Source organism: Diadema setosum, chromosome 4 (genome assembly GCF_964275005.1).
Source record: "Diadema setosum chromosome 4, eeDiaSeto1, whole genome shotgun sequence".
Taxonomy (NCBI): Eukaryota; Metazoa; Echinodermata; class Echinoidea; order Diadematoida; family Diadematidae; genus Diadema; species Diadema setosum.
The window spans coordinates 28,773,519-29,061,876 of NC_092688.1; the positions used below are offsets into that span (position 1 = coordinate 28,773,519).

Sequence of the window (288,358 nt, forward strand, 5' to 3'; positions counted from 1 at the left end):
GCGTTATTCCGAAGGTTCGTTATTCCGAAGATTGGTTAATCCGAAAATGAAATTCGGAGCAATGAACCTTCGGAATAACGAATCTTAGGAATAAAGAGCCTTCGGAATAACGAACCTTCGGAATGACGAGCTGTAACCCATGTAAACATGCTATGACGCGAGCAACTCGGGACCATCTGCAAATTATGTACGAACTAAAAACAAACAAACAAACAATAGCAAAAACTATACCGCCATAATTGAACCCCCTCCATTTCCTGAATCATTCCTGAAACGGTGATGACTCAGTCAGGATACATCTATGGGCATACCCAGGGATGATCAGGGACGTCGAATCTATCTCGGGGGGGGGGGGGGGTGGCCAAAGGGGCATTTGCCCCGCCCCTACGGAAGTGTTGGGGCAGACAAATCATTAAATTTTGTCCCCCAAGCAATACCCCAGATGAGGACAAATCTCGAACTGTCTTTATGGAAAATTGTCCAAATACCGCCAGAACTATGCACCAAATCGTTGAATTGCAATCATAAACATGCAAAAGCTCCGATACTGAATCCCTTTCGATAGACTTCGTACACTTTTGAGATTGACGTTTTTCCTAATATTTTATCAAAGAGTGTGCACTTACAAAAACTCCCTCTTATGCAGAGGCGTTGATTGGGGGGGGGGTGGTTCCCCCATAAAAGTATTGGGTGGGGACAAACATATCATTTTGCTCCTCCTCGTAACTCCCGAGATATGGAAAAGTTCTTACTTTTTGATAGAAAACTGTCTAAATATTTCACCCAAAGATGGCTGAATTTCAATTCTGAAAATACAAAATCTCCCGGCCTCGCGTAAGAGGGGGATAGGCCTGCCCCCTCCCATACCCTCCCCGTTCAGTCCTTTCCAATTAATACACTTTAGATTGACAGATTTTAAAATGTTTCATCTAAAGTGTGTAGTCTGTTACTTCAGTTTAAAAAAATCAAAAGTTCCGTGGGTGGGAGGAGATATCTAAACACTTTCATTTAACCGAGGGTTCCCCCCCCCCCCATAAAAAAAAAAAATAGTATACACTTCTGGGATTGAAATTTTCCCAGATTACCTCATAAATGTGTTTACGAGATATTTTCATCTGAATTCTAACAATTCAAAGGCACCCTCTGTGCAGGGGCGTTGATCCTGGAGGACGGGGGGCGCGGACGAGAGAGGGGGAGGGGCAAACATATTTTGATCCCAATGATTCCCGAAATGAAAAAAAAAAAAATTCTTGCTTTTTTTGATAGAAAACTGTCCAATTATCTTATCTAAAGTGTGCACCACATTGCAGAATTTCAATTCTGAAAATGCAAAAAAGAAAAAAGAAATCTCGCGTGGGAGGGGGATACCCCCTTCCCTTTCGGTCCTTTTCCTTTTTTTTTTTTTTTTTTTATATTGACAGATTCCCAAATGTTTTATTTGAAGTGTGCACCAGGTCTGTCACTTCAGTTACAAAAAACACACACACACACACACACACACACACACACACAAAAGATCCACAGCGGTTGGGAGGGGATATCTTCTTTCAATTAACCCTTTTAGTCCAGGCTAGAAGGCACCTAACCTTGTTTTTTGATATATACAATGTTTTTTGATGGTTTCTTGTCAATTCGAGGGTGCTGATTCCAAATCTGATTGATGCCACTCGCGTAACCTTGAGCATTTTCGGCAAAATGTAAAAATCCAAAATAACCGCCAGATATGCTAATTTGGCCGATATAATCACAATAATGTGCATTCTATAACCAATTATTCCACCAAACTTTGTACATTTATATTCCTAGAGTTACTCCATCTGCATTTGCAAGAGAATTTTCATTTCATATAGGTTCATTTAGTATTAAAGTTCATTTTCAATTCAAAATGGCCGCCATTTCTATGCTCATGTACATAAAAAATATAAAACAAATTTACTGTATTTCCAGTCCCTTGCCTTATACGCTGTTATAAAGTGTTGCATGTACAATACAAATATGTTTGGTGCCACTTACAATATACAGGCCTACATGTATTTTTATTCTTCTAGATGCAAAAATTCAAAATGGTTGCCATTGACTTTTATTCTCCTATACAATATGAACGGCAAAAATATATGTGGAAATAGAAAACCAATTTGCTGTTTTTTCTGACATGCAGCTACATAGTTCATTAAAATTTAGTGCTGATCATATATCTGAAGGATGTTCTTAACAAAAATATATTTTTTGTGATGCAAAAGTCCCAATTTACCACATAAATTAGGATTTTCACTAGGAATTATGATGGAGTTTTGAGCATTTAATATTCATAAACCTTGCGATGTTTAACACAATTTCATATCTTTTATTTTGTTTCAACAAAGAATAATAAGTGCACTAAACATCACGCAAAAATCAATATACCGTAATATTCTACATGCAGGTTGAATATAAAAATGTAATACTAACAAAATATCTAAGAAGCCTAGATGCATGGTATTGTATATATGTTGTATATTATGCATTTATCAAATAATATTGAAAGTGGAGGGGAAGCTAGAAAGCAAAGCTTCTATATGCATTCCCCTAAAACCATTATCGATAAGGTATAGAGAAAACAAAATTCTATACAGGACTGCAGAGATACATGGTTGCGGACAAAAACGCATCGGACATTAATGATAAAACTATTAAAAAAAACCTTCACAATGTAGCTTATTTCAGCAAGGAGTTGGGGGGGGGGGAGGGAGTGCTAAGGCGAGTTTGAAATGGATCATAATCTCCATCACTTTGATATGATATAATTCAGGATTACCGCCTTGACATCATTGAGCAAACTTGATTTTCTTTTTGAATTAAAACAACAACAAAAACTGGTGAAGGCATAAACGAAACTGTCCAAACGCAATATACCGTACAAACTATTCATTAAACATCAACCAAGGAGCAATGTGAGGTACCTCTTTCAGTTCTCTCACAGTTCCCAGGTGTTGATAAACTTTGACATCATGATGTCATTTAGTCTTGTCTTAAAACTAAAACTGTCATTTTTATTGTCTTCAAAGATCTCTTTAATTGGATATTTGGCAGCAGGCGACATCAGCCCCAGATTTGCAGGATTCTCTGGCTAAAGATGCATATCGGTCCTGCAATTACCTTAATTGCAACCACATCTGATTATGTTTAGCACTTCCCCAGGGGTCAGAGGGTGATTATTTTCGACAGAAACAGGATGAAGACGTGAAGACTTGTTTCACCACCCGATGAAGCCCTTTGGCTTTGTTGCCAGGCCAGAGACAGTGTTGTAGATATCTTAGGTGGTATCAAAGATGACATCAGACCAGCATCTGCACCACCATGTTTTGGGATCAAAGCTTTCAAGTGATGGGAGGGATATCTAGGTTGGCTTATGGGATTTCAGACGCATTGATGGCAGGTTGTTCAGGGCATCAGATTGTTGTTGTTGTTGTTGTTGTTGTTGTTTTTTGTTGGACAAACTGTTATAAGCTACTAAAAACCTTGCATCTGATTGGTTGAGAGCAAAGTTGTCAGACAAACGCTTCATGAACTGCCCCACTCCCCCCCCCCCCCCCCCCAATCAGGTTATCGTGATTGGAAGATCAGGGTATAAATATGCGTTGACGGCACTGGTGACACTTGCCATCCTTTCCTTCCAGCGTAAGGAGGGAGAGTGATCGAATGCCAGTGAAGGATTGTGGACTTCCTTAGCGTATGCTTGGAAGGCTTGCCACAGAAGGCTACCTTGAACATAGCGTTGGCAGGATGGTTACTAAGATGGAAGGCATGGGCCTGATGGTAATCTTGTAAAGGTTGGGGCAAAGTCTCCAGAAGGTGAAGTACTCCTCTATTGTCTTGAGATGGGTCATTACTCGGCTGATGTCATGCAAGGACCTTCTTTGAGATGTAAGGGCAAGATCATCTGCACGAGCAAACTTCCTACGTGAAGTTATTGTCGTGTCACCATGTATATGTTAAAAAGGCAGCCACCCTGAAGGAGGCCATCATTCAGAGTCCTAACACAGCTGCTCTGGTTACCTCGAGCAATCCTGAATCTGCAAGTGCTGAAGATTAAGGACAAGCAGTGTGAAGTTGTTAATGCCGAGCGCATTGAAACCCTGAAGTGTGTGTGAAATGCGCTATATAAAAACCAGCTATTATTATTATTATTATTATTATTTATAGCACTGCTTTCAGAATGAGGCAGCACTTTACAGATCTCAGAGGCTCCCTTGACATCTTTGTGGATGGTTGCTGGTAAGGTTGTGCTTTGGATCTTCTGTAAAGGAATGCTCAAGCAAGTCCCCATGTACTCACCCTGTCTCTATGGCAAGATCACACAGTGACTGCTAAGTACCTTGTAAGGTAATTGCAGGATTGCAGGGGTCGCGGAACCGAGGGATGGGCAGCAGCAGAGGTGGGGGCAAACAGGTGTAAAACAAGCCCCTTGACTAAAATGGACCCATCCCATTACAAGTATATCCATCATGAATCACTTGCATTGTACTAACATTGGTAAATATTCCATAATTCCACAATTCATCATTGAAGGAAAAGTATGAGCAAAGTACTCCCTTTACTCATCTCCAGACAGAAAATGTTTCAATTTTACAGTGGCAAGCACAAAATTAAGATTACCTGATGTTACCTGATGAGCATGTTGAGTGGCAATAGGTGCCTACTTATGAGGTCAAATCTGTTTCAGTAGGAGTAACTAGGCGCTTCCCACAGTCGTGTGGGGTAAATTAGACTTTTCTCCTGATGGACGTAGCAATGCTACTGACAACGGCTCACTCTTATGCGTCTTTCAGCATCATATGCTTCAACTCCATTACACAGTGATCGCATTCCTAGACAAAATATGAAATCATTGCTGGATGTTACAAAATAAGACTGCTGTGGTGTGATGACTTTCTGTTTCCTTACTTTCTGTTTACCATAAAAAAGAATAAAACATATGGTGGATACTACTATCAATACTTTACCAAAATCTTTGTAATCCTCCAAACACAAGTCCATGCTGTTACAATTTAACCAGCCTTGAGCAAATAGGTGAAATCACGCAATCACATAACCAGCGGTAAATCTGATCTACGATAATTTTTATACAGATAAGGTCATTTGTTATTCGTTTTTTTTTTAAGTAAATCAAGTTCTGGTTTAACATGAAAAATGTTTAGGCATTTTGTTGATTTCAGAAATTTGACGAGAGGAAGTGAGGTGGTCCCTTTTTTCCTCTTTCCCCTGCCTCATGTAATTTCACGGATGAGGGGATTGAAAAAGTTTGTATAATATCGCTTTTAGATAATGTAGAACAGGACAGTTATTTGGAAATTTCATTTGTGTCATCATCTAAGATTCAGCCTTTTAATTCACCAATATTATGATGTTGAACATCTCAAGGCAAATAAGTATCAAATGTTCATATCTAATAATTTCTGATGAATGATCTTGATGTTGGCGTCAATTCAAGTTTTGGCAGTTTTTTTATTCCCAATTCCTAGGGAAAAATCAGATTGAGATAGCAAATTTGGATGTTTGCATCACAGATAAAACAGCTTTTTGTTAGTAACAACCTTCGGATTTATAATCAGCACCCAAAGTAATAAACAGTGTAGCTGCGTGACAGAAAAAAAAAGAAGAAAATTTGCTTATTTCCATGTACATTTTGCCGTTCATATTGTACAGGGGTATATGAGTGGCATTCATTTTGAAGTTTTGTATTACCAGTATAAAGAAGAACATATAGGACTTCAAACAATATATTTTCTCTTTGTTTGTTTGCTTGCTTATTTTGCTAGTAGCATTCATCAGATTTGTATTTCACATGCAAAACTTTATAACAGCGTAGGTATGTGACTGGAAATACAGCAAATTCGTCTTCTATTTCTATGCATAATTTTTGCCATTCATATAGTACATGAATATAGGAGTGACGGCCATTTTGAATTGAAAATAAGCTTAAGATACTAAATGTACCTACTTCAAATGAAAATTTTCTTGCATATGCAAATAGAATTACTCAAGGAACAAAAAAAATAAAAAAAAAATTGATGGAATAATCGGTCATAAAATTGCCATAACTGGGACTATCATGGCCAAAATAAGCGTATATGGCGGCCATTTTGGATTTCTGCATTTTGCCGAAAATGCTCAAGGTTACGCGAGTGGCATCAATCAGATTTGGAATCAGCACCCTCGAATTGACAAGAAACCATCCAAAAACATTGTATATATATAAAGAAAAAAAAAAACAAAAAAAAACAAAACAAGGTTAGGTGCACTTTCTATGGAGCCTAGCCTGGACTATTTCTCAGCTTCGTTTCCCATAAAAAACAAAAGTACACTCTGGGAATTAACAGCTTTCCGAATTTTCCATTAAAATTTTTCATTTTATTTGTATTCTAAGAATGCAAAAGCCCACTCGAATGCAGGGACGTCGATCCTAGACGACGGGGGGGGGGGGGGGGAAGAAACATGTCAATTTGTCCCCCAATAATTCCGGGATCATCCCACGAGACCGACACCCACGAGTCATACGGTCCACGAGACCGACATCAATAATAGGTTCATGAGTCACACAGCCCACGAGTTATACGGCTCAGGAGTCATACAGCCCATGAGTTCGACACTACGCACAAAAGGCTCATGAGACCGACACTATTGCAAACACAACCCACGAGACCGACGCTAAGCAATAAAGGCTCACGAGACCGACACTGAGCAAAGAAAGCCCACGAGACCGACAGTAGGCAAAGAAAGCCCACGAGACCGACAGTAGGCAAAGAAGGCCCACGAGACCGACAGGATAAACAGCGCCATCTACATGTCAATTACCTGTACAGGGTGTTCCATGAACGGAAAGATAACATACTGGCGGGTGCGATTTCGTCACGCTATCAAGTGAAAGATGGTAAACCATCTACATAATATGAACGACATCAATACATTATACTTCTAGGAGGCAGGTCTGTCAGGGAGCGACATTGTTATCAATTAGAAAAATAGAATTGTATTCTTCATGCCCCCCCCCCAAAAAAAAAGGAGACAAAAAACACAGATGAATTAATAAAACAGGACAAGAACGACGTATGGATTCATTGTAGAGCTTTGATAATGCCATCGTGCTATTTTTAATAGGCTTTCCCAGTTTTTAGCTAGAAGATGGACAGGATGTATTTTTTACCTCTTCTCTTTCTCATTCCTACTAGTTACTTAGGCTATATTACATATCATACCCTCCTGCTAAGACGTTTTATAGTAAGATCTATTTGTAATTTTCTCTGTAACTATAATGTATGTAATTCAACTGATTAAAACGTTTTATATCGCAGGGATTCACCTCGATTTGTGGCTTGTGTTATTCTCCAAACAGTACATTTTTCGTGAAATACAATAGCTGTTTTCATGGATGCATCTTATTTTTCCGAATCCCTAACGCTACCTTGATAGACGATTACGTTGTTTTTTTTTGTTTTTGTTTTTTTTTTTGGTTTTTTTTTTTATACTAAATCAACACGCTCGCAGGTGACTACCCCCTATCCAGATCATGTAAAGCAGGAGTGCACTGCAACATTGACCATTTTGTGAAATATAATTCCGTGTAAACTTTATTTCTCTGCTGGAAATTTTTTTGTAGTTGATTGATCTGAATGTCGAAATCATTTCATTTTTCCCCTAGTAAGTGTATTTATTTTTGGCGGAAAGGGACATGAACGGCAGTGTTTGTTTGTCTGTTTTTTTTTTAAGTACATAATATTTGTGTTTTGCGGAAAGGGACAGGGATGGCATCGAGGGATGAATTCCTCTACCTCCTCAAAAAAATAAAAAAGGGACGGTGAAGGTACTATTTCTGTTTCATAAAGAACTGTCATAAACATGCAAGCACATAAAAATACATGTATTTGTACTAAGGCGAACCTTTGATATAGATCAGAGAACATCGAAAGATTGATAGGCGTCATTATTAAAAGAGGTCAAAGAGTTAACATGCAAACGAGGTTGTCTTGGCATGTTTAAGTTAATGTGGAAAGATCTGTTGCACACTTTTACTGGTTTTTTTTTCCACTTTTTTCACAAACACACACCCACGCAAACACAATTAAAGATCCTGATCATTTCAGGGGGTGGGGCAATTGATGGGGTAACACCCTGGCAACTCTTCTTTTCCATCTCTCGTTTATCTTCCTTATGCCATTATCTGCACACCCTATGCAATTTATTGGTCTATAGGTGGTGTACATCCTGTCGGTCTCGTGGGCCTTCTTTGCCTAGTGTTGGTCTCGTGAACCTCTTTTGCGTAATGTCGGTCTCGTGAGCCTTGTTTGCTTAAGGGCTTTTCACACATGTGAACTTTTGCTTAGTCTCGTACGGATTGGCGAGTGTAAAAAGCTGAAAAAATTGGTACGGGACTAACGATAGTCCTGGGTCAGAGAAAGTCCGGGGTTAAGAAACACAAGTGTAAAAAGGGCTTTAGTGTCGGTCTCATGGGCTTTAATTGTTTGCTTAGTGTCGGTCTCATGAGCCTTTTGTGCGTAGTGTCGGTCTCGTGAGCCGTATAACTCCTGGGCTTATTTTACTTGATGTCGAACTCGTGGGCTTTATTTACCGTACTCAGTGTTGAACTCGTGGGCTGTATAACTGGTGGGCTGTATGACTTGTGAGCTGTATGACTTGTGAGCTGTATGACTTGTGAGCTGTATGACTCGTGGGCTGTGAATTGTGAGCTGTATGACTTGTGGGCTGTACGACTCGTGGGTGTCGGTCTCGTGACGTGCACCCGAATTTACGCCGTTCGTGCGTAGTGTCGGTCTCGTGAGCCGTATACTAGTAACTCCTGGCCTTATTTTACTTGATGTCAAACTCGTGGGCTTTATTTACTCAGTATCGAACTCGTGGGCTGTATAACTGGTGAGCTGTCCGACTGGGGTGCTGTTCGTTATTCCGAAGGTTCGTTATTCCGAAGGTTCGTTGATCCGAAAATAAAATAGGGTTCGCTATTCCGAAGGCTCGTTAATCCGAAAATGTCCTACGGTTCGTTATTCCGAAGGTTCGTTAATTCGAAAATGAAATATGGTTCGTTATTCCGAAGGTTCGTTAATCCGAAAATGAAATAAGGCTCGCTTTTTCGAAGGTTCGTTATTCCGAAGGTTCGCTGATCCGAAAATAAAATAGGGTCCGTTATTCCGAAGGTTCGTTAATCCGAAAATATGATAAGGTTCGTTATTCCGAAGGTTCGTTGATCCGAAAATGAAATAGGGTCCGTTATTCCGAGGGTTCGTTCATCCGAAAACGAAATAAGGCTCGTTAATCCGAAAATGAAATGAGGTTCGTAATTCCGAAAATGAGATAAACTCACTGTAATGACAAAATGCGTCGTAATAAAAAAAAAAAAAAAGGTTGAATATTACGCAATGAAAATTCCATATTGTCTCTGGGAAGGATGATACACGTGTATATTTTCAGGTAAAGCTCATCGTGTTTCGTGAAGGAGTGGCGTAGATCAAGAATCTTGATTTTGATTTAGTCCGAACAATTATTTACCCGAGCGATTGGATTTAGAGCGTAGGGGATTGTGTGATTTTTCTATAGCCTATTTTCAGACACCCTCACATTTTTAATGATAATAACAGTAACGACGTCATATTGCAAGTTTGAAATTAAGTGCTTCATTATGCCCCACCTTCCCCATACTGTAGTCGGGATCTTCAACATGCAGCCGCTCCAAGTAAATATTTATGATCTCACAACCTCCACCTTCATAATGGTTATTTTTCAGCACTCGGTATCATATTTATCATGTCTACGTATCTATACGTATATGTTTGTTTGGTTTTTTTTTTTTTTTTTTAATTATACCAATATCCAATGACGGGGCGTGTTTTGTTTTTGTAAGGTGCTTGCAGTTAGTCTCCTTTTTTTATTTTGTGTCTGTGTGTATGTGTTTGGGGGTGTCTATCGATCGTCTGGGGTATTAGTGTCTTATAAAGAGATTTATTTCATACAGGCGAGGTATTCTTAACAACGGCGTAAATCCATGCTGAGGAGTGGGGGGGATGATCGGCGATAGTCACCATCACCACGATTACAAGCCCATAACCGAACCGGCGCAGCCTTGAGGGGGACGGGGGGTGAGAGAAGCTTGGTAACCCCCCCCCCCCCCACACACACACACACACTTTATAGGGATCGGATGTCTCACTCTTTTGCATGAAATATAAAGTGGGAGGAGAGTGATATACTTCTGACAAACTGTTACAAGCGAGCTTGAAAATTGTGACATTTTACAGTCCCAAATCTGCAGTTTGTGACTGTATTTTGTCCGCTTTGGAAATTAAGGGGGGGCACCAGGTGAAACTGCTGGCAATTACTACTGACAGCAACATCAAGAGAATGGCATAACAATTAAATGCGAGCGAGCGAAGCGAGCGAGCTTGAAAATTTTGACATTTTACAGTAAAAAAAAACTGCCGTTTTGGGCTGTATGTTTTCGCTTTGGAAATTAAGGGGGGCGCAAAGGGCGCAACTGCTGGCAGTTCTTACTGGCAGCAACATCAGGAGAATGGCATAACGATTAAATGCGAGCGAGCGAAGCGAGTGAGCTTGAAAATTTTGACATTTTACAGTCCCAAAACTGCCGTTTGTAGCTTTATTTTTAGCTTTGGAAATTAAGGGGGAGCACCGGGCGAAATCTGGTGGCAATTACTGGCAGCAACATCATGAGAATGGCATTAATGCGAGTGTGCGAAGCGAGCGAGCTTGAAAATTTTGACATCTTACAGTCCCCAAAACTGCCATTTGTAGTTATATTTTTCGCTTTGGAAATTAAAGGGGACGCACCGGGCACAACTGCTGTCAATCACTGGCAGCAACATCAGGAGAATGCCATAGCGATTAAATGCGAGCAAGCGGAGCAAGCGAGCCTTAAAATTTTGACATTTTGCAATCCCAGACAATGTCGTTTGTAGCTGCATTTTTTCGCTTTGGAAATTAAGGGGAGGCACACCGGGCGAAAACTGCTGGCAATTACTGGCAGCAACATCAGGAGAATGGCATAATGATTGAGCGAGTGAGCGGAGCGAGCGAGCTTCAAAATTTTTGACTTATTACAGTCCCAAAACTGCCGTTTGTAGCTTTATTTTTAGCTTTGGAAATTAAGGGGGGGCACCGGGTGAAACTGCTGGCAATTACTGACAGCAACATCAAGAGAATGGCATAACAATAAAATGCGAGCGAGCGAAGCGAGCGAGCTTGAAAATTTTGGCATTTTACAGTAAAAAACTGCCGTTTTGGGCTGTATTTTTTCGCTTTGGAAATTAAGGGGGCGCACAGGGCGCAACTGCTGGCAGTTCGTACTGGCAGCAACATCAGGAGAATGGCATAACGATTAAATGCGAGCGAGCGAAGCGAGTGAGCTTGAAAATTTTGACATTTTACAGTCCCCCAAACTGTCGTTTGTGGCTGTATTTTGTCGCTTTGGAAATTTTGAGGGGGAGCACCAGGCGAAAACTGCTGGCAATTAATGGCAGCAACATCAGGAGAATGGCATAATGATTAAATGCGAGCGAGCGAAGCGAGCGAGCTTCAAAATTTTGACTTATTACAGTCCCAAAACTGCCGTTTGTAGCTATATTTTTCGCTTTGGAAATTAAGGGGGGAGCACCGGGCGAAAACTGCTGGCAATAACTGGCAGCAACATCAGGAGAATGGCATAATGATTAAATGCGAGTGAGTGAAGCGAGCTTCAAAATTTTGACATCTTACTGTCCCAAAACTGCCGTTTGTAGCTATGTTTTTCGCTGTGGAGATTAAGGGGGGGGGAGCACCGGGCGAAAACTGCTGGCAATTACTGGCAGCAACATCAGGAGAATGGCATAATGATTGAGCGAGTGAGCGGAGCGAGCGAGCTTCAAAATTTTTGACTTATTACAGTCCCCAAACTGCCGTTTGTAGCTTTATTTTTAGCTTTGGAAATTAAGGGGGGGGGCACCGGGTGAAACTGCTGGCAATTACTACTGACAGCAACATCAAGAGAATGGCATAACAATAAAATGCGAGCGAGCGAAGCGAGCGAGCTTGAAAATTTTGGCATTTTACAGTAAAAAAAAACTGCCGTTTTGGGCTGTATTTTTTCGCTTTGGAAATTAAGGGGGCGCACAGGGCGCAACTGCTGGCAGTTCATACTGGCAGCAACATCAGGAGAATGGCATAATGATTAAATGCGAGCGAGTGAAGCGAGCGAGCTTGAAAATTTTGACTTATTACAGTCCCAAAACTGCCGTTTGTAGCTATATTTTTCGCTTTGGAAATTAAGGGGGGGAGCACCGGGCGAAAACTGCTGGCAATAACTGGCAGCAACATCAGGAGAATGGCATAATGATTAAATGCGAGTGAGTGAAGCGAGCTTCAAAATTTTGACATCTTACAGTCCCAAAACTGCCGTTTGTAGCTATGTTTTTCGCTGTGGAGATTAAGGGGGGAGCACCGGGCGAAAACTGCTGGCAATTACTGGCAGCAACATCATGAGAATGGCATAATGATTAAATGCGAGTGTGCGAAGCGAGCGAGCTTGAAAAATTTTGACGTCTTACAGTCCCCCAAACTGCCATTTGTAGCTATATTTTTTGCTTTGGAGATTGGGGGGGGGGCGCACCGGGCGCAACTGCTGTCAATCACTGGTAGCAACATCAGGGGAATGGCTTAGCGCTTAAATGCGAGCGAGCGGAGCGAGCGAGCTTTAAAATTTTGACATTTTACACCCCAAAAACTGCCGTTTTTAGCTATATTTTTGCGATTTGGTTTGTCCCACTTTTATGGGGGAACCATCCCCCCCCCCCCCCATCGACGCCTCTGCATATGAGGGACCTTTCGTTAAGTGAAAGATATGCTGCACACTCTTTGACAAATTAGGGAAATATACGTCAATCTCAACAGTGTACTTATCGAAAGGGATCCAGTATAGCGGAGCCTTTGCATGTTTATGATTGCAATTCAACGATTTGGTGCATAGTTCTGGCGGTATTTAGACAATAATTCCATTAAGAAAGTTCGAAATTTGTCCTCATCTCGGAAATTGCTTGGGGGATAAATGATTTGCCTGCCTAAACACTTTCGTAGGGGCGGGGCAAATGCCCTTTGCCCCCCCCCCCCCCCCCGAGATATTTTCGACGCCCCTGATCTTCCCTGGGTATACCCATAGATGTATCTTGACTGAATTATCAGTCACTGTCGTTCCTCATGAATGATTCAGGAAATGGAGGGGGTTCAATTATGGCAATATAGTTTTGTTATTGTTTGTTTGTTTGTTTTCGTACATATTTTGCAGATGGTCCCAAGTTACTCTCGTCTTAGCATGTTTACATGTAGGCCTACACTATTTGACGTTGTCAACGTCTGAGCCATACCTTACAGTGTATGTCCATGTCCGCGAGCGAGCGAAGCGAGCGAGCGCTTGAGAAAATTATGCATTCGATTTCCTGCAAGATAGAATACTGTTCAGCTCTGTTACCTGTCTGAAGGCCGGCGTACAAACGTCATGCAATATGCCAAAATTGATACAATCACATTTCTGCTTCCTCCATTTTTTTTTCTTCAAAATTCAGGGGGGGGGGGATGATTGTACAGGCCATCCCCCCTCCTCCATTTCAGGGGGGATATATCCCCCCCATCCCCCCCCCCCCCCGGGATTTACGCCCATGATTTTTAAGGGATAGTATAGTTTTGTTTGAGATGAGAGATTCAAATTTTAACTTTTTGCAAGATAATTAGAAATCACCTGTGAAATTTAAAATGATACAATTCTAAAATAAATTCAAAGTGTACTGAATTAAAAACGGTTTAAATGGCCGAGATATCCAAAAACATAGTAAAACATCGGGCCAAACAAAAGGTGGGTCCAAAAAATACAAAGTGTACTGTATTAAAAACGGTTTAAATGGCCGAGATATCCAAAAACATAGTAAAACATCGGGCCAAACAAAAGGTGGGTCCAACGATTTATTAGGATCCCTTTGTTTTGAATATCTCAGCCACTTCAAAACCATTTTTCATCGAATAAACTTTGAATTCCTCGTAGAATTACGTGCTCTTTCATATTTCATAAGAAGTTTCTCATTATCTCACAAAAAAGTTGGAAACCTGACGCCCCATCTCAGCCAATACTATACCATCCCTTAAATTTTGAATGCCTTCCCTTTATTTTAAGATGGTGACCGCGGTCCCCCCCCCCCCCAAAGAAAAAAAAGAAGAAAGAAATTATATGTTTAAAGAAAGTGAAATGCATGCAAACTGACAACTCGGGTTTTTTTTTTCACTTCCAACAATGGGTACACCGTAAATTGAACATCCAAACAGTACACCTAAATATGTGTCCAAAATCGGGTTTTACACAAAAAAGTTGCAGTTTCTTTTGGTAATACGTAATACAACTAGTGCCATGGCAAAGGCTATCATAATGGAGTATAAAACCCAATTTTCTTAACTTCACGAGAGTTAGAAATGATACAAAGCACTGGCTTACATTTTGTCAGTTACCATATACGACACGAATTCCATGTGTTACCATGTCACACAAAAAAGTGGAGAACTGCATTCAACTTCTCATTGAATTCATGCAAAAATAATTTCTAACCTAGCGACTGATCGGTAGGACAAGTTCGATTACATTCCACTCTTCACAGTGAAGCTTATCAAAAGAGATGTTACATTTTGAAATCTGCTTGTTGAATATATTTGATTGTTTAAAAGCTTTTATTCTTAAGTCCAAGCATGTGTGATTTTTTTTTTCCTGCTTGAGACATGTTAGAGTCGCAGAATTTGGTAATTATTTCTAATCATGAATGTATTACCCTGACACTGACAAAGAAATGAAGGAGTGGGAGGGGACGAACTCATCCTCCAGAGGAGAAAATACCTCTACTTTCATCGTTAGTATACATAATAATGAAATTATAAATTACGACGGCATTCTATATACGTCGCCGATAAAAGTTTATATGGAATTGCGTGTGTTTGTGTGTGCTTGTTTACATGTGTGTGTTCGTATGTGTTTATGTGTCCAAAGAGAGTATGAGTATGCTGGCATGCCCTTTTCAAAGTGAACATGCCTCTCCTGAATTGTTATGATGATGATGAATTTTAGACTACCGATAAACGTGAGGCTATAAGGCGACGATAATGGGGGTGAGAGCGGATAAGATGGGCAGTTAAACAGTAATTTCAAATTTTCTATATACTAAACCTCAATACACACACTCACACATATGCGCACACGTATCAACGAACGCAAAAGACATTAATTACAATACCATATTTTGTCATAACAAGAATTTTACTCTATTTTCGGAATATTAAGAGCCTTATTTCATTTTCGGATTTACGAACCTTCATTTTCGGACTAACGAACCTTATTTCATTTTCGGATTAACGAACCTTCGGAATAACGAACCTTATTTTATTCTCGGATCAACGAACCTTCGGAATAACGAGGGGTATTTCATTGTCGGATTAACGCACCTTCGGAATAACGAACCTTATTTCATTTTCGGATCAACGAACCTTCGGAATTACAAACCCTATTACATTCTCGGATTAACGAACCTTCGGAATAACGAACCTTATTTCATTTTCGGATCAACGAACCTTCGGAATAACGAACCTTCTATCATTTTCGGATTAAAGAACCTTTGGAATAACGAATCTTATTTCATTTTCGGATTAACGAACCTTCGGATTAAAAAACCTTCGGAATAACGCACCTTCGGAATAACGAGCTGTAACCGTATGACTGGTGGGCTGTATGACTCGTGGGCTGTATGACTTGTGAGCTGTATAACTTGTGGGCTGTATGACTCGTGGGTGTCGGTCTCGTGACGTGCACCCTAATTTATACGACCACATAATACTTGAGTTATTTAAATCAAAATTCCACTCTTGTCTTCTTTGATCAGACAGTCTTTAATCTGTGACACTGTTTGTTTTTTGTTTTTTTTTAACTATGAAAAATCTATATCAGCACATTGGTTGTTTAAGCCAAACATGTCCAAGGACTAATTTGTTAAAGCCCCCGTTCCACTATGCCGTTCTCGCTACGATTTGACAATTTTCTCAGGTCGGGAAGGATCGGGTAAAACCTGAGCCGATCTGGACACAGTACGATGTTAGAACGCTCTAAGTACGCTGCATTTACGGCTACCAAGTGCTTACTACGCTCTTACTACGACGATCGGGAATTAGACATTGCGATCTCTGCCGCTGCCGGTACGCTTTAGAACGATGTAGCTACGCTGTTAGTGCGATGTTGCCTATGTTATCCGATCAATGCACGCTGTATCTACGCTCTGAACGATCTATACGATCTTATCACGCTGTTACCCCGTTCAGAGAGCTGAAAAGTGCCCGATGTGCCCCGATGTACCCCGATTCGACTGTGGGTCAGCAGTCAGTCAACTTATTAGCATGCAGAACCGAAGAAATATACTGTGGACCTCGAAGATTCATTCTTCTTTTTTTACTTTTGATTTTCAAAGTTGTTGTTACTTCGTTATTCTCACTACTCTTTCTTCATCAGCGAGCCCGTGCTTGTGCCTCCAGTGCCCTGGTTATGACCCAGCATTTCCCTCTCCCCCCCCCCCCCTTGTCCACCTCGGACTTATTACCTTCTTCACTACTATATCTTTCTATCCTCTCATCAATTTTTTTCCTTACAAGAGAGCCGCCATGTGTTTGTTAATGTGCGTCCGTATGTGTGCATGTATGTGTGTATTACTCTGTCTGTCTTTTTTTTTTTTGCTACCGCTTAGGGAAATTTGTTGTTGTTGTTTTTTGCAATTATATATTTTTCTCTATGAGGGGATTGCATTCTAATACTACAAGCTCTGCTTTTTAGCAGTCCCCTCCATTTCCAGCAATATTTTGTATGCATTTACCACAGTGACGTAACTGTTATTTGTATCTCTGTTTTGCCTGTATCTCTTTTACAATGTTATTCTGTTCATCGCATTGTGGTACTGATTTCATGACGTCTGTGTCTATAAGCGTTTCTTTGTATTTTTTATTATTTGTTTGTTGGAAGTGAAGTAAATCAACTTGAACTTGAACTTGAAGAGCCTCCTCAACTCACGGTTCTTTTGCAGCAATGTATTGTATAAACAAAGACGTGCTGATTTTTCAAAGGATTTTTCTTGATGTCCTTGCTTTTATAGTCCGAAGTCTTCCTCGAGTTGTAGATGATTTCATATTCTTCAAAATTCTGCTATGTCCTCTTCCTCCTCTTTCAGCATCACGTGCAGTCTCTCTTTTTTCGCCTTTTGGGTAGCTGCTTCCCTGCTTTCTTCTCTTCTTTTTCTTCATCTATTCTTCTTCTTCGAAAATTACAGCTAACATTACTTCCCGTTCTTGTGCCGATGTTACTACGCTCAGAAAGACCTTGTTACGCTCATCCCGCTGCGTTTACGCCGTCATTACGCTCTCCCCGCTGCGTTTACGCTGTCACTACGCTCTCCCCGCTTGCCGTACGATTAAAAATATGTCAATTTTGATCGGGGAGATCGGGAAGAAATTTTGAACCGGTTCAAAATTTCTTCCCGATCTGAAAAACTGCCCGCTCCAACCCCGACCTCCACACGCTGCTGCTACGATGCTTCCGATCCCCGTACGCTTTTGCCGCTCTCTCCCGATCTGCTAGATCGGGACAGATCGGGGTCCAAATCGTGATAGTGGAACGGGGGCTTAAGAGTTGACTTAATAAACTGAAGCCAACTACACTCCTATTATTTTATTTCTGTGCAAAATAAACATATTAGTTTATACACTATTGTAGAAAATTTGAAACTTGAAATGCAATTTCTCAACAAGATTCAGATTACAGTATCCCCAAATTTAACAGCCATAAAGGATAATAATTATGGGAACTACAATAAAAGCATCAAAAAGTTTCAACTGTGTAGGCCTATCAATATCTAAAACCATAGACCTGCCTTTCTTCAATATTTAAAACATTGCTCTACAACCAATATCATATAGGGCCTAACCTTTTAGGCCTAGTTGCAAGATTAATGACCCATTGTAATTCAAAATTTAAGTAATTTTTTTTTCAATGTGTATTTAAAAACAACTTCTAAAGGGCTTTTTACACTTGTAAATTTTTGCTTAGCCCCGGACTATCGGTGGGGCTAAGGGGGGGCCTTAGCCCCACCGATAGTACGGGACTATCCTTAGCCCACTTTCTGTTTACACTCGTTTTTGCCAAAGTGGGCTAGCCCCACCGATAGTACGGTACTATCTGGCCCTGCAAAATAGCAGGGGTTAGCACCGCAATTGCGGTGCTAGCACCGCAATTGCGGTGCCAAGCAAGTGAGTGTAAACAGAACGAAAAAATAATCCTGGGCTAAGCGACGGAGACGAAGTGCGACCCTCACTGACCAATCAGAAACGAGGTAATCAAGTGCTGCCGGTGCGTGCGTGTACGTGTACAGTACACAGCGTAATTATGAATATTCATGTGGTTTGGAAAGTCCGGGGCTAAGAAAGACGAGTGTAAAAAGGTCAGTTTTCTCCTTAGCCCCGGACAAGAGATAGTACGGGACTAATTGGCGAGTGTAAAAAGCTGAAAAAATTGGTACGGGACTAACGATAGTCCTGGGTCAGAGAAAGTCCGGGGTTAAGAAACACAAGTGTAAAAAGCCCTTAAGATATGATCACCATATAATAACAGGCTTGTTTCTTATTTTTCCTCTTGAAGAGACTAGATTTTGGTTTTTGTACCATTTAGGACCTATTGGGAGAACCATGTATCACAATATTTTTTTTTTGTCATACCAGTCATATATAGCTAATTGTGATTGATCTTTGCTTTCTGCTAAAATCATGGTGTCATCAGCGTCATATTGCAGTAGATACAAGACAGAATCATCACTTCCGAAACAGACAGAGCCATAGGCCTAAATGCTGTGTCGGAGATAGGTACTTTACTGTAGGCCCTAACCCGCCATATTTCTTGAATAAGAACATTTCAGGGTCACTTCAAAATATTGCAATATAGGAGAAAGAAATGTCTTCTAAAGTTTTATTTGATGTCCAGCAAACTATTTCTTCCTATAAATTCTGGTTTGCACCAACGGCGTAAATCCGTACTGAGGAGTGGGGGGATGGTCACCATCACCGCGATTACAAGCCCATAACCGGATCGGGGGGGGGGGGGAGAAGCTTGGTGCCCCCCCCCCCCCCCCCCACACACACACACACACTTTACAGGGACCGGATGTCCCACTCTTTTGCATGAAATATAAAGTGGGAGGAAAGTGGAAGCAAAAATATGAAGACTTTTTGCTCTTGTTGCTTTTTTTTTTTTTTGCTTGTCAGATGACTTTCGGCGGAAAATCAGACCTTAAAAGTATGAAGACATTTTTTTTTTTTAAAATATCTGTGAGAGGGAGCGGAGCGACCGAACGGGGGGAGGGTGTGTAGAGGGGGGGTGGGTATCCCTCTCCCACACGAGGAAGATTTTGCATTTTCAGACCTGAAATTCAGCGATCTGGTGCACACTTTTGGTGAAAATTTTATTTTCTTTTCTTAAAAGAAAAATAAGAAAATGAAATATTCACAATATATTATTGAAAGACTAGATCGTGGTATTTCAGCTCTTGCTCCGCCTGTGCGACTGTGCGACTGTGTGCGATACTGTGAAGGCCTACTACATAATGGGGCCTATCACCGGCGTAGACAGGATTTGACCTATAGGAGGAGCGGTTATGTGAGGGAGCGAAGCAAACGGGGGGGGGGGGTATAAATCTTTTTGCATTGAAAATTTTGACATTTTACAGTCCAAAAACTTCCGTTAGTAGCTATATTTTCGCTTTGGAAATTAAGGGGGGTACACCGGGTGCAACTGCTGTCAATCACTGGCAGCATCATCAGGAGAATGGCCGCTATTGTATAGCGATTAAATGCGAGCGAGCTTGAAAATGTTGACATTCTACAGTCTAAAAGTTACTTCTAAAAACTGCCGTTTGTCGCTATACTTTTTCGCTTTGGAAATTAAGGGGGGCCGCGCCGGGCGCAACTGCTGTCAATCACTGGCAGCAACATCAGGAGAATGGCATAGCGGTCAAATGCGAGCGAGCGGAACGAGCGAGCTTGAAAGTTTTTACATTTTACAGTCCAAAGACTGCCGTTTGTGGCTGGAACCTGTATTTTTTCGCTTTGAAATTAAGGGGGACACACCGGGCAAAACTGCCGGCAATTACTGGCAGCAACATCAGGAGAATGGCATAACGAATAAATGCGAGCGAGCGAAGCGAGTGAGCGGTTTGATATTTTACAGTCCCCCAAACTGTCCTTTGTGGCTGTGTTTTTTCGCTTGGGAAATAAAGGGGGCGCACCGGGCGAAAACTGCTGGCAATTACTGGCAGCAACATCAGGAGAATGGCATAATGATTAAATGCGAGCGAGCGAAGCGAGCGAGCTTCAAAAGTTTCACATTTTACAGTCCAAAAACTACCGTTCGTAGTTATATTTTTCGCTTTGGAAATTAAGGGGGACCGCACCGGGCGCAACTGCTGTCAATCACTGGCAGCAACATCAGGAGAATGGCATAGCGATTAAATGCGAGCGAGCGGAGCGAGCGAGCTTGAAAATTCTGACATTTTAGAGTCTAAAAACTGCCGTTTGTAGCTATACTTTTTCGCTTTGAAAATTAAGGGGAGCCGCACCGGGCGCAACTGCTGGCAATCACTGGCAGCAACATCAGGAGAATGGCATAGCGGTTAAATGCGAGCGAGCGGAACGAGCGAGCTTGAAAATTTTGACATTTTACAGTCCAAAGACTGCCGTTTAAATTGTGGCTGTATTATTTCACTTTGGAAATAAAGGGGAGCGCACCGGGCGAAAACTGCTGGCAATTACTGGCAGCAACATCAGGAGAATGGCATAATGATTAAATGCGAGCGAGCGAAGCGAGCGAGCTTCAAAATTTTCACATTTTACAGTCCCAAAACTACCGTTCGTAGCTATAATTTTCGCTTTGGAAATTAAGGGGGGCGCACCGGGCGCAACTGCTGTCAATCACTGGCAGCAACATCAGGAGAATTGCATAATGATTGAATGCGAACGAGCTTCAAAATTTTCACATTTTACAGTCCCAAAACTACCGTTCGTAGCTATAATTTTCGCTTTGGAAATTAAGGGGGGCGCACCGGGCGCAACTGCTGTCAATCACTGGCAGCAACATTAGGAGAATTGCATAATGATTGAATGCGAACGAGCTTCAAAATTTTCACATTTTACAGTCCCAAAACTGCCGTTCGTAGCTTTATTTTTCGCTTTGGAAATTGAGGGGGTGCACCGGCCGAAAACTGCTGTCAGTCACTGGCAGCAACATCAGGAGAATGGAATTATGGTTGAATGCGAGCGAACGGAGCGAGCGAGCTTTAAAATTTTCATATTTTACACTCCAAAAACCGCCGTTTGTAGCTATAGTTTTTCGCTTTTGTTTGTCCCACTTTTATGGGAGAACCATCCCCCCTCCCGATCGACGCCTCTGCATATGAGGGTGCTTTTGTTAAGTGAAAGATCTGCTGCACACTCTTTGATGAATTAGGGATATATACGTCAATGTCAAAAGTGTACAAAGTTTATCGAAAGGGATCCTGTATAGCGGAGCTTTTGCATGCTTATGATTGCAATACAACGATCTGGTGCATAGTTCTGGGGATATTTGGACAATTTTCCATTAAGAAAGTTCGAGATTTGTCCTCATCTCGGGAATTGCTTGGGGGATCACAATGATTTGTCTGCCTAAACACTTCCAAAGGGGCGGGGCAAATGCCCCTTTGCCCCCCCCCCCCCCCCCCCCCCGAGATAGATTTGACGCCCCTCATCTTCCCTGGGAATGCCCATAGATGTATCCTGACTGAGTAATCAGTCACTGTCGTTTCTCAGGAATGATTCAGGAAATGGAGGGGGTTCAATTATGACGATATAGTTTTTGATATTGTTTGTTTGTTTGTTTGTTTTCGTACATATTTTGCAGATGGTCCCCAGTTACTCGCGTCATAGCATGTTTACATGTAGGCCTATACTATTAAACGTTGTCAACGTCTGAGCCATACCTTACAGTGACTGTGTCGATGTTACTTTCTTCGCGAGCGAGCGAAGCGAGCGAGCGCTTGAGAAAATTATGTATACATTTTCCTACAAAAGATAGAATACTGTTCAGCCATGTTACCTGTCTGAAGGCCGGCGTACAAACGTCATGCAATAATTATGTCAAAATTGTTACAATCACATTTCTGCTTCCTCCATTTTTTTCCTCAAAATTCAGGGGGGATGATTGTACAGGCCATCCCCCCTCCTCCATTTCAGGGGGGATATATCCCCCATCCCCCTCCCCCCCCCCCCCGGGATTTACGCCCATGGTTTGCACATAAACATACGCACACGCATCACGCATCACTAGTAAGAACACAAACACGTCAAAGACTGTGTTTGTGTACGTGTATGGACCATACACAGGCGCGGTGGAGCACCCCAATTATCTCGCAGAAATCCATCGGCAGCCGAGCCTCATTTGCATAAAGTAAACAACATGTACTCGCGTAGTTGAGAAAAAGTAAACAACTTCTCAAGCTAATAACAATTTCAGGAAACCTATTTTCGGATTAAAATTGAGTTAGTTTGAATTTGAAAACATGTCCGAATATGCACATATAACATATTAAAGGATTTGACAATGATAAAATGTGAAATTTTAGCGAAAACCTGGCGAGCAAAATTACCAAAAATATGCCTCGAAAATCATCCTAAAATTCACGAAGTGTGATTGCGGAACAAAAGCGCCATTCAAACAAAGTACACCGAAATTTATTTATCTGCTTGCATTTTAAATTTCATACCATAATATTCCCGGCCATGGTTGTGTCGGAAAAAAACAGAAGGTGATGTCAAAAATGACACGAACGCAAAGCGTACAGGTCGGTCCCATGTATAATTAATCGCGTCACTGTGGCGTTGCATGTCACAGCACACACAACGCATTGCTGCATGCAGCGTGAGCGGCAGCAGCTCAGCAATCACCGCCGTGCGACACTCAGCAAAATTGACTGCGTCACATGCAAACCAACAATGAGCACGAAATCCTGAATCTCACGTACCACGCATGCCCAATGTTCTTTGTTTTTTTAGTACAGATTTAATCACAAATAGCCAAGATACATCAAAGGGACAAGAATAGAGTTTAATTTATTTTAAGATCAAGTTCATCATGTTCTACTAAAGGTCTGTGTACATCTATGTCCCTCTGTTTTACATTTCATACAGATATGCGGGAAAAGAAATGACGTCATTTTCAATTGTTTCGCCGACTACAATTTTCTATTCCAAACCCTGTAGAAACAAGTTGATTTCTCAAAAAGGGCAGGTGGTACAAAGCGAAAACTTTCACCATATATGGATTGAGGCCTGATGAACTTATGTTGCCAGTTTCGGACACATTGGAGCCCGGCCATAGTCCAGTCGGAAAAAAACAGAGAGCATGTTTTGCGAGAGGTGATTTTCAAAACGCTTTAATATCTCAAGTTCTAGTGCAGCAAATTTCATAATTTTTTCATCAAAAGGAAGGTTTTTAAAAACTTAGATAGTGTGGGAAGTTTGAGTTTACTAGCGGCACGCATAGCGGCACAAGGAGAAGGTAAAGATTTGACTTTTTCATGCACACAGTTTCGGGCAGCCGTGGATGCCCGTTGGAAATTCAAATAGAACGGGGCGATAATGAGATGCAAATTGGGGTGCTCCACCGCGCCTGTACAGCTCTGTGGTATGGACCGATAGTAGCGCTATGGCGTCTGTTACAGAAGATAGCACGTTTGATGAATGGTGGGTTTCTGTACTTGTCTTCATCCGTGAGCAAGAGAAGTGTCTTCTTGTGCGGGCAGAACCCAAGGATGAGTGGTGGCTGCCACACGGGAAAGTCGGAAGGGAATCTGTTTGTTTTTTTAAAACAGCAAAGAGGGTTGTACAGGTAGGCAATACTGTGTAGTCCCGATCGTTGGCTTTTGTGTTACTGTTGGACATTGATTTTTTCGTAGAAGTTACTGTAGGACCTACCGGTAACGGTTTATTATATATAGATCTAGACTATAACCGCTAGGCTCTAGTCTATACTAGGCTATAGGGCCTGTAAACCGACATGGCACCTGTTTGTCAAATAATCTCCAAACATGCCCAAACTCGCCCTTGTTATTTATTCAGTACGACAGTCCAGTAAATTTAACCTAAAATAGGGTCTCTAACGACGTAACGTTAGAACTTAGTAGAACTAAGTTTAGTAGGTCTAGAAGTAGAACCTAGACCAGGTCTAAACATTACTTGCATCTGAGTCTCTAACCTTGGGGTGCTCCTTGTAGTACCGGTAAGTTTACACAGTTATACTTTGGGAGCGCCCCGAGTTGAAAGAGTGCTGTCAGTGAACGTTGGAAGACAAACCCAAATTTAAGCAGCTCTATACTGCTATAAGTTACGTATTTCACCAGCAAAAGGCTTACGTTTATACTCTAGTCTCTACATGATTTACCTCTTATCTTATCACACTTGCCGTTTACTTGCACACTTTGAAAGCAAAACTGATCCTACGGTCTTGACAAGATGTTTTTCTACAAGTCCATCTCCATTTTCCCCGTTCCTCCCTTCTTTTTTTCAAAACAACCTTTGCGAAGGCACATAGCACATTGGCGATATGAATATCCATGAAAGGTGCAATGTTTTTTGCCTTTGGACAAGGCCCTTTCGCTCGCACACTGTCGCGCTCAGCTGGGATATCGCTTCTAATTCATTTGCCCAGAAAGCAACGCACTACAGCAAGAAGGCCTTGTGAAAAGGCTACATTGCACTCTGCTTAGCGCATGCGCACAGGTTTCAAATCCGTTGAACAGATTCCTCTTGACTAGAGCATTTAATATATAATATATTATATATAAATATTTTCAGAAAGGAACTACTAGTGAAGCAAAATGTTCCATGGCAAGTGTTATCAACGATTGGACCAGATATCAAATTGAAGAAATTTTGAGTAATTACTTGTACGTTGGAATTTAACCGCGATACTCCTTATACCGTGACTCAATATCTTTCCCTACACAGCCCGAATGCTTCACGTTTGGTGTCCAGGCTGTGTTTCACGGTTTAAGTACTGAATCTCCAAAGTAGAATAGACATAAGTTTTAACACTTCTAAGTTCTTATGTACGAGTGTCAGAAAATTGTTGGAAAATCTTGATTACTTGAAATGCTGCTCTGTACACAAACACAGTACGAATATGTTCAGCGCATGCTTAGGGTGATAATTTGGTCTGAATTTAGTGACACAGCGGCCTTTTCTATGGTGTCGTTTTAAAAGCTAAAATTTGTTTTTCTCTTTTCCTCGGCTTGCGTTATTACTTTTAGCTTCAAAGCGGTTGAGCACGTGCTCAAGTGTGTGCTGCCACTTACTGCGTTTTGTCTTTTTTTTTATATCACTGTCCTCTTTCATTTTCAGGTAGAAACTATACCTAAATTTTCCTTTCCTTCCCATCAATCATTTTTTTTTTTGTAGTTTTCCCTTTATCTAACTCTCTAAACTTCCTACATACATCTGTAACTGTACTTTCTACCTTCATGAGTTGTTTTTCCCTCCAACTACTTCATGGGTCTTTCCTTTCTATCCACCAGAATATCTTTCTTCTTATGTGTTGTTTTAATGACTGCTTTTCGTCCTTTCCTTTTCAACCTGTATAATTCTTTCTTTCCTTTCCTATTATCTTTGCTTTCATCCAGTTTTGATTCATCTAGTTTTGATTCATCTTTCATATTGTATTATTGTACCCAGTGCTTTTCTGTCTTTAATCTGTATCTTTCTCTTTGCTTTCCTCTTTTCTTTTCAAACATATCCATCTCTCCCTTGCTTTCCTTTATGATACATGTTTCTCTTCTTTCCTTCCATTATCTTTTGGTGGACTCTCTATTTTGTAAACCTTTTGTTTCATTTTTTCCAGGTTTTTTTTTTTTAATATATTTTATTTCATTTTCTTGTCCCCCTTTTCCAAGCCTTTTTTTTTTAAAGGCTTTATATTCTGTAGCCCTTGTCTTATAACCACATTTTTCACAACCTCCTTTCATACAAACAAACACACACACACACTCACCCACCCTCACACATATGCACATGCGCGCACACACACACACACACACACAACATGAACAGTCCCAATCCTCAATCGTTACCACGACTCGGTACAAGCTGAGAGAAAGGCGGAAAAAAGTATTATCTTTTCAAAGATACCATAGAAGAACTTTCGCTGATTGCTGTGAGATAGCTACATTCAGATCAATCTTGGCGCTCGCTGCCATGTACACTGTGTTGCGCTATCTGCTCCTGTGTACTGCAGTTATCGCAGAGTGAAACTAGCTGTGATCGACATATTCCGACAAGTGTAAAAACAGTCGAAAATTCCTTTTCTACTGGCCTTTAATCTTGTTCAGATGCAAATATTCAAGGCTGTTTGATATTCAGAGTGAGATTGTGCATGTTGATGGAGATCATTTGACAAACAGGTGTGAAAGTACACTAGTGCCCAAATAAACTTGGACCATCGACTAGGGGACAACTCAGCCTCGCTGTCCATATATATGAGGCTGAGTTGTCCCTCTGGCTTTGCATTGAATCGATCATGAAATACTCATAGATGTGTCTTTGTTTGTGCCCACTGTGACTTAATAATCCTGTATCTAACCATAATTTTTCACAGAATCATATAGATTTGAAGACTATCCATAAATATTACGTGGGTTAGTCAAATATCGGTTAGTGATTGGCTAAACACATTCACGTGATGGAGGTACATTCGTTATGTTCGCCCATGGGCAAACATTCTTGTTATGTTCTCCCATGGGAAAACATTTTCACGTAACGAATGACAGAAGGCCAAGGAACGCGCGTGCACAGTGAATTTGGCTCTGCGCGGTCGCGAGCGAGCGATCGAGTGCATTGTGCTGGTATGATGGTGGTTCGGCCATCGGTTGTTGACATTGACGTATGACGTATTTGACTAAACCCATATAATATAACAGATAATGACTTTTGTTGTCGGGAACATGTACCAAACGTTCCACCCTCAGGGTTTGAAATGCTATTTCGGGAGGCTATAAGTCCCTCGACTTCGTCTCGGGACTTATAACCTCCCTCAATAGCATTTCAAACCCTTCGGGTGGAACATTCGGTATGTTCCCTCCCCTGCCAGTCATCATCTACATTGTATATACTGTATACTGGAGAAAGTTATATAAACTTAGTATATATTTATGGATGTTCTGCTTTACAGTCATTCTCTTGGGACCTGTAGGGTCAAAGGTCAAAGGCCAGGTTGAAATGCTAAAATGTTACTGTTTTATACTGAAATTACACTTTTTTCCATACCTTGTGACATATGTTGATTGGTGTGGGGACATTAATAACAGACTTATCAGAGGCGGATAATTGGAACAAGAACGTCATGCTTCTTGCATGATATTTATTAAGATAGAACAGCAGTTTACAACCAATGCGCAAGGTGTACTTGCGCTCATGTGAGATTGTGCATATGCTAATTATACATCATGCTACAACCCCTCTCTTCACAAAAAGTATCACATTTTCCTGTAATGTGCACATTTACAATTACTAACTTCAGTTAATATCTATTTCGGTTTCAATATTAACATAGGAGGTTGCAAAATGTTATGTTTATGCATTTCTGTCTTACGATAAAACTTCTCTATCACATTTAGGCTGGATTCATGTATAACCAATTTCAAACAATCCAAATAATGAACCAACTTATTATGTTCATGTTAGTATCCATGTGGTGATATTTATACTCATGGTTTGCCTGAGATCTAACATGTCTGATAATAAATGAAATGATTCCTCAATTTCCATTGTGCCAAGTTATTTTGTTTTCTGTGCGTACTACCTCTGGTTGCTGACCTAAGAACATAATAATAATAATAACATAACAATAATATATGTAAGCCATGAACAAACATTTAGTAACAAACATAATCATCTAAACATAGATATTACATGAATTAACACCATACAGTCATTTGAACTAATACGTTACAGTCTGTAATCACCATATCTTTGTGGTGTGCGAACTTTTCTGCCAAATCTGGTGGTGTATGGCTGTGTGTGTGTTGGTTGTGTGTTTGACTGTTTAGGGGTTTGTTCTTCTGACTGAGCTGTGGAAGTGGTGTGATTGTTTTTGTCATGGTATGTGTGACCATACTCATTGGGTCTGAAATCTCTCTCCAGTCCCTCGGATGTGTCTACGATTTCGACGTAGGGTTTGACCTGATTCTGTCTCTAGTTCATATGATCTTGGTTCAGGTCTCTTTTTGGTGATTCTTCCTTGTAGTGGGGCAGATATGTGAAAAAGATGCTCAAATCCAGCGGAAAGTATGAAATTTTGCATATAGGGGTATTTTGAGGCGCTGATTTCAAAAATTGCCGGATCCAAGAGATCTGGCCATGGGGTCGGCCGCCATTTTGAATTCCAATATGGCCGCCGTCAAAGATCCCTATCTTCAGTTTTGAATGACATAAGCCATTGGAATTTGATACATAAAAGCATGGTGATATGATGACTTCAATAAAAGACTTATTTGATATGTCTGACAAGCTGCACGGCAGCCAATTTGAATTTTTGTACAAAGTTGCCATGTTGGAGTGTTGAAAATCTCTATCTCGGGTTTGTAAATTAGGCTACCTGATTGAGCGCGCGTTTGTAACTGATTGAGTGCGCGGTGCTATATTTACATTGTGACGTCAGTGAAAGGTGCATTATGCTTCCTTTTTGCTGCACTTTTTGACATGCTCGTGAATGTTAGTTGTGGTGTTTGTCTTCGTAGCCACATTTGAATTCAAAATAGCAGGCATTGCGTTTGTCAGACACATCTTATGAGTTAATATTTTAACTCAGTATGTTAAAATACTCGTTTACACCTAATTTCAGCGTCACTCACCACTTAGAAATCGAGATAGGGATTTTGAATATTTCGTCGAGGCGGCCATATTGGAATTCAAAATGGCGGCCATTCGATGTTTGTCAGACACTTTAAATCAATCTGTCATCAAATTCAATATGTCAAAACGCTTTTATGTTCAAAATTTTGGTGCCACAGGTCATTCAGAACTGAAGATAGGGATCTTTAAATTTGTTTTGTGACGGCGGCCATATTGGAATTCAAAATGACGGCCGACCCCGTGGTCAGATCTCTTGGATCCGGCAATATTTGAAATCAGCGCCCCAAAATACCCCTATATGCAAAATTTCATACTTTCCGCCGGATGTGAGCATTTCGACCAATTTTTGTTACATATCTGCCCTACTATTGCTCCCATTTGCCAGTCTCTTGGTTCTGGACTCTGATTTGCTGTCCTTCTTGTAGAGGAGGTAGGGTGTTAGGGTGCAATTTGTCAAAATATCCCTTCTGCTCGTCTTGTCTAGTCTGGAGACGGTAGATTTCATCCTTCTGAGGCAGTTGGTTTTTGATTTTTTGATTTTTCGACCTGCTTGGCAGGTTGGTTCTGATTTTTTCGACCAAGGAGCAGTTCTGATGGTGATGGTAAGTGCACGTCTATGGGTGTAGCTCTTAGGCATTGAAGAACTTTGCTTGAATCTGCATTTGCATCCCTCGCCTTCTCCATAGTGGCTTTGACAGTTTTGACCTGTCGTTCGATGAAGCCATTAGATTGGGGGTACCTTGGGCTTGATGTGTGGTTGAAATTCCATTCCTTCCTGAACTGCTCATACACTGCACTGCTGAATTTTGGACCATTATCACTGATCAGCTTTTCTGGAGTCCCATGTTCTGAGAAAATCTCTTTGAGTGAGGTGATGACTGCTGCACTTGTTGGGTGCCTGGCATTTTCCTTTACTATTGGGAACTTGGAGTAGGTGTCACCCACTCGTAGGTATTCTGCTCCTCCGAATGTGAACAGATCAGCTGCGATAGTCTGCCAGGGACTGGTAGATAGTTCATGAGGTCTGAGTATTTCTGAGGTTTGAGCGTCTCCGTGTTTCTTTCAGATGGAGCACTTGCTGACCAGTCCTTCAATGTCTTTATTTATGCCATGCCAGAAGATGCATGACTTGGCTCGTCGTTGGCATTTGGTTACACCTTGGTGTGCTTCGTGCACCTTGTGTAGGTATTCCTCTCTCAGTCTCTGTGGTATGATGATCCGTGGCCCCTTCAGTAAGATGCCGTTTTCAGTGGACAACTCGTCTCTGAACGGCCAGTATTTCCGCAGGGATTGGTGTACATCTCTCCTTTCCTTTGGCCAACCTTCCAGTATCATATCCCGCAGTGCACATATCTCCACGTCTTGGGAGATCAGTGTTCATATTTCTTGGAGTTTTTGGTCTGAGAACATCACGAAGTTGATCTGTATGTGCGGTTCACTTGACTCATCAGGTAGTGGGTTGAGCCCTGACATTGCATCCAAAAGGAGCATCTGTTTCCCTGGTTGGTATTTGACTTGCATGTTGTACCCTTGTATTCGCAGTAGGAATCTCTGCAATCTGGGAGGGGCTGAACCCAGATTTTTCAGAGTGATCATTTCAAGGGGCTTGTGGTCTGATAGAACAGTGAATTCTCTTCCATATACATATGGATGGAACTTCTCGCAGGCATATACCACTGCCAACATCTCACGCTCTGTGTTGGCGTATCGTCTTTCGGCATCTTTGAGCGATTTGGAAGCGAATGCTATTGGCTGGCCCTCTTGCATCAGAGCAGCTCCTATCCCTTGTGTTGAGGCATCTACCTCCAGCACGACCTCCTTCCTGGGGTCAAAGTACGCAAGGGTAACATCTTTGCAGATGGTGTCCTTCGTCTTTTGGAATGCCTTTTGATGTGAAGGCAACCATTTGAACTCTGTGTCTTTCTTTAACAGGTTCGGTAGGGGTTCTGTTAGGGCTGACAGATTGGGGATGAAGGGCGACATGTGTGTGGCGATGCCCAAGAACTCTTGTAGTTCTTTCTTGCTTCTAGGTGGTTCGATAGCTCTCATAGCAGCTACCCTCTCAGGATCTGGATGGGCCCCATCTTTGTCAAAGACAAGTCCGTAGAAGCATATGCGGTCACGTTTGATCTGGCACTTCTCCCAGTTGAACACGAGTCCATGCTGTGTAGCAACTTCCATCAGGTTGTGCAGATTTGCATCGTGTTCTTCCTCAATTCTGCCTATGACCGCGATGTCGTCTGCTATCGCAATTACACCAGGGCATCCTTCGAGGATCTGTGTCATCTTGGCCTGGAAGATATCCTGGGATGTGCATAGACCAAATGGCAATCGCTTAGAGCAATACCTTCCGAAGGGGCTGTCAAAGGTAGTTAGCTTGCTTGATTCATCATCAAGTTTTACAGACCAGTAGCCATGCTTTGCGTCTAATGTGGAGAAGGTTGTGGCCCCGATGAACTTATGCCTAACCTCATCCAATGTTTGAATAGGCACGTGACTGCGTTTGATAGCTTTGTTGAGGTCTCTTGGATCTACTATCTGTAAGCAGATTCTCCATCTCCCATTGGGTTTTTGTGTGTAAACCAAGCTGGATACCCATTCTGTAGGTTCTTCTACCGGTGTAATGACACCCATTTCTACCATCTGGTCTATTTCATACTTAATGTCGTCCATGATACTGATAGGACATCTCCTGGGAGGATGGACCACGAGTGGTCCCTCCTTGTCAATTACGATATGGTACTCTCCTTCGAAATTCCCAATGCCCTCAAAACGACCAGGGTACAAGTCCTTGAGATGTCTTTCATCTTTGATGGTACAAGGTGTGTCCTTTTTCTCAACTGCACAGTTCAGAGTGATGAGTCCAAGGTCAACCAGTGTTGGTAGACCGAGAATTGCAGGGCCGTTAATGTCAACTACATAGAACTCGGCGTCAACCTCAGCTCGTTCATGCTCACAATGGAGAGTGTGTGTTCCAAGGTTTGGGATGACGGTTTGGTTGTAGGCTGTGACGACAGTCGTGTTTGGCCGTAGAACCCCTTTCTTTGGGAGTCCCGAGACGTCAATCTGGTCTGGGTACATCTGCCGGTAGAGCCTCAGTGGCAGGATGTTTCCTTCAGCTCCTGTATCAACCTTGGCCTTCAAAGTTGCTGGCTTATTTGGTTTTAGCCAAATGTTTAATTTTGCAAACGCTTCAGTAGCTGACACTTCATGGATTTAGATGCACTCAAATTTAAGTTTTTCAAAGTCTTCATGAAGGTCATCTGGATTTGAAGCCTCTTGAGTCATCTCGTGTAGCCTCTTGTTTCTAGGGCTTCATCCGTGCTGGTCACCGAACTTTGGTTTGCCTCTGCGTTGATCACTGAACTTTGTTTTTTCTCTGTGCTGATCACTTAAACATTGGTTTTCTTCTTGGGTGTTGAGGATTTCGGCCTCTCCAGGGTTGTCGGGGTTTCTTACAGTGGCAGGCTGCTGCCCAATAATTTGGGCAACCACATTCCTTGCACGTGGTGCCATACGCCGGGTACTTCTTAGGAGGGTGACTTAAGTTACAGTTTCCACAACGGTTCTGTTGTCTTCCTTGTGTGACAGCATCAGTGTTCGCCGCTTGGTTACGGAGAGACCGCATATCTGCCTCTGTGGCCTCTTACGTTCTTGCTATGTCAAGTGCTGTGTCTAGAGTAAGTTTCTCATCCTTGCTGAGGAGTATTTCTTGTACCTACTTGTAGCGGGTACCAAGAATCAGTTGCTCGATCAAACGATCATTGACTTCAGACTGTTCAGAGAATTTGCATTTCTGCACTTGTGTGCGGCATCTGCTCATAAAGTCATCTACTGTCTCTCCAAGCTCCTGCTGGAATTTCTGAAGTCAGAATCTCTCCAGGCAAAAATTTGTTTTTGGCTGGAAGTGCTTTGCGAATGCTTCAAACAGTTCTTTCACTGTCTTAAATTCTATATTCCAGGCTTTGTAGATGTGTATTCCTTCCTGTCCCAGCCAAAGCAGGGCATACATGATTTTTTTCTTGATCGGTTTTCTTTGCTAAGGGTCCCTCAAAGATCAACTCGCTGTAGTGCTGGAAACTACGAAAAGCAGATGGTGGATCACTGGATGACCAATTTATGCATGGAGGTGTGATTCCTGTCATGTCCCCCATCATGAAACTTCTTTTGTGTGCAACAATGAAATGAAAGTGAGTGAATGAATGAAATGAGTTAGAATAAGTTACACAAAGGAGTTAGACAAAGTCTTATCCTGTTACATCAAGGAGTAAGGATACCTGTGTACCTTGTCTTGGGTATGTCATGCAGGACATTCAGTACAGAGTATTAATTCAGGGTTTGTAACAAAATATAACTGTTGACATAATGTAGAGCATACAATATGCAAATGAATTTGCTTATATTATTCTGTACCAAAACATTTAAAATCACATACACTTTTAAGTTATGTGAATATAGATCAATAATCATTTCAGGAAAGCGTCCATAAACTAAGTCTGTAATATGTCATTCAATCCAGCTTTTGTTTAATGTCAGTTTCTATTAACTCAGTCCTAAAGTTTTGCATGTAGCTGGATGTTTATCATGTGTATTTTAATGAACAACAATATCTGTTTAATTACCACAAAACGTTCTGAAAATTCAATCACAGTCAAAGTTTTCACTTTAATTTTAGGTTTCCACCTATTCAGTATGACAGTTGAGGTCTCTGTCCACGGATTTCCAGCGTTGATGCGCTCAGTTCTGGTCTCGTTCATCCACGGCAAGCTGTCGTCGGCGGCGACTTCCACCGGTGGTGTGCGTCTATGCGCTATGTTCGTCCACCCGTCACTGGCCGGTTGCTGCCCGTGTTCGCTCCAATCGGTGCTGCAGTGGTCTCAAAGTCTCATCGCTGTATTGTAGCATACAGCAGTGGGCTGCCAAACTCGAAAGTATGGCACAATGAAATGACAAGCGCTTCCAAATTCCTGTTTCTAGCCGATCCAGTTTGTGAAACAGTTTAATTTGTCCGTAGAACAAGAGTCAAATATATCGCTGATACTATCCGCTTTGTCCCGAATTTGGATCACAAAACACGTTTCGAAATTTAGCAGCAATTTCGGTATCAAAAATTTCACGAAGTGTCATTGAGTTCAGCTGCTGCTGGTACTTCTTGTTTGGCACGTTCACCGTTGTTACGTCAGTCCTTTAGCATTACGACGTAGTGCTTACGCTCGCGTAGATCATTGTCGGTTTGCACCAATCACACGTTTACTATTGTTCCGTCAGTCTATGTGCATTATGATTTAGCGCTTATGTCTGCGTAAACAGTGTTTGGTTGCCAATATCACTCCGCCTCGGTACAGTGTAGGTCTACGTCTACAGCTAGCTAGCATGCAGTATACAGTCCGTCTGCGATTCCATGTGCATGCTTGCACTGTCTCACAACGTGGTATGTATGTAGCCATCTATAGCACAGGCGATCCGCTGGTAACCCAGAATCAGACTCAGTCCTAGGCCTGCATGGCGCACAGTAATTTTGAATTGTAGTCCTGTTAATGCACAATAGTCCTCAAAATTTGTCCAGATGAGTCCATGGTTCACCTCTGCCACCATGACGTATGTTGATTGGTGCGGGGACATTAATAACAGACTTATCAGAGGGGGATAATTGGAACAAGAACGTCGTGCTTCTTGGATGATATTTATTAAGATAGAACAGCAGTTTACAACCAACGCGCAAGGTGTACTTGCGCTCATGTGAGATAGTGCATATAATTATACATCATGCTACACCTTGAAAATTACTCAATGCATAAACGTATTAAAGGGTCAAGGTCAAGTAAAAATCCTCAAATCCCCAAATACATTGTACCTGCTCTCTTTAATAGGCAATATAGCCATTTATCCAATTATGCGTAGTTCAATAAAAGTAAACATTCAACACATAATTTGTGACAAATATGTCATTTTACTGTTTTGCCAGTTATGTGAAACTGTCATCACACATTGTCAAGAAGTACGGTAGACCTATGAGGAGAACCATGCATTATGGTGGAGGCATACCAGTTGCCATAGCGACATTTCTAGTTTTTGTTTTCAATATAGATAGCCACTACTGGCAATAGATCTACTTGGTTATTTCACCTCTTTTTATTTAATGGGTCAGTTTTGCTGGATCATTGTTGCCAATTCTAAAATTGAATGTTGTAGGGTACTTTTGTCACCCTATATTAAAGGTGCATGGTCCCGGTGTTTTAGTAAAATGCATACGCGGGCGCACGGCGCAAGTTTCCTATAGAGACCTACGCTATCGACTCCTCTTTGGCGCTTACGCTTTGGCCCACTTTCCCGAGTCCGGAGAAATCCGATTCACTGTAGTCAGTGGTCGAATCACAGTTCGGCTCATGATTCGGCTGAGGGGAATGACAGCTTTAGCAAACTTCTTTTGTGATGTCATAATAACACGCACCCTGGCATTACTACAGACTGCGCGATGCACAGAGAAGACAACGAAGGCAACGTTACTTAGCAACACCTACGCACTTTACTCTTGATGACAGCTCCACTGCGGTAATCTTCGTATCAATGCTAACGGTGATCAGCAGTATCATCAACAGCGCCCTCTACACTACCGGGACTATGCCCCTTTAAGTAGAGAGGTGCAATTGCTATAAAGTGTGCCATTTAGGGCCTACATGTAAATTGTTAGGATTTTTTACTTGTTTTCTGAATTAAAAAATAGATTGTTTTGGAAACGATGCCCTTTTTGCCTAGAGGATTCCCCCTTCTATGATTTTATAAGAAAGTTACTCTGTCACATCCATGATTAAAAGCCCGCACATTTTTTTAAATGTTTTTATACCCCCACTCACACATAGTTTTGGGGGGGATATATAGGAATCACTCAGATGTCAGGTTGCTGAATGGTCAGTCGGTCGTTCAGTCATGTGGCCGGGCAGTCGGTCCGTTGCAAAACATATTGTGGATCAAATTACTCTCTCATTTTTTGAGCAATTGACCCCAAATTTGGCATGTGTGACCCTTATCAAAGGTAGATGTGCAAGACACCATTTTTGTCAGTATCAAATAATGCGTTGCCATGGCAACGGCAAATTTTCATAAAAATTGTGGATTGAACTACTCATTTTTTTAGCAATTAACTTCAAATTTGGCATGTGTGACTGCTATCAAATGAAAATGTGCAAGATACCTTTTTAGCTCACCTGAGCTATTGCGATCGCCCTTCGTCCGGCGTCCGGCGTGCGTCGTCCGTCGTCCGTCATGCGTAAACTTTTTACATTTTCATCTTCTTCTTGAAAACCCCAAGACCGATTTTCATCAAACTTAGCAGGTAGCATCCCTAGGGGGTTAGGAATTCAATTTGTTAAAATGGGTACCATGCCCCACCCAGGGGGCCCCCAGGGGGCCCAAACCCCCCCAAATTAAGGAATCTGTAAAAATCTTCTTCTCTAGAACCAAAAGTGATAGAGCTAAGTTAATACTAGGAGTTAGTACATTGATGACTGTAGTTTCAAGTTTGTTCATGGCAGAATCAGGGGTGCCCCCCTTGGGACCCAGGGGAGGGGGTGGGGAGGGGTCCTAATGGGGCCTAAATTGTACATTTTCATCTTCTTCTTGAGAACCCCATGACCAATTTTCACCAAACTTGGCAGGTAGCATCTCTAGGGGGTTAGGATCTCAATTTGTTAAATTGGGCACCACACCCCACCCAGGGGCCCCAGGGGGCCCAAACCCCCCAAAATGAAGGAATCTTTAAAAATCTTCTCTAGAATCAGAAGTTATAGAGCTAAGATAATACTATGAGTGAGTACATTAATGACTGTACAATAGTTTGGTCATAGTAGATGCAGGGGTGCCCCACTTGGGGGCAGGGGGGGGGGGGGGTTGGGAAGGTCCAAATGGGGGCCTGAATTGTACATTTTCATCTTCTTCCTGAAAACCTCATGATGGATTTTCGTCAAACTTGGCAGGTAGCATCCCTAGGGGGTCAGGATCTCAATTTATCAAAATGGGCACCATTCCCCACCCAGAGGGCCCCAGGGGGCCCCAATCCCCCCAGATTAAGGAATCTTAAAAAATTTGGGCCCTTATTGTACATTTTCATCTTCTACTTGAGAATGCCTGGTCAAATTTTAGTAGAGCTGTGAATAATTTAGATTAGTGACTGTGTGAAAGGTGAACTTGCGATACTCAGGTGAGCGCTAGACCCGCGGGTCTCTTGTTTTTTGTTAGTATTGCATAATGCATTGCCATGGCAACGGCAAATTTTTAAAAATCTTACCTAATGTTGTAAATCGAACTACAATGTACTCTCTCATTCTTTTGAGCAATTGACCCCAAATTTGGCATGTGTAACCGCTATCAAAGGTAGATGTGCAAGACACCTTTTTTTGTCAGTACAGTATTCATCGCATAATCGGGCATCTGATAATCGGGAACCTCGCTTAAATGACATACCATATGCTTCCCAGAAACATTTCCAATGCACGTTATTTTCACTGGATAATCGGGCGGGGACCTCTGATAAACGGGACAATTTTTCTTCAAGCGATCTTTGATTTGTTGATATTTTACACAAAAAGTCTACCAAAATACCACAACAATATTTCAAAGATTCCCTATCAGTTGTCGTTTACATCAAACTTACAAAGCAAGCTTTGGACTGGTGTGTTTTGACCTCTGTCCATCCAACACGTACATTTCAGCTCGCTGCCCGCCTTCGCTTTTCTGTACATGTGTATATATGGGGCAAGCTAGATCGCTACAACACATGTACAGTGCAGTGATCGCGGCAAGTAAACAATCAAGCCGTGATGATTGAATGATTGGAGGACTTTTCATTGACGTTCCCACATCACTTCTGGGTAATCATTTCCCATGGTTGTGGATATGTATTTATACAGAACGCCCTACGTGTCCAAGAATTCTATGAATGTTTAAGAAAGTGCTAGCTTTTAATCCACATATTTTGTGTTCGAAGAGAGGTGACAGAAGAAGAACCCGGTTGCGATTACTCTACATCATTGCGAGAATGCAGGGAGAGCTAGAGGGTTGCGCCGAGGGGTAGCATGGTTGTGTATTCATGTACATGTACAGTACGTCGGTATGCATGTGTGTGTGTGTGTGTGTGTGTGCACTGCATGTACATGTCGTATGCCGTTAGTGTATGGCGAGTGCTCATCGCGAAATCGGGCACCCCGCTTAAAGGGGCCGTGTTTGCTACTCCCAACCTGTCCCAATTATGCGATGAATACTGTATTGCATAATGCCTTGCTATGGCAATAGCAAATTTTCATTAAAACTTGTGGATCGAACTACTGTCGCATTTTTGTGAGCAATTAACCCCATATTTGGCATATGTGACCGCTAACAAAGGAAAATGTACAAGATACCTTTTTATGCCTCCGCCACGAAGTGGTGCCGGAGGCATTATGTTTTCGGGTTGTCCGTCCGTCCGTCCGTCCTTCCGTCCGTCCGTCCTTCCGTCCGTCCGTAATGAATTTTGTGGACAAGGTAACTATCAAAACCTGTTGAGGTATCCTAATGAAACTTGGCATGTATGTGTATTAGGGGGTGAAGTTGTGCCTATCAACTTTTGGGTGCACATGCTCAAGGCCAAAGGTCAAAATGTCAAGGTCAAATACATAAAATTTCACTATTTCCACCATATCTATTGAATGCCTGAAGATGATTTTCTTGAAACTTAGTGTATACATGTATTACCCAATTAAGACTCTCTGGTGAAAGTTTGGGTCATGAGGTCAAAGGTCGAAGGTCAAAAGGTCAGGGTCAAATACATAAAATTTCACTATTTCCACCATATCTATTGAATGCCTGAAGATATTTTCTTGAAACTTAGTGTATACATGTATTACCCAATTAAGATTCTCTGGTGAAAGTTTGGGTCATGAGGTCAAAGGTCAAAGGTCAAAAGGTCGAGTAAAAATATTAAAACTTCTTTTTTTTTCTCCATACCTTGGAAAATTGTCAAGGTATCTTCATGGAACATAGTATATACATATACTGACTGGAAGTGATTATCTAGAGAATGTAGGGTTCATGGGGTCAAAGGTCAGGGGTCAAAGGTCAAGTGCAACACTTCAAAATTTTACTATTTCCCTCCTATCATGCAATGCCAGCAGGGTTATTCTTTTTTTACACTTGGTGTATGCATACATATGTAACCTAATAGAAATTCTCTGGAAAGTTTTTTTTCTTCTTTTTTTGCCTCAAAGGTCAAAAGGTCAAAGATCAATTGAAAGTGCTGAACTAACTTTTTCCTCCATATCTCGGAAGTGGCTCAAGTTATCTTGAAACTTTGTACATATTATGCATGTTCTACCTGAAAGTGATTATCTTATGAATTTTAGGGTCAAGGGCCAGATGAAAATGGTAACAATTTACTATTCAATTCAGAAATTGCACTTTTTCTCCACACCTGTACCTTGAAAATTACTCAATGCCTAAATGTATGAATGGGTCAAAGTCGAGTTAAAGTCCTTAAATCCCTAGATACATGCTCTCCTATTCATCCAATTAAACCTAGGTCAAGGAAGGTGAACATTCAACACATTTGTGACAAACTTGTCATTTCAATATTTTGCCAATTTTGTGAAAATGTAATCACACATTGTCCACATGTACTATCTAGACCTATTGGGAAAATCATGCATTATGGCGGAGGCATACCAGTCGCCAAAGCGACATTTCTAGTTTTGTAATGTCAGTTAAAAATATACTCTAAAAGAAAGAAAAAATTCACCTCGGAGTGTTCCAAAAATGACAAAAATCAGATAAGAAATATGGAAGATATTACATTTTGAAATTTCACATTTCTTCAGAAAACATTTCTTGACCTGTCCTCATGAATATTCAAAGAGCAAGATGATGATGTCATGCCCTCACAATTTTACATGTACAATTATATACAGTAATGGTCTAAGGCGACGCGGGGGGTCCACCATAGGTTTTGCACGCGTTTTTTTGTGCGGCTATCTCCTCCGAAGCCGTCAGCTCCGGGCCCCTGAGACCGGTGCCGTCGGCGGCGGGAGGGTCTCTTCTATTCCCCATTCGGATTTCGTTCGGGTTTTCGTTCAGGTTTCGTATGCACTCCGCCTCCCTGTCGATGTCGAGAGCGGCGCAAACCAAAAATGGAGCGAGTTCGCGGGATTCCCGCTTCAGTGTTGTAATGGGGTGCAGAGAAAGCTCTCAATCATCTTTCGTGGACACACGCGCGCACACGATGTATTATATACGATTTATACAGCTCGCTCCAGCTCGCAGGCTCATGTCGCACGCACAGAACTCTATACAATCTGTGGTATAGCACAGTGGGCATTCTCGCTCGCCCAGCTGATCACTGGCGGAGCTGACAATGGATATGATACACGCACAATGGGTACCATCGCGGAGAGTGGCGTGTATGCATTGAGCCTGTCGCTGTGTTGCATTGCATATCATGATACGTTCTCGGACTTCATATGATAATAAACGGCGCGGTCATACAAGGGCATTTACATACAGTGTCAGGGACGTTCGCCATTAATTGGCGTGTATCAAAGCAACGAATGCTGTTATTTTATTGTATTTTGCACAACTGCAGGATACTATGCAGCTCAGGTACATCATTTAGTGTACTCTCAAGTCGGGTATCATTGTACTCAGACTGTTTAGGACGGCTAAATATCCACTTAAATTTTGTCCTTGCCGATCGTGCCGCTGTCCATTCGTTTACTGCTTAGCTGTTGTAAAACATACATATTCATAAGACGAGCGGACGTGGGGGAAAACCTCGCTTTGCCGACCACATATTTTTGAACTGAAGTTATGAGTGGAAATAAAATGGGTGGTTCTATATGGTCCATTGAACCAAGTTGTCATGATATGACATATTTTGTATTTGTCAGGTAATAATTTGTCTCATTGTGCTACTGTTTATTATGTAGCTCACGTAAGAAATTGATGTTATCGCAATGGTTACAAAAGAAGTGCAGCTTTAAAGACAAAAGCGTGCATCAAAATAACCATATAAGGAGATTTTGCGATGCACAATCAAAGTAAAAGACAGAGATTTGGAGTTAAGTGTTTTTAGGATGAGTGAACCCTATGTGACGTCAGAATAGAAGAGAGGGTTTCCTGATAGTATGTCTCATACTGTTTGGAATGTGGACGTCATTCACAACATCAAACACAAGTTTCTAGCTAGGTCAAAACAGGACACTTCAAAGAATTTTGGTTTCCGCGGACAGGAAGTGATGACGTCAAGCAGAGGCTTGACCAATGCAGAATGAGATACTCGGGGAAAGTTTTGACAGGCAGGAAACTCCAGCCAATAAGAAAAGGGGGCAGGACTTCTGTTAAAACTTTCTAGGAAGTCACTTCATTTAATTTATTTTACGTGGAGACCTATGGTCCAACAAATGTATAAATACGCAATGTTTGGGCACAAAATTCAGATGCCACATAATTTGCGGAACACTCAGAACCAGGCTACGGTACTTCGAGATTGCGAAGTTAGAGAGTAGCAGAGTGTTAATTGGAATCAGTGTGATTCAGGGATTGTTGCATTTCGGCTTGGACAGCCTGACCGTCCAGAAGAGAATCTAGGAGGATTCGAGTTTAAACACCAACAACTGTTGTAAGTACACGATCATTTAATTGAAGCTGTTTGTGCCTTGTAATTTCCTATGTAATTCCCGATATAGCATTGTATGTGTGATGTTTGTATGTCAAACCGAATTTTAATTGCATGTGAAAGAAATAGAGACCTAGAACAATGCTTAGATTTTAATGGGCTGATTAATCATCCCTTACTCAACATTGAGAGATAATGATGCATTGTGAAACATTATTATGAAAATTATGTGTGGCTAATCAGTGGTAATATGAAGGAATATAAATGTGTTTTGTTTAAGTTATATGAATAGAATCAGGAATAACCAAAGACCACAAATTATAAGGGAAGCATCGTATCATGTTATTAAATTAACAGGGTGTTTAGGGTTCCAGCGAGGACCAAGTTTAGGGTTCCAGAGAGGACCAGAAGTTGGGAAGCCAACGACCCGAAAGGGGAGACGACCCGCTACATCAGGCAGGGCATCGTCGACAACCTAGAGCAACCAAGCACGGGAGCTTCTAGACTTAATCAACGAGCAGAGCAACCAAGCTCAAGATCAAGTGGAATTGGATATCTGTACTCAAGTTTGTACTATGTTATTGTTGTAAACGACCACAATTTGAGACCAGTATAATAAATCTCATTGATTGTTATATTGTAAGAATACTGTGTGATTGGCTACTTGTTTCGAGGCACATTAGTTGCACACGTCGAAAGAGTTGATTGAATGAATGGTCTGCTAACAATCTGCTGCATTTGAGAGAGTCAGCCTTTGACTATATAGAAAAGATCCCAGTCGCAGGGAGGACTTTCGTTCCCCACATTTAGAGGAAAGTCCCCTGTGACACAAGTTTTGGTTATAAAAATAAAAAGGAGGAAGCAAATGAAGACAAAAATATTCTTTTCTTTCTCCCATAACGTGGGAAAAGAAATATTAAAGAAAAAATACGAGGCCCTAAAAACCCATGGATTCCCATGGATGCCTACTACTTACTAAACCTAATGACTAACTCCATCTCTCCAAATAATTATAATATAATAATAAAATATTAATGATAATTCAATGATGATAATAATAATAATATAATAATAATTGTAATAATAATCATGATGATAATAATAAAAGTGTACAGTCTGAAGCAGATAAACGGGTGGTTCTTTGATCTATCAAACCAAGCTTCTTTTCTTTTCTTTTTTAAATCAAAAGGAGGGAGCAAATGAAGACAAAAATATGTTATTTTCTCTCAGTACAATAGCAACAAAAACACTAGGGGGTCTATGAAGTAGCACAATATTACGTATGTTAGTGCAGTGAAGTAGTTTTTTTTTTACAGTTTGCGCAGGAATTTCTTCAGAAAAGCTTTTTATCAAGAGCAGAAAAATGGAGGAAACTGATTTTTACAATTCTTAACAAATTAACATTTCCGCCTCCCTTGGTTCATTCCTATATTATGACTATACTCTCGATCTCTTCTCCCCTAAATAATTACTGTTATAGTAATAATGATATTAAAAACAATAATAACAATTGAACAGTATAAATGAGATAAACGTGTGGTTCTATGATCCATCAAACCCAGTTTTGATGATAAAAACAGAAATGAGGGAGCAAATGAAGATGAAAATATTCTTCGTGTATTTCTTCTCTCATAACGTGGGTGAAGAAATATTAAAGAAAAAAGAAATCCCACGGGTGCCTAATACTTAAAAAACCTAATGACTATGATCCCCCTCTCCAAATTTCAATAATAATATTAATAATAATAATTATAAGAATGATAATAATATGATAATAATAATGGTGATGCACAGTCTGAAGCAGATAAACGGATGGTTCTATGATCTATCAAACCAAGTTTTTGGTGATAAAAACATATAGGAGGGAGCGAATGAAGACGAACATATTCCATTCTTCTATCATAACGTGGGAAAACAATATGAGAATAACAAAAAAAATGGGAGGCCTTAAAACCAGCCGTTGATTCCTGCATGGAGGCCAGAGCAGGGGGTAATAAATATCAAAGTCATAGTGTCAAGGGTATCTCCCCGTTCCGACGGGAAGAATCTGTGGGCAGAACTTTCGGAGAATCTCATAAGCGTTTTGGGTAATTTTTCCGTGAATGTTTGTTTGTTTTTTGTTTTGGTTTGTTTGGTTTTTTTTTTGCAGGATCTAAATGTGTGCGTGTATGGGGGGGTGGTGGTCATGGGTAGAAGAGAGCATGTGCACAAGTAACGAAAGAACAAGAAAACTTTTCTTTTTATTTCATCAATAAAAATGTGGAAAACAAAAAAAAAAAAGAAAAATAAAAACCCTCGGACCTATGGATTCCCACGGGTGCTGCTAGTCCTATAATCGCGTAAGGATCGCCCCCATGCCTTCCCGTGCTTTTTTTGTGCGGCTATCTCCTCCGAAGCCGTCGGCTCCAGGCCCTCGAGACTGGTGCCGTCGGCAGCGGGAGGGTCTCTTCTATTCCCAGTGTGGGTTTCGTCCACACTCCGCCTCCGTGTCGATGTCGAGAGCGGCGCAAAAAACAAAGAAAAACAAAAACATGAAGCGATTGGGCTGAACCCCTGCTTCAGAGGGATAACGGGGTGCAGCGAAAACTCTTGGATCATCTTTCGTGATCGCCCAGCTGACTGCTCGCAGAGAGCGTACGCACGGTAATACATTGTACATGGATACAGATCACGGGAGCTTGCCTACTTAGGCCATCACGCATTATGCGTGGAGTTCTGTAGTAGCACAGCGGGCTTTCGGCGGCTTTTCTCTCTCGCTGATCGGTGGCGGAGACAATGGATTATATACGCACTATGCATGGGTACACCGAGTACGGGCAAAGAGATTATCGTGTAGAGTGACCTGTAATTATGTTGCATATCATACGTTCTCGGTACACGAGAAGCTACGAATGCCGTATTTTATTTCGTACAACTGATCCTCTGCACCTCAGGTGAGTCATCGAGTTTACTCTCACATCAGATGTTATTGTACACAGACTGCTGTATGCATTGGTATGGCTTTAATGTGTTTGCCTTTTATGAAAGGGATTGCAATAATGATCACGCCGCTGCATAATCCGAACAGAAAAGTCCATTAGTGTGTACAATACTTTGTACTGTATGTGGAACGAGCAGCCTGGCCTGGGTCAGCCGGTGAGAAAGTTGCTGGACATGAATTGCGAATCTAAGCGTTGGTGTTTTATCAAATTTTAAACAAATCCACAGAATTATTCACTAAATATATACAGATATTGTAGTGACGAGCATTAGAATTGTGGTGGTGGTCAGTACAGCTGTCTGTGTATGCATGATCTGAGACTTGCGAGATTTTACTCGGTGATTCGCCTGCGTGCTCCGGATGGATAGTGTATACAGTGTAACATTGTATGAATACGAACGTACACACAGGAGGTTTGAGACGACTCCATGTGTCGCACGTCAGACATGTGACATGGACGAATTAACTTTTATTTTTTCTTCCCTTCCCTAAAATAATTATTCCTCCCTTTAAAATACTTTTGTTCTCTTTTTTTGTTGTTGTTGTTGTTTTTTAGGCACATCCAAATGCCGCTCGGCCCTATTCCTCCACATAAAGGGGGGTAAAACAGGAAAAAAAATGACAATACAAAACAAAACAAAACACGAAAATTAGTAAAATAAGGAAATAAAATAAAAAATGAATAAAAATTATTTGAAGTCAAACCCCCCCCCCCAAAAAAAAAAAAAAAAAAAAACCAGCGACTATCCGAGTCAGATTGTCAGGTCATTTTCTGAAAGGCCTTATTTCGTTGATGCAGACACATTTTCTCGAAAGGGCCAGGAAAAAACAATGCTATCAGAAAAAAAGACAGAGAAAGAGGACAGAAAACATTCTCTGGAAATTTGTCAAGCTCTCTCTTCCTCTCCCTCTCTCACCCTCTCTCACACTCTATTTATATCTTGTACAACTGAGCAGTGGAATAGTTAGCGTACTTCCAGTGACAATTCTATAAACACACACACAAACACCACAATTTTTGATGAACACAAACAAATATGAAATATATAAAAAATGAAGTTAAAAAATACAACAAAAGTCCGAGTCACATGAACAGGTGGAAAAGTCTGATTTTGTCTATTTAGACACATGTTTTCGAGAGGGAATTAAAGAACATCAGAAAGAAAGAGAGAGAGAGAGGACAAACGATGAATGATCCATCAAATGCATTTCAGGAACAAGTCTTAAAGGGACGGTAAACCCAAAGAGCAATATGGATTGAGTGAAAGCAGCAACATTAGTAGAACACATCAGTGAAAGTTTTAGGAAAATCGGACAATCGATGCAAAAGTTATGATTTTTTAAAGTTTTGGTGTTAGAACCGCTGGATGAGGAGACTACTAGAGATTATGACGTATGAGAGGACAACAATACAAAGAAAATATAAAGGAAATTCAACAAAAATTCATTTTTTTACCATTATGAAAGAGCACTTGACGAACCGCTTTCAGAAAGCACGGGGAAAAATTGCTACCCTTAACATATGTCAGGATCAAGTTGATGGAATTGGTAATTTTCAAGAAAAATGGATTTTTGTAGAATTTGCTTTATATTATCTTTGTATTGTTGTCCACTCATACGTCATAACGTCTAGTAGTCTCCTCATCCAGCGGTTCCAACACCAAAACTTTAAAAATCAATAACTTTTGCATCGATTGTCCGGTTTTCCTCAAACTTTCACTGATGCGTTCTACTAATGTTGCAGACAGCTGCTTTCACTCAATCCACATTGTTCTTAGGGTTTATCTTCCCTTTAACCCTCAGATGAGATTGTCATCAGGTGGAAGGGATGGGTTTTTCAAATAAAAAAGTGGGAAAAGAAATATAAATGATGATATAACCAATTTGCATCTTTTTAATAAACTGAAAAGGTGTATGTGTGTGTGTGTGTGTGTGTTTATATGTGTGTGTAATGATCGATCAAACAAGTGTATCAACATTAGGAAGGGACGACACCTCACTTAATTAGATGGGATTGCATTGGGTAGGAAAATCATTTTTTAATGAAAATGTGGTAAAAGAAGTATGAATCATGATGTACAATATAAGCTACTTTCAAGCTTTCGAATGAAGAGAAAAATGTGTGTCTGTGGGGGCCAGACAGCTCAGAACTCGTGTATAATTTAAAAAAAAAAAAAAAAAAAAAAAAAAAAAAAAAAAAAATTTAAGCAAAAAACGGGAGGTTCTTTCTTTTTAACTAATAAAACGGGGCGAAAGAAATATGAATAGATTAAAAAAAATATGAGGCTCTCAGACCCGTGGATTTCCAGTGTATTTTCTAGTGTATGTTATATTTGAAATCAGGAAAAATTGTTATTTTCAGCTAATACAGGTAAAAGCACATTCCCATACCAAAATACATCAAGAGTTAACATATTTTGTTCTTTTTTATTTTGGGTGGTTTTAATCCATTGAGGACCTACTGATTTTACTAAAGAAGGCATTTCCCACAGACACTTGCCCGAGTATGCTCGGGACTCGTCCTCAACAGGTTAAGGCAAGTTTTTGTTGAGCCCCCCGGAGGTGAGGGGAGACTAAGGGATCGTATGCAGCGTCTGTCCGTCCGTCGTCCGTCCGTCCATCCGTCATCCGTCCATAATGCTACAAAAACTTGAATAACTCTCTACTGAGGACTTCAATTTCAATCAAACTTGGAAGGAAGAGTGGTTATACAAAATTACACATTTTATCAAACATGAAGGTCACCTCAAGGTCAAAGGTCACAGGCAGGGGTCAATGAACTTTAGGGTCCAATGTTAAGTTTTGACAGCGCGTTTCGATTATGGTTCATAACTTTTGATGTATAGGTCCTTTTGTGACCAAACTTGGGTGGCAGATGTCCCTTGGGGAGTTGAAATTCACCACAAGGTCAAAGGTCACAGAACTTTTAGGGTCCAATGTTAAGTTTTTATGGCGTGTTTCAATTATGGCTCATAACTTTTGATGTATATGTCCATTTGTGACCAAACTTGGATGGTAGATTTCCCTTCGGGAGCTGACGTTCACCACAACATTCAGGGCCCAATGTTAAGTTTTTACGCCACGTTTTAATTATGTCTCATGACTTTTGATCCATATCTTTGTTTGTGACCGAACTTGGCTGATAAATGTCCCTTGGGGAATTGAAGGTCACCACAAGGTCAAAGGTCAGAGGCGGGATCAATGAACTTCCGGGAGTTGGAAAACTTTAATTTCTTCTAGATGCGAATGGGCGAGACACATTTTGGCACTCGCCTTGTTTATTTATACAGCTGAAATATGAGATTTTTTTCATTTGTGTATATGAAATTAATAAGAAATTGTTAGAGCATGACATCATCAACTTGCTGATTTTGAATATTCGTAACAATTGGTCAAGAAGTGTTTTCAACAAAAAAAAATTGAAGTGTCAAAATATCATAACTTCCGTATTTTTTATTTGATTTTTATCATTTTTGCACTGTTCTGCTGGAGGGGATTTTGTTCTCTTTCTTATGAAATTAATAAAATTTTGGAGTGGATTTCTTCTTTAAGTCCTGATGTCAGGTAAAAAGGTTTCCAGATTTCAATGACATGTAATAATCTATGATGAATCACCTTGGGTGACAATAGGAAGATATGCCACAATTTTGTGTTATGACTGTTTTTTTCCTTTTTTTCCCTTTTTTTTTCTTTTTTTGACAGAATCTGGGTGTGCCTGCAGTGATTACTGCGCTGCTCAATGTGTCTTCCACTCTGGCCAATGAGGTGGGACACCCTCTATCTCCGAAGAAACGAAGGATTTTTGTCATTAGTCTCCTTGCTGTTACAGAATCAGCAGCAGTTGCAACAGGTAATGATACTGAAACAAACAATTCTTCCGTTTCAGTGACCTGCCATGAGGCAGCAGTTAAACTAGATGTAGAAACTTGTAAAGACAATGTCCATCGCGGTGAATTCTACAACACTAGGGTAAAAGATAATCGTTTGTCTCAATAAGAAATCGTAAGTAAGATGTATGACATTTCGCTCACTACTGCTCAGGCACAATGAAACACGGTGGTGCATGCACATTAATAACCCATGTGCAGACCTAGTTTGCAGCACGCCATCTCCGGGGATGTGCCCTGGCAGTGTGCCATCCTGCATCCGCTGATTGACAGTCCGCTTAAGCAGCTCCTTTGCGGATATCAAAGGTGGGATCTTGTCAGTGATGTCTGCCACACCATTGGTGGTGGTGGATGGGCATCCCTTGTGTCGGTGAAGGCGAATACAGTGCATCCATGACTCGGGGAACTCAACGCCAACATCTCTGTTGATGTCATCTTGGTTGAGTTGTATATAATATGGATGGCTTCCTGCACTCTCCTGGTGTACCAGTATCTTGCCGTGTCTATGCATTTTACACCCGCTCAGTCCGGGTGGTGTGCATTCTCTGCTACTGCAGATACCTCTGTTCTGTGGTTTGTGATGTCCTATCTGGTTTCCAGTATCTTTTCCCCGACATGCCTGCCAGTCTCTCCAATGTAACTCTTGTCACAATCTCTGCATGGGATACAGTAGCCTAGTCCTTCCTGTAGGATGGCACCGGGTATTTTGCTCTAACAAATGATACTGAATTTTAACCCTAATATGCATAGTCATGATATCATCTGATCAAGGAGGTATGATCTTATGAAATAATTCAACTGACATTGTCTAAGTGCAAGATATGAGAGCAATAGGCCGTGGAGTTTATGAAATAGCATCAGAGAAGAATGTTTGACCTTTGATCCTAACAATTGCCTTTCCCTATGTGGAATCAATCACCCCCATACTCAGACACCATTTGGATCATTTTGTCTTCAGTATTTCCGCCCCCCCCCCCCCACTCGTTACCAGTACATGAAATTGCCGCCACTGCTTGTAAAGCCTATGCAATCCCTCCACACACACACGCACACACTCTCACACTGAAAAGCTGCTTTTGGTGGCGCAACCTAAAGAGTGTCTCAAGGGATCAGCACCCCGTGACAAAAATTTGCTCCCAGGGGCCTGCAGCTCTTAAAAGAAAACTGTACTGACATTTTCTAATTGTCTGATAATTCTAATCTACATTTTTTTTATGCCTACTACTGGAAAGAGAGGATTGTAAAACCCAGGATAAGCCTGTAATGATTTTTTGAAAAAAAAATGAAAACGAGCAAGCCATGGAACGATCCACGCAATTTGGCCTACGTCACAGGTGCTCTTTGTGCACAACTCCGACATTAGCAAGACGAACTGCATAATGCCAATTTACTGATGAAATCTCGCACGAAGCACTCCAAAAGCTGTTATTTAGTATAATTGCAATATGGAGCTATAATAAATATGTTAAACAATATCTATTAATCTTTAAAAGCAAGCTCTTCAACAGCTTTTTATTTAGATAAAACTTGTGGGGAAATTCCAGATATGCAAAATGAAATTGGCATCGTTATCCGAACGTGCTGCCCATAGAAGACCGTGTGTAAGTAACGTTACGCATTGATGATCATGATCGAGCGATGGTTCGCCAGTTCAAACTATCTAACGTAACGTAGATGACTAGGGCTGAGTGAATCTCGAAAATCCAAATGTAGATAGACTCTCTTCAACGGCACGCACGATTTACGCTTAGTGAGATGAAAACGGTACCCAGTACACATAGACTCTGAAATACTAGAACTAGGACTAGGACTACTGAGCAGTCAAGGAGTAGGTTCTACGTGGCAGTCCAAGTTTTGATGAGTAGGCCCTACACTCACTCACCGTCGACATTGCAGCTGTAGGCCCTATGTGCACAGCGCTAAGGCACAGCGTAACATTACATACCCTGCTGCCAGAACTTGAAGAAAGTCCAGACGAAAGTCCAGACCCCAGATCTAGATCTGGACCCTTGTCCTGCAGGCACTGTTGTTCCTGTGCTGAATTTTTCAGGTAAGGTATCTGCTTTATGGATTTCCGATGTTTTGTAGTCGAATAAATCTCATAGTGGTGTTCTTTGCACCAAGGACTAATGTTAGATCTAACAGTTTGTTTCAGTAGGCCTACTAGGACCCATATCTCGGAAGAGTGGCCTGACCACGTAGATTCTAACACAGTGTCGCCGCTTCGCGATCCCAGCGCTGGTGTGTAGGTATAGTGCTAGCATACTTCCGTATCCATGTAGATATCTCAAAATTCACCTTGCCAAATGGCCCCAAACTCACAGGAAGTACTTTATGATTCATATCCAACAGCTCACATTAATTGGAAACAAATCACATGTCGGGAAGCGTAAGTGTAGATGTCGACTTTCCTGTCGGCGTCGCTAAAAATAATCTGCTCTACGACTAACATGAGTGATTGCGTCCAGGCCCTACCTAGAGTGTCTATCTGCTGCGCACGCACAGACTGAAGTTAGCCATTTAATATCATGAGACAAATCTTTCAAGTAATTGGGGGCAATAAATAAATTTACAAATTATTTGTGGTAAGTTGAATGAAAAATGTAGTTTTTATATCACACAAGTCGCAAAAATCATTACACTTTTGAGTTTAGTTCTCGCGTAAATTCCCCGTTCGCACAGTACTAGTCGGCTAACTTCAGTTCTAGATTGTGCATCTTGCGTTCGCCAAGATCTCTCGCGAAGAGTGATTTTTTTTTTTGAGTGACGACTTGTAAGTTAAAGTCGGCGTCAATATTGATACTTCTCGATTACTGATTTCGTTCAAACATAAGAGAATACTTTGAAATATGCTATAGAGTATATCCTGTAATTTTGGTGCGATTTGGTTCAGTGAAATTTGAGATATCTACATGGATAGAACAGTACACATGCGCCGCCTGCTAGCTAAATTAGGCCTAAGCGTCGTCTGCTACTCGATACGAATTAACGCACGCGTATGCAAGCACTTGTAATCAGTAATAGTGAGAGCACCTGTGACATCATAACATCCGGGCTCGTCAGCTCATTAGCATAATACTCACCTAAAAAGTTCCATTTTTAACATTAAATTACGGACTTAATCGTTATGAAATTTTGATTCTGTTTGCTCCGCTGGGTCTTTTAGAATTAAAAGAACAACATATAAAAAAATAAAAAACCGGTAAAATGCCCTTTTAACAAAGCAACAAACCATTGAATGAAAAACTATTGGCAACTTATCAAACTGTCAACTAGTGCTGATTATACATAATGATAATAACTAGTTTTTATATAGCGCTTTTCACACTTGTTACACTTGTACCAAGAAACCACTTATGAAATAGTAGAAAAAGAGGTATTCAAAATTTGTTTGATGATAATCGGTTTTGGAATGGCTGAGATATAAATCCAAAACTAAAGTAAAACAGAGGGCTCATAATAAAAGGTGGGTCCCACCTTTTATTATACCAGTGGCGTATCTAGGGGGGGGCAAGGGGGGCACGTACCCCGGGCGCCACTCCTTGGGGGCGCAAAAAAACGAAAAAAAAAAACGAAGAAGAAGAAAAAAAGTGGAAAAAACGAAGAAGAAGAAGAAGAAAAAAAAAAAAAAGAAGAAAAGGAGAAGAAGAAGAAGGAAAAAAAAAAAAAAAAAAACTCGCCCGGAAGGGGGGAGGGAGAATGTGGGGGGGGGGGGGGGCAGAAAACCAAATCAAGCAAGATAAAAACAAAACATGATGACGTGGACAAAATGACAATGTTTATTGTGTTCACACAAAAATTCCATGTTCTGTGAGCTGAAATACAAATATTTTCGGCTCTCTCGCTGCGCTCGCTCGCCAAAATTTATATAAAAAAGAAGGTAAGAACAAAACGTGATGATGACAAAATGACAGTGTCTATTGTGTTCACACATGTCATTTTATATTTAGCAGGCAAAATGTTTCACGGAGCAGCAGCTGCAATTTCGTTCTGAAGCGATCGCCAATTGGATCAAAAGAAGGCGCCAACGGTTTCGAACATACGGGGGGGGGGGGGGGGGCGCAAAAAACCCCGAATCAAACAAGATAACAACAAAGCGTAATGATGACGCGGAAATATACAAATTTCGGCTCACTCGCTCGTACTAATTTAGAGTATTTTTTTCAAGTCCTCATTTTTTTTTCAAGTACGTCAACTCCACTGGCTGCCAGTCAAAGCAAGAATATCCTTCAAGCTTTTCCTACTGGTCTACAAAGTAGTCAACAAAAGAGCTCCAGAGTACATTGGGGAGTGTCTGGTACGACGCTCTCACTCTAGGCGCACTCGTCTTTCATCATCCGTTACCTTTACACAGCCACACACGAAAAAACTAGCCGGAGATGCAGCTTTCTCTTCTTCTGCTCCTAGGCTGTGGAATAAGCTCCCTCCTCTGCTCAAATCTTCACCCACACTTGATCATTTCAAACAAACTTGAAGACTTATTTATTTTGATGTCCCTGTATGTGCACTGGACTTATACTGTCACTGCCTGGTATTTTGTATATATTTTATCTCCTATGGCGACCAGGGATGACATGTCATAGCGCTTTGCATCCAGTGGAAAAGGCGCTCTATAAATGTCTACTATTATTATTATTAAATCGTTATCTATAAGGCCATCACTATATCTTGATTAGAATTGTAAGATTTAATAAGCAAAAAATGACAAGAGTTTCATGATTTCTAAGCTGAAATACAAAAATTTTCGGCTCGCTCGCTGCGCTCGCTCGCCAAAATTTGTATAAAAAAAAAGAGAAGAAGATAAGAACAAAACGTGACGATGACGCGGACAAAATGATAATGTCTATTGTGTTCACTCATGTCATTTTATATTTAGCAGGAAAAATGTTACACGGAGCAGCGACTGCAATTTCATTCGTTCTGAAGCGATCGCCGATTGGATCAAAAGAGGACGCCAACGGTTTCGAACATACGGGGGAGGGGGGCGCAAAAAGAAAATCAAAAAAGATAAGAAATAAAACGTAATGATGACGCAGAAATATACAAATTTCGGCTCACTCGCTCGTACTAATTTAGAGTATTCTTTCAAGTCCTCAGTTTGTTGGTATAAATCGTTATCTATAAGGTCGTCACTATAATTGTGAGATTTAATAAGCAAAAAATGACAAGAATTCCATGTTTTGTAAGCTGAAATACAAAAATTTTCGGCTCGCTCGCTGCGCTCGCTCGCTAGAATTTATATATAAAAAAACGATAAGAACAATACGTGATGATGACGAGGACATATACAAATCTCAGCTCACTCGCGCGCACTAATAATTTAGAGTATTTTTTAAAGTCCTCAGTTTTGTTTTGTTTTTTGTATAAATCGTTATCTATAAGGCCGTCACTATATCTTGATTAGAATTGTAAGATTTGGTAAGCAAAAAATGACAAGAATTCCATGTTTTGTAAGCTGAAATACAAAAGTTTTCGGCTCGCTCGCTGCGCTCGCTCGCCCAAATCTATCAAAATTCATTACATTTAAATCACCCTCAAAAGATCCCTTTTAAGTGCTGGAAAAAGCATCATGTGGACTTTGTTTAAAGTCCCTACCGGGATGGTGGTGGGGTTGAACACTTTTTCAGAAATTAGGGGCGCAATTTTCGTGCTTGCCCCGGGCGCCGTTTTCCCTAGATACGCCACTGTATTATACCCCCGCATACACGAAGTGTATAAGGGGGTGTATGGGAATCAGCGCGTAGGCGTTCGGGCGGTCCGTTGCAAATCTTGCGTCGCGACCCCTTTCTACAGTTTTGAAGCAATTTTGATGAAACTTGGGGTACATGATGACATTGAGGTGTAGACGTGCAAGACATGTTTTTTTGTGTTTGTCGGAAAAAGTGTTGCAATGGTAACCAAAATTTTCCCCCAACCTTGTGGAGTGAACTACTTCCACAGTATTTAAGCAATCTTTTTTTTTTTTCAAATTTGGTGTATAATGATCTATAGGTGTAGTTACGCAAGACTCACTTTGTGTATGTACCCAACAAGGCGTTGCCATGGTAACGGCATATTTTCTTGAAAAACTTTTGAAGTGAACTACTTCCACAATTTTGAAGCAATTGCACTCAAATTTGGTGTACATGATGACATTATGTGTAGATGTGCAAGACAGGCTTTCTATGGTTGTCGGAGAAAGCATTGCCATGGTAACCACAATTTTCCCCAAACCTAGTTGAGTGAACTACTTCCACAGTATGTATGAATGAATGAATGAATGATTTATTGCCAATTTTAAGTTCAAGTTTACAATCACAGATAATGTATGGTCAATGTATGGTCAATCATTGAGATAATGTATGGTCAATCATTGAGAATACAATAATAATTATAATACAATTAATAGGAATACAAGACATGAAAGTATAGAATCAAACTTATCAACAATATGAATATGAAAGTACAAACATATTTACAAATTTGGTAAAAGGGTCCAACAAATAGCAACGCTAGTGGACGCCGGCCCTTGAATACAGAAGAAGAATATCTAAATTCAACAAGAAAATTATTTACATTATAAACAAGTGTATTTACACTATGTCCAAGATTAACATTTTGAAATTGATAAGTGTACTTACATTACTTATATTACTAGAATTGAAGTTTTTGCTTTGTGGATGACAAAATAAACAACTAAGTTTATTGCAATTATGTGTATTCTTCCAATGAATTCTTCTTGAAGACTTTACAAAATTTTTTACGAGAGGATGTATAACGTAAATCAGTTGAAAGATTGTTCCATATTTTAACACCTGAATATGCTATCGATCGCTTCCCTAATTCTGTTCTGACAGTTTTTAGTTTAAAATTGCACATTTCTTTGTTTCTTGTTTCGTATGTATGGTCAATATGAGAAAAATAATATGATGCTTTATGAGGTAAGTTATCATTCAATAGATCATAGATAAATATTCCAATTAGGTATCTATGTTTCTTTAATAAAATACATCCAATGATTTTAGTTCATACAATAAAGGTGCTGAGTGATGCCTGAAACTTTGGAATGTTATCACTCTCGACATTCTCTTTTGTAGAATTAGAATAGGATTTAAGAAAGTTTTGTTTGTTCCGCCCCAGACCTCCAATCCGTAGGTTATGTGAGGTAGAATAAAAGCATTGTATAACAGTAGCAGTATTTGTTTAGAGACGAAGTGTCATATTCTGTACAAAAGTCCTATTTTTTTGCTTAAAACAGTGCATACATTATTGATGTGTTTCTTCCAATTTAAGTTTTCATCAATACAGATTCCGAGAAAAGATATTGAATCAACTGATTCTAAAATGGATTCGTTAATTGACAATTGACCAAATATTTCAATTTTTCTATGCCTGCTTTTGAAAATCATATACTTAGCTTGTTTGAATTACACCATGCAATCACATCTTTTATATTCTAACATCTGCTAAGTTTGTATTATGCTCAGTTGTATTGAAAGTATGAAAAAAATTAGAATCATCGGCAAATAATCTAAAAATAAAATATGAAGTTGAATTGGGCAAATCATTAATATACAACATGTAGATGAGAAAAAGTGTTGGACCCAAAACAGATCCTTGAGGAACACCACACGAGATCAATTTATTTGAAGATATGCAGTCATTATGACATACAAATTGTTGCCTGTCTTTTAAATAATTCCTAAACCATTGTAAAGCTAAACCTCGGATTCCATAATGTTCAAGCTTTTTAAGAAGAATTGTAGGATTTATCGTATCAAAAGCTTTTGCAAAATCAATGAAAACTCTGATCGTTGACCGCCCTTCATCAGTACTATTTGTAATTTGATTAATTAGATTTATAAGTGAAAGTTTGGTACTGTATCCATGTCTGCATCCATATTGATGTTTATATAAAATTTCATATTTTTCAAAAAAATCTACAACACGTTTATTGATTGACTTTTCAAATAATTTACTTATTATCGGTAAACTCGAAATTGGTCTATAATTACCTGGATTACTTTTATCTCCTTTCTTAAAAGTTGGCACTACCCTTAGCTAGCTATTTTGAGCTTATTCGGAAAAATACCTCTCGATAATGATAAATTTAGAATAAATGCTAAAGGTTCACAGATGAATTCCTTTGCATCCACTAACATTCTAGCAGGTAAGTCATCATACCCGCTTGCTTTAGACTGATCAAGAGTACAAATCATTTCGTTTACCTCTGAACTTACAAACTGGCAAGAAAAAGAACGTTTCTTGTTGATGCGGACTGAGATGATTTGCAAAGTTGTCATTATTAATCTGAATTTTACTTGCTAAATTTTCACCTACGTTTACAAAAAAAATCGTTGAAAGTGCATGCTATATCTGTCGATGAAGTAACTTTTACATCTGACCCATCATTTTCTTTCCTGACTAATTCATCAATTGTGTTATTTTGCAAAGGTGTCCTTTTCAGAAGTTCATTTATAAGGTTCCAGGTTTTTTTGCCGTTGTTTTTTTCTTTTGAAATAATTTTCCATAGTAGAGCTTTTTAGCTGTTCTAATGACTGAAGTCAATGTGTTTCTATATTACATAAATTTGTCAACATGTGCTGCATCAAACCCAGACTTGATGGTTTTTTAATATAAAACATGTTTTTTTCATATGGATTTTTTGATAGATTTTGTTATCCATGGATTTGACCTTTTCTTTGAATTAAAAGATATCTGTTGAACTGATGCATGTTTATTGCAGACCTCCAGAAATATAGTATAAAATAATTCATAAGCTTCATCAGGATCAGTACATTCATAAATTGCTTTCCATTGTACAGTTGATAGATCATCACAAAAAGAATCCTTTGAATAATTCCAGAAATTTCGTAGACGTCTCGTCACCTTTTTAGTGTGTTTGAACTCAAAATTGTCAAATAAAGCATAAACTGGAAGGTGGTCTGTTATACCAGCCTCAATACATCCTGACTGAATACAACATGACGAAATATTCGTATATATATATGGTCAATTAGCGTTGAGGTTGTATTAGTAATTGTTGTTGCTTTTTTATCAACTGGTCTAAACCGTATGACTCTGTAAGGCGTATTAACTCACTACTCTTGTCTTCATTATTCGTAAGATCAACATTAAAATCTCCCATTATAATCGCTAGCTTCTTGTCAAGATTCAGGTTTTGTAAAACAAACTCGAGTTCATGTTTAAATTCTTCAAAATTTGTTCCAGGTTTTCTGTACACCACTCCAATGACAATAGTTTTATTCATTGAATTCAACTTAAGCCAAATAGATTCTGCATTGACAAGAGATATTATTAATTCGTGAATAATTCAAGGAGGAATGGATATATGCTCCCACACCACCACCTCTCTGTTTTGCTCTGCACTGTATCTCTAAGTTATAGCCAGGTATTTTGAAATGGTCAATATCTGTAACATTCCAAATCTCAGATAATCCAATTAATTTAAACTTATTTTTAAAACTTTCTTCGTACAATTCCTGTAAAGAATCAAAGTTCTTGTATAGTGATTGTATATTTACATGCAAAATAGATGATGACTTCTTGATAAGTTCTTCATTGGTATAATTACAATTGTTGGGAAATAATCGAAAAGAACTGACATTTATATCAAAATTATCATTTGTGTTTTGCAGAAAAGAATCATTTCTTTCAAGTTCAACATCGTCCGTATCAAATACAATATTTAGCGATTTAAGATATTAGAGAGAAAGGGTTTACTTAATCTTACGCATGTCTTCCTTTCCATGAATGATGATCGGGAAGGCCGTCTCATTCTTCTTCACATAGATTCTCCCGTTATATGTCCATAGGAATTTGTAGCCTGCACTCCTCCTGGCCTTGCTGACTTCTCAGCAACTCGCGAGTATTACTGATCAGATTCTCGTTGATGTTGATCCGATCTCTGCCCTGAAATCCGAGGTCCTTGATTGTGAAGTCCTTGAGTTTCCTCCTTTCATCATACACGGCATTCCTAGCGCGGCGGTTGTTAAATCTGATGATGATAGGCCGAGGTCGTCGATTTCCTTCCTTTGGTTTCCCGATTCGGTGGGCGATGTCTATGTCTTCAGCCTTGACTGCTGAGCTGATGACTTGGGCGATTTGCAGGGCGATTTTCATTGGTTCTTCCTCCTACCTCTCCGGCACTCCACTGATCTCTAGATTGACACGTCGGTGGTATTGGTCGAGATCGAGGATGTTCTGGCTGAGCTCTTCAACCTGCTTCTGCAGGGCTAGATTCTTTTGGTTTAGGTCGATGTTTTCTTTTTCCAGTTTCTGCATTGTTTCCTTCATTTTCTCAAACTTCTCATTCAGAAAAGAGATTGAATTCAAGATTCCGGTCTGTCCTTCTTTGACCTCGTTCACCACCACCTCCAACACGTAGAGCTTATTGTTGATCACTCGGGAGAGGTCTGCGATCTCATCTCTCAAAATACTCAGTATGTCCACATCATTCTCGTCTTCCTTGCCTTCTGCGGCCCTGTTCGACCTCCTCCTGGATGGCATCGTGACGTCACAATGGGAGGTTGCGCAGTCCCAGGCACAGCTCCAAAGCTCGCAAGATCCACGGCGCGATGGATGGAAGAGGTGCGCCTGGTTCCTATGGAGACTAGACGCCACAGATCACGCCCTTTGTAACAACAACACAGTTTCAAATATCAAGATGCTCAAAATTAGCTTGAAATTTGAATAAATTCCTGTCGATTACTCTCTAAAAACTTGTCGAATCGTTTCGAAACCAACATTGTTATGTTCCACTCAGAAAACCCTCCAATGTGGTATATTTCTCTTTGTGGTTTTACAGATTACGAGAGCAAATATCACCGAAAATACGGAGTCATCCTAAAACACGCCCACATAGCTTCCTGTCTGTATTCATATGTATTCATTTAAACAATTTATTTCAAATTTGGTATGTGATCTAAAGGTGTAGTTTTGCAAGACATACTTTATGTTTGTACCAGACAAGGCACTGCCATGGTCACAACATATTTTCATGAAAATCTTGTGAAGTGGACTTCTTCCACACTTTTGAAGCAATTGAACTCAGATTTGGTGTACATGATGACATTGAGGTGTAGATATGCAGGACATGCTTTTTATGTTTGTCAGAGAAAGTATTGCTATGGTAACCACAATTTTCCTAAAATCTTGTGGAGTGAACTACTTCCATAGTATTTAAGCAATTGAATTCAGATTTGGTATGTATTATGATCTATAGGTGTAGTTATGTTAGACATACTTTGTGTTTGTATCCAACAAGGCATTGCCATATAGACCGGGGGCCCAGAAGATTTATTCAGCTGAAAAGGGTCACACTTTTTAATGGTCTCATCATATAGGGAAGGGTCCAAGGGTCAATAAAATGCATTGCTGGCAAGTCACATCCTGTACCGTAAGCCTAGGGACCACAAAAAGGGACCCCGAAAAATGGATTTATTCAGCCGAAGGGGGTCACGGACAAAAGTTGGTGGACATTGTTCCTTTGGGTGTACTTATCACGAAAACAGCAATGCCAGCTATTTTATCCTGTACGGGGCCCCAGACAGTAGCCCCAAAGGGCCCCAGAAATATGGTGTTATTCAGCTGAAAAGGGTCACGGCTAATTTCTTTTGCAATGGAAGTAGTTCCCATCAGAGATATCCAAAACACCAATGCCAGCTATTTTATCCTGTACGGGGCCCTAGACAGTAGCCCCAAAGGGCCCCACCCCCCACAGGCCTACGCACAAACACACACAAACATTGATTTTATTCAGTTGAAAAGAGTCACGGCTAATTTCTTTTGCAATTGAAGTAGTTCCCGTCAGAGATATTCAAAACACCAATACCAGCTATTTTATCCTGTACGGGGCCCCAGACAGTAGCCCCAAAGTGCCCCACCCCCCATAGGCCATACGTACAAACACACACAAACATTGATTTCATTCGTGCAGCTGAGAAGAGTCACGGCTAATTTCATTTGCAATGGAAGGAGTACCCATCAGAGATATCAAAAACACCAAAGTCAGCTATGTTATCCAGTACGGGGCCCGGACAGTAGCCCCAAAGGAGCTCCCCCCCCCCCCCCCCCGACACACACACCCACACTAGTTTCATTCAGCTGAAAAGAGTCACGGCTAATTTCTTTTGCAATGGAAGTAGTACCCATCAGAGATATCCAAAATACCAAAGCCAGCTATTTCATCCTGCACGGGGCTCCAGTCAGTAGCCCCAAATTGCTCCCCCCCCCCCCCCCCCCCTCACACACACATTGGAGTGTTCAGCTGAAAAGGGTCATGGCTACTTTCTTTTGCAATTGGTAGTAGGCATACTCATCAGAGATATCCAAAACACTAAAGCCAGTTATTTTATCCTGTACGGGGTCCCAGACAGTAGCCCCGAAGTGCACCCCCCCAACACACACACACACACACACACACACACACACACACACACATTAGTTTCATTCAGCCAAAATGGGTCGCGGCTAATTTCTTTTGCAATGGAAGTATACCCATCAAAGATATCCAAAGCACCAAAGCCAGTTATTTTATCCTGAACGGGGCCCCAGACAGTAGCCCCAAAGTGCCCCCCCTTCTCCACATACACACACATACACACACACACACACACACACACACACACACACACACACACACACACTAGTTTCATTCAGCTGAAAAGGGTCACGGCTAATTTCTTTTGCAATGGAAGTAGTACCCATCAGAGATATCCAAAATACCAAAGCCAGTTATTTTATCCTGTAAGGGGCCCCGCACAGTATAGCCCCAAATACGGGTAATTTCTTTTACACTGGAAGAAGTACCTATCAGAGATATTCAACACACCAAGGCTAGTTATTTCATCCTGCACAGAGCCCTAGACAGTAACTCCACGGTGTCCCATCCATTATACATGTACTGTGAATCAGCTGAAAATGGTCTTACAAATTCTTTTGTAACGTTAATATCAGGGCCTACTGAACAGAGATATTTACACTAAAGCAAGTCATCTTATCCTGTATACGGGGTCCCATAGGTTACAGTAGCAAAACACTCAAGAAATTTGCAAAGGAAGCATACTTCTGTATAGTGTACAACCAAGATGACCATATTACGAAAACCAGTCATTTCATCTTGTACTGGGCCCAGGTTACAGTAGCCATAAAGTGCCCCTCCCCCACATAATTATTATGACATCATTTAGCTGAAAAGAGTCATAGTTGTTTTTCTTTTACAATCGAAGTAGGCCTTAGTTTACATCATAGATACCCAAAACATCAAAGCCAGTTAGGTTTTCCCAGCCAATTTCGCACTTTTGTTGGTTCATTAATTTTGATAGAAGGTTCGAATTCGTAAAATGGGTATTCAAATTGGCTGGTACCCTACGTTCATTCAAATTCGCCTTGACTTGCCGAAAAGTGTATTTCAGTCATTAAATTTCGCGAAAGACAGTCAAATTCCAAACGTGTTCATTCAAATTCAAATCACGCTATTTCTTTGTTTCAGATCTTTTTAACATGTCTTTCTATGTGTGTTTTCGTTTCATCTACAAATTTCTGTTATAAAGCAGTAAAAGTGTCATATTTCTTATCTAGTATAACTGGATTTGGTTGTTCTGTAACCAGACTGGTAACGCTCCTTCTCTTTCATATACATGTCATTATAGGCCTATACGTGTACCTGTAATGCAGCTAACTTCATTTTTTATAGTCATGACAGCACAATATATACAGACGTATATCTCTAGAAGACATAGAAAGAATTATATAAAAAAAAAACAAACAAACATTTGAGGATCATAACCTTGACTTCTTGTAACTGGCCGACCGCTCGTAATAAAGCGCTCGTAACGGCCAGATATTGTGGCTTCTTACTTCTTTGGATTCAAAAAGCACGTTAAAAATGGTGTCAACGTCTCTTAAACGAATACGAAAACATGAAATGCTATGATGCTTGCAAAACAATAACTACGACGAAAGAAAATAAGAGGCCAAGCATGAACATATCTGTTTAATTGACTGCAGAACATGTTAAATTAGATGGCCAGAAATCAATTTGAATGAACGAGCGCGGCATGTAATCACGTGACTATAATTATCATTATGAATTTATGAATGAACGGATAGTGGAATGGTACTTGTCTTATATATGGATTTCAGTTGAAAAAGTGTTATTTAGAATAAGGTTAGAGGTAATGTGAATGTTTCAAAATAAATTTGAATGAAGAGATTAATAATGACATTGAACTACCATGTCATCTAGGCGAAATTTTTGCTAGATTTAATTCAACATAAAGAATTCGATTAAAAGAGGTGCGATATTGGCCCGGATGCAGGGCCCTTGACAGGTATAGCCCCAAGGTATTCCCACCCCATATGAATTAATTGTTTTTAGGTGAAAACAGTCATGTATGCCTATTTTCCTTGGCAGTGGGATTAACAGCTGAGATACGTAAAACACAAACCCATCCAGTTAAGGGGCCCCCAGCCAGTAGCTGGAAAGTGCTCCCGTATTATTTTATTCTAAGTGAAAAGAATCATTGCTATAATTTCTTTTGCAATGGAAGTAGTACTCAAGGAGGTATCAAAAACACCGAAACCAGTTATATAGCTGTACGGGGCCCCACGGAGTGTTCCTAAAGTGTCCCCACATGTAATTCCACTATCAAGATCTGCATCCCGATCTATTCAATCTGTCAGATCGGGAGAGAGCTGCAAAAGTGTACGGGGACCGGGAGCATCGTAGCAGCAGCGTTTGGGTGATGGGGTTGGATCTGGCAATTTTACAGATCGGGAAGAAATTTTGAACTGGTTCAAAATTTCTTCCTCATCTCCCCATCAAGATTGACCTATTTTGAATCGTAGCTCAAACGGGGAGAGAGCAGTGACAGTGTAAATACCGCGGGATGAGCGTATCAATTCCAGGTTTTTCTGACCGTAGTAATTCACAGCGGCACAAGAACGGGAAATATAGTCTAAACTAGACACCGACGACATGGTCCCGCTGCTGCGCCGCTTTCTTGATCAAAGCACGACCTTCCCCCTTTAACGACGCTCTCACTAAGTTCTCTACTCTCGTATAAAATCAAGGCCTGTTCCTACGACGTTTCATTCCTGCTTCGATAACGCTGTTGGCCGCTTTAGCTACGCTGTTCCTACGCTTTCCCAGACTCAATTATGCACGTCTTCCGCTCTCGCCGCTCTAAAATCGAACGTAGCCGATACGCTGGAAAATGTTTGCCAGAACAGCAAAACTGATGATGATGAGGAGGACGCGTTGTCGTTGTCGCGAAAATGAAGACGAAGGACCGCATATTTAAGAAGAAGAGATGCAAACAATAAAGAGAATAAAGCAAAACACTTTGGAGCTACTGTACGGGACCCTGTGCAGGATAAGATATCTGACTTTGGTATTTTGATATCCGATGGATGCTACTTCCATTGCAAAAGAAATTAGCCGTGACCCTTTTCGGCTGAATGAAACCAATGTGTGTGTGTGTGTGTGTGTGTGTGTGTGTGTGTGTGTGTGTGTGTGTGTGTGTGTGTGTGTGTGTGTGTGTGTGTAGGGGGCAGGATGAAATAACTGGCTTTAGTGCTTTGGATATCTCTGATGAGTACTACTTCCAATTGCAAAAGCAAGTAGCCGTGACCCTTTTCAGCTGAATAAAATCAATGTGTGTGTGCGTGGGGGGGGGGGGGGGAGGGGGAGGGGGTAAGGGGGCAATTTGGGGCTACTGTCTGGGGCTACTGTCTGGGGCCCCATGCAGGATAAAATAACTGGCTTTGGTATTTTGGATTTCTCTGATGGGTACTAATTCCATTGCAAAAGAAATTAGCCGTTACCCTTTTTCAGGTGAATGAAACTATTGTGTGAGTATGTGTGTTGGGGGGGGGGCACTTTGGGGCTACTGTCTAGGGCCCCGTACACGACAAAATAACTGGCTTTGGTGTTTTGTATGTCTCTGATGGGTACTACTTCCATTACAAATGAAATTAGCCGTTACTCTTATCAGCTGAATAAAGTCAATGTGTGTGTGTGTGTGTTTGTACGTAGGGCTTATAGGGGGTGGGGCACTTTGGGGCTACTGTCTGGGGCCCCGTGCAGGATAAAATAGCTGGCTTTGGTGTTTTGGATATCTCTGATTGGTACTCCTTCCATTGCAAAAGAAATTAGCCCTGACTCTTTTTAATTGAATAAAATCAATGTTTGTGTGTGTTTATACGTAGGCCTATGGGGGTGGGGCCCTTTGGGGCTACTGTCTAGGGCCCCGTACAGGATAAAATAGCTGGCATTGGTGTTTTGGATAGCTCTGATGGGAACTACTTCCATTGCAAAAGAAATTAGCCGTGACCCTTTTCAGCTGAATAACACCATATTTCTGGGGCCCTTTGGGGCTACTGTCTGGGGCCCCGTACAGGATAAAATAGCTGTCATTGCTGTTTTCATGATAAGTACACCCAAAGGAACAATATCCACCAACTTTTGTCCGTGACCCCCTTCGGCTGAATAAATCCATTTTTCGGGGTCCCTTTTTGTGGTCCCTAGGCTTACGGTACAGGATGTGACTTGCCAGCAATTCATTTTATTGACCCTTGGCCACATCCTTACATGATGAGACCCTCAAAAAGTGTGACCCTTTTCAGCTGAATAAATCTTCTGGGCCCCCGGTCTAATAGTAACAGTATATTTTCTTGAAAATCTTGTGGAGTGAACTACTTTCACAATTTTGAAGCAATTGAACTCAAATTTGGAATACATTGTGGCATTGAAGTGTAGATGTGCAAGACACATTTTTTTGTGTGTGTGTTTTTGTTTGAGAAAGCGTTGCCATGGTAACCACAATTTCCCCCAAACCTTGTGGAGCCAACTACTTCAAATTTGGTATGTAGGGCCTATAATGATCTCTCAAAGAGATAGTTATGCCAGATGCTCTTTGTGTTTGTACCTTACAAGGAATTGCCATGGTATTGGCATATTTTCTTGAAAATCTTCTGGATTGAACTACTTCCTTAATTTTGAAGCAGTCAAACTCACAAGGTACTCACAAGGTACTACACACACACATACACAACCTTTTATCAAACCGTGGTTCCATTTTTTTTTTCATAGGAATCTGGGCTGCGGGAGCAGGGTATTAATCACATTTAGTGATACTTCTAGTTAGTATCGCTCCATTTTAGATATCTCAGCCATTTCAAAACCAATATTCATCAAATAAACATGAAATTCCTTTTGGTATGACATGCTCTTTCACATTTCATGAAAGGTTTCTCATTATCTAATCATAAAATGTTAAAAACCTGAAGTTAGGTCTCAATCAAAACTATATGACCCCTTTAACTCTTTATGTGCCATGGTGTTAAACCCCCTGTGAACCACATTATTTTGAGACTACAACGTAACCATGCTTTGGGGTAACGTTCTGTTTTTCAAATCTATGTGATTTTCATAGATTTTTGCTATCCTGAACATGTAATTGCCAGTGTTGTAGAGAAAATGCCAAGCTTTGCTATGATGTAAATTGTATGACTGATTGCTTTTTTTTTCAAATGACCAGTACCTACATTTTTGCAGAGGCATAAATATTCGACACAAAACAGTGACAAAAACTTAGAATTTACTCACAAATGAAGAAGGGAACACCCCCTCATAGTCAATCGCCACGTAAAATGCATGCTACATATGACTAGAATCAAAATGCCAGAAACGCTTTCATCGTACTGCGGTTTGGCTAATTATCGATCAGTTTGGGCGGGTTTGTGCATTTGAGCAAAATGTGCAAAGTTGGCATGCTGTCGACTGAGTTGGGAGTGCAAACATGGCACATAAAGAGTTAAGTACATGTAGATAAACTGCCTCCAATGACGAAGGAAAAAGGAGAATTTCTGAAGAGAATATTTTAAATCCTACTCTTATAGTTTCTCGTGAAGGTGATATGACAAACTGGGAATGTCTGCAAAAGTGGGTGACACTGGATGACACAAAGAGCATGGCAACAGCTGGCCTGATGAGAGGAGTGGAACCTCAGAAACTAATGCAGCTTGTTAAAGAAGGTAAGCCTGAAGAGGTTGTAAGTCTAATCATGTGAAGTTGAAACAGTGTCTGAAATATCAATGCATCAGAGATGCTGGAGAAATTTGTAAAAGTGCTTATGTCCCTATGAAGTGCCCATTTTTCTGTCTATCTGGATTTATCCTGCTTCAGTTGACAGGGTAAACTGAATTTTGCAAGTTCTCTGTATATGCAACCAATCAGTAAAGTATTTTGCAAGCATTGTATTGGTTATCATTGATATGTGGATGATACACAACTTTATTTGTCTTTTAAACCTCCTGTGTCTTCATTGTCATCCGCCATTGTAAAACTTGAAGCATGTTTGCAAGACCTAGAAATCTGGCTTCCATCCAATGGCCTCAAGCTGAATATGATAAATCTGAGTTTTTGTTATTGGGTCCAAAGCATATGTTATTAAGTAAAGTTGATTACCAATCATGTCATGTCAACATCGGTAACACTTGTATTACTCCATCCAAAAAAACAAAAAAAAAATAGGTGTTATATTTGATCAGGAAATGTCATTTGAGTTGAGTTGAGTTTATTTACAACATACATGTGAATATGATAACATGAAATTCCATAGGGTTAGATACAATAACATGAAAATTTTTTATGAGAATACAATGATTTTGTACAAGGTTCTTACTGCTATGCAAGCATATTTTACATACTTATATTTAACTTACATAAGAATACATGTGGTATAATAGATTTAGTTTCGTTGTGATACATTTATCACTGAAAAGGCAAAGAGTATGAATAAGTATGTAATATAGAAATACGCATAGACAAAGGTTCTGAAAAAAAAATAGAAAAACAGAAGATAATGTTGTTCAAGGGGGAACCAAAAGTTAGCACAAGTGCTAGTCGAGAATGGTTCTCCCATTATAGCTACATGTATATTTAAGCTGCTTATTGCAAGGTCTACTCTTTTAAAGTAACTCTACTATAAAAGTACATTAAACTAAACACTGAATATTCTTTTCTTCACTAAACTTCATTTAACAAGTGATTTTTTAGGTTTCTTCGAAATGAAGATCTTGTTCTTTCCTCCTGAATATTTTTGGGCAAACTATTCCAAAACTTTGACCCGACAAAAGATATAGAAAATGTACCATGTGTCGTTTTACATTTCGGGAGTCTAAGCATGGAATGATCTTTGCCTCTAGTCTTGTATGCATGATTCATTGGTTCATAATATTGCGTTACAGAATGTGGTAAATGTCCCTTGTGTAGATCATATACAAAGGTTGACACTGCAAGCTTATGCAGGTCAAAAACATCTAACACTCCTAGACTGGTGAATAATGGCCTAGAATTTGTTCATAAGGGGGAAAATGTCATTGCTCTCACGGCCATTTTTTGTGCTAAAAATATACAAATTAAGTGGCTTCTGTAGGTACTTCCCAATACTTCAATTCCATAAAGCATATGTGATTGTATAAAGAATTTATATAAAAGCATGAGAACATGCCTTGGAACAAAGTATCTTATCCAATTTTGCGCCTAATGGATTTGTTGATACACTGAATCTGATCCTTCCACATCAAGGTCTCATCAATTTGGATTCCTACAAAAGATGCTACATGTACTCTTTCTATAACCGTTTCAGAGACTGTTCACACACCTTTAATTGCAATTGGTTGTCTTGGTCCTTTAATAATCATATAATTTGTTTTCTTCAGGTTAATAGTTAATTTATTTACAATACACCATTCCTGTACCTCATTCAATTTTCTATTTACGTCATCCATATCAATTTCTTTTGTACCTTTGGGAAATGTATGAAAAATGTTTGAATCGTCAGCGAATAGTCTGAACTGAAAATAGTTCGATGAGCTAGGTAAATCATTGATGTATAATAGGAACAGTGTGGGTCCCAGCACTGATCCTTGTGGTACTCCACATGTGATTGTTCTACTACTGGATATTTCATTCTTGTAGCACAATACCTGCAATCGGTTTGAGAGGTAATTTTGGAACCACTGCAACACAATGCCTCCTATGCCATAATCTAATTTCGCTGAAAGGATGCGATGACTGATTGTGTCAAACGCCTTTTTGAAATCTATATATATACCAAAGGTTATTTCACCTTTATCATTTGAGTGTATTAATGTATTAACCAAATTGATTAATGATAATTTTGTACTGTATTTCTTACGAAATCCATACTGGTGTCTGTACAAAATTTTAGTGGACTCTAAAAAGTCCATTAGACGACCATTGACTAATTTCTCGAAAATTTTTGCAATTACTGGCAGAACTGAAATAGGTCTGTAATTACCTGGGTCATCTTTCGAACCTTTCTTGAACAAAGGCGTCACTTTTGCAATCTTAAGTGCATCAGGGAATTGGCCCATTTCTAGTGACAAATTAAAGATAGATAAGTCAATGATGAAGCAATATATGGTGCTGCGTTCTTGATCAATCTTATTGACAAATTATCATAACCATGAGACTTTGTAGCATCAAGAGCATATATAATATCCATAATTTCTTCTTCTCTTATAGGTTTCCAAGCCAAAGACTTTGTATTTCTGGCACCCAAATAATCTTGAAAACAACTATTAGGAGGCCCATTTGGTATTCGTTCTGCCAAATTTGACCCAACAGTGACAAAGTAGTTATTGAGTTCTTGGGCTATTTCATTGTTAGAAGATACAACTTTGTCAATTCCACCTTGATTAATAGTTAACTCTTTCCATATCCAAATGCTTATCTTTAACCTTTCTACCAATTAACTCATTAATGGTATCCCAGGTCTTTGTCATGTTACTTTTATTACGATTAAAAGAATTGCAATAATACAATCTCTTTGCATTTTTAATAACTGTCACCAAAGTGTTTCGATGCCTTTTATACTTGTTTCCGTATTCATCACTAAAATTTGATGACCTGTAGTTTTTGTATAAGTTTTGCTTCTTCTTGATGGATTTAAGAATCGCTGATGAGATTCAAGGTTTCTTTGGGCTGTTCTTTTCCTGGGATACATTATATTCTATTGTAAGTGCATGCTTATCACATATTTTCTCAAACATATCATGAAAAACTTTATAAGCTGTGTTTACATTTTCGTATCTAGATACATGTGCCCAATCAATTTTCCCTAGATCCTCGTGAAATGACTGCGCATTCAATGACTTGTAGGATCGGGCAAATTCCCGCACAAAAGCATTTGTATTTTTATTCCCATTTTCGAAAATGACAAAAATTGGAAAATGATCTGACACATCTGTCTCAATGACACCTGAATGAATTGTATGACTATACACATTAGTATTTAAGATCAATAACAGACGACGTAGAATCTGTCACCCTTGTGGGTGACGAGATAATCTGTTGCACTCCTGTACTCTCTGCCATACTCAGATAATCATATATCTTTTGATTATTCGTTTGAGATATATCTATATTGAAATCACCAAGAAGTACAATGCCTGTTTGTCCAACCTTAAGCTCCTCTAAAACATTAAGCAAGCTATTTCGATATTGTTCAACATCAGTATTTGGTTTTCTATAAATTATTCCTATCACAGCTTTATCAAAACAATTCTGATTTATCCTCAACCAAAAACTTTCCGTGTGTGTTTTGAGTGTAACATAGTTCAGCGTCTTATGAATATATTAAAGCTCCTACGCCTCCACCCCTCTCCTTTCCCTGGCGACAATTGACCTCCAAAACATAATCCTGTAATGGTAATGTGTTCACATCACATGTACTGACGTTCCAAACTTCAGAAAGTGCAATAATATCAAATTTGAATTTAAGGCTGTGATTATGCAATAATTGCAGTCCACTTATATTTCTATTTGAAGACCTAACATTGACATGAGTGATACTAAGAGAGTTCTCATTTATTTTATTTATTCTATTATCAAAATCACTGGGACATAATTTGTACTCATGAACTTCCAAAGTATTGACTTCATTTTCTATTTAGAAGTCATTAACTCAAATTCAGCGGAATGTCAGATATCAGTTGCGTAATTAAGTTTCATAACTTAATATGTTACTCCAAACACCCAGAGTAAAACATGGATGGGGTGATCGTGCTTTCTCCGTTATGGGACCAAAATTGTGGAATCAGTTACCTATTCAGTTAAGGTAACTGTCATCTACAAAGACATTCAAATCCAAACTTAAGATGTATCTGTTCCTCTCACACTGAGGACTATAATTGCTGTCATTAATGTTTGGAACTATTGTATTTTTTCTTTGGTATACGTTTGATTGTTGTTTGCCATTTTCTTCTTTGTTGTCATGTTTGGACATGATATGCATGTATATCTTTTCATTTTTGAAGCACCATGAGCACTGAAAGGTGGATCTGTGCGCTATACAAGTAGCCACTATTATTATTATCATTGTAATTATTATTATTGATATTATTATTATTATTATTATTATTATTATTATTATTATTATTATTATTATTATTATTATGTATTCTATTGTTTTATGAATTTCTTATGTATTTCTCTCTTTTTTTTGACCTTTTGTTTTTTCTTTTTTCACCATATTTATTACAGAGCCTATTTTAAGCATAATTATGCTAAACTTAATTGATTTCAGCCATTGAATGTGAAAATAATTTGAATTAGGTGAGAAAGCTATTTGCATCTATAGACTTTGTACACGAAATCACGTTTTTGAGCCATTTTCGGTCTGACAAGCATGTATAAAAGATCGTGCAGCATCGTAACAGTATGTCCAATTTTCGCAAAAATGTTGTCATAAGATGTGCGAGACTTGAAAGTAAAACATTAGCGAGCGGTGCGGTCTAAAAAATTTGCACGGCAGAATGGTCGCGGAAGATGTCGAGGGGGGTTGATTCAACCCCCGGCCCTTTTAGGGTTAAGGCTGCCTGATCTTTGGGTTGATTTCTGCGCAAACACCAAGTGCATGCACGCATGCCGTGCAAGATACTGTATATCGCAGCAAAGATGGTTTAGAGCAGAGCTTAGGGTGCGCTATCATCTTTGTTTTGCAGTTTGCCACTGGGCTGTTAGTCGTACTTCATTCAACGACTGACGTCATCCAAAAGGGGGCAGAAATTGTAGCTGTTTCTCAGCAAGGAAAGCAAAAAGAATACAGCTTTTTGGTTCTGTCTGATTAAGCCTTCAGGTTTCTAAAATGCCATATTGACATTGTTCATGCTGTTAGCTTTCTATTGATGTATGATCAACAGGCAGTCTGTTTAATCTTCATTGGCTTGACAAATCAGATTATGAATGACAAAAAAGAAAAAAGCGCTCACAAAATCCAGTGGCAATCAATAATTAAAAGAACACTTTCTCATGTACATACTGACTCAATGTATTGTGTTGCCTGTTTTTGCAGGAATGATTTTGTATATGAACAGCTTAATTATGATTAAAACTGTCAGGGACTACTACATAGCTGTAAAAGGTTAGAAGATTATTTCTTAAATGATTTGAAGTATATTCAAACATAATATATGCATGTCCACTTGCTACCAAATGTGCAAATGAGTGACCTACGCAAGGTACCTTAACTTGAGTATACAATTGAAACCATTTATAATCTCGCATTCGACAGTGTAACGAAAGTGCACCCAGCAGTATGTTATTTTCCCCTTTTATGTCATCAATGCAACACCCTTTACAGATACATACTAACGTAGTTGACATATAGGTGGCGCTTTTCATCCTGTCTGTCTCACGGGCTTTCTCTGCCTAGTGTCAGTCTCATGAGCCTATTTTGCCTAGTGTTGGTCTCATGAACCTCTTTTGTATAGTGTCGGTCTCGTGAGCCTCATTTGCATAGTGAGTCTCAAGGGCATTGCTTGCATTGTGACGGTCTTGTGAGCCTTTTTTTTTGTGTGTGTAGTGTCGGTCTTGTGAGCCACTTTTGTGTAGTGTCGAACTCATGGGTTGTGTGACTCGTGGGCTGTGTGACTCATGGACCTGTTATCAATGTCGGTGTCATGAGCCTTATGGCTGGTGGGTGTTGGTCTCATGGGATGACCCTGATTCAATAAGTACAAATCTACAAAAATTCTAATGAACAATGTTCATTTACCTGATTCTCTGAGGAAGACATTTGACAACTTCATCACCTCACTGCACTTTGCGTACGGATCATGCAGAATTCATGGTGTAAACCACAGTGCCATATAGTTGCAGCACAGTGATGCTACATTCACGGCATGACATCATAATTTTGGTCCCCCAAACTTCACTGTCAGATCAGGTTCATGTATTAGGAAAAGGGTGTCAAAACATCATCTGTCCATCTTTTTTGAGTGGTTTTTGCATTCAGAAACCTAATTATTCATATTCCCACAGTCTTCAGCTGACCAGAAATGTCTAATTCACCTTATCTTTGCATTGCAAGCATATTTTTTTTCTTGATAATACCCTTATGGTGGACTTGTCCTTTGAACTATTGATATCTCTGCAAAGGGTTTTTTTATGGATCTTGTTTATCTATCAATTTAAGCAGAGAAATAGGAAATAATGTTATGTCACTATCAGAGAATAAGTCACTCCCAACTTTTTTGGCTCCTTGTACTGTAGCAAGTCTCATACGCTGTAAATCCCAAGACATCATTTTCTAAATTGGACTTTGTTTCAAGTTTTGATGTCAAGATATATTTTGTGTGTTTGGAATATTTGCCAGGGACTGAGTATCCTCTGTCACTGCTTACAGAGAGAAGTCTTCTGCACCTAACATATGATCACGGAGAGAGTGATACTCATCAGGCAGGTACGATATCTGCATTCAGTCACATGCTTGAGGCAGTCCAGTTTGGCAAGGAAGGTGAGTGATAATTGCTCCTTTGTAGTAGAGTGCAATGTACTGGGTGTCTCAACTAAAGGAAGCAAAGTGTGATTAATGCTGTGAACTAAATGGATGGTTCACAGATTTAGAATTTTAGAATTCCTGTCTATAACTGAATTCTCAGCTTATACTTTTTTATACCTCCGCCACAACGTGTCGCCGGAGGCATTATGTTTTCGGGTTGTCCGTCCGTCCGTCCTTCCATCCGTCCTTCCGTCTGTATTCAATTTTGTGGACAGCGTAACTAAAAAAAAAAAATTTCAGGTATCCTAATGAAACTTGATAGGGCCTATCTATATGTACATGAATGAGTGGGCGAAGTTGTGCCTACTTTTGAGTGCACATGCTCAAGGTCAAAGGTCAAACGCTCAAGGTCAAAAGCTCAAAATTTTACTGTATCCCCCATATCTATGCAATGCCAAAGGTATTTTTTTAAACTTAGTGTATACATGTACTACCAAATAAAGATTCTCCAGAGAGAGTTTTTGGTCATGAGGTCAAAGTTCAGATGAAAATGTTAAAATTTTACTTTTTTCCTCCATATTTTGCAAAAATTATGGTTTAAGGTATCTTCATGGAGCTTAATATGCATGTACTGATTGGCAGTGATTATCTAGGGAATTTGGGGGTCATGGTTCAAAGGTCAAGATCAACTCCTTAAAATTTTCACTATTTCCCTCATATTTATACAATACCTGCAGGATTTTTCTTGACACTTTATAAATATATACATGCATTACCCAATAGAGATTCTCTGGAAAGTTTTTTGCCAAAAGGTGAAAGGTCAAGTGAAAGTGCTAAATTTCACTTGAACTTCCTCCATATCTTGAAAATGACTCAAGGTGTCATCATGAAACTTAGTATATATCAATGCATGTTCTATCTAACAGTGATCCTCATGGGAATTTTAGGGTCATGGAGTCAAAGGTCAAGGGTCAAAGGCTAGGTAAAATGCTAAAATTTTACTATTTAATACTGAAATTATACTTTTCCTCCATACCTCTAAAATTGCTCAATGCATAAACTTAAGAAAAGGTCATAAATCAAGTAGAAATCCTCAAATCCCCAAATACCTGCACTCTTAGACTGTATAGCCATTCATCCAATAAAACCTATGATGTAGTTCAAGGAAAGTGAACATTCAACACATTTGTGACAAACCTGTTATTTTAATATTTTGCCAGTTGTGTGAAACTGTCATCACACATTGTCAAGACATTGTACTATGGACCTATTGGGAGAACCCTGCATTATGGCGGAGGCATACCAGTCGCCATAGCGACATTTTTAGTTTAATCTGCTTTGCTTCAACAGGTCAAAATGGGAATGAACGAAGATAAAATGAAGTATATACCTGGATTGTAACAGTCACCCAATTTGATACCGATCAGATGCTGATCTAAGATGATTAGCGGTGTCTGACCAATCACTGATCATAGGAAAAAAATCAGATGTATCAGCAACCAAGGTCTAAGACATCACTAAGCAAAAAAAAAAAAATCACTAAGCTCCAAAAAAGGAAACCCAATGAGAAAATGCACATGTGCACACTGCACCACTTATGCACAAACTATGTTTGGTAATCACTCTCACTCAAAGCTAAATTTCAAGTCCAATCCATTGAGTTCTGTAGCATTGTGCTTATTTCACTCCCCTGTGTGTACACAGCACCATCTTCTCCTAAAAGATCTTTTGGAGCAAATTGTTGGACCGCATGGTGCCATGCGCTTTTGTGAGCTTCATCACACCTCCCTGCAAAAAGGAAAAAAAGGGGGAAAAAGAAATGTGATTCCTCCAACAGCAACTCTTTCTGTGACCTTGTCCTACAATGGGGTCAAACTGAACAGACATCAAACACATGTAAATCAAATTGTGAAAAAACAGCATAGTTGTAAATAAAGAAAAGTGTGCGAAGAGTAGTTTTTCTATTGCAATTATTTGTCAATCCATTGCTTTCATTTTGTTGAGTAAACAGATCTGCTGCAAGTGTTTTGTTGTTTGTTTGTTTTTTTTTTGTTCATTAATCTGAAAATGGAAAAGGGTTTGTTAATCCTAACAGTTGTAGCCTTATTTTTCTGAAGGTTTGTAAACTGTAAATGAAATGAAGTTCATCATGCTGAAAGTTCCTTAATCTGAATAGGAGACAAGGTTCATTATTCCAAAGGTTTTTACAAATCATGTAAAACTGTTGTCTGATACTGTGAAGATGTACTACAAAACTATGGGAGAATGATACAATATTGTGGAGACATATTAGACGCCATAGCAACATTTCTTGTTAAGTTTTTAGCTCACCTGAGCCGAAGGCTTGAATGAGCTATTCAATTGTGATTGCTCTTCGTTCGGCATGCGACGTGCGTCGACCATTTTTACCAAACTTGGCAGGTAGCATCCCTAGGGGGATGGGATCTCAGTTTGTTCAAATGGGCACCATGCCCTACCTAGGGGGCCCCAGGGGGCCCAAACCTCCAAAATTAAGGAATCTTAACCCATTGAGGACGGACTGATTTTGCTACAACACGTATTTTCAAAGCAAAATCGTAGATCGAAAAAATCGAAATTTTTCGTAGCAAAATCACTGGGGAAAGTTACGACCTTACAAAGGAATGTACAGATCGGATCGCCAATATGGCAGATGGTATTATGTTAAACGAGAATCACCCTCTACATGATTATTTTGAATTCCTACGATCAGGCAGAAGACTACGGTCTCTGAAATGTCGTACAAATCGATACGCAGACTCCTTTGTTCCATACGCAATCAGGATGTGTAATAACAACCGCTGATTTTTGTATAAAGTGAAGGGAGAGCTGTAGCTGGTTTGGTGTATGACGGCGGGGGGGGGGGGGTATTTTGAGCATTATCAAAAACACACAAGAATTTTATGGTTTGCAATTATTTGAATAGAATAACTTCTAAGTGAATTAAGATTAATGTGCAATAGTTGTCTGATTGTGCACATCGGGTGTGTCAGGGATTCAGTGAAACGAAGCGGATTTTAGCTGTGTGTATGGGGGGGGGGGGTGTAAGGAATATGTGCAATATGTGTTATAATTTATGGATTATGATATTTGGAGTGGTCTGTGTAAAGTAAGGTGTTTCAGAATTTGTGGTTATACAACTTTTTGCGGCAATTGATTTTTCCATAGTTTTCTGTGTATGTACACAAATATATTTATTTTTCCCCCTCTGCACGTTAAACACATGATGCCAGTCAATGTTGTGATGTATGTTTGGTTCCCTGTATTTTTTGAGTATTCACTTGATGTTTTATATGTAATGTAATATCATTTGCTATTTATCTGTTGCCAATATGTGTCTATGAATGTGTGACAAAATCAAATTTCCATGCCATGTTTTTATACATAATTTGGACAATAAAGAAATGAAATGAAATGAAATGAAATGAAATGAAATTTCCCATAGACACCGTCCTGCCCGAGTATACTCGGAACTCGTCCTCAATGGGTTAAAAAATCTTCTTCTCTAGAACCAGAAGTGATGGAGCTAAATTGATACTATGAGTTAGTACATTGATGACTGAAGTCTTAGTTAATACTATGAGTTAATGTATCAATGACTTTTGTTTCAAGTTTGTTCATGGCGAAATTGGGGGTGTCCCCATTGGGACCCAGGGGAGAGGGGTGGGATGGGTCCAGATGGGGACTTAAATTGTACATGTTCATATTCTTCTTGAAAACTCCTCAATGAATTTTCACCAAACTTATCAGGTAGCATGCCTAGGGGGTTTGGATCTCAATTTGTTCAACTGGGCTACCATGCTCCCCTTGGGGGCCCCTAGGGGACCCAGTCCTCCCTCTCCCTCCTCCCCCCCCCCCCCCCCCCATTAAGGAATATTAACAAATCTTCTCTAGAAATGAAGTGATGAGTGAAGTTTGATAATACCTTGAGTTTGTACATTGATGATTGTAGTTCCAAGTTTTGTTCATGTCAGATCCAGGGGTGCCCCCCCCCCCCCCACCTTTTGGAGTCATGGGGGGGAGGGGAAGCGATCCAAATACGGGCTTAAATTGTACACTTTCATCTTTTTTTTTTAATGCATGGAAGATAAACTTGCAATACTCAGGTGAGCGTGAGACCCTGGGTCTCTTGCTTTGCATTTGTAGTGGCCTCTAAATGTATACCTGGTATATCTTTTCTGGCTTTCCTATAATTAGAAATAAAAGAAAAGCACCCAAGCCAATGTTCTCGGATCCACCAACTTCATTCCAAGCAGGTCTAGTAGGCATTCAGTTGCACAACCTCCAATGCCATGTGTCCCCTCCTTCCATCTCCCTCTGTCTCAGAAAGAGTTTCTCCATCTTCCTGCAAGTCAAGGGCTGGTACAGATTCCCCCCCCCCCCCCCAATTGACTTCACAAGCTCTATGTGTGATTTAATCATTGAAGAATACCCGGGCCTTCCCACAATTGACAAATCGCCATGCGATTAAAAAACAAGATGGGCTAGTCAAAAATTTCTGTTGGCTAGTCAAAAATTTGCGGATTAGCCAGAATTGAATCTAACTAGTCCACCTGGCTAGTTAAATTTTTTCTTTTTTAAAGTTAGGCATGACCCCTGGGTTTAAATGTAAATTTAAAGAGTATACAAAAACAAAAATGACTTTAAGTAGACTAGTCGATCACCCAATTCTTTCAATCAGTTTATATCTTTGTCCAAATACATGTCTTGAACAATAGGGACATGTAATGTGTTTGCGTGATCAGCATACCTTGTCGACATGGAATCTCGCTATTATTCGCAAAAACATATGTGTATAACTAGAATAGGCATACATCAATAACTGTGCTTACAGAGCAGAACTTGAGGACGTTCCTCAGTTAAAGTGAAGTCCATGTCATTTTATTCAAACTCTTCAAACAGTAACTTTGACCCATCCAAAGCCCAACTAGACTTGGAATTTGTCAACACTGACAAATTAGGTGATCCGATCTTTTTGAAAATCAATGATTTGAGTTCTGATCCCAATATAGGCATGACCATACAGGTTTTATCTGTGTTTAGGGACATTGGCCGTGTGATGTTTGGATTCTCATTTAGAAAAGGGAGTCAGGTCTGCAGTCTTTGGTACCGAATTCCGTATACACTATAACGAAGATACAGAATGAAGTATATTTGACCATTGACCCCACTTTCCACAGCCAAGATGGCATCTGAGCAAAAAGTGGTTATTTTGTGAAATGATCCTTGTAACATGGTCTTTGCGTGTGCATAATATGGGAAAGATAGGACATGTATTCACCAAGATACAGGATGAAACATTTATGACCTTTGACCCTACTTAACCTGTTGAGGACGAGTCCCGAGTATACTTGGGCAGGTGTCTATAGGAAATGCGTGTTGTAGCAAAATCAAACCGTCCTCAACGGGTTAACATACCCAAGATGGTGTCCGATCAAGTAGTTGTTATTTTATGAAATAATGTACATGACATGAGCTAAACATGTGCAAAATATGGGGGTGATAGGGGCTGTTTTTCTTGAGTTATTGCAAAGAAAGTTGCAGAAAGAAAGAAATATCTCAATACATCGAAGATAAGCTTTAATTTCAACCAAGTTTTTTGACGTGATCTCGACATTGCATGAAAAAACAAAGAGCACAGTTACGATAGCGCAAAGTCTCAGCTACATCATATTAAAATCTGGGAGAAATTCACTGAAGCATAAGTGAGCTAGTGCTTGATAAAAATAGTCATGTCAATTTTCATTTCCAGAAAAACTGCACTCCCATAGAGATAATACGTAAACTGGTCAAATTTGACAAGATGACTTTTAATCCATTTTTACGAGGTGATGACGTCATCCAATCAAATTTTTTTAATTACACTTTTGAAAGAACATTAAATAAGCTACAAAATACTGAAATTGGCAAAGGATTAGTGAGATACGCTCGAATGAACTTGAAATTTGATGACGTCATTTTGAAAATTTACTTTTTTTACTTTATTAAGAAATTTGATATCTTTTAATCATTTTGTCAGCATCGCCAACCCATGAAATGACATGTACAACTCATCAGCTTTCAGAATATGTAAAGAAAATGGGGGGTCACCGTCCATCCTGACGAGTAAAATCGGATTTAAAATTGGCGGTTTGGCATAGTTGCACTGTCTATCGCCATTGACGCGCGTGCGGAATTTCAACTTTGACGGGCCCGTATGACGTCATATTGAGTTGGATTGACTTGAAACTTGGTAGAAATATTCCTTGACATTTCAGACATCCGATCGAAGTGAAAAAACGGGAAATTTCAATTGCATATGAGCTGTGCGTGCGTATATGCGCGCGCGCGTACGCGTCCGCCCGATTTTTTCAATTTTTAAAAAAATGCTCCAAATGGTCTGAAACAAGTGCAAAAAAATTTTGAGCTCGACTGGAGCATACAAATATTTCAATATGAGTAGAATGTGCATAATTATATGTGACGTAAATTTCATTGAAAAATTCCATTCTATTAATGAGATATGATTGAGAATGTGTTTTCATATAATGACGTCATAGTGACGTCACGGTCGACTGATCACTGTGATACACTTATAGATCTGTCGTCTTTGGGACATGATACATATATGGTATAATTTTGAAATTGATAGCAAGAGGACTTTCTGAGCTAACCTCTACACAACTTTTGTCCAGAAATAAGAAGAAGAAGAAGAACCAACAAAGAATCAGTACAGATACAGAAGGTGATCCGAGAGGATACTCGGATCACCTAAATATGCTAATAAAACCACAGGTTTGTGTACAATGTGTACTTGTTTTTCTTCTACGGGACTTTGATGCATAGATATGACATTCTGCCGTCCAGTACCAAAATGATCGCGTTATAGGATCAAGGCCATGGCAGGCAACAAAACCTGCAATGGCAAATTTAAATCCCCATAATTCTTTCAAAATCCACTTTATTTTCTCCAAATTTGCAAGAATTGTAGAGAAAGGTACCCAAAATGAGGAAAAAGTTTTAAAGTTGACATTTACACTCTCATTCTTGAGCAAGCCGCGCCCTCACACGGCAGAAACCACCAAAATCTCTCAAGTCCTTGTGGGAACATTTTCTGTTTGGTAGGGCTGAAGGAGAAGGTTCAAAAAACTTATTCTGTACATTCAAAACCCATGTCATTTTTTGAAACTTGACAAGATTGTAGATGAAGGGCTGCTTAATGCAGAAAAGTTGTTAAAATGAATGGTATGTGTGCTCGTTTCTGTGCTAGCAGCACTCCCATGTGGCAGAAATCATTGTAAGACCCCAAGATTTGGTCATAAACCTATCCAGGGATGGCTTGATCGGGCGGGTTCAGGAATCTCATGCTGTACATTCAAAATCCATGCCATTTTCATGAAACTTGACAAAATTGTAGAAGAATGCTTACTTATTGCAGAAACACAATAAAAATAGGTGGTTCCTATGCTCATTTTTGTGCTAGCAGCACTCCCATATGACAGAAATCATCCTAGGACCCCAAAATGTGGTTATAAACCTATCCTGGGTGCCCTGATTAGGTGGGGTGCAAGGATGTCATGTTGTACATTTAAACCCATGTCATTTTAATGAAACTTGATCAAATTGTTGAAGAAGGATTACTTAATGCAGAACGATTGTAAAACTGGGGGGTTCGTGTGCTCGTTTTTGTGCTAGCAGTGCCTTCGTGCAACAGAAATCATTGTAAGACCCCCAAATCTGGTCAGGACCCAATGCAGGGATACCCTGATAGGATGGGTTCATGAATGTCATGTTGTACACTCAAAACCCTGTGTATTTAAAAAAAAAAAAGAAAAAAAAAAAGAAACTTGTCAAATATGCAGTGATAGGGTGGAAAATATTCAGAAAGGAAGGTCCATATGTGTCTTTGTTATTTGTTTCCCTAGCACAGCCCATGATAGTATTATGTTATTATTAAGAAATGTAAGGAAATGGGAGTGTTGACATCAGTCTGTCCCCCAAAGAAACTGAAAAAAAAAAAAATTGATGTAGGGGCCTAATAGCGCTGATTGTAGGTTGGTTGTTGCAGTGGTTGGTATGTTGTAGACTTTGGTGATATACCTCAACCCCCCCCCCCCCAAAAAAAAAAAAAAAAAAAAAAAAAAATTGTAATTCTGTGAACCTCCTTTTGTTACACAAGATTTAGCAATCAAAATTAGTATTTGAACAGTAAAAGTGCTAAATACATGTCTGGTAATAACTTTTGTGCCCTTGCGTTTTGTAAACAAAAATTGAAAAATATTAATGACAGGTTTACAGTTGTAGATATAACTTAGATTTTCACAGAGATACTCAGATAGTTTTTAGCTGTTAAACTTAAAATTGAAAAGTGTGCCATATGTTTTGTATTTTTGTTTTTTGTTTTGTTTTGTTTTTTTACACCTAGTCTCGTAGACTATTAGTGCCCGACTGGGTAGTACTCGACTTGATCAGGTTGACGAACTGATAATGAACTGCATGTCACAAAATAGATATATATGGAATGAAAAAGGAAACAGCTCAGTTCCACGTCCAAGCTTCAATTCCATCGATCAGTGCTGTGCTGCCATGACCATGTAATGTGCGGCTCGGACCGCTGAACTGTGCGTAGTACGTAAATACGGTAATGCGTACAGTCGGCACGCGGGCCGAGCGAGGCCGCCCAGCGCGGCCGCGGTGGAAAGATGTCGAATGTCCATACGTACTACACTCTAGCTTAATCTACTAGTATCTCAGCTTGGCTCATCACTGACCAACCTGCGCAGCTAGGATGAACACGAACATAACTGAGAAACGTCCTTAAATGTGCGGAGCACAAGTACCAAATTGGTATAGAGATATGATCGGATTTATTGATATATTGTAAGTTTCAGGGGCTATCATGGTGAATTATGGCTGGGTTTTTTTTTTTTGTGTGTGTGTGTGTGTGTGTATTCTAGCTGTACATGTACATTGTATGTAAATTTTATTTCCTGGGTCAATATTGGTGCACTTTAACACTGCCTTCCTTTGTGCTTAGCTGATAAGCCATTTCGTCATTATGTCAACAAGCCTTGTGAAGGGACATGCATATAGTGTCAAGAAGTTGTCAAGTCAGCTTTGCTTGACATTTTCATTACCATGGTGTGATCTTTCTGATTATGCAGATTCCATGTTTTGACAGTTATTAGTTATTGCTCAAAATGTGCCCTTAATTGTCCAGATGGGTTTGAATATGTTTCTTGATATCTGTGGAAGTAATGGGCTAAAAGTTGGGGGATTATTTTTCCATTCCTCAAAGCAATAATTGTATTGGCACTAATAGGGCAACAAAGTATGTATGCAATGTCCCCACGTGTTTATATTTTACTGTTTTAGTCTTATACTAAATTCTGAATGTTTGATAATAATCACAGTTCACAATACTTGATAATGCATTTATGTTAAGTAGATATTCATCAGCTTCATAGTTTCCTTGAATGTCTGTCATGTCTCTTTGGCCAATAGAGCAGTGCTACCTGCTTGCAGAGTTTGCCAGACGGTGTTCCCCCTGTACAACAATGAGCCTTTCCATCTTCTCTCAGTACATGTGTGAGAACGAACTCCCACCAGCCTCCTGTCCAAATTTATTCAGGTATGAATTCAACATTTTCTGGAGTCATAAGTGTACAATATACATTATGTATATTTTTATCATCATCACTTTATTTAAGTTAAACAACAACAAAGGAAACATTTTCAGACATAACACAATAGAAATAACAAAATCACTACATTAATATGTTGCAGAAGACAAGACATAAAATGAACATGCAGGGCAAATGAGAATAAGCCATAGAGTAGACATAGAAACTTCAATAAAAGTACCACAAATTTTAAACTTCTGTTTTGATCTCAACTCAGAAAAGCATCCTCCCAAAATAATCAAGATAAATGTCAAATTCAAAATATAACTTGTAATATCACAATCTGATCATAGCAATATTACCGGTATATTTACTGTGCCAAAGAATTAACCTAATATCCAAATAGGAATATGAAGCTTCTGAAAAAATACTCACTAGTGAAATTCATTACTGTTTGGATGAAGAAAATATAAAACATGTACATAGACACAGGTATAGAAAAGATGATGAAGTTGGGTAGTAATGCATTTTTGTCCAACAGTGCTATTTATTCAAACCAACTTTTCGATGCATGCATACATCTTCAGGGTCAACAAGAATAATTATGAAAATTAACAAGATGACTTTATTCTCTATATATACACAAGTGGTAGTCATAGGAATGTTTCTGGCAACATGTGTGTGGTATCTAAGTAGGAGCATTGTCAATTTGTTTGATTATGATGTAATAATAATAATAACAATTAATGTCGCAACAACATAATTATGCATAAGTAACCAAGCAGATCAAATTGATTTAAATCATGTACATGTAAATGAAAAATGTTAGCAGGAGGCTAATATTTGTGTAAGGCTTAAAACTGCATATGGGCAGTCTAATTCTTGGTGGCTGTACTGGACAGATTGTTGAGAAAAATAAGGCCTTATAACCTTATCATGGTAGTGTTTAGGGTTGGATACTTCTGAATTGTTACTGCTTATAGAAGTTGTACTTGTCAAGCCACGAGAGTTCTCTATTAAGTCAAACTGAAAGCTTCTACATTATAGCATGTAGTTCAGCGCGCTTTCTTCGTCTGCTGTTTCGTATCCACCTCCTACATGTAAGAGGCAGATCTTGAGGTCCCACAGAGAGTGGTCTGCTTCATGGAAGTGTTCAGCTATAGGGAAACCAGTGTGATGTTGTCTAATTGTGTACCTGTGGATATTGAATCTTGCTCTGAATTTAGTGCTGGTTAGCCCAATGTAAGCCACATTGGGGCATTTTGAGCAGAGAAAGCAATAGAGAATGTTACTCAAATCGCAGTTGTGGTTAGGTGGATGTACAGTAAAACCAGACGAGAGACTTACGGAGTTATCCGTAATGATATGCGGGCAAATTTGGCAGCATGGTTTTTCAAGGATCCTCCAGAATGCTGGTCAGTTGACACTGTCAAATGCCTTAGTGAAATCAACAAATGCAGCATATTTATAGGCATTTGTTGCACCTTACATTTCTCTTGGATTTGATGGGTAGTGAACAGCATGTCAGTGGTATTCCTACCTTTGACAATGACAGCCACATTGTGACTCTGGGAATGTTGTTTCTCATGTGTTGTTAATAAGCCTGGGGAGAACCTTTGCCGAAAATTTTCCAGTTACTAAGATAAGAGAAATACCATGATAGTTACCACAATCACACTTTGGTCTCCTCCATTTGTACAAATTGCTGATGTTGACATCTTTCCGTTGATGAGCTATTGTTTCAGTGTCCCAGATATGCTTAAAGGAAACCAAAACCCAAAGAGAAATGTGGATTGAGTGAAAGCAGCAACATTAGTAGAACACATCAGTGAAAGTTTGAGGAAAATCGGACGATTGATGCAAAAGTTATGAATTATTACAGTTTAGGTGTAGAAACTGCTGGATAAGGAGACTACTTGAGCTCATGGCATCATGTGTGGACAACATTATAAAGAAAATATAAAGAAAATTAAACATGATGCCATTTTTCTCGCATAATAAATCCATCCAGGGTAATGTGAGCACATCTTCCAAGTCCTTCTGTTGAACTAGCACATACTACTAGTAGTAATCAAATACCGGTTCCATGCTAGTAGAGTTAGAACCAGCATTGGCTGTCTGGCAGAAGCTCAGTGGTCCAGTGGATATAATGGTGCCTGTCTGGTAAGCAGGAGATCGTTGGTTTGAATCCAGCCAGAGTATGTAGGCCTGTGCCCATGATTTTTTTATCATGGCTACTACCATTGAAACACTGTTTAATTAGGTGCTTATTTATGTCAATGCATGGTTATTTGTCAATCACTTGCACTAAAAAAAAAAGGTCTGTTGTTCATCGATGTCAGTCTGCTCATAATAAAAAAGGGACAGAAATTTGCAATTTCTTGAGCAAAAAGACGACTGAGAAATTGATACATGATATGCATTTGTTTCATCTAGAATAGATTCATGTAATATTCTTATTCACGGTATCCCTGAAAGAGAAATTGGAAAATTGCAGGTAGTACAAAATAGTGCTGCCTGACTAATGGAATGTGCAGAGGGTAGGGATCTAATTATGCCCAAATTGCCAGCATTGGTTGCCTGTAGCTAAAAGAATTGTGTATGAGATTGTTGTCCTATGCTGTAGAGTTGTAATGAAGAAATCCCCTTCATACATTGTATGTATTTACATAAGTTGCTCCATGCACACCTAATAGAAATTTCTGCTCCTCTGATGAGCATTTTCTTATTGTACCAGTTTCATGAAACTTTCAAGAATTTTGCGAGGAGCCAAGATTTGCGAAAATAAGATGCACATGAAGGGTTTTATTTGTCTGCACAATGCATTGAATGTCAGTGGCAGTTGGCAAAAGTTTCATGCTACAAAAAAAAAAGGCAGTCAGCTCCAGTTTGCAAAAGTTTCATGCCATGAATGTTTTCGGTTTTAAAGTGTGCTGTGAAAAGGGCTACCACAGAAAATTCAAGTTTAAATTGTATTTAATAATGTTGACTTACCCTGCCATATAACATATCAGATGATGACTTTTGCTATCAGGGATATACAGAAATATTTTTCCCACTGGATTTGAAATGTTATTTTGAGGAGGCAATAAATCCCTTATTGGTATTTCAAACCCTTGAGATGGAATTTCATAAATGTTCCCTACCAAGATAGCCCTCCTGTATACTTTATATTCACATGGTGATCCTTAACTTCTAAGTTAGCTAGCTTCAAGTATAAACTCCTGCCCCTTAAAGGGATTGTTTCGGTTGAGGTGGGGACTCAGATTTTAACTTTATTTCAAGGTAATTGGAAATCACTAATTTAGAATATTAGAGGGAAGACAATTCTAAGAGGAATCAAGCATTTATTTGATGAAAATAAGTTTTGAAATGGTTGAGATATCAAAAACTAAAGTAAAACAAAGTCCTATTAAAAGATGGGACCCACCCTTTATAAGGACCTCTTTGTTCTTAATAACTCGGCCATTTCAAAACTGATGTTCATAAAATAAACTTTAAATTCCTTGTAGAATTCTATGTTCTTTAATATTTCCTTAGTAGTTTCTAATTATCTCATAAAAAGTTAAAACCTGAATCCCCATCTCAACCAAAACTATACTATCCCTTTAACTCTGTATGTGCCACGTTCACACACCCGACTCAGTCGACGGTGTGCCAACTCCGCATATTCTACTCAAACGTACAAACCTGCCAAAACCTATCAATAAATCGCCCAGTGCCACAGTACAGTGGAAGCGTTTCTTGCAGTTCCATTCCTGTCACACGTAGCTTGCATTTTATGTGGTGACTGAATATCAAGCGGTGTTCCCTATACTGGATTTGCAAGTAAATTCCCAGTTTGTGTCAATGTTTTGTGTGCAAAAGTCATGCCTCTTCAATAATAAAGCTACTCATTGCTCTTTTGAAAGAAAAATCATCATAGATTAAAATTTTGTCATCCAATTTACATCAAATCAAAGCTAGGCATTTTGTCTACAACTTTGCTCATTACATGTCAAGGGTGACAAAAATCTATAAAAGTTACATAGATTTGAAAAACAGGATGTTTTCCCAAAGCAGGACTACATTGCGCTCTCAGAATAATGTGCCACAGAGGGAGTTTACTCCATGGTACATAAAGAGTGAGGGGGCAAGAGCTTGTCCTCGAAGGTAGCTAACCTTAAAGTTGAGGATCACTGTCTGACTGTAACTTGTATGATTTATTTTTCACTGCCAAATAGCATTTAGGAACTTTCAGGTAATGTCATATTGCTGTCAGGTTCAAATTGCTGAATCTGTGACAGGTGAATTGAGGCATAGTGGCCTGTGTGCCCAAATGTCACCTAGATTTAGTCCATTGATTTGTCTGTGAATGTTCTCAGTCATCCAGGTAAAGTATCTAATGAACTATATTACTAAATCTGGTCAACTGGACTTACTTGTAATTTGGAGTAGCGACGTTTCACATCCTCTCTGGGACGCTTCATCAGGCCGACTGATCTTTGGCGACAATTGGTTGTTGACCCGGAACAGGGTCGGGGAATTTCGGAAAGCGCCGAGGAATCTTCCGAACTGCCGGGTTGTAGGCTCCGGCTGGGTTGTGTCGCAGGCCCCCTCCTCGGTTTAGGGATGGCTCCTCCCTTTTAACGTAGATAGACTCTTTGACTCCCCTCTCGAACCGCCGTGCCTCGCGATCTAAGATAACCACGTCCTTGTTGTCAAAGGTGTGGTTACTGCTGTTCAGATGGGAGTAAACGGCAGAGTCTCCACATCCAGACAAGCTAGCTCGTCTGTGCTGGTACATGCGTTTGGCTAAGGTCTGCTTTGTCTCTCCTATGTACAGCTCCTCACACTCGTCATCCTTGCATTGGATAGCATAGACCACGTTGTTTTGTTGGTCCTTTGGAGTCTTATCCTTAGGATGGACTAACTTCTGTCTCAATGTGTTTGAAGGCTTGAAAGAGACAGGAATACGATGCTTGCTGAATATTCTACAGATTTTCTCTGAAAGTCCGGAAACATAGGGAACCGTCGCGTCGTACCTCCGCTTCACTGTCGTTGTCTTGCTCTGGTTGAGTTTGTCCTTGTGTCTTGGTTTGGATTTATGAACTGCCTTCTCGAATGTCCAGCCACTGTAACCACATGCACTAAGTGCCTCTTTAACGTGCCTGTGTTCCTTGATTTTCATGTCCTCATCCGAGCAGATGGTATCTGCCCGGTGGAGAAGGGTTTTGATTACCCCTAGCTTGTGGACCAAGGGGTGATGCGAATCAAAGGCAAGGTACTGATCTGTATGTGTTTCTTTCCTGTAGACCGATGTGTGCAGCGTACCGTCACTCTGAATACTAACCAGGCAATCAAGAAAAGCGAGTTTTCCCTTCTTCGCTCTCTCTTGTGTGAACGTGATGTACTTATTCACCTCATTGATGTGGTCAAAGAAAGAATCCAGCTGGTCTTTCCTGATTTTAACCCATGTATCATCTATGTACCGGAACCAACATGTTGGTGGGATTCCTGTGTGCGAATGTAGAGCCTGGCGTTCAAATCGTTCCATAAACAGGTTTACCACAATTGGGGACACTGGCGAGCCCATTGCACCACCATGACACTGTCTGTAAAAACGGCCATCATACACAAAGTAAGTGGTATTCAGACACAGCTCCAATAAAGAACAGACTTGGTCCGGGCTGAGCTTCGTCCTGTCACTTAATGATGTGTCCTCCACTAGAAATTCTCTAACCACTTGTACTGCTTCGTCGGGTGGAACGCACATGAATAGAGAACTTGCGTCATAAGATGTTATTGTCTCTCCCTCCTCCAATCGAATGTCCTTGATTTTGTCAACAAAATCTTCGGAGTTGATGATGTGGTGGTCAGAATTCCCGACAAGTGATCGTATTATGTATGCAAGATGTTTTGCTACGTTGTAAGTAACGGAGTCTATGCTACTCACAATTGGTCGAAGAGGTATATTTTCTTTGTGAATTTTTGGCAGTCCATAGAATTTGGGTACTGTATCACCTGGGTACAACCTGTAGTACAAGGCCTTTTCCGATCTTTGTAATTGTTGCAGAATGTCAATCACTCTCCTTTTGTAGCCAGCTGAGGGATCCCGCTTGAGAAGTTCATATGTCTTTTGTGTCGCTCTGTAGCTCATTCACTTTGCCATCGTAGTCTGTCTTGTCTAACACCACTGTGCATCTGCCTTTGTCTGCTGGCAAGATAATGATGTTATCCTCCTTGCTTAGTGTTTTGACAGCCTCTCTCTCTGTAAAGAGAAAGGTTGGAGTTTGGCGTTTTGGCATTCACTAAACAAGTTGACACCCAAGTTCTTAATTCCTCTGCTGCCGATGCCTGTAGTTTGTTATTCCTGATTGCTGACTCAGTCACAGTTATGAATTCCGCGTAAGGTATGCGGTCTGGTGCCACCGAGAAGTTCAAGCCTTTCCCGAGAATGTTCTTTTCCGCTGCGCTTAAGGGTCTACTAGAAAGGTTCTTGACCCATTTATCTTTGGAACTCTCTTTCAGATGTTGTTTGCCTTTCTTTCTCCAATCCGTGTCCGTATCACATCTAGACCGCTGTGAGTTAAACAATCTTGTGAACTTTTACTGTTGTCTTTCTTTTGACTTCCGATTTTGAGACAGCTGCGACTGCGCTGTGAGCTGTGACACTTGCTCATAGATATTGGTCGGCAATCAGTTACACAAATCATCTGATAATTTACTCACTTTATTTTCCAACGAGTTGATTGTGAAGATAGTTTGATGGACCACTTCATTCAGTAATCCTTTCTGTGCCTTGGCAATGATTTTTCCCGCTTTGTATCCCTTCACTAATGGTTTAATCCATAAGCTCCGCGGTGTAACATCCGAATGAAGACAACGCAGGTTGAACCGAAGATGATTCCTGTAGTCGGCTAATTTCCTCAACACTTTCTCATAATTCCTCACCAAATCTAGGCAATCTTTGCCAAAGTGGTTCAAGATATGTCTGTGAATGTTCTCAGTCATCCAGGTAAAGTATCACATGAACTATATTACTAAATCTGGTCAACTGGACTTACTTGTAATTTGGAGTAGCGACGTTTCACGTCCTCTCCGACTGATCTTTGGCGGCAATTGGTTGTTGACCCGGAACAGGGTCGGGGAATTTTGGAAAGCGCCGAGGAATCTTCCGAACTGCCGGGTTGCAGGCTCCGGCTAGGTTGTGTCGCATTTCAAGAATCCATTGATTCTTGAAACCATGGACTTTCTAATCCATGATCGAAATTGAAACCAATGAGCATTTCCCAAACAGCAGATTAAATAATCCATTGATTAAATCATTCAAACCTTGGTCTAAACCATTGATGCTACCCAACATTTTTTTTTTACCCACAAAAGCTGAACTGAGCATGCTCAGTACACCCCTTATCTCACCCCACCTGTCCTATTGTATGCAGGCAGGTACCCAGGTACCAAAAAAGTCAACATGCTGTGTATTCGAATGGCGCGATATGTCACAGTTCCAGTGCATAGAACACAAAATATGTATTGCAACACCTAGTACAGGGACTATTTACATGATATTGAGCCACTGACAGTAAAATGTGGAAAAACACTGAAATTACCTATGACTGAAAATCCCCACTAAATGTTAATAAATTGTTAATGCATTTTCTTACAACACATTCAATGTGACATGTTTGTCGATACAAACAGGGAGGGTGCGCATCTTATTGTACCACTCACTGAAGACGCATTAAAGTGAGACTAAAGAGGGTAAAATGCCAGACAGTTTGGATGGTGATACCCCTGCATATGCAGAGTTCGTGGTCAAAATCTGGTAATACATGAATCTGCAGTATTTTTCTCACAATGTGAGCACAGCTTCAGGTAAATGTACAAGATTTGTAAGATTCCACATTGAAAAGGGGACAATCTCTAGGTACACAGTACATATCAATATGAAGTGTACCCTCAGCCAATATGTCTGGACTCTCATACTGGAGATGTCAGACTAGTTCAAGAGCTTCACCCTACGACTTGTAGAGTGGGTCTGAAGATGTGATCAAGAGTTTAAGCATTGCTATGCTAACTCTTAGATCTAGATCTATCTAAGTTAGGTTCAGAAGTATACAGCATTTGTAAGCACTGTGAATCTCCATTATTTTTTTTTCTGTCAATGGCTTCTCCCAGTTGAACAATACTCTATACAATATGAGAACTCAACTAACTCCTTGCACTCCTTCCAGTTATGAATTTTGGGAATTTTCTTGAACATTTTTTTTTAATTTTACATGCTTACCTTATTATGGATGCATTTTCACTTTACTTTTGATACTCTGATGGTTTTAATTCTTCTTTAATTTTTGGAGAAAAGACAAATATTTTCCGGTGCTTATTGGATTTCTTGGGGGTACATAATGAAGCCTTGCCCATTATTATTCACTAGTCAGTAGCTCCAGCTGTTTGCATGTCCATGACTCCAATAAAACAACCACTAAAAAACCCAAAATAAGTATATAAACATCAGCCTCAACAGACTCTGGCTAATCTAACATAGATTTTGACTGTGCTCTTATACAGTAACTTTCAACGAGCAGCATGAAAATACATGCATAGGACCATACTGTGCGACTTGCAGCAGAAAATAATGATAAAATTGTAACAAACAAGACTAGTGTAACATATCTTGGCTTCATAATGTTCATGCATAATGGACAAGGAAGATAAATACCACTTTGTGCAGGAAGGGTAAAGCACCATACTCTTGATTGCGCTACAAATGCTGAATAGCCATAAACATTAACATACCTGAACTGATTTTTGTTCATCTTTGTGAGAGAGGAAATTCACCACTTTTGGAATGAATCAGGAAAATAGCACTCTAATAATATGCAGGACTAGCTGTGATTTGTCAATCACAATTGCATCTATGTACAAAACTTTAGACCATGGTCTCAGTGGTGTCATATGATCCATGAACTCAATCTAGACGACATTTGGGAATTCAAGCCAATGACATCCCCATTGAAGATACGATACATGATAAATGGCAGATGACTATAACTTATCTCTTTGATAGGGCCTTTGATATCAAGAAGCAGGGATACCTACAGGCAGTGGACTTCATCAATGGGCTAGCAGCAATGCAACCATCTGCACCTCATGGGGGGCTGCCTGCTGAGCTCAGATGTCGCTATATTTTCAGATACTATGACCAAGATAGTGATGGCAAACTGGAGTTTGCAGAATTCAAGTAAGTCTTTGCTTGTGACCATCTAGCTCATTCCAGCATTTGTAATTTCCCTTGGTATAGAGAAATAGTGGCTTTTGGCTAACATGCTGAAATGAAGTAACATTAACATATGATTTGTACCATGTTTCTCTGTTAATGCTGAAGCTCTGTGGAAGCCCTTTGTTGCTTTTGTCATGAATTCCATACATCCCAGATATCATTGAAAAAAAAACAATGTGAGAAAACTTTTGAGGTAATAGATTAACAATAGGCCTATATGGCTACACTGTTGACTCTTAGAGTGCTGAAGGGTTCTTGAACCCACAAATGTAGAAACGCCCACTAATGTAGAAATACATCAACCACAAATGTAGAAAATTTCAACCATAAATATAGAAAACAAACAGTGCCCAAACAAACAGTAACAAAATTGCATACATCAACCACAAATGTAGAAATTATGTAAACCAAAGTGAATGTGGTTTATATACCATGTACATGTATCTTCTGTTTATTAGTCCGTGTACATGGCAAGTTCTAATTTTTTTTCATGAAGATTTCGGAGGAGGTCTTTTTTTCTTTTTCTTTTTTGCTATTTCCCTATTTTTGGGGTGCTGAACACAAATCCTAGCAACAGCAAAACAAAACTTTGATAACTGCTCCCTAGTATAAACCACCCTATGAAGTAAATTTATATTGAAATTCCCTGTAAAGATCTCCAATAAGTTTTGAGGTTCTAGGCGTGCAAAAGTTCTCCTTATACTTTTTTCAGGAAATCAAATTTCTGATGGCCATCTAACAAAGCAATGTGAATTTTATAAAACACATACAAAATGTGTATAAAATCTTCCTCCACGTTGCACAATTTTAAAGTACCCGGTAATAACTTTAATAAGTAAGAACTTGATGAAGAAACAGTCTCGGCTACCTCCAGTGCAGTCTTCAAACAGAGACTTCAAATGTGAATCACCTCTCCTGCCCCGTGCATACAAAACCATACTAATCACAATATTGGTGGAGTACAGTCAATTGTGAGTATACCAACGGAACCCAAGCAGGAACAGAAACTTGTGGGGGAAGAAAGAGAATACATTAATCACGCATACTATTATCGACTTCATACCAATTGCATAAAATACCATCATATTTCACACACACACTCGTATGCAGCATACTTGTATCTTATGCTAGGCATGTCTTTCACCAAAAGCCAATAAACAATTTACCATTGGTACATTTTGTGGGCAATGTTTGTGAATTATTTGTACATTAGTGGGCGTTTCTATATTTGTGGGTGCTGTCCAATTTTACATTTGTGGTTGATATATTTCTACATTAGTGGGCAGGCAGTCGGTTGGGCGGTCGGTCAGGCGGTCCGTTGCAAATCTTGCGCTGCGAACTCCCTCAATAAGATGAAAGTTAGGGTACATGATGACATTGAGGTGACAATGTGCAAGACATGTTTTTTTGTGTTTGTTGGAGTCAGCGTTGCCATGGTTACCACAATTTTCCCAAAGCCTTGTGGAGTGAACTACTTCCACTGTATTTAAAAAAAAAAAAAAAAATATTCATTTCAAATTTGGTATGTACAATGATCTATAGGTGTAGTTATGCAAGACACTCTTTGTGTTTGTACCCAACATGGCATATATTGTCATGGAAACTGCATTTTCTTGAAAATTTTGTGGAGTGAATTACTTCCACAGTTTTGAAGCAATTGAAATCAAATTTGGTAGACATTATGGCATTGAAGCATAGATGTGGAGACCTGAGTTTTAAGTTTGCCAGACAAGGCATTGCCATGTTAACCACAATTCTACCAAAACCTTGTGAGTCGTATCACGTCCACAGCATTCAAGCAATTAAGGTCAAATGTAGTATGTATGATCTATAGGGATAGGTATGCAAGACACTATTTTGTTAGTATAAGTAAAAAAAGAAAAAAAAAAAAAACACATTGCCATGGTAACCACTTATTTTTTAATCAAACTGAAGCATTTAAGCTATTAAGGTCAAATTTGGTATGTAAGAAGATCTATAGGTGCAAAATGTCCTTTGTGTTTGTACCCGATAAACCCTTGGTTCAGTTCTTTTTCATAGGAGTCTGAGCTGCTGGAACGAGAGTATCAATCACCTTCAGTGATAGTTCTAGTTTTTATTCTTATCATTTCTTTCTTTTTTTGCAGATTTTATTTATTGATTATCTCTAAAAAGAGATCAAGGTCTTATCACTTAAAACTAATCAATGTCACTTTTATCTCATTATCTCAGGATGGTGTAATTTTGTTTCAATTCAATCATTTAACCATGATGTCAGTATGACATTGTTTATAATTGCATTATTTGAAATCACACTATTGTCTCTATCTCCATTTCTTAACATATTTTTTTCAATGAAATTTGGTAGAGCAATATTTCATGTGATGTTCTACATGTACAATACTAAGAAAGGCCCTGATGGCACTCACATGCATGTATGTGAGCATCAAAATTTTAGAATGCTCCAAATGAGCTAGAAATCATTTTGCATTCATTGCAGACCATATTGAGCATTTCAAAGTCTTATGTGTTCATGTGCATGCACATGCATCATTTGCGCCTATTTGTGTGCACATAGTGCCAAAAAATATACATATATATATTTTTTTTTTTACTTGAAATGGTCAAAATTCACATGGTTAATTTTCTTATTATGCCCCCTCCACAAAGTGTCACTGGAGGCATGTTTTCAGGTTGTCTGTCCATCCGTCCATCCTTCCGTCCGTAATCAATTTTGTGGACAGCGTAACTAAAAAAACCATTCGAGATATATATCCTAATTAATCTTGGCATGTACATTATATGTATGAGTGGGTGAAGTTGTGCCGATCAACTTTTGAGCACACATGCTCAAGGTCAAAAGGTCAAGGTCAAATGCTCAAAATTTCATTTTCCCCCATATCTATGCAATGCCTAAATGTATTTCCTTGAAACTTAGTGTATACATGAGCTATCAAATAAAGATTTTCCAGAGATAGTTTTGGGATGTGAGGTCAAAGGTCAAAGGTGAAGTAAAAATGATAAAATTTGAATTTTTTCTCCATATCTCACAAATGGTTCTAGGTATCTTCATGGAACTTAGTACATATGCATGCACTGACTGGCAATGATTATCTAGGGAATATAGGGGTCATGGGTCAAAGGTCAAGGCCAACTCCTCAAAATTTCACTATTTCCCTCTTACATTGTATCTATGCAATGCCTACAGGATTTTTCTGTAAGTGGAATTGTATGTTTTTGTATAATCTTTTCATTTTTTTTTTGAGCGCATAGGGACATTATCACTTTGTGTTATGCGCTATATAAGCACTGTCAGTTATTATCATTATTATTATATCCAATAGAGATTCTCTTGGAAGATTCTTGCCCAAAGGTCAAAAGGTCAAAGGTCAAGTGAAAGTGCTAAATTTCTTTTCTTCGTTAAACTTAAAGACCTAGTCAAATGCGTGCAAAATGTTTTCAGATGCAAAAGAAATGTAAAATATATGTCATGATTATCAATTTAAATATGTTTTCAGTGTCGTTCCAATTTTTATCGCTTCTAGAAACTCCCCCAAATATCACATTTTTGGAGGATCTCGTTGCAGTTTTTGCAAAAAAAATGTTACGTGACCAACACCCCTGAACCGATTGATGACGTAAAAGTACGGAGTTGTGCTCAGTTAGCAGACGCCACTCAGCACTAGCACTTAGACTACTAGCTTGGTACACGCGCGTACACGTTAGCTAGCCCGGCCAGGCCCAGGCCTGCGCGGGATATGCGCTCCCGGTCGACCCACTGACTGTCGACATGTACGCATTGCACGTACATTATCACTAAAGTTAGCTTGCACAAATACCTGGTCCAGTCAGACCGCAACGTCCTGAAAAGCCTTCGCATTTATCGTACGCGTATGCATGGACCTCACGGACATGAATACGTAATAAGCTGGGAGACCACATTTTTAGAGTGTCTGTAAATCTAAACGACATTATCAATCTTCATGATTTATACATCGATAAAAAGCTGAAGAGTTGTACTTTGATGAAATTTGACCACTTAAAAGGTTATGACATATGAAATATACTGAACAAGGAAATTATAAAACACAAAATTTGCATATCTTTCATTTTTCTCAAGGGGTACACTAGACCAACGAAATTAAGGTGGACCAAAATGGAAGAGGTATAAAATGAAAGAAGAAATATCATTCTATGAAAACATAATGACTTTATGTGGACTGATCCTATGAACGGGTCAGGTTGGCGAATAACTCATTGCGTTGTACAGTTAATTTTTGACGAGATTTCAGTTTGCCGCGAATACGCGTTTCTGATTGGTTAATTCCCTCTGAGTGGAGAGTTGAACGAACCTCGCAGAATGACAGTAAACGTGTACTCTAAATACACTGTGTGTAGATGACAGTGTAGGACCCTATGGTGTGTGTGTGTGCGCGCGCACAATGTATGTATACGCGCTCAGGTTCAGGCAACTGCAGCTAAGATCTACAAGAACAACACTCCACTCTGATCGACATGCTCAACTTTGGCTTGAACTTTGCACAACTAGATAGAGTAGCATGCATTGATAAATAGCATACAAATCAATAATAAAAGATCTAGCACTAAGTTTGCGCACATGAGTTCTTTGGGGCTCTCTATTTGGTATTAGAATAATTATTTCTTATTAATCCACTGTATACATCGCTGAGTAATTTATCTAATGATACCCTGGGAGCGCATGATCATTCATGTATCTCAAATTGCCACACTATGATTCTTACTCGACGAGACTTTCAATTTTTATTGTTTTCTAAGCGAGGGACCAATTCAGTTCTTACTGTGCTATTATAACAAGTATATCTAAAATGTTGACTATCATTCATGTGGTGATTCAACCTACAAGTATGAACGGGTCGGGTTGGCAATAAATAGAAAGCCTTGTTCTAATTTGTCCCAGGGTCGTTTGGAAAATATCGATATATTGCGGAGATATGAATAATGGTATCATAAGCTCATTTTATATAATGTAAGCATTAAAAGGTGTGATTTATTTCAAATATTCACAGACCATGTCAATTAGTCGCGGATAGTAGATCTTCATGTCATCAATAAGTGAATCATGCATAAGTGACCATGCACTTTGTCTCTGAATTATCTCGCAAAATCTCGGGTGCTGAGAAGGACATGCACAAAAACCTGCGCGTACGATAAATTTTTGATTTGAGCTCATTAACAGCAGCGTTGCGGTCTGACTGTGGTCGGCCTACCTCGAGCATAATGTCTTCCCCTATATGGGTAAACTTTGACATTGATGATGATGATGATGATGAAGACTGCAGCTGTGACAATAGCGGAGAAGAAGAGGAGGCCCATGAAGTTGAAGGGGAAGATGGGGAGGGAGAGGCAGCGGATGAACCAGAACGTTATCGTGGGGCTGCGCCTTACCGATATGAACCAGCTGCATCTTCCGCTGCCAGTGCAAGAGCGAATGAACATGGCACCAAGTCCGAGAATAGACCCCACAGAAACGATCACCTGGGAAATACAGTGGTATGTGTGGTATGCCCCCATAGTTTAACGTTAGAAAGGACTGTATTCTACATGATTGACACTGTAAGTTGTAACTGTTTGTCTAGTAAGTAGTAGAAGAACAGACCCAGCTCACTCACAAAGTGAGCGGCTACTCCGGCCGCCGCAATCGGGAGCGTCCCAGCCGTGGCCTGGCCTGTCGGCCGGTGCTAACGAGTTCAACTAGTACTAGTAGTAGTAGTCTACTAGTATACTACTACTAGTAGTAGTACTAGTACCACTAGGTCTAGTAGACTAGTAAGTCGTAATAGTAGCAGAATCTTTGGTAGTAGTACAGAGGCTACACTCTATACAATGTACATTTAGGGGGATTAGAGTATGTTACAGGGTGGGTCGTGGCTCCAAAAAAAAGAAAAAGTATTGAGTAAAAAAAAAAAAAGTAAAGAGTATGGAAGTATTAAATCCGATACAATTCAATAAATATTCTTTTGTCCAAAGGCTTAGCCAATAACAATAGTGCAGCGCGGCGCTAGCTATGCGCTCGCTAGCTCGCTAGCTCGCTCCCCCGCCAGCGCTAGCCGCCGGCCGGTGCTATCGCTGCGCTGCGCTAACCTTGCTAGCTCACTGGCTATGGCTAGGCTGGTCGGACAATCGATATCGACGACTCCGATCTTTGACGTCATCACAATTTAGAAGTGATAGTGCGCCGCATGCGGCGAAAGTATAGAAAGTTTTCCAAAACCGAGGAAATTGCATCCATTATGTTAACAAAATAGAACAAACTTCAGAACAATAAAAAACCCCACACGACCACAGAATTACTTAGAATTTAACATTAAATATTATTACATCATTAAGAAAAAAATTTCTAAACCATTTTATTAGGTCTTTAAATGAAAGGTCAAAAGTCAAGTAAAAAATCCTCAAATCCCCAAATACCTGCACTCTTAGACAATATAGCCATTCATCCAGTTAAACCTAGTTCAAGGAAAGTGAACATTCAACACATTTGTGACAAACCTGTCATTTTCTATATTTTGCTAATTATGTGAAACTGACATGACACATTGTGAAGACATTATACTATAGACCTACATTTTATTAGGAGAATCATGCATTATGGCAGAGCCATACCAGTTGCCAATGCAACATTTCTAGTTTTTTTCTTTTCTCATAATTAACATCAAATTGAAAAATAAAACTGTTGCATAAATTTGATAGAGACATTTTTCAAAATTTATTCTACAGGGATTGCTCAAGTAAGATGACACATGTACCTACTATTTGAAAACATCTGAATTGTTGCTCTTATCTTACCACTTGAACTTAAAAACACTGGCAATACCTTTTTTATGGAGTAACATTCTCACTAAGTCTCAGTCGAAGTAAACTTGTGCTTGTTTAATGTATTATAAATGAATAAAGATGTATAGATTTATGTTTCATTCTGAAATTACATTATATTTGAGGTAGGTTTGAGTCATCTTTGCTTTCCTTTTCAAAGGAGGCTTATCATGATATCAGTATTGTTGATGAAAATAACTAGTAAATGATGGAATATTTTCAGAGTATTCTATAATCTTATTCATTGTATGCAGGTATAAAGCTACAGGCAACCAAGTAATTCAGATGCCAATGTAATATGATACTATTCAGTCAAGTACTGCCAGCTTGCTGTTTGGAATTTTTTTTCATTCATTGCATAATGAATGTAATCTATGAGCAATGAATCGTCAGATAATGCACTTCCTTTTCCTGATACTATTTGTTCAGACAGCTGGTGTCTGATATTAGACAACTCAAGGGCCAATCCACTGATCCAGAGACCATCCAAATAGAGGCTGAGGCATGTGCAAGGTATGGTTCATATTATGATATGCAGTCTTTATTTTGAGAAACATTAAATTGACATTTTGTGCGTATGATATTTGCATTTCTCTTTAAGATTCTTTTATATTTTATCTGTTCTGCAGTCATACATGCTATTATGGTCATGATTATTACCTACTGCATCAGCAAATTTCACATTTGTGTAAAAGTGAGAGCAGATCTACAAATGTATGTTGGGTGGTTTCAGTCATTCATGAGTGAATAATCATTTTTTTTATTCAAGCCTTTTCATTTTCTTGAAGTTTGTAAACATAATTTGTTAATAATTCCATTTCCCCGTACCCTGTATCGTAATTAGTCATTCTTGTGTCCTGCCATTTCGTGAAAAATGTTGCAAGTCCCATATCCGTTAATGGACTCAACATGTACAGCCAGTCGGAACTACTGGAACTCTCTCCACAAGTACTGGTACCACGACTTAATGGATACGAACACTTTCCCAGTGAGATTAAACCACAAGAGATGTGGAGAGATTCAAAACTGCTTACAAAATTGTAAGGCAAAGCCACCACTTCTTTCAATACTTCTAGGAAATGTTCAGTCTATATGTAATAAAATGGATGAATTTCACACCAGTGCTTGTTATCTTCATGAATACCGACAAGCATGTCTGCTATGTTTTTCAGAAACTTGGTTGAATCAAACTATCCATGATGGAGAGGTATTATAGCCTTTATACCGAATTTTCATCTGGCAAGATTAGACAGAACAAAGTATTCAGGGAAATCCAGAGATGAAGGTGTCTGCATGTACATTAACCCGCTGAGGACGGGCTGATTTTGCTACAACACTCTGTCACATGGGCAGACTTAAATTATAACTCGATCACACTTGTGCCATTCACTTTTATGTACACTTTATTAAAACAATTTGTGGAGTATTTACAAACCCAAAATCAAGGGGTTGTGACCAACATAAAATACAAAGCCAGAATTCTGTGGGAGATTAATTAAATTGTAATACCACCTATGTTCCACAACTGTGCGAATGGGACTCTGTCTTGGTCCTGCTTCACCTGTGATTTCAACTTATCACTGTATTTCAAATAATTATAACGACTTCACTATCAAATCACCCTCGTTATCACTATCATTATCACTATCACTATCAAACGCAGCACTATTTTCACACCACTGTAGTGCTGATCCTGAGATGACCAGCCTGCACACATGATGGTTATAGCATTCGTCTTCTACTACACTGCTTCCGTTAACCTCAGGGTTCTGTACTGACCCACAATATGGAAGTACCAATATTCGAACTGTGTTCACATTACATTCACCTTGAAATCTCAAAACACATCTTCACATCATTCTAAATCATGTCTATGGGGTGACATACACTGGCGTGGTTCATCTCTCACCTGCGTCGTCCAAAAAGTCACAAATTAATTGTAATTGTAATTGTAATTGTAATTAATTGTAATTGTAGCGAGGGGCGGACACAGTCACTCTGCCGGGAATGCGTCTGCCTGGGAGTAAACTCGGCCTCGGCGCCATCAATGACCAGTGTAATTATGACCAAAATGCCTCTTCGCCCTGTCTGCTGTAAAGTTGCAAAAAGGCTGTTGGAGTACGGCTTCTGGCCGCAAACAAAATTGAGCTCTGGTTAAACTGTATCAAGGCTGAAGGTAAGGTGGACGGCTCCTGGCCGCAAACAAAATTGAGCTCTGGTTAAAATATTGTGCCAACTTTCGCCTGGGTGTGGCAGGTGGATTTCCTGCCATGGAGCTAAATGAGTGTGCTCCCGACGAAATCAAAATGGTATCTGCCACAAAAGGATCAAACTCTACAGTAAAGTGCCTACTCAGCTACGGCACTTATTTTCGAGGCATTTTAAATATTTGATACAATTAAAAGGACAAAAAAAATCTACAACACATTCCCGGTACTGAAGCTATTTTGGTCTTTTCTTTATACACCTAACTATTCATTGACATGCAAAAAATGAACTCGTCTCGGTCATCGATGGCATGGCTCACATAACATTGGCACTTGTCTTAGCACTTTTTCTCTCGCTCATTCACTCTCACTCTTTGTCTCGTTATCCCTGCGCATAAACATGCTTTCCTAGTTGAATGACCAATGTAGATAATATACATGAACCAGCGTGGAAATGCATTTTTAATGTGACACACTCATTTCCCATAGACACATGCACGAGTATACTAGGGACACTTCCTCAACAAATGATACAATTAGACAATCAAAGAGAAATTGTGTACACTGACCATTGAGCTTATGATCGTTTTGCTCCACCCTTTTTATCTTTCGAGAAAATTTATCCAATGTTTCAGATGGTTGTTTATATTCATCTTGGGGGCAGATATAAGAGAAGCTAGTCAGGTAGTTGCTGACCAAATTAGTCGTTTCAAATCTATTTCACCCGACAGCCCAAAATTTGGTATGGGAGACTTTAGCCAATATACACTTGCGTATGAACAGTATGTAACTCAGGAAACTCGTAACAATGCAGTGCTAAATCATTGTTATGGAAATGTCCCCACAGCATGCAAGAGAAAAGCTTGTCCACAGCTGGACGCATCTGATCACAATGTCTTGTTGATACCATTGTATAGACAGAAACTCAAAAGCAAAAAGCCCATAAAAATGGTTCAACGGTGCTGGACCAATGAAGCGGTTGATGAACTCAGAGCCTGTTATGAATTGACGGACTGAGATTTGAACAAAAAAATCTTTGATAAGGACAAGCCATGGGTCACCAGTTCAGTGAAGAAGCCTCTTTGGGAAAAGAGGAAAGCATCTGCAGCTGGAGACCAGGGTTTAGTGAAAGAAGTACAAACTGGATTGACCGGGAGATTAAGTCTTGTAAATTGGCTTACAAATGTAAAATTTAATGCCACTTTTCTCTTTCTGTGAGCATGGGAATGATGACAGGTGAGACAAGACATACTAGAGGTGAAGTTGGTGGTGATGGTCTCATCACACCTGATGGTTTGTGGATATTACTGCTTGTACCTTCCAGATTCATGCATGAGCAGTTTTGTTTCATTTACGAACATTAATCCAGTTTTATAATAATAATAATACAGTCAAACTCGGATACCTCGACGTCGGATAAGCCGAATATCACTTACCTCGGGGGCAAAATGAAAGTCCCGATTGTTCCGATGGAGTTTCCGTGTATTAAAATTCGCGTAGCTCGAAATAGATAACTCGAAGTTCGGTTACTCGAAGGGAAATCTGATGTCCCGATCTTAATTAACTTATTGTTTTTCCCCAGCATGTTGCTCAAATCGAAATTGCAAACATGCATCTCCGATTAAGCGCGCGTGGACAGCGAAGACATGTCACAAATGTTTTCACACTCGATTGTAAATATTCTGAGACCAGAACAATCGCGCGCCCAAGAAGAAATACCCGATACACAGCTGACAAGGAAAATCCCCAACACCTACCAACACACTTACATGGTATGCACATAGCACCCCGTGCCAATGGAGTGCTTTACGATAGCACTACGCGCTGCCCCATCATTTGCTTTTCTTTAACCACTGTGTTTTGATTTTTGATCGAGACAGTCATACCGTGCGCGTAGATTTCTCAACCGTCGGGGCGCACCTGCTTACGTTGACAGTTATATCTTTGCCATTAATCACGCTCCACTGTCAAAAAATCAATCTCCCTCGTAGAGCCTTTTTTTTAACTATTTTTTTTTTTTGCCTTTCACAAAGTTTACTTCCCCGAGAATGCAAGCACTGAAACTTTTTTTTTTTCCAGCAATGCGATTATGAAAATCTGGAAGTATAGGCCGATCACAATGAAGAATAGAATACACAGGGCTCCGCACTAAGTTTTATCGGGCCACCAATATCATTGATTTTTATTTTCTGGTAACAAAAAAAAAAAAATCAGGAAAAACATTAGAAAAACTAAATCGGTCCTACTAAACATAGACAAATTAATATTAAGCATTATTGAAGTGATACCGATGCCCATGTCTAAAACAAATGAATAGAAAATTCAATCATCTTACTCTGTGTTTAAAGATTTGACAAATACATATAGAGATTATTTAAAAAGTTGATGCCCATTATATTGAGGACGTCAAAACTTACGTTTGAAATGAGAAAATGGGAGCATTTGCTGACATTTGTTAGCATCCGACATTTGTTTTAGCATTGTAAAAAGCCGAAAGTTACCGTTATTCATTTTTAAATGTAAAAGCAAACAACCGACATTCATTTTAGAATCTTACGGAGCTGAATACTATCCTAATCCATTTCCAAACGTGAAAGCAAACATCCGCTATTTGTTTTAGCATCTAACTGAGCGGATTAATACCATTAATCATTTCCAAATGTTAAAGCAACAATCTGTTATTTATTTTTGCATCGTATGGAGCAGAATATTACCGTTATTCATTTCAAACATCCGACATTTATTTCATTATCGAACGGAGCCGAATGTTACTGCTGTCCACTTCCGAAAGTGAAATGAATCATCTGACAATTATTTTATCATCGCACGGAGCCGAATGTTACTGTTTTTCATTTTTGAACGTCAAGGCAGACATCAGACATTTTGGACGATGAAACGTATAGCTGAATGTTACTGATATTTATTTCGAAATGTAACGTAGCAAATATCCAATATTTTTTTATCATCGTATGGGGCAGAATGTTACTGCTCTTCACTTCCAAACATGCCAAACGTAAAAGCAATCATTCGACATGTATTTTAGCATCTTCCGGAGCTGAACGCTATTTACATTTACTTTCGAACGTAAAAGCACACATCCGGCATTTATTTTATCAGCGTACGGAGTTGAATATTATTGTTATTCACTTCAGAACATCAAAGCAAACATTCGACATTTATTTTAGCATCTTCCGGAGCTAAATGTTATTGCAATTTACTTTCGAACGTAAAAGCAAACATCCAGCATTTATTTCATCATTGTCAGGAGTTGAATATTATTGTTTCTTTTTTCCGAACGTCAAAGCAAACATCAAACATTAATTTTACCATTTAAACGCAGCTGAATGTTACTGTTATTCATTTCGAAATTTAAAAGCAAACATCAGACAGTTATTTTAGCATCATATGGACATGATGGAGCAGAATATTACTGCTATTTTCTTCCGAACATAAAAACGATTATCTGACATCTATTTTAGCATCTTCCGGAGCCGAATGCTATTGCTATTTACTTTCGAAAGTATAAGGAAACATCCGACATTTATTTAACCATCGTACGGAGTTGAATGTTATTGTTTTTCATTTCCGAACGTCATAGCAAAAATTCGACATTTATTTCAGCGTCTTCCGGAGCCGAATGTTATCCTTATTCATTTCCGAACGCAAAATCAAATATCTAACATTAGTTTTAGCACCATACGGAGCTGAGTCTTATCATTATTCATTTCCAAAAGTATGAGCAAACATCCGACATTTATTTTAGTATCATACCGAGTCGAATATTACCGTCATTCATTTCCACAATTAAACGCAAACCCCTGACATTTATTTTAGCATCTTACGTAGCCGATTGTTACCGCTGTTCATTTTCAAAAGTAAAGGCAAACATCCAATTTTTTTTTTTTTTTTTTTGGTGGCGCGATCGGGCCACCAAAATCTTTATTTCTGAAATTTTGATTTCATTTCCGATTTTCACTGAATTCATTCATATAAAAGTTGATTCAATTCAAATTGACAAGCATGCAAACAATCAGTAGGCACTATAACAGACACCATGTTGAACATCGATAAACGTCGAACATCGATGAACATCGGATAAGTCGAAGAAAATTCGACGTACGCGTACCTCGAAATTCGCGTACGTCGAACCATTTTCTTCAGTCCCGACGAATTCGAGGTATCCGAGTTTGACTGTAATTATTTCATAAGATGGCACTGGTGCTATTCATACAAAAGGACTAGAAAACACAATGACATTAGCAAAACCAGCATAACAGTAACAAAAGAAGAAGAAGAAAAAAAAAATACATGTGATACAGTGATACAATGATTAATAACTGACTGTGTGCGCCTCCATAGTCTAGTGGGATTTGGGGAAAATATGACTGTTAGAGGCATTTTCTAGTACAAGTTGGGAATCAGTCTATTTTGTATAATTCAAGTAAGCTGAATCCAAAAATTCCGGTTACCAAGCAGAATTTTGAGTCTAAGAGTATCTAATTTGCATAAAGACAATGGCTGCCCCAATTCATTGCTTTTTAATGTGTTTCGATGATCTAATTTTCATAAAATCTCCCTAGACATGCAGAAATAATAATAATAATTTCAGAAATTAAGGTGCAAAGACAATAGCTAGGCCATCAATTGTTCATAACTTTCACTTATATATGCAAATTAAGAAGTGAAATATGCAAATTAGGAGTTGCCGCTGATACAGTAATGCATTACCGCATATATATGCACATGTATAGTACCTACGTGTTCACTTCTGTTTTTAATCATTTTAACAAGTTATCGGGCAAACAAAAAGTAGTTGGTGTCACTAGAGTCGAATCAAAATTAATCAATTTAAAAGAATTCAATCAATTCAAAAGAAATGAATTCCACTTATGCAAATATCTATGCAAATTGGTATACAAGAGGATACATAGCTGGCAGGATTCTAGGTTCTACAACTCATTGCCGCAATATATGGATATGAATCATAATTCTGATGATAGTTATACCCCCACCCACACATAGTGTGTAGGGGGTATATAGGAATCACTCTGAGGTCGGGTGGCCGGTCGGTCAGTCGGGCGGTCAGTCCGTTGCAAAATCTTGTGGATCGAACTCCTCTCTCATTTTTTGAGCAATTGACCCCAAATTTGGCATGTGTGACTGCTATCACAGGCAGATGTGCAAGACACCTTTTTCGTTAGTATTGCATAATGAGTTGCCATGGCAACGGCAAATTTGAAAAAAAAATATTACAAAATGTTGTGGATCAAACTCCTCTCTCATTTTTTGAGCAGTTGACTCCAAATTTGGCATGTGTGACCGCTATCAAAGGTAGATGTGCAAGATACCTTTTTTGTTAGTATCGCATAATAAGTTGCCATGGCAATGGCATATTTTCATAAAATCTTGTGGATCGAACTATTTTCTCATTTTTTGAGCAATTAACTTCAAATTTGGCAGGTGTGACTGCTATCACAGGCAGATGTGCAAGACGCCTTTTTCATGAGTATTTCATAATGCGTTGCCATGGCAACGGCAGATTTTCACAAAAATCCTACAAAATGTTGTGGATCAAACTACTCTCTCAGTTTTGTAGCAATTCAGTTTGAATTTGGGATATGCGATCAATGTAATGTATGGTTGTGCAAAATACATTTGATGTATGTGTTAATAAATAGTTGCCATATCAACAAGTTTTTTTACCAATCATACAAAAATGTGTGGATTATCCTAACTACTTCAGTTTTTAAGCATTTGGCTTGAAAATTGGCTCATGTGACCTTTATGGTACATAGATGTGCATACTTACTCTTTTGTCATTGTTGGTCAATGCGTTACCATGGTAACAGCATAGTTTGAATGAAAATCATACGGAAATATTGCGGATTCAGTTAACTCCCTTTCAGTCTTAGAGCATTTGACTTGAAATTTGGAACACATGACCACTATAGTATATAGATGTGCAAACTTAATCTTTCGTCAGTGGTGAACAATGCGTTGCCATGGTAACAGCTTATTTTTACCAAAAAGCATACAAAGATATTGCGGATTCAGCTAACTCCTTCAGTCTTTGAGCATTTGGCTTGTAATTTGGCACATGTGACCACTATAGCATATAGATGTGCAAACTTGATTTTTCGTCAGTGGTGAACAATGTGTTGCCATGGTAACAGCATCTTTTCACTAAAATGCATACAAAAATATTGTGGATTCAGGTAACTACCTCAGTCTCTGAGCATTTAGCTTGAAATTTGGCACACCTGACCACTATAGTATGTAGATGTGCATACATAATCTTTCGTCATTGTTGATCAATATGTTGCCATGGTAACAGCATATTTTGAATGAAAATCATCCAAAAATATTGTGGTTTCATACAACTCCCTCAGTCTTTGAGCATTCGGCTTGAAATTTGGCACATGTGACCACTATAGCATATACATGTGCAAACATGATTTTTCGTCAGTGATGAACAATTTGTTGCCATGGTAACAGCATCTTTTCACTAAAATGCATACAAAAATATTGTGGATTCAGGTAACTACCTCAGTCTTTGAGCATTTAGCTTGAAATTTGGCACACCTGGCCACTATGGTAGTACATAGATGTGCAAACTTAACCTTTTGTTTTTGTTGATCAATGTGTTTCCACGGTAACAGCATATTTTGAATGAAAATCATACACAAATATTGTGGACTCAAGTAACTCCCGCCGTCTTTGAGCATTTAGCTTGAAATTTGGCACATGCAACCACTATAGTACAGAGATATGCAAACTTCATATTTCATCATTGTTGAACAATGCATTTTGAATTTTAACAGTGCATTTTGAATGAAAATCATACAAACATTTCAATTCTCCTAACTCTCTCTGTTTAAGAGCATTTTGGCTTCAAATTTGGCACATGTTGCCTCTACATTACCTATATGTGCAAAAAAATCTTTTGTCAGTGTTGAAAATGTATTGCCATGGTAACAGTATATTTTGAATGAAAATGATATACTTATATTGTGAATTCAACAAAGCCCCTCAGCCTTTTAGCATTTAGCTTGAAATTTGGCACATGTGACGGCTATGATATATATATAGTTGTGCAAACTTCATTTTTCTTAATGTCCAACATTATGTTGCCATGGTAACACAATCTTTAATGAAAGCCATATAAATCGTCAGTTTATTTATCTTGCTCACTCAGCTTTTGAGCACTTGACTTGAGATGTGGGACATTTGACTAACAGTGAGCAATACATTTATTCACTGTTGAACAGTGCATTGCCATGGTAACATTTTTTTTCCATTAAAAAGTAAAAAAATTAATCCTGGTTGAGCTAATTCCCTCAGTTGTGGGTGGGGGTATATTAATCACAATGAGTGATAATTCTAGTTATCATTGTATCAAGACTGGTTCACGATTCCTCGTGTGATAAAGAGATACAAGAACCAACTTCAAGTATTAGAATAAAAACATGCATGTAATTTGCATAATGAATTATGCAAATATTTTCCATTTTCTCAACATATTTTCCCCTAAAACAAAGTTTTGCTATTAAAATGTACCTTGGCTTAGTGAAAAATAGATATGCTATTGGTCAAACAAAGTGTACATAGCGTCATCTGAGTCTGAGGAAAATCAAGTACTGGAATCAACCAATTCAGAATACAAAAATGAATAACAATCTTGGCAATACCATATGCAAATTGGTATGCAAGAGGTTAACAGTACTATGACAGGCGTCGAGATTCTACAACACATTACCGCGATATATGAATCTGAATCATTATAGTTATAATATCAAGACATAAGTTGATGATTCTTTTGTGATAAGGAGATACAAGAAGAAAAACAGCTATTAGAAATACCCTAATAATCTAATTTGCATAATGAATTATAAAAATAGTTGGCCATTTCTATGGATATATTCCCCAAAACAAAGTCTTGCTATCAAAATGTACCTTGGCATACAGCTAAGTTATCACGCAAACAAGTTGCACATAATGATGTCGTCAGAGTCCGAAGTAACTCAAGTACTGGAATCAATCAATAAAGGAAAACTGAATGATACTAAAAGGAAATAAGTTTGCAAATTGATATTCAAGAGGCCGTAGACCAGGCAGGTTTCGAGACTCTACAACGCACTGCCGCAATACATGAATATGTTTCATAACAGTTATAACATCAAGACCTGTTAATGATTCCTGGTGTAATTTAGAGATGAAAAAATTAACTGCAACTACTAAACAACACACATCTATTATCTCATTTGCATGATAAATTATGCAAATATTCACCAATTTTCTATGCATATTAACTACCAAAACAAGGTCTTGCCATCAAAGTTATTGGGCAATCACATCACTATACATTACTCTATGGATTAGTGCAAGGTCACTTTATCCTTCCCTGTACTTTGTCGTTTTCATTGGATAGATTGGTTTATAATGATTTTCAATCTGTTGAATTTAATATCAAGTGGCAACTTTCATAAATCTCGTCATAATATAGGTTTTTTTAATCTATCTCTTCACCCACTCTGCAGGCTCAAGCAACAACAACAAAATGTATGAAAAATCCTGGTATCTCGGACAGTGTCGGAAACAGAAACGAAGGATGAACTTTGTAATTCTAGTCATCAACACCTTTATATTTTGGCTGAAAAGAAAAATAATCTTAGTCGAAAAGTCTGTTTCTCAATCGAGCTAAATTGATCTACATTCATGCAAGGTTTCCATCATCACATTGTTGCTAACATGCACACACTGCTGTACATCGTAGCCCTGATTTGTGACATTTGCATCAAAATGTTCTGCATTGGTTTCGCATGCACATGAAATCATCTCAAGGCAACTTTGCAGGATTGGAGCTAGATATATTAGTTGTACAGGCTGTAGACCAGATCAAAACGTTCCCATCCATTGTCTACTGGTGAAGAAAGATCAGGTCTGGCACAGTGAGCAGGATTTTCTTCTTTTTTTATCTTTTTTAAAAAATACAGGAGTATTGTCGTTGAGCTGCTTCTGCGAGCGTTCAGTATACTTTTGTCGGTAAAATGGCGGAACACATTTTGTGCCAAACAAGCTTGTGTGATGCATCTTTTGAATCGAATATAAGTTTATTCTTATAAAGACGACTGATAACAACCATGTTCTTGGAACCCTTTAGTTTTCTTCTCGTACAAGCAGCATCCTTGATGATTGTGAGTCATTGATCACTTGCTTTAGTAAGAGTGCTACTATCAGTATCAGTCTGGCAGAAAAAGCACGACTCCAGTATCTACGGAAGAAGGCCTCTTTAAGGTAGCTATCGGATCAATGTTATATCTCGAGGGAATGAAAGTAACTTCATGTTCGCAAGGTGGTGGAAAACCCGGGTCCTCCATGAAAAGATCCATATCCTATTTCTTAATAATAATAAAAATCTAGAAAATACGTGTTTGAAACTCACAATTTCTGTGGATGAGCAGCCATTTTGTTTATGCAAATAAGATGGTCAAGATCGGTGAATTTCGCTTCGGAACTGGAGTTTTCCTAACCCTCAAAACCTTAAAGTCTACATATTTAGTGTTTAACTTGCCTCTCAAGTAAAACATTGTAACAATTACTCTTCCAGTGTTAGTATATATTTATCTGCATATTTCAGTACTAATTTGCATAATCATGAATAGAATATACTATTTACCATCTGAGAAATGTTTATCCCTCAAATTGCTACTTCTATTCTATGTACAAAATATCAAATCACTTTTTTTTCCAGCTCGTTTGCAAAGAATTTCTAGAAAACCTGTGTTCGATACTGACAATTTCTATGGCTGGGCAGTTTATTCCAAAGGGTGGGGGCAATGGCAGAGAAGGCTCGGTCACCATAACAGGTTTTTGTACATGGGCCATGAAGTAATTGGAGAGAGGAAGATGAACGGAGTGGTCTGGCAGAAGAGGAGGAGCGAAGAGAGACTAGGTTTTGAAGATACGTGGGTGCAAGATTACATGTGATTTTGTACGTCAGAAGTAGGATCTTGAAAGTAATACGTGAATGGACTGGTAGCCAATGGAGTGAGCGGAGAACAGGAGATATATGGTCATGTCTCCTACTAAGGGAGACTAATCTAGGGCTGATTTTGACAAAGAGGGAGGCCAGCAAGGAGGGAGTTGCAGTAGTCCAGATGAGAGGAGACGAAGGCATGGATGAGCCGCTCAGCTGATGATTGATCAAGCAATGCCTGATCTTCCCTATTTTGAAAATACCCCAAGATACAGACTTACAGATGTTTGTGATATGGTGTTTAAGAGTTAAGTGTTTGTCCAAAGGAAAGCCAAGTTTTCCTCCATTATCTAAAATTCCACTTTGAGTAATTCCATGTTTTAAACCATTTTGTAGTGTCATATCTCCTGTGAAGACATAGCTATTTGATATATCAGTTTAAAGGGGCTGTACAGTACTGGTTGAGGTGGGGATTCATGTTTTGGACATTCTTAAGTGAGATAATGAGAAACCTCTTATGAAATATGAAAAAGCATGTAATTTTAAGAAGGATTCAACGTTTATTTGATGAAAATTGGTTTTCAAATGGCTGAGATATCCCAAAAAGTGATAATAATAAAAGGCGACAGGCCACAACTTTATTAGGATCTCTTTGTTTCACCTTGTTTTTGCATATCTCGGCCATTTCAAAACTGATTTTCATCAAATCAACTTTTGATACCCCTTAGAATTACATGCTTTTTGACATCTCATAGAGTGGTTTCTGAATATCTCGCAAAACGTTAAATGCTAAATCCTCGCCTCGACCAGAACTGTACACACCCTTTAAGCTTATGATACAAATTTTCTGATGCATGCAATACTGCACATTTAAATTTTGTCATCTCCACCTGAAACTGTTGTGCTGTTTCAAATTTTTTAGGCCTGTACCATTTCTACTATCAAACTTCTATGTGATCTTATATCAGCCAAAGGCTGAGAATGTTTTTGTTGTCTATAGTATTTCAATGTAAAATTTATATGTATGTTGACATTTTGATTGTATTTCATTCCTTTCCAGAGTATTTGGAAATACATGTATGACGTCTCTAACTTTGATGGACTTTCTGAGTGCTGTGGGACAACTCAAATTTCGGGGGACATCAGGCTTATTTAGATTGCCGCAAGCTAGCATCATGAAGAAGAAAAGTGGCACAGAGCAAACAGTTGGGTAAGTATGCACAGTGTTGAACTTGGCCAGCCCTGTACTGTTTTGATTTAATGATCAAGTAATCACGGAGTACAAAATATGTGACCCACTACAACAAAAGGATCCGAAAGTAAAGGGAGGTCAATTTTCTGAAAATGACATGACATTATTCCCTTACTCTTCTGTTCTAATTTCATATATAACAAGACTCATAAATATACTCAGTTGCGGAGTTATTGATGATTTTATGAGACCATGTTGAGTGGTCTAGGAAATCAGCGTTTCTAGAAAACCACCTTCAAAGTTTTCTTTCCAGCACAATTGTGATCAAGGGGAGGTAAGACAGTTGTCACCTTTTGACAATAGAAGGTCCGCTCATAGCGACCTCCGTGATGTTCATTCAAGCTTAGTGCCAGCGGTCTACACATGTTAAATCAGTAGCCAGGATGCCACGCACTGACCAGTAAGGTCACTCCCTCGTTGCTAGGGGCGGAGTCTATATGCGGCACTTAACTTAAATCTTCGGAAATGTTTCTGTTCCATTGAAAGTCAGAAAATCATGGCCCAAAAAAAAACAAAAAAAAACGCTAATTTCTTGCCTTTCCTTTTGATCATTTAGCTCCGAAATTTTGGCAGATGATAGACAAAACGTTAGACTATAACATTATGCCAACAACAGAAATTCAGCGGTTTTGACCGATTTTGATTATTTGACTTCAATCTTGATTTTCTCGGCTCAGCCGTCTTGAACATGACAATCATGTCATTGTGTACCTACAACAGTACAAACCATCTGTCCACTTTCCTTATACATGCTAATACTCACACGTGCTGCACACTGCAACCAAGCTAAATGCAACATGAAAACCGTGTTCGTTACCTTCCTCCAAGCCCCTGCATGTTGGCTCTCACATCCTCTTTCTGCCCACAATGCCTTCTGAGTTTTTGAGCTTCCCGATCTGTCAGTTTTTCTTAGTTCCTTAGTCTCCAGATTAGATCTTTCCTTTTGTGTACAAGGGCTAGCTTTCTTTTCTTCTTTGTTCAGGGCAGGTTAACTGGTTCTAGCGGTTTTATCAGCCTTTTGATTGTCTCTTAGTAAGCGATCATAGCGTTTTGCCCGTAAGTTTCTACATGTACGATTTCTGTGTAAGTTTTTACATTACACATTTTTTGATCATTCAATTTTTAATTGGACCTTATTTTTCTTGTTATGTTTACTAGCCTATCACAGTTACTTGTGCAGTACAAAGAAAGTGTCTATCCCAATAAAGGACAAACTTATGACATTTTGCAGTTATAACTTATAACTTTTGCAGTTATGAACCATAGCTATGAACCATAGTCACTGTTGTGGAGAAAAAGGACAAGGGAAATAACAAACAGCTCCAGCCAGAATATGACTTCAATTTCTGGGTTATCTGGTCAGCTTAAAGTGGATATTCTACCAGTCTGTTGCCTCCACATGCTGCCATAACAGATACTCTTTGTACTGTTCTTTCTTCCCAATGTTGACCCCCTTTGCCAGAGGGTGCCAGTTTCGGAGCCAATTCTCACCTTTGAGCTACAATGGTATCAGCGGGATTTTTCTAACCAAGGAGAAACCCATATCTTACCCCCAGCCAGTGATTACCACTGAATGCTTCTTTTCAGGGGTGGAGCACAATGTATCAGGAGAAGACAGAGTCAGGATTGTGGGACCAGTCTTACCCTCTGCCACATATCAGTCGGCTGGAATTTCAAGCCGTGATGATTGCATGCAGACACTTCTGGCCACTTCTAATGGGCAAGGTAATCGTAATTCAGACTGATAATGTGATTTTCATTAGTGGCATACATCAGCTGGCAAGGTGGAACACATTCCCTTGTACTGATTCAACAAGCATTCCTCTTTTGGAAATGGTGCCAAGGTCATGGCATTTTCCCCACAGCAGCATATCTGCCAGGCCAGGAAAATGTAATAGCAGACTTTCTGTTGAGGGGAAAGGAGTTGCCTTCAGAATGGATGTTGCATCCAGAGGTTATGGAGCTGATACAGATCACCAGTCTAGATTGATCTGTTTGTATCAAGTCTCAATCACCAGCTCCACCAGCATGGGCAAGGGATCCATACACATGGCAGATGGATGCATGAGGGACTCATTGGGGAGGGCTCATAGGTTATGCCTTCCCTCCATCAATGTTCCTCCCCAGGGTGATCTGTAAGGTGAAGGAAACATGGGCATCCTCAATCCTAGTAGCCTCTTGGTGGCCAAATGTGCATTGTTTCTTTTTGAGCTCCTGGCACTGTGATAGTGCCCCCTCTGAATCTACTGACTCATCCAGACTTAATTGGACAGCCCCTATTACTGAAGAGAGACACAAATCCAGCTTGGCTACACCTGACTGTGTGGCTTTTCTGTGGTCAGAAAGTAGAAATGCAGGTCCATCAGAGAGGACAACATACTTTATTGCCCACAGCCAACAGAGCTTCTACCACAGAATCCTGTTACTCTCTTCTCTAACAGAGTATTTCAAGTGGTGCAAAAAACACAATGCAAACCCTTGTACCACTCCCTTGAACGTGATAGGAGACTTCTTCGTTCACCTTTTTAACTCACCTCAGCCGAAGGCTCAAGTGAGCTATTGCGGTTGCTCTTTGTCCAGCATTCGTTGTCCGTCGTGCATGGTGCATAAACTTTTTATGCCTCCACCAGGAAGTGGTGCCGGAGGCATTATGTTTTCGGGTTGTCCGTCCATCCTCCCATCCGTCCGTCCTTCCGTCCGTCCGTAATGAATTTTGTGGACAGCAAAACTATCAAAACCTTTTGAGGTATCCTAATGAAACTTGGCATGTATGTGTATTTTGGGGTGAAGTTGTGCCTATCAACTTTTGGATGCACATGCTCAAGGTCAAAGGTCAAGGTCAAATACATAAAATTTCACTATTTCCACCATATCTATGCAATGCGTGAAGATATTTTCTTGAAACTTAGTGTATACATGTATTACCCAATTAAGATTCTCTGGTGAAAGTTTGGGGTCATGAGGTCAAAAGGTCAAGTAAAAATAGTAAAACTTCACTTTTTTCTCCGTACCTTGGAAATTGTTCAAGGTATCTTCATGGAGCATAGTATCATATACATGTACTGGCTGGCAGTGATTATCTATAGAATTTAGGGTTCATGGGGTCAAAGGTCAGGGGTCAAAGGTCAAGGGCAACACTTCAAAATTTTACTATTTCCCTCATGTTTATGCAATGCCTGCAGGATTATTATTTTTTTTTACACTTGGTGTATGCATGTCTAACCTATTAGAGATTCTCTGGATAGTTATTTTTTTCCTTTCTTTTTTTGCCTCAAAGGTCAAAAGGTCAAAGATCAAGTGAAAGTGCTGAACTAACTTTTTCCTCCATATCTCGGAAGTGGCTCAAGTTATCTTGAAACTTACTACATATTTATGCATGTTCTGCCTGACAGTGATTATCTTCTGAATTTTAAGGTCACAGGCCAGATGAAAATGGTAACAATTTACTATTCAATACAGAAATTGCACTTTTCTCCATACCTTGAAAATTGCTCAATGCATAAACGTATGAATGGGTCAAAGTCAAGTTAAAGTCCTTAAATCCCCAAATACATGCTCTCCTATTCATCCAATTAAACCTAGGTCAAGGAAGGTGAACATTCAACACATTTGTGACAAACTTGTCATTTTAATATTTTGCCAATATTGTGAAAATGTAATCACACATTTTCCACATGTACTATCTAGACCTATTAGGAGAATCATGCATTATGGCGGAGGCATACCAGTCGCCATAGCGACATTTCTAGTTACATTTTCATCTCCTTCCTGAGAACCCCATGACCGATTTTCACCACCTTTCACCAAATTTGGCAGGTAGCATCCCTAGGGGGATAGGATCTCAATTTGTTTAAATGGGCACCATGTCCGTCCTGGGGGGCCCCCGGGGGGCCCAAACCCCCCCAAATTAAGGAATCTTAAAAAAATCTTCTCTGGAACCAGAAGTGATAAAGCAAACTTGATACCATGAGTTTAGTTCCAAGTTTGTTTATTGCAGATCTAGGGCTGCCCCCCCCCCCACCCTCTTGGAGTGGGGGGAGACCTAAATTGTACATTTTCATCTTCTTGCTGAAAACAACATAACAGATTTTCACCAATCTTGGCAAGTAGCATTTTTAGGGGGATAGGATCTCTCAGTGTTTAAATGGGCACCATGCTTTCCTTGGGGGCCCCAGGGGGCTCAAACTTCCTAAATAAAGGAATATCCAATAATATTCTCTCTAGAATCATAAGTGATAGAGCTTTAAGTCTTTTTTTTTCCAAACTGCATAGTTGAACCTTCTATTTAGTACAATGTACTTGGCTGGTATTTTTACCAGTGTGATGGAATATGCAAATGACACCATGCCCCCAGCTCTCAAAGCTGCCACTGCCCCAAGTTTCGGATGTTCTACAGGTAAGAGTCTGCAAGAATGCATGGAAGGTGAACTTGCGATACTCGGGTGAGGTGAGACCTCCGGGTCTCTTGTTTGATAATGAGTTAGTGATGTGGTCAATTTGTGCATATCGCATAGAAGTAGTGCATGAAGGATTCAATGCTGGAATTTGTACATTGAATGCCCTTTCATTGTCCCAGTTGTTCAAGGTATTTCTCTTGGTAAGCCTTAGATCTCCTACTAGGAATCTGCTCACTTCCTTGAGTCTGCATAAAGTTCTAGAGACTTCAGCGAAGCCCCCCTTTGAGCCTTTAGCTAAAGAATCCCTCATAGATGTGGCCATTAAAACAGTATTCCTAGTGGCTATAGGTTCAGGGCATAGGTGGAGTACTATGCTCTTTTTACAACTGCTGGTCATATACTGTGGAGGTATTGTGGCTGAGAGGATAGGAGCGCATGTCTCTGAATCACGTGAGCATGGTTTAGGTTTGTGGGTTCAAGCCCAACGAAGCCCAGCACATTTGCCCTTCAGCAAGGCACTTTGTCCATACTGCTGCTCTCTACCTTCTCTAGGAGTATAAATGAGTACCGCTACGATGAAAATGTTGGTTTATCAGATTGTGCACTCCCAAGATTCCTAGGGAATGGAGAGTGAGCACTGTTAGTGCAAATTGGTGATCAGTTCTTGTGCAGAATTATTGAAATTCTGATAAGAAAACACATCAGAACGTGTCCTAGTCCTTCGTAACCTTATGAACAGCTTTATGAAATACCCCCGTGGTTGGAGATTATGTACACCTATCCATTGACCAGGGTAACAATAATATAATATGGACTGGCCTTGAGGGCAACAAATGTCGTATCCCCCGAAAGCAGGCAGTCCATATTCTTATTATTACCCATTTCCGGCATTTCAGGCATCTTCGAGCAGTAACTTAAATCATTACAATGTAAACTTCCCAATTTACTGTAACAAAATCCACTCGGCGCCAGGTCAAACCCTACACCACTGAGCACAATTCAGGTACTCAGCGTGCTCACATAGTCGCAACAATCGTCCCCCTTTTTTCGTGCTAACGTATGGGAATTTGCCCACTGTCGCGAAACTCAGGTATGCTGCACGAGTAACAGCCAGCACACACAGTCACACGCATGCCTACATACGGTGCAGCGATTGTCTTCTTAATCTACAAGTTTGCCCTTCATCGCGAAAACCTCTCCACGAGAAACTCTCACAACAGTAAATTTTTCATCACCGGGAGCTCAAGTGCTAGCGTTTTTGATATTTTCTCTTGGTGCTGCACGTATTGTTTCTTTGTCAAGTAAACGCAGTCATATCACACCTATCCTGAAGAGTCTTCATTGGTTGCCTGTACAGGAGCGTATTCGGTTTAAGATACTTCTTTTGGTTTATCATGTTATTGAGGGAACAGCTCCTGATTACAATGTTCGTTTGTTTCGTCAATACCAACCTTCACGAACTCTTCGATCCTCAACTTCAGGTCTCTTACATATTCCGTTTTCTAGGAAATCTTGGGGGGAACGTGCTTTCGCTCACGCTGGACCAACACTGTGGAATTCACTTCCTCGTGAGCTGAAAGACTCAAGCTCTATAACATCTTTCAGGAGTAATTTAAAATCCTATCTGTTTAGCAGTGCATTTTGAAGACCAGTGTCTTTTGAAGACAGACTTTCATGTCTTTTTATACCCCCGCCAAACGAAGTTTGAAGGGGGTATATAGGAATCAGCGGACGGTCGGGCGGTCGGGCGGTCGGTCGGGCGGTCGGTCGGGCGGGCGGTCGGTCGGGCGGGCGGGCGGTCGGTCGGGCGGTCGGTCCGTTGCAAATCTTGCGTCGCGAACTACTTCCTCAGTTTTCAACCGATTCCCATAAAACTTGGCACAGATGTGTGCCTTGGGTTGTAGATGTGCAAGACGTATTTTTTGACAGTACCCAAAAGTACATTGCCATGGTAACGGCATATTATGGGCAAAAATGGGTACAAATCTTGCGTCGCGAACTCCTCCCACAGTTTTTGATCAATTTTTATGAAATTAGGTACAGATGTTCATCTGAATATGTTAATGTGCAAGACACATATTTCTGCAGTGGCAAAAAGTGCGTTGCCATGGTAACGGCATGTTATTGGTAAAATATAGGGCAAAATGCTTCATGGCAAAACTGCTTCATCAGTGTTCTTCCAGTTCTCATGGAATTCATATTGAATGTTTGTCTTAGGATATAGGTCAGCATGACACATTTCTTGACAGTGACAAAAAGTATGTTGCCATGGTAACAGCTCACATATTATGAGCCAAAATGATGGAAAATTTTGTGTTGCAAACTACTTCCTCAGTTTTTGCCCAATTTCCATGAAACTTGGTACAGATGTGTGCCTTTGGTTGTAGATGTGCAAGACGCATTTTTCGACAGTACCCGAAAGTACATTGCCATGGTAACGGCATATTAATGGCAGAAGATCAAGGAAAGATCTTGCGGATTTAACTACTTCCTCAGTTTTTTGACCAAAGCTTATGAAATGTTGTTTTGACCAAAGCTTATGAAATGTTGTTTGGCGGGGGTATAACCAGTCGCTGTAGCGACATTCCTAGTTTTTTCTGCTTCTTCATCTTCTTCTATTACTGTGATGTACTTGTATTTTCAATCTGTTTGCTTTGATGTACCTATTGTAAAGCGCCTTGAGCATTTAATCAAAGTGGAGAACGGCGCTGTAGAAATTGTATGTATTATTATTATTATTATTATTGGTGATTAACCGGAGTGTTTCCGTGTAGAGTTAATGGCCAAACCCAGAAGAAGGAAAATATATCCACTAATATTGGCCTCTGTCCTTGACGACCAATCAAAATAACGACTACAATAGCTGGGCAAAACTACCTCATAAGGGTAATACAGTACTCTCCGCATAATCGGGTACCACTTAATTGGGTACTCCGCTTAATTGACTTAAAATGTGAAAAAACAGTTCCCGATGCATGTTATATTTACCGGATAATCAGGTAGGCATTCCGGAAAAAGATGTAGGAATTTTCCAGATTAACCTGATATATTTGTATAGTTTACACACTCACACACGCACAATGACACACTAATCACTGTACATGTGCCTATGAGCTATGGGTGGCTCTGGAGAAAAGCGAAGAATAAACTTACTCCATTGAGACTCTAACCTTTCTTCAGGCAGTTAATTGAAAAAAAAAAAAAACTTAAAGTAGAAATTCAGAGCATAGGCTCACTTTTTGCAATTAGACATCAATGAGAAGCTCAGAAGTCATAGAATGTAATGAGGTGACGTTCCGTCACTTGAACTATTCTAGAAGATGCCAAACGGTCACAGAAATCAGGCATTCTGGTAGAGCCTTAATACCCCCAATTCGTCAAGAAAACCGCACGTTTCGCTGACGTCACGCACTGGATTTGCGAACTCTTCTCGGTGAGTTTGTGTGCATGTCAACGGAAGTACTACATGTTTCTCTCGCTTTATATTTTCTTATTGCAAGCTTGAATGAGGTCAATTTTAACTTGCAAAATGTAAGCAACAATGGAGGAATCTTTCTTTTCCCACCTTTTAATCTACTTTTAGTCATATTTCTCAAAATCAAGAGATTTAGACGACTACTGCACAGCCATTTTCTTACGTCTTTGATGTTAGTATGTCGTAGTTTATACGGGTCATATAAACCCTCTCACGCAAAATCATGAAGGTGGAAGGAAAAAGATTGTAAACTGAACATGTAATGATGTGTAATGATGAGCAGACATTTGAAAAGTGACAAAATATCAAATAAGGGGAGGTTTTAGGTATGCTGGCCTCAGATTTCTAGGTAGCACTAGATCCTATCCAGTCAGCTAACTGCCGTACACACAAAGTACAACAAGACTAAAATTGCAGACAGTAGAGTCGAAAGTTGCACTCTTGTCTTTATTGAATTCGCCTTCTTGCTGTGCATGCGCAGGCCCAAGTGCGTGTGCGCATGTATGTGATGACCAAACGGTTAAACTGTAAATGAAAAAATGGATGATACACTGTATGAATATAATACATTATATCAAACAGATTTCTTGAATCACAGTAGGTTGAACATACATGTACAGTCAACTTCGGATACCTTGACGTCGGATAAGCCGAATATCACTTACCTCGGGGGCAAAATGAAAGTCCCGATTGTTCCTATTGAGTTTCCGTGTATTAAAATTCGCGTAGCTCGAAGAAATAACTCGAAGTTCGGTTACCTCGAAGTGAAATCTACTGTCCCAATCTTAATTAACTTATTGTTTTTCCCAGCATGTAGCTTGAATCGAATTGCAACATCACTCAGCATCTCCGATTAAGCGCGCGTGGACAGCGAAGAAGATATGTCACAAATCTTTTAACACTCGACTGTAAATATTCCCGACCAGAAACAATCGCGCGCCCAAAGAAATACCCGGTATACACAGCTGACAAGAAAAATCCCCTACCTAAAAAAAAAAACACCTACCTACATACGTACACGGTATGCACATAGCACCCTTGCTAATGGAGTGCTTACGATAGCACTACGCTCTGCCCATCATCTTCTTTTCTTTAACCACTGTGTTTTAATTCTTGATCATGATAGTCATACCGCGCGCGTAGATTTCTAAACCGTCGTGGCGCACCTGCGTAGGTGTTGGGTGTTGACAGTTATAATCATCTTTGGCATTAATCACGGTCCACTGTCCAAACATCAATCTCCTGCGTAGTGCCTTTTTTTTAACTTTTTTTTTTTTTTTTGCCTTTCACGAAGTATGTTTCATTTATTCTTCCCCGAGAACGCAAGCACTGATTTTCTTTTTTTTTCAGCAATGCGATTATGAAAATATTGTGGAATATGATGTGGAAGTATAGGCCGAGCATAATAAAAAAATAGAATAGACAGGGCTTCACACTAACTTTTATCGGGCCACCAGTATCACTGATTTTTATTTTTTGGTGGTCGAATTTACTCGAAATTAAAATGAGAAAATCCAGTCATCTTATTTTGTGTTTTAAGATTTAGCAAATAGGCGTATAGATTATTATAAAATTTGATGCCTAAAAATTTAGGAGGTCAAAACTTACGTTTGAAATGAAAAAGTGGGAGCATTTGCCGACATCTGTTAGCATCCGACATTTGTTTTAGCATTGTAAAGAGCCGAAAGTTACCGTTATTCATTTCTTATTGTAAAAGCAATCATCCAACATTTATTAGTCTGTTAGCACCTTACGGAGCCGAATATTACCGTTAATGATTTTTAAATGTAAAAGCAAATAACCGACATTCATTTTAGCATCTTACAGAGCTGAATGCTATCCTTATCCATTTCCAAACGTGAAAGCAAACATCCGCTATTTGTTTCAGCATTTAACTGAGTGGATTAATACCGTTAATAATTTCCAAATGTAAAAGCAACAATCTGTCATTTATTTTTGCATCGTACGAAGCAGAATATTACCGTTATTCATTTCAAACATACGACATTTATTTTATCATCGTACGGAGCCGAATTTTACTGCTGTCCACTTCCGAAAGTGAAATGAATCATCTGTCAATAATTATTAATTTATCATCGTACGGAGCCGAATGTTACTGTTTTTCATTTTTGAACGTCGAAGCTGACATCAGACGTTTATTTTACCATCAAACGTAGCTGAATATTACCGTTATTCATTTCGAAATGTAATAGCAAATATCCAATACTTTTTTTTAGCATCATAATTATGGGGCAGAATATTACTGCTATTCACTTTCAAACATGCCAAACGTAAAAGCAATCATTCAAGATGTATTTTAGCATCTTCCGGAGCTGAATGTTATTGCCATTTACTTTCGATCGTAAAAGCAAACATCCAGCATTTATTTTATCATCGTAAGGAGTTGAATGTTATTGTTACTCATTTCCGAACGTCAAAGCAAACATCAAACATTAATTTTACTATTGAACGCAGCTGAATGTTACTGTTATTCATTTCGAAATTTAAAAGCAAACATCAGACAGTTATTTTAGCATCGTATGGAGCAGAATGTTACTGGAACTTCCGAACATAAAAGCGATCATCTGACATTTATTTCAGCATCTTCCGGAGCCGAATGTTATTGCTGTTTGCTTTCGAAAGTATAAGGAAACATCCGACACTTATCTAACCATCGTACGGAGTTGAATATTGTTTTTCATTTCCGAACGTCAAAGCAAATATTCGACATTTATTTCAGCGTCTTCCGGAGCCGAATGTTGTCCTTAATCATTTCCGAACGCAAAATCAAATATCTGACATTAGTTTTAGCACCATACGGAGCTGAGTCTTATCGTTTTTCATTTCCAAAAGTATGAGCAAACATCCGACATTTATTTTAGTATCTTACGGAGCCGATTGTTACCGCTGTTCATTTTCAAAAGTAAAGGCAAACATCCGACTTTTTTGGTGGCGCGATAGGGCCACCAAAATCTTTATTTCTGAAATTCTGATTTCAATTCCGATTTTCATTCAATTCATTCATATAAAATATCGATTCAATTCCAATCTTGACAAGCATGCAAACAATCGGTAGGCACTATAACAGATACCATGTTGAACATCGATAAACGTCGGATAAGTCGAAGAAAATTCGACGTACGTACGCGTACTCTACACGCAACGTACTATGCACAATGTGAAGCTGTCAATCCTACGCTATATCAATATGCACCGTACATAACCTACACTAGCGTCACTTACGCTAGACCGTTCATGATATCCGGACACACAAAAGGCATGTAAATTCTCTTTTATCAAGAACTGTGAACAACGTAATAATCGTAAACTTACGCAGAACCATCAAATGCAGGACTTCCATCCGGAATTCTGTGATTATCGTGAGATAATCTTACAAAATTGCTCCATAATTGCCAGAAGCACAAGCGAGCAAACCGTCGGTTCGTGCGCCATCTTTCTAGCCCATTATGGAAGGCCGAAAATCACACTACTATATGTTGCGCGCGCATACATTTAACACAATTATCACTACGTTTGATGCGCTAATACTAGCTAGCCTACGTATGAGAAGCCGAAATTACAACAACAATTCAGCGCGAACAGCACATTAGGACATATTCAACTGTGATATTTGCTGCAGCTCAGGCTGTATATATATATACAGCCTGCAGCTCAGGCTGTATATTACACTATAGGACCTACGGCAAATGCCGCAGTTCGATAAAGACCGTACTATTACACATTTCCGGGGCAAGCTGTATATTTGCTGCAGCTCAGGCAGCTCGCGATCTCATGTAGGTGATATTAATCCGCGCGGCGATGCGGCTGTGCACTGTTTGGGCGAAAACCAGCTGACAGCGCTCGCTAAACATGATGTGCATAACACATGCTTTGGTATCAAGGAGGTGTGAGTCGGCAAATCAACGCACCACATGTTTCTGCTTGGCATGTGTGGTGACTTGAGTGGTGGGTTAGTCTCATTCCTCAATTACATCTGTATGTTACTTTGTCTTGATGCTTTACGAGGAAGAAAAAAAAATGTGATTGACTCGTTGATCAGAGGAGGCCTGATTTCAGTAATTAAAGAGTTCAAATTTTTAGCATTGACATGCAGATCGCACAAGGGAGGTTCTGATCACACGATTGTGCTGGTACATTGTGTGGCTGGGAGTGGGCCCCCCTAACCGGAAAATTCTCCATAAACTGTAGGCCTACCGGATTGATACAGCATGCGAATGTGACAGCTCCTTTTTTAATGAACTTGCCTTGGCGTACGAGTAAGACCTCTCACATTTTTTTAAAAAGACATGTGATTTAGTTTTTCTACTAAAGTGAAAGTTTCAACTTTCAAATACTTGAGTCGACAGTAGTGTTCAGTCCAATATAAGAAATATCGAACTGCGGCATTTGCCGTAGGGCCTATAGTGTAATGTGTGGCACTTTCTGTGAGAAGTCTTCTCACTCATCATCATTTATGCTTTTCTTATTCACCATTATTTGGCCTAACTTGCTTTGTTTGCTGCAATTGAATATGTAGAAGGGCCTCATTTTTGTTCATTCATGGCGAGGAAATATATGAAAGAGTGACATGCGAGAAGGGAGATTGAAAGAAAAAGTTTCAAAGGGAACGATTGTGATCACTCCCGCTAATCAAGTCATTTCATTCTTTCCTAAACATTCAGAACCACTTTCATCAGACATCATCACCATTTACATTTGAGCTGAACATCTCAGTAAAAAGATCACACTTAATATTAGTACCAGCACCCTTTACAGAGAAATTTGTCTGGGACGCAGCAGAATTCATTGTGGCATTTGGATCCATATGCATATATAGGAATCTAGTTTCAAAATGACAGATGTTTAGAAGTGTTCATGTGGCTTGATGAGGACTAGGGGCTACAAGCAGATTGCTGATGTTTGCAAAATTACACTGCAGACACTTAAACTGTTGGCTGTTGAGTGACTTTAGATGAGCAGTGGCTATAAGTGACATACCGGGCTGTGTGTCTGATGCAGAGAGGTGTGTGATTATCAGTACTGGTATGTGGTATCTGTGTAGTGAATGGCTTAACATGCTTTCTGGTTAATCGGGTACTCTGCTTAATCGGGTAAAAATGCTTTGCTAGACACTACCCGATTAAGCGGAGAGTACTGTAATAGTATGTATGTGCCTAGAGCACTCTACAGAGTGGATTTGGCGCAATGTTCATCATATCTATTATTACTATTGTACGTTGGGAACGTTATGGAGTGTAGCTCTTCCCCTGCTCAGGATTTGTCCCTAAGAATCAGACCATCTTGAATAGGTCAGTGGAAATTGCACTAAAACCTATATCTGTGCTTTCTTCTGTACCTAAGGACAAGCTCTGGTGCCCTGTTATGACATTAAAATGTTGAAATTCATGATTTACATTAATGGCATTTGTGGTTGTTACCATGAAAATCTTATACGATAACAATTCATGTATTTTGTAGTATTTGCATTTTTTAATTCGCTAGGTTGTTACTTGTCCAGTGATATATATTGTTATTCTTTTACTTCATTTCCAAAAGTCTAACTCAGAACCAGAAAGCAATCCACCAGATATACATAGAAATTTGAAGGGAATATTGCAAAAAACCTTTGAAGATGTAACTTGGAAAGTTTAGGATATTACCTTATTTGTACTAACGTAATCTTATTGCTTTCAGCTGCTTTCAGCAGGATGGACAAGCATGTACATATACATGAATAAACTTGGTAGAAATGATGCTCCTTGTGGGTACTGCACTGGTGATGTATCAGGTTAAAATTTGGGGGTTCACGGGGAAGATGACTTGCAGCTTGTATTTTGACTTTATTATGCCCAAATGTGCAATTTTTCTCTTTGTTCAAGATCACTTTATAAGAGTAAAATGATAAATCGATGAACAGAATGGCAGAGTTTAGGTGTTTTCATCAAAATCAGACTGAAATTCTTTAAGAAAGTTATGGAATTTCAAAGTTCCCCATGTTTTCATGAAACAGTGGAAATGTAAACACTTATGTTTTGACTTTAGATTTATAGCATATTTCAAAGAAAAGTTTTGCATATTAAGTTGCATTTTCATTCCACATCAGAGAATACTAAAGCCTCAGGTTCTGTGTACAAGTGTAGGTACATAAAGAGCAGTCTGAAATATGCAAGTACTTGTATGTCAACAGAGGCTTAAAGGTTTGGAAATGGCAGGCACTGACTACTAGATGAAGTATCCTTGAGTGGGGCCTGTATTCCACTATGAGTTAGCTGTGAGCTTTTGATGATCAAGGGCTTACTGCAAAAGGAATGATCATACAGACCTCAAGGATATTGCAGTAGGGGGGGCATTATGACATCCGTGGATCACACAATCGTGATAAAAATTAGCATGCAAGTCACTCATGATGCAATCTAAAGGGCTGTATAGGTAAATTTCACTATATCTTTTCATTTTATTTTATATTGATTAATTATGGTAATTTCTCATGTATTTCTGTGTTTTTCAAAATATTTGGATGATTTTTTGGTGAAAATTGTCAGTGACACTATTTTAGTAATAAACAATGTGAAATTCATTTTTATCAGTAAAAGTCAAAAGAATGATAACATTTAAGAATTTTGGCTTGACACAGTACAGTTGTATTTGCATTGGATTTGTACACAAAATCATGTTTTGAGCAATTTTGGGTGTGATATGCACTTATGTAATGTTTAACTTGGGAACCACGTACCCAGGTGTTCGGAATTCGGTCTCAAAAGTTGCTCGAGACTTAGTTAAATGGAAATAGTCTTGAAACGCCGTGTTGATGGCTTCTCACATTGTGGACATATCGCACGAAACATCAAGGGGGGCCATTATGCCCCCTGGGAGTATTAGGGGTAAGCATGAAATTTGCTCATACCCTACCAACACACATGTCAATGTGCACTAAAAGCTGCAGAGTTCTTTTTGTTTTTGTTTTCTTTTTGTATACCAGCATAAAGGTGACATCGTACTGTAGGCTAATAATGACTAACATTCTTTTTTGAACTACACCGTTAATGCCGCCAAGAAGAGGCATACGTGTACAAGATGAAGGAGAGCTATTAGTGGGGAAGATATGTGAAAAAGATGCTCACATCCGGCGGAAAGTATGAAATTTTGTACGTAGGGGTATTTTGGGGCACTGATTTCAAAAATTGCCGGATCCAAGAGATCTGGCCGCGGGGTCGGCCGCCATTTTGAATTCCAATATGGCCGCCGTCAAAGATCTCTATCTTCAGTTCTGAATGACATAAGCCATTGAAATTTGATACACAAAAGCATGGTGATATGATGACTTCAAGAACAGACTTATTTGATATGTCTGACAAGCTGCACGGCAGCCAATTTGAATTTTCCTACATAGTTGCCATGTTGGAGTGTTGAAAATCTCGGGTTGTAAATTCATGGGTTTGTAAATTCTTGGGTTTGTAAATTAGGCTACCTGATTGAGCGCGCGTTTGTAGCTGATTGAGTGCGCGCTGCTGTATTTACATTGTGACGTCAGTGAAAGGTGCATTGTGCTTCATTTTTGCTGCTCTTTTTGGGAAGGCCGTGAATGTTAGTCTTGATGTTTGTCTTCGCAGCCATATTGGAATTCAAAATAGCGGGCATAGCGTTTGTCAGACACGTCACATTAGTCAAGTTTTTAACTCAGTATGTTAATATAGTTGTTTGCACCTAATTTCAGCACCACTCACCACTTAGAACTCGAGATAGGTATTTTGAAAATTTCGTCAAGGCGGCCATATTGGAATTCAAAATGGCGGCTATTCGATGTTTGTCAGACATTTCAAATTAATCTGTCATCAAATTCAATATGTTAAAACGCTCTTGTGTACCAAGTTTTAGTACCACAGGTCATTCAGAACTGACGTTGGGGTCTTTAAATTTATTTTGTGATGGCAGCCATATTGGAATTCAAAATGGCGGCCGACCCCGTGGTCAGATCTCTTGGATCCGGCAATTTTTGAAATCAGCACCCCAAAATACCCCTATATGCAAAATTTCATACTTTCCACTGGATGTGAGCATCTCAACCAATTTTTGCTACATATCTGCCCTACTATATGGCATCTGCATCTACAAGGTTCTGAAGTTATTCATTGTACATACTTTTCAGGGGGGGGGGGTTGTTTTGTTTTGTTCACTTTTACTGTTCACTGTGACTTTGGATCAACATTTGCTAAGTTTATTACAATATAAAATATGTAATGTCATTGTAGTCATTTGTATAAAACAGCTAATAAATTTTGTGTCTTGTACCAGAAGTATCAGTGTTATCAATGACAATTTTTGAAGACTTAAAAGCATTATTTACCATTTGCATATGAAATAAAAACCCAGCTTTAGTGCTTCAAAATACAGTGGAACCTCTCGTATCCGGACAAGTCAGGACCGGGGCTCATCCGGATAAGGGATTTGGCCTGATACGGGAGACTCAATGCTTTATACATGTACATAGACATACACATGTACTGATGTAGCCCATTGTAGTACCACATGTAGTAATGTGTATACTGCAACCTTTTCATTGTTACACTCAGTAACAGACCCCAAAATAGAGGTTCGTGTTTGCAAGAATGAAATCATTTTCTTTTATAAATTCTTGGAATGATTTACCTAAATAATTATTAAGAAATGTATCAAGTAGATCTTGAAAATAAACCGTGCTCGGCAAAGTCGACTGTAGGTCGCCATTGTTAGATTGAGTTGGGAATCCCCCTTTCCTCCCGTAATTATTGAAAAAAAATCATGGCGAGATTGCGTCCGTATAATAGAGAGATCCGGATAAAGGGAGGCCGGATAAGAGAGGTTCAACTGTAGTTCTAAAATGTGAGTTAGCGAAAGAAAAAAACAATTTAAAAATTTTAATCAGTATAATCAATGTTATACAGAATGTGAACAATAGTTATAATGAAATTGTTTTTAGACTAGACCGTCTACAGTTCTGGTTTAGTGAGAAAAATAGTGATATCTCCTTAATAATTTAGGCTTTATTTGGAAATATTATGGTAGGATGTTTTGTGATACAACAGACCTACACATATGCATCAAATGTGATAAGTCAAACATTTTTTTAAATTCCTGTTCCCAATGGTAAACTGTACCTGTAACATAAAGCAGTGATCATTGATATAATAATGCAACTTGTAAGTTATCCAATTGTTGTCCTCTTTCCTTCCATTCCCTTCCACTGACTGCCAGCTGTGAGCAGTTTCTGGCTGAGCGTGGTGAGTTAAGTGATGAGAAACATCATTCTATAAAGCGGAAGAAGACAAGTGATCTCAGCAGCTTATTGGCATTAAGTGGTCAGCCTGGTGGCGGTGAGTGAGAATAAATACCTCTACCATTATGATTGTTTTCCATTTTGTTAGCTGTTGAGTGACTTCCTATTTAAATGGGTAACCCATGAGCAGCTGGTATAAAATGCATAGTGTAAAATGTGCATGAAATCAGAAGATTTAAGCAAATGATTATTTTAATCAAGTAATCCCTTAGCTCACAGATATACTGTTTACCACATCACATACCTGGTATTTTGTTTATCAACCAGTTTAAAATGCAAGAAAGAGCTACATTGATATTGCCAGTCATCTTAAATGTTTGTATGATCTCATGTGCATTAATTGCTATAATCGTACTGAGTTTGTTATCAGAGTTGACCTAGAAAAAGACAGTCAAGTCTCTGTGTCATTGGTAGATTATTATTTAAAAAGCATACGTCAATTAATGGATCCATTCATTAATGCACACTTCAAATCTTTTCTTGGAGGCGTTTGTGTCTGTCTGTCTGTGTGTGTGTGTGTGTGTGTGTGTGTGTGTGTGTGTGTGTGTGAAAACTGGGCATCTCATGACCAGGAAAGCCTTTCCCAAGAGCTGTAGAAATAATTGAGCCAATTACAGAGCCCATTGCAGAAACTCAGATTTGACAACAACAACAAAAAAAATCAAAGTAGACTTAAAAATTGGTCAAGACTGAGAAATTAGGTGATCTGTTCCATTTGTGATTGGGAGCGATTGGCCATGCAAATTCTGCAAATTCTGTGTAACAGTGTCTGCATTTGCCATAGACTTGGGTCCCGTTTTATCAAGATAAAGTTAGCGTCGATTGTGAAATCAACGATGACTTTGATCAACTTAAAGTCGGCTATAACTTTCAATCGACTGTAAGTTTCCGGTTTACGAAGAGACTTAATAGTCGAGATTATGGTTACAGCTGATCACCATGACTTAGTATTGATTTAGTCAAAATAAAAAACACAGGACGAGGCTGGTTTCCGGTACTGTCTGCTTAAAAACAATACAATACATTAAGCAAAACAAAAAACAAAAACATGAATGTACTATTGTTTGCCATGGCCACTGAAGCATAGTCTGCTAATGCGCTGCAGTAGTGCTACAACCGCTGAATTACAAGTATGTTTGCAACAGAGCCGCAAAATACGCCGTTTTGCGTTGTATTGAAGAAAGTAGGTAGCTAGATCTAGCACATCTCGAGCTCAACGAAAATCTGCGTACGCGCGTACCGTGAAGATCCTGCACAATGCGTAGGATCTTAGATCTAATGTTAGTATTCATTGACATGGATAATCTGACACAGAGGATTTCTGCAGTGGGACTGTCCAAGGTGAAGGTCGTGTATGCATTGTTTCAAGTCTTGTGTGTTACGTGTAGTATTATGGAAACTTGTGAGATTGTGGTGACTAGCTTCTTTTTTTTTTTATATCTACAGTGCAGATCTTCCTACTCACCACATTATACATACACTAAACACAAACAGACAAACAGACACATAAACATGCAATGAACAAACATGCATACATTCAAGTGTTCACACACCAGAGGTTGAAATTGGGGCCGACTTAGAAAGTAGCGAACGATGTCCACGGCAGTGGAAGTCAGAACTTTTAATTATAACATCGATAAGCTGCTGTAATCGGAATTTGATTATAATGGACCAAGTAGGAGCTTCATGAAATCAATTTTGATTTAGTCATACAAATAAAGAAAGGGGGAACTTGACTGAAATATCACTTGAATAAACCCTCAAATACCCTCGTCTATCTAGACGCAAATTGCCCCGCAAATTCCCTCTGAGGATGGATTTTCTACGCGGGCGTTTGGACTAGTCCAGTGCACTCAAATACCTGCGGGGATCCGAGGAGGCGTCCGCATCTAGATTTTCTAAAAGCGTGACATTTCCCGAGGTTGGCACTGTACACACATACGCTCTTCACATGCAGGGGAGCGCAAATAATGGCTTAACATACAGTCCCACATATACGGACATTGTTTACATGACTAGTGTCTACATTTGACATGCAAGACAAACAACATTGCCCCTTATCCTCTTCCTGCATCACCACACACACATAATATACAGTCAAGCACAGACAGACAGACATATAAGCATGCAATCTACATACACACAAGTATACACAAGTATACACAACAGTGTACACACACATACATCCACTTCTGAATCAGATACGTACTGCTGCCATATCCCACGACATGATTATACAGAAAGCCAAAATCTGTTAAGAATTTAAAATACAATTCATATATTTGTAGGAATATCTTACCATAGTCAAAATCTGTTAAGAATTTGAAATACTATTCATATATTTCTAGGAATATTTTACCTTCTGCTTATCACATAACCAATGCTGTATTCTCCCTTACAGCTGCCCCATGGCTCAAACATAGAAGAGATAGATGAGAAACAAATGAAAATAACCCCAGACTAAAAAATGACTCCGTGCAAGGCTAGCATGCCATTCCATCCCTATGGAATCCCATTTTCTTTGCTCATTTTTCCAGTTTAATGAGAGATAACTTTGCCCCCAAATTGCTTCAAAGAAGTAATGTATTAGAATTTTTGCCAAAATAAAAAATTTGAGGCAAACATATAATTTATGTAACGCTGGACAGAAAGCTATGTACTAACATATGAAGGTCAAATAATTAATGCTCATTGAAAATTTGTTTTTTGACTGAATGGCCTAGATATTGATTAGAAAAGATAACAGCACTGACATTGTGTTGAACACTGTGTTTTATACCATTTCTAGACTTCATGGTGATGTATGTAACATGGGCAGACAAAACTGTCACAATTGTTCCAGATATTCCCCACAGTCTAGCGCATCCTACGGAATGCAGGATCCTTACCCTTCAGAACTAATACATCGGTTGGTGTCTTCTCCATCGGCAAAGGCAAAGTTGCAGCAATGCTTCCTCAGCCACTTGCCCAGTCTGGTGGATCTGGTTTCGCATTGCAGGTTGTTAATGAGGTGTCTGCAGTTGCATTTCCCAAGGTTCTTTTCTCCAACTCAGGACAATCAAGACAAGCTGATCCCCTTGTCGTCGGAGGTGAAGGAGTGGTGTCTAGCTTGGGCTTCTCCAGTTCGTCTGCATCAGGGATAACCTTTGCTCAAAGACCCCCAGAGTTCATTCTTACGACAGATGCGTCTCATCTAGGGTAGGGGGCAGTGTTCCAGTCCCAATGGCTGTCAGGCCGTTGGTCAGAGAGGGAGTCCAGCGAGCACATCAACCTTCTAGAGTTGAAAGCAGAGTTGCTAGCTCTTCACGAGTCTGTTGTCCCAGGCCACTCGTTGCTACTTCAGTTGGACAACAGAACAGTTGTTGCATACATCAATCAACAGGGAGGAACTCATTCCATTTCTTTGTGGAGATTTAACCTCACTCTTTGGGAGTGGTGTATCCAGAGAAAGATTCATCCTCATACTGCTCATATCATGGGCTCAAAGAATTTCGAGGCAGATTTCCTATCCAGATGGAGTTTTCTCCCATCGGAATGGATGCTTCACAGAGAGGTCTTTCAGGAGATTTGTGCAGTGGTGCTTGTTCAGTTGGAGGTAGATCTGTTTGCCTCAGTTCTGAATGCTCAACTTCAGAAGTCCTGCTCTCAGATGAAAGAAGATTGTGCATGGAGAATAGACGCAATGTCCTTCTGTTGGTCAGTTCAGGGTCTTTACGAATCCCCCCCCCCCCCGGTAATCCAGTAAAGTAATCCAGCTACTTTGGAGGAAGGGGCAGTGATATGGCTCAGTTGGTAGCACGTCTGCCTTCCAGAGTCTCACTGAGCAATGTTGTGTGTAAGCATTCCGTCACCTCTAGTAAGAGGCAAAACACTCCATTCAGACCGTAGCATGCACGGTAATGAGCAGTACACTTTCCAGTTTATCTTACTTCTCGTTTCACAAATCTTGCCATTCGCTTCAGTGAGAACTTGCGGTTGACTCGCTTGAAGTACATACGTTACACATGGATCTATGCCTGTGCACTGGAAGCGCGTGTCATCTGCAGGCATTCTACAAGAATAATATGGAGTGTTTTACTGGCAAGGAATGGTGTCGAAACTTTTTCGCGGAATGAAATTTTCGCAAGTTGCCTCTAACATGCAATGCATATAGTGTAGATAAGAACTTTTGTGTGCATTTTAATTTCATGAATCTTGGCTCTCGCGAAATTCACAAAATTAAAATGCACGCGAATAATCCTCATTATACAGTAGTTAAGAGTCGGCTGCGGCCAAAATAATGACATTCTGTGGGACTTCTGCCATATCAAATTCCTTCAGAGGGATTCCTTCAAGGAGTCGTTAGCCGTCACTCACCACCCTGAGCCTGACACGCAGGTCACATGAAATACACGTAAGTAGAACATTAGTAGCATGGGTCCAGCAGGTAAGATGCACTCAAAAATCCTTAATCGCCACAAAAATTGAAAAGAGCATTTTTTTCCACTTTCAGATGATATGCATTTTGCTTAGTTTTTACCTTGCGTATTGCGATAATGAGCTGTGAAATGGCAAGGTATTGTAGCTCATTATGTATTCATGCCACTGTTAGGCATGTATACAAGTACGATAAATGAGAGCCCTTTTTGTGGTGCTGCGGTCTGACTGACTGTCCCTCAGATAGGACATTGAATGGAGTTCCTGTGTGTGAGTTACCCATGACTCACACATGTGAAAGATCCCACTTCATTCATTCATTGCAAAGAGCAGGGTGCCAACCCAGTGAAATGTTCCCCTACCCACCCACACAAGAAAACAGGCGAATGATGCCAACCCCTCGTGGTTCGCCCCAGGTGACTGTCAACCAGGCACATTGGGCTGTATGCCAGAAGAAGAGGACACTTATGGGAGGATGTGTTAGGGGCATGATAGCCTTGCACGAAGTCGTTTTTTAGTTTGGGCTTATTTTTATTTTTCTCCCACCTATCTTTTCTATGTTCGAACCAAAGGGTGGCTGTAATGGAGAATGCAGCATTAGAAATTGATTGATTAGCAAAAGGTAAGATAATCCTCTCATATATAAGGTGTATCCCTTTGGATTATCATAATTTCATGGTTGTCATGGCGATGATAATTTCATAGAATGCTTAATTATTACCTCATATCATCCATGAGGGAAAAGACACTTTGGTGATGGGCGGACCAAAATTTTGGGACTGTGAGTTGGTAAAGGGGCACAGTTTTTCCCCTCGTGTGAAGCACATGTGGACATTTAAAATACATCAAAAACTGGCAGGATTTGGACAAAACATGCATTTTTAAATGACAGTCATAATTGGGGCACTTGGGAATGGAATTTTAGAATATGGTTTACATATCTGAATACGTCAGAATTCATCCTACAATGTGGCAGTAAAAAAAAATTTTCAGTATTTTATGCATTTTGGCCCCTTTTCTTGCATCATGGCCTACATGTATATACAGTATATCAGCATAGAGGTTGTAACTGCAAGCTATTTTATGTCATACACCTTAAACAACTATAGCAGATGTACATTGTATTAAATGGTATGATTCTAGGAGATAATATGATGGTGATATGCAGACATATGAAACAAGAGACAGATCGTTTTATCTTAAAGAGTATTTGGAATACTAGTACTTTGAATTCACCAACATGTTCTTCCAGCTTGTACATCAGGGGAGAGTGAGTCAGACACAGTTGCAGCTATCTTCAAATCTCCAGAGATTGTAAAGTCACCTTGTCAAGAATATGAACTGGCAACCCATGCAGTGAAAGTCAAGAGAAGTGGAACACTTGCAGATGTGAGGACATTGTGGGAACTTGCAGGTATTGCAGTATAGTAATCTTGCCATAGCTATTTGTAAATCAAAGTACAAAATGTTGTAGCAGTGTAAAGTTGCATATCATTAAACTACAAATGCATTATTTGTGGGTAATTACCTCCGCCAAGGGAGGAGGTTATGTTTTCGTTATCGTTGGTTTGTTTGTTTGTTTGTCCATGTGCAAAATAACTCAAAAAGTTTTGCATGGATTTGGATGAAACTTGCAGGAAAGGTTGAGAATGACACAAGGAACAAATGATTAAATTTCGGTAGTGATCCGGAAATTTTATGGGTTTTATGAAGGATTTTTGATATTTTGCCACATAGGGTCAATGAACTTTGGAGTTCAAGCTGCACATTTTTAAAGTTTTCATGCGCTCACTAAAGCGCGTGCTCTAGTTTCTGCTGGGGCGAGGTGCACCGTGCATCTGAGGTATTATGACGTAACAAAGGCTTCTATATTGGGAAATCGGGTGATTTTCAGTGGGTAGAAATCACTGATCTCTATGAAAGAGCAAGATAATCGGTTGAAAGTAACCACTTGGCGGAGGTCAGCGCTCTCGGAGTGCTTTTCTAGTTCATTTTATTTAGTATGGTCTCAGTGCAGAAATAACAAACTATAACCTATTAAAGATTAAAGCCCTGTCACACCTTTCCGGGTAAGCTACGCAGGCCTGTTGCAAGTAGGGATTTTCTAGCACACAGGAGAATTTTCTGCGGACGGGCAAGGATGTTGGCGAGTTCCATACTTGCGTCTTACTGCAAGAGGTGTGCTATTTACAATGTACCTACTACTTGCATGCATTCCATGTGACCTGCGTGAGAGCTTTGAACCCGATCCATTTTCAGCTAGAGACATACAGGGACTACAAAGTATATGTGTTACAGCTGCGAAGTACCTGCATAGGAGTTGCCTGCAAGGTGCTGTCGCTAAGGGCATCCTACTGTTCTGCATGTACCTCTGCAGGCAAACCCGCGCGACTCCCAGAATGAGTTTTGAGCATGCTCAAGGCCTTGTCACACCGTGTCTGGGCAAGCCTTGCGGCTTAACTTGCGGGGGAAAATTTTTTCTACCCGGACCTCCCAGCAGTCGGTCCACACCCGACAGTACCTAGCGCGTATCTCGCCCGTAGTTGCCGGAGGTGCGCGCGCAAGTCCGATTTACCAGCAGCCAAGTTTTGAGCATGACCAAAACTTTTTCCAGGTGAGTCACGAGGATTGCCCGCAAAGGTCCACGCAGAACACCAGTAGGAGGCCCTTAGCGGCAGCAGCTCGCAGGCAACTCCCACGCAGGTACTTCGCAGTCCCCGTATGCGGCCAAGATAATGACGTTCTGTGGGACTTCTGCTATTCATTCAGAGGGATTCCTTCACCGAGTTGTCAGCCCTCACTCGCCACCCATGCGCCTGACACGCAGGCCACTCGGAAGTAGAACGTAAGTAGCACGGGTCCAGCAAATAAGACGCATGCGAAACTTGCCCAAATCCTTGTCCGCCTGCAAAAATTGTCCTGTATGCTGGAAAATCCCCACATGCAACAAGCCCGCCTAGCTTACCCGGAAAGGAGTGACAGGACCTAAACATGGCTGCGGGTGAATAGGACTTCAGTGAGCAAGTCCGGGTAACTAGAGGTGAGATACGAGCTAGGTACTGTCATGTGCAGGTCATCTGCAGGGACCTCCAGGTAGTAAAAATTGGTCTTTGCAAGTCGCACTCAAGGCTTGCCCAGAAAGGTGTGACAGGGCCTTCAGACTTTTCTGCTGAGAACACAATAGAAATTCATTTAGGTCGCTTAATGTCAAAATTTTGGCTTACCATTAGAGGACGGATAAAAGCACCAAATTTGGAGAGGTGATCTCTTTAATAGGATCTACTCATTGATATTAGAGTAGGAGCCCTCTGGAATTTAGGGTGAAAATGATGAATTTTGATATTTCTTAATATTTATGATAGATATATACCATATTTGCGTAACTATGGGAATATGATAGCATCTAGTGTTGTGAATTAATTAATTTTTCGTGGAACTGAAAACATAAACCCAAATTTTAGACCATGCTCAACAAGAAAGCATTAGAAAAATCGAGGTGGTGGAATTAATTACCGATCAAGATTAAGTTATATACCAATCAAATATATGCGTACAGTTTGAATAGACAGAAAATAGTTTCTGAAATAGAATTTTCCTACTCAGTGGTGGATCCAGGTGGGGGCACGGCTCACTGAGCACCTAGTAGAGTAAATTTGTGGTTTGACCCCAAAAAAATTGATACAAAAGGTTTTTCAACGGTTTTGGGTAGGTTTTGGCCTCCAAAATAACATACTAAAAATCTACTCAAATCAACCTACCGGAAAGGGCCTATTTCCAAGATGGCGTCCAAAATGGCTGCCGTGGGCTTAAATTTCCATAGAATGTGCAATAGCTGGCCTACATTTGTGATTTTTGTGTCAATTTCTATGTTTTGGAGGTCAGCAAATCCAATGAAACCATTTTCAAAGTTGATTAGTGATGGGAAAAAACCTTAAATCCAAGATGGCGTCCAAAATGGCCCCCAAAATGGCCGCCATGGGCATAAAATTGCTACAAAATTGTCAATAAATACCGTGCATATGTGATATATGTGTCGATTTCTATGTGTTGGCGGTCAACAAATACACTGATATCATTTTCAAAGTTTATCAGTGATGGAAAGCCTTAAATTCAAGATGGCGTCGAAAATGGCCCCCAAAATGGCCGCCACGGGCATAAATTTGCTACTAAATTGTCAATAAATGCTGTGCTTGTGTGATGTATGTGTCGATTTCTATGTTTTGGAGGTCAACAAATCACCTATTATAATTTTCAGAGTTGACTCGTGATGGAAAGGCCTTAATCCAAGATGGTGTCCAAAATCCCCCCCCCCCCCCCCCCCGCCACCATGGGCGTGTACTTGTTTTAAAACAGGCAATAAATGGACTACATATGGACTACGTTTATTCCTATGTTTTGGAGGTCATGCCCCATCCTTCAAATAGTGTCTGCCTGAAAAGTTGTCCCGGTGTAGTGATCAGAATTAATTGACCATCTTGTGCATAACATAAATAAAATTATGCTTTGGTAATTTAGAAAGTAATGAATTAATCGGCTCTCACAATGATCACCATTTCCTCTAGAACGTACTTTCAATTAAAATGCCTTCAAGTTAGGGCAAATCGAAAACATCAACGAAAGTTCGTTCATTGAAGTGTCATTTACCACAGATAAACTATGCTTCCTCCTCGTCCTCCGATACTGTCTTGTAGAAAGGATTTTCGCAGGTATCAAGTTGACAGGGTCCGCAGACGCTGTGGCATGGCAGACCGTATCCCCTACAGCTACAGCGACTTGTTCTACAGCCAGTTGTGCAGTTGCATCGGATCACCTTCAACAACATTTCTGGAGCAGCGTCCTTGTCTGACATGACTGGAACTAGTTTATTGTCCTCCAGTTTCCAACCTCAGTCTGTTGCCTTCATGTTTCCGTTCCTCCCCATCCAGACCATAATCTGATAGTATACTCTCAGAGAGTGAAACCTTGTTGAAGACGCTGTTGGTGGCAGACGTTCTGGGGTGACAAACGACTTAGCTGAAGCCAGTTTCTTCACAAAGACATTATATCGCAGCTTGGCGAGGGAATCACGGGGATGTCCTCCAAATAATACTTTCATGGCATTGGTGCCGTTTTCCACGACCATGTCTCTTGTTTGGTTGGGGACAAGGAAGGAGTTTGCACAGGTTTTGATTGCTGAATCCCCCTTTGCCAGTTTCTGAAATGCTGACTTTTTTCCGATTCCAAATACTCGAGATGTCATGTCACACCCAGTGAAGGCATGAAGGAAGAGAAGATGTGGGCATAGCTCTTCTCCCAATGATACTTTCAGCTGGTTGATATTGTGCACCTTCCAGCTCCTGGATGAATTGTCAGAACGAAAATACAGTTCTTTGCTGTCGACACTAGCGTAATGCAATAATAGCACCAACAGATCTGTATCTTCTCCAATCAGGGTAGTTGATTGTCGGTATGACGATGTCACTGCCGCTTTTACTATGTCTACATCGGCATCCCCTGGTGCATGAATTACGTTCAAGCCAATTTTCTTCATTTCCTCACTGATGAGGTTGATGAGCTGTTGCTTGTTGGAGCTCCTGGACAGGAACTCGTCCTTTTTGCCAGAGAATTCTGTTCCAGGTGTGAAGCTGACTTCGGGATGAACAATATGGCCACGGCGCTTGTGTGTATTGTCCTTAATAGATGGTCCATCATCATAACCATCAAAAACGACTGTTGCTTTTCCATAGTGACGAATAGTGAAGTCAGCATACGACTTGGCTATCACATTGAAACTGTCCCCGGCTGTCCATGACAAACGATGCAGCAAGGAGCCACCATCAAGAACATAGTGCTCAGTTTGGGGAACAGAGTCAGACACGGTATCATTTGACACTTTGGCAGAATAGTCTCTGATAGCTTGAGCTAATTGAGGTTTGTCAGCCTTTCTGAAAATACCTATACCCTCAAACAGGGCAGGGGGAAATGGGCTCAGCTCATAGCCCATGACATCTTCCAACGAAATGTCTCCTGTTTTTGACACAACAAGAAATCTTTGAAAGAGTAGAGCAGGGTCAATTGCTTTGTCTGGACCAAGTTTGACTGAAGACACATCTCCAAGTGTTTTGGCTCTGTCTTTTCGTTTGAAGGAAGATGTGAAAGCGGGTTTATTGACCATATTTTCCATAATCTTCTCTCCAACAGACTTATGCTCGTGGACATTCACATCCGACGCGGCCACCACTCCAGTCACAACATTTCTTAGTGAGGGATCTGGAGAAAACGGAGAGCATTCACTGAGTTTTGAACTGATTTTGGCTAGATCAGAAGCATCTCTTTCCATCCTTGCGCCACTAGATTCCTTGTGTTGTTCACTAGTCGTGTACAAAAGATCAGTGAATCCTGCATCGCACTGTTATATTCCGACGTGACCGGCATTGACATTGTCCATAGAGACCGTTGTTCTTCATCCATCCCACTTCCGCGTGTTAGGCCACCAGTGCTCTTCAGGGATCTCATCAAGGTCTGTTCGATGACAAGATCAGGGCTTAGACCCGCCCAGAACTTATTACTCCGTCGGATGACATGGAATCCATCTGCAAACTTGCGGAAGACATCTGGATGATTCTGTTCTAGCTCTGCCATTTCTTGAAGATACAAGTAAGAAGACTTCAGGTAGTTGTAATGGCCAGCTGCAGCAAATATTGGCAGACATTCAGTTACAGCATGTAGGTGCATTGGCCAAGATCCTTTTCGATCTGCCATGATCAGCTTCCTTGCGACCCCTAACATTGTCTGGTAATTCAACCACAACTGACTTGTCTTGGATCTTGTTCGAAGTTCCATCTTCCGTTTGTCCATTTGATTTCTGATTGTAACCATTGCTTCAGATGTCACGACATTCTCAAGCGTTGTCTCACCATCCAACACCTTAGAGTACATATCCTCTGACTGAGCCACAAGTGATGCAAACTCAGTATTCTCATTCATCATTTCGGATACAACCATTCGATTAAGGCACTTGTCTACCAGCAAATGTCCTCTGAACGCTCTTTGAACTGCCTTTCCAGTCATCATATGCACGACTGCATTCTCACCATACACGACCTCTAGAACCTTGCTGAGCCCTGTTCCTTGCATGAGCGTTCCTATGGCACCGAGCAAGTTCATGAACATATGAAAACAGCCAAGTAGTAACACAACCCTTTTCAAGGGACTGTCTTGCAGTGCATCTTGGATGATTTCAGCAGCTTTCCAGTAGAGTGGTTGATCAAATGTTATGATGGGTGAGAAATTGTGCTTCATTGCCATGTTGGTGAGAAATTGTGCTTCATTGCCATGTTGGTGAGGAACTCCAAAGTCGATAGAATGCAAGTCTTATCCCCTGAATACATGTCTATCATTGGCAAAAACAACACTGAAGACTGACCAGGGTGTTCATACCCTCGATGAAGCGAGCACATCATTCCTTGCCAGTTTGGGGTAGCCTTTCGGAAACTGAAGGATAGCTCCCACAAAATATCGATGCTCACATCACAGTCAAGAGTTCTTGGAAGGTTCCGAAATTTGATGCTCTGGCATGCATGCTTTGCAAATCGACAATCTTTGATGTCAATTTTTGTCATGACCTTGATGTTGAGATCAAGACTCTTTCGTCTGGTGAGCACACGCTTTGTTTTTTGGCCAGGTGTTATTGCAACAATCATACCCATACCATGAAAGGTTCCTTTGCCATCAATGGTTATGATGTTATGGTCAACGTTGTCAGCTGCAAATACCATTGTATGCTCAGCTGGATTAATCTCGTCACCCAAGACGTCTGGAGCAACACAGCTGGCAGCATTCTTTTCGAATCGTAGGATCTCGGTGTAAGACGAGCAGAATCCCATTTCGCACAGTGTGTCAACAATGAATCTTGATCGATATAAATGGTGCATCTGTACACCAAGACCAATCTGCAAGGGAGCTAGTACAGTCCTTGGTCTAACTGCCTGGATGATTGCTTGACCAATACCTGCAACTTTTCGTCGATTGTCCTTTCCTGCAAACAAGGCATCTAGTAATATTTGCAGGGTATCAGTGAGAAAAGCTAAGGTATTATCAAGTTTGAGCATATCAGAGCTTGGGTCCTGATCCACAACGGAGGGAACATTTGTGTTAATGTCACTTTTGATCAGCTTAGCAGCAGTCTCAATAATCTTCTTTTTCTGAAGTTCTTCATCGTCATCTTGATTCGACTCCCTAAAAAAGTTTCGCAGAATGTGAGATGTTTTCTCCCTCTTGGTTACTATGTCGCCAAGTCCTTCACTTGTTGTAATATGTATCGAATCGCCGTATTGCTCTTTCAATTTGTCTTTCAAGTACTGGTTCCCATATGGATTGGAATGATCATCAGTAAGAAACCCTCTCATTTTCTCTCTGAGGTCAGAAATCGTAACTTGTTCATCATCATTCTGATCCAAGTATGCACAGACCTTTTCGAATGCCTGCTCCTGGTCTTCGTTTTTGGGCCTTCCTGACTTCTTTCTTTTCACCTTTGGACCACTCCTGAACTGAAGAGGCATATCACGCCCACATCGAAAATGTCTGCTACATGCATGATGGTATACACAATCTGCAGCATGTAGATCCCCTCCAAAGAACCTGATCCTACCTTTAACTTCAAAGGACCAGTTGTCCGATCTGTCTTCACAGCACTGAAGGATTTTGTGCACAAAGGTGTCTGTTTTTACACAACTATGGTCCGAGCTTCCAGGTGCAATAGTGTTTCCACAAAATAAACAGTCAGTTTTGCTGTTAAATGGACCGCAGCTTAGTCTGGCACTTCGTTTTGCTTGCATTGGAGTTGAATATTTTTGGCATTTGATAATTCGTGGATTTGTGTACCATTTACGACAGGTCACATGCACATTAGTTCCATCTGTGACAACGATGTCATCACCTCTTTTAACACTCGCCTGATTGATTCCATCGGCTCCCTTTTTACGTATTTGACAAACCTCTTCTCCGTTGTCAATAGAGTCTTTGCAGATGGGACAGATATCTTGTCCACTAATACTTGATTCCATGGCAAACCTGAGGACAAATATCGGGTGAAAATGGCATTTTGAATGCCTCCTTCATCATAGAACAAAATGAATAATCATAGTGACCATGTGATGTCATTTTTAGTAGTGGTAGTAGTAGAATATAATTATTTCAGTAATAATATCACATTATCAGTGAAGATGATAACATGTATTTGTATGCTACCTGTTCAATTTTCTAGTAGATAACTCTACAATGATTGTAACATTCCGTGAATATTTACATTAAATCACTTTTTCTTTCGATGTAACATTTGTTTCTCATAGTTAGACGCACGCTCACATGCACACCACATATATACACATATACCCACCTACTCATAAACATGTATAAGAAATAGGCAAAGTAAGATTAACTTACTTTCAGGTTTCTTACTCTTTGACTTGTAAAGATGTCGACTATAACTTGACACAACATCTGCTTGTACTGTCATGTCAGACTGGGGGAGGACATAAAGAATTGCAAGCATGTTTGAAACTCAGAGATTGTTCAACATTAAACTATGCATTACTTGAAGAATATACTTAGCATCCATTATCTGGAGAAATTGATATATGGCCTAAAAAGAAGGAAATCAAGTCTACTATATTTTGTTCTGAATATTTTGTAAGTTAGAAACTTAGGGTTTCAAGCTCTTGAAACAAGCATTATTACATGACTTACCAATACATTTACAACATCTGCTACCAACAGTGTGAAATAATAAGACAACAATGACCCAACTCAAAATTGACATTTTGTTTTAGATTTGATTTCATTATCTTGTGTTGTTGTGAAATTTCAAAACAAACAATCTGAATTTTGCACATATTATTAAGGTGTCAAATAGACCATTGGTGCAAGCTTTTGAAGCAACACTGAACACAAACATATCACAATTACACCGCATTTATTGACAATTTAATAGCAATTTTATGCCCAAGCTTTCAGACTGGTCAAAGAAGTGGCTGATGGGTTTCAACATCCAGAAATGCGCAGTAATGACTACTACAAGAAAGCACAAGCCCAGCATGTAAAGATATACTCTACTTGACATCAACATCCCACGAGTAAATCAGTATAAATACCTTGGAGTCACAGTCATACATGACCTCCGTTGGAGTGCCCACTGTCAGTCTGTGCTTTCTAAAGCTAACCAAACCCAAAGTATGTTGCGGAGGACTCTGTCTCCATGTTCCAAAGAGGTGAAAGCCCAAGCCTACAAGTCACTCATCCGACCACAACTTGAGAATGGAGTTGAAGCCTGGAATCCCTATGAGGTTACTTCCATCAACCGATTGGAACAAGTACAACGAGCTGCTGCCCGATTTGTCTACCAAGACTATAGACGTGCATCTCCCGTCACAGCGTTACTATCTAAGTTGAACTGGGACCTGTTACACACCCGCCGACTTCTTGCGCAAGCAACAATGTTTTACAAGATCACAAACTGGTGAACATCTCCTTCCCAGCCATCATAATCCCAGCAACTTATATTGGCAGAAATGACCACCTCCTCAAATACTCAGTCCCGGAAGCCACAATTGATCCATACAAATATTAATTTTTTTCCCAAGAAAAACAAAACTGTGGAACCGCCTACCATATTCTACAGTTACTTCAAGAACTCCTACTGCCTTCCAAGAGGCTCCCCTCCCATCTATTCGGAACATGCAGCCTCAGTAGGATCCAGAATACTATAAATCCACCGGCTTGGTTTTTACTTGCACATGGCAAAATTTTTTATTTTGTACAATTGATAATATTGCCATCGGTAAATACACTCTGTCCGTCGGCCGTTGATGTCACCGTGTACCATTCCAGTGTAGCTTCCCACGAAAAGCTGCAACAGGGATTACTGCTTCAAGGTTCAGGGTTCAAGGTTTAAGGCTTTCCCATCACTAATCAACTTTGAAAATGATATCAGTGGATTTGTCGACCTCCAAAACATAGAAATCGGCTCATACATCACACATGTTCGGCATTTATTGACAATTTAAGAGCAATTTTATGGCCATGGCGGCCATTTTGGGGGCCATTTTGGACGCCATCTTGGATTTAAGGCTTTCCCATCACTGATCAACTTTGAAAATGATTTCAATAGATTTGTTGACCTCCAAAACATAGAAATTGACACAAAAATCGCAAATAAAGGCCAACTAGTGCCCATTTTATGGCGATTTAAGCCCGCGGCGGCCATTTTGGACGCCATCTTGAAAATAGGCCCTTTCCGGTAGTTGGATTTGAGTAGATTTTTAGTATGATATTTTGGAGGTCAAATCCTACCCAAAACCGTTGAAAAACCTTTTGTATCAATTTTTTGGGGGTAAGGCTATTTTTTGTGGTAGATTTACCCGACTAACCCCCTTTATTTTCTTTTAGACAAAAGAAATAAGGAAAAAATGGAGGGAGAGCATGTGCAGAATGCCTGGATCCGCCTCTGCTACTCCCATGCTCAGAGACTCATTTTACAAATTTATTTGTGGATACAGTGCACTCCTGTTATAACGAATGCAGTAATAATTCTCATTACAGCGAAGTAAAAACTTGGGTCCCAAATCTATCATCCACCTTTCTTTAATTTACTGTTCGGTTAAAACAAAATTTCGATATAAAAAAAAAAAAAAAATGCCTGTCCAAATGACATTCGTGTAAGAGCAAAATGAAAAAAAAAAAAATGTGCAAAAGACCAAGCAAACAACCATTTCTTAAGGGGTCCTGTCCCTTTTGCCCTACTCCCATGCTCAGAGACTTATTTTACAAATTTATTTGTGGATACAGTGCACTCCTGTTGTAACAAATGCAGTAATAATTCTCATTACAGCGAAGTAAAAACTTGGGTCCCAAATCTATCATCCACCTTTCTTTAATTTACTGTTCGGTTATAACAAAATTTCGATATAAAAAAAAAAAAAATGCCTGTCCAGATGACATTCGTGTAAGAGCAAAACGAAAAAAAAAAAATGTGCAAAAGACCAAGCAAACAACCATTTCTTAAGGGGTCCCGTCCCTTTTGCCCTACTCCCATGCTGAGAGACTTATTTTCCAAATTTATTTGTGGATACAGTGCACTCCTGTTATAACGAATGCAGTAATGTTTCTCATTACAACGAAGTAAAAACTTGGGTCCCAAATCTATCATCCACCTTTCTTTAATTTACTGTTCAGTTATAACAAAATTTTGATTTAAAAAAAAAAGAACTGCCTGTCTAAATGACATTCATGTAAGAGCAAAACGGAAAAAAAAAAATTTGCAAAAGACCAAGCAAACAACCATTTCTTAAGGGGCCCTACCCCTTTTGCCCCCCCCCCCCCCCCCCCCCCCGAGTTCAGACACTTGATATTATGCAAAATTGTAAACAATGCTCCTACCACAATTAATGTCCAAATTAACCTGTTGAGGACGGACTTTTTTTGCTACAACACACATTTCCCATAGACACCTGCCCGAGTATGCTTGGGACTCGTCCTTAACGGGTTAAGGTTCTAAGCCAAACCAAAAATAAAAAATATACAAATATTGTCATCAAATCACCCATATGGCACGAAAAGTGAGGGGTTTGCCGTAAGTGTCAGCCATTTTTAAGGGTTGCTATGGGCAGGGGGTCATTACATACAGATGGTTACTAAGGCAGTTTTAACCGTACTGAAAACATTTGTCTGCTTCCAGCAAGTATGATAGTACTGGATTTGTGAAATGATAGCAAAGTTCATAAGAAATTTGGGGAAAAAAAGAAATATAAGTTACATGACCAAAGGTGATACTTTCAATAGGGAGATGGTGAAATCAATCACTGTACAGTGCACTCCCGTTAAGATAAACTTGGTTATAATGAAATTCTCGTAAGGATGAAGTAAAAATTAAGATCCCAAACTTATCATCTATACAGTGTATGTCTTTATATACTTTACTCTTCAGCTATAACAAAATTTTGAGATAAACTAAGAAAACTGCCGGTCCCAAGGACTTCCATATAATGGGAGTCACCTGTAAATGGCTGCGGCAGTAAATAGCACCCTTTCATATTATCTGCTTGCAGACTCTGGAGCGGTCTCAAATAGCGTTGGCCTCCATCTTGAAGGTGACAAGAGCAGGATCCAGAGGATATCTTCGGTTGATTCATTTAATCAGGTCAGTGTTATATGCACTGCATTTGTTATCTCTTGTATCAGTTAATCTTTTGTGTGAAGATAAATAAAATTGTGAGCAAAATTGAAATGTCAATGACAATGGTATTACCATTTGAAGGCTGGTGAATTTTGACATACACAGGCATTTCTGTCAGAAGAAGAAATCTGCCATGGTCAGGTGACTGTCATGTTTCTTGCATAGTGCATGCATCTCATGGAAAGGAGGTTCTTCTCATAATGTCCCTTTTGGTCTGGGCCCCGTTTCATCAAAAGAGAAAACTAATTTAAAGCCCAGAAAATCCATGATAACTCTCCCAAATCAAGTATAAGTCTATAAACCAACAATAACTTCCAAATCAACTGTAAGTCTGTTTTATCAAGAGACCCAAACTTGAAATCAGTTTTAACTTCCTCCCAAATCAACTATAAGTTTTCACAACTTCTCCAAATCAATGATAACTTTAGAGTTGTTACAAATCAGCTATTAAGTAGAGACCAGCTAGACCAGTTAAGGCAATTTACAGAAGAAAGATGGCTGTCATGCTTTCCTAGTCTAGCTGGTGTCTTGTCACAAATGTTCATCTGTTAACTGCTCACTTTCTCTTACATTCAGTTACATTTCTTCCATCTAGTTGTGGTCTTTTAGGCTGCTTTCACATAGAAGTATACTATTCGGGTATTCGGGCTCGTTTTTCGAGGGCACGCGAATAGCTTGAATCGAACGATAGGATTTCCTCACACCGGTTCACATAAGAGGGCACTATCCGAAAGTACCAAATACCTGCGCAAAGTATAGCAAAGTGGGAATCGAGCTTGTTCGATTTTCTTGCAGCGTATACCGTCTCTCATTTATGAAATAATGACACTTTTGGTCTGGATTTGCCCGTTAGCAAATATAAGCATGTAGACCGACATTCTGATGCAGTTTAGAAATTGTTAATAAGATTTGCTGCGATGTAGGAGGAAGAAATCCTCACTACATGGGATGGTGAGTTGACGGTGCGGGTGATGGTGTATTCGGTGCTCGAATAGCGAATAGCGAATACCGAATACCCAATACTTCTATGTGAAAGCAGCCTTACTTGCACATGATTCACGATCGACATGCATTGCTCACGCGACTGCTGCACGCAAACACCCAGATCAGTCTCAATCCCACCTTGCGCGCCCGGCGCCTCGGCCCGCTCACCCATCAAGCCAGCAAGAGCAAGCAACCGAGCGCAGCTGGAACAGCATCTGTGTGCAATGCATAATCATGCCAAAGAATATGCAAGGGAAACGTAGGTGATTTCTGACGTGTGTAGGACTACGTAGACGCTAGTTTGTCAGTAGAGACTAATTGTTTAGTAGGCCTATACGAAAAGCAAAGAGTATAGTTCTATAACAACGCACGTAATGAGGTGGCAAGTACAACGAGTACGACTAAAGTCGTAACGTTGGTACTAGGTCTAGAATTTCGATGTGACATGTAGACTCGCAATCTATTCTTTACAAAGCCGTTCTGAGCCACAGCTGTGATAAAAAGTTAATTCACCACACTCTCACAAGTTTCCAAAATCCAAACACACAAGACTTGAAAAGCATACACAACCTGCACCTTCAGTCCCACTGCTGGGTTTTTTTATGCCTCCGCCACGAAGTGGTGCCGGAGGCATTATTTATGTATTGTATTGTTTTTACGCAGACAGTACTGGAAACCAGCCTTGTCCTGTTTGTTTGTTTTTTTATTATGACTGAATCAATAATAAGTCATGGTGATCAGCTGTAACTATAAGTCGGTTTTAAGTCTCTTCATAAAATGGAAACTTATAGTAGATTGAAAGTTATAGCCAATTTTAAGTCGATCATAGATACACGTATCAGTGATTTCACAATCAATGATAACTCTATCTTGATAAAACGGGGCCCTGGGCGTATTTTGTGTATCTATCATTTGTGAGGTAATAGTGATATTCTCTTCGAAAATCAGCATACTTAACACACAGAGAGAGAAGGAATCTAGATATTGGCCAGAGGGGAGTTTGTTTGCAGAATCTGCATAAAGTTTAGAAATGTCATGACATAGAGAAAGACCTGAGAAGCTTGTTTTTGTGGAATGTAACTTGTGCAAAGAGACTTGTGGTCTTTGATATTTAAATCAGACATGATCTTGATATTATGATCTTAACCAACCCCTGGCTTAAAAATGAGGACTTGATGGTGATCAATGGAAAAAATCCTCCTTGATATTCATGTTTTTAACATAGCATGAGATGGAGACTCGCATGGTGGTATAGCCACAGTTTTTAAGCCATTACTTTTGGGCATCATCTATGATATGTGTTTACTGGCCACCACATTTTATTAGGAATAGATTCACCACTTGAAGTGGTTGAGTTGTTGTACTGGGGGTTTTTAAATGTCCATGTGGACCAATTTCACCTGCCTGCAAATTACCAGTTTCTCAGGATAAATAACAGAAAGATGTTAATTCCGCCAATGCTAATGGGTCATTAGCAACACACCAGGGATCACCAGTGTTTCGGCCATTTAAGCAATGGACACCTTCCCCTCGCTGGCCGGTGCTGCATTGGGATTCCCTAGACAGCATCCCCATGGCATCTCAAAACACTCGCCATCAATAACCTCTCTTTTACTCCAAATTGCCAACAATCTCTCTACACCCCCCTATTCCCACCTACCCCCCCCCCAAGCCTTCCCAACAATCCAGAATTTGTCTCCACTGCTCCACAAATCCTCTTAATCCACCTTTCCCCCTCCCTACCACCTACTCCCATTGCTCTGACACACCTCCTCACCGATTGTCCATCAAATCCCCTGCACCCCACCTCCACAGTATGCACCTCTGCTCTCCACCCCCTTTTCTCACACTCCTCTCTCAACTCAGCATACCTATCCAACTTTTCTTTCTCTTGCCTCATCCATCCTTTCCCATGGATGGCCCCTGCGGCGTTCAAACGAACTACGGAATATCCCGTAGGTGGCTCGATATGGGTTAATCAACCCCTGAGGAAATGTATGCAACCATCAAGCTATTATTGGGGTCATCTAGTAATACTTTTCCAAGTTGATACAATAAAAATGATTTAAGCGATGATTTTGCTTCCTTGTTTTATCAAAAGATTCAAGATATCAGATTGTCACTTGATCTTCAATGCCGTCTCTTCCCCTTGCGTGGCCAAAATCTTTCGCTACAGAATCAATGTGCAGTGATGCATGTATTAATTTAGTTTAATTTTATGCATAGATTGATCTTTATGGTATGGAAAAAAAAGTAATTTTAACATCAAATAATAGAATTCTAGCATTTAACCTGTACTCTGACACTTAACCTTTGACCCACTGACCCTTAAATTCCCAAGAGAATTTTTATCTGGTAATACATGTATACACTAAGGTACAAGAAAATACAGTCCAGCATTGTATCGATATGGGGGCATAATTTTGTTGATGGGCACAACTTTGTTCTTTCATACATACATATGCCAAAGGAAATCTCAAAACAGTTTTTAAGTTATGCTTTCCACAAAATTTATTACAGTCTTAGGATGACATATTTGATGGTACTACATGTTCCTGAAAGTTGGACAACCTATGGGGATTGTGCCTTCCTTCGAATGGCTCATCACTATGGAATATACTTTTGGATAATGTTCACAACATGCACAGCCTAGATACTTTTCAAGGACATGTTTTCTCGACTCTTGTACTGAGACTATAATGTGAGATCATTTGTTGTTTAACAGATAGTTAAGTATTGAATATGAAATGTTATCTAAAAAGAGCAAAAGAAAAAACAAACCAAAAAAAAAGGCTATTCCGAGCATCCCCAATGATGAATAAAATAAAACCAAAACAAATCAACCACAATGAAACGCGATTTAAGATGTGGATACAAATGCGCCACCTGCTCCTGTTACGTGTACAAACGGGCATGGCATGTGGATGCCATTCAATGCATGCACCATACACAGGGAAACCAGCAGGCTTGCAATTTTTGTATCTGCCATTAACTGGCAAACAAGCTTGAATGAAACGCATTGTGTATTTCGGCTCTATACGCTGAGTGCTGGGGAAGGTGTCCGAGAAATTTGACTCTCTCAGTAAACCAATCAGAAGGCGCTGTGGTTGCTAGGGGCGGAGCTTAATCTCAATTGGTACCATGGCACGGATTGGTGATTCTCGCCTGGCATCGCTGCTTGGACATTGTGTTTGAGCAAGAGGTGAATCTTCAAAGCCCGTTTTCTTGTGTTATGGATACATGTGCATTGTACTATCATTTCTGGGCACTTTATTGTTCCGTGGAGGAATATGTAAATAAAGAGTTCGACAAGATGACCGAGATCGACCAAACACCTTGTTTGAGAGTCTGGGTATTTTTGGTGGTTATGATGGTTCGTTAGGCCAAGTTAACCTCCGTAACAAATTGGGGGCACGTCACAGGAGTTCGGCAGGGTTTCTGCGGACTTAGGTGATTTGGTCGGGCTTGATATGATCCCAGGAGTGTTTTTTTTGTTCTCGCTTGTCCGATGAATTTCGGTGAGTAGCGTGGTGTAGCACTCTATGCTATGTCGTGGACATGGGCGATCGCGATACAGTTTACGTCGCGTCGTGCAACTACGTACAGTACTGTATGTGGTTTGCATCGTGATTGTTACAGTTTACTCTATGTGCAGGTGTTACGATTTGAGAAAGCATGATGCGTTTATGACGTAGTGTGTGTGTGGACGCGGAGTGATTATACAGTTTGATGTAAATCGGTCGTCTCTCTGTCTGCGTGAGGGAAGCTTACGGTCGTATTTCGGATCGAAAGGGTTAATTTGACACGTGCGTAGTGTTGAGGATGGTTTAGCCCGGTTATACGCTGCGTGTGTGTAGTGTCTGCGTGGAAACGTAGGTCACACGTTGGTCGTTGGTCCCGTACGTGGTGGTTCGTGTGTGGTTCAGCACACGGGTGATTCCACGGCGGTCTGTATGTGGTTTAGCATACAGGTGATTTCACGGTGGTTCGTGTGTGGTTTAGCACACGGGTTATTCCACGGTGGTTTGTATGTGGCTTAGCATACAGGTGATTTCACGGTTGTTCATGTGTGGTATAGCACACAGGTTATTCTACGGTGGTTTGTGTGTGGTTTAGCACACGGGTTATGCCATTGTTGTTCGTGTGTGGTTTAGCACACGGGTTATTTCAAGTCGGTTCGTATGTGGTTTAGCATACGGGTTATTCCCAGTCGGGTCGTGTGTGGTATAGCATACGGGTTATTGTTTATAGGGAGACTGGTTTTCTTCAGTTGAAAAGAGTTTTTCAGCTGGCTGGCTGGTGATAGTCAGGTTTTCTTGTAGCACTACTAATTGTACATTACTGGTGCAGAATGGAAAAAGATCAAGAGTTTTCCATTGAGAAGTTTGTGGATTCACCCACAGTTGAGGAGTTGCTAACCTTGAAAAAGGTTGATTTGTTGCGTGTTGCAGAAAACTGCAAGGTTCCTGCTGTGAAGAATACAATGAAAAAGTCAGAGATTACACAGCACACAATCAAATTTCTTGTAGATGAAGAAGTATTTCCCCTCCAGGCATTGCGTAACATATCAGGTAGTCCCCCTGGTGATGTGCAAGGGAGTGTAGAAGTACGTCTGAAAGAGCTTGAACTTGAGCAAGCGAGAATTGAGTTAGAGAGAGAGAGGGTTTCTCTAGAAAGGGCTCGTCAAGTCGGTGAGAGAGAGTATGGTGTAAGTGTCAGTGGTGGGCATTTTGATATCGCCAAAAATGTCAGAATGGTCCCTGAGTTCGATGAAGGAGATGTGGATAGATATTTCCTGCATTTCGAACAAGTGGCGGATAGCATGGAGTGGCCGAAAGAAAAATGGCCTCATCTTCTGCAGACTAAGTTAAAGGGAAAGGCATGTGATGCTTATGCTTCACTTTCACGCAAAGAAAAGCTCAGGATTATGCAACAGTAAAAAAGGCAATCGTGAACGCGTACGCCTTGGTTCCTGAAGCGTACAGACAGAAATTCAGGAATAGTAGAAAACTAGAGTCACAGTCATTCAGAGAGTTTGCAAAAGTGAAGAAAATTGCCTTCACTTGTTGGCTGCAATCAGTAGGCGTGGCTACTGTTGAAGATTTGCGGGAACTTGTGCTACTAGAGGAGTTTAAGAGGTCGCTACCTCAAGAGGTGCGTTCGCATATCGAGGAACGAAAAGTGAAAACTTTGTCGGTAGCTAGTACAATGGCTGATGAGTATACTTTGTCCCATAGTCATGGAAACAGGTATGTAGGAAGCAAATATGCAGCTCCTAATCGTCTAAGTGTTGGCAAGACAAATTTTAGCAGTAAGACAGAGGTGAAAGCTGGTCTAGTGGTAGAAAATGAGACTGACAAGAAAGGTAGGAACACTGAGAAGCCTATTGTGTGTTTCCATTGTAGGCAACCAGGGCATGTGAAGTCTAATTGTCCCATTCTGAACAAGAAAAAACAGGAAAGAGACAAAGAAAAGAAGTCTCATCCAAATGGATTGGTGAGTCGTTTTGCAGTCGTTTTGCAGTCAGGCCTAGTTTCAGGAAGGGTGAGCCTTGGTGTTAGGAAGTCACTTCCTATGGATGGTGTAGCATTGATATTAGGCAATGATCTTGCAGGAGACAAAGTGACTATTCCAGTGGTCAGTGCAGTCCCTTTGGATAAAGAAGGAAATGAGACAGCTGCATTGGTTCAGGAATTCCCTGAAGTGTTCCCAGCTTGTGTAGTCACACGTTCCATGTGTAGAAAATCAGAGGAGTCTGAAATGAAGGCTGGTCCAGGGGATATCGGTCTAGAAGGGAGTTTCGTCTGTCTGTTGGATGATGCAGAAGTAAGCAAACCCGCAGCATCAAAATCACATCAGATAGGGGATGAGTCTTGGCCTGTAGATGAAACTGAGATTGGGTTGAACAAGAGCTCTTTGATTGATGCACAGAAGAATGATCCACAGTTGGTAGCATTGTGTGATAGTGCTCTTGCTGAAGAAGAAGCACTGAGTGAAAGGACTTGCTACTATATGAAAGGAGATGTGGTGATGAGGAAGTGGATGCCAGTTGACTCTTCTAGTGATGAAGAATGGCGAGAAGTTCACCAAATTGTCATTCCAAGAGTATTTCGTAAACATATTTTGAGTGTGTCGCATGAGTCAGCTCTTGGTGGTCATCTTGGAGTCAATAAGACAGTTCACAAGATTTTGAAACATTTCTTTTGGCCTGGCTTGAGACGGGATGTTTCAGATTTTGTAGAACTTGCCATGTTTGTCAAGTGGTGGGGAAACCTAATCAGAAGATTCCTCCTGCTCCCCTAAAGCCCATACCAGCATTTGATGAGCCGTTTAGCACAGTTATCATAGACTGTGTTGGTCCTTTGCCAAAGACAAAGGCTGGACATGAGTACTTGCTCACTATGATGTGCGCTTCTACGAGATTTCCAGAAGCTGTGCCACTTCGGCGTATCACTGCACAGAACGTTAGCAAGGCGTTAGTGAAGTTCTTCACAACGGTTGGCTTGCCAAAGGTGGTGCAATCAGACCAGGGTTCCAACTTCACTTCAAAGATATTTCAGCAAGTGATGCGTGAGTTGGGTATCAAATGTGTTACCTCGAGTGCCTTTCATCCACAGAGTCAAGGCGCTCTGGAGCGTTTTCATCAGACGCTGAAGAACATGATGAGAACATACTGCTTTGAGGTCGAGAAGGACTGGGATGAAGGCTTGCTGTTGTTTCTTTTCTCGGTGCGAGAGTCTGTGCAAGAGTCCTTAGGATTTAGTCCCTTTGAGTTAGTGTTTGGACACGAGGTTCGTGGTCCATTGAAGGTCTTGAGAGAGACGCTGTTGGGTGAGGATGAGTCACCTGGTTTGTTGAATTACGTGACTACGTTCCGTGGTAGGCTGACTCGTGCACACGAATTTGCAGCTGGACATTTGAGAAACAGTCAAAAGAACATGAAGCAATTGTTTGATAAGAGGTCCAGGGAAAGGATGTTCAGTCCCGGTGAAAAGGTATTGATACTGCTGCCCATTCCTGGTAATCCTCTGTGTGCTCGCTTCTCTGGTCCCTATGTCGTGGAGGAGAGATTGAGTGATGTGAATTACATCATTCAGACTCCAGACAGGAAGAAAAAGAAACGGTTGTGTCACATCAACATGTTGAAGAAGTATGTTGAGAGAAATGCAGGTGAGAGTGCGAAGCCAGTCATGTTTGTGGTAGGAGCAATCCAAGATGTCCCTGTTCCCAAGACGAGGAAGGAGCTGATGAGATTCATCGGCATGGCCGGATACTACCGTCGCTTCTGCCATAACTTCTCGGATGTTGTGGCACCCTTGACTGATCTCCTGCGGAAGAATGTGAAGTTCCAGTGGTCAGCAGCATGCCAGTCTGCCTTTGACCAAGTGAAGGCAATCCTGTCGAGTGGTCCTGTATTGGCAGCGCCGGACTTCAAGAAAGGCTTCAGCCTAGCTGTCGATGCCAGCGATGTCGGAGCAGGCGCCGTGCTGATGCAAGCTGATGACGATGGAGTGGACAGACCAGTCTGCTACTTCTCAAAAAAGTTCAACGCGCACCAGCGGAAGTATTCTACCGTTGAGAAGGAGATCCTAGCGTTAATTCTTTCGCTCAGCCATTTTGATGTCTACGTGGGCAGCACAACTCAACCGATTGTTGTGTGGACTGTTTACAACCCACTGACATTCGTCAACAGAATGAGAAACAAAAACCAGAGACTAATGCGATGGAGTTTAATCCTACAGGAGTATAACCTTGACATTAAGCACATTCGCCGAAAAGAAAACATTGTCGCGGACACACTTTCCCGTGCTTAATTGAGACATCTCAATGTTTTGTCTTGTTGCCAGATGCAACATTTGTGCAAATGTATTTTATGTTTGTAACACTTTCAACAGGTGTAATTTTGTTTTGCAAGTACACAGGACAGTGTGTGTACATCATGTATATGTACACGTATGCATCTTGCATGCACTATAATTGTGATGCCAACAGCATGAATGGCACTTTGAATGTGTAAATAACAACATGGAAGTATCTTCAGACATGTTTGTGTTAATAAGGAAACACAGCAAACTATATTTGTGCTTTGAGTCACTCACCGAAAGAAGACATTATAGAAGGCTGTTTTAAGTTCTGCTAGCCATCAACAGTTGTCAAGAATGTGAGTTGTTGGTAAAATGATTTCAAACAGGTAGTGTCGCTGTTTGTATAGAGAATGTGGTGTATCGAGTAATGTAGGTACAGTTCAGGTATTTGAAGTTTCATACTTGTACATGTAATGTACAGGTATCGGCTAAATTTGTTGTGGCATATATCCGAAGTTTATTGGATGTTGCCTTTTGGATTTAATTAGCTTGTATACTGTATTAGGTACAGAAATTATATAGTTATACATGTACAAAGCTTTTGCTCATTATTATAGCTCAATCATTGCCTTGGCAAAGGTGTTCAGTATTTCACAGTTGATCCAACATACCAACAGGCATATATTTAAGCTGACTGTGTTATACCAGGATGTATACAGGCAGGTATACACTCACTTATTAAGCTTAGATGTACACACAGGTTATCATTAAGGATATTTCATTCAGGTTTATTTGATGTGTTGTCAGGCAGGTCATACTCTTTGTGTTTTGTATGTTGACAGGAAAGTTTTCAGAAACATAAGTAGGATATATGACATTTGTTGATGTTTTGATGTTTCAGTAGATGCTGACACAACGTCTACAGGTATATGTAAGTGCACATATCATGGAATATGATATTTTGGTTGTAGGTAATATGATTACATCAGTTGGATTATATGCAGTTACTTCTTGAAGAGATGACGTGTTTATGATCTTCGTACACAGGTTAATCATTATGACAGTGTAAGATTGACTTATATATATGTTCTAATGAGGAAACCATCTGATTTTGGTACAACGTGTATTGTTTGTATGCATGACATGATTGCATAAAGGTTAAGGTGTTGAGAAAGTTAATATTGTAGTATTCAGTGTTGCACAACTACATGCAATTCCAGTATGCTGTAACTCACAAGCAGCAGTAACTAATGAGAGTGTTAGATTGGTACACGTTGATTGGTACTAAAGTTGTACATGTTTTATCACAGGTTGTGATGATGATATAACCATAGCATACTTCGTTTATGTGTTCTTATAATGATGCAACCATGGTAACCTCATGGAGTTATAAGGGTGAATTTGAAGAGGAATGTACAATGCTGTTCCAAAGGTGCCAAGGTAAGAGTCCATTTGATGTTAAATGATGTTAAATGCACTCTTTTAGGGGGGAAGTGTTGTGGATACATGTGCATTGTACTATCATTATGGATACATGTGCATTGTACTATCATTTCTGGGCACTTTATTGTTCCGTGGAGGAATATGTAAATAAAGAGTTCGACAAGATGACCGAGATCGACCAAACACCTTGTTTGAGAGTCTGGGTATTTTTGGTGGTTATGATGGTTCGTTAGGCCAAGTTAACCTCCGCAACACTTGCAATTTTGACGATATAAATTTTGTCAAAATAAAAAGTGTATTATATTTCACTTTATATGCCCACTTTTGGTGCTGGGGAATACAAGTATTTTATATCAGTGCAAAACTTAAGAAATGGGCAATGAGATCCACTGAAAAAATGAATTTTTAAAATTCCCGACTTTTGCCTGAAACCATTGTCACCGGTCACAAATTGCATAGTGTCCTCACAATCATTATCAACAGCCCGTATTCCCGTCTAGCAATACAATGCATGTTCAGGTGGGCACATTTGTTATCCCGACGTGGACCTTTTTTTTTTCTTTTCCTTTTATTAAAAGATGTTATATCTATAGTTGTTTCTATGCCTTAACATTTCCATGGATGTTCCATGGCCGAGTGGTAGAGTAGCGGTTTTGCATACACGGTATCAAGACATAGATGCTTGGAACAGCCCTTTTGGGGGGAGTTTGTTTTTTTCTTTTGCTCTTTTTAAATAAAATTTCCTAATTTCAATACTAACTATCTGTTACGCAACAAATGATCCCACATTTTAGTCTTAGTTCAAGATATTTCGAATTTTTTTCCTTATTTTGTAGCACTGCAAAACATCTGTATATACTTTATTAGAATTCAGTTTACGAAAACAAAAAAAATATTTAACGGTGCCTATCGTATTCAAAATAGCTTCCAAAAGATATGATTTTTATTTGATGTTGTACCCTAGCTCCCCTTTTAGATGTTGAAGGTTTTTTTTACTTTGAAATAATGAATTCAAAATTTTTTACAATGTCTACAAGAAAATTATTCTCCTAATTGCACCTTTTGCTGACCACATACAACTGTAGCCATGGTCCAACCAACCCCTTACTAGAAATTGCATAGAGCCATCACAATCATGAGCAAACCATATTCCTGTCTAGCAATGCAAAGCATGTTCATGTGGGCACATTTGTTATCCCAACATGGACGTTTTTTTTCTTTTCCTTTTACTAAAAAATGTTATATCTATACTTTGCCTTAAGATTTCCATCGATGTTCTGTAACCGAGTGGTAGAGTAGTGGTTTTGCATACACGATTGTCCGTGCCCTAGTGGATACAAGGTTTATTAAACAGGAAGTACATGAATTGTCACTGTACTGAATATCTTATCATATGTACTTAATTTTCCATGTGTCCGTTTCACAGAGATCCCACCCGAATGAAATGCTGACAGGTCTGCGGTACTTTGAGCGAGCCATCAAAAGCAATGCAACAAGTAGTGGTGGCAGTGGAACAGTTGCAGGAACCAATAACAGTACCAGTGGTGGTGTCAGTGGGCAAGGGAGTGGGGTTGCTCCCACTAAGACTAAGAGCCATTTCAGCTGGGGTACTGTTGAGATGATGTCACTGGCTAAGTGTCTGCTTGCTCTGTGCAGGGAGGCCCAGGGAGTCTTGGCCAATGAACCAAGGCTCATAAAGCTGAGTGCACCCTCCTATATTCTTGGTGAGAATGTAGATCAACTCTTTGTGTAGGAAGAAAAAGACATTATACCTTTGTATGCACTTGCAATGGAAACATTACTGGAATGCAAGCTCTATACGGTGTAGAGGTGGCAGAAAATATTCAGATTTGCTCATACTTTAAGTCAGCTTGTTTATTTGAGTCTATATGCACAAGTAGAAAAAAAAATGTCTTTCGAGTGTATGATAATGCTATAATCTTCACTTTTAGAGGATCTACAAAATTAAGACCTACAGGGGTGATCAAATCTTTTTGTTAGTCATTTTGTAAATTGCCACAACTTTTCAACATTTTACTTTGTGAAAAATGGGACAGAGAAAATAAGGCATACCACATCAAACATTCTCATTTTTAAAATCAAGTTTGTGTCTTTGCTTCCCAATTTGTAGTATGAAACTCATTCAAATCTGTTGTTGAAATCTGTTGTTTGCAAAAAAAAAAAGGTTGGGAAATATTTCATGCTATCTCATCCAAAGTTGAAAGGGCATTGCACTTGTTAAAATTTGGGCATATGTGATGTGGTTGTGTCAATAATAATGTAACTTTTTGTTTATTAAAGGAATAGATATTTGACATTTCTAGCAATGTACTACTTTATCATGGTATGACCAGAAATGTAAGTCAGATGAAAGTTTCAGGACAAGTTCAACAATTTTAACAGGTTGCAAAGGTTTATTGAACTTGTACTACTACAGGGCAATTAAATGCTTTTGAGCAAAATATGATGAGATATGTCTAGAGATTAAGGTCAAATATGAAAATTTTAAATGTTGAGGCCAAGAGGAAATATCAGAATGGTGATGTATTGATGGTGATGTGCAAGTATGTAAGGTGGTAGCATGTGTTACATACTACACAGTATTTTACTGAATAAATTTATGTCTTCTTTTGGAAGAATAAGGCAAATGTCATCGTGGTATATCAGATGTAATCGTATCTTGGTTTTATGCAGAGACCAATGTTTGGGTACATTTGTCAATATCATGATATTAAATGTATTGTCTCAAGAGGCTATTGCTATTTTTGTTAAAAGAAAATAAGACTGGGATACATTTTCAGTAAACAAATAAAACCAATGAAGTCCATATGACAGTGTATTTTTCAAATGTTGTACTTGTTCTTGAAATCAACAGTGCATGTATCGTTGCTATTGTCTCAGACATATAGAATATTGCCAAATATTGTGCACAGGATGTTATATATATTCTGTTTGACTAAAAAGTTCCTTGTATCTCAATATCTCAATGAAGAAGTAATAGAAAACATGACATGTGTGTCACTTCTTTCTCTTGGCACATACAAATGAGCAGGTGACATCCACGGAAACTTCCATGATTTGGTGTGTTTTGAGAAGGCACTATGGCGAATGGGTCCCCTTCTCACCCCATGCTCTTTTCTCTTTCTTGGAGACTATGTGGATCGTGGGGAACATGGTGTTGAGGTGAGAAAAAAAAAACATGAGAATTTAGATTTCATCCTTTGATACATGGTAAGTGTAGGTCCTAATATAATTAGTGGAAAAGTGAGCAAAGAAAATGGGATTCCATCGGGATTCGAACCCAAGACCTCCGGATGCTAGCCCGGTGCTCTAACGACTCAGCCACATTTCTTATCAGATTTTCTTCAAATTTGGCAAAAAGGTGCATTATAGAGAATTGAAGATGCCTATATTGTTTTTGGTGGTGGCGCCCTCACTTGTTCCATCTTAATACATGAAAAGTTAAATTTAAAAGGGTCTGCTTGTGTGTGCAACGCTGGCCTTGTTTCTGGACCGATTTTTTTCAAATTTGGTATGTAAATGTATCATAGTCAAATCTATGCACCTACACCTATTGATAATGCTGCCCTCACTGTTATACCTTTTACAGGGTCAAAGGTCACCCTGATCATGTCAAAATTTGCAAAAATGCATGCTTATTTAGGCAATAACTTGATTGTTACTGGATTTTACTCAGACTTGCTAAAGAGGTGTATGGATGGTCATTCTACATGAAGGACACAACAGTTTGTGGTGATGGCGCCCTCAGTGTTCCGACTTGGAGGCCATGTCACATTTCTTGTATATGCTGTATAAGCCACATTTCTTGTCGGATTTTATTCAAACTTGCTATGGAGGTTTATGGGGAGTTATTCTAGGTAACAAAAGTTTTCATTGCCAGCGCTCTCATTGTTCAAACTTTTATAGGATGACATGTCATATTCCTTATATGTGCTATATATCCTGCAACAGTTGCCATATTATACAATATTCTGGCCTGAAAAGTAATCCAGATGGGGTATGGGACGGGTTCAGGAGATGCATGTGCTTGATTGCGAGTGCTCTAGTTTTAAGAAGGATTCAACGTTTATTTGATGAAAATTGGTTTTCAAATGGCTGAGATATCAAAAAAAGTGACAATAATAAAAGGCAACAGGCCACGCCTTTTATTAGAATCTCTTTGTTTCACCTTGTGTTTGGATATCAGCCATTTTAAAACCGATTTTCATCAAATAAACTTTTGATACCCCTTAGAATTGCATGCTCTTTGACATCTCATAGAGTGGTTTCTGAATATCTCGCAGAACGTTAAAAGCTAAATCATCACCTCAGCCAGAACTGTACACACCCTTTAAGCTATTCACAAGACTGAAAACATCACATATTTGCCCTTTGTCAGCAAATGCAATTCTTAATTTGAAATAATGCAAGCAAAACAAAATAAACAGATTTTGTATATGAATCACTTCACACAAGGTTAAGAGTGTCATTACACTCAATGTATCGATAAAACTTCAGTGTTTACCTCACCTGTCAGAAGAGACATTTCTTCCACAAGTTGCTGAATGTCTGTTGTTTAATATCTTTTATTTCTTGATGTAAGCTAGTATACAAATAATTTTATGTATTGTATATTCCCCTTTGCCCAGGTCATAGCATACCTTCTGTCCCAGAAAATCTTAGCACCTGACAAGTTCTTTCTCATCAGAGGTAACCATGAGCTACGGGCTGTACAGAAGATGTTCCATTTTGAAGCGTAAGTATTACATTGTGAATCAGCTCATTCATGTTTGTGCATTATGAGTGCCTTCTTTTGAGCTTATGCAGATATCCTGACACACCTCTTTGCTATTGTAATGAGACAAATGGCATGTAAATTCCCGGTTGTTTTGATTGTAAATGTGCATGTCTTTAATTGCAAAAGCAAAGCCAAAACAAAACCCCCAGAAGGTGAGCACGATACTTAAAGCACAGGATGCATCAAATTCCACCCAGCGAGGGTAATATGTGATAAAGAAGTCAGCAGCAGGCTTGTCTGTTACAAACCTCTCCTCATGGCAGCATAGCTAAGAATGAGAGAATTTCTCACGTCCCCAAGCTATACACTGACCATCTGAGTCATCACTGGTCTTTTGTTTCAGTCAAGTTCATAAACATAAACAGAGTGCCTGTTGAAATTTCTGAAATACGGCAAATCATACATCAATAGAAAGCTAAGAGCGTGAACAATGTCAATATGGCATTTTAGATACCCGAAGGCTTAATCAGATGGAACAAAAAAGCTGTATACTTTTTGCTTTCCTGACTGAGAAACAGCTACGATTTCGGCTCCCTTTTAGATGACGTCAGCCAATGAATGAAGTACAACTGACAGCCCAGCGGCAAACTGCAAAACAAAGATGGTAGCATGTCCGAAGCTCCGCTCTGAACCATCTTTGCTGCGAAATATAGTATCTTTGCAGAACGCACAGCATGTTGGTGTTTGCGCAGAAATCAGCCTAAAGATCAGGCGGCCTTAAGAGGGCTTTTTATCCTCACTGAATCGGCTCTAGTGGAATGTCCAAGCCTAATTTATCCCTAATCTATGTTTACCTCACTGATTTTATGAATTAATCAGAAAAAAATATCCTGTTTTCTTTTCTTGCACAGATCTCACATCTGCCTTCCAAAACACAGCGCTGTTCAAAACTACATATAGCCTATGCCATATACGGCGCACGCAGTTACCGCTTAGCTTGTGTTGTAAGTATGGGAAGCAGTAACCGCAAACACGTTACTGGTGGTTACCACCGCGCGCGCCGGGGGTTTGAACAGTGCTGTGTTCGTGTTGGAAGGCAGCTTTGAGATCTGTGCAGACACACTTTTTTGGAATAATTCATAAAATTGGTAAGTCAAACATGAATTAAGTAGGCTTAGATGTTCAACTAGATCCGTTCAGTGAGACTGAAGTGCCCTTTTTAGGGTGTTTTGGCTATTCAGTTCTGCATGGCAATAAATATGAGAAGATTGTCTCTATTGTTACTAGCTAGCTAGTCCTCCTTGCTCGGGAATTACACTGTACCATAACGTTAGTACTATCACAGTTAGGCCTACTATCGTTAGATAAGAAGCCCAACGAGAAGAGACAGATCCGTTTAAGAAGATGACAAATTAATTCTGTATTTCAACCAAGAGTGGCGGAATCACCATTTAGGCCAGGATCTTTGGTGTCACTCACACCGTCAGTAGAACAGGTCTAACTTCAGTTCTAACATGTTAGATTTTTCAGGCAGGGTACGCCGCAACCTGTCGCAAAGACCAAGTTTGTATTGAGCGGCGCTTTCCCTCAAATGATTTCGTTCAAATTCATGTGAGTAATTGGAATAATTAAGTAATTAATGCATAAGTAATTTAAGTATCTCCTGTGATAATGATGCGATTTTGTTCTATGCCATTTGAGATGTCTACATGGATATATACGAAAGTAGGCCCTACATAATCGCCTATTTGTCCAGCTGTCCCATCTTGTCAGCCTCAACCCCGGCCTACCGGGAAGCAGGCTAATGCTGATACCTTAGCTTAGCCAGGCTGCGGCACCACCACTTACTTCTGCTACTAGCACACCGTCTTTCACATCCCCCAACTCCTCGAAATCTCCATCATATTTGTCGCTGTCATCACTCCTGATTTCAAAATTACTCTTGTCTTCATCCTCATGGACTTCAAAACTTATGTCGAGATCGTCTAAGGCCATTTTGCGTCAATAAAAGTATCAGATTGCTTGAACTTCATTCCCAGTGACTGAAAATGTACGCAAATTCATATGCAAACAGCCGGCGCATTTATATCTGGGGAATGTGTCATTCATCATGTGACATCATCAAGTAAGTAATTCTTGACGAATTCCGAGGCCGTGAGTGAGGGGAAATGGACCCATTTCGCAGCCTTTCTAGAACAATTTTGATCAATGTTAGACTAAAAAATATAAAAATTTGTATTCAGTATAACTTCTTGTCTTGATTTATAACACAATTGTCCTGATAAAAACTCAACAGGTAGTGGGTTTAAACATTCTGCCCTGCCTTTGCCGTAAATAAGGAAGGGTCAGGATTACTACCAATGAACACCTATAAAACATTCTGCCCTTCCTTGTGAGTAGGGAAGAGTACGTACACCAGGTTGTGTATAGTACATGTATATGTACCTCTACAGCTTGGAATGTATAACCTGAACAGATACTTGGTAGTACATGGTGCAGGTATGTATACAGTTATGTACAATATTTGACATAAAGAAAGGGAAATATATACTTCATTACTTGCTGTTACAATCTCCCCTGCTAAAATGAGTGTCATCCTGACACTTCAACTGTAGTATAAATGAAATGCGCACTAAGCATCAACAAAATATAAAGAAAAATATCAAATGTGTCAGAATAGAAGAAGCAGTCGATGGCAATCAGAGAGAGAAAGATGAAAATAAATAACCAACATTTGCAAACATCTGCATGAACAGAAGATGCAACCTCATGATGTCGGCTACAATTTCTCTAGAGATGAAAGAAGGTGACAACGGTCTCCCTTGAAACCTGTTATTGGTTATCCTGGGATGAGATGATTGACAAGTCTCTGGTTATTCAGAACAATGATATGCCTCTGATATTTATTCCTTATGTTCTCTCTCTCTCTCCCTCTCTACTTCAGTCTTTTTTTCTTTCCTCTCTCTTTTTATCTCCCCTCTCTTTTTACCTCCCCCTTTCCCATTTTAAAAAAGGGCAATCAAGGTCATTACTTTTATATCATTACCTGATTATTTATGAGTTTTACCATGTTAAATAACTTTTTTATTGGTAAACCTCTCAGCTGTGTAATACCATGAGGTATTCATATATTTTGTTTATTCTGAAGGGAAGTGTTTGGATTGTGGCTCATAACTTTAGATCCATATGTCTGTTTGTGACCAAACTTGGATGGTAGATGTCCCTTGGGGAGTTGAAGTTCAGCACAAGGTCAAAGGTCACAGACAGGGGTCAACAAACTTTTAGGGCCCAATATTAAGTTTTTACGGTGCATTTCGATTATGGCTCGTAACTTGATATATTTGGGGGTGGTGCAATCACATTTCTAAATATGTTATTTCAAAACTCTATTGAATTGTGTCACAAACCAAATTTTCACGTTATCAATAGGACCTTTCTGCCTGGCAGGGGATGAGTTCATGGTTATTTAAAAATATATTTATATGATATTTTGCAAAAATTGCTTGAACAGTCAAAAACTGCTAAGCAGCTTGAAGAAGCAAAGCATTTAGAAATCTTGAGCTCTGAGTGGTCAGTGCATGAAGTGACCAGGTTAGAGTTCTGAAAAATTGTTACAGTTTAGAATTGCAATTTTGGTTAAAAGGCACTGGTCATCATAGTGTGTGTAGAATAATGTTAAAGTCAGTACAATTCTTAGTTAAGCTGCAATTAAGAATGTGTATATTTTGAAATTAAGTTAATAAGAAATTACTATGATGACCGCATTACCTTATATAAATTGAAAACGTGACACCTTCAGACTCAGAGAAAACTGCAAAACCATACATTCATTGTTCCAGCAATCTGCTGTTAAATCCAGCTCAAAATATTTCTGGCTGAAATGAGCCACCGGCAGACTTCATAACAACAAATCATATGCAAACGTCTCTTTTCAGTTCATTTCCAGTGCCATTGTGTTAGGCTGTTGAACACCAAATGTTATACAATGTCATTGTTTACACTATGTAGATATGTATATGCTGTTACGAATTTGCCCATATAATCACTTTAGAATGTAGTTTTATGTTTTATGATCATGTGTATGCGATCACACGTGCGCGATCGCGAATGTTTTTAAACACCGCCGGTTATGTAATCTTAATATTGAGTCATTCCTTTTGAACTGCAGCCTTATACATTTCGCCCAGGTTGAGCTTAATGTTGTGAATATATCAAGCTGGGCGTGCCTGACGGAATTTTCCATGTATGTGAGAATGCTTATGTTAAAAACTCCATTGGTCGCGTCAGTCGACAATCAGACTCCGGTTAGAGGGGACCGAGCTTTCTCAACATCCCGTCCACGTGCTTTAATTATTATTATTTTAATTTCTTTTATCAATATCATCATTATTGTTATTATCATTATCATTATTGTGTATATATACTTTGATATGCTTGATTACTTGCATTTGTTGGTTGACTCTCTCTTTCATTTTGTTGCCTCCTCTTAGGGTACACCTTATTAGGGCTCGCCGTTTGCTCAGCCCCCCCCCCCCCCCCCCCCCCCCCCGCCTGTTTGTCATTTTGCCTCTGATGAAGATTCTGCTAGGATCGAAAGCACAGGCCCCTTTTGACTCCATTTTACTCCATTGGCTCTCCACTATTGGATAAGCAGTTTTCAGCAGCTTTTTTTTTGCTGCTAAAATTGTTTGAAACGTATAGAAAATCGGTCAGGAAGTTGTTTTGAGCATTTTAAAATTTTGACACACTCTCACGTGGACATCATGATGACCTGTGTGATTAGAATAGTACAGGACGATCAGACATGACTTGAACTTTACATTGACTGAAAATTTCATGTTGATTGGTCATGTCATTGTTGAGATATTTTGTTCATAAAAATTGTCAGGGAGAAAGAAGAATAAAAACGAGATATGAAACTCGTCACTTGAAGACGAGTTAGGTGATATGCTGGGGGATCATCAGATATCAGTCAATGTCAACGAAAGGATGTGATATAGCAACTTGAAGCTATTTTGAGATACGTTTGTGATGTCCAGTTCTTTGTACCTACATAATTCAGATCAAATTGTTTTTGTCATGGAAACCAGATGGAAATTCTGTGCATGTGTCTGCGTGTGCGAGTAAGTCAATTTACAGGATATCTGAGTAGTATATTTACCGAGAGTTTACGTGTGAATTTCATCAGTTGTATTGAGGGATCGTAGTTTCTGGATTTACATCTATATTATATCACATGTCAAGCCAGGATGCATCAAGTAAAATCTTTCCATATTCTTTTCATGTAGAATTCTATAGGCCTATTCATATCTAGACTAGCAGTTATGGGGAAAGTTAAAGATGTATGTGGTGTATGTGGAAAAGGAGTGACAAGGAAAACGGGAGGTATCCAGTGTGAGGGAAATTGCCAGTTATTGTTTCAGCTACGCTGCATTAATCTAAACTACCATGAATATATAGATTTAAGGAATAGCTCAGTAATATGGATTTGCAGTAAGTGCAGAATGCATAACATAGGAATGAGTATGATGCCAGACGTTGGTAACGATACTTTGGGCCTTTCATCTAATGATAACACTTGATCTTGACTCGGGCTCAGAAGAGGAAGAAGAAAATGCAGTTGACATTAGCAATACGTCATTCTCACAGAGTGATATTGGTTCACCACTTCATATGTCTTCACCCAGTAGAAAAGATGTAAAACCTAAGATAGATGTCAAATTTCCAATCCATTAACATCCTCAATGTCAACTGTCACAGTATTTGCACAAAAAAAACAAAAAAAAAGTCTTTCCATCCTCTGACACAAATACCAGTACATGATCCAGAAGTTGTCATTGGTACTGAATCATGGCTATCATCATCAGTCAACAACGAGGCATTCCCAACTGTTCAATATCATATTGAGAGAAGAGATTGACTAAATGACCCCCATGGAGGAGTGTTTATTGCTACTAAGAGGGAACTTCTAGGTACAAGAGAAATCGAACTTGAAACAGATTGTGAAATTCTCTGGTGTAAATTAAACATGGCGAGATCTAAGACTCTTCAAATAGCTGCGTACTACAGGCCTCATGAAAATGACGAAGAGAGTCTTGAAGAGCTTTCAACGGTCCCAGTGTAGATTGAATTGTGATCATATGGTAGTCATAGGAGGTGATTTTTATCAACCTGGTTGGGATTGGGAAACCAGACGGTTGAAAGCATGTCATCACCCAACGCTTCATCATACTTTTGGTTCCATGCTTGATGACCATGGGTTAATGCAGGTAGTCACAGAAACAACTAGGAAAGAAAACGTGTCTGACCTGTTCCTAGTTAATAATCCAACGTTAGTCACTGATGTCTCAGTTGTACCAAACATTTCAGATCACGATTCACAAGTCTTGAAGCAGTTAGCAAAAATTCTTGCTCCAATTCTTTGTAATATATTCCGGTTGTCATATGAATTGAGTGAAATACCAAATGATTGGCACGAAGCAAATGTTGTACCAGTCTACAAGAAAGGTAATCGATTTACTCCTGTAAACTACCACCCCATTTTGCTGACATGTATCTGCTGCAAACTAATGGAACACATCTTTAATAGCTAGCAAAATTATGAATCACAGGGACAAAAATAACATTATCTACTATGTAATTTCAAGCAAGGGGTTGGTTGGACCATGGTACGGTTGAATGTGGTCAAGAAAATGTGCAATTAGGAGAATAATTTTCTCGTAGACATTGTGAACAAAATTTTGAATTCATTGTTTCCAAAAACCTTCAACATCTGAAAGTTAAGCTTATGTACAATATCAGATAAAATCCTTTCTTTTGAGAGCTACTATTGAATCGGATAGGTGACGTTCAATATTTTCTCTCTTTTCTTTTGTAAACTGAATTCTAATAAAGTTTAAAAACAAGTTTTGCAATAAGACAAAATAAGGAACAAAAATTTGAAATATCTTGAACTAAGACTAAAATGTGGGATCATTTTTAATTAACAGATAGTTAGTATTGAATATGAAATGTTATTTAAAAAAAGAAAAACAAACCAAAAGAAAGGTCTGCTGTGAGCATCGATCTCTCAAAATTGTGCAGGCAAAACTGTTACTTTACCACTTGGCTATGGAACATCCACGGATATGCTAAGGCAAAAAAAAAAAAAACTATAAATACAACATATGGAGGTCATCAATAGGTGGAATGTAATACAAAATATCTTGACTATTTCACCATACTACATGCATATGACCAGACCAAAACATATACTTATTACAGTTTGTTATTCAGCTACAATCTATTAAAATTTCAGAGGAAACAAAGTTCAAACAGCTGAGATACAACTGTGAGAAGATTGTCATGTCAATTCAGAATTGGAAAAAAAAAAATCCCCTCCCATAGACATAACATGTGAACTTGGCTGATTTTGATACTTCAGATTGCAAAACAATTACATTGACTTGAAAGACAATTGTCCAAAATACAACATATCCCAGTTTGGGATAATAATAAGCAAAAATTACTGAGATGTGCACAAATGAATATCTTAAATGGTACATGAAAAAATTAAATTCCATTTTTTCTATATCAGATGACGATATGACGTCAGCTAATTTGTCTGATATATTGATACTTTGAATGTTATTTACAACTCATAGCCTTTTGGAGTATGCAATAAAAAAGGGGGTCCCCATTCATTTTTAGGAGCTATGGCGAAATAAACAAAGGCATGTTTTTTTCACCATATTTGCACATAGACACGCACACCAAATTTTAACTTCAATGCGTCCCCATTCCTTTCTTATTGGTCAAGATTAATCGGAAACCAGTGGATATTACTAATACCTGGATATATCAAAAATCCAACCCAAGCGAAAAAAAGTGCATTTTCATGTTGCTTATGTGCTGTGTATGCAAAAACACACAGACGCGCACACGCGGAATTTTTTGAAATACTTAAAATTGTCTGAAACATGGAAAACCAGTCGGGAAGTCATTTTTAGCATTTTAAAATTTTTATGCACGTGTCATGATGACATGGATGATTAGCTTAGTACAGGATGATCAGTTGTGACTTGCACTTTTTTTTTACTGAAAATGATACCCAAATGACATTTAGTTATGAAGATATGATCGATCATCTAACATTATTTGAAAATCACAAAATGGTGCCTAGATGACGTCACAGATCGATAAAAAAAAACAATGGAAAAAATATGTGGATGAGAATTCTGAATGATGAACAATTGCTAATTTTCACACTGTATGACACCCTTTCCCTCAGAACACACCAGGATGATCTTTATAGAAACCATTCTCTTTTGTTTCTCTTTTATTTTCATGAAAATGTTATTGTAATGAGATATTGTTATGAGATACAGTGTATGTTGACTGAAAATTTCATGTAATTCTGTCATGTCATTGTTAAGATATACTACCAACAAAATATTGCAGAAAGAAAGAAGAATAAAAAATAAAGGAAGATTTTGACAAACACAATAGGTGATATACTGATAGCATATCACCTAAAAAGGAAGATTCTTTACAAACAAAATAGGTGATACACCAATAGCATATCACCTAATGATTTCAAGGTATTCTCGTTCATGTTGAACAGCAAACTGAAGTAAGTGATGGCAACATGCTGCATACCAGAATACTGATGTAGCCTGTGTACCTTTGCTGTTCACAGCAGTTTTCTTGACTCAACCCTATTGCTCTTTGTACGTGTTTATTATTTCATCACAACAGGGAGGTTGGAAGAGATCACAATGTAATAATTCCAGTTTGTCATCTTGATGTATTCCTACAGTGAGTGCAAGCAGAAGTTTGGTCCTACTGTTGGTCAGCAAGTCTGGGAAGCTGTCAACAATTGCTTTGATGCCATGCCACTTGCTGCAGTGGTAGATAATAAGGTAGGGGCATTAATCATAAAATCCTAACTGCTCTGCAGTAAGTTAGACACCCTTTTTTTAAAATGGAAAAAAAATATATATGGATGAGAATTCTGAACGATGAACAATTGCTAATTTTCACACTTTATGACACCCTTTCCCTGAGAACACACCAGGATGATCTTCATAGAAACCATTCTCTTTTGTTTCATATCAAAACGTGCTAAATTTTTATTTCAGGAGGTGTATGGATTGGTATACTTTTGACTGTTTTTTGTATTTGACAAGGACTTAAAATGTCAAAATACCTTAAAAGTGTTATTTTCAATCAATCATGTGACTTTTTAAAGTTACATGTACATGACATCTTTTATCTGGCTGTGTTCTTGGGTATGATGTATCTTGGGTATGTACCATAAAAATAAAAGAAGTCTATGAACACATACAGAGAACAACTGAAATATCAAAGTCCTAAACAGATGAACATCTGTGATACCTTTGTCTCTATTACTACTGCAAATTCTACTTTGTTGTCCCAACAGTAATGTGTACTAAAATCGGGTGTTCCACCTTATGAACATATCCAGCAAAATTTGTAGGTCTGCTGGCTGTACATGGAACATAACATTCTTTATGCAAGATTATACCCAGCTTACATCATGGTAGTGCATCTACTGTTTACTAATAAAGATGGTAGCCAACGCTGCACACTGGCACTGGTCTGACGGTCGCTGACTGGTAAAATTCACTGTCGGACCAGTAACTTTTTCAGGAATGGATCAGTAGAAACATTTAAAAACTGGGTACCTACTAGTAAATGGTCCAACAGACAGCCAGGTCGGACCAGTAGAAAAAATGGGTAAGTGTGCAGCCCTGTAGCCCACTAAACATTATTGGCAATATTGTTCACAGTCGTAATCAACTAAGATCTGGCCACATGGTAATATTTACAATGTATGTTTCAAGTTCCTGTCCATCCCTTGTCAAACATGAACTATAATAACATTTTTCTGTGAACCTCCGAGAAAAAAAGCACGGTCGTGATGATTAGAAAATTTTCACTGAACTGCCAGTGAGACACCATCTTGCTTTGATGGTGCAGGTACAGCCTACCTTCAGCACTCTAGCCGAGGGGCTGCGTGCCATGTTTGGAGCAGACTGGGGCTCATCTCCTGTTTTTGGACTATACAATGGTTCATCGAAAAACCAAGCAAATAGTGAATATGTGCTCTGAAAATGCACCTCCTACTCCCTCTCTGTGCAATATACATGTATATGTGGGAAGTCTATCATAATTCTAATAATTTGTATGGAAAATTATCTTTTCACAATTTTGAAAGAGTTAGGAAGCTTACATACTCTCTTTTGATTAGCTATCCATCCTGGAACAGGACCCCATTCATAAAACAAATGTCCATAACAATTTTAACAAACCTCTGGGACATAAACAATCCGACTTATAGTGAACATTTGTCTCAAAAGTGCCCTTTCTTTCAAACTTTCAGCTCAAATGATGAAAAGTTAAAAAGATCGTATAGTTTTGGTTGAGACCTAATTTCAGGTTTCTAACATTTTTTGGTGAGATAATGAGAAACATCTTATGAAATATGAAAGAGCATGTAATTCTATGAGGAATTCAACGTTTATTTGATAAAAATTGGTTTTGAAATGGCTGAGATATCCAAAAAAGAGCGATTCTAAAAAAGTGTGGGACCCACATTTTATTACGATCGCTTTATTTTACTTTGTTTTTGGATGTTTCAGTCATTCCTAACCCGATTTTCATCAAATAAACTTTGAATTCCTCTTTAAATGGTATGCTCTATACTATATCATAAGTGTTTTCTTGGTACCTCGTAAAAAGTTAAAAGCCCAATTCTCATCTCCACCAATACTGTACCATCCCTTTAAGTACTATAAAGCGAAGCTTTAATAGAGCAGTAGTTTCATAATTTCTAAGGCAGTATGTGATAATGATGCACAGACAGCTCAAAATTCCCTTGCATTTTTATTCTTGTATTCCATCAAATTATATAAGTATGGCTATGTACTAAAACCAATTTATAGGTAAACAGAATTTTATGTAAACTGTAACTTCTGTGCATTTTCATTTTTTCTGATGAGGTTTTGGAGACAATCTGCACTGTTCAAGGTACTCAGAGTTTTGCTCACAGACGTTCGGTCTGAGAAAAGAAATATCTGATAATTACAATATATCATTGTACGGTATTTAAAAAGTTAACGTTACCTGAAAATATGACTAAATCACAGAGTCTCTCATACCCAAAAGCAAATAACATGCATTGACAGAAGAAGTCTGTGATGCTCAAGAGGCAAGAATCACAGGAAACGTAAAAGTTATTTTAAAAAAAAAACAAAACAAAACAATGTGGAACAGTTGAGTAAAAATGAGAAGGAACAGAGAGGGGATTGAGCTTCAGTGCGCAAAAAGAAAAAAAGTGCAAGTGCAATCCCATTACAACGAAATCCTCCGGAGGGGCAGTTTTTGTTTGTTTGTTTTTTATCAGAATTCCGTCATAAGCGAACAAAATAATGAAGTATATGATAAAAACATGCAAACCCCTGTGTATATCATATGTTGTTTGTTTAATACTCATTATTTGCTGAAAAGCAATGTTCATTTGCAATTCCATCTCATAAATTTCATTTAAATTTTACATTTAAGAGACAGAGAAATCATTTAGTTGTTTAAGCTTTCATGCTAACTTTTAAAACACATGTTTAAAAAAGTGATATTTATACCCCCACCCACATATACTGTAGTGTGTATAGGGGTATATAGGAATCACTTTGAGGTTAGGTGGTCGGGCAGTTAGTCGGTCGCAAAACTTGTAGCTCAAACTACCCTCTCATTCTTTTTAGCTATTGACCTAAAAGTTGGCATGTGGAACTGCTATCATGTATAAGTAGATGTGCTAGACACTTTTTACGTCAGTATCCTGTAATGCATTTCCATGGCAATAGCAACTTTTTGTAAAAATTTCACAATGTTGTTGATTTACAGTGTAATTACTCTGCAGTTTTAAAGCAGTTCAGCTGAAATTTGGCACATGCAATTAATGTAATGTGCAGTTGTGCAAGACACCTTTATCATGAGTATGAAGAAATCTGTTGCCATGGCAACATTAGTTTTTATACAAATCCTACAAAAATATATGGAGTGACCTATCCCTCAGTATTTAAATTTGGAATGTGTGACCACTACCATAGTTAGATGTGCAAGACACCTTTTTCGTCATTATCCCATAAAGCGTTGCCATGGCAATGGCAAATTTTCAAAAAATCACACAAACTGTTGTGGATTGAACTACTCTCACAGTTTTAAAGCAATTCAGTTGAAATTTTGCACATGCTATCAATGTAATGTGTAGTTGTGCAAGGCATCTTTTGTGAAGAATGTTTAGAAATCAGTGAATTGCTGTGGTAAAATCATTTTTTTTATCCCTCCACCCAAAGGGTACCGGAGGCATTATGTTTTCAGGTTGTCCGTCTATCCGTACGTACGTACGTCCATCCTCTGTCCCCATTTGTTTATGTGATAACTTGAGTAATATTGAGTGGAATTTCACAAGTATAAAGTATAATAGGGCAATTACTTGATGAGATTTTGGGTGACATCGGCCAGAGGTCAAAGGTCAAGGTCAAATCGTGATTTTTTTTTTTTTTTTTTTTTTTGATAGATACTTTATTTTCTGCAAATCAATATACTTAAGTTACATAATCATGAACATGTGGAAAACATACAAAGTAAATCTAAAACAGAGTCGATTCACTTGCATAAACAACGATATAAAAGGAAATTAAAGATATAATATACAGTATGCATGTCTATGCAGCAGGGATTACAATAACAATTGTAGTTAAGAGATTTTGCAGAGGGCCGCCATTGTAAGCATTGCTTGAAAGGATGGCCGGCCCGAGGAAAAGGTAGGCACGTACTAGATTCGTAACAATACAAATTCTGCTGCGAAGATTGCAGGGGAAAATAAACTCTGATGTGTGATGGTGGTGAATGTGCGTGCAAGTGCAAGTGCTTGAAAGTGCACAAGGGCAGATAGGCTGGAATTTAAAATAATAGAATTGGTTTGCTGGAAGAGGGAATGATATGCGATGTTGCTATCGGGAGACCAACATTAGTCATATAAATTATTTGTTTTTAGTTCGTATTTGAAGTATACTGTAATAAAATGTGCTTCTTTAAGTGTGCTTTCAATGAAAACAAGGAGGCACACTGTTTCAACTCCTCAGGAAGAGTGTTCCATGTATCCGAACCGTGATGTCTGATCGACTTTTGAGCAAGTAAAAGCTTTGGATTACTTAAATGAAAATCATGGGAACAACAGGTAGGGTATGAGTGAATATGGTCATTGGTTACTAGGGCAATATGAAAAAATGGTAATAAATTTCGAGTGTGTTTATACATAAATATGGCAGTTAGGTATAAATGTATATCATAGGCCTTCAGAGTTTTTAGGCAATAAAATATGGGATCAGTGTGAGCCAAGAAATGTGAATGTGTGCATATACGAAGAGCCTTTTTCTGAAGAAGAAAAATTGTGTTCAATTTAGTTTTGCTACAGTTGCCCCATACAATATTGCAGTACATTACATGTAAAAATAAGGTGTTATATAACATTATTAAATTTTTATCATTAATTAAGTATTTTATTCTCCTTAAAACACCAGTTGCTTTAGATATTGCTGTTATAATATTCTGGACATGAGTATTCCAAGTTAGATTGCTATCTGGGGTCACTCCGAGGAACTTGGTTGAATGTTTCTCGGCAATGTTTGTATCATCAATAGAAATACTTTGAGGAAGGGTGGGTTGGGATTGAAGCGTATGAAAGTGTATAAAACATGTCTTATCAATATTCAATGAAAGTTTCAAAGCTTGTTACTTCTAAACCATTTCGAGATGTTGCTTAATTTCATATTTAGTGTATCAACCAGTGTTGCAATGTCCTTACGGGAATAAAAAACGTTGGTGTCATCTGCAAATAAGATGAAGTTTAAATGAGGAAAGGAATTGATAATATCATTAACTTAAATCAAAAAAAGTAGGGGCCTGAGGATAGATCCCTGAGGGACACCACATGACACGTTAGAATATGATGAATGACTGGATTTAAATGCAACATATTGTTTTTGATGAGTTAGATAACTACTGAACCACATCAAAGTAATCCCTTTCACGCCATAATTATGTAATTTTTCAAGTAAAATGTCATGATCAATAGTGTCAAATGCTTTACTATGATCCATAAAGACTCCAATTATGTGCTCCTTTTTAGTAAGTGCATCAATAATGTTGTCAACAGATCTGATTATAGCATAGTGAGTAGAAAATCCTTTCCTAAAACCAAACTGATTCGCATTTAATATTTTATTTTGAATCATGAACAAGTAGAGACGCTTGTAAACTACTTTTTCTAGAATTTTCGATATTGCAGGTAACAATGAGATAGGCCTATAATTTTTCACCATTGATGGGTCTTCTCTTTTATAAATGGGGATAACTTTGGCAATTTTGAAGGAGTCTGGATACTTACCGTTGAATAGGGATAGATTAAATATATGGGTGAGAGGAGCTGCTAGGGGGTAAATTATTTTTTCAACAAATTCACCCTTAAGTTATCAGGCCCACAGGATTTACTACATTTCAGAGATCGAACAGTATCAATAATTTCCGATTCATTAATTGGAGTAAAGAACAAAGAATTTTGATTACTTTCAGGTAAGTAATCTTTATAATTTTTGATATCATTTATGGGAATAGATGCTGCTAGAGAAGGACCAGCATTGACAAAAAAAATTGTTAAAAATATTTGCAATTTGGTCAGGATTGGTAATAACATTTTCATTATGAGTAATGCTATCAGGACATTCCGTAGGTTTCTTTTTGAGTATTTCATTAATGGTCCGCCAAAGAGCACTTTTATCATCCTTATTAGATTTGAGTTTATTTGAAATATATGATTTACGTGAAACTCGAATCAAGGTAGTTAATTTGTTTCTATATGTTTTATATCTTTTCACGTTTTCAGGAGTAGGTTTTCTCAGAGATATTTTGTAAAGACGGTTTCAAGTAAGAATGGAATGTATAAGACCTTGAGTAATCCAGAGTTGACGAGCTCTTTTCCTTCCATTTGTTTTGGGAGTTAAAGGAATATTGTAGCGTAGCCGGGGAGCGGTCCAAGAGCCCTAATTATTGTGTCTACATGTATAATGTGTACTATGTGTAGCAGCACATCATTTGACCAGCACCTTATTCAGATAGCTCGCACGCAGTCATATTCCACGTCTATATACGGGCATTAGGACTCACTAGGCGCATTAGAAACCAGGCATTCTCCCAATCAACCATACAGCACAAGTTTTCAGTTGGGTTGGGGGGGTAAGTGCGGGTCCACAGCACTCTCTCCTTTTTGGTAATAAACTATAGAATTAATGGGGAACCACACAGAGCTTGGCAGAGAAAACCATCGGTTGTAACAGTAGGAAACACAATATAGCATTGCTGCACTGAACCGTATTTCGGACTGTCGTTTCCAAACCAGCCTCCTTCTTGCAACTGGTAGTCTTTGGTACTAGACCATGTAAATGGGTTGCGCAACCCATTTACATGGTCTAGTACCAAAGACTACCAGTTGCAAGAAGGAGGCTGGTTTGGAAACGACAGTCCGAAATACGGTTCAGTGCAGCAATGCTATATTGTGTTTCCTACTGTTACAACCGATGGTTTTCTCTGCCAAGCTCTGTGTGGTTCCCCATTAATTCTATAGTTTATTACCAAAAAGGAGAGAGTGCTGTGGACCCGCACTTACCCCCCCAACCCAACTGAAAACTTGTGCAGTGAGCTCGCGGTATTTATACCCTCTCGAGCCAGGGTCACGTGACTTATCCTTTCTTATTAACCCATCATGTATCAACATGAATTGGAGTACTATACTACCCTACTTCTATGACTAAATGTTTTCTGAGCCCTTTTCCCTAGGGCTTCTGGCCTTTTTCCCTACTTTGGACATCATTAACCTTGGTTTCTGTACAGGGTGTATCACAAAACTATAGGGTGTTCCAAAACCTTCTATACAATTTCTCCATTGGAAATGCACGGGGGCAAACTCTATGGGATTTTTACACATGTTCAGAAATTAAGGGCATGAGCCGCATATTTTAAAGGTGCCCTATCGCATTTTCGCCACAATATGTTTATCTGGATAATCTAATCATTTTTGTAAGAAAATTTCGTAAGAAGAACTAGAGATTGTAATTTGTCATCACTGACAAATTAAGGTGATCCGATTTTTTTTAATCAATGATTCCAGTCCTGATAGTGCAAAGTCTCAGCTACAACATATTAAAATCTGAGAGAAATTCACCGAAGCATAAGTAAGATAGTGCTCGATAAAGAGAGTCATGTCAATTTTCACATCTAAAAAATTCCCTCCCATAGAGAAAATACGTCATAGCGAAGACAGAAAAAGAAGTACATATGACCTTTGACCCCACTTTGCACAGACAAGATGGCATCTGAGCAAAAAGTGGTTATTTTATGAAATGATCCCTGTAACATGGTCTTTACGTGTGCAAAATATGGGGAAGATAGGATATGTATTCACCAAGATACAGGATGAAACATCTATGACCTTTGACCCTAATTTACATACCCAAGATGGCGTCTGATCAAGTAGTTGTTATTTTATGAAATAATGTACGTGACATGAACTGAACATGTGCAAAATATGGTGGTGATAGGGTATGTTTTTCTTGAGTTATTGCAAAGAAAGTAGCAGAAAGAAAGAAATATTTCAATACATCGCAGATAAGCTTTAATTTCAACCAAGTTTTTGGACGTGATGCCGACTCTGTTTGAAAAAACGAAGGGCACACTTACGATAGCCCTACGTCTCAGCTACAACATATTAAAATCTTAGAGAAATTCACCGAAGCATAAGAGAGCTAGTGCTCGATAAAGATAGTCATGTCAGTTTTCATTTACATAAAAATTGCACTCCCATAGAGATTACACGTAAACTGGTCAAATTTGACAAGGTTACCTTCAATCCATTTTTTCGAGGTGATGTCGTCATGTAATCAAAATTGTGTAATTACATTTATGAAAGAGCATTTCATAAGCTACAACATATTGAAATTGGGGTGAAAATTGGCAAAGGATAAGTGACATACGCTCGAGTGCACTTGAAATTTGATGACGTCATTTTGAAAATTTACTTTTTTTACTTTATTAAGAAATTTGATATCTTTTAATCATTTTGTCAGCATCGCCAACCCATGAAATAACATGTACAACTCATCATCTTTCAGAATGTGTCAAGAAAATGGGGGGTCACCGTCCATCCTGACGAGTAAAATCGGATTTAAAATTGGTGGTTTTTTTGGCATAGTTGCACTGTGTATCCCCATTGACGCACGCGCGGAATTTTGAATTTGACGGGCCCGTATGACGTCATATTGAGTCGGATCGACTTGAAACTTGGTATAAACATTCCTCGACATTTCGGACATCCGATCCGTGTGAAAAAATGGAAAATTTCTATTTCATATTAGCTGTGCGTGCGAATATGTGCGCGCGCGTACGCGTCCGTCCGATTTTTTCAATTTTTCAAAAAATGCTCCAAATGGTCTGAAACGTGTGCAAAAAAAATTTGAGCTCGATTTGAGCATACAAATTTTTCAACGCGCGCGTACGCGCGCGTTTTGAAATAAAAATGAATTTTGAGAATATGAGTAGAATCCACTTGACTTGAAATATATGTGACGTAAATTTCATTGAAATATTCCATTCCATTAATGAGATATGCATGAAAATGTGTTTTCATATAATGACGTCATAGTGACGTCACGGTCGACTGATCACTATGATTTTACTTGCGCTGTCGTCTTTGTGACATGACACATATATGTTGTAAGTTTGACATTGAGAGGCAATGCACTTTCTGAGCTAACCTCTGCACAACTTTTGAGGAGAAATAAAGAAAGAAACAAAGAAAGAAGAATAAAGAATCAGTACAGATACAGAAGGTGATCCGAGAGGATACTCGGATCACCTAATTAACATCTTGGAGTTCAAAGACGTCATTCCATTGTTCTTCGAATAAATCTTGATTCAATGAATCAATATTTTGTGGCATTTCATTTCTATGCATTTTCAAGTATTGTTTGGGTTGGCGGCGTATTGGGGTTGTTACAAATTTATCATTAATCATAAAAATTGGTAGGTTATCAGATATATCTTAATAAAGAATGCTGTTCGTACAGGTTTCAGTTATAACGTTAGACAGTATATAATCTTGTTTTACTGTGGGTGGTGTTGTTTATTCTGGTGGGTTTATTGATGAGGGGATGCAGTGAGTTGGAAAGTAATATGTCATGGAAATGGGTGGGTTGTAATAAATCTATATTGTAATCTCCCATCAAATAAATGGATTTTCTCTCTCCAAGAATTTTGTTAACACATTGGTCGAAGTTGTCAAAGAAAAGATTGAATGTCATTTTCTGGAGGACAGTAAATGGGACCAACTATAATATTTTTCTCATTATCATTTAAGATTTCAATAAATAAACTTTCTGCTCCTGGAATACACAAATCTAAATTTAATTTGATTATTAACGTACATGGCAACCCCACCTCCTATGCCACAATTTCTGTCATTACGAATAAAATTGTAATTTTCAATGCCAAATAGGTCCAGGGAATTGGTGTGCAACCATGTTTCGGTAACTCCTATATCGGAAAATGGAAAATCATTGGGGGAACTTAAAAATAGTTCAAATGTTTCAAAATTTTTATTTAAACTTCTTGAATTGAGATGGATTAAACTGAAATTAGCACAAATCTGACTTGCCTCATTTAAAAGAAATTGACTGTTAAATTCATTAATAGTGAAGTACTGGCTTGTGTGGTTGACTAGCTGTTGGTCATCTATTCCGAAATCAGAATCCATTTACAATGAGTGACATTACGTGAAAGCGGCATATCATGGTGCAACAGGAAGTGCAGTGCACATTGTATACACGGGGTGTATACGATGAGGTGCATCGGTGCGTGATGTGCTGTAACAGACTATAGAGGAGTGATTGAAACGAAATTATTGACATGATCTGCAAGACTGCAGAGCACAGATACACAAAAACACAAGAAAGTAAAAAGTATTGAAGAGTAATAATCGACCGTAACTATCTGCCTTACGCAAAGCAACATAGAATCAAAACAACAATGGACCAGCTCTGAATTTATCGGTTCTAACATTTCGAAAATAAACGTAAACTTTTTAACTGAAGTGAGTACGATATCATGATTTCGGTAATGTGAGTGACATGAACAGCAAAGTTTCACATAAATTTTGCAACTGAATAACGGTAAAACTCGCAGTTGGTAAGAGAGAGAGAGAATCTTAAATATTTTGGGAATAAAGTTTGAAACCTAATTCAAAATTGCAACGAGAAATCAATGTAAGTACACACTGGTCTGCCATCGACGTCAAGTCAATGAACAATCATATGGATCACCCCCCCACAACATGTCATCCAGTTAATTTGAACCTGACATACGACAACACATTATAACAATAAACAAAATTCTGCATTCGGGGCAACCTCATGCAGGCTGTCGGTAACCATGGAAACCTCGATAACAGAGGCATGACAGAGGCATGCATAAAATCAGGGAGGTGGGACCTCCATGATAAAAATACTTAGATCTAGTTTCAATAGTTAAAAAAAAAACAACAACAAAGATTGGTATCTTTGGTCATCAATGAAAATGCTATGTACATAATGCCCCGAGCCAAAACTGGCCTGTAGCACATGACATGACAAAGATGGTAAAATGTTTCGTATCAATGACCATGTGTTTCAGTGTAACAAAAGAAAAAAAAATAACATAACAGCAAAATCCAGGGAGCAGGCCAAACAACCTGTTAGCTATCAAACAGCAATGTTGTGTTACATAATATTACGATGACACGTGTCCCCATTTTAACACTCAGTAGTAATGTTACAATGAACAAAATTCACCTTTGAATTACAAACTTTTCACTCTTGGAGCCGGGGTGGCAAAAAGATGAGAGCTGATGCGTAGAGTTAGGGAGCTTTGCTGCAGACACGTCCGTTCAGTTCTGCGTGGTGTTTCTTGTATCCATTTAGATGATAACTCAAGACTGGATGAAGCAAATTTCACCAATCTTTGCCCAAGGATGACGTATGATGGGGCAATTACTTGATTAGGTTTGGAATGAAATCGGCCAAAGGTCAAAGGTCAAATCCTAAAATTTATCCATTTACACTGATAACCCAAGACTGGATGAAGCAAATTTCACCAAACTTGGTCCAAGGATGACGTATGATGGGGCACTTAATTAATAGGTTTTGAGTGAATTTGGCAAGAGGTCAAATGCTCAAAATTTCACTATTTCCCCCATATCTACATATGCAATGCCTGAAGGTATTTTCTTGAAAATGAAGATATACATATACTACCATTACCAAATAAAGATTTTCCAGAGAGTTTCAGGTTATGAAGTCAAAAGGTCAAAGGTCAAGGGAAAATGTTAAAATTTCACTTTTTTTCTCCATATCTCGCAAATGGATCAAGTTATCTTCATGGAACTTGGTACATATGCATGTACTGACTGGCAGGGATTATCTAGGGAATTTAGGGGTCATTGGTCAAAGGTCAAGTCAATTCCACAAAATTTCACTATTTCCCTCATTTATGCAATGCTTGCAGGATTTCTTGAAACTTAATATATACATGTATTACTAACGGAGATTCTCTGGGAAATTTCCTGTCAGAAGGTCAAAGGTCAAAAGGTCAAAGCTCAAATGAAAGTGCTACATTTCACCTTTTCCTCCATATCTTGAAAGTGACTCAAGGTATCAAGAAACTTAGTACATATTTATGCATGTTCTACCTGACGGTGATTCCCGTTGGAATCTTAGGGTCAAAGGCCAGGCTAAAATGCAAACATTTTTCTATTTAATACTGAAATTACACTTTTTCTTCATACCTGGAAAATTTCTCAATGCATAAACTTATAAAGGGGTCAAAAGTCAAGTAAAAATCCTCAAACTCCAAAATACATGTACCTGCACTCTTAGACAACTAGCAGCGCCCGTGGAAATCCACGGGTCTGAGGGGTTTTATTTTTTTTTTTCTCTTATATACGATTTGCACATCTTTATTGATGAAATAAAATGAAAAGTTTTCTCATTTTTTCGTTACTTGTCCTCTCTTCTACCCATGACCACCCCCCCCCCCCACACACACACACACAAATTACCAAAAATGCCTATGAGATTCTCTGAAAGTTCTGCCCACAGATTCTTCTAGTCTGAACGGGGAGATACTATTGACACTATGATTTTGATATCATTTATACCCCCTGCTCTTGCATCCATGCAGGCACCCGAGGGAATCCACAGCTGGTCTCAAGACCTCGCTTTTTTTCATTCCTATTTTTTTCCCACGTTATCAGAGAAAAATATAATATTTCGCCTTCAATTGCTCCCTCCTTTTTGTTTTTAATCACCAAAACTTGGTTTGATATATCATAGAACCATCCGTTTATCTGCTTTAGACTGTAGGCCTACATCATCATTATACCCCCGCCAAACGAAGTTTGAAGGGGGTATATAGGAATCAGCAGACGGTCGGGCGGTCGGTCGGTCGGGCGGTCGGGCGGTCGGTCCGTTGCAAATCTTGCGTCGCGAACTACTTCCTCAGTTTTCAACCGATTCCCATAAAACTTGGCACAGATGTATGTCTTGGGTTGTAGATGTGCAAGACGTATTTTTTGACAGTACCCAAAAGTACGTTGCCATGGTAACGGCATATTATGGGCAAAAATGGGTACAAATCTTGCGTCGCGAACTCCTCCCACAGTTTTTGATCAATTTTTATGAAATTAGGTACAGATGTTCATCTGAATATGTTAATGTGCAAGACACATATTTCTGCAGTGGCAAAAAGTGCGTTGCCATGGTAACGGCATGTTATTGGTAAAATATAGGGCAAAATGCTTCATGGCAAAACTGCTTCATCAGTGTTCTTCCAGTTCTCATGGAATTCATATTGAATGTTTGTCTTAGGATATAGGTCAGCATGACACATTTCTTGACAGTGACAAAAAGTATGTTGCCATGGTAACAGCTCACATACACGTATTATGAGCCAAAATGATGGAAAATTTTGTGTTGCAAACTACTTCCTCAGTTTTTGCCCAATTTCCATGAAACTTGGTACAGATGTGTGCCTTTGGTTGTAGATGTGCAAGACGCATTTTTTGATAGTACTTGAAAGTATGTTGCCATGGTAACGGCATATTAATGGCAGAAGATCAAGGAAAGATCTTGCGGATTTAACTACTTCCTCAGTTTTTTTACCAAAGCTTATGAAATGTGGCACACACCTTGATCTTGGTGGGAAGATGTGGAAGACATATTTTTCGGACGTGTCGGAAGCTGCGTTGCCATGGCAACGGCATATAAATGGCAGAAGATCAAGGAAAGATCTTGCGGATTGAAGTACTTCCTCTATATTCGACTGAAGCTCATGAAATGTGGCACACACATTGGTCTTGGTGGGAAGATGTGCAAGACATATTTTTTGGACGTGTCGGAAGCTGTGTTGCCATGGTAACGGCATATTAATGGCAGGAGATCAAGGAAAGATCTTGTGGATTGAACTACTTCCTCAGTTTTTGACAAAAGCTTATGAAATGTGGCACACACAATAGTCTTGGTGGGAAGATGTGCAAGACATATTTTTCGGACGTGTCGGAAGCTGCGTTGCCATGGTAACGGCATTTAAATGGCAGAAGATCAAGGAAAGATCATTCCTTGGGTAAGACTGTCGTCATGGGGCGGGGGTATTAATCACCTTAAGTGATATTTCTAGTTATTATTATATATTATTATTCTTATTAGACCCCTAGTGTTATATTATTATTATGATTATTATTGTTATTTGGGGAGGGGGATCATAGTCATTAGGTTTTATAAGTATTAGGCACCCATGGGAATTCACGGGTCTCAGGGCTTTGTTTTTTTATTTAATATTTCTTCACGTTTTGAGAGATGAAATACACAAAGAATATTTTTGTCTTCATTTTCTCCCTCATTTCTGTTTTCATAATCAAAACTTGGTTTGATGGACCTGGAACAGCCCGTTTATCTCATTGATACTGTTAATTGTTTTTATTATCTTTATAATTATCATTATTATTATCATTATTATCATAATTGTAATTTTGTGGGAGGGGAGATCACAGTCATTCGGTTTTAGTATTATTTTATATAATTCATTGACATGGGGATGAATCAAGGGAATTAAGGAAAAAGTTTATCAGTCAAGGATAGTAAATCTTCTCTTTTTTTTTTCGGTCATGTCAAGGTTACTCTAGGACTGATAGACGTTTCAAATAGCTTCATTATCATTGATATTTCATGTTAAACATTAAAACAATCCAGTACCTGTTTGTGTCTCTTCTGCCCACTCTTAGTTATGGATCATAGCACCCCCTCCCCATTCATTTGCATTGGCCCATTGTATTATTATCATTATTTCAGTGTATTATTGTTATTGTTATTATCGCTATTATTATTACTAACATTATTATTGTTTAGGGGAGAGGAGAGAGTAGAGTCATAATAAAGGGATGATCAACATAGGGAGGCAGAAATGTTAGTTTGTTAAGAATTGTAAAAATCTGTTTCCCCCCCCCCCCATTTTCTGCTCTTGATAAAAAGCTTTTCTGAAGACAGTCCTGCGCAAGCTGTCCAAAAAACTACTTCACTGCACTAACATACATAATCTTGTGCCAAGCAGGACCACCCCAGTTGTGTTTTTGTTGCTATTGTGCTGAGAGAACTAAAATATTTTCGTCTTCATTTGCTCTCTTCTTTTTGTTTTTATCACCAAACCTTGGTTTGATAGATCATAGAACCACCCGTTTATCTGCTTCAGACTGTACATTATTATTATTATTATTATTATTATTATTATTCATTATCATTATTATTATTATTGTTATTATTATTATCATTATTGTTGTTATCATATTATCATTAACATTATCATTATTATTATAATTATCATTATTATTATTAGTATTAGTAGTATTAGTATTAGTATTATAATAATAATAATAATTATTATTATTATTATTATTATATTATCATTATAATAATCATTATTATTTAGGGAGGGGGAGATCATAGTCACTTGGTTTAATAAGTAGGCACCCGTGGGAATCCATGGGTCTCATGGCCTCATATATTTTTCTTTAATTCTTTTTCCCACGTTATGGGAGAAAGAAGAATATTCGTGTCTTCATTTGCTCCCTCTTTTTTATTCTTATCACCAAAACTTGGTTTGATGGACAATAGAATCACCCATTTTATTTCCACTTGTAAATTCAAAAATAGGCGGTCGGCAAAGCGAGGGTTTCCTCTACGTCCGCTCATCTTATGAATATTCATGTTTACAGCAGTTTTGCAGTAAACGAATGGACAGCGGCGCATGTAATCTGATATGGAAAGTGGATATCTAGCCGTCCTAAACAGTCAGAGTACAATGATACCCGACTTGAGAGTAAACTAAATGACGTACCTGATCTGCATAGTATCCTGCAGTTGTGCAAAATACAACAAAATAACAGCATTCGTTGTTTTTTTCAACAATCGCCAATGGCGAACGTCACTGACACTGTACGTGAAGTGCCCTTGTATGACGACCGCACCTCCATATGAGAGTCCATATTACGCTCACGCAGATAGTGTTTCATGTGGTGTGACCATCGTCAATACATACACAGGCGCAGGCCACACACTGGCATATCGTACCCGAGAATATACATCACAGAACTCTACACACACTCTGTGTGTAGAGTTCTGTGGATCAGAGTACATTGTGTGCGGGCGTGCGTGTCCACCGGAAGATGTCAGAGATTTCTCTGCACCCCATCATCTTTAGTATCCCACTGTCTCTGCAAGCTAAAAGATGCACTATCGAGAAAGTAGGAGTCCAGCGCAGGATTGGTGAATATTAAAACGCTCGGCTCTTTCGTCACGCACAAAATGCATTATGCATCTATCTAATTAATTTTTCTTTTTCATCCTCGACGTCGACACAGAGGCGGAGAGGTGACGAAACCCGCGCCATTCGATGCAGGATACTCTCCTGCGGCCGACGGCACCGGTCGCAGCTGCCCGGAGCCGACGGCTCGGGAGGAGATAGACAATCCAGCAACGCCGGAATAAAACAGGAAATACATAAGGCCGCGACAACAACAACAACTTCGCGTATTGTGTAGATTTAGATCATTTAACAAAATGTGATCATTTCAATATAATAACCAAACGGCAGCTTATCAACTCTCACACACATCACACTCTCAAACACACTGGCCTTTTAGCTGTTTCTATACGGGGAAGGGATAGGGAAAGTTAGTGGAGAAATGAAGTTAGTTTGTGTGGCCACTTACTATATTGTTTGCCGTGAGTTTCCAAATGTCCGAAGTAATGTGCGCACAAAACGTAAACACGAAGGTCTTCCTTTTGACGAAACGGGTGACAGCAGGGACGGGGCATCTCCAGGGATGGGGCATCTACTGCTGGGATGGGGCGTCTCCAGGGATGTGGCGGCTCTGGGGGTTTGGGCATCTCAGGAACAAGGCATCTGCTGGGCTGGATTTCCTCTGATCATTATGCACAAGTGCATTGCTGATTTGGGTTCCTTTTCTTTAAATGTATTGGACTGATAAAGACGTGGCTCTTCAATGAGATGGGCCCGTTGACAAAACTGGCACTATTCGACGTTCCAAATGAAGTTACTGGCGTTCACAACAGTCCAATTTCAAATTGCTTATGTTTCAAATGGATTTACTGACATTGACAATCAACAGTCCAATTTCCAGTCGGAACTTGGAATATGTTCTAAAAATATGCAGCTTCGGAAAAATTAGTACGTTACAGATGAATAATGGAGATGAACGGGATCTGGAGTACGGGAGCCGAGATGGGGTTGGAGTTGGGGCTGGGACTTTGCCCGGGGCGGCTTTGGGACTGTTCTTCTTCTGACTGACTGAGGGTTTGGGGTAAAGGCTGGGGATATATAGGTCATTACACATTCATTGACACACCCACTAAAACAGCTCACTTCACACCCACATCACTTCTCATCTTAATCTTACTCTTTATATTTCCATCCCATAATTATTACTTTTTGGGGAGGTCCTGAGATTAGCTTAAAATGATTTTCATCTTGGATAAACCCATCTCATTGGTCCTAAGTATCATGATCTGCCTACAAGGGATGACAGATTAATAAAAGAAATGTTCCAGGAATTAATCAAGTTGTTTTGGACATTTAAACCACAAGTCATTTGAGTGCTCCATTGGAGGGCTCCATTGGGATAGTGGTCAAGACAGATGTGTGGCAGGTTAGGAGGCAGTCAACGCCATCACCACTCAATATAAAACAAAAATTTGGCAGAAGTTCCCTCCTGGAGTTTGGGATAATTTATCTAGATATCAACACTTTGGGCTGTCAACGTTGCCGCTTGCATCTGACGGTGGATGATTCACAATGGCTGTTTCGGGTTATAGTCCAGTCAAAATATGAAAAAAAGGGGATCAACCCAAAACAAATTGCAACAGAAACAGTTCCACTTGCATTTAACCTGGAAGAGCTATCAAAGCAACATATTAAAAGTTCCCTAAAATTCGAGTGGTGGATCAATGCCTAATTTGCATAAATTCAAAATGGCCGCTATAAAACCTATTTATGCTTATATCTTGGGACATAAAACCCATAGAAAGTCAGTTCATGTGTCTAAACCTATGCTTTTGAGGTCAAGGAATGCAATTATGACATCAGTAGTGACTTAAAAGTATTCCTTTGTGCATAATTTGCACAAATTTGCATAGAAAATGAATCCAAAATGGCCGCCATATTGTCCTTTTAATATCTCCGCACATAAAACCTGTAGAAAGTAAATTTTCGCATCAATATCTATGTTTTTCACGTCAGTGAACATAATTATGATGTCAGTTGTAACTTAAAAGCGTTCTAATATACATAATTTGCATATATATATATCGTCGCTGGGGCGACAAGACCTCGTATCTCAAAAATGTCAAATGTTCAGGAGAGCCAAAAAACATGGCGGCCAAAGCACTATACTGAATGGGATAGCCGTTCCTTTGACATGCCGTGGTAGCTTCATTTTTGGGGTAAGACAGCTGGGATTTGGACAGGACATCACTTAACCGATTATTTGACCACTAATGCAAAAAAGTCATTTTCACCAAAATTTGAGATACAAGGTCTTGTCACCCCAGCGACGATATATATATACGTATATATATATATATATGCATATAATTATATGCAAATGGCCGCCATATGGCTTGTGCATGCCCCTATCTCCGATTATTTCATCTGTAAGTGGGTCCCTTTGTGTTTCGTACTTTCACTGCCGGGAGTAATTGCTGCAGTACCTACATTCAGGAGTAAGTCACTGAAAATTTGCATAAAATGTACATATAATTATTCAAATAACTTAGATATGAATACACTTACTTTTATTATACATATACGTGTACATACAGCCTGCACAATGTTGACTGTGATGTCTGTATCTACTAATTCAAGGGCAAAGAACGTTAACATTTCACAACCTAAATGATTATCTTTACACCTAAGCCTGCATGAATTTGCAAGTACTGTAACACCCATAATTTCCTCAAATAAAGCCTCTGAACATTAATCAATGTAAACAGTATCAAACAGAATCAGTTGTCACTCAACTTTAACTCCAAATTAGCATCCACATGTGCTCAATAGGTACACAAAAATGGAAAATTTTGAATTGTTTGAAACGTCTCATATTTGCATACAATATGAGAATTTGTCTTAATGTTTAATGCATACCCTCGCCGGTCACACGAACCGACGAATCACTCGATTTTGGGTCAAATTTTCGATTTTGAGATTTTCAATCATTTCGATAGTAGACATTCCATACTGCATATTCTGAAATTCTCAGTGTGTAATTCGGTGTAAGTTTTACGTAGTTATCACTTTTGTAGAAGTATGTAATTCCATTTGTGAAAATTATTTGTTTTCCCCATAGACGCGTGTGTTAAACAATTCAGGCGATTCGACGGTTCGGTGACCGCGCGTACTACATTTGTAGTACGCGCGGTCACCGAACCGACGAATCAGTGCGCATTGACTTGCGTGTAGTTTTTGAGATTCAACAGTTCATTGACCGCGCGCACAGTGCGCGTACTATGTAATACATGTGTTGACAATGACAACGCTCAATGTACATGTACATATGGACACACACGGAAAATGACAACGTTCTTTGCAGACCGAAAATACATGCATGCAGCTCTTTGACGATTTCCCGCTTATTTGTTAACAATACAATTCGATAAAAACTTCACAAGTTAGGGCAAGAATTGAAGTCTGATGTACTACAAAAATAACTGGAAATTATAGACATGAAAGTGTAGCAACCATAAGTCAAAAATGGGTTAACTTCAAACGCGATTTTTTTGAATTGTCATTCTTACGCAAACCTGAGGGATTCGACGGTTCGTGTGACCGGCGACGATCTATTACATGCAATTGATTTTTTTTTTTTTTTGAAGAGGTGAGTACATCAGTAATTTATTATGAGAATTATTATCTATGAGTTGATATGCAAAGATTACATGAGTTTTGTGTGGATATTGTTTTTGTCATATTTTGGTGCCTTGTCATTCAATGACTTTCTGAACAAGAAACCCATGGGTTGAGAGCCCCCCAGTATCTCAAGTTTACCTTCCATGCAGTCTTGCAGACTATTACATAGGGAAAACACACCAAAGTTGGAAGCCTTTGGAAACCTCCAGGGCCAAGGGAGACCTGACATTCATATGTTTTTATTCTATGACACTGGCAAAAACAAACACCTGCCAAAGTTGTAAAAAAAAAATGTGATCATGCGCGTTTCCACAAAGAAGATCAAAACTTTAAAGTGGTCCTCAATAAATTATTCCTGGCTGCGGCCAAAAGAGGACACCCCTGAATCTGCCATGAAACACTTGAAAGTACCCTCAATAGTGTAGACCCCCACCCCCCCCCCCCCCCCAAAGAAAAAAAGAATTGTGAAAATAATGAAAGTGTGAAAATTGGTCCCTAATTTGGTTCGGATCCGAAGGGGATCATCCCTGGATCTGTTCTCCTGCTTTAAACATTTGGGTTTTTTCCACAAGTCAATGAGGTCAGCATAAAAAAAAAAAAAAAAAAGGTCTTCGGTCTTCCTTGCTTTGTGTCAAACTTAAAAGCCTTGTTTGCGTTGTGTCGGACTCGTGGGCCTTATTTGTCTAGTGTCAAGCTCATGGGCTCTATGACTCTTGGGTGTTGAATTTGTGACATGCGCAAAAAAAAAAAAAATCTTGAGAGAAAAAGAGAGAGACACACGCAGCCATCTTTAGCGGGAAAACTACAAATTCTGGATTGAGGGCAGGAAATTTTGAGAAAACAGTCTCAAAGGGGCCCATATCAACCGCTGAAAGAAGTAGCGTTAGAGTCTCTGCTTTTCTGAAAGCATAAGTGCTTTGAGCAAATAATGTACTCGTAAGATTGTTTATGGCAGATTTAGGGGTGATCCCCTTTGGGCCTGTACTAAATTGGGGGCCAATTTTCACACTTTCATCATTTTTACAAAAAGTGTGGAATTTTTTTTTTTCTACCGAACTTGGCAGGTGATAGAATATCATATTATTTAGTCACATGGGTACCATGAACCTCATAGGGACTCCAAGATGCCCCAAATCCCCCAAATTAGGGAATCCTAATCATTTTTTTTTCCTATAGAATCAGAAATGGGTAAAAGGAAAAAGGCCATGATTACAGGGACCCTGTACTGTAGAAGATACTTTTGAATGCTTCATGGCAGATCCAGGAGTGTCCCCGTTTGGTTGCTGAAAGAACTAATTCATTAGGGACCAGTTTTAAGTTTTGATCTTTTTGGAAATGCATGATCACATTTTCTACAAACTTGGCAGGTGTTTTCACCAGTGTCATGGAATAAAAGCATATGGATGTCATGTCTCCCTGGGCCCTGGAGATCTCTAAAGGCTTCCAACTTTGATGTGTTCTGCCTAGGTAAAAGTCCACTAGACTCCATGCATGGAAGGTAAACTTGAGATACTCAGGTGAGCTCTAAACACATGGGTCTCTTGTTCAAAAACACATTGGGTGATTTCAAGTTCGGTGCTAATGCTAGTGCTAGTGCTATCTCAGCACTAGCACCGGCGATAAAACCGAACTTGAAATCACGTCGGTGTTGGGAGTTGACCTCAAAAATTATGACGTATTTCCAGTTGCTGGTGCTGGGCTTGGTGTTGAATGTCGTCTGCTGAACCGAGCTCCGCCGATTGTGTTAGCGATTCACGTGCTTTTTCGCCATTGACTAACACTAGCCCCTAGGGATTAACATTTTCGTCATTTCAAGTTCGGTGCTGGTGTTAGCGTTGCCGCGCGAGACCCGTATTCACTTCAATAATAGATGCACGTTTTACGTGCAAAGTCTATGCTAATGCAGTTGTTGCCCACGTAAAGAACACGAACACTCTAGACATAGCTATATAAATCTGAGTCTGGGAGCAAAATTAAGATAGATATATTTTGGGGAATGGATGAAATTTGTGGCATTTTAATCCGTCTTTCTCACTATGTGTCTTAAACTAAGCAGTTTTGGCTACATATTTTAATATTTGACTGTAATCACGCGCCATCACTTTTTTCGTCGCGCAATTCCCGCGGAGCTCGAGGTGCTGTGATTCCAACACCTAGTGCTGGTGATCGATAATTTTGATCGGTATCGCCTCATTAATCTGACCGTCGGTGTTGGAGCTCGATTTAGTGCTGTTATTTGGGGGCTAGCACCAGCACTAGCACTAGCACCGAACTTGAAATCACCCATTGAGTGACCAAGGCACCAAAATATGACAAAAACATTTACTACAATGTATACCAAACTCATGTAACTTTTGTATATATCAACTCATAGATAAATCATAGTAATATCAACTCATAGACAAATCATAGTAAAGTAGGCCCAAAAGTACTTGCAAATTCATGGAAATTCATTCAACTATAGGTATAAGGATGTTCATTAAGATTGTGAAATGTAAATGTTCTTTGCCCATGAATTAATAAATACAGGCATCACAATCAACATTGTGCACCAGGCTGCATGTATATGTACATCCTAAAAGTAGAAAAGTATTCATATTAGAGATTTGAAAAAAAATATATTTATATGTATATTTATACAGATTTTCAGTGACTTACTACTGAATGTAAATATTGCACCAATTATTCCTGACAGTGAAGATAAGGGACACAAAGGAACCCACTTACGGATGAAATAATCAGAAAGAGGGGCATGTACAAGCCATATGGCAGCCATTTTGCATATGATTATATGCATATATATGCAAATTATGAATATAGGAATGCTTTTTAAGTTACAACTGACATCATAATTGTGTTCCCTGACGTGAAAAACATCTAGGTATAGACTCCAGAATTTACTTTCTACAGGTTTTATTTACGGAAATATTAAAAGGCCATTATGGTGGCCATTTTGGATGCGTTTATATGCAAATATATGCAAATTATGTACAAAGGAATACTTTTAAGTCACTACTGATGTCATAATTGTATTCCTTGACCTAAAAAACATAGGTTTAGACACAAGATCGGACTTTCTATGGGTTTTATGTCCCAAGATATAAGCATAAATAGGTTAAATGGCGGCCATTTTGAATTTATGCAAATTAGGCATTGATCCACCACTCGAATTTTAGGGAACATTTAATATGTTGTTTTGATAGCTCTTTCAGGTTAAATGCAAGTGGAATAGTTTCTGTTGCAATTTGTTTTGGGTCATTCCATATTTTGACTGGACTATTAATGTTATGATCACTTCAGCCAGTCCATCCGAGCTGCCTGTCTCTAATCAATAGGTCTTTGTGTTGGGGAGTTACATGTAAAAAGGGCAATGACTGTCGAGGATCAAGAACCTGATGGCAGAAGCTTTAAAGGGATCGTATAGTTTTGGTTGAGTAATTTCAGGTTTCTAACATTTTTTGGTGAGATAGTGAGAAACCTCTTATGAAATATGAAAGAACATGTAATTCTATGAGGGATTCAACGTTTATTTGATGAAAATTTGTTTTGAAATGGCTGAGATATCCCAAAAAGAGCAATTCTAATGGAGTGTGGGGCCCACACTTTATTACGGTCGCTTTGTTCTACTTTGTTTTTTGATGTTTCAGTCATTCCAAACCCGATTTTCATCAAATATACTTTGAATTCCTCTTAAAATGGTATGTTCTGTACTATATCATAAGTGTTTTCTTGGTATCTTGCAAAAAGTTAAAAGCCCAATTTTCATCTCCACCAATACTGTACCATCCCTGTAACCTTGCACATAACAGAATTGGGGAACTAGTCTACAAATTCAGACCCAAGAGGGGGTATTTGTCTGTCGCCTTACACATGTACAGATTGAAAAAAAGAATAAGAGAAGACGTCAATTGGGAACCACTCGGGATATAGTGAATCAAATGATCTGACTGAATTGTGGCACATGTATTGGGAGTGTGAATGCAGAAGACTGTCATCAAATATCAAATAGGCATATAGCTTTAAAGGGAAGATAAACCCCAAGAGCAATGTGGATTGAGTGAAAGCAGCAACATTAGTAGAACACATCAGTGAAAGTTTGAGGAAAATCGGACAATCGATGCAAAAGTTATGAATTTTTAAAGTTTTGGTGTTGGAACCGCTGGATGAGGAGACTACTAGAGGATATGACGTATGAGTGGACAACAATACAAAGAAAATATAAAGGAAATTCAACAAAAATTCACTTTTCTAGAATCATGAAAGAGCAATGGACCAACCTCTTTCAGAAAGCAGGGGGAATAATTGCTACCCTTAACATATGTCAATATCAAGTTGATGGAATTTGTAATTTTCATGAAAAATGGATTTTTGTAGAATTTTCTTTATATTTTCTTTGTATTGTTGTCCACTCATACGTCATAACCTCTAGTAGTCTCCTCATCCAGCGGTTCCAACACCAAAACTTTAAAAATTCATAACTTTTGCATCGATTGTCCGATTTTCTTCAAACTTTCACTGATGTGTTCTACTAATGTTGCTGCTTTCACTCAATCCACATTGCTCTTGGGGTTTATCTTCCCTTTAAGATACAACAGCCTAAAAAGAGAGGAATAAAGAAAGTGGGCAAAACATACATCATGTACACTTATCAAAAACAAAAGAAAAGAAAAAAAACAGAGTCATTCTGGTATCACATTGCGACATCAAACATTGTATAGACACTATATGTACAGAGAATGAGGTGAGTGAGGCGAGTGCTGGTGTAAGTGAATGAGCCCAGCAGGCGTGCGGTACTAGGTGCCTTTTAAGATAACAAAACTTAAATATGTTTATTGATTGGTTTGATGTTAGGAGACTGGGGCGGGGGAGGGGGTATAAAAACTTTAAAATTAATATATTTTGTTTTTGGTTACAATAGATATCAGCTAATCCCCATAATTTGATATAATGTGCTTTTTCATATTTGTTTTAGAAGGAAAAGGTGATGTACATGCTTTAGTTCATTCGGGCAGAGAATTCCATATATCCGGTCCATGCTGTCGAATAGATCTATGAGCAACAAGTAGCTTCGGGTTATTTGAATGAATGTCGTTCCAATGACGAGTGGGATAGGAGTGTACTTTACTATTTGAGATGAAAGTATCATGGAAGAACGGTTGTAAATTGTTGATGTATTCGAACATAAAAATAGCAGATTGATAAATATGAAAATCATTTACTTTTAATATTTTCAGTTGTTTAAAGATGATAAAAAGTTTTCGTACCTCAAAAGTTTCCCTGAATTTCCGTGTTTCAGGTTAAAGTACCTTTCATATAACTAACACTGTGAGACTTACTCGCCCCAAAGTGCTCTCATTTCTTAGTAATCATGCAATTAACTGCGACCAGCAGTCCCATACGCGTAGCGACCAGCAGCCCCATACGCATAGCGTAATGGGGCTTCGCATTGTAGCATTCAGGATTATGACAGATTTAGTATCGCGGGTAAATATCAACTTAAAATCCAAAAAATTCTTCAATTTGAAGGCTTACCAATTAAATTGAAGTCTTGAAAACAGGCTCCGGGCAACGTTTGGTTCTGCCATTAGTCCCTTTCTGTTCGAATTGATTACTGAATGTGACTCTGTCGAGAGGACCTTGGGAGAGCTACATACACTGATTACCAACGCCAGCGCATACGCACACATCACATGTGAACAAATTTCAAATCCATGAACGGATAAGATGTTTGTGTGCGCATGCGCTGGCCGTCAATTCAGTGTAGCTCTCCCAAGGTCCTCTCGACCGAGTCACATTCAGTCATCAATTCGAACAGAAAGGGACTATTGGCAAAACCAAACGTTGCCCGAAGCCTGTTTTCAATACTTCAACTTAACTGGTAAGTCTTCAAATTGAAGAAATTTCTGGATTTTAAGTTGATATTTACCTGCGATACTAAATCTGTCATGATCCTGTAAGCTACAATGCGAAGCCCCATTTAGCTATGCGTATGGGGCTGCTGGTCGCAGTTAGCTACTCAGTATGCGTAGGGGCTGCACGCTGCTGGTCGGAGTTATCATGCAATAATGGTTTCATACAATTCGTGTACTACCTCGCCGCCGTACGGCGGCGGCTCTTGTACGAAACCATTATTGCATGATTACTAAGACATAAGAGCACTTTGGGGCGAGTAAGTCTCACAGTGTTAGTTATCTGAAAGGTACTTTAACCTGAAACACAAACTAAGACAAGGAAATTCAGGGAAACTTTTGAGGTAATACCAAAACTTTATATTACTGTACGAGCTGAAATTTTCGCGGTAGTTTTATTTTCGCGAATTTCGCGAATCGCCTTTGAATCGCGAAAATAACAACGCGCAAATACCTATGTTCAGTTACACCCTCGCAACCGCGAAAATGTCCTCCAAGTAGCAATTCGCGAAAATATCTGTACGCGAAAATATCAGATCGTACAGTATCTTTAAATAGAGGATCGGTATGGGCTAAATAAGGTGAATATGTACGAATTCGGAAGGCTTTTTTTTTGCAAATGAAATAACAAATCAATTTAGGATTTATTACAGTTGCCCCATACAATATAACAATAACTGATATGCGGTAAAACGAAAGAATTGAACAAAATTGAAAGAACTTTTTTGTCAAAATTGATTTCATCCTATAAAGTATACCTATCGCTTTTGAAATCGAAGTACATAATTTTAGAATATGTTCATTCTAAGTCAAAGTTGAATCCAGAATAACACCTAAGAACTTCGTGGATTTCTTTTCACTAATAAGTACATTCACTATCAATAAGAATATCTATTTTGTGATTGGTACGGGATTGAGGGCTCTTAACGTGCATAAAACAGGTCTTATCAACATTCATTGACAACTTATTGCACTTGAACCACAAAGACACCTTTGACAGTTCAGTATTTAGAGTGTTGATAAGAGTATATGTATTTGTGTCATCTGCAAATAATATGAAGTGAAGAAGATGTGATGAATAAGTAATATCATTTATATATATTTAAAAAAAAAAAGAATAGGTCCAAGGGTTGAACCCTGGGGCACACCATAGGTAATGTCGGAATAAGAAGTTTTAGACTGAAACAAAACAAATTGTTGATGATTAAAAAGATAATTTTTAAACCAGGAAAGAACTATACCTCTTATATCTAATTTAGATAATTTGTAAATTAAAATTTGATGATAAATTGTGTCAAAAGCTTAAATCCAAGAAAACTCCAATTATATGTTCTTTGTTAGGTTAAGTGTTAATAATTTCATCATATGATTTTATTAAAGCTTACTCAGTTGAGTAGCCCTTCCTAAAACCAAATTGATTCTGACTGTGAAGATTATTATTAATAAGAAATTTATATAAATGATTATGAACTAATTTTTCAAGAATGTTAGCTAAAACTGGAAGCAACGAAATGGGGCTATAATGTTTTACTTCAAATGGATCATTCTTTTTAAATAAAGGAATTACTTTAGCAATTTTCATGGCATCTGGAAAAGTTCCTGTTATAAAAGAAAGATTGAAAATATGTTTCAATGGGGAAACAATATTTTTTTTGTCCCCGCCGAACGAGTTCGAGCAGGGGACTATGAAACGGGCTCCGTACGTGTGTGTGTCCGTCTGTCCGTCTGTCCGTCCGTCTGTCTGTCTGTGCGTCCGTGTGTGATCAAAATGTTCAATTTGCTACTTCTCTGTCATTTATGAGCCAATTTTGATTCTGTTTGCTTTATATGATAGCACTACATGGGAGCTTTGAAACTTCTACACAGAATTTCAGTTGTGACCTTTGACCTTGACCTTTGACCTATATTGTACATTTTGCTTCAAAATGCTACTCCTTCGCCATTTCTAACATGATTTTGATTCCGTTTGCTTTATGTGATGGCACTAGGTGAGGGCTTCAAAACTTGTACACAGAATTTTGACCTTTGACTTCTTTGACCTTTGAGCTTGATTTTTGACCTATATTGTACATTGGCTACAAAATGCTACTCCTTCGCCATTTCTAACCCGATTTCGATTCCGTTTGCTTTATGTGATGGCACTAGGTGAGGGCTTCAAAACTTCTACACAGAATTTTGACCTTTGACTTCTTTGACCTTTGACCTTGATTTTTGACCTATATTGTACATTTTGCTACAAAATGCTACTCCTTCACCATTTCTAACCCGATTTCGATTCCGTGTGCTTTATGTGATGTTACTAGGTGAGGGCTTCAAAACTTCTACACAGAATTTTGACCTTTGACTTCTTTGACCTTTGACCTTGATTTTTGACCTGCATTGTACATTTTGCTACAAAATGCTACTCCTTTGCCATTTCTAACCCAATTTCATTTCCGTTTGCTTTATGTGATGGCACTACAGTCTGTAGGTGAGGGCTTCAAAACTTCTACACAGAATTTTGACCCTGGACTTCTTTGACCTTTGACCTCGATTTTTTACCTATATTGTACAGTGGCTACAAAATGCTCCTCCTTTGCCATTTCTAACCCGATTTCGATTCCGTTTTCTTTATGTGATGGCACTAGGTGAGGGCTTCAAAACTTCTACACAGAATTTTAGCCTTTGACTTCTTTGACCTTTGACCTTGATTTTTGACCTATATTGTACATTGGCTACAAAATGCTACTCCTTCGCCATTTCTATCAAAACCCGATTTCGATTCCGTTTACTTTTTGTGATGGCACTAGGTGAGGGCTTCAAAACTTCTACACAGAATTTTGACCGTTGACTTCTTTGACCTTTGACCTTGATTTTTTACCGATATTGTACATTTTGCTACTAAATGCTACTTCCGGCGGGGACATATTTTACGCACCGCATAATTTCTACTTTTCCTTGTTAGTGTATACATGTACACCAAATAAAGATTATTTGGTGGAAGTTTCAGGTCATGAGGTCAAAGGTCAAGTGAAAATGTTAGAATTTCACCTTTTTTCTCTTTATCATGGAAATGGTTCAAGGTATCTTCATGGAACCAGGGAGGTGAGACAAACCTCCCTGATTCCATCATAGTACTTATGCATGTACTGACTGGCAGTGATTATCTAGGAAATTTTGGGGTCATGGGGTCAAAGGTCAAGGTCAACTCTTCGAAACTTCACTTTTTCCCTCATATTTATGCAATGCATGCAGGGGGTTTTTTTTAGCTCACCTGAGCCAAAGGCTCAAGTGAGCTATTGCGATCGCCCTTCGTCCAGCGTCCGTCGTCCGTCGTGCGTAAACTTTTTACATTTTCATCTTCTTGAAAACCCCAAGACCGATTTTCATCAAACTTGGCAGGTAGCATCCCTTGGGGGTTAGGAACTCAGTTTGTCATGCCGTCAATCCCTCGTTTGAGGCAAGACCCCACTTTAACGAAGCTAACTGGGGTGCTATACCCCCCTAACGATTCTTCGTTTCAGAGTTGGGAGTCAAAGTATTTGTCCATTGCAAATTAACTTTCTGCTCAGGCGTGACAAACCTGGAGGCCAAGCCAGGGTTTAATTACTACAGCAGCTGTCGTATTACGTAAGAGCATGATAGGGATATCTGCCTGTGGCACACCATTCAAAGTGAACTCAATTTTCTCTATCCTTTCTAAAGTTTTCAACTTTATATTCTATTGAGAAATTCTATGGTCATCCATTTTACATTTCGAACGAAAAAAATTGACCCGTAAATAACGAAAATACAGGAATAAGAAGGAGTGCATTGCCAGTTTGCCGGTGCTGCTCACTGTTGGGGATAAAGTACAAGCCATGGATGAGTTGGGGAGGTGGGCTGCAGTACAGGCATGCTCTGTCTGCATACGCTGAATGTCTACACTCACACACACACACACATACACACACACGCACCATGGAGCTACATAGCCCATGCCAAAACCAAACAATCTCCTCCTCTCGCGGTGCCTCCCCCCCCCCCCCCCCCCCCCCCCCCCGTGGCGCAGTGGCGATGACTGATGCTTAGATTAGGCCAGGGTCAAGAAACAGGTGTTTTATATCTTTGGTTTTTAAGTCATTGATTGCCAAGATATACACTGGCATTATTTACAGGGGTGTAGCCTCTTCAAACGAGAGATTTGCGTCACGTTAGAATGGGCACCATGCCCCACCCAGGGGGCCCCCAAGGGGGCCCAAACCCCCCAAAATTAAGGAATCTGTCCAGCGAATCTCATTCCCATCAAACAGGTACTATGACCCGCCTGGGGGGCCCCAGGGGACCTAAATTTGGACCGAAATTGTAAATTTTCATCTTTTTCTTGAAAACCCTATCACAGATTTTCACCAAACTTGACAGGTAGCATCCCTAGGGGGATAGAATCTCAATTCTATCAAATGGGCACCATGCCCCACCTGGGGGGCCCCAGGGGGCCTAAATTTGGACCGAAATTGTAAATTTTCATCTTTTTCTTGAAAACCCTATCACAAATTTTCACCAAACTTGGCAGGTAGTCCCATGGGGATAAGATTTCAAAGTATTTGAATGGGCACCATGCTTTCCTTGGGGCCCCAGGGGGTCCAAACCTCCTAAATCAATGAATATTCAATAATATTTTTCTCTAGTTCTAATCAAAAGTGATAGGGCTTTAAGTCTTTTTTTGCCCAAGCTGCATAATCCAACATTCTATAAAGTACAGTGTACTTTGTGGGTATTTTTTACCAGTGTGATGGAATATGTAAATGGACACCATGCCCCCACTCTCAAAGTTACCTCCACCATAAGTTTCCAATGTTCTCAGGTAAGAGTCTGCAAGAATGCATGGAAGGTGAAGTTGTGATACTCAGGTGAGCGCGTGACCCCCGGGTCTCTTGTTAACTTGGTGTGTACATGTATTATACCCAATAGAGATTCTCTGGGAATTTTTTTTTTTTGCCAAAAAAATCAAAGGTCAAAAGTTCAAAGATCAAGTGAAAGTGCTGAATTTCACTTCTTCCATATCTCGGAAGTGGCTCAAGGTATCTTGAAACTTAGTACATATTTAATGTATGTTCTGCCTGACAGTAATTCTCTTGGAATTTTAGGGTCATAAGGTCAAAGGTCAAGGATCAAGGCCAGCTTAAAGTGCTAACACTTTACTATTTAGTACAGAAATTACACTTTTTCTCCAAACCTTGAAAATTACTTGATACTTAAACTAATAGAAGGGTTATAAGCCAAGTAAAAGTCCTCAAATCCCTAAATGCATGCTCTCTTAGCAGATATAGCCATTCATTTAATTAAACCTAGTTCAAGGAAAGTGAACATTCAACACATTTGTGACAAGTGTGTCATTTTAATATTTTGCTGTAATTATGTGAAACTGTCATCACACTTTATTAAGATGTACAATAGACCTTAAGAGAATCATGCATTATGGCAGAGGCATACGAGTTGCTGTAGTGACATTTCTAGTTGAGTAATAATATTTGGTATTTATGATTGTTATTGTGTAGACAGGTAAACTTCTTTTTTTTTAATGTTACACATTGTGTTGTTATGGTAACCACATTTTTTTTTTGAATGAAAATCACATAAAGTACTGTGGATTGAGTTAACTCCTTTGGTTTTTTAGTTTTTGATTTGAGATTTAGCTTTTATGATGGATATGCAGAAGACGTGTTTTGTCCATGTTGAACAATGGGCTACCATGATGATTGTATTTTTTTAAGCAAAAATATTGTGGATGGAGCTAACTTAGGTTTTTATGTATCTTATTTCAATTTGGCACACGTGACCGATGTGATGTGCGGGTGTGTAAATTTTACTTTCTGTTTAGTGTTTCTGTTTTTATGATTATTCACGTTAAACCTTCTGTTTAATGTGAATTATTAGTTGAAATGGTAATGGTCATGGTATTTAATTTTCTCAGAATTGAGCAGTGTGTTGCCATGTTGAGAGCATACTTCTTATCTTTTTTTCTTGTTGTTTTTCGATAAAGCAACCTTTGTGTAGATTCGGCTGATACCCTCACTGACAAAGTTGAGTTATTAGTTGTAATGGTAATGGTTTGTTGTTTTTTTCTCTCAATGTCAAGCAGTATATTGCAATGTTGACAGCATAGTCCTACTCTTATCTTTTTTTTTTACATTTTTGATAAAACAACTTTATTATGGATTGGGCAGGTACCCTCACTGATTGAACATTTTGTTTTGAGATTTGGCACATGTGACCACTGTAGTGGTTTTAATATGATTAAAAGGTGTTATTGTGTGGAATATATATTTTTTTCATTTTAATGTGTTAGCTTTGCCAAGAAAGTTAGATTTTTTTATTGTTATCATGCCCTTATATCATTGTGGGGGTTTTCAGATTACTGAAATAATCTGTTTTTATGATTAGGATTATGAGCATGTGCAATTCAGCCTTAGACTGCTAGACATGATTTTTAATGAAACCTGTTCAATTCAATTCAATTCAATGGGCAGTAATATTCCTCATGGACATTTACTGAGTTATTGCAATCAATCATCACCCTGCATGCGTCCATCATGTGTAAAATTTTTACATATTCATCTTCTTTAAGACCCCATGACAGATTTTCACCAAACTTGGCAGGTAGCATCCCTAGGGGGAAGGATCTCAATTTGTTCAAATGGGTACCATTACCCCTCCCCACTCCCAAAATTATGGAATCTTATATTCTTCTCTCAAACCTCAAGTACTATGAGTAAGTTAGATTAGTAACTGTAGTTTCAAGTTTGTTTATGGCAGATCAGGGGATGGGGGAGGGAGAGACTAAATTGTGGCCAGTTTTGACATTTCTATCTTCTTCTTTCAAAAATGCGTGGTCAGATTTTCACCAAACTTTGCAGGGGTTATCACTAGGGTGATGGGATATGTATCTGTACAAATGGGCACCATTCCTCACTTGGGGTTCCCTAAGGGGCACGAAGCCCCTACATTTAAAAAATCTGTACAAATCTGTGATTTATAACCAGAAGAGATGAGCTAATTTAGTGTTCTGAGCAATGATATGATATACCATATCATATCATGTGGTTTGTTATGTGCAAAATGGACACCATGCCCCAATGGAAGTTCTCAAAGCTACCCTGCCCCCAACTTTGCAGTGTTCTGAGGTAATAGTCTGCAAGAATGCATGGAAGATGAACTTGTGATACTCAGGTGAGCACAAAACCTATGGTTCTCTTGTATAATGTAAACATTCATCACCATCACTTGCTCAAACTCCTGAATTGGCCACCCAGGTCCAGAAACCTTGTTGGCCAACCTTCTGGGATTTGAGAGAGTGGCATGAAGTCATAAATTGCAAATTCTGCTTTTCTTTTAATGCAGATATTCTGTGCCCATGGTGGAGTACCGAACTCACAGAGTGGAATTTGCACTTTGGCTGAAATCAACAAGATCCCAGTCCCACTGAAGGATCCAGAGAATGAGAGCATGGTTGCTTGGGAGCTCATGTGGAATGACCCCATTAAGTGAGTATGCCCCATGGTGTGATGACTTCAGATCTTTGTGACCATTTACCATGAAGTCTCCAAAATCACATGATTTTCCTGAGAAACAATTCATTACATCAATGATGTCATGGTAATTTAGCATATTGAAACAAAAACAAAAATTAAATGTGTATTATTGAAATCATCAAGTGATGACGTTTTTGTCCTTTTGCCTTTACATTGTATGTCTGAACGCCTATTGTTAGTGCTTTGTTTGGGTATTATGTTTCTCTGGTAGTCCATAGTAGTCCAAGATGTACCTACATTTCTTTCTTTGGATTTCCATATATCTCTAGATAGCTTTATCTTAGGGTTTCTAGTCACTTTTGATGTCCCATTTTGCTGTTGATTCATCAGTGGGTATTATTATTGATACAGCTGTGGACAGTGGCTGATATGCATGTAGGTAGGCCTTCATTTTGCCGTATATGTATACCTTGTTTTCAACCTTTTAGAAGAAATGCAAATGTGTTCAGAATATAAAGTGCAAACAGAATCAAAATCATTGCCGCAGGCTGTACAGTGAATAGACTGTCTCACTGAACAGATGAGATCTGTCAACGAAAGTGGCCAAATAAAAAGGCCAGCCATTACCAATGCAGGTTTGTGTTAAGGGTTTTTTCTAACATCTTATGGTCCATAACCTTTAATATGGCCACCTGTCTGATAATTTGGTCAATCCCACAAATACCAACCCACACAGTTCATTTTTCTCCGATCATATTCAACACATAGCTCACAGCGACAAATCATGTCTTGAACGTGAAGAGAGAAAATGGATAATGGGTTAGACTTTGTGGGAGTGACCACGTTATCAACAATGTGGCCATGTTGAAGGTTATGGACCATAAAAGGTTAGAAGAAACACAAATCCCACTGTCGTGCAGGCTGGTCTGATAATTTGACCACTTTCACAAATTCAGTGAGACATTCATTGTTCCTTCATGATAACACTTAAACTTGGGAAATTTGTCATTGTTGTCTTTAAAGTTTGTGTGCTCAGTCATGCATGACATGTATCAACATGATTAGGTATTAATGGAAAGAGGAAGAATTCCCCTTTCCTTACAATCAACATTCCACTCTCCATTGCTGAAAATTATGAAATAGTAGCCCTCCAAATTTGAGTTACTTTTTTGATACACACTGTAGAAATGTAAATGTGAATGATTTTAACCACGAGTTATTTCAAAGTTAGTTAAATCTCATTTTTAGTTCAGAATATATACTAGAGCACAAAATTGATTTGAAAGTAAAGAGAGGTGACAAACTCTTGGAAAGGAAGCTGCTGTGCTGTTCTGAAGAAGTGTTGCAAAGTGTCAGTTCTTCACTGTATGATGAGCATGATACACTGTACAGTGTAGTTGAGAATTACAGTGTGTAGCTGGCCTTTTTTCTTTCTTTCTTTTTGTGGATAGAAAAGTATGGAGACATGACCCATCCTGTGACCACATTTCAAGTTTCCTGTTGTTATGCATCGTGATATGCACCAAAATTTCCTCTGAAGCAGCATTTGATATAGGTATTCTGCTTTTCCAATATATATTTGTCTGGCTGGAATGCAGGTCAGAATGGTTGGATGAGGACCAGGTGAAGGAGATGGAGGCCAACAAAGGATTCATATTCAACTCAAGACGAGGCACTGGTCATCTGTTCAGCTGTGATGCGCTAGAGAAGTTTCTTCATACCAACAACCTGTCACATGTTATCAGGGCTCATGAGGTACAACAGGCTGGTTTCCAGGTGAGTGCAACAAATGGTCTACTGTAAAAGTGGATATTTTCGCGCGACTAATTTTTCGCGCTAGGCCGGGTCAGAAGAGTTTCGCCTGTTTTTAATTCCGCGGAATCAAGACATCACGCACAGGAACGTATGGCAAGCAAAAATATTCGCGTGTTTTTATTTTCGCGCTAGTTTCTGGTTGCGCGAAATGCGCGAAAATTTCAACACCGCGAAAATTTCCACTTTTACAGTTAACAGATAACAGTTGATTCCTTTATATGCAGGATCAATAGGAGGTTGTATTATAGGTCCACAAAGTCTCTCATTGCTGTGCAATTCTTTCTTTGACTTGCATAATTTGCACCAAAATGAAGATCATGGTATCACACTTTTGGCCCAATATCTTAAACATTGTCTCGTGGCAGACAATTTCATTGTACTCTTTACTCTTCCTTAAGCTTTTCATAGCATTGCAATCATGCATGTTGCGACAAAGATTGTCGCCCCTTCAAAGATTGTCGCCCCCGGCTCGGGGCGACAATTTTTGACGGAGTTGGCATCATAAATTATCGCCCCGACACAAATTGTCGTCTGGCGACAATTTTTTATGCTTGTGCAGTTCCCAATTTTTGACCTCGTTGGCGACAATTTATGATGGCAAAAACAATTGTTGCGACATAAATTGTCGCCCCTGCCGGCCGGCTTGGGGTGGTTGCTCCAGTGTTATGCTTTGGTGGGGTGGGTATGTTATGCGTATGTGTGTGTGTGTGTGTGTGTGTTGGGGGCTGCATGGTATGTGCTGTGTATGATTTGTAGGTGCGTACAATAAGTAACTTGTGTATGCTTGTGTATAGCTGTGTGTGTGTGTGTGCTTGGAGTATAATAATACAATATGTGGAAACTGTGCATGTGTGGTGGTTGTATAGTGGTAGTGGTTTGTTTGTCTGTGTGTATATACGTGTGCCTGTATGCGTACGTGTGTATGTGGGTAGTGGCGTATATGTGTATAGGGTGTGTGGTAATGCGTGTTTGTGGGCGCAGTTTTGTGCCTGCATGAGTGTATATCTGAGGGGTTGGTGTTCGTGGGCTACGTACATATGAGTGTTGTGTGTGAGCGTTCGTGTGTCTATGTAAGCACGCAGGAGATAAAAGGAACGAAACATTCAAGCGACGCAATTCCCACAACATGCACAGCGCTCCATCACACACACACACACACACACACACACACAAACGGACACTAAATTATCATGTGCGCGCACACATACTTCCTTGAAACCTCACCATGACTTTTTACATGGCATGTTTGCATGGATGTAGCCATGTAAGTTATGTGTTGGTATTTCAATGACTGTGTCAAGAACGATATTACCCAGTAAAATGTGCTTCAAGGAAGGGCGATAATTTTTGCCACCAGCCCTCATCATAAATTGTCGCCAGGCAACAATTTATGACGGGGCGACAATTTAAGACGCCAACTCCGTCAAAAATTGTTGCCTGTTTCAGAGGGCGACAATCTTTGACGCAACACATGCAACTATTCTATGTTATTATATCCTTCACAAATTATTTCTTGTCCTGTGATCGGTAAAGAGCATTGATAACAAAAAAAAAAATATTTCTACCATGAAAATCCTTGGCCCATCAGAGTCTTACTATTTTCCCTAGGGAAGTAGTAAAAAAAATCTGTATCACGCAGGTGATCTCTGTCGCGACATTTTCATGGGTATCAAAGCATCTTCACTGTTAACATACAAATGAATGGCTATCACAGCATCTTCGCTTCGAGAGAAGACAAGGTCAATTTTCACGTAGAAATGGATGAGTCTCACACACCACAGACAGTGCATACACTCAATATGTGTAAAAAAGTCTGTGGGAGAAAATAATAGAGAGACTCTTATAAAGTGTAGGAATAATGCATGCCGCGGAGTTGTTTAGCGAGTATGCAGTGCACGAGAGGTTTCTTCTGAGCATGCGCACTCCACACGAGCCGGAGGCGAGTGTGGAGTGTGCATGCGAAGAAGAAACCTCGAGTGCACTGCATATCGCTGAACAATGACGGGAAAATGCTTTATTCCTTTTATAAGATGGCTAAGTAATTTCAAATGCGAGGTGAATATACCTTGTATAAGAAAGAGATAATGAAATAAATCCAATATCAAAGATTTTGAAATTGTACTCACCGTTGGAAAATGGCCCAGAGTAGGCTTTCTCCGAGATTATCCCAGCTTGTGTTGAATACTGTAAAAGTGGATATTTTCGCGTGACTAATTTTTCGCGCTTGGCCGGGTCGGAAGAGTTTGCTTTTATTTTCGCGCTAGTTTCTGGTTGCGCGAAATGCGCGAAAATTTGAACACCGTGAAAATTTCAGCCGTGGATTAGACAATTTGGGTGCGCGAAAATCCCACGGGCGTGCAGGGATAGACACTTTTCGCGAATGATCACATGGTACGCTTTGACCAACCGGCAAGCTGGAAATTACTTAGCCATCTTATAATGCTCATTCTACCTAAAGAGATACCCACAATGCTGTGGAACAGAGTATTATGTTACGACAGAGTATCATATACTATAGAACAAGAGGAATAAGCAAATAAACAGTAAAGAAACCTAGATCTGTGTAGGTCTAGGCCTACTTCAGGTTTTAAGGTTCTTTTTGAAAGCGAGAAGATGCTTGTCGTAGAGATACAGTATTGGAAGGTCGTTCCAAAGTTCTGGGCCCATGTATGAGAAAGCATGATTCCCCAACTATGCTGGATTTGAGGTAAGCCTATATAGGCTATCCGTAATTTTTGGGAGTTCAATGCTTCAGTGTTTAGTCAACCACAAAGTGTAGAATCTAAACAAACATTGATGCCTCCAGTCTCCTAGAGAGCATGGTTGGTAACGCAGATCGGGTTCAACCTAGATTTGATCTTGTAAGAGTTCATCAACTCAAGCGACAGTGTAAATATCAAGAAGATGTTGACAAAATGTACCACTGTAGATAGAATTCTAGATCTAGGCCTACTAGACTATTCCTAGTCTAGATCTACCTGTCTAGATCCTTACGATGCTAGTCTCGACTTTGCCGTCGGCGTTTAACTTTAGACCAGTCTGACCAAATCTATGATGTGTACTCACATTTTTAGTAGTGGGGGATAGTCCATATTCATGGGTAGACAGCTAGAATTTAGAAGTTTAGGTGAGATTATAGAAAACAGTCTTTTAATTGCTGGTGCTAGCTACGACTTCACACTGCTGCACTGTCGCAACAGCTGTTCACATATTGGTCTTTCCATGGGGTTGGGGCACAAAATGTAACATAGTGGTCAAAATTTCATCATCACTTTATTCAGATTAAATGAAGTTCTTTGAAACTATTAGTCATTATAACAATTAATTCAAAACGAATTTTAGACAACAAAGGTCATTTTACTATCAGAATTTTATGGCAAAATGTACAAAATCACGAATACCTATGTGATGCGGACACCAAATTTGAGCTCTTGTGGGATTTTTGTGTGAGAATTCCAATTAAAAGGGTTTAGATCATCGCACCATTTCAGTGATACAAGTTCATAAATGTAGTATCCTCATTAGATGCATTTTCTTCAAGTTACATCATTATTTTTCAAAAAATATTGAAGTTAACCTGTTATGGTAGTAGAACTAGTGCTCTTTTTTGTTCATTTGGGGTCAAACATGAGTGAGAATTAAAAAAAAAAAAATGTCATAAATTTACTCTACAAACATTTTGCATGGACCAGAATGAACAAAATGTAATTATGCAAGTTTTTGAGAAAGATGAATTTTGTTCCATTAGTCCTTTTTGTAGTGGTGGATATGAAATAATGGTTACCTATGTGATGCGGACACGGTGTCCACATCACATAGGTACAATTAGATATTCTTGAAGAAATTCACAGTTAACAAAGTCCTTCTGTTCCAGTAGCAATTGATTCTCGAAGACTTGGAATAGAAGTCACAAAGTGCAAAGAGTCATGAGTAGAACTGCAATGCAAGGCTGTCAGGATGATGGGGTCACCAAAAACACAATGGTGTCTACATCACATAGCTACTATTTTGTACTAAAATGAGGTCAAAGGAGGCATAAATATGCCTATTTCGATCAAAAAAAAATGCATTATGCTTAAAGCAACTGCTGAAAAGAATCAGTTGCGAAACACTCAATACAATATCTGAAGTAACCATGCCATGGCTGACGTGCGAATGTACCTATGTGATGCGGACACCAAATTTTCGTGTCCGCATCACATAGGTATATATTTCTGGATAAAAAGTTGTTTGTGTGTATTTTCTTGTGCTGAAACAACATTTTTTGACTGTTTTACTGAAAAACATTAGGAATGGGCTAGAAATCAGTTATCAGTTTTCTATAGTTTGTTTAAAGTGATCAATGATGAGCATGAACAAGATTTACCTATGTGATGCAAAAATTTAGAACACGGTGTCCGCATCACATAGGTATTCAAACTCTGAGAAAACATATTTTTCTGCACAGAATTTTGTATTAAATCGATCCATCCTACCATGGAATGTTATGAAAAGGCATTTGTTTTGAATTTAATGGTGAAATTTGGAAACCAACGAACAATGATATATGACTACAATACAAGTGTACCTATGTGATGCGGACACCAAGCCCTTAAAGTTGCCCTGGTCCCAAATAAAGCGTTCTTCAAGTGTTCCATAACTATGGTTTAATAATGCATCCAACTCCACAATACTTGAGGGGTATGAAGTTAGTCAGTTTTGAAGACTTCAGTGTAAAAAAGTGACTTGTGACATTTCCTTGTACCTATGTGATGCAGACACCAAAGCCCAAAATGGCTGCTACTTCTTGCAGTTTATGAAAGCATTAAGCTTCCATTCATTTCCATCTTTGGCACATATGTTTATGGCACATATGTTTATGGCCCAGGGTTGATTTCATGGATAACTTATGCAGCTCTGAATAATGCAGTATTTTTGATGGAATAGCCTGCATACCTATGTGATGCTACATGCAAAGGATTAATGTGAATCATCACATAGGTACAGCAAACGTCACACGTAATTTTTCAATATTAGCTTTCTGATAGCCAAGTAAATTTTCTATTTTGAGTGAGACAACTCATGGTAGTGTACTTGCAATGATCTAATATGATCTATTGTAAGGCATTTATGTGTATTAGTGTTTTGAACCCAACATACATTTGTGTTACACTTGGTACCCCCAAAATAGGGTAGGACACCAAACATTAAAGGGAGGCAGTCCTGAGATTTTCACTGTACTGATAATTAAGAAGAGTAAAAAATATAACCTTTCACCAGTTTATACGCGTGGAAATTAAAAACTGTCTCCGTACGCGATTTTTGAAAAATAATTCCTGCAAGCAATCGTGTAAGAGCCTGCAAAAAGATGCTACGTCATTGATGCCCTACTCTCAAGTTGACAGCCGTGCCTCTAAAAAACAATTTAAGGGTTCAAATGATCAGTTGTAATTTTATCATAAAATGTGAAAATATGTGATTTTATCATTTTAAACAGAATATCTCAAGCTTAGGTATATATAATTCATGTAAATTAATATTGTAAACATATATTCATAAATATTTTAAAATCAAATATACCATGTACTTGACATCAAATAGGCACGGTCCTTCTCTAGCTTCTGTCCATGTTGCATACTACTTTGCGTACAAACCACTCTCGCGCGCGAATTCTTAATACCATACTAATGTACACAGTACTCCGTCTAGCTGAGTTTGGCTTTCAGACCGAAGATTACCTGGGCGTAAGAGACTCAAATTCTTCAAAGGAAATATTGTTTCTATCTGGATCAGCTGTGATTTGGCAAAACAACGTATCTGAAATTTTGTGGTTTTTCAGGTTTTTGGCTTTTTAGATACATTAAGCCATTTTTTAACATCTGTCAAAATTTCAGCTCTCAAAGTGATATTAATTTTTAGAAAAATGCGTTTAAATTTCAGCGATTTTTCAAAATAAGTCCAAATAATTTGGCGAAACAATGTAACTTACTTACGTTGTTCTGCCAAAACAGTTTCTGTCCCAGATCTCATTTGAGCTTCCGGGTTTTCTGGCAGAATAATGCATCTTCGTTGTGTGACATGGCAAAACAACGTAACTGCAGCATGCAGCTGCCTGCCGCTCTAGCTGCAGCAGCTACGGCTGCACGTTAATGTTATGCGCACAATCGATCAAGCATTTTCAGTGCAGCTTTTCAGCTGCAACGGTTACCGTTCATGATGAATGGATCTAGATCTAGAGCTGCAGTTACTGTCTGTTCCAGAGGGCAGTTCATTCTGAATCTTTCCCTTAAAAACCAAAAGAAAGGTAAGTAAATCTAGATCTAAAGCTTAAAAAAAAAACACGTCTGAACCATGAATGTTTAGGTCTAACTTTCAATTCAACGTGTGCCATGGCATGAATGCCGTACCAGCACTGACCACTGTAACTAAGTTACATTACATGTAGCCCTGGGACCCTCCCGCTAACTTTGTGAGCAGGCTGATCGCAGTAACATTACATGTATAATAGACTGTACTAAGTTAGACTAGGCCTAACTTTAGATCTATCATCTAGAGTGTGTTAGTCTGTATGGTTGTGGGTCCTAGTTTCGGGAAAATAGTGATTGTCAGCCTCCTTGAATAGTGGAAGTATTTTACGTATAAATTATCTGAAATTTATCTCAAAATGTGCTAGATCTATCTAGACTCTAAAACCTGGCTGTAGATTGACATCATGTTGTCGCACTGTCGATCATAATGATAAGGCTTATTTTAGTGACCCAACCAAAATACTCTCTCTTTTCACATCAATTGAAAAATATGAAGAGTGCTCACATTAAAAAGATAAAGGACTCAGTCTGGTAATTGAAATTATAGGTGCATCGATCTTGCTGGTTTAAAACTAAAAGTGGAAGTCTTTTTTATAAAAAAAAAAAAAAAAAAATACAGTACAGCCTCGTTTACAGCCTACAGGACTAGGTGGCAGCTCAAGTCAAAACAATTGTCAATAATTACACACGTTTCATACAAGAAAGGACTGCTCTGAGTCTCAGCTAATTTCAAAGTACAAGGCTTCCAAAATATTTCTCAGAACATTAAGGTAGAACCTAATGCATTACATCTTGCATACCACAACAAATATATTATATAAAGTATGACAAAGACATGTCACAGGGTGCAATTGAAACTCAAACATATTGACATACAATATCACATACGTTGTTCTGCCTTGCTACTGCTCAGTGCGAGGTAAGATACGTTGTTCTGCCATGCTACTGCCGTGGTGCGCAGAACAACTTGCGTTGTTTTGCCTAACCACGCACGTGATCCGAAGTTTGGGTGATCAGGCAAAACAACGTATCTACAAAAAGTCTTTGATATTTTGAACAAAAAAATCTCTTTTTGACTTAAATTTTAACTAGATACCAGAAGAATGATATAAGCCATATTTTTTTTTTTTTAAGTATCTTGGAAAATTATTCGACTGGAGAGAAATGGGAACAATTGGGCAAGTCCAAGATAACACGCGCGTTACGTATGGGACATTCAGAGAATTTTATGACCTGAAAATAGTGTTAATGGCCTTTGATCATATTGAACTTTATCATGGTGATTGATATCTAGGAGAAGTATAATCATGTGAAAAATGACCTTCGCAATTGTATTCTAGAAGAGAAAATATGTGCCGTTACGTATGGGACTAGAAAACTTTTTTTTTTGGAACATTTTTTTCAACCTCAAAACTCTCTGAAAGTATTTCATTCTACAACTTGTAAATCACTGTGATGAAAATCACAACACTCAAGATTATCAGAGGTAAGTTTCATGTCATGAGGCAAAAAGCTGTAATTACAGGTTCTAATTAAAGACAGACATGATGTGTTACGTATGGGACAGTTACGTATGGGACACTTTGTCCCCCATTCGTTTAGTGTGTGGAAAACCATGTTTAATGGGTATTTTGCATAATTATTGAAGTAAAATCTGTTGAAACTACTCAAATACTGATCTAGATTGTCAAGGGAACAATATTCCCCAAATATTTACCATCATAATCATATTCAATCATATTTTTATATTTTTATGACCAACCAGAGTATGCATGCCCTTTGTCCCCCATTCGTTTAGTGTGTGGAGAACCATGTTTATGGGTATTTTGCAAAATAATTTTGCAAAATACCCATAAACAAATTTTTGCATAATTATTGAGGTAGAATCAGTTGAAATTACTCAAATACTGATCCAGATTGTCAAAGGAACAATATTCCCCAAATATTTACCATCATAATCTTTAATCATATTGTGGCGGGCTTGGGCTGGTCGTTGTTGTGTGGCTCCTTCTGTTTGGTTGTCGTCGAGGGCGCACTGTCGCCACCACAGAATAAAATAATAGGACCGAGAGTTATTAGCAGTGTGATGTTGTGTTTGTTTTCCGGAAAGATTGATCAACTCCGTGGGCGAGATGTTAAGCCCAAATGTCCGAGCGGTAAAAACATATACAGAGTTAATCGACCTTTCGGAAACTAATAGTCTCGGTGGGGATGAGTTCTTAGGTCAAAGTATATGACCGTGGAGGGAAGATGGAATATACAAGGGGAGGAATATATGTGCAGTTTGTGTGTATGTGTGTGTGTGTGTGTGTAGTAGTAGTAGTAGTGGTAGATGTGTATGTTGTGTATGGGTTGTGTGGTGTGTGAAAATAGAAACTAAGTCAAGTGAGTCGTACACAGAAACAAAGAAAGACACAAGGTTTTAATACTCAGATTTCAGGTTCAACAAAAACAAAAATCAAAGTTTAATATTCCTTTTACAAAGTTCCAACTAGATCGCCACTGTTACATACTCACATATATGAGACTAAACGCCTGAAGTAATTAAAACTATCTTCAAGTTATTCATACATGCCTATACAAACCACTTTGTATATTCTAATATAGAATCCTCTATGTTTGATTTGTACATGTGCCTAAGTTCCTTTGTTCCGACTTAGTTAATGACTCGCCAGAATCCCTAAGATCTCCTGAAAGTAATACAAAGCATGTCTCTTATGGGCAATTCCGCGGTTAGTAACGTTACATTTGAACAAATTTAGATATTTGTTTTTACCACTAAATTACCATTTATTCATTTCAAGTCAAAATTATGTCAAAAACATGTTTATCCTTCCCAGGTTTATGATACAGAAAAGAATGAACACAATCCAAGAAATATTAGAATTGCTATAGCAACTTAAAGGGCTGGTTAGTAACGTTACGAAAAAAGGACATGACAAAAAAATCAATGTCTTGTAACAAAAAGTGTGCAAAAATTCAAGTTACTTCAAACAAATTGTTGCATTAATTTCAATTATTGCATCATGACAAATGTTCATGCAAATTTTTTTAGCAGTTCGACCAATAATTTTTTAGCTAGACCCCCAAAAGCATGGTTAGTAACGTTACGGTTAGTAACGTTACATTTGTCCGGAGTAATTCCGCAGGTCATTTCACCCTTTTGTAATTGACAAAATGTCGCATGACTTCTGGAGTATTTAGATGTATTCATCTTTAACCCTTTAGCAAAACTTTGAGGAAAAAATTTCAAAGGAACCCACTGTAATTTGCATTTAAGTGAATTTCAGCATCCCCAGTCCCACATGTACATTTTGAATGATGGTTTTAGATCTCGCAAAATCAATAAATACGAAAAATAAAATCTACTGAATTTGAAAGACCCTAATGATTGGTGAACATCCATGGCATTAGTTGATACCTAGATCAAAGGGTAAGATAAAGAGGCACATTTCTTTTATCCATGTCATGTCCACCTAACTGCGGAATTGCCCTTATACTCTAGTAGAATTTGAATTTGCCAAAAGATCCCAAAACATAAGTTGAAATTTTACATGGGGACATAAGGGGGGGGGGGAGGTTGTAGTTGGTATGTTGAGGAGTGAGCAGAGAGTAGCTCGTTACCTGGAGTAGAACTCAAGAGTCTCCTGTACATATAGGGGGGAGGGAAGGAGGGAAGTTTATAGTTATGGGGTGTGTTGAGGAGTGAGCAGAGAGTAGCTCGTTACCTGGAGAAGGACTCCGAGAGTCTCCTCCCTAACTGAAAAATTTTACTGCTTATACCGGGTGTCCCAAAAAAAGCGGAACGGTGGATTTTCAGTACCTTGCGTTCTAAAAGTGATATATTTTTTGACATCATTAGAAAGAGCATCTTCCGCAGAAGACCATGACACCAAAATCATTAAATTTGGTTGAGCACTTTTTATTCTACGCCAATTTCTGTAAATACAGTCATTTTCAATTTTTTGCGACTTATGAGATAATAATTTGGGTGCGACACGCGTTCCATACGGTGAATTGTGTAAGCTCGTTGATCCATGTCAACAAAAGATAATGCTTTCATATTGGGAGCGCGCGCGCACACACACACACACACACTTTTTTTTTTCCTGGCCTGTGCCCAATGTGAAAGCTGTATTTTTTGTTGACATGGATCACCGAGCTTACACAATATTCACCGTATGGATCGCGTGACGCACTCAAATTGTTATCTCATAAGTCAAAAAAATCCGGCGAAATTTGACAATGACTGCATTTTCAGAAATTGGCATAGAATAAAAAGTACTGAACCAAATTAAATGATTTTGGTATCATAGTCTTCTGCGGAAGATGCTTTTTCTAATGATGTCAAAAGATATATAACTTTTAGACCGCAAGGTACTGAAAATCCACCGTTCCGCTTTTTTGGGGACACCCGGTATAGGCTTAATGCGGACGTCAAGGGAATCGCTACGCGGAGGTAGCTACGGTATGCGCTAAGCGCTGAACTTGTACACTCCATAGATTTTGTGCTAGTTTGACGTCGCAAATATCTTATTATCTCGACAAATATCACTTTCCATAGTATGGGTTCCGTGTTACAATAAATTATGAGTTATTTGCCAAATGACCAGATACATACAATGAACCAAATTCCTCTAGTATTGACCAGAATCAACAAAATAGCAATAATTTTCACACACGAAGGATCCAAATCACACACTGACGTGGCTACGTCATAACAGCGATGCGAAGCCAAAGCTCACACACAAACTTGTATCATTTTGCAAGTTAGCTTCCGAGGAGTAATAAGATTTATTTCTATTCACCAAAAGCTAATTCGTGTATTAGTATTTCCACCTTATTTTTCTGAAAGATTGAGAATTTAGGGAATTTTGGATATGAATTAGATTAACGGCCAAAATATTAAAGATAATAAACGAGGGACGGTCTGTAATCCTGAGTGAACACTACGCGGTACGCGCATCTACCGGCAGTGTTTTGGATCCTTCGCACAGGACAAATCGTATTCAAACTCCATATTCCTTCATATTTCTGTCAACATAGGGTAAGTTACCACTCAAATATTCGCTACACATACTAAATCCTTCAATTATTAAGATATTCCTGGCCGACAGTTCATAACAAAAGGGTATTCCCTACATTCTTCAATGCCTTATAGAGTGTAAGAAGTTGCTGAATGCAATGTGCATTAACCATTTCTATACTTATAACACGTATCCAAGCAAAACAAATTCAGCTAAGGATAGGTCAACTGTAGGTCATTAGTGCTGTAATCTTTGATATTGGAATACCGACCAATGACTAAATTTCAGATTTCTATTCTCAGATCAGTTATGCTATGAGTTATATGCTTATCGTGACTAAAGCAACTCTAATGACTTCTATGACAATTCACAGCTAAAGCATAAACTTCTAGCGACTTTACAATTCATCTTACATTTTGAAGCAGTGAGAGAAGAGAAGAGGTGGAGAGTGAAGAGAAGAAAGTAGACATAGCAACAGGCAGAAGGATATAGAGTGAGAGAATAGGTGAAGAAATAGAATAAGGCGCTGCTTCGTTACTGATGAAAGGAATACAAACAAAGAAGGCTTGAATAAAACTACTAGTAGAGGACTGTAACGAGGTTGGCTCGTTACACAGCCCCCCTCCCTCTGAAATGCGTCCTCGCATTTGTAAGTTTAAAATTCATCTGAACTTTACATAAGCCAATATCATACTTATAAAGTATTTCTTCGAGGAGACAATTTATGGAAGTGTAATAGGCCACTTCATTTATTTCCAAAATATAAAATACAATCATAACAAAATCATCAAAGTTCCAACTTTGATCTATAAAACAGGCATTTAGCAGATACCAGTCTTTGCTTTCTGAATATGTGAATGCGGGTCCTACATACACCCATCCAAACATAAACTCCTCTCGAGTCACATCAACGACCAAAAATTACGCACACTCCAAAACAGTCAATATATACCAAATATCCTGTATCTATATCCATAAACCTCAAGTGAAAATGTGCGTTAAGATACTTATTTCAGGAAGCAACGGCTAATACTTACCAAATTAGCCATTCTATTCACCACATTCCGGTAATACTTTTTGGAAAACAAGTTTTGGTTTCCTCAAAGAAATGTTTAATGATTTTAAACATTTAAAACACCAAACATCAATTTCAGTGGCGTTACAAATGATTCACAAGCACTGAAGGATAGAAGAAAACAGAGTCAGAAAGAGAGAGAAAGGAAAGAAGGAGTGAGAAAGATACGGTAGAAACATCTATCCTTCAGAGATAACTTCAATATATACACATCAGATGGGAATATAAACATGCACTGAATGATACAAGAAAAACAGAGAGAGGGTGAGAGAGAGAAAAGAGGGAAGTGACAAGAGTGAATAGGAAAGATAAAAGGTGAAGACAGATAGATACGGTAGAAAGATCCATGCATCATTCAGAGATAAATACATCGCATAATAAGAAGACTGGTCGTGCAGAGATCCACAGGCGCGGCAGGATGCGGAGAGAAAAGGGATCCGCCGAGAAACACGGAGGGAAAAGAAAAGAAAACAGCCAAAATAGACAAATTTTAAAAAATTAATTCCGGAAAACCTTATATTGAAACCGAGTATAAAACCCTCCGCCGGGGAGGTGCAGAGTTTCAATCACTCTGTTGACTGTCTCTCCGTTTGAGAGAACATGGAAAAACGACTGCCGCTCCATATTCCCTGCCGGACGTCTACTTTCTCCCCTTTCCAGGGAGAGCCGGCACTGGGACATTAAACGGGCAATATGGTCCTCTGGATCGACAGTCTGGGTTCCCTGATGTTCAAAATGGAGCTCCTCCCACTCCTCTCCACCCAAGCTAAGGACGTCATCCTCAGGGGTTGGCTCTGGGTCTGTGGGGCTGAAGTCAACCTCCGGGGACGGGGACGGGGCTGGAGACGACGGAAGTGGCTCCTTTGCCACTTTGGCAGGTAAGTCAGCCTCCGGGGAAGGGGACAGGGCTGGAGATGACGGAAGTGGCTCCTTTGCCACCTCGGCAGTCAAGTCAGCCTCCAGGTCCATAGGTACAGGATCAGGGGTGGGACTAGGCGAGGGGGTCTTCGGGAGGTCCTTGATGGGCGAGATCTTTGGCGGTGGGAAGGGAATGGCAGGGAGTTCACGGGGTTGTCGGTATAAGGGGAGAGCGGGACGAGTTGGGTGCCGCCTGGTGAAATCGGGGGTCGTGTGGATTGGAGATCGACTTTGATCCCGTCGAGACTTGAGAGTAGCATGTCGCCGTTCTTCGTGTTCTGTCATTTTGTCCTTTCGGCAACTTTTGTAAGTACAGAACCTGCAGGTGAACGGCATTTTGCTGAGGGGGAGAAATAGGAAGAGAATAAGAGTTGCCTAGTAGAAATAATCAGGTGGTTTTCTATTTCTAATAGGATAGCGTCTGGCTTGTTGCGTTTGGAAGGATGTCAAGTCTGTACGTTCGGGAGGTAAGTTACTCAAAATTTCGTCATTGTCATCATCACTTGAATGGTCTGAAGTAACCCCTTCAATCAAGTGGGTATCTGATGGCGTCTCTTGACATGGGGCTAGTTCTTCCCCTGTGTAGGGTTTGAGACGGTCGAAATGTACTATCTTTGGTTTGCTTCTGGGAGTGAGTTGAATTCGTTAAGTCACATCAGAGAGTCGAGTGATGACTCTGAATGGGCCTTCCCATCTGTTAGTTAGTTTGGGACTTGCACCCTTCCTATGAAAGTCATTACGAAGCCACACTAGTTGTCCGACTTTGAAAGTTTCACCTGAAGTTTGCCTGTCATAATTTCTCTTCTGTTGTGTCATGTTCTTTTTGGCATGTTTGGTCACCCGTGTATGGATGTCTTCCATACAGTCTCTAAGTTCGGCAGCGTAATCTGTGCGTAATTCTTGGGCAGAGTGTTGTGCTACCAGATCTATAGGTTGGGTAACCTCGCGGCCAAACATCATCATATTTGGGGTTTCTTGGATTGTCTCATGAACAGTGCCTCTATAGGCAGCAGTGGCAAATGGGATATAGCGATCCCAGTCTTGTTGGTGTTCAAGAGGGTCGATCATCGTGGCTAGCATTCCTGATAGTGTCCTATTGAAATGTTCTATCATTCCGTCTGACTTTGAATTGTACGGAGTAGTTTGTGTTTTCTTTGCACCTGTTAGCCTACAGACTTCTTGAAACAAATTCGACTCGAAGTTACGACCTTGATCTGTATGAATTTCTTTCGGTACATCATACCGGCAGACAAATTCCTCAACTAACTTCTGCGCAACCGTGTGCACTTGTTCATCAGGAATGGCATAGGCCTCAACAAACTTATTGTAGTAATCTGCTACCACCAAAATATACCTATTGCCATCGTAGGTCGACGGAAGGGGCCCTAAAATATCTAATGCAATCCGCTCCGTCGGACTGCCAGATTGTCTCTGTTGCAACAGTGCTCTTCGCTTCTTCCCATAAGTTTTCCACCTACTACATGCGGCACATTGTCGAATGAAAGATCTAACATCTACTTTCATCCCGGCCCAATAATAATGAAGCTGAGCGTTCTTTAGCGTTTTGGTAGACCCGAGATGTCCACCAAAAGTTCCGGAGTGAAGTTCCTGTAAAACTTCATGTACCATAGATTTCGGCAAAACTAGTCTATCTCTAGTAGTCCTACTATCTTCCGATTCCCATTTCCGGAAAAGAACTCCATTACACATATGCAACTGTCCCCAATGACCTAACAACACTGTGGTCCTAAACGAGAGAGGAGACATTTCCTCCTTTGTCGGCTTAATTCTGCGTTCTAAAGCCTCTATGACTGGCCTTAGACTTAGATCATCTAGTTGAGCCTTCCTTATCTCAACAGCACTACCATCATCCGACAACTGAGTAACACAAGTTCGACCAAAGTTTAGTTCGTTAGTTTCAAGTTCACATTCAGTTTCTCTACCACATTGTGTACAAGGTCGTCTCGAAAGTGCATCTGCATTGGCATGGCTACGACCAGCCCTATGAACTATCTCAATGTCATACTCCAGTATGCGCTAAGCGCTGAACTTGTACACTCCGTAGATTTTGTGCTAGTTTGACGTAAATATCTTATTATCTCGACAAATATCACTTTCCATAGTATGGGTTCCGTGTTACAATAAATTATGAGTTATTTGCCAAATGACCAGATACATATAACGAACCAAATTCCTCTAGTATTGACCAGAATCAACAAAATAGCAATAATTTTCACACACGAAGGATCCAAATCACACGCCGACGTGGCTACGTCATAACAGCGATGCGAAGCCAAAGCTCACACGCAAACTTGTATCATTTTGCAAGTTAGCTTCCGAGGAGTAATAAAATTTATTTCTATTCACCAAAAGCTAATTTGTGTATTAGTATTTCCACCTTATTTTTCTGAAAGATTGAGAATTCAGGGAATTTTGGATATGAATTAGATTAACGGCTAAAATATTAAAGATAATGAACGAGGGAAGGTCTGTAATCCTGAATGAATACTACGCGGTACGCGCATCTACTGGCAGTGTTTTGGATCCTTCGCACAGGACAAATCGTATTCAAACTCCATATTCCTTCATATTTCTGTCAAAATGGGGTAAGTTACCACTCAAATATTTGCTACACATACTAAATCCTTCAATTATTAAAATATTCCTGACCGACAGTTCATAACAAAAGGGTATTCCCTACATTCTTCAATGCCTTATAGAATGTATGAAGAAGTTGCTGAATGCAACCTAATGACTATAATATGATCTCCCCCTCCACATTAATAATAATGGAGATTATAGTGGTAATATAATGATAATCATAATATTAATAATAATAATAACAATAATAATAATGATGATAATGATAATAATAATAATAATAATAATGATAATAATAATAATAATAATAATAATAATAATAATAATAATAATAATAATAATAATAATAATAATATAATAATTATAATAATGGTAATAATGAGATAATCATAATAATGATGGTGGTATTCATAATAATGATAACAATAATAATAATAATAATAATAATAATAATAGTTATATAATAATGGTAATAATAATAAGATAGTGGTGGTATTCATAGTAATAATAATAACAATAACGATAATAATGATGATAAAAATGTACCTGTGTCTGAAGCAGATAAACGGGTGGTTCTGTGATCTATCAGACCAAGGTTTCGTGATAAAAACAAAAAGAAGAGAGCAAATGAAGACGAAAATATTTTATTTCTCTCAGCACAATAGCAACAAAAACACAACTGGGGTAGTCCTTCTCAGCACAAGATTACATACGTTAGTGCAGTGAAGCAGTTTTGGACAGTTTGCGCAGGACTGTCTTCAGAAAAGCTTTTTATCAAGAGCAGAAAATGGGGGAAACAGATTTTTGCAATTCTTAACAAAGTAACATTTCCGCCTCCCTATGTTGATCATCCCTATATTATGACTCTGCTCTCTGCTCTCCCCTAAATGATAATAATAATAATGTTAGTAATGGGCAATTCCACGGTAACTGACGTTACGCGTAAGGATTTTCATGAAATTGTTTAAGTTGTAGTTTTGTGAATGAAAGCACCTGGGGCTTGCAATTAGCATTGACCAATGAGTTCATGAGAATGAAGAAATAGGTGGAAAGTTTTTCTCTTAAACTGCATTTCTTTTCACATAGCAAGTGAAAATGTGTCGGTAACTGACGTTACGGAAAAAAGACATGGGAAATTATGGTGTAGATTTAAATGGAAATATCTCATGTCCCTGACTTCCAGCCTTCATGTGTTTAATATGGCAATACACCTAGGTTCTTAGGAACAGGTGTGCAAAATAATGTGCACTTTAGATATTTCCTTTTAGCACCATGCCAATTTCAGTGAAGGCATGACGGTAACTGACGTTACGCTTACATTTGCCATAGGGTTTACACATGCAAAATCATGATTGGGAATAGTTTTGTGATATTTTATAATTATGACCTTTCAGAATGATTTGTTTGATATGGGATCATACCTTGGTTCATCAATTATAAATACACAAACGAAATGAAACATTAGTCCATTTTCTTTGTGTTCTATGAAAACTTAAAGGTAAACATGTCAGTAACTGACGTTACGTAACTGACGTTACACATACTTTTGCTATGGGGTTTACAGAGAACTAATTTATTTAACAGGTTATGACTGCTGCAGTATGCCAATAACAATCCCAGGCAGTTACTTAGCAACAAATTAAAAACAAAATATAAAGACACAAATGGGGTGGGGCCCTTAGGGGACAAGCCCTCCCCCTCATGCCATAGCACAGTTGGGCAAAAATAATGTACATATGCAACAGAGGATATTTTTTGACATTTGTCTTAAGATTGAATGCTTATTCAAGAGTTATGATTACACAGAGCCATTTAGAATCAGCAGTTCCAAGTATAAATATATTGACATAACTAAGGGTTGTTTTTTTTTGTTTTTTTTTATGAACAGGAAAGTTTCTATCTAGAGTGCCCCACCTATTATACCCTGCAGATATACACAAAACACAGATATTTCAGTGTGCGAAAAAAAAAAAAAATCAGGTCATGGGGAAAACCACTTACAAATATCAACTCATAAATATGCATCAATATCTATGAATTCTACTGTGATATATTTGTTCTTCTATAAATTCTTTATTTTACTCCTCCTTCAAGTCATTGTTAGGGCCACAAATAAAAAAAAAATAATCTCCATTATCAATTGATTTAGATGAAAAGTGTTGCACTTTTAATATTTTTCTGTGAAGAAGAAACATTATGCTTTTTTGGTCAAAAGAGCATTATTGGTTTATTCCTTGCTTGAAGTAATAACTGTTTTTCTTTTCCTTTTCACTGATATATCAAGGCTTGCAAATACATCCCAGATACCATGAAATGGGACTTTGCAACGAAAGAATTCTAAGATCAATATAAACCAATCTTCCTGTTCATAATTATCATGTATTATAAAATGTCCCTGCATGAATGAAATAAAGTAATCAACAAATATGAACAATTTTTTTCCCCAAGAATCACCTCTCACTTTGAGCAACATCAGTGTTAAACGTTGAGCAACATCAGTGTTAAGTTTCAAAATGACAGTACATGCCTCATGTACCATAATCCAAGATGTGCCACATTAACTTAACCACACATTTAAGTGCAAGCGAAGAATCATATCTGTTTGTGCATTTGCCTTGAGGTGGAAACTGCACTATTAAAGCTTCAAGAAAAAAAAAAATCCTAGCAAAAGCAATCATTAGTAAAGAGTATACAACTTTTGGTATACAGCTGTACACAAGCTTTTTTTTTTTTATAGAAAAGGTGGTTACCATGTAACCACATCATTGATTAGGCCTACAAACTTTGGTAGCTCTATCATCCCGTAGGACTGTGAATGTACTGTAGTAATTTGAGTGCATATATTGCATGAGGTAAACTTAAACTTCCAGATGATTTAACTTTTTAAAACTTGTGTTTAATCAAAAATCAAAAGCTCAAGCCCTCCCCCCCCCCAAAAAAAAAAAAGAGAAGATAATCATGATAAATAAATGAATAAATAAAATAAAATAAAATGAAAAAAAAAAGTATCCATGGACATACCATGGTGATGACATCATTCTCTATCAAAGGGATTGCTGCTCTTTTGACTTCCCAGATGTACTGAAATGGTCTACAGTCAAAAATTTTGCCTCAGTTATAATTACTGTCATGGTAACTGACGTTACATACTGGTGTATGACATTTCGGTAACTGACGTTATACATTTTGTAGTGTTCATATAGACTCTCCAGTATGCCAAGTATCCTTATTTCTGGTATTGAAAGGAAGGCATATGGGCAGACATTAGAAATCCCAAGTTACATCCTACAGCTCACTTTCTTTGATGAATAAAGTTAAAAATTCCTTGTTTTTGGTAACTGACGTTACATCCATCATTGTCAAACTAATTTAAAGTTTTTATCAATTTCTTTAAAGTAACCGGCTTTTTTTTTCTATCATGTGGTAAAAGACTTCTCTGGTAACTGCATACATATAAAAGATTGTTGTTTAGATTACAAGTAAAGTGGATATACAGAGAGTAAGTTATGTGACAATACACTCTTTGTACCACTGAGTTATAGGCATATTTTGGCAGCCATTTTGAAAATCAAAATGGCCGCTTTTATTGAAAAACATAATGATTCCTAAAACTTCAACTCAAGTATTGTCTGAAAATGTATGGTGTTTGAAACAAATATCATTTTGAAATTTTGGCACCCGTGTCCTATATACCGTGGAATTGCCCTAATGATAAAAATGATAATAACAATAACAATAATACACTGAAATAATAATAATAAGAGAATAGGTAAATGAAAATGAATGGGGAGGGGTGCTATGATCCATAACTAAGAGTGGGCGGAAGAGACGCAAATAGGTACTGGATTGTTTTAATGTTTAAAATGAAATATCAATGATAATGAAGCTATTTGAAATAAGTAACCTTGAGAGTAACCTGGACATGATGGACAAAAAGATTCACTATCCTTGACCGATAAACTTTTTTTCTTAATTCCCTTGAGTCACCCCCATGTCAATGAATTATATGCAATAATAATGAAACCGAATGACTATGATCTCCCCTCGCTCAAAATATTAATAATGATAATAATAATCATAATCATAATCAATGATTATAATGATAATAAAAACAATAAACAGTATCAATGAGATAAACGGGCGGTTCTAGATCCATCAACCCATTCAGTTTTGATTATGAAAACAGAAATGAGGGAGCAAATGAAGACGAAAATATTCTTTGTGTATTTCTTCTCTCATAACGTGGCTGAAGAAATATTAAAGAAAGAATACGAAGCCCTGAGACCCGTGGATTTCCACGGGTTTCTTATACTTATAAAACCTAATGACTATGATCACAATAATGATATAACAGTAGGGGCATAATACGAATAATAGTATGATGATAATAATAATGATGATGTTTAGTCTGAAGCAGATAAATGGATGATTCTATGATATATGAAACCAAGTTGTGGTGATTAAAAGCAAAAAGGAGGGAGCAATTGAAGACGAAAATATTAAAATTTTCTCTCATAACGTGGGACAAGAAATAGGTATGAAAAAAAATGTGATGCCTTTAGACCAGCCGTGGATTCCCTCGGGTGCCTGCATGGATGCAAAAGCAGGGGTATAATTAAAATCAATGCCATAGTGTCAATATATAGTATCTCCCCGTTCAGACGGGAAGAATCTGTGGGCAGAACTTTCGGAGAATCTCATAAGCGTTTTTTGGTGATTTTTCCGTGAATGTTTGTTTGTTTGTTCTGCGAGGGTGAAAATGTGAGTGGGGGGATGGTGGTCATTGGTAGAAGAGAGCACAAGTAACGAAAAAATGAGAAAACTTTTCTTTTTATTTCATCAATGAAAATGTACAAAATCGTATACATGTCATGAGAGAAAGAAAAAATAAAACCCCTCAGACCCGTGGATTTCCACGGGTGCTGCTAGTGTGTTATACAATGCAGCTACGACGTAGCTATATTTATAGAGCTCTACATTGTGTGGTGAACAGTACCCAATATACTTGTAGTTGAACTGCAATTTTTCAATCTGCTTGTGTATTCGATTCCAGTACCCTTTAAATCAGAGGTCTATACTTAAAGGGACTGTATAGTTCTGGTTCAGATGAGAATTCTGATTTCAACTTTTACAAGATAATTAGCACTTCTTTTATGAAATATTGAAATAGCATACAATTCTAAGAGGAATTCAAAGATAACATGACAAAAATCCGTTTTGAAATGGCTGAGATATCCAGAAACGTGGTGTCCTAACAAAAGGTGGGTCACATTTTTTATTAGGACCACTTCATTTTACTTTGTATTTGTTTGTTTTTTGATATCTCAGCCATTTCAAATTGGATCTCCATCAAATAAACTTTGAATTCCTCTAGTCTTAGCTTTGTATGCTCTTTAATAATTCATATAATTGGTTTCCAATCATCTCGTAAAATGTTGAAAACTGAATCCCCATTTCTACTAGAACTATACCATCCCTTCAATGCTGATTTTCATTGTGTATTTTGCCATCTCCCCCCTCCCCCTTTCTGAAAATTATTCAGTCAAGTACATGTATTGTTTCAAGTGTCTATAAACTCAAAAGTAGCTGCAAAGTTGGGATGCTTTCTTCAGGACGATTGACCATTTGTGTACTGAGAGACCCTCCCAGCTAGCTACATGCATTTACATGCAATATGTATGGGGATGTCCCATACGTAACACATTTGTCCCATATGTAACATTATTTAATTACCTAATAAAAGATATTTCTTTTACTATTTTTTCTTCTTTCTATGGTATTTAACTTCTCTAAACAATAAATTAGAACTTTCCAAAAGGGCATTCAAATAACCTTCGAAATTTCAGAAAAAACCTAAAAAACTGACCTCAATTTGTTACGTATGGGACATCTCATGATAGGACACGAACCAATTTGCATAATCATTTGCATAATCCTTAAATTTTCATACCAAGTTAAACTATTTGATGAACTTCCTATGTCCACATATTAATCAAATGTCATTTGCTTTCCATTGAATAAATATGAATTTTTATAAATGTCCCATACTAACGCTGTATTTCACATTTATGCAAATGAAGCCCTTGAAATTTGCATAAATTTACATATCATTTTTTCCTTCATGGAAATCAAAACTTCAACTCATTAGCTTCAAAATGATACCAAACATGTCAATATTGAGCAAAGATGAAACTTTGCCTTCTGAGGGGACCTTATCTTGGACTTGCCCAATTCTAGTAATTTGTGGCTTTAAAATCTAAAATCGTGAATATCTCGAAAGTACCAAAACGCAGATACGTTGTTTTACCAAATCACGGCTGCGATATTTCTGTATGTACTCAGATATCAAACGAATATGACCTCTACCGGGCAGAGTAAAAATAGCAGAGATGTTCAAAAAACTTTTATGAGTGAGATTTTTATGACTCGGCGTCTCGGCGCTCGTGCGCATGCGCACGCGAACGAGGAGGGTGTCCCCCTCCCATGGTAGGGAGCTTTTTTAAATTATTAGCTCTTAATGATGCGATCTGGTGCATACTTAAGTGACTATTTTTTACTATATTTTGAAAGGCAAAAGGGAAATATACCTTCAATTGCAACTATCACTCTACTACTTTGAGCTCTGCTCCTTAATTTTGGCCCAAATTGCAGACTTCACCAGATGCGTGAGAAAAATGGGTGCCATGCGTGAGATTGTGAGACAGACCCTAAATGCTTGAGTCTCACGCAGAATGCGTGAGACTTGGTAGCTCTGAAATAGGGGACCGCAGGAATATGATTTCGCTCCACTTTGCTGTGCAGGTCCAGTCGGCACTTGCAGTGGCGCTGTACTGCAGTCCAACCCCAGCTACAGCCCCACCGTAAATGACACATAGCTAGCCACTTTCCTTACCTCTCTAACATTTACGCTTCCTTTTCTCGGTTCTCTTCGAAGTCGATGCTCGAGGTGTTTCTGTTTTATAACTCATATGAGCAAATATGGTCGGGATTGCATCTGGCTAGCTTCAGTTTTCTCGGTTCATAACCAAGGGCCACAGCCTGCCTGTCCACGTCAAAACATGCTTCTCAAATGGTCCTCGCATAGGCCTAACGTTACAACATGATATCGAGAATGCTTTCAGTTTTTATGTTCGGCTTCGTTGAACCGAGATTTCTCAGCCATACAGGGCACCTTCCACGATCCTTTTGTGGGTCTGGGATGGAAAAAAAGATTTTCCTGGACAAATTTCTCTACGATTCAAGCAAAATACTGCTTGACTCATCGCCATCAGCATGATGAAAGATTATCCTTACCAGACGACGGCAAATGTGTAGAACCGTTTCTACGCACGTAAATGTACTGGAACATAGCCTACTACTGTAAACAGTATAACTGCATGCACAGCGACAGGGCTACGCTGTGATAGACTGGAAATGCGCGAAGGGCAAACGCAACGGGCGTATCTACCATAGATCTGTAGTACTGTAGTACCGTCCACAGGTGTACTGTGCGAATATACAATACGCAATACATACAAACACACACACAGTACGTAAAAAACAATGTCAAATACTAGTAGCCATCGCCTTCTTCATGCATCCGGGTAACAATTTGCGTACGCATAATGAGCAGAATACGGCTGGGAAGAGTTGTGCCTCGGTGACGTCGGACTCTCCGCCAAGACTTGCTCATTAGCATATTCACCACACTTTTTCAACAAAAATGTACGAGCTTATTTGGTGATTTGAAAGTTTGTTTTTGGTGAAAGCAGTTCATTGGAGGTACCAACAACAACATATTTTTTTAAAATTCGTGAGGACTGCCTCACTTTAAATGAACACAAAAACAACAACAAAAAGAAGATTAAATTTCTGTATCACATTTTGTAACATACATACACACACATACCATAATTACAAAAACATTGAACTTTGAATCATATGTGTTTACAGAAATTGCATTTGTATGTGCAGGTGATGAGATTTTGCCTATGTGCCCCAACCCTGTGGAAAGAGCCATATGTCAGACCATTGTAGGCGTATTGCATGCGCTGTGTACGTACTGCGCACATGCTCAGAGGTAGCGCATACTGAGTTTGCAGATGACGCTCATGTTTACTAGCGTACAGTCCTTAGCAGCTGAGCATGCAATTGTCTCTTGATAATACACACATACGCGCTGCCCTCCTGCTTTCCCAGGCATGATTGACTGTGAATCTTGCCAAAAAGAGTAAAGCAAGAAGGATGCCCTAAAGGGTAAATTACAGAGTACTGACAACCAATCAATCTTAAGTTCATTGGGAGTGATATAAAGACAAATATACCAGGCCATTGTTCGAGGCACTGGTTGAAACTTTGTGCATTTGGTGACCTCATGCTCATAGTTTCAACCAGAGCCTCTCAGGCCTGGTATATTTGTATAATGTAACTACAACATAAAACACAGTGTGTAGACATGTACACAAATTTTAGATATGTATGTAAACAACTTGCATGTTTGCAAACTTGCCTCCATACATTTGAAATCCTTTCCTGTGCACAGGTTCAACAGAAAGGAAAACTCCTCACTGTCTTCTCCTCATCCCATTACTGCGGAAGATCCAATGAGGCTGCCTGCATCCTGGTGGACAGACACAAACTACGGACCATAAGGTTGGACACCTCATGAGGATATTGCCACCAAAGAGAATGATAGATAATTGTGTCCTTCTTTCAAATTCCCAGGATGAATTATCTATCGTAGGAAACTGCTGAAACATGTCTTCATGCCCTTGGTATATTACTTAGTATACCAACTTGAATTCACTGAGCACTTGATAACATCGTGGTAGACTGGATTGATATGTTGTAAATCTCATGGTTTTGTAAAGTATCTTGCATTTCCAATAGCTCAACTGACAAGTGTAGTATACCAGGGGGCATTTCATGAAGCGTTTTGGTCGGATATTTTTCTGACAAACTGTTACAAGCTCCTTAAATCCTTGCATCTGATTGGCTGAGAGCAAAATGCTTCCTGAAATGCCCCCCAGGATATCAGCAATCAAAACTGTATATTAATTCACAACACACACACACACACTCAACTGTATGCCCTGTTATGCTTAAGGTTGTCATTGTGCATGCCAAGCATGTTTAATAACATAAAACATGTATTGCTGAAGTAGGACTTCCACCCAATTCAGACACTTTTGAGAGGAACTGTATTTAAAAATATGTATGCATTAGCCTTCCATAACATATTTCTTTATGGCTTTAATTGTTTGATTAAAAGTCTGCTTTCTATCTTTTGGTATCTCTCATAATACTCGGAATACTGGACTTAAAACCTGAGCTCTTTAATCTCTAGGATATGATCTGACATTTGAATCTTCTTTAGACAGATTTGTCTGGTCTATGTCCCATCTTTGTTAATTCCAGTGTCATCCATTGTAAGTCTTGAAGCACTTGTCTAATACACATCGTTTATACATTATGGATGGTTATGTGCCAAAATAAAGTGAATATTTTAAACAGTTGGTGTTTATTCAACTTGATCATCAGATATTTATTGAATGTAAATGTAGAACAAAATTGTGCGTGCTTTCATGTCATATAGGTATTAACTTACTACCATAAAAACCTACATTATCTACCATAAAAACCACAACAAAATCACAGAATTTGACTATCAGTACACCATATAACAGAGCATCCCATAATTCCCTGAAATAGCCATTATTATCATAATCTCAATCTGGTCATCTCTTTCCTGACCTCTCTGGTTTTCGTACTATATTTGTTCCTACAGCTTGACTATGTATTTCCCTTGCTTGGGATATTTCATGTGAATATGTAGTGTTTTGTTTGCACAGGCTTTTTAAAGTAATATCACTGGTGATGACACCACAATATCAATATGTCTTTTCCAGTTAACCTAGTTTGTGATATATGATATTGCACACATGAATATATAGTAAGCTTTACTGCATACTACGACTTGAAGATTCATCATTCTTTGGCATGAGAGAGAAAACATGATATCTCTGAAAGAAATCTTGGTCTACTTATGTATGTGCTTTATAACCAGACCAGTGTGTAAATGAAGCTTTTTCATGCTATTATTGAAATGTGAATTGTTCAAATCATCCACAGTTAACTAATAGTATGTAATACTGTATCTTGTAAGAAAAATCCTTGTCTAATTGCTGTTTGATATCTTTTGTGTTTTTGCTGCATTTTTATCTACACATTTGTATAAAACTATGCAAGAGGTGCTAGATTTCTTGTCCTGATTGCTCGAGTTGATGAATCATGTATTTTCAAGGTTAGTACTCATATACTGTCACCAAAGTGCTTCTATACCTCTGTAGGATAAGGCAATTGATGTTCAATAATTAATTGAATTCAAAGTGGGAGTAGGAAGTAGGATGTTACAGTATGAAGTCAGGATGATGTCAGAAAACGTCACTCCTAAAGCTACGATCACAAAGGTTCGTACGAACGATGCGTTCGTACGAATGTCACTATTCGTACGAATTCTGGAGTTCGTAGAGATTCGTGGATATGGGCACAGATTCTTACAGCCTTACGAACTTCGTACGAACGCTGTTTAATTAGCAAGAACAACTTAAGACCTTCCAGAGCAACGAAATGATTTTCAGTTGTACAAAGGCCCTAGAATTTGTACGTTTTTGGTAAGAATGCCTTGAGTTATTCTTACGTCAAACTTACGGCCATCTTAAGATTTCTTTTTGTCGTAAGATGGTCGTACGTGCAACTCATGGTACTCTCAAGCCATTTGCTAGAAGATTCTACGATATTTTTTTTGTATATTTGTCGGGTTGTTAAAAAGATGCCGCCGTGTCCTGTCAAAAACAGTTGAAAGTTTTATACTTCAAGATGGCAGTATAGTGCCAAGGAGACTACAACTGCAGCTGCATCTGCAGGTAGAGGGGGAGGAGGTTGTTGCTCTCCCCTCTCGCTCCTTCCTCCTCATATCCCTCTTTTCTTTTCTTCCCTTTCCCCCTTTTCCCTTTGATTGCCTTCCCTTTTGGCCCCATATTTAACAGAGATGCTTTCTTGTCGAACACCTAGAACAGAGTGTGAGGATTTGAACTTTTTCGCGCGTTTGGCTTTATACCCAATAAAACTCAACAGTTGCACAAAATAATTGTGTACCTACGCCTTACGAGTCCCTTATGAACGCCTTACAAACTCGAAGAGTTGTTCGTAAGAACGCCATACGAATCTCCGTTTGTAAGGCATTCTTACGAAAGACATAGGAGCCCTCTATGAACCACTTAAGGCGTTCTTACAATCATCGTAAGAATTTAAGGCTTCCAGAATTGTCTCTCGACCCTACAAAATCTTGCGTAGTTCTTACGATGTTCGTACGACATTCGTACAGCCGCCTTACGAAGAGAGGGTTTCGTACGAAGTTTAAAAAAATCTTGGACAAGACCATCAACCAGGCTACGAACTTACGAATGGTCTACGAACACTGGTTTTGTACGGTCTTCTTCAGAAGATCTTACGAAATTGTCTAAAAATCGTTCGTACGGCGTTCGTAGCAGTTCATAGAGGCATTTGTGACCGAGCCTTAAACAGCTATGAGTTCAAAATTCTCACAATAGCCATCCTCACCATGTCAGTTCAGCCAGCAGTGTACATTCCTTGGAGCTGTTTTTACTGCAGTGTGGTATTGATAACTTTAAAGACATATCTTGTGTGTCAGTGTCTTGCACAGAAGAAATTTACATTCACTGTGGACTAAACTTAAACCACCTTCATGAATACAGGTCAATAAGCTCTGTTCTAACAGCTTACTGTACATGGTTTGAAGCAACTAAAATTCTATGATATGCATTTACTCAAATCTCACATTCACTCAAGTTGTACCATTGGTAACTCCACAACTCATTTTTTTTTCAGTGCCTGACAAGGTCATGATCAAAAGAATTAAGATGTAAAATACTTTGTTAAAATCAAGAGCAATATTTTAGAGAGTGCATGAAATCAATCAATTAGTATTTTTACAGTTTTAAATACTGAGATTTGAGCATGCCTTGGCAAAATTGTTTTTGCTATGGACAAATATTTTCTGATACAAGTTGTTGTATGGCTTGTATCACTGGGGAGGTGTTTGAGGAGAAGAAACAAGGATCTCTCCTTTGTATCCATGCCCTGTGCTATGCAGAAGTCATGTGCTCTGTTGCAAGTGTTAATAAATTGCTTTGATGAAAGACAAAATTTCTGTTTAACTATGCATCATTTCATAAGCTCTTCAATCTGAACTAGCAGCAGTTTGCTGTCCATTTTATTAATTTTTGTCCCCGCCGAACGAGTTCGAGCAGGGGACTATGAAACGGGCTCCGTACGTGTGTGTGTCCGTGCGTCCGTCCGTCCATGCGTCCGTGTGTGATCAAAATGTTCAATTTGCTACTTCTCTGTCATTTATGAGCCAATTGTGATTCTGTTTGCTTTATATGATAACACTACATGGGAGCTTTGAAACTTCTACACAGAATTTCAGTTGTGACCTTTGACCTATATTGTACATTTTGCTACAAAATGCTACTCCTTCGCCATTTCTAACCCGATTTCGATTCCGTTTGCTTTATGTGATGGCACTAGGTGAGGGCTTCAAAACTTCTACACAGAATTTTGACCGTTGACTTCTTTGACCTTTGACCTTGATTTTTGACCTATATTGTACATTTTGCTACAAAATGTTACTCCTTCGCCATTTCTAACCTGATTTCGATTCCGTTTGCTTTATGTGATGGCACTAGGTGAGGGCTTCAAAACTTCTACACAGAATTTTGACTTTTGACTTCTTTGACCTTTGACCTTGATTTTTGACTATATTGTACATTTTGCTACAAAATGCTACTCCTTTGCCATTGCTAACCCGATTTCGATTCCGTTTGCTTTATGTGATGGCACTAGGTGAGGGCTTCAAAACTTCTACACAGAATGTTGACCTTTGACCTTTGACCTTGATTTTTGACCTAGCTTGTACATTTTGCTACAAAATGCTACTCCTTCGCCATTTCTAACCCGATTTCGATTCCGTTTGCTTTATGTGATGGCACTAGGTGAGGGCTTCAAAACTTCTACAAAGAATTTTGACCTTTGACTTCTTTGACCTTTGACCTTGATTGTTGACTTATATTGCACATTTTGCTACAAAATGCTACTTCCGGCGGGGACATATATTACGCACCGCGTAATTTCTACTTTTTCTTGTTTGTTTTTTTTGCAGCAATTATTTGTTGACAGTGTACAAAACAGGTCACACAAACAAAACTAGGAAAAAACAATTTACATCTTTAACTCTTAGATACAGTTAAACATGAAGAAATATGTATTAGTCACTTACTTAATCTTAAATCATTCATATTTAAGTACTAAACCTTGTGAACAAATCATGCGCAAATGTGCACAACATGGTTAAATATTACATTTTATGTGATACTAATATTCTTTTTATGTCAGTCTTGGGGTGTTGATAACAACAAGAAGATATAAAGAAAAAATTAAAGAATTTGCTTGATAAAACCAAAAAGTTGGATTCAGCTTACTCCCTCTGTCTTAAAGCATTTAGCTTGAAATTTGGCACCTGTGACTGCTATGGTACATAGATGTGCAAACCCAATCTTAGATCATTGTTCAACAATGCGCACTGCCATATTAAAGTGAAAACAAAGTTCTGGTAAGGGCCTGAGAACCCGTCTGGCACCATTAAATATTTGCTTGCAATATATCGAAAGAGTCTACAAAGAAACTTACCTGGCTGACGCGGTTTGCCGGAATGATGAGTCGTTTTGGAGTATTTTGAGAAAAATAATAAAAGTCGGTAGACCGACTTTTATTCCAGAAGGCTCCAGACTAACTCGGTCTCAGGGAAAACTCGACCCTATTTCAGACAATTTACACAGTTTGTGATCGCCATGTTCATCAGTACTCTATAATACTACGGGTACCAAACGAGGCCTTACTGAGCAGACAGGAAAGTGCGTGCTAATCCTGTACAAAACAAATGGACAGCGCAATGTCCTCAAGCCTACTAGTATACGCACATCACCTCAGTTGCTGAGACGCGCGGTCTTTGAAGTTTTTGTTGTTGTTTATCAAGAGTCTTTGATTGTTTTTAGATGTGCTTGAGAGGCGCACACTAATTTTGCATGCGCGCCAAAGAGGTTTTTGATGCGCGCGTTGTAACAACTCGGACCATTACTGCGAGTAGCCAGAACGCTATGTACAATGTACACAGGCCGCTCCCATATGCATGGTACAACGCTGTACAATCCAGAGGGACAACCAATACAATTCATCCCGCCGTCAAGCAAAGCGAGGCCGAGTTATCCCCGAGTCCGAGTCTAGCCTGACCCCGTTCGGGTAAGTTCTGAGACTGAACGTTTTTGGTTAATATTTCCCATTTTCGTCGTTACCCATCGAATATCTTGTTATTACAGCGTTATTCCGCACATTTCCTAGGCATACGTTCACATTTTGGAGCAAAATTTGACAACTTTTGCAGGCGTACCAGAACTTTCTTTGGGCTTTAACAGCATATTTTTAAATACGAAAATACTGTGGATTTAGCTATGACTCCCTCAGTCTTTGAGCATTTGGCTTGAAATTTGGCACATGTGACCGCTATATGACCTAGATGTGCAAAATTTATCTTTCATTATTGCTGAAAAAGGTATTGCGATTTTATCATAGCATATTTTGAATGAAAAATCATACAATAATATGAATTCAGCTGACTCCCTCAGCTTTTGAGCCTTTGACTTGAAATTTGGCACATGTGATGGCTGTGATGTATATTTGTGCAAACTTCATTTTTTTTTTCGTTAATGCCAAACTTTGTGTTACCACGGTAACAGCATTTCTCTATGAAAATCATAGAATTTGCTGATTTATTCATCTTACACAGGTTTTGAGCACTTGACTTGAGATAGGACACATGTAACTAGCAGTGAGCAAAATATACATTAATTCAATGTTGAACAATACATTGCCATGGTAACTATATTTTTTCAACAAAAAGCATACAAAGTAATTGCTGGTTGAGCTTACTCTTCAGTGTTAGGTGGGGGTATTAATCACATTGAGTGATACAAGTGTTGTAGTTCTAGTTTCAGATGGGCACCGTGCACCCACTGCCCCCCCCCCCCCCCCCCCCCCCCAAGTAAGGAATCTTTACAAATCTTTTTCTCTGGAACCAAAAGTGATGAAGCTAAAAGTGATATAGAGCTATGAGTAAATACATTGATTACTGTAGTTTCAAGTTTGTTATTGGCAGTTCAGGGGGTGCTCCCCTTGGGGCTCTATGGGGGGAGGCAAAGTGCGACTGTTGCGACATAAATTGCCGCCCCCGGTTAGGGGCGACAATTTGTGACAGAGTTGGCATCACAAATTGTCGCCCCGTCACAAATTGTCGTCTGCCGACAATTTGTTGCTTGTGCAGTTCCCAATTTTTGACCTCGATGGCGACAATTTGTGATGGCAAAATGAAACATAGCTGGACAAATTGTCGCCGGCCATGCACTGTGAATTGTGTGGTTGGGGTGGTTGCTCCGGTGTTATGCTTTGGTGGGGTGGGTATGACTGGTAAGTTATGCGTATGTCTGTGTGTGGGGGGGGCTGCATGGTATGTGCTGTGTATGATTTGTAGGTGCGTATTATGTAACTTGTGTATGCATTTGCATATAGCTGTGTGTGTGTGTGTGTTTGGAGTATAATAATACAATATGTGGAAACTGCATGTGTGGTGGTTGTGAAGTGGTAGTGGTTTGTTTGTCTGTGTGTCTGTTTGTGTTTGTGTTTTGATGTTTGTGGGAATGAACTTTTTGGGCAACAGCAGGCACTATTGTGGCAATGAAAATGCCTCAACGTGTATGAGCACATGTTTATAGAGTTCACAGCAGCGTTGATTTCAAAATGGTATGGGTGTGTCAATTTCAGCAGTGAGGCGGGCTAGGAGAGAGAGACCGAGAGAAAAGGCATACGAGGGAGTTACCCTCCCTAAATGTTATCTGTCTTTGTTCATTTTTTTCACTGCAGTCATATTCTTCCATCAGTCTTAAAGGGAAGATAAACCCCAACAGCAATGTGGATTGAGTGAAAGCAGCAGCATTAGTAGAACACATCAGTGAAAGTTTGAGGGAAATCGGACAATCGATGCAAAAGTTATGAATTTTTAAAGTTTTGGTGTTGGAACCGCTGGATGAGGAGACTACTAGAGGTTATGACGTATGAGTGGACAACAATACCAAGAAAATATAAAGAAAATACTACAAAAATCCATTTTTCATGAAAGTTACAAATTCCATCAACTTGATATTTACATATGTTAAGGGTAGCAATTATTCCCCCTGCTTTCTGAAAGCGGTTGGTCCATTGCTCTTTCATAATTCTAGAGAAGTGAATTTTTGTTGAATTTCCTTTATATTTACTTTGTATTGTTGTCCACTCATACGTCATATCCTCTAGTAGTCTCCTCATCCAGCGGTTCCAACACCAAAACTTTAAAAATTCATAACTTTTGCATCGATTGTCCAATTTTCCTCAAACTTTCACTGATGTGTTCTACTAATTTTGCTGCTTTCACTCAATCCACATTGCTCTTTGGGTTTGCCTTCCCTTTAACTTCCAACTTCCATATCATTATTCTTTGTCCCAAAATAAGTCTGGCATGCTTTATGCATGAGCAAATAATTTCGACACGCCGTAAATAATTTCTCAATCATTAGTTGATTTTAGCACAAATGAACTGCCATGTGCACACCGCATATACATACGTATTTCACGTACTCAAACAAACCATCATAATGCATATAAACCACCTCAACACTTTTTTTTTGTTGTTTTTGCTTGATATTTATTGATTTCATTCAAATCATTCATAAATCAACCCATTCGCCCCCTTCTCGATTCGCGATTGCGTCAACCACAAAATGTCAAAACTCATCGCTTGCATTATACGGGCGGATACAGGAATTCCGTAAAGGGGAGGCACCTTTACAAAATATTAAAGCTGCCACAACCCTACCCCATTTTTATGCCTCCGCCACGAAGTGGTGCCGGAGGCATTATGTTTTCGGGTTGTCCGTCCGTCCGTCCGTCCGTCCTTCCGTCCGTCCGTAATGAATTTTGTGGACAAGGTAACTATCAAAACCTGTTGAGGTATCCTAATGAAACTTGACATGTATGTGTATTAGGGGGTGAAGTTGTGCCTATCAACTTTTGGGTGCACGTGCTCAAGGTCAAAGGTCAAAAGGTCAAGGTCAAATACATAAAATTTCACTATTTCCACCATATCTATTGAATGCCTGAAGATATTTTCTTGAAACTTAGTGTATACATGTATTACCCAATTGAGATTCTCTGGTGAAAGTTTGCGTCATGAGGTCAAAGGTCAAAGGTCAAAAGGTCAGGGTCAAATACATGAAATTTCACTATTTTCGCCATATCTATTGAATGCCTGAAGATATTTTCTTGAAACTTAGTGTATACATGTATTACCCAATTAAGATTCTCTGGTGAAAGTTTGGGTCATGAGGTCAAAGGTCAAAAGGTCAAGTAAAAATATCAAAACTTCTTTTTTTTTCTCCGTGCCTTGGAAAATTGTTCAAGGTATCTTCATGGAACATAGTATATACATGTACTGACTGGAAGTGATTATCTAGAGAATGTAGGGTTCATGGGGTCAAAGGTCAGGGGTCAAAGGTCTAGTGCAACACTTCAAAATTTTACTATTTCCCTCATGTTTATGCAATGCCAGCAGGGTTATTATTTTTTTACACTTGGTGTATGCATGTGTAACGTAATAGAAATTCTCTAGAAAGTTTTTTTTTCTTCTTTTTTTGCCTCAAAGGTCAAAAGGTCAAAGATCAAGTGAAAGTGCTGAACTAACTTTTTCCTCCATATCTCGTAGTGGCTCAAGTTATCTTGAAACTTAGTACATATTATGCATGTTCTACCTGAAAGTGATTATCTTATGAATTTTAGGGTCAAGGGCCAGATGAAAATGGTAACAATTTACTATTCAATTCAGAAATTGCACTTTTTCTCCACACCTGTACCTTGAAAATTACTCAATGCCTAAATGTATGAATGGGTCAAAGTCAAGTTAAAGTCCTTAAATCCCTAGATACATGCTCTCCTATTCATCCAATTAATTCATCCAAATCCTAGGTCAAGGAAGGTGAACATTCAACACATTTGTGACAAACTTGTCATTTCAATATTTTGCCAATTTTGTGAAAATGTAATCACACATTGTCCACATGTACTATCTAGACCTATTGGGAAAATCATGCATTATGGCGGAGGCATACCAGTCACCAAAGCGACATTTCTAGTTTCTTTTTTATTTTTGTTGTTTTAACACACAAAAAAAAATAGATGCGGATACAGGAATTCTGTAAAGGGGAGGCACCTTTACAAAATATTAAAGCTGCCGCAACCCTACCACATTTTTTCTTTTTTATTTTTGTTGTTTTATCACAACAAAAAAATAGATATGGTGCACTAGAGGGGGTGCGCCCACCCCCCCCCCCCCCCCCGATCTGTTTCGTCAACCACAAGTTAATGTCAAAACCCATTGCTTGCCTTACAGGGGCGGATCCAGGAATTCCGTAAAGGGGAGGCACCTTTACAAAATTAAAGCTGCCGCACCCCTCCCCCATTTTTCCCTTTTTAGTTTGTTTTGATTAAAGAGAGAGAGAGAGATTTTTTGTTATTATTTATGTTGTTTTGAAGAAAATAAAGAGAGGGAGCACCAGAGGGGGATGCGCCCGTCTCGATCCACGATTGCGTCAACGACAAATGTCAAAACTAATTGCTTGCATTACAGGGACGGGTCCAGGAATTCCGTAAAGGGGAGGCGCCTTTACAAAATTAAAGCTGCCGCACCCCACCCCATTTTCCCCGTTTTTTGTTTTATTGTTTTAACTAAAGAGAGAGAGAGAGGCCCCAGAAAAGATGCGCCCCCTTCTCGATCCGCGATTGCGTAAACCACAATAATGTCAAAACTCTTTGCTTGTAATACAGGGGCGGATCCAGGAATTACGTAAAGGAGGGGGGCACCTTTACTAAAGCCTGGCGCATCCCCCATCTTTTTGTTATTATTTATGTTTTCTTGAAGAATGTTTTTTCTTTTTATTTATGTTGGTTTTTGGGGGGTTTTTTAAGAAAGGGGGGGCACAAGAGAGGGATGCGCCCCCTCACGATCCATGATTGCCTCAACCACAAATGTCAAAACTCATTGCTTGCATTACAGGAGCGGATCCAGGAATTCTGTAAAGGGGAGGCACCTTTACAAAATTAAAGCAGCCACACCCCCCCCCCATTTTCCCCTTTTTAGTTTTATTGTTTTAACTAAAAAAGAGGGGGGGCACCAGAGGGGGATGCGCCCCCTTCTCGATCCGCGATTGCGTATTTATGTTGGGTTTTTGGTTTTTTTTAAGAAAGGGGGGGGGGGCACAAGAGAGGGATGCACCCCCTCACGATCCATGATTGCCTCAACCACAAATGCCAAAACTCATTGCATGTAATACAGGGGCGGATCCAGGAATTCCGTAAAGGGGAGGCGCCTTTACAAAATTAAAACCTGCTGCTCCCCCATTTTTTTTTTTCATTTCATTTCTGTTGTTTTAACAACAACAAAAAATAGAAAGGGGGCACCAGAGGGGGATGCGCCCCCTCTCGATTGCGTCAACCACAAATGTTTAAAACTCATTGCTTGCATTCAGGGACGGGTCCAGTAATTCCGTAAAGTGTAAAGGGGAGACATCTTTTCAAAATGAAAGGCTGGCACAATCCCCCTCCCCCTTATTTACTTATTTTTATTTCTTTTGTTTAAACGAAAAAAAAATACTGTAAATGTCATAATGCGTCACAGGGGCATATCCAGGAATTCCGTAAATCAAAAAAATCAAAGGCTGGCGAAACTCCCCCCCCCCCCCAATTTTCTTATTTTTATTTCTGTTGCGTTAACAAAATATAGAGAGGGGCACCAGACGGGGATGCGCCCCCTCTCGATCCGCGATTGCGTCAACCGCAAATGTCAAAATTGGATTATTGGGGGCGCATCCCCGTCTGGTGCACCTCTTTCGATCCGCGATTGCGTCAACCGCAAATGTCAAAATTGGATTAACCACTTCAATGTCATAACACGTCGACCACAATTAATGTCAAAATTTCCAAACTTACTGCAAATGTCATAACATGTCACAGGGGCGGATCCTGGAGTTTCTTAAAGTGGAGGCGCCTTTACAAAATTAAAACCTGCCGCACCCCCCTATTTTTTTTGTTTTTAGTTGTGTTGTTTTAACCACAAAAAAAAAGGAAGGGGGCACCAGAGAGGTACGAGTCCCCTCTTGATCCGCGATTGCGTCAACCACAAATGTCAAAACTCATTGCTTACATTATAGGGGTGGGTCCAGGAATTCCGTAAAGGGGAGATGCCTTTATACAAAGGCTTGCGCACGCCCCTTCCCCCTTTTTTTCATTTAATTTCGTTTGTTTTAACAAAAATAGAGACGGGGAGGGGGTACCGCACCCCCCTTTAGACCTGCGGTCAACTGTGTCAACCACAAGTTAATGGCAAAACCCATTGTTTGCATTACAGGGGGCGGAACCAGGAATTCCGTAAAGGGGAGGCCCCTTCACCAAATTTAAGACTGCTGCACCCCCCATTTTTTCTCTTTATTCTTTCATTAAAACAAAAGAAATAAAAAATGAATAAGGGGGAGGGGGATTGCGCCAGCCTTTCATTTTGAAAAGACGTCTCACCTTCACGCTTTACGGAATTCCTGGACCCGCCCCTGTAATGCAAGCAATGAGTTTTGACATTTGTGGTTGACGCAATCGCAGATCGAGAGGGGGCGCATCCCCCTCTGGTGCCCCCTTTCTATTTTTTATGCCTCCGCCACGAAGTGGTGCCGGAGGCATTATGTTTTCGGGTTGTCCATCCGTCCGTCCTTCCGTCCGTCCGTCCGTCCTTCCGTCCGTCCGTCCATCCGTCCGTCCGTCTGTCCTTCCGTCCGTCCGTAATGAATTTTGTGGACAAGGTAACTATCGAAACCTGTTGAGGTATCCTAATGAAACTTGGCATGTATGTGTATTAGGGGGTGAAGTTGTGCCTATCAACTTTTGGGTGCACATGCTCAAGGTCAAAGGTCAAAAGGTCAAGGTCAAATATATAAAATTTCACTATTTCCACCATATCTAGTGAATGCCTGAAGATATTTTCTTGAAACTTAGTGTATACATGTATTACCCAATTAAGATTCTCTGGTGAAAGTTTGGGTCATGAGGTCAAAGGTCAAAGGTCAAAAGGTCAGGTTCAAATACATAAAATTTCACTATTTCCACCATATCTATTGAATGCCTGAAGAGATTTTCTTGAAACTTAGTGTATACATGTATTACCCAATTAAGATTCTCTGGTGAAAGTTTGGGTCATGAGGTCAAAGGTCAAAAGGTCAGGGTCAAATACATAAAATTTCACTGTTTCCACCATATCTATTGAATGCCTGAAGAGATTTTCTTGAAACTTAGTGTATACATGTATTACCCAATTAAGATTCTCTGGTGAAAGTTTGAGTCATGAGGTCAAAGGTCAAAGGTCAAAAGGTAAAGTAAAAATATTAAAACTTCTTTTTTTTCTCCGTACCTTGGAAAATTGTTCAAGGTATCTTCATGGAACATAGTATATACATGTACTGACTGGAAGTGATTATCTAGAGAATGTAGGGTTCATGGGGTCAAAGGTCAAGTGCAAGACTTCAAAATTTTACTATTACCCTCATATTTATGCAATGCCAGCAGGGTTATTATTTTACACTTGGTGTATGCATGTGTAACCTAATAGAAATTCTCTGGAAAGTTTTTTTTTTCTCTTTTTGCCTCAAAGGTCAAAAGGTCAAAGATCAAGTGAAAGTGCTGAACTAACTTTTTCCTCCATATCTCGGAAGTGGCTCAAGTTACCTTGAAACTTAGTACATATTATGCATGTTCTACCTGAAAGTAATTATCTTATGAATTTTAGGGTCAAGGGCCAGATGAAAATGGTAACAATTTACTATTCAATTCAGAAATTGCACTTTTTCTCCACACCTGTACCTTGAAAATTACTCAATGCCTAAATGTATGAATGGGTCAAAGTCAAGTTAAAGTCCTTAAATCCCTAGATACATGCTCTCCTATTCATCCAGTTAAACCTACGTCAAGGAAGGTGAACATTCAACACATTTGTGACAAACTTGTCATTCCAATATTTTACCAATTTTGTGAAAATGTAATCACATGGTGTCCACATGTACTATCTAGACCTATTGGGAAAATCATGCATTATGGCGGAGGCATACCAGTCGCCAAAGCGACATTTCTAGTTTTTTTTTAAACGACTGAAATGAAATGCAAAAAAGAAATAGGGGGTGCGGCAGGTTTTAATTTTGTAAAGGCACCTCCCCTTTACAGAATTTCTGGATCCGCCCCTGTAATGCAAGCAATTAGTTTTGACATTTGTGGTTGATGCAATCGTGGATCGAGACGGGTGCATCCTCCTCTGGTGCTCCCTCTCTTCATTTTCTTCAAAACATAAATAACAAAAAGATGGGGGGATGCGCCAGGCTTTAATTATGTAAAGGTGCCTCCCCCCCCCCCTTTACGTAATTCCTGGATCCGCCCCTATATTACAAGCAATGATTTTTGACATTTGTGGTTGACCCAATCGCGGATCGAGAAGGGGGCGCATCCCTCCTGGTTACCCCCCCCCCCCTCTCTCTCTTTTTAGTTAAAACAATAAAACTAAAAAGGGAAAATGGGGGAGGGGTGCAGCAGCTTTAATTTTGTAACGGCGCCTCCCCTTTACAGAATTTCTGGATCCGCTCCTGTAATGCAAGCAATTAGTTTTGACATTTGTGGTTAACGCAATCATGGATGGAGTGGAAGCCTTTGACTTTGTAAAGGCGCCTCCCTTTTACGGAATTCCTTGATCCGCCTCTGTAATGTAAATGATGGGTTTTGACATTAACTAGTGGTTGACGTCCCGTCTCTGTTTTTGTTAAAACAAAAGAAAGAAAAAATGAAAAAGAAGGGGAGGGGTTTCGCAGGCCTTTGAGTTTGTAAAGGCACCTCCCCTTTACGGAATTCCTGGATCCGCCCCTGTGATGCGTTATGACATTTGTGGTCGACGTGTTATGACATTTGTGATTAATCCAATTTTGACATTTGCCGTTGACGCCATCGCAGAACGAGAGGAGGAACATCCCCCTCTGGTGCCCCCTCTCTATATTTTGTTAACGCAACAGAAATAAAAATAAGAAAATGGGAGGGGGGTAGGGTCTCGCCAGCTTTTGATTTTGTAAAGGCACCTCCCCTTTACGGAATTCCTGGATATGCCCCTGTGATGCGTTATGACAGTTGCAGTAAAATTTGGAAATTTTTACATTTGCTGTCGACGTGTTATGACATTAGTGGTTAATCCGATTTTGACATTTGTCGTCGACGTGTTATGACATTTGCAGTAAAAATGGAAATTTTGACATTTGTCTTCGATGTGTTATGACAGTGGTTAATCCGATTTTGACATTTGTCCTGACGTGTTATCACATTAGTGGTTGTTATGACATTTGTCCTCGACGTGTTATGACATTCGTGGTTGTTTTGACATTTGTCGTCGACTTGTTTTGACATTAGTGGTTGTTTTGACACTGGTGGTCGATTTTGACATTAGTGGGCTCTACAACCCCCCTTCTCACGATATAACCTCTTGGGCTTTGTACACACATATTTGGATGGCTTATGACATTGCTGTAAAAGAGATGATTTTTGAACACCTAAAACCACTTATATTTTCCTGAAACTGTGTGGAACTTGTAGAGGAGATATCAGACTACAACTTCCATATGGAAACCCTATGAGAACATTTTCTCTACTTCAAAGCGGACCGCTCTATTCACACCCCCCCCCCCCTTCTCACGATGTAACCCCTTAGGCTTTGTGCACACATATTTGGACAGCTTATGACATTGCTTTAGAAGAGTTGATTTTTGAAGACCTGAAACCACTTATATTTTCAGGAAACTGTGTTGAACTTGTAGAGGAGATATCAGACTACAACTTCCGTTTAGAAAAATATGAGAACATTTTCTCTACTTCAAAGCCGACCGCTCTATTCACACCCTACATACCCCCTTCTCACGATATAACCCCATAGGCTTTATACACAGATATTTGGACGTCTTCTTGTCACAAATGTACACACAAGTAGTTATGTACCTGTACATGTATCAAGGCTGTGTGCATGGTTGTTTTAATGTGTATGTACACGGGGTGACCAGATCAGTAGAGAATTTTCTACATGGTATACAATGTAGCTACAGTACATGTATGCATGTGACAGGAAATACATTATAGCTCACTCAATCTAGAATGATATAACCCATTCCAGAAAATTCTTGGAAGTGCTTACATATTTGGATGAGTGAGGCACTGTCCCTGTAGCCCAATGTGATTGGTAGTTAATTTTGGCAATGATGTTATGCACATAGTTAGGCAGTGAGTCATCCAGGATTCCTGGAATTTGGACTTGCTAGTATGTTCAGGTATGTGGCCCCAGGTTGGAGAAAATTACAGAATGTACTAGAAAGGGGTGAATGGATAGTATATAAGCCGGAGAAATTCTGAGGTACAAGTAGGCAGAGTACCCAACACCTCTGCTCTGAGAGTTACGTCACTTCTGGCTCTGAAGCGACTTGTTATAGTCAGTCCTGTGTTACCTGCTGACCTGCTATACAAACTGTGTTTGTGGAGATAAGGCCTGGGAGACATTTTGCCTGCAGAGAATTAATTTGCCTACAATGGAGATAGACTCCATATTTTAGTGTCAACGGACATTATTACGGCAAAGCTGTGACGGGCTGGATTCCTTGCTGGACATTATAAAGTGAATCATCATTCAACGCATCAACTGGACGTGGTCGTCATAACGTTTGGATTTTGCACGTTTCGCCGTGGACATATATCGTGGACTTTACCCCGGATTTATAACGTGGATTATTGCAACCAGTGCCTCTGGATTTACGTTGGAGGAATCGTTCATTAGTGCACGTCAAGGATCATTCATCTGTGCATCGAACATCATAATTGGACCTTTCCAAAGGATTACTTGATTTCAGATACGTGTAAGTGATTCCACTACTGATTTATAATTGTTTTATTGATCATTATTGTACTGATGTGAGAACCGATTACGAGTCTGTACCCACAATATCACTGTTAATAAACCGCCTGAACATTAGTTGATTGTTTCTTTTGTGCGATCATTCTCAGAGTGATTTTGATCGTAACAAAATTGGGGGCTTGTGTCCAAGAAGTGAATTAAAACCAAAACTTAGAATTTGGAACGTTCTGGAATCTAGAATATTGGTACAGATATAATATCAGTTGAGTTGATTGTTCCATTGTACATTGTGTGTAATACATGTGACAATGTCAATCAGTACAATGGATGTTCAGGCATTTGTTCAGAGGACAGATTTGTCCCTCAAAGATTTGCAAAGGTTACACAAATGTGATTTGACTGCTGTTGCACAGCATTTAAATGTTGATGTTCCAGAAAGGCAGAGATTCTTGACTTACTAGCTGGTCACATGGAGCTCAAAGAAGAAATTGACACTCCAAATCAAGCTCAAATGTCAGTAGATCAAACACGGCTTGAGCTTGCTAAATTGGAAATCAAGGAGAGAGAAAGAGCAAGGGAACTAGAACTAGAGAAAGAGAAGATGAGATTAGAAATGGAAATGAAGGAAAGGGACAAACAAAGAGAAATGGAAATGAAAATTTAAGTGGAGCAACAACTGAAATTGCGTGAGATGGAATTGACTCATGCACAAACTGTTGGAAATCGTGAAAGGGCTCCCTCTGAATTTGATTTGGCCAAGAACATTCGATTGGTGCCAAAGTTTGAAGAAAACAGAGTTGATGCATATTTTGTGTCATTTGAGAAGGTGGCTGACAGTTTGAACTGGCCACAGGAATTTTGGCCCATGCTCCTTCAAAGTGTGTTTGTCGGCAAAGCAGCCGATGTGTACTCATCTCTTTCCAAAGAGCAATCACGTGACTATGCTACAGTCAAGAAGGCAGTGTTGAATGCTCATGAGTTGGTGCCAGAAGCGTACAGACACAAGTTCAGAAATTCATACCGCAAACCAGGCCAGACACATGTTGAGTTTGCTCGTGAAAAAGAAATGATGTTCAATAGGTGGTACAGATCCCTGAAAGTGGATCAGGATTTTGATAACCTACGTGAGGTTGTTCTCTTGGAAGAATTCAAAAAGAGTGTTGCTTTCAATGTGAGGTCGCATTTGGATGACCACAAAGTGACAAGTTTGCATAAAGCAGCCTTGCGATGGCTGATGAGTATGAGCTGACCCACAGAAATGAAAACAGACCAACTTTCAGGAATTTTTCTGGAAATAAGAGAGACAAAAATCAGTCGAGCAATCCAAAGAATGCTGGTTCTGAAAAAGGCACTAGTTCTGAAACTTCATCGGCACCAAAGCCTCAATCTGACAAAGGGTCCAGTACAAGTGCAAATGTCATCAAATGTTTTCACTGTAACAAGACAGGGCATGTAAAGTCACAGTGTTGGAAGTTGCAAAACAAAACAAAGAAGGACATGGGATTTGTCATGTCAAAAAGTGTCCTACCCGAAAACAGTGTCCCGTTCAGTGAAACACAGGCCATTGAAAGTCGATCTCCCAAATTCAAAGATAGGATTAAGCAGGTGGATGAGAGCTATCGTAGCTTTTTGTTTGATGGTGAGGTGACCCCATGTACTTCTGGTGAGGCAGGTAAGCCAGTAGTCATCCTGCGGGATACGGGGGCCTCTCAGTCGTTGATGGTGGATGGTGGTATGACTTTTCCACCAGATAGTGCAGTGAATGCAAAAGTCTTGATTCAGACTGTTGATGGCAGTTATATGTCAGTTCCACTGTATAGAGTGGATTTGAAGTGTGACCTAGTTTCTGGTCCTGCAGTGACTGTTGGAGTTGTTCCTGAGTTGCCCATGGTAGGCATTGACTTCCTGTTGGGGAATGACTTGGCTGGGGACAAGGTGGTTGCGTCTCCAGTTGTTTCGGATAAACCAGTGGTGGTTGCTGAAACTGAGCAGTTGCAGGAGGAGTTTCCTGGGATTTTCCCAGATTGTGTTGTGACTAGGTCTCAGGCTCGTAGAGCTGTTCAAGATGATGCGGATTCTGTTGATGTGGAGGAGAATTCCGGTGTTTGGTTGGCAGAAACCTTTTTCAAGGATGTGAATGATGGGGTTGCTGTATTATAGGCGCCAAGACTAACAGTGATGGGCTGTTTAGCAAGTCTTCCTTGGTTGAAGCACAGCAGGCAGACTCTGAGTTGAAAGGCTTGTCTCAGACGGCGTGTTCTGAGGCTGAGGCTGAAAAGGTCCCTGAGTGCTATTATGTCAAAGATGGCATTTTGATGAGGAAGTGGAGACCTCCCCATAGGCCAGCTGATGAGGATTGGACAGTGGTCCGTCAAGTTGTTGTCCCTCCCAGTTACCGCGGTGAGATCTTGAGGATTGCTCACGAGTTACCTGTTGGCGGCCATTTAGGCGTCAGAAAGACAAAGGATCGGATCATGAGGCATTTCTATTGGCCAGGGTTGAAGGTGGATGTGGCTGAGTTCTGCAAGACTTGTCACACATGTCAGGTGGCTGGCAAGCCACAGCATTCAGTGAAGCCGGCGCCATTGATTCCGATACCTGCGTTTGAAGAACCATTCAGTCGGGTTCTAGTTGACTGTGTTGGACCTTTGCCTAGGACTAGGTCGGGTCATAAGTACCTCTTGACAATCATGGATATGTCTACACGGTTTCCAGAAGCGATCCCATTGCGAAATATCACTGCCAAGACTGTGGTAGATGCTCTAGTGCAGTTTTTCACTAGGTATGGGTTGCCCAACGAAGTGCAGTCTGACCAAGGGTCAAATTTCATGTCAGGCATATTTCAAGAGGTGATGTATCGTTTGGGTGTGAAGCAGCTGAAGTCGTCAGCTTATCATCCCCAATCCCAAGGTGCGTTGGAGCGCTACCACCAGACCCTAAAGACAATGATTAGGGCATTTTGTGAGGAGTATCCCGAGGATTGGGATCAGGGCATCCCTTTCCTGCTGTTCGCAACGAGGGACTCCCCAAATGAGTCGACGGGTTTCAGCCCATTTGAGTTGGTGTACGGTCATGAAGTTAGGGGCCCACTGAAGCTCATCAAAGAGAAATTCATGACTGAGGATGATGAGGTCCACCTACTTGACTATGTGTCAAAGTTTCGTGAAAGGCTTTCAAAGGCTTGTGAGGTAGCTAGGGAACACTTGAAAGTGTCACAATACTCTATGAAGAGAAAGGCAGACAAAAATGCCAAAGCCCGAACCTTCAAACCAGGTGACAAAGTTCTTGTACTGCTGCCCATACAAGGTGAACCACTGAAAGCCAAGTTCAGTGGCCCATACTGTGTCAAAAAGAAACTCAATGATGTGAACTATGTGATCAGTACGCCAGACAGACGAAAAGATCAGAGAATGTGTCATGTCAATATACTGAAAGAATGCTATGACAGAAAGTCAGTTGGTGTGACATAGGTAGTGGATAGCACAGTAGAATTCAAGGGTGAAAAGTTTTCACCGCATATCACTTACAGTGTATGTGTTTAGCATACCAGTATCCATTAATGTAAGCAAAACAGTTTGACATGATTGTATAAGCTTCGAGAATCCAAGCAATATCAATGTAAATGGTATCAATGTAAATGGTATCCATGAAAAGAGAACATGGAATTAATGCAGCTATTTAAAAGGCCTGTGACAGTATGTGATTATGGTTGCTTGATTTGGATTTTACCTTACATTCATTGTAAATAACAATGAGAAATTGTGAAGGTAAAAGAAACCCTTGCTACGGCAAGGCTTTCTTTTTCCCATGGGGGATGGTGTCACAAATGTACACACAAGTAGTTTATTACCTGTACATGTATCAAGGCTGTATGCATGGTTGTTTTAATGTGTATGTACACGGGGTGACCAGATCAGTAGAGAATTTTCTACATGGTATACAATGTAGCTACAGTACATGTATGCATGTGACAGGAAATACATTATAGCTCACTCAATCTAGAATGATTTAACCCATTCCAGAAAATTCTTGGAAGTGCTTACATATTTGGATGAGTTAGGCACTGTCCCTGTAGCCCAATGTGATTGGTAGTTAATTTTGGCAATGATGTTATGCACATAGTTAGGCAGTCGAGTCATCCAGGATTCCTGGAATTTGGACTTGCTAGTATGTTCAGGTATGTGGCCCCAGGTTGGAGAAAATTACAGAATGTACTAGAAAGGGGTGAATGGATAGTATATAAGCCGGAGAAATTCTGAGGTACAAGTAGGCAGAGTACCCAACACCTCTGCTCTGAGAGTTACGTCACTTCTGGCTCTGAAGCGACTTGTTATAGTCAGTCCTGTGTTACCTGCTGACCTGCTATACAAACTGTGTTTGTGGAGATAAGGCCTGGGAGACATTTTGCCTGCAGAGAATTAATTTGCCTACAATGGAGATAGACTCCATATTTTAGTGTCAACGGACATAATTACGGCAAAGCTGTGACGGGCTGGATTCCTTGCTGGACATTATAAAGTGAATCATCATTCAACGCATCAACTGGACGTGGTCGTCATAACGTTTGGATTTTGCACGTTTCGCCGTGGACATATATCGTGGACTTTACCCCGGATTTATAACGTGGATTATTGCAACCAGTGCCTCTGGATTTACGTTGGAGGAATCGTTCATTAGTGCACGTCAAGGATCATTCATCTGTGCATCGAACATCATAATTGGACCTTTCCAAAGGATTACTTGATTTCAGATACGTGTAAGTGATTCCACTACTGATTTATCATTGTTTTATTGATCATTATTGTACTGATGTGAGAACCGATTACGAGTCTGTACCCACAATATCACTGTTAATAAACCGCCTGAACATTAGTTGATTGTTTCTTTTGTGCGATCATTCTCAGAGTGATTTTAGTCGTAACATTATGACATTGCTCTAGAAGAGGTGATTTTTGAACACCTGAAACCACTTATATTTTCATGAAACTCTGTGGAACTTGTAAAGGAAATATCAGACTACAACTTCCATATGTAAACCTATGAAAACATTTTCTCTACTTCAAAGCGAACCGCTCTATTCACACCCCCTTCTCACGAAATAACCAATTAGGCTTTGTACACACATATTTGAACGGCTTATGACATTGCTTTAGAAGAGATGATTTTTTAAAGACCTGAAACCACTTATATTTTCATGAAACTGTGTGGAACTTGTAGAGAAGATATCAGACTACAACTTCCATATGGAAACCTATGAGAACATTTTCTCTACTTCAAGGCGGACCACTCAATTCACACCCCCCTTCTCACGAAATAACCAATTAGGCTTTGTACACACATATTTGAACGGCTTATGTCATCGCTTTAGAAGAGATGATTTTTAAACACCTGAAACCACTTATATTTTCATGAAACTGTGTGGAACTTAGGAGGACATATCAGACTACAACTTCCGTTTGGAAACCTATGAGAACATTTTCTCTACTTCAACGCGGGCCGCTCTATTCACACCCCCCCCCCCCCCTTCTCACGAAATAACCCCTTCAAGGCTTTTTACACTTTCAGGAAACTGTATGGAACTTGTAGAGGAGATATTAGACTACATTTCCATATGGAAACCTATGAGAACATTTTCTCTACTTCAAAGCGGACTGCTCTATTCACCCCCTCCTCTTGTCACGATATAACCCCCTATATGCTTTGTACACACATATTTGGACTGCTTTTGACATTGCTTTAGACGAGATGATTTTTGAACACCTGAAACCACTTGTATTTTCATGAAACTGTGTGGAATTTGTAGAGGAGATATCAGGCTACAACTTCCATACTGAAACCTATGAGAACATTCTCTCTACTTCAAAGCGGACCTCTGTATTCACACCCCCTCTTCCCACAATATAACCCCATAGGCTTTGTACACACATATTTGGACGGCTTAAGACATTGCTTTAGAAGAGATGATTTTTGAACACCTGAAACCACTTATATTTTCAGGAAACTGTGTGGAAATTGTAGAGGAGATATCAGACTACAACTTCCATGTGGAAACCCATTAAAACATTTTCTCTACTTCAAAGCGGACCACTCTATTCACACCTCCCCTCCCCCTTCTCATGATATAACCCCATAAGCTTTGTACACACATATTTTGATGGCTTATGACATTGCTTTAGAAGAGATGATTTTTGAAGACCTGAAACCACTTATATTTTAAATAAAACTTGTAGAAGAGATTTTAGACCACGACCACAACTTCCATATGGAAACCAATGAAAACATTTTCTCTACTTCAAAGCGGACCGCTCTTTTCACACCCCCACCCTAACGACATAACCCCTATAGGCTTTGTCCACACATATTTGGACGGCCTATGGCATTGCTTTAGAAGAGATAATTTTTGTAAACCTGAAAACCTGAAACCACTTATATTTTCATGAAACTGTGAGGAACTTGTAGAGGAGATATCAGACTACAACTCCCATATGGAAACCCATGAGAACATTGTCTCTACTTCAAAGCTTACCGCTCTACTCACACCCCCTCTCACGATATGACCCCATAGGCTTTGTACACACATATTTGGACGGCTTATGACATTGCTTTAGAAGAGATGATTTTTGAAGACCTGAAACCACTTATATTTTCATGAAACTGTGAGGAACTTGTAGAGGAGATATCAGACTACAACTCCCATATGGAAACCCATGAGAACATTGTCTCTACTTCAAAGCTTACCGCTCTACTCACACCCCCTCTCACGATATGACCCCATAGGCTTTGTACACACATATTTGGACGGCTTATGACATTGCTTTAGAAGAGATGATTTTTGAAGACCTGAAACCACTTATATTTTCATGAAACTGTGAGGAACTTGTAGAGGAGATATCAGACTACAACTCCCATATGGAAACCCATGAGAACATTGTCTCTACTTCAAAGCTTACCGCTCTACTCACACCCCCTCTCACGATATGACCCCATAGGCTTTGTACACACATATTTGGACGGCTTATGACATTGCTTTAGAAGAGATGATTTTTGAAGACCTGAAACCACTTATATTTTCAGGAAACTGTGTGAAAATTGTAGAGGAGATATCAGACTACAACTTCCATGTGGAAACCCATTAAAACATTTTCTCTACTTCAAAGCGGACCGCTCTGTTCACACCTCCCCCCCCCCCCTTCTCATGATATAACCCCATAAGCTTTGTACACACATATTTTGACGGCTTATGACATTGCTTTAGAAGAGATGATTTTTGAAGACCTGAAACCACTTATATTTTTTTGAAACTGTTTGAAACTTGTAGAGGAGATTTTAGATCATGACCACAACTTCCATATGGAAACCAATGAAAACATTTTCTCTACTTCAAAGCGGACCGCTCTATTCACACCCCCCCCCCCCCCAACAACATAACCCCATAGGCTTTGTCCACACGTATTTGGACGGCCTATGGCATTGCTTTAGAAGAGATAATTTTTGTAAACCTGAAAACCTGAAACCACTTATACTTTCATGAAACTGTGAGGAACTTGTAGAGGAGATATCAGACTACAACTTCCATATGGAAACCCATGAGAACATTTTCTCTACTTCAAAGTGGACCGTTCTATTCACACGCCCCCCTTCTCACGATATAACCCCATAGGCTTTGTACACATATTTGGACGGCTTATGACATTGCTTTAGAAGAGTTGATTTTTGAAGACCTCAAACCACTTATATTTTCATGAAACTGTGTGGAACTTGTAGAGGAGATATCAGACTACAACTTGCATATGGAAACGTATGAAAATATTTTCTCTACTTCAAAGCGGACCGCTAGATTCACACCCCCCTCCCTTTCTCACGATATAACCCTATAGGCTTTGTACACACATATTTGGACGGCTTATGACATTGCTTTAGAAGAGTTGATTTTTGAAGACCTGAAACCACTTATATTTTCATGAAACTGTGTGGAAATTGTAGAGGAGATATCAGACTACAACTTGCATATGGAAAAGTATGAAAACATTTTCTCTACTTCAAAGCGGACCGCTAGATTCACACCCCCCTCCCTTTCTCACGATATAACCCCATAGGCTTTGTACACACATATTTGGACGGCTTATGACATTGCTTTAGAAGAGTTGATTTTTGAAGACCTGAAACCACTTATATTTTCATGAAACTGTGTGGAAATTGTAGAGGAGATATCAGACTACAACTTGCATATGGAAAAGTATGAAAACATTTTCTCTACTTCAAAGCGGACCGCTAAATTCACACCCCCCTCCCTTTCTCACGATATATCCCCATAGGCTTTGTACACACATATTTGGACGGCTTATGACATTGCTTTAGAAGAGTTGATTTTTGAAGACCTGAAACCACTTATATTGTCATGAAACTGTGTGGAAATTGTAGAGGAGATATCAGACTACAACTTCCATACTGAAACCCATTAAAACATTTTCTCTTCTTCAAAGCAGACCGCTCTATTCACACCCCCCCCCCCTTTCTCACGATATAACCCCATAAGGTTTGTACACACATATTTGGACGACCTATGACATTGCTTTAGAAGAGATGATTTTTGAACACCTGAAACCACTTATATTTTCAGGAAACTGTGTGGAAATTGTAGAGGAGATATCAGACTACAACTTCCATATGGAAACCCATGAGAAAATTTTCTCTACTTAAAAGCTTACCACTCTACTCACACCTCCTTCTGACGATATAACCCCGCAGGCTTTGTACACACATATTGGGACAGCTTATGACATCGCTTTAGAAGAGATGATTTTTGAAGATCTGAAACCACTTATATATTTCAGGAAACTGTGTGGAACTTGTAGAGGAGACATCAGACTATAACTTCTATATGGAAACCTATGAGAACATTTTCTCTACTTGAAAGTGGACCGCTCTATTCACATCCCCCCCCCCCCTCACGATATAACCCCATAGGCTTTGTACACACATATTTGGACGGCTCATGACATTGCTTTAGAACAGTTGATTTTTGAAGACCTGAAACTACTTATATTTTTATGAAACTGTTTGAAACTTTTAGAGGAGCTATCAGACCACAACTCCCATATGGAAACCAATGAGAACATTTTCTCTCCTTCAAAGCGGGCCTCTCTATTCACACACTCCTTTTTACAAAATAACCCCATAGGATTGGTACACAGATATTTGGATGGCTTATGACATTCCTCTAGAAGAAGTGAGTTTTGAAAACCTGAAACCACTTATATTTCCATGGAACTGTGTGGAACTTGTAGAGGAGATATCAGACTATAACTTCTAATATGGAAACCTATGAGAACATTTTCTCTACTTGAAAGTGGACCGCTCTATTCACACCCCCTTCTCACAACGTAACCCCGTACGCTTTATACACACATATTTCGACGGCTTATGATATTGCTTTAGAAGAGATGATTTTTGAAGAACTGAAACCACTTATATTTTCATGGAACTGTGTGGGATTGTAGAGGAGATATCAGACTACAACTTCCATATGGAAACCTATGAGAACATTTTCTCTTCTTCAAAGCGGACCGCTCTATTCACACGCCCCCCCCCCCCTTCTCACGATTAATCCCCATAGGCTTTGTAGACACATATTTGGACGGCTTATGACATTGCTTTAGAAGAAATGATTTTTGAAGACCTGAAACCACTTATATTTTCATGGAACTGTGTGGGATTGTAGAGGAGATATCAGACTACAACTTCCATATGGAAAAATATGGGAACATTTTCTCTACTTCAAAGCGGACCGCTCTATTCACACCCCTTCCCCTTCTCACGATATAACCCCAGAGGCTTTGTACACACATATTTGGAAGGCTTATGACATTGCTTTAGAAGAGTTGATATGTGAAGACCTGAAACGACTTCTATTTTCATGAAATTGTGTGGGACTTGTAGAGGAGATATCAGACTACAACTTCCATATGGAAAAATATGGGAACATTTTCTCTACTTCAAAGCGGACCGCTCTATTCACACCCCTTCCCCTTCTCACGATATAACCCCAGAGGCTTTGTACACACATATTTGGATGGCTTATGACATTCCTCTAGAAGAAGTGAGTTTTGAAAACCTGAAACCACTTATTGTCCCCGCCGAACGAGTTCGAGCAGGGGACTATGAAACGGGCTCCGTACGTGTGTGTGTCTGTGTGTCCGTGTGTCCGTCCGTGCGTCCGTCCGTGCGTCCGTCCGTGCGTCCGTGTGTGATCAAAATGTTCAAAATGCTACTCCTTCGCCATTTCTAACCCGATTTTGATTCTGTTTGCTTTATATGATAGCACTACATGAGAGCTTTGAAACTTCTATACAGAATTTCAGTTGTGACCTTTGACCTTGACCTTTGACCTATATTGTACATTTTGCTTCAAAATGCTACTCCTTCGCCATTTCTAACCCGATTTTGATTCCGTTTGCTTTATATGATGGCACTAGGTGAGGGCTTCAAAACTTCTACACAGAATTTTGACCTTTGACTTCTTTGACCTTTGACCTTGATTTTTGACCTATATTGTACATTGCCTACAAAATGCTACTCCTTCGCCATTTCTAACCCGATTTCGATTCCGTTTGCTTTATGTGATGGCACTAGGTGAGGGCTTCAAAACTTCTACACAGAATTTTGACCTTTGACTTCTTTGACCTTTGACCTTGATTTTTGACCTATATTGTACATTTTGCTACAAAATGCTACTCCTTCGCCATTTGTAACCCGATTTCAATTCCGTTTGCTTTAAGTGATGGCACTAGGTGAGGGCTTCAAAACTTCTACACAGAATTTTGACCTTTGACTTCTTTGACCTCTGACCTTGATTTTTGACCTGTATTGTACATATTACTACCAAATGCTACTCCTTCGCCATTTCTAACCCGATTTCGATTCCGTTTGCTTTATGTGATGGCACTAGGTGAGGGCTTCAAAACTTCTACACAGAATTATGACCTTTGACTTCTTTGACCTTTGACCTTGAGTTTTTACCTACATTGTACATTGGCTACAAAATGCTACTCCTTCCCCATTTCTAACCCGATTTCGATTCCGTTTGCCTTATGTGATGGCACTAGGTGAGGGCTTCAAAATTTTGACCTTTGACTTCTTTGACCTTTGACCTTGATCTTTTTACCTATATTGTACATTGTGCTACTAAATGCTACTTCCGGCGGGGACATATATTACGCACCGCGTAATTTCTACTTTTCCTTGTATTTCCATGGAACTGTGTGGAACTTGTAGAGGAGATATCAGACTATAACTTCTAATATGGAAACCTATGAGAACATTTTCTCTACTTGAAAGTGGACCGCTCTATTCACACCCCCTTCTCACAACGTAACCCCGTACGCTTTATACACACATATTTCGACGGCTTATGATATTGCTTTAGAAGAGATGATTTTTGAAGAACTGAAACCACTTATATTTTCATGGAACTGTGTGGGATTGTAGAGGAGATATCAGACTACAACTTCCATATGGAAACCTATGAGAACATTTTCTCTTCTTCAAAGCAGACCGCTCTATTCACACGCCCCCCCCCCCCCTTCTCACGATTAATCCCCATAGGCTTTGTAGACACATATTTGGACGGCTTATGACATTGCTTTAGAAGAGATGATTTTTGAAGACCTGAAACCACTTATATTTTCATGGAACTGTGTGGGATTGTAGAGGAGATATCAGACTACAACTTCCATATGGAAAAATATGGGAACATTTTCTCTACTTCAAAGCGGACCGCTCTATTCACACCCCTTCCCCTTCTCACGATATAACCCCATAGGCTTTGTAGACACATATTTGGACGGCTTATGACATTGCTTTAGAAGAGATGATTTTTGAAGACCTGAAACCACTTATATTTTCATGGAACTGTGTGGGACTTGTAGATTAGATATCAGCCTATAACTTCCGTATGGAAACCTATGAGAACATTTTCTCTACTTCAAAGTGGACCGCGCTATTCACCCCTGTCATAGGCTTTGTACACACATATTTGGACAGCTTTTGACATTGCTTTAGAAGAGATAATTTTTGAACACCTGAAACCACTCATATTTTCATGAAACTGTGTCGAATTTGTAGAGGAGATATCAGACTGCAACTTCCATATGGAAAAATATGAGAACATTTTCCCTACCAAAGCAGACCGCTCTATTCACACCTCCCCCCCCCCCCCTCACGATATAACCCCAGAGGAGTTGATATGTGAAGACCTGAAACAACTTATATTTTCATGAAACTGTTTGGGACTTGTAGATTAGATATCAGCCTATAACTTCCGTATGGAAACCTATGAGAACATTTTCTCCACTTCAAAGTGGACCGCGCTATTCACCCCCGTCATAGGCTTTGTAATAATAATAATAATAATAATAGTGAGACTCTTATAAAGCGCACATTTCTACCTAAAAAAGATACTCAAGGCGCTATAGAACAGAGTACATATTGTGTCACATTACAACAGTATCACAAAAAATAATAAGACAAAAACCAACAAACAATAGGCCTATATACGTACACATACTATACATACAGGTATACAATATTGTCAATTTAAATTGAAAATATATGTCTTGAGATTCTTTTTGAAACCATCAATGGAAAATGCTTCTCTAAGAGATTTTGGTAGGCCATTCCATAGTTTTGGACCCATATATGAAAAAGCCTGATCCCCCCAATTATGCTTGATTCGAGGTACCTGTAATTTTAGCGCGTTTGATGAACGGATATTACGTGGTGGTTGGTGAAGATGAAGAGCATTTTGAAAGTAGACAGGGGCAGATTTGTGCAATGTACGGTAAACAAGAAGAAGAATCTTGAAGTTAATACGTTTTTCTACAGGAAGCCAGTTTAGGGACCGAAGTATTGGGGTAGTATGCACAGTTTTCTTCTTGAAAGTAAATAATCTAGCGGCACAATTCTGAAGACGTTGCAGTTTACTTAGTTCTTTTTGTGGAAGGCTGCAAAACAGAGAATTGCAGAAATCCAGACGAGACGAAATAAGAGCATGCATCAGTTTTTCTGCTGCTGATCTAGTTAAATATCTCCGAATTGTGTACATACATATGTGTACACACATATTTGGACGGCTTTTGACATTGCTTTAGAAGAGATGATTTTTGAACACCTGAAACCACTTATATTTTTATGAAACTGTGTCGAATTTGTAGAGGAGATATCAAACTGCAACTTCCATATGGAAAAATATGAGAACACTTTCCCTACTTTAAAGCAGACCGCTCTATTCACATCCCCCTCCCCTTGTCACGATTAATCCCCATAGGTTTGTAGACACATATTTGGACGGCTTATGACATTGCTTTAGAAGAGATGATTTTGAAGGCCTGAGACCACTTATATTTTCATGAAACTGTATGGAACTTGTAGAGGAGATATCAGCCTATAACTTCCGTATGGAAACCTATGAGAACATTTTCTCTACTTCAAAGCGGACAGCTCTATTCACACTACCCCTTCTCACAATTCCCTTAGGCTTTGTACACACATATTTGGACGGCTTATGGTATTGTTTTAGAAGAGATGATATTTGAAGACCTGAAACCACATATATTTTAATGAAACTGTGTGGAACTTGGAGGAGATATCAGACTACAACTTCCATATGGAAAAATATGAGAACATTTTCTCTACTTCAAAGTGGACCGCTCTATTCACACACCCCCCCCCCTCACGATATAACCCCAGAGGCTTTGTACACACATATTTGGACAGCTTATGATATTGCTTTAGAAGAGATGATTTTTTGAAGACCTGAAACCAGTTATGTTTTCATGCTCTACATGAAAAAGGACCGCTCTATTCACACCGCCCTATTCACTCACCTTGCAAAGGGGGGGGGGGGGTTGTGGTGACGAAAAGAGGCAAACAAGGGTGACGAACTCGTTGAATTCCGGGATATGCTTTCCTCATTATTTGCATTGATGCACCTGTTTCGTTACAATTAAATGCTTCTCAATATGCTTTGCGATGAATTAACTTTAAGTTACTTGTACTTTTGATTAGAGAGCTCAAATCTATTAGGCAGTTGTGAATAAAGGTTGACGCAAAAAACGTGGCATGGCTGACGAGACCACACATGGCAGTTGTTTTCCTTAGCTTAGACATCGCTGTGGTATAGTTGGTTAGAGTTGAATGCTTATCAATGCTCCATAAAACAGGCGTTCTTTTCCAGAGAGATGCAATATGTATTTGAGGGCTTACGTACATAAAGGAGTTGAACGTCAGTGGTGACGAAAATAGGCGGCAAGGGTGACGAAATCGCTGAATTCCGCGAAATGTTTTGTTTAGATTACATTAAAACACCAAATTAAAATGCATTTAAATGTGCTTTACGATGAATTATCTTAAAGTGAATTGCGGTTTTGATTAGAGACCTCAAATCTATTAGACAGTTGAAAATAAAAGTTGACGCAAAAAATGCGGCATGGCTGATGAACTGACACACGGCATTCGAACATAAAATTGTGACGAAATGAAATTAAACGTTTTGCTTAGCTTAGGCATCGCTTTGGTATAGTTGCTTAAGTTGAATGCTTATCAATTGCTCCATGACACAGGGATTCTTTTCCGCAGAGATGTAATATGCATTTGAGCGCTTACGTACATAGCGGAGTTAAACGTCAGTTTTGAAGAAAAGAGGCGGCAAGGGTGATGAAATCGCTGAATTCCGCGAAATGCTTTCGTTATAGGTTACATTAAAACACCAAATTCGTTACAATTTAATGCATTTAAATGTGCTTTACGATCAATTATCTTAAAGGACAAGTCCACCTTCATATACATGTGGACTGAGTGAATGCAGCAATATTTGTAAAACACCTCAGTGAAAGTTTGGGGAAAATCGGACAATCCATTTAAAAGTTATGAATTTTTAAAGTATCTGCATAGTCACTGCTGGATGAGAAGACTACTAGAGTGTATGATGTCACATGCGTACAACGATAGAAGGAAAATAAAAAGAGAATTTCACAAAATTTTACTTTTTGAAAAAGGTGCACAATTCTCCGACATGTCGCTGACGTATGTTAAGGGTAATATTATTCCCCCTTGCCTTCTGAAAGAGGGAAGTCTAGTGTTCTTTTAGTATGTGAGAAAAGTGAAAATATCTTTAATTTTCCTTATACTTTCTTTATATCGTATTCATGTGACATCACAAGCCGTAGTAGTCTTCGCATCCAGCAGTGACTAAGCAGAAACTTCAAAAATTCATGATTTTTAAACGGATTGTCTGATTTTCCTCAAACTCTCACTGATGTGTTCTATTAATAGTGCTGCATTCACTCAATCCACATGTTTATGAAGGTGAACTTGTCCTCTAAAGTGACTTGCGCTTTTGATTAGAGACCTAAAATCTCTTGGACAGTTGTAAATAAAGGTTGACGCAAAAAAAAAAATGCAAGGGTGACAAAATCACACACGGCACTTGAGCATAAAATTGTGACGAAGTGAAACTAAGATACGTTTTGCTTAGTTTAGGTATCACGTTTGATATGGTTGCACGGAGTTGAATGCTCCATAACACAGGCATTCTGTTGCGGAGAGATGAAATATGGAATCGAGGGCTTACATACATAACGGAGTTAAACGGAGTTAAACGTAAGTGGTGATGAAAAGAGGCGGCAAGGGTGACGGAATCGCTGAATTCCGCGAAATGCTTTCGTTATAGATTACATTAAAACACCAAATTCGTTACAACTGAATGCATTTAAATGTGGTTTACGATGAATTATCTTAAAGTGACTTGCGCTTTTGATTAGAGACATCAAATCTATTAGACAACTGTCTAATAAAATAAAGGTTGACGCAAAAAAATGCGGCATGGCTGCCGAATTCACACATGGCACTCGAACATACAATTGTGACGAAATGAAATTAAGAAACGTTTTGCTTAGCTTAGGCATCGCTTTGGTATAGTTGCTTGAGTTGAATGCGTATCAATGCTCTATAACACAGGGATTCTTTTCCGCAGAGATGCAATATGCATTTGAAGCCTTACATACATAACGGAGTTAAACGTAAGTGGTGACGAAAAGAGGCAGCAAGGGTGACGAAATTGCTGAATTCCGCGAAATGCTTTCGTTATACCTTACATTAAAACACCAATTTCGTTATAATTGAATGCATCTCAATGTGTTTTACGATGAATTGTCTTGAAGTGACCTGCGCTTTTGATTAGATAGCTCAAATCTATTGGGCAGTTGTAAATAAAGGTTGACGCAAAAAAAAACTTGCAAGGGTGACGAAATCACACACGGCAGTTGAACATAAAATTGTGACAAAGTGAGATTTAGGAATGATTTGCTTAGCTTAGAGGCATCGCTTTGGTATAGTTGCTTAGATCGTGCAGTATATCGTTACTTGCAAAAGTCTTACGCAACACCCAACATAATCAAGATTTATTCTGAAAGAAAATAAAAGCGAGGTCAAAGCTGGTCATTGTTCACGTCTGAAAAAGTAAACATTCTGGTCATAATCATAATCTTGTCAGACATTGTACACTCTTATTGTTACGTTAGTCAGACTTTCAGCTTTTGTTATGAAGACATATTTTATATTTCCATTGAGCCAATATATTGTGACATATAGTTTGGTAACTACATAAAGCATTACAACTTTTTGTCCGTATACAAAAAAAAAAAAAAACGTGATTCAACAATGTTGCAACTATATAGGAATAGGTGGTAGACGAGATATATTATTTAGGGTAGGTTATATTAACATCATGGTTTTACCTTGAGTTACTATTCTATTAGATCTTGTAATGAAATACTACTTAGCCTAGCGGTCACAACTTAAAAATGACATCAAACTAACGTCCATTTTATTTATTTTCACAAAAAGGCGTCTTTGATACATCTATCTTGTTTTCTTTACCAATATACGTAGAAAAGGCATGAATTGACGTATAAACGACGTCTTTATGACACTATTCCGACGTGACATCTTGTATTTAAAAAGGTAATTTAAAAGTCATTAAGAAGTCTTTATATGACCACCAAATATGACGTCGTTTTGGACAACTTATATTTGAGCGAAAATACATTTTGACAGCAGTTTGAGACATATATATGACGTCAACAAGACTCTTATTGACGTCAGATCTTGTCTTTGAATTATCAATCTACACGTCTTTATGACGTCTTTGTATGACCACTAAGACGTCAGAAAGACGGCACAAATATGACGTCTTTTAGATGTCTTCCATTTGAGCAGAAATATGACTTTTTGACGTCAGATTGAGACGTCTGAATGACGTCTATCTTCTTTGATTATTTGTGTCAAAAAGACGGCATATAATGACGTGAAATTGTTGTCATTCTGACATGTCTCTAGTATTGGGGAATACGTCGCTATTATGACGTGATAAACACCACAAAAAGAAACTGAAGTTTGACGTTATTTATACGCTGTTAATATGACGTCAGAAATATGCCCCAAACATACTTAAATTTTACGTCTGTAATACATTTGAAATATGACGTCATAAGTATACGTCGAAAAACTAATGTAAATTTCACTTTATCAATACGTTGCTCATATGCCGTCAGGAATTCGTCACAAAACAAAGTAAATTTGACGCATTTATGACGTCGTATTCATGACGTGCTAAATATGTCGCAAAACAACTTAGATCTTACGTGATTTAATAAGTCGTTAATTTGACGTGAAAAATACGTAGCAAAATTGACGTAAATTTTACGTCATTTATAGTTTACCTTAAAACACCAAATTCGTTACAACTGAATGCATCTAAATGAGCTTTACGATGAATTATCTTCAAGTGACTTGCGCTTTTGATTAGAGAGCTTAAATCAATTAGTTGTAAATAAAGGTTGACCAAAAAAAAAAAAAAAAAAACGCGTCATGGCTATAATATAACGGCAGTTGAACATAAACTTGTGACGATGTAAAATTAAGATAAGTTCTGCTTAATTTAATCATCGCTTTTGTATAATTTGAATGTAGTTGCTTATCAAAGCTCTATAAAACAGGCGTTCTTTTCCGATAGGATGCAATACCCAATCAAGGGCTTACATACATAAAGAGTTGAACGTCAGTGGTGACGAAAATAGGCGGCAAGGGTGACGAAATCGCTTATTTCGGCGAAATGCTTTCGTTGTAGATTACATTAAAAGACCAATTTCGTTACAAGTGAATGCATCTCAGTGTTCTTTGCGATGAACCATCGTCAAGTGACTTGCACCATTGATTAGTGAGCTCAAGTCCATTAGACAGTTTTAAATGAAGGTTGACTGCAGAAAGTAATGGTTGACAGAAAAAACGCGTCAGGGGTGACGAAATCACAAACGGCAGTTGGGTGACGATATCGCTGAATTCCGAGATATGCTTTCGTTATAATTTGCATTGACACACCAATTTCGTTGCAACTGAATGCATCTCAAAGTGCATTGCGATGAATTAACTTCAAGTGACTTGCACTTTTAATAAGAGAGCTCAAGTCTATAAAACAGTTGTAAATAGCGGTTGACGAAAAAAACGCAGCAAGGGTGATGAAATCACATACGGCAGTTGAACATAAAATTGGGACAAACTGAAATTAAGATACGTTTGCTTAATGTAAGCATTATTTTTGCATAGTTGCATGTAGCTGAATAATTATCAAAGCTCTTTTAAACAGGCATTTTTTTTTTTCGGAGAGATGCACCATGTAATCGGGGGCTAAAAAATATAACGGAGTTAAACGTCAGTAGTGATGAAAAGAGTCGTCAATTGTGTCGAAATCGCTTGATTCCGCGATATGCCTTCCTTATAGATTACATGAAAACACTAATTTCATTACAAGTGAATGCATCTCAGTGTTCTTTGCGATGAATCATCTTCAAGTGACTTGCACTTTAGTGAGCTCAGTGAGCTCAAGTCCATTAGACAGTTTTAAATGAAGGTTGACTGCAGAAAGTAAAGGTTGACAGAAAAAACGCGTCAGGGGTGACGAAATCACAAACGGCAGTTGGGTGACGATATCGTTGAATTCCGCGATATGCTTTCCTTATAATTTACATTGATACACCAATTTCGTTGCAATTGAATGCATCTCAATATGCTTTTCGATGAAATGTCTTCAAGTGACTTGCGCTTTTGATTAGAAACCTCAAATCTATTAGACAGTTGTAAATAAAGGTTGACGCAAAAAAGCGGCATAGCTTACGAAATCACACACTGAAGTTGAACATAAAATTGTTACTAAGTGAAATTAAGATATGTTTTCCTTAGTTTATGTATCGCGTTTGACTTCAATGCTTATCAATGTTCCATGAAACAGGCGTTGTTGCGACAAGGATTGTCGCCCCGTCAAGGATTGTCGCCCCCGGCTCGGGTCGACAATCTTTGACGGAGTTGGCGTCAAGGATTGTCTCCCCGTCAAAGATTGTCGTCTGGCGACAATCTTTGACGCTTGCGCAGTTCCCAATTTTTGACCTCAATGGCGACAATATTTATGATGGCAAAAACAAATTTTTGCGACAAAGATTGTCGCCCCGTCAAAGATTGTCGCCCCCGGCTCGGGGTGGTTCCTCCGGTGTTATGCTTTGGTGGGATGGTTATGACTGGTAAGTTATGCGTATGTGTGTGTGTGTGTGTGTGTGCGTGTGTGTGTTGAGGGCTGCATGGTATGTGCTGTGTTTATGATTTGTAGGAGCGTACAATAAGTGACTTGTGTATGCGTTTGCGTATAGTTGTGCGTGTGTGTGTTTGGAGTATAATAATACAATAATGTAGAAACTGTGCATGTGTGGTGCAGGGAGGTGTTAAAGAGATGGAGTGGCAACTCTTCGTAATTCATGCAAACACATGTTTGGGTTCAAGGCGTTACAATGGGATGTCTAGCATTCCATTACGCTTTGAAGTCATGCTCGGCACCGCTCTAGTTGCAAGACGAAGTTCGGAGACGAAGAACGCATTTCACCTTTCGTTGAATTACAAGCTTTATTTCACCGCAAAATTTTAGATGAAATACTCGAATTGATTTAGAATAGTATAGGAAAGAATTCAATATTATTAACATATATTTCTAGTTTCTTCGTAATTCGCAAATCGAAAGGAAATAAAAATTAGGCCCTCTTAAAAACCTAATTTTTTCTATAATGCGCACATTTCCGCATGTTAATTTTCTATCTGTTAATAAGGGGATATTTTGATCTTTCAAATAAAGTACTCCGTTAAAGCGTGTTCCAGCGTGTTTTTAAACTATTTGCTGTTAAAATTGTGAGTTTTACACTGCATTTTGATTCGCTGCTCCAATTCAAGGTACAAAATTCATTGTTGCCATCACATTGAAAGAGAGAGCGAATTGCAGTAGGAGCAAATATTTCTAGATATGAGAGCGCTAGTCCCGATTATTGATGCTCTCTTTTGTCAAAGCACATGGGTAACACCTGTAGTTGAACGCATAACTTCTCGGCGGTGCCGCGCATGACTTCAAAGGAGAGCTTCAGTTGCCTCTCCTTCTTCTAGCACCTCCCTTTGTGGTGGTTGTATAGTGGTAGTGGCTTGTCTGTGTGTATACGTGTGCCTGTATGCGTACGTGTGTCTGTTTGTGTTTTTGATTTCAAAATAGTATATGTGTGTCAATTTCAGCGGTGAGGCGGGCTAGGAGAGAGAGACCGAGAGAAAAGGCATACGAGGGAGGTACCCTCCCTAAATGTTATCTGTTTTTGTTCATTTTTTTCACTGTAGTCATATTCTTTCATCAGTCTTAACCACAACTTCCATATCACTATTCTTTGTCATATATGCACACCGCCAATACATACGTATTGTAAACAAACACCAACAAAGACTCAAACAAATCCTCATAATGCAAATAAACCACCTCAACGTGTTTTTTTTCTTTTTCCTTGATATTGATTGATTTCATTCAAATCATTCATAAATCAACCCATTCTTGGGTGTAACATGAACAAAAACGTTACAAATGCAATTCAAAACACAAACAAATCCGTTTGTCAATTTATTAGTATAAATTGACAAACGGATTTATCTCACTTGATAATCTCACTTCAACATAGATAACTCGATTATAAATCAACCCTACTAACAATTTCTTCACGAGAAAGTTTTGACATGTACCAAACCTATACTCCTTTAATATATAGGTTTGGATCATGTAACACCTTCTTACCTACAAGGACATATACATAAAAAACACAAATCCATTGTACAAATCTAGAATGAAATCAGTCATAAAAAAAAAACGACCAACCCCCCAACCTTAACAAATCTACATCTATCCTGAATACTAAATCATACCAAAATCCGTCACAAATCCCCAACCCAGTAACCCCCGATTAACCAAAACCTAAATTATCCCACACCCACATTCACCAACCCACATACACACACACACACACACACACACACACACACACACACGGGTGCTGTTCGTTATCCCGAAGGTTCGTTATTCCGAAGGTTCGTTTATCCGAAACACACAATTCCCTATACCTAGAGGTTCGTTAATCCGAAAATGAAAAAGGCTTCGTTAATCCGAACATTTGTGGCGTTATTCCGAAGGTTCGTTGATCCGAAAGTGAAATTCTGAATAACGAACCTTCGGAATCACAAACCTGCGGACTAAAGAGCCTTCAGAATAACGAACCTTCGCAATAACGAAATGTAAACCCCCTCCCTCCCCCACAACACACCCGAGCCGATACCACCTTCCTTCCTGATGAAACGACTTCCCAATGTTGATACATAAGACATAATGGACCGTATGCATAAAACCAGCATCCGCCCGCACGCAAGCACCACTCCGAATTCATATACAAATCGGTCAAACAAACTCATCAAACTCAAACCTGCTGATAAAATCGATATAACGTTTATGCCAGCAACAGCTTATCCCTCCCCACGCCCAGCCAAAACACATACGCTGACATAACTAACACATTCTTCCATCATATACACTAACACAAACACACACACACGCACAAACGGACACTAAATTATCATGTGCGCGCGCACATACACACTTCCTTGAAACGTCACCATGACTTTTTACATGGCATGTTTGCATGGATGTAGACGACATCTAGGTTATGTGTTGGTATTTCAATGACTATGTCAAGAACGATTGTTGCGACACGGATTGTCGCCCCCGGCTCGGGGCGACAATCCGTGACGGAGTTGGCGTCACGAATTGTCGCCTCCGTCACGGATTGTCGTCTGGCGACAATCCGTGACGCTTGTGCAGTTCCCAGTTTTTGACCTCGATGGCGACAATCCATAATGGCAAAAAAAAAAATGTGTCGCTACACGGATTGTCGCCCCGGGCTCGGGGTGGTTGCTCCGGTGTATGACTGGTAAGTTATGCGTATTTGTGTGTGTATTTGTTGTGAGCTGCATGGTATGTGCTGTGTATGATTTGTAGGTGCGTACAATAAGTGACTTGTGTATGAGTTTCCGTATTGTTGTGTGTGTGTGTGTGTTTGTGTGTGTGTTTAGAGTACAATAATACAATATGTAGAAACTGTGCATGTGTTGTTGTTGTTATCTTAAAGATCGAAAGAAGAGAGAGAGAGAGAAATGGGGCCCTATACAAATAATTTACCCCAGACAGCACTTATAACATAAAATAAACATTATATATCTTAAAGAGATATAAACAAGAATATTAAATGCATACCAAGTCTCCTCGAGGGAGCTCATATCGTCTCCACGAGGGAGCTCATATTGTCTCCACAAAGGAGCTCATGAAGTCTCCACGAGGGAGCTCATATTGTCTCCATAAAGGAGCTCATATGATATTGATGAATACCTCATATTCTTCAGACAAACTCAAATAACTACACAATACACGCGCGCGTGTACCGCACACTAACTCATCCACGCACAGACAAACCCATATCATGGTTCAGCCCAAAATAATGTACAGTATCTAAATAGAGCACACACACATTGATATGTTTTTTACAAAATAGATAAAATTACTATAACTGTATCATTGTTTCGAAAGAAAGAAGAAGAAGAAAACAAAATATATACAGTGTTTATATCAAGGAGCTCTAAGGCGTTGATACAGAAAAATATTTGCATATACAGAAAAATATTTGCAGTGTTTATATCAAGGAGCTCTAAGGCGTTGATACAGGAAAATATTTGCAGCAAACAACGGAGAAATATGATACAGATATGATCCTGGAATCAAAGACGTATGACTATACCTGCGGGCTTCAAGCCCCAAAAAATTATTTTAAAAAAAGTACAATTTAGTGCCAGAAAGTGGGAGTCATAATAATCTTCAAAATAAATTCAAACCACAGATTTAAAGTATTAATTAGGTGCAGGCGACTCATACGAAAGGGGATTAACAAACATTTTAAGTTGTTCTCACCACAAAAATGATGAAAGGTGTATCATTTATAAAATTACACTATAGGGCTCACACCTGTAAATAAAATGGACTGTCCCAGACCCCTTCACAAATTCGTACCAAAGATACCAAAATAAATGAAGAAAAAATTAATTAAAAATCAATGATGTAGTTTGGCAAAAAACTGAATAGCTGTAGATATTGAGTATGAATTCCTCTACAAACTGCATTTTGGTTGGAAGATGAAAGCTTTTCTGATGGAATTTGAGGGGACTATATTTCATTGGGTACGTGTACGGAAAATAGGTGATTTTTTTGAGTGACAAGAACTCGTAGTCTGGCTTTGCGGACCCCTGGACAGAATTAGAGCAGAACAACCCACCCTGGCAATCTGATGGATGAAAGGTAATATCTCACTTATTCAGGTTAGTGAAGATGAAACACCTCATTTCTCCCAGCTATTTTACAGAATTTTTTGAAATTTGAATTTTAACACACGTCTCTATGGGGAATTATTTACCCGTGTGAGCCCTATAGGTATATGAACGAAAAGATCCCCTGTTCTTGCTAGGGAAACGCACGCAAGGAACGTAAGACAATATACATGTATATATTTTATATAATAGAGGACCCATTGAGGGAGATGCTGGGATCTGCAGCAGCGAGTGACTCCCCAAACCCGCTTGCTGCAGATTCCGGCACCTATAGGCGAGGTGGACGGATGGAGGCCTCGACGTGACAGCTGACCAAGGTCGGCTTGTTGTCGGAGGGGACCGGAGAGCGATGTCCGCTGCGAATGTCGTGAAGGTCTATTACGCTGAGGATAGGAGAGATTGAAAGTCCTTCCCCTGTGTACTGGGAAGGGGAAAACGAGACTAAATAAAACATAAGTGAGATTGATCACAATCAAGCATGAAAAAACAAAACAAAACAAACAACACAAAAACCCACATGTGCATGTGTGCGGTTTGTTTGTCTGTGTGTATACAGTACGTGTGCCTGTATGCGTACGTGTGTATGTGGTATATAGTGGCCAAAGAGTATAGAAGCGCACGCAGTGCGCTAAGAGGGAACACTCTCCCGATTTTGCGTAGTACGCTAATGGGCTTGCTCGGTCGCCATTTTAGGATGCAAAGCGCCGGTGATCGATAGAGGGCGTATTTCTGCCTCCGTTTTATTTCATGGGGCATACAGGATAAAAGATGAATTCAGGACCTTATTATGGCATATAGAAGTAGAATTCCTGCCTAATTATGAAATAGAATTGAAGAATAATGTTTTTAACTTTCCAATCTATAATCCATCAATGTTCGCCGGCTAATTTATGACCGTATGCAAGCCTACTTGTGTCCTAAGCCAAGTAGTGCTTATAGTACAGAATGACGTGGGGAGCTCATAATCATATCGAGGGCACTTTCTTCCCCTCTCTCTCTCCCCCTCTGACCCCCTTCTCTCTCTCTCTTTCTTCATTTTATTCTCCTCCTCCTCCTTCTTCTTCTTCTCCTCTTCCTCCTCCTCTTCCTTATTCTCTTTCTTCTACCTTCAGTTACACAGTTTGGGCCGTGGACAGAATTTCAGTTCCGTCATTCATGTTTTCAAGTCGCCCGTGTTTTGTTTTTTTGTTTTGTTTTGTTTTTTTCACATATAGACTATCCCCATGATGAAATATATCCCGTGGACAAAATAAAACAGATCCGTAATGAAATTTTTATGAATGGTTCAAAACTGGTAAGAGCAGACTTTTTTTCACTTTTGTATTTTTGCCAAGTTGACGTATGAATCAGCCATCAGCATGCGAAAGTGTTGTCTTTTATATTCCTTGTGCCTATGCAACTGACTTGCTCTGACCTATATTAACCAAGTTCAGCATCTTATCATCCTTTTTGGATTTGTGTTGCGGAATATGTCAATTATGTCTTTTAGGATGTGCTCTTGGTGAAATGATATGGAAATTTTGAAATGAAATTAGCATAAAGTACCATTTTTTGTCTGTTGTCTATAAATGAAAGTATTTTGAAGAATAAGAGTCCAGAAATAAACTGAAGTCTGTGATTGTTCGGTGATCCGGTAATGCAGCGGCCCTGCCGGCGCCGCTGCATTACCGGAAAGACTTTCTATTTACGTGCATATCTGATTATACCTAAACTGTACTTACCTTTCAACCTTGATATTGACAATGACATCAGTTGGCCGCATCTTGGTTTGTTTTTTGTTTTATTTTGTTTTGTTTTGTTTTTGTTTTTTGTTTTTGTTTAAACTGAACTTCTTCCCCATAGAGCACTATTGATCAGCAGAGTATCATTTATTTCCGCTTCTGACGAATTAAACAACATACCAGCTTACATTTAAATCAGATTCTAAAAATTTTGTATAAGATAAACAAACGGCTGATGTTTTTGACGATCGGGACAAATTCAATTGGTCTGGATTTTCCGAAACTACCAGTAGATAATGTATACAGAATGAATTTTTTATTTTTGTCAAGACAGTGTCCGTACACAGTTAGAAATCACTCAAGAATGTCCCGTTTGCACTCTTGTAAACTTGTGAACCCTTTCATTGTAGTTTGACACAAGAATTTTCCTCCAGATGTACATTCCTCCTTCATGTCTCACCTTCACAAACTATCTCTACGTAAATGCATAGACGTTCGAAGGGGCTTGTCAGCATGACTCTGTTAAACAACCAATCTAATTTTTTTTTTACTTTAACTGTTAGAACACCTCGTTCGTATGCTATTATTGGAGTAATTCTATTTCTGTTATTACCATATAAGCGCCTTGTCTTCTTTTATAATCATTGTTATTTCATATTACGCATACGAATTTACCTCACCAACGTTAAGTGTAGGAGGATTCCATTTACTTTTGTAGACATAAATTTAGCGAGACTATATGATGTAACATTTGTTCTATTGCATAACGTAAAAATGTATCAGTATCATTATTGTTATTATCAACGCACATGCACTGCACACCCCCACACATGCACACACTCACATTTACATTCACGCACAGACATTGCAACGTACAACTACACAAAATACATGGCCCCAGAACAACCATTCTCAACTTTGCACTCAAATCCTCATGACTCATAACAACGATCATCCTGACCAGGGTATCATAAGTAATCACAGTAAATACTACACTATTTCGGATTTCAATAATATGTTCCAATCTTCACTTGATTCCACTGCAAGTCATGTTAATAATTCCTGTAGTAATTCCACAAATAGGAATGATGACACTAATTATAACCCCATTAAAGATTTTAGCTAATTCCACTGGAATGCTAGAAGCTTAAACAAAAGTTTTGATTCATTTGAATTACTTCTTCTTTCTTTACAAAATTTTCCCTTTTCCGCAATCGGTATAACTGAAACTTGGCTAGGGCACACGTCTCCAAATTTGCTTAGCCTTGATAGATATAAAATATTTCGCTCTGATCGTAAGAGAGGTAGAGGGGGAGGGGTAGCCCTATATATATATATATAACGAATTGCGAGTAAAAATAAGAACTGATATTGATATTGAAGGTTGTGAAAGCCTGTTTGTGGAAATCATTAATGATAAAATGAAAAATAAGATAATTGATGTTATATACAGGCCACCAAATCATAAAACCGAAATGTTTTTAGAAAATTTTGATGAATGCCTCAACACGATTACACAAGAAAATAAGGAAATTTATATTATGGGCGACTATAATATTGACATGACGAAAATAGATACTTTAGCGGTAAAATTAAAAACTATTCTTTTTTCATATGCTTTCCATTCCCATATTGATAACCCAACAAGAATATCCCAAACATCTAAAACCTTGTTGGATAATATTTTTTCTAATAACTTTTCTGTAAATAAATTCATTAATGGTATCCTATATTATGATATATCTGATCATTTACCGATATTCATTATTCTTCGTTATTCTGAAAACGTCAAAAATATTTCAAAACCCAGGCCGATAATGTACAGAAAAGAATCAGACGAGAATATTGAATTACTTAATCTTGATTTAGTGAAGGAAGAATGGCAAGAAGTGTATCTTCAAAATAATGCCGATAAAGCTTATGATATTTTCTTAGATAAACTTTTATATTATTATCGAAAAAAACATTCCTTTAGTTAACAAAAAAAACACGCAGAAAGAACAAACATCCCTGGATTACAAAGGGAATCATCAATTCAATAAAAACCCGTAATAAATTGTATAAACTGGCGATTACTACCCACAATACAAAACATTTTACAGATTACAAAAAGTATAGAAATATACTCAGTAATTTGATTCGTATTTCTCGTAAAATGTATTATTCCGATAAGTTTGATAATCAAAAGGATAACGTAAATGGCTTATGGGAAACTATATATGAAATAACAGGTAAAAATAATAAGGAAACATCGTCCGTTTTTTATAATGAAAACAAAGAACTCATAAACCCTGATGAAATATCTGATGCTTTTAACTCATACTTCGTAAATATTGGCCCCCAATTAGCTTCAAAAATAAAAAACAAACATGTTCATTCAAACTTTACTGAATTTCTTCCACCAAACTGCGACAAATCCCTTTTCTTTACCCCAACAGATCAGGAAGAAATACTGGAGATTGTTAACAGATTAAAGCCAAGTAGATCTAGTGGCCATGATGAAATAAGTGTTTATATACTGAAGAAAATCATCAAACAAATAACCACACCTTTATCTTACATTTTCAATCTTTCACTGTCTTCTGGAATATGCCCAAACTCATCAAAAATTGCGAAAGTAGTTCCAATTTTCAAAAGAAAAGACGACCCTTCTCTTTTAACAAATTATAGACCAATATCGCTATTACCTAGTATTTCTAAAATTCTGGAAAAAAATTATTCATAAACGCCTGTACATTTTTCTTCATGTAAATGACCTACTTATACCTAATCAGTTTGGATTTAGAAAGGGCCATTCCACCGATTTATCTATGATTCAATTGTTAGATAAGATTACTGAATCTTTTGCAAATAAAAAACATTTTATAGGAATTTTCATGGATTTATCAAAGGCTTTTGATACCATAGATCATGATATATTAATTTACAAATTAAAAAGATATGGTATTCGTGGTTTAGCACTTTCTTGGATTATTGATTATTTATCCAACAGAAAGCAATATGTACTATTTAAGTCATCTAAATCTCCGAATTCTAATATTGTATGTGGTGTTCCCCAGGGATCAATTCTTGGCCCCCTACTGTTCCTTGTATATATTAATGATATAATAAATACATCAAAAACTCTTAAATTTATACTTTTTGCGGATGATACTAATATTTTTTACTCCCATGAGAACCTCGAAACACTGTTTAATACTCTGAACACGGAAATAGACAAAGTCTCCCGATGGTTTATATGTAATAAATTATCCCTTAATGTCTCTAAAACAAATTTTATACGTTTCAAACCTACTGCTTCACGGAACATTAACAGCAGTTATAATATCAATATTGATGGATTATCTTTAACTGAAGTAAGATCTACTAAATTTTTAGGAATCACAATTGACTCGAGTTTAACTTGGAACGATCACATTCATAATATCCACACGTCTGTCTCAAGAACTGTAGGAATTTTATATCGACTGAAAAACTTCATTTCTCAAAATTCCCTGACTATTCTATACAATGCATTGATCTTACCACATATCACATACTGCAATATCGTTTGGGGAAACTGTGGCTCAACTAAAATTAATCCAATTCTTACTCTCCAAAAACGTGCTGTACGTTTGATTACCAATTCCCGTTACTTATCCCCATCCAATCCCCTATTTCGTCAACTAAAAACATTGAAAATTGAGGATCTTCACACCTTTCAAACTGCTGTTTTTATGTATAAATATACATTTAATTGTCTTCCAAATATTTTTGATGGCTTCTTCACTCCAAATTTCACCGTTCATTCATATCCAACACGTCAGTCGTCCGATTACCATCTCGAAAACCCCAGAATCATTTTAGCTCAAAAATCTTTAAAGCACAATGGACCAGATATTTGGAATTCTTTACCCCCTAATTTAAAACAACGTACGTCGTTGAACATTTTCAAACGAGAACTAAAAAACACCCTCATAATCCAGTATACTTCTGACACATAAATATTCATACCACCTGGTCAACAAACACCCTAAACAATGAGTTCACGGCCATAACTGAAGTAACATTCACCTCATCACACTGATACACAAAATAACACTCAACGTACAAACCAAGATTCATCCCAACACAATGCACACCGCACTGCACCGCACGCCCTTCGCACAATTACTTCCCACTCAGTTAGTGGCAAGATTTTCTTTATGTATCTCTTCGTTGTGCCCTTTGCACAATTACCCCCCACTCAGTGAGTGGCAAGATTTTCTTTATGTATCTCTTTACCTGGGGCCATCTTCCTCGTCAAGCTTAGCTTATGATGATGGTCCCCTGCATTTCATTTTTATCATTTCCTATTGCTTCCTTTCATATATGATATTCGTTCTTGAAAAAAAAAAAATGTATGTAAGATCCAAACGTTACGAATATTAGCTGTGTAAATGACTATGTAAGTATTTTGTTGATTTGTGGATTTGTATTGATTTTGAAATGCAGAAATAAAAACTGAACTGAACTGAACTGAAATTTTCTCATCTACAGATCAAAATTTGTTTGAACCTCTTGATCATGCACACAATGAGTCGAGACGGTCAGAAGGTGTGTGATGGGGATACCACCTCCAACACAAGAAAGCTTTTGCATTATTTAGTTGTTGAAATTCAAATCTGGGTACACGCTTTTCATGGAAAGTAAAGTAGATGTGTACACGTAGTGGTAGAGTAGTTAAACGTCCTTTACGCCTTGTTTTGTAAACATGTTTATTCATATCTGTTATTTTCACATGTACATGTACATTATCACTTATATTTTTTTATTCATATATTGTTAATGTGTTTGTACTCTCATACCCCGAGAGGAGGTCGATGTAGAGTCAATAAAATCTTACAAATCTTTCGAAACACACACTCAAATATTTTCAATCAAAAATGAGAAAAATTATTCTATTGATAGGATAATGAAGAGGTAAATAATTGTACATCTGTCACCTCTTATCATGCGTCTTCACCATGTGAGTCTATGGGGTGGATGTATAGCGCTCACTTGTAATTTTAAAACCTGCAGTTTGAATGGAGTGTATATGGTGATATAGATATTACGATCTCAGAGGTGAATATTCTCACAATAGGATCACGAGAAATGCAACCAGTAAAAAGAAGAGTATAATCTGTAATCGTTTCACGTTTTTTTACTGATCAAAATCATCTTAAAATCCATCATCTGATTCTTGGGGAAAAAAAGGGATTTGAAAACCCTTCCAGACCAGTCCTCCCGCCAGTAAATGAGACGTCCATGGTTCCTACCTCACTCGTTCTCTCAGTCGTTTCTTGGATTCAAGATTTTCAGCTGTAACGCCGATGAAGGGGGAAACCCGCCTACAGGCGGGGAATCAACCTGTGATGACAGTAAAATGTTGTAGAGACTGGATTTTTGTGTGTGTGTGTGGTTTACATAATTTTCAAACATTAACTCTTCTGTTGCATTTGGAGATTTTGGTGTTGTTGTTGTTGTTGTTGTTGTTTTTAACCTTTATTTTCCTTTCCTTGTTCAAGCGGACCCTGCTCGCCAGAGGGGGGAGGGGTCACCCCTTAAACCCTCATCCCTATAATAATCAATACAGGTCATATCTTTACTATCATTGCAGGCTTTGTACAGAAAGGCTGCCAAAATCCTTTTTTTTTGGGGGGGGGGGGGGGGCGGGAGAAAGGCATCACCCAAACGATCAACACCTCTTTACTATGTGTGTAGATTGACCATGAAACATATAAATATGAAAATAAGTCTTTGTTACGACTAAAATATGATAAGGAAAATTCAGTTTGTTATATTAGGAAATTGCGTTCCTTAAATAGAGTCTCGGGGAGAATATGGTATTGTATACCAATGGTATATACCATAATACCCTATCTATTATCAAAAGAAGACAACGACCTAAAAATATGAATAATGGAATCGATATTCATACCATTCGAATAATATTACATAGGGTCTACAGCCAACAGGGCCCGATAAGAGAGAGAAAGAGAGAGAAAGGGAGAGAGAGAGAGAGAAGAGAGAGGAAGGGAGAGGGAGATGGAGAGGGGGAGAGGGAGTGTAGAGCCCACTAATGTCAAAATCGCCCACTAATGTCAAAACAACCACTAATGTCATAACACGTCGACGACAAATGTCAAAACAACCACTAATGTCATAACGCGTCGACGACAAATGTCAAAACAACCACTAATGTCATAACACGTCGACGACAAATGTCAAAATAACCACTAATGTCATAACACGTCGACGACAAATGTCAAAATCGGATCAACCACTAATGTCATAACACGTCGACGACAAATGTCAAAATTTCCACTTTTACTGCAAATGTCATAACACGTCGACGACAAATGTCAAAATCGGATTACCCACTAATGTCATAACACGTCGACGACAAATGTCAAAATTTCCAAATTTTCTGCAAAATGTCATGACGCGTCACAAGGGCGGATCGAGGAATTCCATAAAGGGGAGGCGCCTTTACAAAATCAAAGGCTGGAGCGACCCTCGCCCCCCCCCCCCCATTTTCTTATTTTTATTTCTGTTGTGTTCACAAAATAAAGAGGGGGGGCACTAAAGGGGAATGCGCCCCCTCTAAATCCGCGATTGCGTCAACCACAAATATCAATATTGGATTAACCACAAATGTCATAACACGTCGACCACAAATGTCATAACGCGACACAGGGGCGGATCCATGAATTCCGTAAAGGGGGGGGGGGGGGCTTTACAAATTCAAAGGCTGGCGCGACCCCCTTTTCTTATTTTTGTTTCTGTTAGTGAGGGTGCACGAGAGGGGGAAGCGCCCCCTCTCGATCCATCATTGCGTCAACCACAAAAAAATGACCAAACCCATTGCTTGCATTACAGGGGCGGATCCAGGAATTCCGTGAAGGGGAGGCGGCTTTACAAAATAAAGGGCTACCGCACCCCGCCCCCCCCCCCCATATTTTTCTTTTTATCTATGTTGTTTTAACCAACAAAAAAAAAAGAAAGAAAAGAAAAGAAAGGGGGCATCAGAGGGAGATGCGCCCCTTCTTAATCCATCATTGCGTCAAGCACAATGACCAAACTCATTGCTTGCATTACAGGGGCGGATCCAGGAATTTCGTAAAGGGGAGGCGTCTTTGCAAAGTAAAAGTCTTACGCGACCCTCCCTCTCCCCTATATTCTTCTTTTTATATCTGTTGTGTCGACGAAATAAAGAGATTGGGCGCTAATGGGGGATGCGCCTCCTTTCAATCCGCGATTGCGTCAACCGCAAATGTCAAAATCGGGGATTAACCGCAAAATTGTCATAACGCGTCGACCACAGATGTCAAAATTTTCAAACTAACTGCAAATGTCACAGGGGTAGATCCAGGAATTTTAAAGGGGAGGAGCGCCTTAAAAAAAAAAAAAAAAAATCAAAGGCTGGCGTGACCCCCCCCCCATTTTCTTATCTTTATTTCTGTTGTTTTAACATACTATAGTGAGGGGGAACCAGAGGGGGAAGCGCCCCCTCTCGATCCATGATTGCGTCAACCACAAATATCAAAACTCATTGCTTGCATTACGGGGGCGGATCCAGGAATTTCGTAAAGGGGAGGGGCGCCTTTACAAAATGAAAGGCTGGCGCGACCCTCCCCTTTTCTTTTTATTTCTGTTGTGTTGACGAAATAAAGAGAGGGGGGCACTAAGGGGGGGGGGGGTGCGCCTCCTCTAAATCCGCGATTGCGTCAACTGCAAATGTCAATGTTGGATTAACCACTAATGTCATAACACTTCGACCACAATTAATGTCATAACGCGTCACAGGGGCGGATCCAGGAATTCCGTAAAGGGGGGGGGGGGAGGGCTTTACAAAATCAAAGGCTGGCTTGACTCCCCTTTTCTTATTTTTGTTTCTGTTGGTTGAACCTAATATAGTGAGGGGCACCAGAGGGGGAAGCGCCCCCTCTCGATCCGTCGTTGCGTCAACCACAAATGGCAAAACTCATTGCTTGAAATTATGGGGGCGGATCCAGGAATTCCGTAAAGGGGAGGGGCGCCTTTACAAAATGAAAGGCTGGCGCGACCCTTCCCCATTTTCTTCTTTTTATTTCTGTTGTGTTGACAAAATAAAGAGAGGGGCACTGAAGGGGGGTGCGCCACATCACAATCCGCGATTGCGTCAACCAAAAATCAAAATCGGGAATTAACCACAAATGTCATAACAAGTCGACCACAAATGTCATATCGCGTCACAGGGGCGGATCCAGGAATTCCGTAAAGGGGGGGGGGCGTCTTTATAAAATCAAAGGCTGGCGCGACACTCTTCGCCCCCCCCCCCCATTCCTTATTTTTGTTTATGTTGTTTTAACCGAATGATTATAGTGAGGGTGCACCAGAGGGGGATGCGGCCCCTCTCGATCCATCATTGCGTCAACCACAAACGGAAAAACTCATTGCTTGCATTACAAGGGCAGATCCAGGAATTCCACAAAGGAGGGGGGAGGGGGGCACCTTTACAAAATGAAAGGCTGGCGCGACCCTACCCACTTTTCTTCTTCTTATTTCTTTTGTGTTGAAAAAAATAAAGACAGGGGGCACTAAGGGGGGGGGGTGCACCTCCTCTAAATCCGCGATTGCGTCAACTGCAAATGTCAATATTGGATTAACCACTAGTGTCATAACACTTCGACCACGTTTAATGTCATAATGCGTTACAGGGGCGGATCAAGGAATTCCGTGAAGGGGGGGGGGAGGGCTTTACAAAATCAAAGGCTGGCGCGACCCCCTTTTTTCTTATTTTTGTTTCTGTTGTTTTAACCTAATATAGTAAGGGTGCACCATGGGGGAAGCGCCCCCTCTCGATCCATCATTGCGTCAACCACAAGATTAATGGAAAAACTCATCGCTTGCATTACAGGGGCGTATCCAGGAATTCTGTGAAGGGGAGGCGCCTTTACAAAATCAAAGGCTCGCGCGACACCGCCCCATTTTCTTCTTTTCATTTTCTCTTGTTTTAACAAAAAATAGAGAGGGGGAACCATGGGGGATGCGCCCCCTTTCGATCCATGATTGCGTCAACCACTTAATGACCAAACCCATTGCTTGCATTACAGGGGCGTATCCAGGAATTCCATGAAGGGGAGGCGCCTTTACAAAATCAAAGGCTCGCGCGACACCACCCCATTTTCTTCTTTAATTCGGACACCGTGGGGGGTGCGCCCCTCTCGATCCATGATTGCGTCAACCACAAATGACCAAACCCATTGCTTACATTACAGGGGCGTATCCATGAATTCCGTGAAGGGGAGGCGCGTTTACAAAATCAAAGGCTCACGCGACACCACCCCATTTTCTTCTTTTCATTTTTTCTTGTTTTAACAAAATATAACGAGGGGGCTCCATGGGAGATGCGCCCCCTCTCGATCCATGATTGCGTCAACCACAAATGACCAAACTCATAGCTTGCATTACAGGGGCGTATCCAGGAATTCCGTGAAGGGGAGGCGCCTTTACAAAATCAAAGGCTCACGCGACACCACCCCATTTTCTTCTTTTCGGGCACCATGGGGGATGCACCCCCTCTCGATCCATGATTGCGTCAACCACAAAAAAATGACCAAACCCATTGCTTGCATTACAGGGGCGTATCCAGGAATTCCATGAAGGGGAGGCGCCTTTACAAAATCAAAGGCTCGCGCGACACCACCCCATTTTCTTCTTTTCGGGCACCGTGGGGGGTGCGCCCCTCTCGATCCATGATTGCGTCAACCACAAATGACCAAACCCATTGCTTACATTACAGGGGCGTATCCATGAATTCCGTGAAGGGGAGGCGCGTTTACAAAATCAAAGGCTCACGCGACACCACCCCATTTTCTTCTTTTCATTTTTTCTTGTTTTAACAAAATATATAGAGGGGGCACCATGGGGGATGCGCCCCCTCTCGATCCATGATTGCGTCAACCACAAATGACCAAACTCATAGCTTGCATTACAGGGGCGTATCAAGGAATTGCGTGAAGGGGAGGCGCCTTTACAAAATCAAAGGCTCGCGCGACACCACCCCATTTTCTTCTTTTCGGGCACCATGGGGGATGCACCCCCTCTCGATCCATGATTGCGTCAACCACAAAAAAATGACCAAACCCATTGCTTGCATTACAGGGGCGTATCCAGGAATTCCGTGAAGGGGAGGCGCCTTTACAAAATCAAAGGCTCACGCGACACCACCCCATTTTCTTCTTTTCATTTTCTCTTGTTTTTAACAAAATATATAGAGGGGGCATCAGAGGGGGATGCGCCCGTCTCTATCCGCGATTGCGTCAACCACAAAATGTCAAAACTCATTGCTTGCATTACAGGGGCTGATCCAGGAATTCTGTAAAGGGGAGGAGCCTTTACAAATTTAAAATCTGCCGCATCCCCTATTTTTCATTTCTGTTGTTTTAACAACAACAGAAATGCTTGCTCATTGCTTGTATTATAGGAGCGGGTCCAGGAATTCCGTACAGCGTAAAGGGGAGACGTCTTCTCAAAATGAAAGGTTGGCGCAATCCCCCTCCACCTTATTAATATCTTTTTATTTCTTTTGTTTAAAGGACAGTTAAAGCGGCAGTCTTTAATTTTGTAAAGGAGCCTCCACTTTACGGAATTCCTGGTTCCTCCCCCTGTAATGCAAACAATGGGTTTTGCCATTAACTTGAGGTTGACGCAGTCGTGGATCTAGAGGGGGACACGGTACCCCCTCCCCGTCTCTATTTTTGTTAACACAAAAGAAATTAAATGAAAAAAAAAAAGCGAGGCAGTTTGCGCAACTTTTTGATTTTATAATATTCTCTCCTTTATGGAACTTGTCCGCCCCTCTAATGCAAGCAATGAGTTTTGACATTTGTGGTTGACGCAATCATGGATTGGGAGGGGACTGATACATCTCTGGTGCCCCCCCTTTTTTTTGTTAAAACAACAAAAATAAATAAAATGGGGGGGGGGGGAAGGAAGCCTTTAATTTTGTAGAGGTGCCTACCTTTTACGGAATTCGTGGATCCACCCCTGTAATGCAAACGATGCAGCAGCTTTGATTTTGTAAGGGCGCCTCCCCTTTACGGAATTCCTGTATCCGCCCATATCATGCAAGCAATGAGTTTTGACATTTTGTGGTTGACGCAATCGCGGATCGAGAGGGGGGAGCATCCCCCTCTGGTGCTCCCTCTCTTTCTTTTTCTTTAGTTAAACAATAGAAAAAATGGAAAAAAATGGAGGGTGGGGGTGCGGCAGTTCTAGTTTTGTAAAGTCGCCTCCCCTTTACGAAACTCCTTGATACCTCCGCCCCTGTTACGCGTTATGCCGCACCCCTATCTTTTTTTATTTCATTTCTGTTGTTTTAACAACAACAAAACAAAAAAACAAAAATAGAGAGGGGGTACCAGAGGGAGATGCGCCCACCCCCACCTCGATCCGCAATCGCGTCAACCACAATAATAGGGAGCTTTAGATTTTAGACGCGCGGACGTTCAAAGAGAAAAAAACATGGTCTGAGCGTGCGCAGTAGTGCGGATCAAGTTACTGCGCACGCTCAGATCATGTTTTTTTTTTTCTCTTTGAACGTCCGCGCGTCTAAAATCTAAAGCTCACTATTGTCAAAACTCGTTGCTTGCATTATGGGGGCGGGTCCAAGAATTCCTTAAAGCGCAAAGGGGAGACGTCTTTTCAAAATGAAAGGCTTGCGCAATCCCCCTCCCCCTTATTTTTCTTTTTATTTCTTTTGTTTAAACGTAAGAAAAAAGAAAAGAAAAGAATGGGGGTGCGGCAATCTTTTGTAAAGGGGCCTCCCCTTTACGGAATTCATGGTTTCGCCCCATGCAATGCAAACGATGAGATTTGCCAAAAACTTGTGGTTGACGCAGTCGCGGGTCGAGGGGGGGGGGTATACCCCCTCCCCGTCTCTATTTTTGTAAAACGATAGAAATTAAATAAAAAAAAAAAAAAGGAGAGGAGTCTCCCCTTTACGGAATTCCTGGACCCGCCCCTATAGTGCAATCGCGGATCAAGAGGGGGCGCATTCCTCTCTGCTGCCTTCTTTCATTTTTTTTTAAACAACAGAAATAAAAACAAAAAAAGGGGGTGCGGCAGTTCTAATTTTGTAAAGGTGGCTCACCTTTACGAAACTCCTGGATCCGCCCCTATGACGCGTTATGACATTTTCAGTACGTTTGGAAATTTCGACATTTTTGTGGTCGACGTCTTATGACATTTGTGGTTAATCCAATTTTGACATTTGCAGTTGGCGCAAACGCGGATCGAGAGGGGGCGTATCCCCCTCTGGTGCCCCCTCGCTATGGTTTGTTAACGCAACAGAAAAAAAAAAACATAAGAAAATGGGGTGGGGTCTCGCGAGCCTTTGATTTTGTAAAGGTGACCTACCTTTACGGAATTCCTGGATCCGCCCCTGTAATGCAAGCAAGAGTTTTGATTTTTTGTGGTTGACGCAATCATGGAACGAGAGGGGGCGCTTCCACCTCTGGTTCCCCCTCCACTATATTTTGTTAAAACAACAGAAATAAAAGTAAGATAATCAAGCCTTTGATTTTTTAAAGGCGGCCATCCCCTTTACGGAATTCCTGGATCCACCTCTGTGACGCGTTATGACATTTGCAATTAGTTTGAAAATTATAACAGACCACAGTGTGGTCGACGTGTTATGACATTTATGGTTAATCTCCGATTTTGACATTTGCGGTTGACGTAATCGCGGATTTAGAGGGGGCGCATCCCCCTTCAGTGCCTCCTCTCTTTACTTCATCAAGACAACAGAAATAAAAAGAAGAAAATGGGGGAGGGAGGAGGGTCGCACCAGTCTTTGACTTTGTAAAGACGCCTCCCCTTTACGAAATTCCTGGATCCGCCCCTGTAATGAGAGCAATGAGTTTGGTCATTTGTGGTTGACGCAATGATGGATCGAGAGGGGGCGCATCCCCTCTGGTGCACCCTCACTATAATTATTAGGTTAAAACAACAGAAACTAAAAATAAGAAATGGGGGGGGGGGGAGTGTCTCGCCAGCCTTTGATCTTGTAAAGCCCCCCCCCCCGTACGGAATTCCTGGATCCACCCCTGTGACGCGTTATGACATTTGTGGTTGACGTGTTATGACATTTGTGGTTAATCCCCGATTTTGACTTGTGACTTGTGGTTGACGCAATCGTGGATTGAGAGGGGGTGCATCCCCCTTTAGTGCCCATCTCTTTATTTGGTCAATACAACAGAAATAAAAAGAAGAAAATGGGGAGGGGGAAGGTCACTCGAGCCTTTCACTTTGTAAAGAAGCCTCCCCTTTACAAAATTTCTGGATCCGCCCCTGTAATGCAAGTAATGAGTTTTTCCATATGTGGGTGAAGCAATGATGGATCAAGAGGGGGCGCTTTCCCCTCTCGTGCACCCTCACTATATTAGGTTAAACCAACAAAAACAAAAATAAGAAAAGGGGAGTCGCGCCATGCAGACTTTGATTTTGTACAGGCGCCACCCCCCCCCCCCCCCACACTTTACGGAATTCCTGGATCCACCCCTGTGACGCGTTATGACATTGTGGTTAATCCAATATTGATATTTGTGGTTGACGCAATCGCGGATTTAGAGGGGGCGCATTCCCCTTTAGTGCCCCCTCTCTTTATTTTTTAAACACAACAGAAATAAAGATAAGAAAATGGGGGTGGGGGCGAAGGTCGCGCCAGCCTTTTATTTTGTAAAGCCGCCTCCCCTTTACGGCATTCCTGGATCCGCCCCTGTAATGCAAGCAATGAGTTTGGATAGTGGTTGACGCATCATGGATCGAGAGGGGGCGCTTCCCCCTCTGGTTCCCCCTCACTATAGTATGTTAAAACAACAGAAATAAAGATAAGAAAATGGGGGGGGGGTCACGCCAGCCTTTATTTTTTTTTTAAGGCGCCCCTCCCCTTTACGGAATTCCTGGATCCACCCCTGTGACGCGTTATGACATTTGCAGTTAGTTTGAAAATTTGGACATCTGTGGTCGACGCGTTATGACATTAAATTGTGGTTAATCCCCCATTTTGACATTTGCGGTTGACGCAATCGCGGATTGAGAGGAGGCACATCCTCCATTAGTGCCCAATCTCTTTATTTCGTCAACACAACAAAAATAAAAAGAAGAAAATAGGGGAGGGGAGAGGGTCGCGCAAGACTTTTACTTTGCAAAGACGCCTCCCCTTTACGAAATTCCTAGATCCGCCCCTGTAATGCAAGCAATGAGTTTGGTCATTTGTGCTTGACGCAATGATGGATCAAGAGGGGGCGCATCCCCAGGGCCTCTGATGCCCCCTTTCTTTTCTTTTCTTTTTTTTTCTTTTTTTTTTGTTAAAACAACATAGATAAAAAGAAAAATATGGGGGGGGGGGTGCGGTAGCCTTTAATTTTGTAAAGCCGCCTCCCCTTTACGAAATTCCTGGATCCGCCCCCGTAATGCAAGCAATGAGTTTTGATATTTGTGGTTGACGCAATGATGGGTCGAGAGGAGGCGCATCCCCCTCTGGTGCACCCTCACTGTAATATGATTAGGTTAAAACAACAGAAACAAAAATAAGAAAGGGGGGGGGGAGTGTCGCGCTAGCCTTTGATTTTGTAAAGCCGCCTCCCCTTTACGAAATTCCTGGATCCGCCCCTGTAATGCAAGCAATGAGTTTGGATATTTATGGTTGACGCAATCATGGATCGAGAGGGGGCGCTTCCCCCTCTGGTTCCCCCTCACTATAGTATGTTAAAACAACAGAAATAAAGATAAGAAAATGGGGGGGGGGGTCACGCCAGCCTTTTTTTTTTAAGGCGCCCCTCCCCTTTACGGAATTCCTGGATCCACCCCTGTGACGCGTTATGACATTTGCAGTTAGTTTGAAATTTTTGACATCTGTGGTCGACGCATTATGACATTAAATTGTGGTTAATCCCCGATTTTGACATTTGCGGTTGACGCAATCGCGGATTGAGAGGGGGAGCATCCCTCTTTAGTGCCCCCCTCTCTTTATTTTGTGAACACAACAGAAATAAGAATAAGAAAATGGGGGGGGGGGGGCCGAGGGTCGCGCCAGCCTTTGATTTTGTAAAGGCGCTTCCCCTTCATGGAATTCCTCGATCCGCCCTTGTGACGCGTCATGACATTTTGCAGAAAATTTGGAAATTTTGACATTTGTCGTCGACGTGTTATGACATTAGTGGTTAATCCGATTTTGACATTTGTCGTCGACGTGTTATGACATTTGCAGTAAAAATGGAAATTTTGACATTTGTCGTCGACGTGTTATGACATTAGTGGTTGATCCGATTTTGACATTTGTCGTCGACGTGTTATGACATTAGTGGTTGTTTTGACATTTGTCGTCGACGCGTTATGACATTAGTGGTTGTTTTGACATTTGTCGTCGACGCGTTATGACATTAGTGGTTGTTTTGACATTTGTCGTCGACGTGTTATGACATTAGTGGTTGTTTTGACATTAGTGGGCGATTTTGACATTAGTGGGCTCTACAGGGAGACATAATTGTGAGTACGTTTTAGTAAGGCCTGCACATACTTTTATTAGTTAGCTCGAACTTTGAGGGACAACAATTTGGAACAAAAAAGCATTTCTTCAATT

General features: G+C 39.4%; 1 protein-coding gene across 1 annotated transcript; it reads left to right on the plus strand.

Moving 5' to 3' along the window:
• Positions 1 to 23,820: 23,820 nt before the first annotated feature.
• On the plus strand, positions 23,821 to 231,038 carry LOC140227991 (uncharacterized). The gene is made up of 18 exons (XM_072308389.1): positions 23,821 to 24,010; positions 48,345 to 48,492; positions 66,434 to 66,568; positions 73,219 to 73,359; positions 82,846 to 82,972; positions 92,014 to 92,187; positions 99,490 to 99,573; positions 112,304 to 112,453; positions 129,599 to 129,717; positions 135,349 to 135,510; positions 147,179 to 147,270; positions 158,965 to 159,262; positions 160,591 to 160,721; positions 162,188 to 162,294; positions 171,074 to 171,176; positions 204,165 to 204,307; positions 205,894 to 206,071; positions 230,540 to 231,038. Exons 1-18 carry the CDS (start codon positions 23,828 to 23,830, stop codon positions 230,663 to 230,665), a joined length of 2,601 nt encoding a protein of 866 aa, XP_072164490.1. The 5' UTR covers positions 23,821 to 23,827; the 3' UTR covers positions 230,666 to 231,038.
• Positions 231,039 to 288,358: the final 57,320 nt, after the last annotated feature.

What these genes read in the sequence shown, in the direction of transcription:
- LOC140227991 (XM_072308389.1), top strand. Translation starts at nt 23,828, where the DNA reads ATGGCGTCTGTTACAGAAGATAGCACGTTTGATGAATGGTGGGTTTCT. An exon ending in GGCACAGAGCAAACAGTTGG is followed by an intron (nt 112,454 to 129,598) that starts GTAAGTATGCAC and finishes ACTGACTGCCAG; the next exon opens with CTGTGAGCAGTTTCTGGCTG. An exon ending in CGGTTGATTCATTTAATCAG is followed by an intron (nt 147,271 to 158,964) that starts GTCAGTGTTATA and finishes TCCGTTTCACAG; the next exon opens with AGATCCCACCCGAATGAAAT.